Raw genomic sequence first — 246,253 nt, forward strand, 5'->3', positions numbered from 1 at the left:
TCCAGTAAATGACACCCCATTCATTCATATGCTCAAGGCCAAAATGTTGGGATCATTCTTGGTTCTTCTTTTTGTTTTAATTATTCTCTACACTTAAGCCATCAGCAACTCTTTTCAAATCAACTCACAAAATATTTGCAATATTCTACAGCTTCTTACCATATCTGATGCTACCACAGCTAGATCAGAGCCACCATCCCTCTCCTAACTGATCTGATTCCACTTTTGCCTTTTAAAGCCTTCATATATGAAATTATGTCCTACTCATGTCAAAAACCCTCTAATAACTTTCTGTTGCACTAGAGTGAAATTCAAGGACTTTTTCATAGTCTACAAAGCCCGCAATCATCTGGCCTTTGTCTACTTCTCTGACTTCCAACTTTTCTCTAGTTCGTTTTAGCAAAACCTCCCTCCGTACTATACTAAAAACAGCTTCAATGCATTTGCTTCTCAAGATATTTTTTAGCTTTTGTTTGTTTTTTGCTTTTTATTCTGCCTGAAGTGCTCTTCCTCAAATTTTTGCGAAGCTCACTCTTTTATATCACTCAGTAGTCTGCTTAAATGTCACCTCCTCAGAAATCTCTTGCCCTAAAATGTCATCTCATCCCATCACACGATTACTCACGATTCCCTTGCCATGCTTTATCAGTCTTTCTAGCATTTATCATCACTCGAAAATAATGTAGATACGTGTTTTATTGCCTGTGATACACATCAAAATGTTAACTTCCTGAGGGCAAGGACATTTTTTAAATCACTAGAGTCACATTCCTAAAGCAGCGCTTGGGTTGGGTGTGGTGGCTCATCCCTGTAGTCCCAGTACTTTGGGAGGCAGAAGCCAGAGGATCATTTGAGCCCAAGAGTTTGAGACCTCGTCTCTACAGAAAGTTTAAAACTTAGCTGAGCATGGCAGCATGTGTCTGTAGTCCCAGCTACATAGGAGGCTGGGAGGCAGAGGTTGCAGTGAACCAAGACCGTGCCACTGCACTTCAGCAGCCTGAGTAACAGGGTGAGGCGCCATCTCAAGACAAATAAACAAACAAAACAATGCCTATCATAAAGCAGGTGCTTAATAAATATTTTTTGAATGAATGAAGCTTGAGCGTCTCTACCTATCTAGATAATTTAACGAAGTGTTTCCTACCATTCGTTTTCCTATAATCCTTCTAGACCCTATTACGCTTAACTACCAACAGTCAAATGTTTGGAGATACCCATTGTTTTTCCCTAGCAGAGGCACAAAGAAAGAGCTAATCAGAAATAATTGGACTAGCTTTAGTACTGGTTTTTAAAATATTGCCAACAATCTAACACACTAGAATAGGTGCTTAATTATGTGTTGTAAAAACTTTATCTCGATGTGGGTAAAGAGAAAAACAAAACAAAATATTAATATTTGTTAATATTGTTAATATTCTTTTTAGATGCACAATGCTTTTCTTTCTCTCTCTCTCTCTCTCTTTTTATTTTATTTTATTTTTTATTTTTTTTGAGACAGAGTCTCACTCTGTCACCCAGGCAAGAGTGCAGTGGTAAAATCATAGCTCACTACAAACTTGACCTCACTGGCTTAGGTGATTTTCTCACCTTAGCCCCCCAGATAGCAGGGACTATGGTGCATGCCACTACACCCAGCTAATTTTTTGTGTTTTTAGTAGAAATGGGGTCTTGCTATATTGGCTAGACTGGTCTTGAACTCCTGGACTCAAATCATCTGCCCACCTCAGCCTCCCAAAGTGCTGGTATTACAGGCGTGAGCCACCTCTCCCAGCAGTACAACTCATTTCTCAGGAAATCCTGACAAGTGTCTCCCAGTGGAAGGCTGGGCCTATTTGTATTAACCACACATTCGGTTGCTCCAGACAATATCATGACTTTCACGAGACTTCAGGGCTGCAGCATTATGTATTAAGCGGGATCACTCTGATCCACTGGATCACTCGGCTGCCCCATAGTGGACGGGCAAAGAGAGAGTGCAAGAGAGGGTCTAAGTCACAGTTATAACAAATCTACTGTTTGGATAATGAATGCAGTCCCTTGATAGTGACACTAATCATTCATGAGGATAGAGCCCTCATGCCCTAATCATTTCCTAAAGGTCCGACCTTTGAACACTTTTGCATTGGGGATTAAGTTTCCAAAATATGCTTTTTAGAGGAGCAGTCCCCAACCTTTTTGGCACCAGGGACCCATTTCATGGAAGATAATTTTTCCACAGACAGTGAGGGTTGAGTGGGGGCAGTGGTGAGGAGGGTGTGGGGATAGGGTGGAGTAGAATGGGAGGAGGGATGGTTTCCAGTGAAACTCTTCCTCCTCAGATCATCAGGCAGTAGATAGATTCTCATAAGGAGCATGCAACTTGTATCCTTTGCATGCTCAGTTCACGATAGGGATTGTGTTTCTGGGAGAATCTAATATTGCTGCTGATCTGAAAGGAGGCAGAGCTCAGGTGGTAATGCTCTCTGGCCTCCCCTTACCTCCTGCTCTGCGGCCTGGCTCCAGTAGGCCTCTGATTGGTATCCGTCAGAGGCTAGAGGGGTGGGCACCCCTGTTTTAGAGGACACATTCAAACCATAGCAAGCACTTTGGCTTTTATGTCTATGGATAAAAGCCAAAGATTTCAAACCTCTCTTTCCCATTTTCATACATCATCTACCTAAGTATTTAAAATGGTGTCGTATTTCTGTACATTCAAAGAGATAAATGATATTTTTGATGTTTATTTTTCCTAAGAGTGCAAAGAAAAATAGGGAACGAAGTAATAAGAGGGGATATAGTGCAATTACATTTACTTATAAAAGGAGAGAAGTGATGTTTACATTTGCCCATAGATCCTTAAATAAATGTTAAATAAATACAATCATGGATCAACAAAACAAAACTTTTCTTTTTCCTTCAGATAGATTACTTCTTTTGGGGCCTGTCCAAGAATTACAAGTGGGACTCACTACTTAATCTCTCTAAACTGTGAAATCCCTTAACATAAGAAAAACAATAGAACCTTATTGAAAGAGAAGTAATGTGCTATATAGTGGAAAGAAGCTATTTATTTGGCCAAACCTGATGAATTTTTAGTATGGAATTATTCGTTCTTCAAAATAACATTGCCAAGAATCTTTTTATTCCACTACTCGCTACTTTTCCCTATTTCCTTTGAAAGTTAAAAACAAGTTCTTAATGAAAGCTATAATATATATGAAGCAAAAGAAATACCCAAGGGTAGAAACTTTTCTATCTGCTCTATTTTTTAAATTAAATTATTTATTTATTTATTTTTGAGAAGGTTTTGCTCTATTGTCCAGGCTGGAGTGTGCATGTGTCTTTATATCAGCATGATTTATAATCCTTTGGGTATATACCCAGTAATGGGATGGCTGGGTCGTATGGTACATCTAGTTCTAGATCCTTGAGGAATCGCCATACTGTTTTCCATAATGGTTGAACTAGTTTACAATCACTATGGGGTGATGCAGCACAAAGGCCCTCAGAAGGCCCTCAGCAGATGTGGCCCCACTTCTTGGACTTCACAGCCTCCAAAACCATAAGCCAAATACATTCCTATTTAATCTAAATGACCCAGTCTCAGGTATTCTGTTACAGCAGTAGAAAATGGACTACCCACCAACAGTGTAAAAGTGTTCCTATTGGACAATCCCACCAACAGTGTAAAAGTGTTCCTATTTCTCCACATCCTCTCCAGCACCTGTTGTTTCCTGACTTCTTAATGATCGCCATTCTAACTGGTGTGAGATGGTATCTCATTGTGGTTTTGATTTGCATTTCTCTGATGGCCAGTGATGATGAGCATTTTTTCATGTGTCTGTTGGCTGTATGAATGTCTTCTTTTGAGAAATGTCTGTTCATATCCTTTGCCCACTTTTTGATGGGGTTGTTTGTTTTTTTCTTGTAAATTTGTTTGAGTTCTTTGTAGGTTCTGGATATTAGCCCTTTGTCAGATGAGTAGATTGCAAAAATTTTCTCCCATTCTGTAGGTTGCCTGTTCACTCTGATGGTAGTTTCTTTTGCTGTGCAGAAGCTCTTTAGTTTAATTAGATCCCATTTGTCAATTTTGGCTTTTGCTGCCATTGCTTTTGGTGTTTTAGACATGAAGACTTTGCCCATGCCTATGTACCTAGGTTTTCTTCTAGGGTTTTTATGGTATTAGGTCTAAAAGCCTGACTTACAGAAGCTAGGTAGAGGAGCACTGACTGCTTAGGTGACAATAGAGTGGGTTGGGGTCAGAGGGTTCCTGATACCTCATTCTTTCACTTAAATATTTGTTTGCTCTTCTTTTCCGGTTTTGTGACAAAAAAAGGACCAGGAGTCTCATTAAGATTGAAAAGAAAGAAAAGAAAAGATCAATAACTTTTTGTTGATAATAATGGGACAAATTAAAACCAAAATGAACAAAACAACCAAAGCAAAGATCTATCATAATAAAAGCCTTAAAAATAGCCTTAAAATTATAATCAGTTGTTATAACAATGTAGTGCAATAGCAAATTTACCAACAAATAACACCCAGGGTTTCTTCCTCATGTCAGTTAGTACTACTTGCAGGGTTTCATTTGTTAGAAAGTAATATGCTAACCACTCAGATGTTTGTACTCACAATTCTTTCAATGGAAACATTATAAAGAATGATAAGCATTGCATACCTGTTCAATGTGTAGGGCACTCTGAGCTAAATATATCATGCTATGATATTGTCAGATAATTTTATTGTCACTTTGTAGGTGGGCTCTACAAAGAAAGTACTTTTCAATTGACTTAGCCAAAGAATTCATGACTAAGACCCCAAAAGCAAGGGCAACAAAAAAATAAATAAAGGGCACCTAATTAAACTTAAAAGCTTCTGCACAACAAAAGAAATAATTAGCAGAGTAAACAGAGAACCCACAGAGTGTGAGAAAATCTTCGCAAACTATGCATCCAACAAAGGACTAATATCCAGAATCCACAGGGAACTCAAATCATCAAGCAAAAAACAAATAATCTCATCAAAAAGTGGGCAAAGGACATGAACAGACAATTCTCAAAAGAAGATACATAAACAGCCAACAAACATATTTAAAAATGCTCAACATCATTAATTATCAGGGAAATGCAAATTAAAACCACAATGAGATACCACCTTACTTCTGCAAGAATGGCCATAATTAAAAAGTCAACAAACACTAGATGTTGGCATGGATATGGTGAAAAGGAACACTTTTACACTGCTGATGAGAATGTAAACTGTTATAACCACTATGGAAAACAGTATGGAGATTCCTTAAAGAACTAAAAGTAGATCTACCATTTGATCCAGGAACTGTACTACTGGGTATCTACCCAAAGGAAAGAAGTTTTTATATGAAAAAGATACAGGCACATGCATGTGTATAGCAGCACAATTCACAATTGCAAAGATATAGAACCAACCTAAGTGCCCATCAACCAACAAGTGGATAAAGAAAATGTTACATACACACACACACACACACACACACACACACACATATCATGGAATACTACTCAGTCACAAAAACAAATGAAATAATGTATTTTGCAGCAACACGGATAGAGCTGGAGGCCATTATTCTATGTGAAGTAACTCAGGAATGGAAAACCAAATATCGTATGTTCTTACTTTTAAGTGGGAGCTAAGCTATTAGGATCCAAAGGCATAAGAATGATATAATGGACTTGGGGACTCGGGGAAGGGGAAGAGGTTGGGGGGTAAGGAATAAAAAAGTTACATATTGAGTATAGTGCACACTGCTCGGGTGAGGGGTGCATCAAAATCTCAGAAACCATCACTAAAGAATTTATTCATGTAACCAGGCTGGGCACAGTGGCTCACATCTGTAATCCCACCACTTTGGGAGGCCGAAGCGGGCAGATCATTTGAGGTCAGGAGTTTGAGACCAGCATGGCCAACATGGTGAGACCTCTATCTCTACTAAAAATACAAAAATTAGCTGGGCATGATGGCACATGCCTGTCGTCCCAGCTACTCAAGAGGTAGGAGAATTGCTTGCTGAGATTGTGCCGCTGCACTCCAGCCTTGGTGGCAGAATGAGACTCCATCTAAAAAAAAAAAAAGAAAGAACTTATCCATGTAACCAAAACCACCTTCTTTAACCCCAAAATCTGTTGAAATAAACATAAAAAATTAATTATAAAAGAAGGAAGTACTTGTCAATCCATAATGATAGTTATTATGTAGATAAGAAAACAGGCCCAGCAGGGTGGCTTACACCTGTAATCCCAACACTTTGGGAGGCCAAGGTGGAATAACTGGAAGGATGTCCTGAGTACAGGAGTTTGAGATCAGCCTGCACAAGGTAGCAAGAACTAGTCTCTATCAAAAGAAAAGAAAAGAAAAGAAAAAAAATTAGCTGGACAGGATGGCCATACTTGTAATCTCAGCTATTAGGTGGAAGAGTTAGGGGTTAGGGAAAGGGTATTAAGACTGGAGGATCTCTTTGAGCCCAGGAGATTAGGGCTGCAGTAGCTGTGACATCACCACTCTGCTCCAGTCTGGGTGACAGAGCAAGACCCTATATCAATCAATCAATCAGTCAATCAACCAACCAACAAACAGGTAAATCAGAATTAAAAAAAAAGAAGATTGCTAATCTCAGTCTATTTTGTGCTGCTTTTACAACATATACTTATAGATATATAATATAATAACAGAATATCTGAGACTGAGTAATTTATACTGAACAGATATTTATTTGGCTCACAGTTCTGGAGGCTGAGAACTCTAAGACTGAAGGGCCAGATCTAGTGAAAGCCTTCTTGCTGCATCATCACATGGCTGAAAGCAGAAGGGCAAGAGAGCTCACAAGAGAAAGAGAAGGGAAGGGGATCATGCTCATCTTTTTATCAGGAACCCAGTCCCTTGATAATAATATTAATTCATTCATAACAGCAGAGCCCTCATGACTTAATCATCTCTTAAGTTCCACCTCTCAGCACTGCTGGATTGGGCATTGTTTCAACATTTGGACTTCGGGGAACACATTGAAACCATAGCAATTGCCTTAGAATTTGTGGAACTAACCAGTGGATTTTTTAACTTCAAAGCTAAAAAGTGAATTATTTTTGGTGAGATTATTTATCTCCAACATTATATTTGTAAATAAGATAACCAAATGTCATTATTTCAGAGATGTTACTAATACCTAAATTCTACAGCAAGAAAACTCTTCCACATCCCCACCATTCTGTCACTACATAGTCTTCAGTCAACTGTCTTGGAACACACAAGCAGAAGAGGAAGCTATTCTTTACAAATGCGAGAATCAAAATGCATTGGTAATCAATAAGGGTATAATAAAATGATCTCTAGTATTATTCCTTTGGATAAAATTAATTTTTAAGAATTTGTGTTAGTAGACAGTGATGGGGTTCAAGACACAGTACCCCAGTATGTGGCACCTTGGCATTTAAGAAAGCAGCAGAAGCAGGAAGGACTCCTTGATCTTCTCCACACTCTTCTCCCATGAAGCAGGCCATAAAAGAATTATCTGACCTTCCTCTGAAGCAGGTTATAAGACCGTTTTGTGAGAGGTACCCTCCCTAAACCTAGAGGAAAGGAATGTCCTTATCTCTGAAGACACAGGGACACAGAGAAGAATCTGAACAAACAGGCCTTGCTAAGTTTCCCCCAGTTTATTACCATTGTGTCATACCCCTTTTGTGCAGTCATCCTTCTCTACAACTATCCACTCTTTCATCAAACTTATCAAAAAAATATACTGATTTCCCTTTTTCTTTGGTTCTTCATTTCTGAAGGCTCTTGAGTCACGTAAAACTTAAATAAATTTGAATGCTTCTCTCTTGACAATTTGCTTTTTGTTATAGGTGCTTCAGTCATATTTTAGCCACTGGTGGGAAAAGAAATCTTTTCTCCTTCAGAACAGAGTGGCTGATCAGGTCAAATTCTTATGAATTGGTGAGGGTTCGGCTAGAAAGGAAGCCATGTAGAACAAATGAAGGAAGTCATGAAACCTCCAGGCCTGTTGAAAGCTTCTCATTTATTCCTGTTCACAATATGAGAGAGACCTAATGAAACAGAAATTTTAATACTATGAGAAGTCTTGAAATTGTTTCAATTTTCAATCCTTTGATAAAGAAAAGCTAATACATAATAATAAATTGATAACATATGCATGCACAAAGGAAAGACAGAATCTGTTTTTTTAATCTTACAGAGAAACAAATATTAATAGAGTCAACAAGCCCAGAAAAGATGAAAATGTGTTTCTCTGGTGTTCAACCTGAAAATCTAAGGAAGAACTTTGATTCTTTGGGAAGCCATCCCTTAGAAATTGGGTTACAGCCTAGTCTTTCTTTAACCATCTCATTAAAAACAATCAAACAACTGTGATCTTTTCTCTGAAATCTGGAAAAACAGGAAAAATCTGCGTTTGTGTTTTGCCAGTGTTCAAATCTAAATGACCTGAGGTGTGGTAGATAACACACCAGAGAGTCAATAGTTGCTCAGTCGGTTGCTTCCTAACCTTCAGCAAGGGGCCTGGGAGTTTCCCTAAAGATGGACGATATTAATTTAAAATGCTACTCGTGTAGGTAAGCTACAACCTTGGAAATGGTATCTCTGGCGGGGCACGGAGGTTCATGCCTGTAAGCCCAGTACTTTGGAAGGCCGAGGCGGATCACGAGGTCAGGAGATGGAGACCATCCTGGCTAACACGGTGAAACCCGTGTCTACTAAAACTACAGAAATTAGCCAGGCGTGGTGGCTGGCGCCTGTAGTCTCAGCTACTCGGGAGGCTGAGGCAGGAGAATGGAGTGAACCCGGGAGGCGGAGGTTGCAGTGAGCCGAGATGGCGCCACTGTACTCCAGCCTGGGAGACAAAGCAAGACTCTGTCTCACAAAAAAAGAAAAGAAAAAGAAATGGTATCTCTTCACAATAAGGTGTTTTATTAATAGAAAGAAATAGAAATTAGGCATTTCGACAAGGAAGAGTTTGAAACAGCCCTTGTTAGTCTTCTCCAACTGCAGCCTGTGGAAGGTGTGTTAACAGCATCCTAACTCACTTGCTGAAGTCATCACCCTACAAGGGAATAGTCTATTTGGTTATCCAGTGGAATGAGGCTTCCCCTTAACTTCTTGCGCCTCCTTTTACTCTGATTCTATACTCACCGAGCAAACTTCTGACCTAAATTTTATTTTTCAACTAGACTTCCCTCCTGGAAGTAAAATGACCTGAAGATTCAGATTACTTCACAGGTAACCTTTTAGTGTAAATTAACAAATTCAACCTCTGGGTTTTGTTGTTGTTGTTGTTGTGACAGAGCCTTGCTCTGTCAGCCAGGCTGCAGTGCAGTGGTGTGATCTCGGCTCACTGCAACCTCCGCCTCTCAGACTCAAGAAATTCTCCTGCCTCAGCCTCCCCAGCAGCTGGGATTACAGGCGTGTGCCATCATGCCTGGCTAATTTTCTTTTTTTTTTTTTTTTTTTTGAGACAGAGTCTCGCTCTGTCGCCCAGGCTGGAGTGCAATGGCGCAATCTCGGCTCACTGCAAGCTCCGCCTCCCGGGTTCACGCCATTCTCCTGCCTCAGCCTCCCGAGTAGCTGGGACTACAGGCGCCCGCCACTGCGCCCGGCTAATTTTTTCTATTTTTAGTAGAGACGGGGTTTCACCATGGTCTCGATCTCCTGACCTTGTGATCCGCCCGCCTCGGCATCCCAAAGTGCTGGGATTACAGGCATGAGCCACCGCGCCCGGCCAGGCCTGGCTAATTTTCGTATTTTTAGTAGAGACAGGGTTTCACTATGTTGGCCAGGCTGGTCTCGAACTCCTGACCTCAGGTAATCCTCCTGCCTCAGCCACCCAATATTCTGGGATTACAGGCGTGAGCCACCGCGCCTGACCATCTCTGGGTTTTTTACAAGCTTCTATCTAGCAAGTTTGATTTTTAACATAAATGAGCCTCTGAACATCTGTCTATTTAGTAGTTGGACTAATAAAAGTGAATTTCTGAGCATACTCAGTTTTGAACTGATGGAACTTCACCAAGATTTACTTGCCCTGAGAGTTTCCATTTGGGAAAAAAAAAAACAACCTGCCAAACATTTTTTTTTTTTTTAACCAACTTTTGAACTTCAATATGGATGAACTGAAACTCACATTCTTTCATTTAACCTGAAAAATAGTTTGTGAAATCTTGACATATGTAATACTTACGTTTGTTTAAAACTATGTTTAAAACTTTAGTTTAAGGTAATACCGGCACGATCACTTGAAGCCAGGAATCTGAGAGTAGCCTGGGCAACATAGTGAGACCTTGTCTCAACAACAAAAAATAAATGAAACAAAAATAGCTGGGTGTAGTGTTCCATGCCTGCAATTCTAGCTACTTGGGAGTCTGAAGTGGGAGGATCGCTTGAGCCCAGGAGATTGAGGCTGCAGTGAGCTATGATCACACCATTGCACTCCAGCCGGGGTGATAGAGCAAGATCCTGTCTCAAAAAAAAAAAAAAAAAGAAACCAAACAACAATAACAAAAACCCAAAAGTAAATTATATTAATGATGGTAATTCATTATATTATTCTTGAGTGTTCATTATATTATTCTATTTTATGTACTTTTGAAAATTTAAAAAGTAAAACCAAAACAAAAAACAAACAACAAGACATACCAGGAGATTTAAAATCCATCTTCAAAATACTTTCTAAAATGGAGGTAATGTGATTTGTTCTCTGCCTGGATTTTCAGTGTATTTGTCTCCACAACAAGTAAAACTTTAGCTCCAGTTACTTGGGTAATGCTATCAGGTGTCCACCAGCTCTGCCTCTGGCTCTGAGTTCTTTCTGTGCCAGAAGGCACTATATTTGGATCTGGGTATAACAGTTGATACTTTGGCTCCAGTTGTAAAGAACCAACTCATTTCTTTTCTAGGAGGGATTGTTACTCATTTGCCCTTGCTAATCATATTGAAGTATTTTTAAAGAGATAGCATTTTTATTTTCCTAGGGGGAATGTGTTTCTGCTGTATTGATGAAAGAATAAGAAGCTGGATTTTTTTTTTTTTTTTTTTTTTAATGCAAGGTCTCTATCCCCTTGCATGCCAAGGGGATCTCTTGTTCAAAATTTATATATAGTTTCATCTTTGGGCTAGAAACACTTTAGTGTTACAGGGTCTAAGTTCCAAAATGATAACACACTGATTTAATTGCCACTATATATATACATTTAATAATACATTTCTAAATAACAAATTTACTAAATAATATAAATTATAAATAATATAAAACTATATTAAATATAACAAGACAACAAGAATTTGTCAAGCAATCTGACCAGATAAATATAAGGAAAACTAGAAATGTCTTTAGTTTTTTTCCCCGCTAAAGATTAAATCTTCCAGAGAGACTTATCAGTTCAATACATGTTTCAATTGATGTTAATTTGGAATATGTGGTATTTATTTTGCCTATGTTTTTCACAGTACTCTTTTTGTATTACTTTAACTGGTGTGTTCAGGGTGTTTGTTTAAAAAATTATCAAAATTATCTTCTACCATTTAATATAACTGATTAAGACTGCTCTATGAAGACTGATTAAGCTGTGTCTATATCAAGTACTCAGGTTAAATTTTAAAATAAAATAAAATTACATAATTAAAATGTCTTGTAGTTTGGTTTTACCTAGACCAAACTTGTAAATATTTTATTTTTTAGATTTAATTCGGATGATTGGTATTAATGGAACAACCATATATATGTCCCCATATTTTCCTTCCTAGAAGAAATTCATAGAGAAAACCAAACATTCTGTGAAGATTTAAATTTGGTTTTCCTGCTTTTTCACATACTGAAAAATAAGTTATTATTATCGAGAGCCCCCTTTCTGTAGGAAAGGCTATAAATCTTAAAAGAAATAAGGATTTCAACTTAAACTATTTGAGAAAATATTTTTCACAATCAGGTTTGGGGATTTATCTCCCAATCCTGAAGTGACTTTTATTATAATTAATCATTTTACCCTATTTTAGTTTACCTAATGCTGTGTGTCACGTATGCAAAACATAAAAACAGTCGAGAAAGTTCATGATCCTGAATTAGATCCTGAATCAGCTACTCGGGAGGATGAGGCAGGAGAATCGCTTGAATCCGGGAAGCAGAGGTTGCAGTGAGCTGAGATCGCGCCACTGCATTCGGGCCTGGTGACAGAGCGAGACTGCGTCTAAAAAAAAAAAAAAAAAAAAAAGAGAGAGAGAGAGAGAGAATTCCAGAGATACAAACTTCCATAATATACTCTGTAACAGCAGCCATGTATTTTAGTTAAGTTCATATTCATATAGGCAGATTGTCTGGCTTTAAAACCTGGCTTTGCCTATACTAGCTAGATGTACAACTGTGGGCAAGTTACATTAACCCTGTGTCTTCATTTTCTTATCTGAAGAAACTATAATAGTAAGTACCTAGGTTGCTGTGAGGATGAAATAAGTCAATATATATGAAGGATTCGGAAGAGTATTTAGCTTTTATTAAATGTTATAAGAAATTGTTATAATTCAAACTTCCCATTTGTTCCACAGGTATTTGTTATGTGTATATGAATGTATATAACCAAAGTATGTGTATATAACAACATTATGTGTATTGATATGTACTAATACTGCTACTCCTAATTTTTGGTTTATTATAAAAGTAAAATATTTTCATAGAAAATTTGGAAAGTATAAAAAGCAAATAGAAGTATAATAAAATAACAGCAAGTTTCACCACCTACAGGACAACTATTGATAACATTTATAGTTGCATTTTTCCATGAATTTTAAAATGTAAGCATTAATGAGTAAAATAATATTTAACTGAAAATGATTATATTTTGTTATTCATACCTAGCAAAACTCCTGTTATTTTGTTCATACCTTTAAATTCTGAGAAGAAGCAGGCATCAAACTTTGGCTGGAGTATTGCTTAGAGAAGCATTTTGTCATGTGGAATAATCAGATCGTGAAAATATTTAGATTCCAGTTTCATATCCCGTAGTTTAAAAAATTGTCTTGCTTACTTTCTTCATCTGTTAACCTTTTCACAGTTGAGAGAAAGTGGCTTTGAGAATATTCCCAGAATTAATTTTACGAAATTAAATGTTGATAGGTATGTGCATATTGCACAGACTGGCAGAATTTGCTGTGATGTGTAAATTAAATCTTATCAGTGGGATAGTCTAGTTTTAGTATATGTTATTGATCCACAATCATTCTTTCATAGTACTCCTTATTTTAGAAATAATTCTATGCTTTAATCAGATTTTTAATGCATTGATTCATCACTCTTAGGACTATGTCCCTTAGATTTTGGCTAGGAATGACATGCCTTAATGCATTCCACTATGACTGTAAATGTGGGTACCTTCCAACCAAAATACTGGTTTCCTTGCCTTCCCAGAGTATATAAATGGATTTTAAAACCAAAAATAGTAGAGGTACTATTTTTCAGGTGGAGAGATTTTCCTGTAAATAAAGTATATAAGATTAGGTTTCTCCAAGGATCTTTCTAATCCAAAATGCCACTTTCTTTAAGACCTCATTTGTACATTTGTCTTGTTAATGATTTTGTCCTCATAGCCCTGCTATTGATGGAAAGATTCATGGAAAAGCTTCAGAAATTCTAAACCCAGACATGAGAAAGACTATCTAATGAATCAGCAGAGATTAGATCAGTAGTTCAGGACCAAATACCAAATTGAGATTTAAAAGCCAATTAATGGCTGGGCGTGTGGTAGCTCACGCCGTTAATCCCAGCACTTTGGGAGGGTGAGGCAGGCAGATCACAAGGTCAAGAGATCAAGACCATCCTGGCCAACACGGTGAAACCCTGTCTATACTAAAAATAGAAAAATTAGCTGGGCGTGGTGGCACACATCTGTAGTCACAGCTACTTGGAAGGCTGAGGCAGGAGAATTGCTTGAACCCGGGAGGTGGAGGTTGCAGTGAGCTGAGACTGCACTCCAGTCTGGCGACAGATTGAGACTGTCTCAAAAAAACAAATTTGGGATTCAGAATATTCACAGTCGGTACTAGCTCTTTTATTGGTTAGAAAGTTGATTATGCAAAAAAAGAGAAGACATTTATTTCAAGATTTTAAATGATGGTGGCTTATAGCATACCACTTTAATGAAAACACTTCTAAAAACAATAAAGTGCCTAATTTTAAAAGTCAGCCATTTAAAAAATCCAAAAAGCAAAAATTTCAATATTTTTCCAAAAGATGAATTTGCTTTTGACGTCACTTATATCTTTGGTGCATGATAGACATTAAATGAGAGTGCATAGCATTTTAGTGATTTATGAAAAGGTGTTGATAATTAAAAGAATCACCCATAATGTGTTAGTCACGGTCTTCAGAGGAAAGCAATGGTATACTCAAATGTGTTTAATTGAAATCATTTAATAAAGGACTCTGTATAGTGGTATGGGCAGGGTGTTTTCTATTACTACCTTTTATGAGTAAGATCTTTCTAACTGAGCATTATCACAGTGAGCATTCTCTCTGTCCTTTTCTTTCGCGTTTTCCTTAACTCCTTAGTAGAAATGTCGAAGGCATTACGATGAGTACATAATGCTAATGAGATAAATGAAAAGCTAATGATCTTCTCATTTGTCTCTTTTTGATATCCTAATACAGTGCTTCTCAACTCTTTTCACACCAAGGCAAACTTGGAAACTGGGGAAATGGATGAGGCTTCCAATTCCAGTCTGCCCCACCTCCCAGGTTGAGAAGATTAATTTCTTGGCACAACCAACTAATTGGGAAATTCTGCTCCAGGTCCATTTCTTACTTTAACGTTCTTAAAATACAGTAGTCCCCCCTTATCCGTGTTTTTACTTTCTGCAGTTTCAGTTACTCAGAGTCAACTGCAGTCCAAAAATATTCAATGGAAAAATTACATTAGAAAAATTCATGTTTTAAATTGCATGCTGTTCTGCATAGTGTGATGAAATCTCACACCGTCCTGCTCCATCCCACCCAGGACATGAATCATTCCTTTGTCCAGCATATTCATGCGCATAGACTACCCACCCTGTTAGTCACTTAGCAGCCATCTTGGTTATTAGTTCTACTGTCCCTGTATGGCAGTGCTTATGTTCAAGTAATCCTTATTTTACTTCACAGTGGCCCCAAAGCATAAGAGCAGTGATGCTGGCATTTCAGACATACCAAAGAGAAACCATAAACCGCTTTCTTCAAGTGAAAAGGTGAAAGTTCCCGACTTAATAAGGAAATAAAAAAATTGTATGCTGATGTTACTAAGACGCATGAAATTATGAAGGAAAAGGAAATTCATGCATAGTATATGTAGGGTTAGGTACTATTCTGGTTATACGTGTCTACTGGGGGTCTTGAAATGTGTCTTCTGAAGATAAGGGAGGGGTTACTGTAATGTCTTCACATAACAGATTTTTACAATTATTGGCACGCATGTTAGTTTCCATCTCATCTCCAAAATTACTCCCACATATTCTCTATCCTCTCAACCACTCACCAGACTCCTCAGTGAACTGACTTTATTTGAATAAAACATCTTATGAGGAATATTCCTTTACTTCTGAAATCTCAGGTTTGGGACTCTCTGATACCTTTTTTCAGTGTCCACCCTATCTATCCTTCTTTATTTATACCCCTCACTAACCAACCAATTGCCTTTTTTTTTCTTACTAGAAACTGCCAGTAAAATGCATAGTTCCTTGCTCCTCTTCATTCAATCAACATCAGTTATGAATACCACCCACCAAACTGAGACTTGAATCCCTGAGGCTAGTTTAAACTTTGCCTTCTTCCTCAATTACACATTTACTCAGTTACCCTAGGCTTCATGGATCTGCTCTTACAGTCTTCCTCATCCATTTCTCCTTTCCCCTCTCTCCATGCCTGATTTAGTTCTGCCCTTCTCCCAGGTTTCTTTAGTAAACTTTAGAATGACACTGTGCCTTCTATCTTTTCTCCCTAAATTACGAAATGTTTCTTTAGTTATTAGAATAGTTAATGCTTCCTTTCCATTCTAGATTTTAAACTTTAAATGCTCATGAGTGGTTTATTTACCTTCCAGGATTAGGACTTAAAAGATAAATTGACTTAGTAATATAGGAACTTTAAAAAGACTGGCACTTTATAGTTTATTGGGTGCAACTGTAAAAACTTGTCACAGCCATGCCATGTTGTAATTAAGTTTCTGTTATTTTTGAAGTGCTACAAGAGGTTCTGAGTCATAGATTGGATAATAAAATGTTAGAGAAAACATTTATGTGCTTAGGTAAATACTGTGTTTATATGGAATATTCTTAAAAACTCTTCTTGCTAAATAAGTTAATCTTTTGATCTCCTCCCACCCGCCCCCCCCAGATTTTCTTTTCCTGGTTATGATAAAATGAAACTTTTCATATGGTTTCCTTTGTGTTCAGTGCCTCATTACTTAGCCCTGTAGCGTTAATGAGGCCAAGGACATTGGTTTGATTTCCCAATGAACCAGTAACTTCTGATCGTCTGTAGTCACAGGCTGTCCTTCAAACATGGCCTACCATTTCATAAATGTTAGTTATGAAGGAAACAGACAAGGGGAGTCAGAATGGCCCCGTGGCAATTTGTTATAAAACAAGTTAAGGCACATGCCCTCCTGGAAGTGGCTCAGGAGTTTCATCTTCCCTTATATACAAATTACTCAGCAGTTATTTTATTTCCATAATTTGGTATGGCTTACACCTCTATGGCCCTCAGCAGTGTTAGTTTCGAAAACATTCCATCTTCCTCAGGTCTTTGAGCTGGATGGCTTACTGAATTTACCAAGAGATAGTGTGTTGCGATGAAAATAACATGGTTTTTGGAATCAGACCATTTGCTCTGCTACCATCACTGATTAGTTGCGTGCCCTTGGTTAAATTTCTTAATCTCCAAGTTTCTATTTCTTCCTTTGAAAAAACATCTACTTTATATGGTTGTAAGAATTAAGTAGAATAATGTACATAGGGCACTAAGAACATAGTACTTGCGTAATGAATGTCAAAGTTCTCTACTTGTTTTTTATGATACATAAATAAATCTAATCAATTGGTTAGGGAAGTTTTCATATGGCTACCATTTATTTAATCCTTACTTGGTGCCAAGCATGCTGTGCAGTGTTTTATATATATTATCTCTATTCCTCATGATAATCTCACAAGGTTATTTACAATTATCGTTTCCTTTAAGATGAGGAAACTGAGATAAGTTGCTGCCATCTGTAATGCATGGTTCTTACCTGAGCACAGTTCACAGTAAACCGGAGACACAGCACTATCTCTAGGGAAGTAGTTTTTAAGCATTGCAGTTTAATAATTACCTGGAGGTGGGGAGGGAGTGTTTGTTAAAAAGATTCCAAGGGCTCATCTACAAGGATTCTGAGTCCAGAGGGGACCCAGGAAAATGCAATTTTAACCAGCTGTCCATGTCATTTTTATGCAATCGGTCCTTTGGAGGACACTTGGATAAATATCAGTCTACGAAAGATACCTTAATTTGGTTAATTTACTCTATAGCCCAGGATTTAAACTGCAGTAGTAGGAGGAGTTTCAGAGACAGGCTAGCAATTGTGGGGTAAAGTGGAATTTGCATAAGTAAGCAACAGTCTGCCCATTCTCAACTCTTCCTCATCACCTCAAGAGGCTTTTCCTCTGGTGACAACTCCATAGGCTATCTGCAGTTGATGTATTTAAATTAATCTTTTTTGATCCAAGCTCAATTTAACTGTATCAACAGCAAACAGAAGAGGAGGGGCAGAGTTGGGATTCCTAGAGGGTAACTCAAGCCATGGCCCTGTGGAACTGGCGCAAGCTGTAATTGCTTGCAACCTAAATTTTATTATCTATAAATGAGGATGGAATTCATTTTATAAAGTTATTGTAAGGACTACCACACTTCATAGCACATGGTAGTATTTGTAAATGGTAGCTATTGTTATTTGTTTTTTTATTTTTGGGTGAGATGTCAAATATGATAACATATATTAGACTCTCTAAATCAGCTCTCACACTAGGAAATACTTTCCCCCAAAGTCATCTTTTGAAAAATGTGGTGAAAGCTATGGACTGGTGCTGTCTAATGAAAATATAATGTGAAGCACATATGTAATTTTATTAATTTATTTTTTTTAGAGACAGGATCTTGCTTTGTCGCCCAGGCTGGAGCACAAAGGCAAGATCATAGTTCATTGCAGCCTCGAACTTCTGGGCTCAGCAATACGAATAGCTGGGACCTGGGACTACAGGCGTATGCCCAGCTAATTTTTTGAATTTTTTGTAGAGATGGGTCTTGCTATGTTGCCCAGGGTAACCTCAAACTCCTGCCCTCAAGCCATTCTCTCACCTCAGCCTCCCAAAGTGCTGGGATTATAGATGTCAGCCACTGCACCCTGCTCAAAGAAGTAATTTTAAATTATCTAGTAGCCACATTTTTTTTTAAAAAAGGTGAAATTAATTTTAATCAAATCATATTATTATTACTTTTTTTTTTTTTTTTTTTGATGCGGAGTCTTGCTCTGTCGCCCAGGCTGGAGTGCAGTGGCACAGTCTCAGCTCACTGCAATCTCCACCTCCCAGGTTCAAGTGATTCTTCTGCCTCAGCCTCCCAAGTAGCTGGGATAACAGGCATGCACCACCGCCCAGCTAATTTTTGTATTTTTAGTAGAGACAGGGTTTCACCATGTTGGTCAGGCTGATCTCGAACTACTGCCCTCCGCTGACCCACCCGCTTCAGCCTCCCAAAGTGCTGGGATTATAGGCGTGAGCCACCGAGCCGGGTCGTAATCATGTATCATTTAACCAAACATAAAATATGATGATTTCAGCATATAATCAATATAAAAATTATTGAGGCATTTTACATTTTTTTTATACCAAGTCTTCGAAATCCAGTGTGCATTTTATACTTCCAATGTATTTCAATTTGGGCATTACATTTTCAACGGTACACTTTAGTCCTTAAATGTAGTGCTTAAAAGAAATGTTAACGGCCTGGCGCGGTGGGTTACGCCGGTAATCCCAGCACTTTGAGGGGCCGAGGCAGGTTGCTCACGTGAGGTCAGGAGTTCGAGATCAGGCTGGCCAACATGGTGAAACCCCATCTCTACAAAAAATACAAAAAATTGGCCGGGCTTGGGGCGCACACCTGTAATCCCAGCTACTCAGGAGGCTGAGGCAGGGGAATCGCTTGAACCCGGGAGGTGGAGGTTGCAGTGGGCCGAGATCGCACCACTGACTCCAGCCTGGGAGACAGATCAAGACTCCGTCTCAAAAAAAAAAAAAAGTAATGTTACCCTGCTTCAGTTTTAAATGTTAAATTACTTAAAATTACGTAAAACAAAAAAATTCATGGTCTCAGTTCCGGTAGCTACATTTCAACTGTTAGATAGCCACATGTGGCCAGTGGCTACCTTTAGGGAAAGAGCAGCTCTAGATCTTCACCTTTAGAATTCTGCTTGCATTTCCGGGGGCCAGGGGCTCACAGACCTCATTAAGTTCATCCTTGCTGTATATGCTCCTTGGTTAAGAATTGTCCTTTTGGCCGGGCGCGGTGGCTCAAGCCTGTAATCCCAGCACTTTGGGAGGCCGAGACGGGCGGATCACGAGGTCAGGAGATCGAGACCATCCTGGCTGACACGGTGAAACCCCGTCTCTACTAAAAAATACAAAAAACTAGCCGGGCGAGGTGGCCGGCGCCTGTAGTCCCAGCTACTCGGGAGGCTGAGGCAGGAGAATGGCGTGAACCCGGGAGGCAGAGCTTGCAGTGAGCTGAGATCTGGCCACTGCACTCCAGCCTGGGGCACAGAGCAAGACTCCGTCTCAAAAAAAAAAAAAAAAAAAAAAAAGAATTGTCCTTTTCACGTTTTATAAGCCAATTCACAGTGTAAGAGTCCAGTTACTTTCCGTATGTTCACTGAACATTATTCAAGTTTTCTTATGAATGAATTCCTCAGGCGTATCAAGCAACCCTATAGAAGGCTGGAAGGTGGACTACTGATTTGGATTTAGAAAAATAAACTGAAGATACAGTGGTTGAATCACTTTTGGCCGCTGTTATCACTGTCTTCTGGTGTGATGGACAGGGTTAACTTCCATCTGTTAGGGTTACCGGTTTTCACCTTCCTGACAGGTAAACTTCTGGGTCTGCACTTTTCAGAGCATGTAAAGCTCTTTCAAAAATAAATAAATAAATAAATAAATAAATAAACGCAGGCAGTAACCGCTGAACTTGCATAGAGATTTATCCAAAGTCCCCTTCTATTTTTAGGCAGAACTACTGCTTGCCAATTCAAATTTCTGGAGAGAAAAATGCACCCACTACAAAACGGACGCGCGGAGCGTTAGACCTTTGCCAGGTGGCGCTCAAAATCCGCTAAGACTACTCCCACCGAAACTCGGTAGCGCAATTGTCTTTCCGCAGCTGCTTCAGCTAGCCCCAGCAAGCCCGTGCGCCAGGCTCCGCCGTCGCCTTCCCCGCCCTCCCGCGGCTCTGCTGTGACGGGCCCAGAGGCGTGGCCGGGAGCGGAGGGGCGTGTCCCGGGCCAGGGGTGGGGCGAGGGAGAGCCAGGAGGCGGAAGTTCCCGCGGGCGGTGGGGACGGCGCCCTCACTGCGAGTCACTTGTCAGCCCTTGTCTAAGGCGGAGGCAGCTCCGCGCCGGAGCCGAGGTGAGTGGCGGCCGGCCGGTGATGCGCCTCTCGGATCTCCGGAGGGAAGAGGGAAAGAACCGGCCGCTGTGCGCCGAGCGCGAGGAGGGAAGCCTGGTTGGGGACGAGGAGGGAGCGCTCCTCGCGCAGGGATGGCTCCTCAGGTGCTTTCTGGGCGCGGAGCGGCTGAGGTGGGAGAGCGGCTTGGGAAAGGAGCGCCCGGGAAAAGGCAGCGCTGGAGTCCGCGTGAGGCCAGAGGGCGAGCCCTGGGGTCCCCGCAGCCCGGGCCGACCGGGACCAGCGTAGCGGAGACGGGGACGCGGGAGGGCGCCCGGGGGTAGTGAGGGCCGGCGAGGACTGGCTCCCGGGCACTGCCGCTCCCACCCACCCGGCTGCCGGCGTCGCCAGGCACCACCGTGGCGTCTGGGTGCCCCGTCCTGCGCCAGCTCTTGGAGGGTAGGAAGCGGGACTCAATGGAAAAGGCGCGTTAGTTTTTCTTTGCTCTAAGGCTACTGAGAAGCATTTATTTCTCTCCCAGATATTTACAGTTTTGTGTAACCTGTTTGGAGAAAACTTCTGCGCGTCCAGAAATAAAACTTGTTTAAGAAACACATCTGTCATGAACACGAGTTTTGTTAACACTTGAGTACTTGTTGGGGCTTTTGTAAGACTGTGCCTTCAGTGCGTTTGACAATAAGTGGAAAAAGGAAGGGCGTGTGGACAGGGCAGAGCTTGGAAAGAAAATTCGTGGCGGCGCTGGGCAGGGCAGATTTAGGGTGTGATCGCCAGATCCTATCCCAAGTCCGCCTTCCTGACGGGGAGGACGTCTGAACCCGCCTGCCACGGAAACGGCCCGTTCGGTAGCCTTATTTGGCAAACAAGGCTAGGCGTGAATCGCTCCTGGACAACTGTCCTGTCGGCTGCTTTCATCCTGTGCCTGTGGCTTTAGTTCTTCAGCCCTACCTACATTCTCTCTCCATTGCGGGGAAAGAGAATCTCAAGATGTTTCTCTTTAATTTCAGGCCTTTTCTTGGTCACTGTCTGTAGTTCATCTTGAGTTCTCCTTTCCCCCGCTCGCTAAAGAAGCTGAGATACAAGTATGGGAAATACCAAGCTTCCTTCTCTAGTACTAGAGCAAAGACATTGTTTAGACTTTCCCTAAAATAAAATCCGTAACTATACAGAAATTCCAACCTTTTCTACGTGTTTGAAAGAGTATGCTGCTATTTCCTGCCTGCTTAGTATTTGAGGAAGGGCTTGGGCACTAATAACCAGATGGAGGAGTCTTGGAAAGGCCAATAAAAATATTGCCATTGCTTGGGGCACAGACTGTTTTAAGCCAAATGAATTCCAAATGAAGCTAACAGAAGAAGAATCTAGAAATGAACGAACAGTGACTAAAAATGAAATGACACTGGTTTTGTAGTGTGGCTGTGACCTTGCCAGTGCTAGGAATTTTAATAACAAATGAGAGAAGTTAGGAAGGGAATTCCCAAGTAAAGGGAAGTTGCATGTACATGGGTTGATAATCTAAATGAAATACATTTTCTTGTAGGGAAGAATGGGTCAGAGGAAGTTGAGCCTAACTTTCATATTCTTCCCCAGACACAAGTTAAAGATTAATAAAGGAGGGCAGGTTGGCTGTGAAATATCAGTTGGTTTTACACGCTTCTGATTTGTATTGTGTCAATATCAGGACAGTCCTATTAGTTTTCTGAAAATCTTCTCTTTTTATAGAAGGAAAGCACTTGAATGATGTGTGGCTCATTATTAGCTTCCCACTAGTAGTTTTTCACCTATATATACAGTTTCACTTCCGGTTTGGCCTTTGGATCTTTTTTAGTGCTCTGTGCCTGTTACTTCAATGCTTAAGTAATGTGTTGTTGCCTTGTAGTTCAGTATACTACCACGCCAGTAGAAAAGCTTTTTCGCTTTCTGATACAATTTTCTGTAATTTTTATTTTCCCTGACATAATTTTTCTTTAAAAACCAGGTTTGTTTGAAAGTTTTGCCCCATTTTCCCTTTGTGAGAAGAAGGAATGTTTGCTTTAAATATACCTATGGCTCAAATATCTACATCTGCGACTATGAATTTGGGGTGATGGGCTAGAAATTTGAATGGGTTAAAAAAATTTTAAGACAGGTAATATTAGGTGGTGATTTGGTTGAATAGCTCAGATTTTTCCAAGGAAGGATGTTTTTAAAATTATAAAATTACATATCTGTTATGTTTTTAATATTTCTTAAAGAGAGAGAATTATTGTTTCTTAGTATTCCATTAAAACAAAATAAAACTTCATTCCTCTCCTGCCATTGTAACAACGAATAGGAAACTCGAAGTTTGTTGTTGTTGTTGTTTTTTTTTTTTTGCTTTTTAAAAATTATATGAAAGTGCTACTAGGAGAGTCATCACGCACACACAGCAAAACAGGCAAAAGAAAGCACCGAAGCACTGGTTCTTTTCTAAACTGCCAATTCCATTTGAATGCATTAAGGTTAACCCTGCACCTCTGCCGTATTTAGTCATAATCTTATTCACAGAGTAGCAAATGCTTACTCTCTGCCTGGTGAGGTGTGTGTATAAAACAAAAAGCAGATTGTGACTGACATATCACTGTACTAGAGTATTGCCTATCTTTGACTATCTGAAGGAAAAGTAGATATCACTTTAAGTGTGGAAAATACCATGTCCCTATAGGAGGAAATACAAGTTGTAGTTCTTGATTGGAGAGGATAGTTTTGTGCATTGAAAAACAGCTTCTCATTGTAAATAATTTAGTATTTGGAAAGCATGAATGGGAGCCTACTGGTTTGCAGTCTCTTTCACATGTTGGAGTAACTTAGAATTTAAGTAAGTGCGGTTGAAAGACTCTTGTCAATTGCAGACACAAGAATACATGAAGTGGAGGGAAGGAGAAAATCATTTTGAATTCAACCTGAAATAAAATCTTGCTACATTAGTGAAGTATTGTAAAGTACTTTGAGTTAAAGTTTGCAGGCAAGAAACTGCAAAATTGGATTGTAGCAAGTTGTGAAACAGGTTAAGTATCTAGAAATGTATTCTGATACAGAATTTTTAGACCATGGAAATTGCCATGAGTGTAGAAATTTTATATTAGCTCACAGATTGCTGTTCTTAAACTGAAATTAATGAAGAACTTAATTGAGACTTATTTTCTATATCCTCTCATCCCCCCAACAAAATACTAAACATAATTTATGTTCTAGGGTTTCAAGTAAACATTTTTGCTAATCATCTGATTTTCTTTCACAGCATATTTCATTTTCTGTCATTGGACTTTGAGCCATTAGAGCCATGAGCAACTACAGTGTGTCACTTGTTGGCCCAGCTCCTTGGGGTTTCCGGCTGCAAGGCGGCAAGGATTTCAACATGCCTCTGACAATCTCTAGTGTAAGTAAACTTTACAGATTTTGTTATAGATGTTCATTCAGTGCTTAGTCCTCGGGCTGAGTTGTTTAGTTCTCCGTTGACCTGTATTCTACTTACTGTCATTGTTCCTGGGATGTGATCTTGGCAAATTTGGTTATCTATAATAAAGGATAAGGGGAGTGGATTTAGCAAGGATAACTGATTTCAATTTAACTTCTTTTCTGTTTTCCCCCATGTTATCAATAATACAATGGAAAAAGCATTTAACTAGGAACAGACTGTAAATTTTTGAGCTGTCCCTAATTTGGGGAATTCTCTGAATCTTAGTTTTTTCATATATAATTTTTGAAGGTCGTGCTATGGGATTTTAATAATCTCTTTCAGTTCCAAAAGCTGTTTATTAAAAACTGTTGATCAAAATTGAATAAAATGATTGTTTTGGAATTATTTCCTCAGCTCACTTTCTAGTGGAGGTGATAGCCAACGGTAAGTTGGCCAAAAGCTACTTACCCTTGAAGAGGAAATGAAGGACTTAGAGCTCCAACTAGATAGTCAGCCTATGAATAATTGAGATTTGTTTTTTTACCTCATGGATTTAGTTTGAATGTATTCTGTGTATATATTTTAAGGATGTATTTTCATGATGATGATGATGATAGCACTAATGAGAGGAGTAATTACAGCTTCTATTTATTGAGACTTGACTGTATGTCAGGTACTGTTTCACTTTCATCACCAGTAGGTAATTATTACTATTAATTACTTATATAAGTTTCTAAAAGGTTTGTTTTTGCATATTCACATAAATATGAATTTCCACTCTTCTTTTACTCAAATGGTAGCATATTATACATACTGTTTTTTTTGGGTTTTTTTTTGAGATGAAGTTTTGCTGTGTTGCCTAGGCTGGAATGCAATGACTTAATCTCGGGTCACCACAACTTCTACCTCCCGGGTTCAAGCAATTCTCCTGCCTCAGCCTCCTGAGTAGCTGGGATTACAGGCATGTGCCACCACACCTGGCTAATTTTGTATTTTTGATAGAGACAAGGTTTCTCTATGTTGGTCAGGCTGGTCTCGAACTCCCGACCTCAGGTAATCTGCCCACCTCGGCCTCCCAAAGTGCTAGGATTACAGGCGTGGGCCACCACACCTGGCCCACACTGTTTTATACTTTGCTTTTTTTGCAATAATTCACCCTGTAGATCATTCTCTATTAATATATAAGGAGGTGTGTGTGTGTTTTTAAACAACTGTATAGTTTTCTTTTATAGGGAAAGTTGACATTTAACCAATCCCCTACTGAAGAGTATTTATGTCATTTCCATATTACTGTTACAGTGGTGCAGTGAATACCAAATATAAGTACATACATATATATGTGAATATATGTATCTATATCATTTTGAAAGGTTGTGCCAATTTACACTTTTGTACAATGCATGAAAATACTATTTTCGTGCCAGTCTTACCAACAAACTTTTGGATTTTTATCAAGTGTTATGAATGCATCATCTCATTTAATTATCATACCAACCTACAAAATAGTGATATTATTCCCATTGTATATAACTGTGCTGTGAGCTCACGTGGCTGGTATGGAAGAGCTGGCTTTCCAGCAGTTATGCTGTGCTGCCTCTTTAATAATTCACTTTACCTTAAATTTAGTTAGGTTGTTTCTTTAATCAGATATTTAGAAGATTGTCATTTTGGTTAATAATATACATGTATGTATAAATACATGTACACATACATACTTCTGCATCTTATATGTGTATCCAACTTCATTTTGAAAGATTAAAAATAAGTGTTTAATGCCTAACTATCCTCATTAAAATACTGCAGATCCCATTTTACTAATGGAGTTTCCTTTGTTTCTTGGCTGTGGATTTTTTAAAGATATCTTTAATTTATCATCAATTTCTGCCTTGATTTCAGTTAATTAGATTTTATAAGGAAATATGTATGTATAATCCAGCCTGCAAGTTTTAACACCTTTCATGGTTGTATGAAATTTTAAATGTAAAGCATCCATGCGAAAATGTGTCATGTGATTTATTCCTGTTTGAGTGAGTTGGTATTTTATTTCTTCTACTGATGATCTATTATGGGAACAGAAGCAATCTTTGAGTATTATTGGTTTTTATGTTTTGTTAGCATTTTATATTTTAAATATTCTACTTTAGTTATCTAAATCAAGTTATTATTTAGTTTAAATGCTTACTTTTTAGCAGAAAAAAAGTTCAGAAACAAATTGACACCTAAATGAGCCAAACTTAATTATCACTTTGTTATGTGGTAATAGAAATGCAAATAGAGTATGTATGTGAATTTTGTGGTACCGTGCCTTTAAAAAAGTTTCATGTGCTTCAGTTTCCTGGCAGACAGTTTGAGGTACTAGCTCCATGTTGTGATGCTGATACAACAGAACACTGTGTACATACATACGTGCCCTCCCCTGGCACAGAAGAAATGCTTTCCTTGTGTAGACAGAGTGCTAATTAAAGGATTTTGAACATACTGATTAAAAGAGACTATGGTAACAAAGCTGCTGAGTTATTTCTGTTCTCTTACAAAAGTCTCTGCCATCTACTGTGACCTTTTTGGGCCTTGTGCAGTGGGGCATGCAATTCATTCTGGACTGGAGAGGATTGGAAGGGGAGGGGGAGGAGAGAAGGGAATGTTGGCTCAATTGGGCTGCTAGGCTCTTGGCCTTTCATTGTAGTTATTTTTAACCCCTTGTGTGGTTTAAATATGCCTGGTAACATTGCCTAATAAAGTTTTGTGTTTAATAACTAATTTATATTGTGGTAAGATTGTTAACGTTATAAATTTTTAACTTACTCTCATCTTAATTAGTTCTTTGGTTATACTTTTTCTGCCTTAATTATGTAAAATTACTGGGATATTACTGGTCATTGGGTTCTTTAATTAATAGTATCAAGAAACAATTAAAACCTGAAAGTGTGCTTAAAACATGTAATTTAATGATTCACTTACTTTAATAATGCATATGAAATTCCTAGCAAGGTCTGGCAGTCTCTCAATTATCTTTTATAATAATGTTATAAACTTTAAAAAGAAAACTATTTAGAGACTTAAAACATTAAGTATTTAACCCCCATAGTTGTAGGGAACATAGCAGTTATGTTTTTTTTTTTTAACTTACTGTCCATTAAAATTAAGAAAGGAAAAAAAAATCAGAAGTTTGTACTTAGCTAGGAATCTGCATCTTTAGAGTTCAAAACTACAATTTGTCCTCTGATTAGGTATTATTATGTTGAACTCCAAAGGGTCATTTACATTCCTTTGTAACATTGGAGCTCTGGTGTATCGAATTGTGTTTTGAAATAAATAAGCCACTAGCAGGGACTTGAACTTTCCATTTTCTTTAGATTTTGTTGTATCAGCATGTGAATATGCTGAATACAACTTGTGTCCTAAAACATTACAAGCTATAACATTTTCGCGTTGTGCTCAAATTTCTTCATCATCTGTATTGTATGAATTTTGTGTACTGTTTTGTGGGTGGATTTCTAAGATAAGATTGGCAGTTCCTACTAGCTTTTTAAAAAGATCTTCAGGTTGCTGTAGCCGGATGATCACATGTCATTTAATTTCCGATCCTTAAAATGGAGTGCCGGCTACATAAGTTTGCAGGCTGTCTTTTTATGACCCTGTATTTATGGAATTGCCCTGAAGCCATGGAATGTGAGGATGGGTTTCATTGTAGCACTGTGGGTTTGTTGGGTTTTGCCAGTGTATTTTATAACAAGAAATAGGAGACTTGTTGGATAATTCAAGGCTATATTTTGACCAGTTGATTCTCTTCATGATGGAATTATAAGAAAGATTATATATTTGTGAGTAACATCTTTTAAGTTGTTATATCCTAAAGTTGAAATACTCTGCTGTGTGTTACTTTCTCATTATGTTTGGTCTCTTTTCTTCACTGTCAATATTTGGATTACCTGAAGATGGTCTCCCAATTCTCTGTAAACACATTTTAGATGTTTCTTTAAGAGATAAGAATTAGGTCAAACTTTTTAACATCTAAATAACAATGACTTTGATTCTCAAGAGTTAGGGGAGGATAAATTGTTATAAGCTTGGATAAAATTCTAATTGGATTTGAAAAGCAGAAGAAACTTATCATTGCTTGGATTATGGAGCCCTGTTTGGGAGTCTAACACAGAACAAAGAAAGACAGAATTGTGAAACACTTTGCTGTGAATTCATTGATTCAGTAGTTATAGTAATACTTCCTAGAAGCCACTGAAGAAGATACAAAGTGGGGAGTACAAAGTTTGGATGGAAAAGAAATAAGCACAGTGCTACAGAACTAGACAGTGTCGTAAGACCTGTCACAAGTCAATATTCTATGAAATGACAGATTCTGATAAGTGTTTCTCAGTTTCAGTGGGTGTAAATCTATTGTTCATGGGGGTTGGTTTCCTTTAGGAGAAGTTAATTGAACTGATGCTCAAAGGATGAAATTTAAACACCTCAAAGTCAGCATTTCTCCGTGTTGTCCAGTGCATAGTGAAGATGAAGACTTTTCTTGCCATCGGTTGACTCCAAGTAAAGCTGTGAATATAGTTGAGTGATTCTCCAGACCTACCAGCTGCAGAGTTTCCCTCCTAGAGGAAGACAGAAAGACTTTCAGTCCTTTCAAGCTGAAATGAGAGAGCCATCCTACCTTGAATAAATGGGCCCATTGTTAATTTTAAGCTCGAGTATTTTCTTTTATATTCCCTCCCAGCTACCCTGTCATTATGCCAAGTTAGAAAATTAGTTTGTATAACTGTATGATGTATATTTCACATGTATGTTCACTTTGCTTTAAAAATATTAATTACTTTTTGTATGAGGTTCAGAGACCTGTCTTTTCCCATGTGGTAGTTTCATATGTTTTGTGGTCACAAATGCTAGGAATCTCAATATAATTCTGGATAAATTTTTTCTGCTCTATGATTTGTAAAGAAATGAAAATCTTATATTTTTTAATTGAAAATTAGTAGTTTTAGAAAAAAAGGGGCTTATTTGATTTTAGTAAATATTGGGCATTTTGAAAAGTTATTAAGAGAAATATTACTGGTAGGCAGGACTTTTGTATCTTGATGGAGAAAACCGCTGTAGGGTTAGGATAAAATAAGACTAGCAGGCTGGGCGCAGTGGCTCACACCTGTAATCTCAGCATTTGGGGAGGACAAGGTGGGAGGATTACTTGATACCAAGAGTTCAAGGTTACAGTGAGCTGTAATCATGCCATTGTACTCCACTGTGCGACAGAACCAGATCCTGTCTCAAAAAAAAAGAAAGAAAGAAAAAAAAATAGCACTTTAGACCTTGGGAAAGAACGTTTTCATATAACCTATTCATCTACTCATGAGTTAGGTATATCTACCTACTTAAAACTAAGAATAGATGGATAATAGATAATGTACAGCTATATATTGGAGTGACCTGGATTTAAATATTAGCTTGAAAATCAGTTCATTAATTTGAGCTTCTGATTTTCTTTGATGTATGGGAATGCTTTGTAAATTAAAAAGTATTATACAGGTAGATATAATTATTATTAATAATTTGGAGCCTATGAGCTTTCAATTTTTTTTTAGGATTTTTGAGGCAAAGAGCTTTTCTTTATGATAGTTGCTAGTCACACTACATTTGAATACACAGTTGAGCAGTGGTCTTTGTCTGTGACATCCTGTTAGCAGTAGTTCTTACCCAGATTAGCAGTAGTTCTTACCCTGTACCACAGGACCAGTTATGTCTTTTTCCCCCAGTTACAACTGTATGGAGGACAAATCAGTTATTATTATTTCTAGAAGCAAATGTTGCTTTAGACAAAAAAGGAGTTATTACTTTGGCATCTTATGAGAGATAATTATATTTCCGCTTTGGTAGTTGAGACTCTAGGCCTTTATCTCAGTATCTGAGATGCAAAATATATTGAGTATTTGATATAAAATTTGACAAAACTAGATATTAGCATGTGAAATAACAATATGTGGATCTATTTGCAAATAAATGACCTAATGGGAATGAAAAGAGAAAACACTAAGTAACTACAGAGCAGTGACCATAGTGTCTACTGATTCTTTAGGTATTCTGTGTGTTAGGCCACTGTGTAGTCTTGTTGAGAATGCAGGTTTGGTTCCTTAATTAACAGAGAGGGAAAAATCACTTTTCTAGCATACTTTGTTTTTATTAAGAGGTTTTTTTTAAAAGGTAATAAACTAAGAATGAACAAAGCAGAGAATATTGAATGAGTATTCCCTTATTCCTTCACCTTCTTTCTTATTTTTTTCTTTCCCGTTGTTTAAGTATAGTTATCTACCCTTCTGTAAATACTTAGATTTCTTTTATAGCTGATGTCATCACCCCTTTTTTATGACAATTTCTAGAACAGAGTTCACCAACCTTGTTGGCATTTAGTAATCGGGCTCCCAACTGGGCTAAGCAGTTGCAGTAAATGTCCCTAATAGGTATAAATAGAGGAGAGTAAAATGAACTGGGAAAGTTAATAGGAGGGAATGAGAAAGAAAAAGATGAGTGAAGAAAATAAAGAGGACATTTTTAAAAGTCTGCAGCGTTTCAGATTTGTTACTTAAGAAATCTTCTTGATTAAGCCTTCACAAGCTCTCTTCCCTTTTAAAGTTTCTTTACTTTTTCTTTTTCTTTTTCTTTTTTTTTTTTTTTTTTTTTGAGATGTAGTCTCACTGTCGGCCAGGCTGGAGTGTAGTGGCATGATCTTGGCTCACTGCAACCTCCGCCTCCTGGGTTCAAGCAATTCTCTGCCTCAGGCTCCTGAGTAGCTGGGATTACAGGCATTCGCCACCACGCCTGGCTAATTTTTTCATATTTTTAGTAGAGATGGGGTTTCACCATGTTGGCCAGGCTGGTCTCGAACTCCTGACCTTGTGAGCCATCTACTTCAGCCTCCCAAAGTGCTGGGATTATAGGCATGAGTCACTGTACCCGGCCTAATTTTCTTTAGGTAAGACATTCATATGGTTCGAAATTTAAAAGATACACGAGCATATAGGGGGAAGTGTCTCCTGGTGCCCTACTGTTCATTTCCTCTTCCTGGAAGCAACCTGTGTTAGTAGTATACTTCCAGAGATAATCTATATAGGTATATCTCCTCCACATCCTCCTTTTAACACAAATAGTATGCTTAACAGAAATACTTATTTTTTTGGCATTTTGTTTACTGAACCCAACATCAGTAAATATATCGTCATTCCTATTCTACTGCCTCACTGTGTTTGGGTTTGTCATAATTTTTAAAATCAGTTCCTATTGATAGGCAGTTAGATTTTTTCTAGTCTTGTGCTTTCACTGACACCGAAGTGCAAGTTTTGCCTGTGTGTGTGTGTGTGTGTGTGTATATATATGTAGACATTTAGATTTTTTTCTAGTCTTTTTGCTTTTACTGACGTTGAATTTAAGTTTTGCCTATATGTGTGTGTATGTATGTATATTTGTCACATAAATTGCTTGAAATGGAATTGCTGAGTCAGAGTGTGTGCATTTGTAATTTTGACTGATATTGCCATTTTTATAGAGATACTCGTGCTCACAGTATGCTAGCCTGAGTTTCAACAGACCTTGATCATTTCCAATCAGATGGGCCGGTTTCCACCTGTTTTCTTTTTACAGGGCTCGGTCACAAGTATTTTGCAAAGGATTTTTTGTGTTTTTAAGTGGTTTGTTTTCCATTTTGCAAGGGAATCTAGGAAATAAAAACATGCTGCTCTTCTTTAAATGATACCATTTAATTTCTTAGAGATGCCATTTTCTGAATTCTTTCATCCAGAGCTTTTATTAGTAATTATCTCTATCATTTGTTTCCCATTTCCAAACTAACTTCCTCTGTATCTTAACCTGTTACTCCCAATTACGTGGCAAAAGATTTTGTGTTTTTGGCATAGTGCCCCATCATAGACTTTTTGAAAAATTAAGCAAATCACATTTAATAGATTGAAAGTTGTTACCTTTGGAGTCTGCTCAGTAGGCTGATACACAGTCGACCCTTGAACAACACAGGGTTTAGGGGCACCAACCCCCTGTGCAGTGAAATATCCATGTATAACTTTTGACTTCCCCAGAACTTAGCTACTGATAGCCTACTGTTGACTAGAAGCCTTACCCATAATATAAACAATTGATTAAGGCAAATTTTGTGTGTTATACATATTAAAGACTGTATTCTTACAATAAAATAAGCTAGAGAAAACATTATTTAAAAATCACAAGGAAGAGAAAATACATGTACTATTCATTAAGTGGAAGGGAGTCGTCATAAAGGTCTTCATTCTTGTCATCTTCACTTTGAGTAGGCTGAGAAAGAAGAGGAAGAGGAAGGGTTGTTCTTGCTGTGTCAGGGGATGGCAGAGGTAGAATAAGTGGAGGTGGAAGGGAAGCAGGAGAAAGCAGGAGAGGTGGGCACTGTTGGTGTAACTTTTATTGAAAAAAAATCTGCCTGTAAGTAGACCCGTGCAGTTCAAATCTGTGTTGTTCAAGGGTCAACTGTATATATGGTTTTGAATTCCAGTCTTCTCTAGCTCCTTTTATATGATGTGACAAGGAGACTGACCATTATGAGGTGTTCACTATGGTCCGAGGAATGACAGATTTCACCCTTATGAGCCTCAGTGTGTTTTTATTATCAACCTTTATTAGCTAATGGAAGTTAACTGAAATCAGGTAGGTTTATAGAGTATTCTGTAGCATGATGAGTCAGGCATTGTGAAGGTATACTAATGTGTGGCACAAGGTAGTTACTCATTTTAGCCCAGTGTGAGCAGTAGAGTGTATGTGTTGGTAACTATAATAACAAAAAGAGTAAGGATGCCAGGGATGTTTATATTTTTTGTGGTAAAGGTGAGGGAAGGAGGAATTTCCCTTTAGTGTGTTGCTGTAAATGTTAAATATGATGAGAAAAGTTTTGAATTAGAGAAGAATTTGCAATACTTGTTATTTGAATTCTGTGAATTGTTAAGCATTTTTTTCCCCAAAGTCCAGAAATTGATTTAACAATGGCCACTGTACTTCATGATAATTGTCCTGGCTAAATTTTAATTGAAGAAAAGAGAAAGTAGTTATTGTAATGACATTAACAATTCAATACTGTTTACCATTGATTGGAAGGGATTTAAGTGTTGTGATTCAGTTCCATTGAGATCTAATTAACAGCCCAATATTTTTCAAATGATTTCTGGGATATTAACTTTTGGAAGTGGTAAAATTAAGAGATTTAGTAAGGTTGTATCACTAGCCAGAGCAGACTATGAGTATGTTTGTTCTGAAAGTATTTTTCTTCTGAGAAAACAGTAGTGGAGGACAAATGTCCTTTAGAAAACAAATGTTTTGTCCCTTAACTAGGATCCCTTAGAAATGTTCTGGAGAAAGAAATTGTATCTAGCTAGCTATCGTGTTCCATGGGTAATTTTCATGATTTTGGTCATTCCTTTGAAGTATCTTTATGCTACTCACTTGCTATCCTACAAGTGGTTGTTTTGATCTTTTTAGGGTAGACGTCTCTGTTTTGTTTATCTGTACCTCTATCTATTCTGGAAGATTCTGTTTATTTGGTGTCCAGTTCTCTGAATGATTCTTTGATATTTTAGCAGATGAAAGTGTTTCCAAAATTCTTGAATGGCTTATCCTCCTTCAGACTGGTTCCTTATCCTCAGGCTAGCATCTTGACTAGGCAATAATTTTAGAAACCGCTATTTAATATATTACTGCCTTATTTAAGAACTGTATGAGCTTCCCATTATCTTTTGAATTATTACTTAATTTCTCTGGTTGGTTTTCAAGTTGCATATAAATGGGCTCTTTTAATATAACTTAAGTTTATAGTCCAGAATGCCAATTTTGAACCCTGAAGTCCTTAGTCTTTTTTTTCTTTTTGCATACTACTTTTGTTTATTCTTACCATCGCTAAAGCCCTCTCTCTCCCTCAAGGAACACTCATGTATCCTTTGCCCTTTGAAATGTTTGACTATTCCAGTTCAATTCTGTCTCCTTTCTTTCCTGTATTAAATAATAACAATGATAATGAAAATATGCTAATGTTTATTGAGCCCTTGTTAGTGTTTAAGTCCTGTTCTAGATGTTTTGTCCATGTTCAATTATTTAATTCTCCTAACAGCCCCGTGGGGAAGTATGATTTTATTTTATTTTATTTTTGTTTTTTTTTTTTGAGATGGAGTCTCGCTCTGTCACCGAGGCTATAGTGCAGTGGCATGATCTCGGCTCACTGTAACCTCCACGTCCCGAGTTCAAGCAGTTCTCCTGCCTCAGCCTCCCAAGTAGCTGGGACTACAGGCATGTGCCACCACACCTGGCTAATTTTTGTATTTTGTTTTAGTAGACACGAGGTTTCACATGTTGGCCAGGATGGTCTCAACCTCCTGACTCCCGCCTCAGCTTATCAAAGTGCTGGGATTACAGGCATGAGCCACCTTGTCTGGCCAGGAATTATGATTTTAAATTTCTGATTTAGAGATGAAGAAACTGAGGGGCAGAGAGGTTAAGTAACATGCCCAAGGTTACACAGCTAGTAATTGGTTAGGCTCAAGATTTGAAATCAGCCAAACTGAGTAGTAATAATACATTTACCTATTATGCTCTTATTTCCGAGGAATAGATGACAGCTTTCACTAGGGATAGCCAAATTTGTGTGTGTGTGTGTGTGTGTGTGTGTGTGTGTGGGTGTGTGTCTGTCTTTTTTTATCCCCCCTTTGTTTTAGAGATGGGGTCTTGCCCTGTGGCATGGGCCTGGAGTGCAGTGGCACTATCACAGCTCACTACATCCTTGACCTTCTGGGCTCAAGTGATCCTCCTACCTCTACCTCAGCCTCCCAAGTAGCTGGGACTGCAGGTGCATGCCACCATACCTGGCTAAATTTGTAACTTTCTGTGGAAACAGGGTCTCATTATGTTGCCCAGGCAACGAACTCCTGACCTCAAGTGATCCTCTCATCTCAGCCTCCCAAAGTGTTGGTATTATAGGCCTGAGCCACTGGGCCAGGTCTGTGTGTTTCTTAACCAGAGAATAGATCCTAGAGAATTGAAAACTTGTATGTATGGGGGTAACTGAGATTATTAACAAACAAACAAACAAAAAAACTGGTTTCCGGACTGACGTAGTCAGAATCATCAGTGAGACTTTAAAAGTGCAGATTATAGGACTTTGACCCAGACTTTGAATTTAGGATAATTAGGGATTCATTAGTTTCCACATTTTTAACTTGCTTTCTAGATGTTTCTCCTACACCAGTTGGGTTCCATTTTGTGTACTTATGTTTGAGAACCATATATAGCTTTGTTTTTGTAAAAGCAAACAAAAAAATTTTATTATAGAGCTTTTGTTACTTAGATCATTTCAGCAAAAAAGTTAAGAGTAAGTTACTTGCAATCTGAACTGGAGTTGAATAAATAATGTGACAGATCTGCTTTTCTCCAACTGCCAGCCTCTTCCTGGTTTTTCAGAGTTCAGTCACCATAGGTCAAATCTGTTTTAGAAGTAAATGGCAGTTTTAATAATATATGACATCAGGTGTTATGTTTATGATGCTGTAAACACCTTTATGACAAATCAAAGATCTGGAGGACTTTGAAATTGGCATGCTATTTATAATATTTTAATGCCTTAACACTTAATACTGAATGTTAGATTTACCAAAGACTTACAGAGAAATCCTTGGCTATACTAGGTTTTGTTTTATACCTAATGATAAAGTAGTTACATTAAAGTTAAACAAGTTACAGTCTTTTAAGGCCATTGCCAGAGAGAGCAATTCAAATATTTGTACTCCATATTAGATTTCACAGCAGTACAGTTTAAATATAATTAATAGTTCATGTATTTTGTTAGATCATGAGCCTCTCTTATCACTCAAGAAAACCCCCGAGTCTTATTTATTTGAGATTACTTTAGAATTCCTAGTACACGTTCAGTAACTATTGATTACTGATCACAGTGGTAATAGAGGATGAATGGGAAGCTGGATTGTGGTTGCAATCAAGTTTCTTCTAGATTTGTTAAGGTGCCTGATTGATAGAATTAACTGATGAAAGTTTTTTGTTTTTTGTTTTTTTTGGAGATGAGGTCTTGCTCTGTTGCCCAGGTTAGAGTGTGGTGGTGCAATGTTGGCTCACTGCAACCTCCGCCTCCCGGGTTCAAGCAGTTCTCTGCCTCAGCCTCCCGAGTAGCTGGGATTACAGGTACCTGCCACCATACCTGGCTAATTTTTGTATTTTTAGTAGAGACAGTTTCATCATCTTGGCCACGCTGGTCTTGAACTCCTGACCTTGTGATCCACCCACGTCAACCTCCCGAAGTGCTGGGTTTACAGACGTGAGCCACCGCGCCTGGCCTGATGAAACATTCTAATGAAATGTTTTGGTTTTCCTTGCTTTCAATCCTAATCAGGATTTTAAGTTTCTAGGAAATACCCTAGAGGTTACATTATGTGCTAGACCCTCACTTCCCAAGGTAGTCTTCCCATGTGTCAGCCAGGATTTGTTTTTTGTCTTTCTGACCCAACAGTTCTGCTTCTGTTCTTTAGTGCCCTGCACAACAAACATGCATGTTTGCACATTACAGCCTTTCAAATAGGTGAATGAGTTATATTTCCCTTTGAGTCTTGTGGCTATTCTTTAAGAAGCCATTTCTTCAGATGTTTCTCTCATGACAGGTTCCCTATCTTCACATCCCTTAACATTTACCTTTAAAAGTAGTTTAGGTTTTAATTGTCTCTTTAAGTCAGCTCCCAGAACTGAACCTAATAACTCAGATATGTTAAGACCAATGCAAAGTTTTAGTTATAAAGTAAGGAAACTGATTTTTGTATGATTCAGTAAGTGGGATTTAGAAGCTGTTCTGAGCAATGGGCTTGATGGAGCTTTCACTTTTTTCCCTCTGTGCACTTTTTTTTTTTTGGTGATGGGGTCTTGCTCTGCCACTCAGGTTGGAGTGCAGTGGCACAATCAGAGCTCCGTGCAGCCTTGAACTCTTGGTCTCAAGTGATCCTTCTGCCTTAGCCTCCCAAGTAGCTGGAGCTACAAATGCGCGCCACTGTGCCCAGCTAATGTTTTACATTTTTTTTGTAGAGATGAGCTCTCGCTTTGTTGCCCAGGCTGGTCTCAAACACCTGGGCTCAAGTAATCCTCTGGGATTACAGGAATGAACCATGGTACCTGGCATCTGTGCACTTTTGTACTGCTTGAAATTTTTACTATTTCTATGTCTTTTGTTTAAGAGAAGACATAAAAAGAGAAAGAAAACTAAACCTAGTCTATGCTCTGTACATGTGCATATTGAGGCTTGTCTGGATTATAATATGGAGATTAGGAGAGCCTAAGAGAAGCAGGTGTTTTTGTTTGTTTTGTTTTTAGGTATGTATGTGTGTGTGGTGTGTATTTGGATGAGAAATCAAAGGCTCATGAGAATAAATTTAGGAAAAAGATAATTGAGGTATAGTCAAACTTAGTCCTTGCAGATTTTACTGTTACTGCTTACTATCTTTTAGGAGAAGTGGGTAAATTCTCAGTACGGCAGGTTATGTCCTGTTGGTATGGTTTTCTGAATGACCCATGTCAGAGCCTTAAGAAGGGGTGTTAGTCAACATGTATTTATTGATCTCTTACCATGTTCTGGGCCTTGGATATAGAGTATGCTTTTCTATTTTCTGACAAGGGCCACATGGAACATGATATGAAATGTAGGAAGGAGACTGGGCATAGGAGAGGACATAAATGTCATCGGATCTAGGAAAGGAAAAGATGAGCGTTGATCACACAGCCTATGTCGAGATTGCTGGGAACTTCTAGACTAGGATTTATAGAACCCATACGGCAGACACAGAAGTAGTAGTGGCAGACAGAATCATTTATTCTGTGTCTTTATTGAGTGTCAGCTATGTGCTCTGTATTGTTGTATACACTGAAAATACAGCGATAAACAAAGTTATGTACCTTATAGTCTAGTAAGGGGGAGTGGTAACTCACAAGTAAAAAAGAAAACACACAAGCAATGTAATTTAATAAGGTGATGTGCCAGAGAATAACTGGAGGAAAGGGATGGGTGTTTAGGGGTAAGAGTTTCATTTTAGATTGGTCAGTCAAGACAGGCCCTCTGACGAGGCAGCATTGACCTAAGAATGAGAACTAATCATGCGAAGAGCTGGGAAAACACATTGCAGGCACAGAGATTAGCAAGTGCAGGGGCCTTGAGACATGAAAGAGCTGAGTGTGTTCAAGAAATAGAAAGGAAGCTAGTGTGGCAGGAATTCTGTGAGCAAGGAGGGAAGTGGAGTGAGAATAGGAAGTATGTCCGGTGCCAGGATGAGAGAGAAAAAGGTTCCTGGTAATGAGGAGGATAACACTGGAGGCCATGGTAGGACAACTCCTGAGGATTTTAGATAGATTTTGATTCCTCTGGATTAGAGCTGGGCTAGAGAGAGTGGGTTGCTATTATTGTGATCTTACCATATCTCCAAGGGGCATGTTTCATAAATTGCTTTTGATAGAAATTCCAGGTCAAGAATTTAAAAATTTTTTTTGAGCAAAGGAATAACTGTATAGCCTTCTGAGGTGACTATTTGGAAGTGAAACACTCATTTTAATATATGTTTGTCTTGAAAATTGTTATAGTTCTAATATATACATGATTATTTGTTGATTAGTTGCACACTGATTACATTTTTCCTATTTTGTGTTCTTTTAATTTTTTTCCTTTTTTTTTTTTTTTTTTTTTTATGAGACAGCATCTCACTCTGTCACCCAGGCTAGAGTGCAGTGGCGTGATCTCGGCTCACTGCAATCTCCACCTCTCGGGTTCAAGCAATTGTCCTGCCTCAGCCTCCCGAGTAGCTGGTACTACAGGCACATGCCACCGCGTCCGGCTGATTTTTTTGTATTTTTAGTAGAGACAGGGTTTCCCTGTGTTAGCCAGGATGGTTTTGATCTCCTGACCTTGTGATCCACCTGCCTTGGCCTCCCAAAGTGCTGGGATTATATGCATGAGCCACTGCACCTGGCCTAAATTGTGTTATTTTTATTGTAAGATGCAGCTTGTCTCCCAGATGGCTTCTATTTTCATTTCCTTGTGATGTTATGACCTTTTCTACTTTAATAAAGAAATGTTGCATACACATTCAGGAGTTGTTTACAAATTATGCTGGTAACACATTTATTAGAATTTGCCTCAAAGACAAAGTGAGTGTTAGGGTATTTATTCTAGGTCAGATCTGTTGAGCTGAAAAAAGTTTTACAATATACCTATTTTTAAAAAAAATATTTTAGCCTATTGGTTGGTTAATATAGCCAATGCCAAGAGTTACATTTTGTATCTCTTTTATTATTTCTAGTGGAGGGCGTGTATAAGTTTTAATACGTTTTTCATTTCTGAACTTTCAGAGACATCACTTGCTTAGAGTTAATGTCTAGTTTCAGTAAATTCAGATTTTCAGCGTGAAACATATTGTAATTGATAAAAATGTCATCAATATCATATAGTTCTAGGTCCTCAGTAGTAGATAATAATGTCTACATTATGAAGTAGTAAATTATATAACTTCATACTTCATATTTGTATTGGTCTGTTCTCATGCTGCTAATAATGTACGAGAGAGTGGGTAATTTATAAAGGAAAGAGGTTTAATTGACTCACAGTTCCACATGGCTGGGGAGGCCTCACAATCATGGTGGAAATGAAGGAGGAGCAAAGTCACATCTTAACACAGCAGCAGTCAAGAGAAGAGATCATGTGCAGGGGAACTCCCCTGTATAACCCCATCAGATTTCATGAGACTTATTCACTGTCATGAGAACAGCATGGCAAAGAACCGCCCCCATCATTCGGTTACCTCCCACTGGGTCCCTCCTGTGACATGTGGGAATTACAGGAGCTACAATTCAAGATTTAGGTGAGAACACAGCCAAGCCATATCAATATTCAAGATCAGCTTTTTATAAATTCAGCGTAGCAAGTTTTTCTGTGAGTTTTGGAGTATAGTTGCAAAATACTACTTTAAAACCAACTTATAAATTACGTGTTATATTAAACATAACATAATACACCATAAAGTCTACTTGAGCGATAGTTTTGTAAAAGATTTTATCAGATTTAGAGTAATCTAATAGTGCTTAACTTTCTAGCCTAAAAAAAAAAAAAACTTCAGTTAACCATGATTATATAGTGATGAATGGTCAAATATCTATAAACATTGTATTATCAAAGCTCATATATTAGTATTGTATTTTGTATTGCTTTTTTCATAGCAGTCTTTTAGGATTTATATTTTCTTTCAACATACCACTTTAGGATTACATTTTTAGTGAACTATATTCTACATGCTGTTGATTGTAGTTATTACAAGTGCCAGCCCTGGAACAGAATGCCTGTGTGTGTGCATTGTGCCTCTGTAATTTACCAGCTGTAATACCACTGATCAAATTATTGAACAGTGCCCCAAGTTCTTTACCTGTCAAATAAGGGTAAAAATATTTGCACCGTAGGATTGTTGAGAAAATTAAATAAATTAACACTTGTAAGGTTTTTAGAAGTGCCTGGTACATGGTAAGTATTCAGTTAAGGTTACCTAATAACAATGTTAAGTTACCTTAAAAGTATTTACTTATAAAGTCCTTATAAGTGCTTATACTTATAAAGACCTTATAAGTATTTACTAGTAATATGTAGTTGAAACAGTTTTGAAACTATTATTGAAATAGTATTTCTAGATGCCTCGCTTCTTAGATAATACCATCTTCAAAATTCAATTCTGCTCTTCTTTTTTGAATGTTTTTATGTAGGATTTTCTAGAACCAATTTTTTAAACACACACACACACACACACACACACACACCCTGTACTTTCAATTGAATTAGGAAGTCTCTTCTTTATAGTCAGTACATAGTAAATATTTGTTGAATGAGTGGTCCATTTCCTTCTTCCATCTGTCATGGTCTGGCATAAACTCTGAAAAAGATTTGAAGGAGAGTTGGCACCAGTAGTACCTCCAATTAGACATTCTTTCCACAGTGATTGCCATTCAGTGTAGTGTTGTTTTTTTTGTTTTGTTTTGTTTTTAAGATTCTTTTAAAGTAGCCTGATATACAATATTGCTGGTGTTAGGCAGTTGCTGTAGGGAACAGTTTTCTTCTGTAGTGAAGGATGAATTCACAAGAGAGAATATGTAAGTGGAATGAGTGTAGACTAGATGAACTAAGCAATGTATCTGCCATTTGTACTATTGCATTCTAGGTGTTTTTGCAATATCAGCTGCCTCTGGGTAGAGGTCACCATGCTCCTTATCTTGCCATCTTGTATCCCTGGTGGTGGCCAGCTGGACTAGGATGAGTGCCTCCTTAAATGCAGCATTTATAGATAAAGTTGGGAGATTTGTATGCTGTCACACTAGTTACAACCTCTGTGAATTTTATGAAATAAATTATAAAATTTAGCAACTCAGCTTCAGTCATACAAATGTAAATTATTATTGCTCGCTCATTGATTTCTCATTCCGCAAATATTTTTTGAACATTTATTATATGCAGGACATTGTCCTAGGAACTAAAGATATAGCAGTGAATAAAACAAAGTCTGTATCCTCTCAAATCTATATTTTAGGGAGGTGAAGAAGAGAAAATAAACAAAAATAAATGGTGATAAAATGGTATGGAGCAAAACAAAGAGGTATAGGGAAAGAGTGACAGTTGCATGGGGGTTACATAATTTGCAGAAGGTGAGCAAATAAGGTCTCACAGATAAGGTGACATTTGAGCAGAGATCTGGATAAAGTTCAGGAATAGTATTCAGGGCAAAGGGTAAAGACCTTGAGGTGAGCATTTGCTTGGCTTGTTCAAGGAACAACAAGGCTCCAATGGCTGGAGTAGACAGAATGAGGGTGAGAATGGCAAGAGATGATTTTATTTTTTGAGACAGAGTCTCACTCTGTCGCCCAGGCTGGAGTGCAATGGCGCAGTCTTGGCTCACTGCAAGTTCCACCTCCCGGGTTCAAGCAATTCTCCTCCCTCAGCCTCCTGAGTAGCTGAGATTACAGGTGTGCGCCACCACGCCAGGCTAATTTTTGTATTTTTAGTAGAGACGGGGTTTCATCATGTTGGTCAAGCTGATCTTGAACTCCTGACCTCGTGATCCGCCCGCCTCAGCCTCCCAGAGTGCTGGGATTACAGGCATGAGCCCACACCTGGCCCAGATGATTTTAGAGAGCTGAAGGTAGTTACTTCTCAAAATTAGTTGTGTTAAAATCCTTCGCTATGGTTAGTGGATGGGACAGAAGCACTTTTTCCTTGGATGAAAATAAGTTCTTGTCAACATAGTGAGTGTTTTGTTTGTTTTTGGTAAGCGGTAAATATTTTCTCTCAAGTTTGAAGTGTCTACTGATTGCAATATTGTTTTATTAAGGACTGATGTTAATTATTAATAGTATTTGAAGTTTTAAAAGGTAGTCAGTGATGATACTTCCATTCTTGGTACTGTTTGATATGTAGGAAGAGTGATTATGAATGACAAGTGGAGTCACATTAAATACATAGTTCAGTGATAATTTTTATGGAGTGGTGACTAATTTATTTTAATTGCCATCATCCTAACAATAATACTCACTTTAAAAATTAAGGTGAAATAAAATTATTTTTGTCTTTACACCAAGATTTCAGCTTGAAAATGGAGGCTGAGAAATTTTACTATCTTTTGGGTAATCACCAAAGTAACAGGCAGATTATTCTAAGCATATTAGCATGTCGAATGTTTTAGTCTGTTTAGGGATTTGTTAAATAACATTTGAAATTGCTTTTTAAATTTTTCTTTCAGAAGCCTTTCTTGGGAAACTTTGGTGTCATTCAATGGATGATCATTAAAACATTTCATTTACACTTTTTTTATTGTTGTTTTTCTTTTTGTTTGAGACAGAATCTTGCTCTGTCACTGAAGGTGGAGTGCAGTGGTGTGATCACGGCTCACTGCTACCTCTGCCTCCTGGGTTCAAGTGATTCTCCTGCTTCAACCTCCCGAGCGGCTGGGATTACAGGCATGCGCCACCACGCCCGACTAATTTTTGTATTTTTAGTAGAGACGGGGTTCCACCATGTTGGCCAGGCTAGTCTCAAACTCCTGACCTCAGGTGATCTGCCCACCTTGGCCTCCCAAAGTGCTGGGATTGCAGGTGTGAGCCACCATGCCTGGTCTATTTACACCTTTTGAAGACAGCTGATTTATCTGGTGAACTAGTAGCCACAGATCAATTGTCTTGACTTCTGTGGTAGTCGTTAGACTATTTTTATTAAAATTTTATTTCTTATTTTTATTTTTTAGAGACAGGGTCTTGCTCTGTCACCAAGGCAGTCATGACCACAGCTCACTGTAATCTCCATCTCTTGGACTCAAGGGATCCTCCCACCTCAGCCTCCCAGGTAGCTGGGATTACAGGCACATGCCACCAGGCGCAGCTAATTTTTTGAAATTTTTTGTAGAGATGGGGTCTTGGTATTTTGACCAGGCTGGTATTGAACTGTCAGACTCAGGCTATTCTCCTGCTTTGGCCTCTCAGAGTGCTGGGATTACAGGCATGAGCCACCAAAGCCAACTGACATTTTCAGTAAAAATAGTTAAGTATTTTCTTGGGAAGGGGCAGTTTTTCCAAATTATTTTTCTTATCAACTTTGATTCCTTAAGTTTTATTATTGTTAGACAATTATCTAAGTTATCCCATTGAAAAGTTTTATAATCAACTTTATTACCCTTTGGGTCAATGAAACTTCTGCCCTCCCCTGACTTTTTTTTTTTTTTACCTAAAGGAGGGGCAAGAAATGCAAGAAATTTTCTCCTCAAAGGAGGTTGCTGTATAAAGGAGGGATTTATTCTAATGGAGAACTACTTTCTAAATTCAGTTTAATGGTAATGCTCTGAATGCCATGCAGATGATACGCCTCTCTAGAGTTGGTAACAGTTTGAAAACTTAATTTTCAATAATTCTGTTAAAGAAGTACTTTCTTCAGCACAATTTGGGAGTTGATTTAGCAGGCTTTTTAAGGTCTTGCATTGGGTTTTTAGATAATTCAGGTTTTTTGCAAATAAACAATGGACTCTTGAGTTTCATGGTCAATATGCCCTTCCCTAGAAATGATGATGAGTATTTGCATTAGGGTTAATTCTTTTCAACTTCAAGTTATAATCTTTCTTTAAATGAAAATAAAAATAAAAAGTAGTAGGAAAAATGTAGAATGGTGGTTACCAGGGTTAAGGGGCAGGGGGACACAGGGAGTTGTTTAATGAGTATAGTTTCAGTTTTGCAAGATAAAAAGTTCTGGAGTTCTTTTGCACAACAATATGAATATACTTAACATTACTAACTACACATTTTAAAATGGCATACATCTAAAAATGGTTAAGATGGTTTAAAAAATAGGAGAAAAAATGGTATCATATTTACCTGGAATTTTACAAATTACCTCGGGGATTTGTTTAATTATGGTAGTATGGTTTTTTAACTAAATTGAACAGATTTACCAGGACATAGCCTCTATATTTCAAGACAGTGTAAAGTTTGTCATAATTGGCAAATCACCTCCCAGTTCAATAACTATGAGGCAGTTGTGTTATGCCTTCTCTTAAAACATACACAATCACTGTAAAGATTTGGTATAGATTGCTCTTAGGTCATTTCAGCTGTTAGGTAACTATTAAAGTTGTATCATTTCTAAACTAAAAACAAATATGTCATGAATATAATTCATGCCTACATGTCTCATGAGAATAAAGTATGGATGCACTTGATAATTTAGTACTAACTGTTGAACACCCTGAAACCTGATTTTGCACACCCATTATTTCTGATTGTGTATTATTTATAATTATGTATTTTGAATATTTTATCTTGGGTGGATAAGAATGTGACTTTGTTTTTAGTTAACCCAAACCTTTCTGGCCACCTAACAGTAAAGCCTAAAGAATTGTTTTGTTTTTATTAAGAGTTAGTCCCTTTCTCTTGCTGTCTTTTTTTGTAAATAATAATTTATAACTAGAGGAAGAAAATGTAAATTTACTTTTTGATTATAAAAAATTATACATGTATATATTCCAGTTGAAACTGCATAGGAAACAATGACAACAAAAATGCTAAAAACAAAACAATAAAACTCCCTGCCAAACCTGAAATCCAACTACTGAAAAAACTACTGTGGACATTTTTGTGAATATTTGTGAAAACACTTTTCTGACATTCTTTATGTAACAGTACACCTTGGATCTTCCTCCATCATGAGTATATAAAGACCTTTATCATCCCTTTTTTGGTTGTATGTTGTTCTACAGTGTTGGTTTCATACCTAAATTTTTCCTGCTTATATGTTGATAGTTTAGAGGAGAGGTAACAAATACGGTGATACAAAGGCAGGATATCCCAACTCTTGAGAGTTTGGATTCTGGAGCCAGCCATTGTGGGTTCAAATTGCAGTGATGACACCTTCTTGCTGTGTAACCTGGAGTAAGTTATAAAACTCAAGGTCTCAGTTTTCTTGTTTCTTATTTGTTAATAGTTATTAATGGTATGCCTATATTATAGAGTTCCTGTGAATATTGAGTTCCTATTTTTGAAGCACTTGGAACATTATCTGACAGACTATGCAATGTAAATATAAACTGTTGTTAATGTTATTATGGATTCTGTGATTGTTAATATTTTAAGATAGAGATTTACTGTTTACTTCAAGCATCTATACATGCCCCTTCCCAGCTTCTGTGTCTTCAAAAGTTTGTGCATGATATTTTTTTGTGTCTATTGGAAGGAGTTGGGGTGAGGAAAGAGTGGTAGAAAGGAAGTGTGTTAGGTTTAGTGATCTGGGTAGAGTTACTGTTGGCAGTTATCCATTCTTTTCTGGCCATATTGCCGTTGGGGTATCTTGGGTGGCCTTTGACTATAGCTGCTCTCAGTAGAGCCAGCCTTGCTATATCCTGGTGTTTAGGAAATAGTTTTAAAAGTTTTCAACCCAGAGGCAGTAAAAGGGCAATTTAAGTTAATATGAGTTAGTAAATTTTGGCATGCAGTCCAGCTTGGAGATACACTTCTGTAACGTTACAGAACATTTTCTTGATTTGTGTGTTTAAATGTTCTTCAACTTTTGAAAGTGACCTGTGTTATCTGAAGAGACACTTCCTTTTTTGGAATTGGCCTTTTTGACTTCTCTCCATGGTTTTCTTTAAAAGTTGAAACTTGGAGGAAAAGAGTAAGACTGTGGCTTTTATTTTAAAATAGTTTTTAAAATGGTCAGTAATACAAGAAATGTAATGAAACAAAAAAGTTAAGAAATTTTGGCTTATGGTTTTATACATATAGCTGACTCCTGAACCACGTGGGTTTGAACTACATGGGTCCATTTATATGAGGATTTTTTACAATAAAAGTTACACCAGCTGTGTTTGCCTGTCCTGCCTCCCCTTCCACCTCCTCCACCTCTTTTGCCTCTGCTACCCCTGAGACAGTAAGACCAATCCCTCCTTTCCTCCTTAGCCTACTCCATGTGAAGAAAGATGACAAGGATGAAGACCTTTTTCATGATCCAGTTCCACTTAATGAATAGTGAATATTTTTTCTCTTCCTTATGATTTTTTAAAAATAGAATGATTTCTTTAGCTTACTTTAAGAATATAGTATCAGCTGGGCGCAGTGGCTCACGCCTGTAATCCCAGAACTTTGGGAGGCTGAGGTGAGCGGATCATGAGGTCAGGAGTAGACCAGCCTGACCAACATGGTGAAACCCTGTCCCTACTAAAAATACAAAAGTTAACCAGGCATGGTGGCTGGCGCCTGTAATCCAGCTACTTAGGAAGCTGAGGCAGGAGAATTGCTTGAACCCGGGAGGCGGAGGTTGCAGTGAGCCAAGATCATACCATTCCATACTCCTGGGCAACAGAGCGAGACTCCGTCTCAAAAAAAAAAAGTATTTATATATGTAATACAAAATACATGTTAATTGACTGTTTGTGTTACCAGTAAGGCTTCTGGTCAGCAGTAGGTCATTAGTGGTTAAGTTTTTAGGGAGTCAAAAGTTATACATGAATTTTCAACTGCATGGGGTTAGGGGTCAGCACATCAATCCCCACATTGTTCAAGAGTCAACTGTATTTATAAAATTTTATTTTAGTATAGTCTTTCATGAACCTCCTTAAAAGTCAATGTAAAGTTATTAATCAAGGAAATCTATATTCTACTTATGGCATCAATTCTTTTGTAGTATAATTTAAAATAATATTTGATTTTGTGACTGCTAATTTTTATGTCTACTTATTTTACTTTTGATACCAAGTTAGGCACATAAGCTAAGGGAAGTTATTGTGACCAGCAGAAAATGGTTTTTTAAACTACTATTACAAATGTACAGGTCATGGCTCAGTTAGGCTTGAATTAGGTTATTAAGCAGAAATGGTAGGCCACTTGCTGAAATATATAGAATCAGTGATTTTTTAAGACAGTGCTGTTTTTCATTAAAATTATTTTTTTGGTTTAAATGAATCTGGGTTCTATCCAAAAGAAGGTAGGTATGCTTGATGTTTTGTTTTTGTTTTTGTTTTTTTAAGACAGGATCTTGCTCTGTCACACAGCCTGGAGGGCAGTGGCGCTCTCACAGCTCATTGCAGCCTTAACCTCCTGAGCTCAAGTGATTCTCCCTCCTCCGCCTTATGAGTAGCTGGGACCACAGGCATGTGCCACCAGGGCTGGATAATTTTTTTTTTTTTTTTTGTAAAGATGGGGGTCTCACTGTGTTGCCCAGGCTGGCCTCAAACTCCTGGGCTCAAGCAATCCTCCCACCTCAGCCTTCCAAAGTGCTGGGATTATAGGTATGAGCCGCTGTGCCCAGCCTGTTTTTCATTTTGTTAAACACACCAAAATCACTATTTCAGTATTTTTTTTTCTTGCTCAATTTATTTCCTATTATTGGTTAGACAAAATGGCCCTTTTAGGAATTTTTGTAAGGAGATCTTTGAGACTTTTTTTTTTTTTTTTTTTTTTTGAGACAGGGTCTCACTCTTGCCCAGACTGGAGTGCAGTGGCACAATCATGGCTCACTGCAGCCTCTACCTTCCAGGTCTCAAGTAATCTTCCCACTTCAGCCTCTCAAGTAGTTGGGACTACAGGCACATGCCACCATGCCCAGCTGATTTTTATATATTTTTTGTAGGGCTGGCATTTTGCCATGTTGCCCAGGCTGGTCTCAAACTGCTGAGCTCCAGGGATCTGCCTGTTTTGGCCTCCCAAAGTGCTAGGATTACAGGCATGAGCCACTGCACCTGGCCAGAGATCTTTGTATATTGGATTGTTTTAAGGCAAACCATGATGAGAAACGAAACCATTCTTTGATTATTCCATTTTAAGATATACGTGAAATATGGACATTGGTAAAATATTCTATCATATCTTGTGATTTTTTTACATGCTGCTTATTTATCTCTTCTCACCCATATTGTCATCATTTTATGTCTTTGCTTCAATCCTGATTTTTAATCTTGGCAGAAGTATACTGGCAAAAGTTGATGTAAATCTAAGTTTCAAAGTTCTGTGTAACATTTTCCACCACCTTTCACCAGCTTTCAATTATTTTGCTCCTGAAGAAAATATCACTAGGGGAAGGAGAGAGAAGGAAAAAGTTAAGAGTTTGAGAGGAACCTAGAGCTAAAGCTTATTTAATAGAAGATCACTAAATCAGCAGCTTTTTTTGATTCTTTGAAAAAATGTTTTAAATATGACTTCTTTTACCATGATTCCTTTTTAGATAAATGTGGACCATAGAGAATATACATAAGATGGTTAGCGTGAAGTAATTCTAGATCATGGTAATTTATATATCTTAATTTTCTTATTTTTTTCTAAAAAATAAGATGTGGAAAACATTGCTTGAGTTACCTGTGTTTTCTATTGAAATTTTTATAAGGAGATCTTTGAGACTTTTTCCAAATCAAGGACTTTTTCCAAACCATTAAGGTCTTGATTTGGAAATTAAATGAATCAGAGTCCAGTTAGGAAAACAAAAACACTAGATATTTTCAACAGGAAATTTTATTACAAGGCATTGGTAAAATTGGTTTTGGTAGAACAGAGAAATCAAACAGGATATTTGGGTATATGGTGGGGCAATCTAGAGATGAGCAACAGCAGGTAACCACTGCCACCCTTAGGGACCCAGAGAGACGATGGGAAGAAGTGGTGTTACCAGAGCCCAAATGCTGGGTCTTTCTGGCAGGAGTGAAAACTGCAGAGAAGGCATGGGTCTGGAACTGGGTCTACAGAGCCAGGGGCTGATAGACGGGAGGTGAAACCTTAGGGAAAATACCGAAAGGGAGAGAAATATCAAGGCTTTCCCCCTCCTTCTACCCTTCAGACCTCTGCCATTGCCTCTTATTGGTGGGACGTATCCACAAACCAGAGAGAGGAAGGAAGCCTGAGGAATGTAGTTCTCTGTCATACAGAGAAGGCAGAGAAAAGCAGGGAAAACATGCGAGTGAGGAGACAACTGCCAGCACAGACAATACAAAAAAGGTTTCCTTCCCCCAACCCCAAAACCGATCAGCTTAGTGCTTTTATTTATATCTTCCCTCATGGCTCAAGATCCCTTGTGTAAGAAGGAAATAATTATAATGTATGTGGTTTTGGTTTTTATGAACCTTGATATTAAATGATATTAAGCTGTTATTATGTAGTATTTGCTGTGCATATTTCTGCTGGTATCTGCATTTTTATTGTTTATGTATTTTTGGATATGCAAAAATTTATTGTTTTCAGTTGTTCAAATCTTTTCCTTTACATTTTAAAATATCTTAAAAGATTAGGTAGTCATTTCCATTGAAATAATAAATACCCTGTCATTTGCTTTTTCTAACTTTTCAATATTTTCAAACTCTGGAATTCATCTGGAATTAATTTTTATGTGGGGTTTGATGCATTATCTTGATGCTGATAAAGACAGCTTATTCCTTTGTTTTTTTTGATACGGAGTCTTTCTCTGTTGGTAGGCTGGAGTGCAGTGGCAGGATCTCAGCTCACCGCAACCTCCACCTCCCTGGTTCAAGCAATCTGACTGCCTCAGCCTCCCGAGTAGCTGGGATTAAAGGCATATGCCACCATGCCCAGCTAATTTTTGTATTTTTAATAGAGATGGGGTATCACCATGTTGGCCAGGCTGGTCTTGATCTCCTGACCTTGTGATCGCCTCCGAAAGCACTGGGATTATAGGCATGAGTCCCTGTGCCTGGCCATTATTCTAGTTGTTGTTGTTGTTTTTGTTGTTTTTGAGGCAGAGTCTGTCTCTGTCACCCAGGCTGGAGTGCAGTGCACTCTATTTTTAATAGAGATGGGGTTTCACCGTGTTAGCCAGGATGGTCTCGATCTCCAATCTCCTAACCTCGTGATCCGCCCACCTTGGCCTCTCGTGATCTGCCTACCTTGGGCACAGGCGTGAGCCACTGTGCCCAGCCCATTATTCCAGTTTTTAAAGCTTACTTATGCTTTGAGATATCTTGGTCTTTTCTCCGTAATGCCTTGTCTGTGCTGGATTTCTTTAAATTTGGTACCAATCTATAGTAATATTCTAAATTTTATTTAAAGTGTTACATTTCCTACTTCCTTATTAGGGTACTTCTATTTTTAATAATCTGTGAAGTGGCTATCCTAAGATATTTTACCTCCTTTTTTTTTTTTTTTAAATTAAAAAGTCTAGCATGTCATGTTGTGATTTGGGTTATTTTTTATTTTTTTAAGGAGACAAGATCTTGTTCTGTCACTCAGGCTGGAGTGCAGTGGTGCGATTATAGCTCACTGTAGCTTTGAACTTCCGGGGCTCAAGTGATCCTTCTGCTTCAGCCCCAAAGCGCTGGGATTACAGGTGTGAGCCACTGCACCCAGCCCAGTTTTAGTGACATTTGAGGCCTTTTGAGATTAACTAATAAACATCTCTGAGTTCAATATTGGTTCATGCATCTCTGTTATTTGCTTTTTATGTGCAAGCCTGCAAAGAGCTGTCATCATTTTTGCTTTTTTATTTACTTTAGTTTTGGGAGAATGAAATGACTGTTGAATAATGAGTGTCTAATAATGAGTTTTGGACTTTGCCTTTTAAAATTAGTTACTGTAATTATATTAACCTGGTAATTGTGGTGTGGATCATTGTCTAAATTTAGTAGATGGGCTGGACATAGTGGCTTGTTCCTGTAGTTCCTTGCACTTTAGAAGGCCGAGGCAAGAGAACTGCTTGAGTTTGAGACCAGCCTGAGCAACATAGTGAGACCTGCTTCTACAAAAAATTAAAAAATTTTTTGTAGAAGCTGAGCATGGTAGTGTGCGTCTATAGTCCCAGCTACTCAGGAAGCTGAGGCGGGAGGATCACTTGAGCCCAGGAGGTCGAGGCTGCAGTGAGCCATGACCGTGCCACTGCACTCGAGCCTGGGTGACAGACCAAGACCCTGTCACTAAAATGAAATAAAAGAAAGAAAGAAAAAATGTACTAGACAGGGAATTGAAAGCCAAAATGTTAAGATTAAAAATTATTAATTCTTTTTTATTCCTTGGTGAATTTATTGACTTGTGTTGAGGGTGTTAGAACTCTGAAAGTATCTAAATTTAGAGAGGAAATGACTTTTATTTGCTTCTAATGTGTAGTATATTGTTATAACAGAATGGTTAACTTAGCCCTTTTAAAAAGTTGAGTTGTGTGGGAGGGTGAGTGAGGAGAGAGGATGTGTTTAAAAATGGCTTATTTATCACAAAAAGTAGCCCCTCAAAATTAGTTTCAAAATAAGAGACTTGTTTTTAATTTCCTTCTGATCATAATTTTAAATTTTGGTATAATTAGTATTAATTAAAAACATACTAAAACAAGCTTAAAAATTTTAATGTGGAAATTTTCAACATTATATAAATAATATATAATAAACCCAATGTACCTATCACTGAGGTTCGAAAGTGCATGGCCAGTTTTATTTTCCAACATAAGATACTCAGTGTTCTGATTTCCCTGATTGTCATTCATAAGTATATACATGTATATGTTTATAATTATTTTTAAAAGTTTGTTTGAATCAGGACCCAAATAAGGTTCATACTTTTGGATGGTTTGTAAGTTGCTTAAATCCGTTTTAATCTATAAATTTCTCTTCCATAGTACTTTATTTCTTGCAGTTTTATGTTAAAGAAACAGTCATTTGAATTAGATAAAATAATTTTCTGAGGGATAATTTTAATGTAGAAAAATAGAGATGGTTTGACATCGTGTTTTATAGATTTGTCTTTTGTTTACTCCGTTCATGATTATTGCCATATCCCAGATATGTCATTTGCTTAGCTTACTACTTTCATGATTATTACCCTGCTTTTAAAGTTAAAATTCATACTTGATTATCGTCTAATCTTCACATTTGCAGAATCATGGATTTGATGTCTTTGTTATATTTATCTTAGTACAATTCTTCATTCATGTACCATCTAAAATAATCCTGATCTCAAATTAGGATACACTGATTTAATATTAATGTCTCCTCTTCTTTTTATTCCCTCCACTTACCTCTCATGTTGAAATTTAATCAGTTACCCCAAGAGAGACCAATTTGAAACCTTAGATACGTTTCCTGCATGTCTCCAGAAACAAGGTACATTCTGTGCAAAGTATGGTTTTACTAGCACCCTGTTAGTGAAGTGTGTTGCCAATCTGAGATCATGGTTCAGCCAGCTCAGCATTTTTATCTTTCAGGTTCAAATTCCATTACATGTGACATGTAATTTTACAGGGGAACAAGTAAAAACAGGACCCTGCTTCTGGATTCCCATTGAAATAATCAGTTTTTTATTGATAAATGGAATTAAGTAATAGCTGGAAACATTTTTCTTTCTTTTTTAGAGAAAGTTAAATTTGAAGATGATAAAATTAAGAAGCTAGTGAATTTCTAAGAAGTTTTTAAGAATTTGTGAGGAAGGCATTAAGTTAAATAATTTGAAAATACGAACTTTGGAGGCAAATAGAATTATTAATTTTCATGGATCACTATATATAACTATGTAACGTATGGATTATCTTTGTTTGTATGTCAAAATAAATATACTGAAAATAACTTAAGAAAACTCTTTTACATGCATTCTTGGTTGTATCTCATATCACTCTGCAAGGAACGATCATCTTCATTTTACAAACTAGGAAACTGAGGGAAGCCCAGAGAAATCATGTGATTTGACCATAGGTATACAGCCAGTCAGAGGAGATATTAAGAACCATATAGGGGTTTGTCTTATACTGTAGTAAAAGGACACTGGGTTTGAAGTCGGATGTTCTGGACCTAGTGCTATTTACTACCTTAGCTATATAAGCTTGGATAATTTATTTCAAATCACTGGGCTTCTGTTATGGAAATGCTATAATAAAGGATAATAGAGTACCATGAAAGTTTTGAGGAGAGTAGTTGCAATTGTTTGATATTATATACAGAACAAGACCATATTCCTAATATTTATCTTGATATGCGGAGCCTCTATATTGGAGTAATTGGACAATAAGTTGTCATGGGTAGCTTTGTTGAAACCTCATGTGATTAGTCACATGACTACATAAAAGAGAGTGTAGGTGGGTATGAAGGGACTTTCCTCTATCACGTGTGTTTCTGGTATTAAGAGGAGGGGTGTTGGGAAGGAAAGGAGAGGAAGGGGGAAAGAGAAACTGATGTCTTGAGAACAGAGTCACAAGTCAAATACATGCCTAATGGGTATCTGTTACTTGATAGACACTAATGGCAATAGTCTTTATAAGAACAGAAGAAAGTACAGATCTCTACTTTTGTCTGTTTGGCTCTTGCCAAATTCTTCTTTCCTGTTCACCCACCCCTTCTAGTTTCTAAGTTCATTTCTTTTATGCTTTCACCATTTACTCATGTTAGCACTGTAGGAGTCTGACTACAGTATGTCTCTCTTTGGTTATATATTATTATTGTGCTGCAGCTATGTCATCAAGCAATATGATTAGTCTATAAATGAAAGTATTTCACCCCCTGCATGGCCAATATAATATATATATAGTTAAGAAATTATGTGAAGTGAGTGAACCATATGGAGTTCTGGTTAGTTCATATACCTTGTCCATAAGAAATACTATTGGCTGGGCACGGTGGCTCACGCCTATAATCCCAGCATTTGGGAGGCCAAGGCGGGCGGAACACAAGGTCAGGAATTCAAGACCAGCCTGGCCAATGTGGTGAAACCCTGTCTCTACTAAAAATACAAACAAACAAACAAACAAAAACCCACTAGCCGGGCATGGTGGCATGTGCCTGTAATCCCAGCTACTCAGGAGTGAGGCAGAAGAATCGCTTGAACCTGGGAGGTGGAAGTTGCAGTGAGCCATTATTGCACCACTGCACTGCAGCCTGGGTGACAGAGTGAGACTCTGTCTCAAAAAAAAAAAAAAATCTAATTTCTGCCACCAGGATATTAGTTAAAATTCTTACGTTCCAACCACTCAGTACAGACCTGTAGGTTATCGTCTGCGGACATCTAGCTTAGTATTAGCATTTCTTTCCTCAAAATAGTGTACACATTTTTTTTTTTTTAATTTGGAGATATAACCAAATAATAAAGGATACTATTAAAAATCCTTTAGCTTTTGGTAAGTTAGGCAAGGTTTTATATGTAGCCTCTACATAAACACTCTCTTCTTATTTATAGGTTTAAGTCTCAGGAGATAAGATAAAGATCTTTCGTGAGTAGGATACATTGAAGTATTAGACTATAAGTGAGCTCTGTAGACTGAAATGCTGAAATGGCTTTTCTCATAAGAAAGTTTTGTGTGACAAACACTGCAATTTGCCTATCAGATACTTTTTATCCCCTTTTTTCTTACTAGAAGTACTGTACTTTTTTGAGGGTGGCAGTGTGCCAGCCTAGGAGATTTGCCTTTGTAGACAAGGATCCTTGAGTGCAGTCTTAAGTGGTATTTACTAAGGAATATTTCTATTTCCCTGAGTCAAGTGTTCTTCCATTCCCTTTTGATTTCCTTCTTCCTTTCTGGGAAGTGAACATGATGCTTGGAATTTCTTGCTACCATATGTGAAAATAAAAAAATAGATAAGGCCAGGCGCAATGGCTCACGCCTGCAATCCCAGCACTTTGGGAGGCTGATTCAGGAGAATTGCTTGGGGCCAGGAATTTGAGACCAGCCTGGTCAACAGAGCAAGACCCTATCTCTACAAAAAAAAAGTTTAAAAATTAGCCAGGTGTGGTAATTTATGCCTGTCGTCCCAGCTACTTGTGAGGCTGAGACAGGAGGATCACTTGAGCCCAGGAGTTCAAGGCTGCAGTTAGCTATAATCATGCCATTGCGCTCCAGCCTGGGCAACAGAGTAAGACCCTCTCTCTCTCTCTCTCTCTCTTTTTTTTTTTTTAATTTATTTATTATACTTTAAGTTCTAGGGTACATGTGCACAACATGCAGGTTTGTTACATATGTATAGCTGTGCCATGTTGGTGTGCTGCACCCATTAACTCGTCATTTACATTAGGTATATCTCCTAATGCTATCCCTTCCCCCTCCCCCTCCTCACAATAGGACTCGGTGTGTGATGTTCCCCTTCCTGTGTCCAAGTGATCTCATTGTTCATTTCCCACCTGTGAGTGAGAACATGCGGTGTTTGGTTTTCTGTTCTTGCGATAGTTTGCTGAGAATGATGGTTTCCAGCTGCATCCATGTCCCTACAAAGGACACAAACTCATCCTTTTTTATGGCTGCATAGTATTCCATGGTGTATATGTGCCACATTTTCTTAATCCAGTCTGTCACTGATGGACATTTGGGTTGATTCCAAGTCTTTGCTATTGTGAATAGTGCCGCAATAAACATACGTGTGCATGTGTCTTTATAGCAGCATGACTTATAATCCTTTGGGTATATCCCCCAATAATGGGATGGCTGGGTCAAATGGTACTTCTAGTTCTAGATCCTTGAGGAATCGCCACATTGTTTTCCACAATCGTTAAACTAGTTTACAGTCCTACCAACAGCGTCAAAGTGTTCCTATTTCTCCACATCCTCTCCACCACCTGTTGTTTCCTGATTTTTTTAATGATTGCCATTCTAACTGGTGTGAGATGGTATCTCATTGTGGTTTTGATTTGCATTTCTCTAATGGCAAGTGATGATGAGCATTTTTTTATGTGTCTGTTGGCTGTATGAATGTCTTCTTTTGAGAAGTGTCTGTTCATATCCTTTTCCCACTTTTTGATGAACCGGGTTGTTTGTTTTTTTCTTGTAAATTTGATTGAGTTCTTTGTAGGTTCTGGATATTAGCCCTTTGTCAGATGAGTAGATTGCAAAAATGTTCTCCCATTCTGTAGGTTGCCTGTTCACTCTGATGGTAGTTTCTTTTGCTGTGCAGAAGCTCTTTAGTTTAATTAGATCCTATTTGTCAATTTTGGCTTTTGTTGCTGTTGCTTTTGGTGTATTAGACATGAAATCCTTGCCCATGCCTATGTCCTGAATGGTATTACCTAGGTTTTCTTCTAGAGTTTTTATGGTTTTAGGTTTAACGTTTAAGTCTCTAATCCATCTTGAATTAATGTTCGTGTAAGAAGTAAGGAAAGGATCCAGTTTCAGCTTTCTACTTATGGCTAGCCAATTTTCCCAGCACCGTTTATTAAATAGGGAATTCTTTCCCCATTTCTTGTTTTTGTCAGGTTTGTCAAAGATCAGATGGTTGTAGATGACCCTCTCTCTTGAAAAAATAAAATAAAATAAAAAGTAGATGAAATCTATGTACATGGGTGGCTGAATAGAAAGAAGGGAGTCTGTGACAATAATGTCATTGTGGAGGTGCCCTGAGCTGGTTTCTTTTATTTATACTTCTCTTTACTTGAAGAAAATAACAACTATTCTTTTTTGGGGTTTTTTTGCTATGGGCAGCTGAATGTAGCCCTACTTTGCTGCCTAAAAAAATTTTGTTACATTATCTCATATCACAGCCTTGTTATTAAAAGGTATCAGTACTGCCCCTCGGCCCCCAATATAGATTTTGTCAGTAGACTTGACCAGTGAAGAACTTGACCAGCTGGAATGAAGAAGTTATGAGAAAAAAGCATAATTTCAATGTAATCTGAGCATAAGATATCATCAAGAATCAAGTGATTCAAGACCTCTGTCCTCCTGAGCAGTAAGTTGAAGAAAACCTTGCATCCAGATATGTTCTTACATTCACAGTTAGGTTTCTGTGTATAGTTAGCAACGTTCACACCTATTGCAGCCTGGCCATTCCTTGAGAGATGAAAGGCATTGAGAAAGATGGCATATACATATATCCAAAAAGTCACTGTGTTTCTCCTTGACAGTGTTAGCGTCCCTGTACTCCCTGTAAAAATATTCATTAGGAATGGAGACTCCATTGTGCTTATTGGTAACCTGTTACAAGTGTTCAAGAACTGCTTTCTTGACTTGTGTAGCACAGAATCATTCCTACAGTGGTGGTGGGAGTATTCAGGCATTTGTGTGCTTGTGGATAGGCCATTTGTGTTTCTTACGAAACTTGAGAAGGTGTAGAGGAGTCTCTGCAACAGCGTTGCTTGGTTTACCTGTATCGGAATTACCTGAATATCTTAGTAAAAACACAGATTCTTGTGTCTTATTCAAGATTTACCTAATTAGCATATTAGGACTAGGGAGTGGGTCTTAACAAGCAGTACACATGATTTAAGGACAAATGTTTGAGAAATACTGTTTTTGAGCCTTCCTAGATTCCCTCAACTTCCCACCCAAGTTCTTTAAGTTGTGTGTTTGTGTTAATATTATGGTGTTGAATTAACCTATTCCTTTTGGTGAGTGCATCTTTCACTACAGGCATTTGTTGTTGACACTGATGCAGTCTAGCTTGCTGAATGGCGGTTCTGCATGTGAAATCAACATTTAGATTGATTTTATGTGAGTGTTTAATGTTTGTGGAAAGTACTTTTCTTGGATTAGTTAATATTGTTGAATTGAAATGATCTGTTTTTTAATAAATAACCAAAGAGCTGTTGTTCCCTTAATGGTGCTTATATGACTTATAAGATTCATATTCAAGCTTTCCAGCGATTTTTATTACTTCCATTTTATTGGGAAAATCTTTTTTTCTCCTTTCATAGGTGTTAACTTTTTAGTCACACTTTCCTAAAGCTCTTTATAAATGGAAAAATAATTTTTTAAAATAAACTATGATATTCTTAAAATAACTTGCTTCTACTTTGAATAGATTTTAAAAAATGAGTGTCACTTCTAAACCATACCTTTGTGTTTAAATGCATACCATAAGTAGCCATGGAACAAACATCTTTTGTTATTTTTTGTTACAAAAATTTCACTTCCAAGTAAAATACATGAGAAAACACATATTTATATTAACCTAATTCTGTACCTGTTTAAAATAGAACACTTACACATTTTAAAGTGTTTCTACTTTTCGAGTCAGTTCTTTAGCAATGCCAGTTGCAGTTTAGCCTGAAGGTGTTTTTGAGGGTTCCTGGCTGAGCATGTGTTTTGCATTTTCCCTCTCCACCCTCTTTGTTTATTGGACTATTTTAGTCATCATAAAGTGCTTCAATCTTTACTAAAGCAAATGCCATAAAGGATCTGCCTTACAGGCAATTATTTCTCCATGAGTAAGATGAGGTAGCAGTACTACGGAAGTGAAGTCATTGGGGAGTACAGCTCATCTCCTTTTATGGAAAGTAATTTTGCAGGAACAATTACTTTGTACACCACCCATTAACAGGTATTCCAGAAGATACTCCTTTTGGAATGGTCATAAAGGTGTGTTTTCTTCTTTTGATGAACTATAAGTAGCCCTAGAAGATTTGGCACTTCTTCATTCTTGGGTAGTATATGGGCCCTCTTTAATAGTATATTGTCTCTCTTTAGTCATGGGGGAATAGAATGGCTAATTGAGACAAGTAGCTGGCTTAGCAGCTGTGAACCAGGCCTATGTCAGTCTGGAACACTCTGTCTCCAGTTCTGGAACTTTATAGTCTGATGAATTATCTTAGGTTACACAACATGCAGTTCTTTGGAATGCATATACATGTATATTATAAATACTTTGGATAGACACTTGTATTTGAATACTGAGTAGTATATAAATGATGAAGTCATTTTAGAGTTTGACTGCCAGGCAGTTAAAATTTGTTGCTTTATGGTTTTGTCATATGATCCTTATTAATTAGGTACAGAATATTCAGAATATTGAGTAGTATCTGGTAACATCTCTTTTATGACATATATATAAATATAAAAGTATTTATCTAAAACTTAAGGTTTAAAGAGATTTATACAATATTAAAACAGTATAGGAGTATACAAAATATAAGGCCTGGCACAGTGGCTCACACTTATAAACCAAGCACTTTGGAAGGCCGAAGTGGAAGAATTGCTTGAGCCCAGGAGTTCAAGAACAGCCTGGGCAATATAGGGAGACCCCGTCTCTACAAAATTAAAAAAATAAAATAAAAACAAAAAATAAAATTTCCTCAGCCTCTTCCAGCCTTCTTCCTTCCCGTATGTAATCTTTCCAGCATTTTTGTCTTCATTTGGATGCTCTAATGTGCACCAACTTCCCCCACAAATACCTGTTGTTCTGCAGCTTTCTTTTTTTTCTTGAATATATATCATGGGTATGTGTCCAAGTCAGTACATATAGACATTTATCATATTGATGTAACATATTTTATGCATCAGAATTTCTACTGATATTGTAATTATTCTTTATATCCAGAAATTTTTAAATGAATGTTTTTGTGGGTTTTTTTTTTTTTTTTTTTGCCTAATATATATCTTTATGTGGCTATAAATAAAAAATCAAATATGAACTGTGGTATAATCTTATTGAGTGTAATAATTTATCCATAAATTTTAGTTAAAATTAATAAACAATTTGAAAATAACCTAAACATTTTTGTCAACAGTGACTAAAATATTGTAAACTCTGTTTATGAATGTTTTTTATATACTTGTTTCTGTATAAAATAATATTCTAATGATTTTAGATTGCATTATAAATATTTTAACCCTTGACATCGGTAAATGTGCTTTCTATTCAATTCTTCTCAAAGTTAAAATAAAAATAAGCTTATTAAAGACTTATAAGTAAAAGAACTAGAATTATATTCCATATACTATATATTATTTATTCATATTACTGAAAATTACTGATTATATCCTTCCATATAATAGTGGAAAAAGAATTGGTTTGGTGACTCAAAGGACTTCATGGTCAAATTAATTGATTTTGGATATTGCATGTATTGCCATTTTAAAACTTTTCTTTAGTTTCTTATTTATTATCCTGTTTTATGTAGGCTGATATGAAAATAAGTCAGCATTTCTGATGATTGTGTAAATGTTAAATGATAGCAGAAGCCAATTTAGGATTAAACAAAAATTGTTGTGGCTGATCTGCTAATCACATAATCCAAATGTAAATTGAGAGATGATTCAAGAAGTGATGATTCAATAAGTTAAATAATACTTTTAAATGATGATTTTTATAAATTGCAATGTTAAGTAATTCAATAAATTAATTGGGTTTACCCAGAAGAGCGTAGGAGTGCTTTACTTAATATACCTTTCGGTTCCATGACTGGTTATTTTTATACTGTTATGTGAATGTGAATTTTATACTATAATATAAAATGACTGTATACCATTGTTTCTTATAAACTTTATTTGTCAAAAAACTCATTATACCCTACCTCTATCATAAAGCAACATATCTGTTCCCACTGGGAATTATCATATGCTAGTGTGGACCTTGTTTGTGTTTACTAACAGAGGGAATCAGGAAGCTCATTATGGTGGGTGTGCAGCTCAGCGCTTAGATAAGATTCCTCAGAGGTTTTAGTTGCTCTTCATTTATTTTAATCTTTGATATATTAATTGAGAGATACAGTCAGTGTTTCATTGTGGGAAAACTGGTGATCATCACCTTATGCAAAGCAAAGCCAAACACTGATTCTGACTGCTAAGGGGATTGATTTAACTGGCACCTAGCATTTGTACTTTAGAGAAGAAACTTAACCTTCTTCTAAGCTTTTGAGGTATTCAGGTGTTTGATTAAATCATTTCTTTACAGAGATTTTTATCTCTGACATTGATTATCCTTATCTAATGTTTTAGAGTTGACATTATCATATTATAGAACCTTTACTATTTCCAGTTCTATTTAAATCCCGGTACAGTTTCCTTTTCTTTTTGGACTGAGAACAAATTGAATAGTGAATAATCTCTTTGGATTGTATCTTTAGGGCCTTGTTAACTTGATGAATTCATCACTTTCATATTATATTGCTATTCTTTCATGCCTTTGAAGATTTTCAGTGAAAAGTAAGTTTCACAACCTTTACAACTGAGAAGCGTCAGCTGTGTTTATTTTTTTTTACAGCATTGGTAAGGTGAATGTGCATTTTATCACCTCTGACTCATTGAAGTTAGGGGTTTCTTGTGCCAGAATCAGATAAAGGAAGGAATATCATTTTTATAATATGATAGAAATCTTTAGCCTACTATAAAATATTCTCACTTTATTTTTAAATAATATTTTTAATTGAAATATCATAATTCTATACTTACGGGGTACAATGTGATGTTTTGATATATGTAAACAGTCTGGAATGATTAATGCAATCTAATTAACATATGCCTCTACCTCAATTACTTTTTTTTGTGGTGAAACATTTTAAGTTTATTTTAGTTTTTTCAAATGTACATTATTAATATTGTAGTCATCCTGCTGTGCTATAGGTCTCAAACTTCTCCTGTCTGTCTGAAACTGTATCCTTTGACCAATAACTTCATATTCTCTCCCCTCAATGTCCTCCTTTAAATGTAATTTGTATGATAGTCAATGCTGATACACTGTTTTCAGCTTTAAAATTTGTTTTTCTTTTCCTATTTCCCATTAGTTAATGGATAAGAGAGAGGACCAATTTAAATTTATGAAGCAGGATCTTCAATGTGTTTGCTAGCTTGAAAGGTACTCCATATTTTTATTATAAGAGAATGTGTTGGAATTAACTGAGTTTGTGTTGAATTATGCTTTCTCTCTTTTTTTTCTGTCTCCCCATCCTACTTTCTCTCTCCCTTTTTTTTTTTTTTTTATTATTATTATACTTTAAGTTCTAGGGTACATGTGCATAACGTGCAGGTTTGTTACATATGTATTCTTGTGCCATGTTGGTGTGCTGCACCCATCAACTCGTCAGCACCCACCAACTCGTCATTTACATCAGGTATAACTCCCAATGCAATCCCTCCCCCCTTCCCCCTCCCCATGATAGGCCCCAGTGTGTGATGTTCCCCTTCCCATGTCCAAGTGATCTCATTGTTCAATTCCGACCTGTGAGTGAGAACATGCGGTGTTTAGTTTTCTGTTCTTGCAATAGTTTGCTGAGAATGATGGTTTCCAGCTGCATCCATGTCCCTACAAAGGACACAAACTCATCCTTTTTTATGGCTGCATAGTATTCCATGGTGTGTATGTGCCACATTTTCTTAATCCAGTCTGTCACTGATGGACATTTGGGTTGATTCCAAGTCTTTGCTATTGTGAATAGTGCCGCAATAAACATACGTGTGCATGTGTCTTTATAGCAGCATGACTTATAATCCTTTGGGTATATCCCCAGTAATGGGATGGCTGGGTCGTATGGTACTTCTAGTTCTAGATCCTTGAGGAATCGCCATACTGTTTTCCATAATGGTCGAACTAGTTTACAATCCCACCAGCCGTGTAAGTGTTCCTATTTCTCCACATCCTCTCCACTCTCTCTTTTTGATTGAAATGAATTTATTAGGATCTTCCACATGCAGTGTGTACACATTGTGGTAGTTTTTAAAATTTAGGTGAAGTTTACGTAACATAAAATTAACCATTTTAGTGTGTATAATTCGGTGGCATTTTGAGATTTTCAGTATTGTGCGACCACCCCTATCTAATTACAAAACATTTTCATTACTCCAAGAAGAAACTTGGTACCTGTTGAGCATTTACTCCCCATTTCTTCTGGCAAACATCAATCTGTTTTCTGTCTTTATGGATTTACCTATTCTGGGTATTTCGTGTAGATGAAATCGTAGGTGTCCTTTTATGTCTGGCCTTTTTCACTTGCCATAAGGTTTTTGTGGTTCATCTTTATTACAGCATAATACCAGTTTCTTACTCCTTTTTATTGCAGAATAATTTTCCATTGTGTTATCACATGTTTATTAATTCATCAGTTGGTGGTCATTTAGGTAGTTTCCACTTTTTTCCTGCTGCCATGAACATTTGTGCACAAATTTTTGCGTGGACAGATATTTTCATTGCTCTTAGGTATAGACCTAGGAGAATTATTGGGTCATATGGTAATTCTATATTTAACTATTTGAGGAACTGTGAGACTATTTTCCAAAGTGGATGCACCATTTTACTTCCCACCAGCAGTGTATGAGGACTGCACTTTCTCCATATAAAATGGCAACACTTGTTATGTCTGTAGTCATCTTGGTGAGCATGAAGTGGTATCATTGTGCTTTTGTTTGCATTTTCCTGATGACTAATGATATTGAGCATCTTTTTATGTGCTTATTGAACATTTGTATATCTTGTTTGGAGAAATTGCTATTCGGATCTTTTGCCTATTTAAAAATTATGATTTTTTTTATTATAGAGTGGTTTTTAAAAACTGTATTCTAGATATAAGTCCCTTTTCATGTACGTGATTTTCTTTCATCCTATGGATTATCTTTCATTTTCTTGATGGATTTTTTTTTTTTTTTTTTTTTTTTGAGGTAGACTCTCTCTCTGTCACCCAGGCTAGAGTACAGTGGCAAGATCTCGGCTCACTGCAACCTCCGTCTCTGGGCTTACGTGATCCTGCCACCTCAGCCTGCTGAGTAGCTGGGACTACAGGTGTGTGCCACCATGCCTGGATAATTTTTTTTTTTTAACTTTTTGGTGGTGATAGAGTTTCGTCATGTTGCCCAGGTTAGTCTCAATGATCCTTTTAATCACTGAATAATAATTTCTTGAATTTATGATAATTTTTAAAACTCTATACCATAAAGATGATAATTTAGTATTATAAAAGCTGCTGCTTTAAGTATTCTGCAGTCTTATTTGTTAATTTCCTTAGGGTAAACCAAGTGGTATAACTATTGGGGCCAAAAGTTTATGTATTTTTATGTTTTTTGATAATTATTGCTAAAATGCCCTCAAGAAAGATTATACTCCAACAGTGGGAGCATTTGAGAGTCAGAAAAATGTTTAGAAGTATACATTTTTCATAGACTACTGTAATCTGCTTTCTCACTGTATACATTAGGTTTTGACTAAGTACTTGACTCCAGACTACTTTTTTTTTTTTTTCGAGACAGGGTCTCGCTCTGTCGCCCAGGCTAGAGTGCAGTGGCGCGATCTTGGCTCACTGCAAGCTCCGCCTCCCGGGTTCACGCCATTCTCTTGCCTCAGCCTCCTGAGTAGCTGGGACTATAGGCGCCCACCACCACGCCCGGCTAATTTTTTGTATTTTTAGTAGAGACGGGGTTTCACCGTGTTAGCCAGGATGGTCTCGATCTCCTGACCTTGTGATTTGCCCACTCGGCCTCCTTAAGTGCTGGGATTACAGGCATTGAGCCACCGTTCCCGGCCAGACTACTTTCAAATCTTGCAGGTTGGTGTAATTTTTCTCTCCCTGTAATACATGTTCCTCGTATATTGCTAAGCCTTTTTTTTTTTTCCTTTTCGCAGACAGGATCTCACTGTGTCACCCAGGCTGGAGTGCAGTGGTATAATTGTAGCTCACTGTAGCCTCTACTTCCTGGGTTCAAGTGATCCTCCCACTTCAGCCTCCCGAGCAGTAGGGACTATCGGCATGCACCACCATGCGTGGTTAATTTTTGTTTTTGTTATTTTTTTGTGGAGATGGGGTCTTGCTCTGTTAGCCAGGCTGGTCTCCAACTCCCAGCCTCAAGCACTCCTCCCATTTCAGCCTCCCAAAGTGTTGGCATTATGGGCTTGAGGCGCTGTGCCCAGCCAAGACTTTCATAGCTGCATTTCTTCATGCTTTTCTGCACATATACCTTGAAATTTCTATTTATTTTTTAAGGCTTCAATCAATATGGCCCTTCTGAATGAAATCTTTCTCAATTTCAACATCTAAATACAAGTTTATCCTGAGCATTCACGAATTTTTTCTTTTTTTTCTTTTTTTTTGTTTGTTTTTTGAGATGGAGTTTCACTCTGGTCGCCCAGCCTGGAGTGCAATGGTATGATCTTGGCTCACTGCAACCCCTTCCTTCTGGGTTCAAGCGATTCTCCTTCCTCAGCTTCTTGAGTAGCTGTAATTACAGGCTCCTGCCACCATGTCAGGCTAATTTTTGTATTTTTAATAGAGATAGGGTTTTACCATGTTGGCCAGGCTGGTCTCAAACTCCTGACCTCAAGTGATCCACCTGCTTTGGCCTCTCAAAGTGCTGGGATTACAGGTGTGAGCCACCGTGCCTGACCACATTTTTTTTTTTTTTTTTTGGTCATTTTTTGAGATGGAGTCTCATTCTCTCACCCAAGCTGGAGTGCAGTGGTGCAATCTTGGCTCACTGCAACCTCCACTTTCCTAGTTTAAGAGATTCTCCTGGCTCAGTCTCCCGAGTAGCTGGGATTACAGGTGCACGTCTCCATGCCTGGATAATTTTTTTTGTATTTTGGTACAGGTGGGGTTTCGCCGCGTTGCCCAGGCTGGTCTTGAACTCCTGAGCAATCCACCCGCCTTGGCCTCCCAAAATGTTAGGATTACAGGCGTGAGCCACCGTGCCCTGCCAGACCACATTTTATATATTCGTCACTGAATTCTAGAACTGATCACTATTTCTGACATACAATAGTGGTTCTCCTTAACACTGACTTAATTATGCTTCGACCAAATCAGGTTTCCCGTCAGTATTATATTCTACAGTATGTCTTTCATAGTAATACTGTATTAAACTTTTAAAAGCTTATTAATTGTGATCCTGTTCCTACTAGGATTATATTAAAGGTTCTACTTGTGTTTGTGATCGTACATGACAACACCACACATGTTAAAATAATTTATTTGTTTCCAAGTTTTATAATATCTAATGACACAACTGTATAAGCATGGTATTTTACTGTTTAAAATTGTAAAGTATCCTGTTAAACTTTACTTTTAAATTTTTCTTAAGAATTCTTAAGTTGCAGTGACTGTCTATCATAAATTGACCTTAACAATATCTCCTGTTAGGTAGAATGACAAAATTAAAATGGAGCTTAGTTAAAAAAAAAAAGAAGGTTTGGCCACTTTGAAGATGAAGTTGCATATGCTAGGAACAGGGATAGTATACTCTGTGGTCAGGGAAGGCCTCCCTGTAGAAGTGACTTTTGAGCTGTAACTGGAATGGTAAAAAGATCATGATGCATATTACTAAGGACAGAGCCCCACTCCCTTAAACCATTCCAGGAAGGGAGGAGGTCCTCAGTGTGGAATGGTTCATGCTTTCCAGGGAGGTACACCCCAGAAGCAAGGCTTGCAGGTGCAGAAGTTCCTCAACTCATATGTGACGTAGTTGCAGAGAATTTCCAATTTTCATGGAGCTGTGTGAGCTTGAAAGATGACAGTCAATTTGAAAGATGACCATGGACCAATTGCCAGAGGGGTCTTCCTGAATAGCCTGCTATGCGGAGGAACTTCAGGATTTTTGCCTGTCCTGGGGAGAGGGAAGAGAGGAAAGAAAACTCTAACAATGGCTAAAATTGAATTTCCCTCAATTCAGAGGAATGGGGATTTCACAGTCAAGCTTCATTAAAGAATATGTGATATTTCTTGCCCAAAAAAAAAAAAAAAAAAAAGGTTTGGCATTGTAGTTATTTGTCCATCTACCCTAGGTTTACAGATTCATTCATCAAGCAGCAAAAACAGATGATTTACATATAACCAGTTGTCTAGGAAATTTTAAAAAATTTGAGACATTTGACTGTTAAGTAGAAATGAGGTGAATGTATTACTTACTTTGTAAGTAAAAACAAAAATAATTTTGGAATTCTTCTGGAAGTCTTATTAAATTGATGAATATATTAGAGGTCATTTTAATGATGATCAGTACAACTTTTTTTCCAAGTGAAATCTGGGGATTGCTTTATTCCTCTTGCACCTTGAATAGCACTAATACATTAGGTTGAATCATTTGGGGGCTGCTTTGGCTGACAGACTAATGCCCAGGAAATATCTGGGTGAACAGTTTGCCGGATGCACACTTTATTTATTTATTTATTTGGAGACAGGGTCTCACTCTGTTGCCCAGGCTAGGGTGCAGTGGTAGATCTCTGTTCACTGCAGCCTCTGCCCCCCAGGCTCAAGCAGTCCTCCCACCTCTACCTCCCAAGTAGCTGGGACCACAGGTGTGTACTACCATGCCTGGCTAATTTTTATATTTTTTGTAGAGACAGGGTTTTGCCATGTTTCCCAGGCTGGCCTAGAACTCCCAGGCTCACGTTCCAATCTGCTCGCCTTGGCCTTCCAAAGTGCTGGGATTACAGGCATGAGCCTCCCCGCCCAGCCCAGGTGCACATTTGACCTAATGAGCTGATACTTCACTGCCAGTTTTAGGTTCCATTTGACTTAATCCTAAAAATGAGAGCATAAGTAGATAACAGCTTGTACGCTGAAGTAGTTCCAGAAATATTGGATTTATCTAAAGTTATTTTTTATCATAGTGTAGTTGCCCTGTAAATTTTTATTGATGATAGTACATAAAAAGGCATTAAAGTTTGAGACTTACTGATTTTAGAAGGTTTATGCCAAGCAAGTTTGACACTTTTAAGCTCATACCAAGTGGGTGAATTGTAATCTAAGAATTGCTTAAGACTGTACTTGAGTGCAGTTTTCATTTTTTGTAGGCTGCTTTATGTATGATTCTTTGTCCTATGTATTGTCTGTCTCAGAAGAAGGCATTGTAAATGGATGGAATTAAATTAACACTTTTCCTTGATGGCTTTTATATCCCTAATGATGTTGCTCAGCATTATGAGGGCATGTCTTAACAGTAATATACTTACGATCAGTAAAATCTTTCTGCTTAGTATTTTAAAGTTGAGAAGATAATTAATTGATTTTTCATCCTAATAGTAATGACTACTTTTTATTTAAAGAGGTGAAAATAGTAATTCAGACACCTAATATAAGTATCCTAATAGAGGTAAAAAGTAGAGGAAGGACTTATACTCACTGAACTATATAAAACATGATATGATTATTGATTTTATAATACAAAATTCATTTCGGAAAAGTAAATTGATTGTGCTCATCTTTTAAGATATCTTTTTGAGGCTTCCTTGACATTGCTATTGCAGAGAGAAAGGGAAAAAACATCTACATGAAATATTCTATCTTGAAGCCTGTTTGTAGTTTGGTTTGTCTTATGTGCATATCATCAAAAAGATTTATATAGACAGAGTGAAACAGCTTCATTTAAAAAACTGAAATGTTTTGTGTTGACTGTGTGTGAGCAATATATTGCCCATTAGAATGTATATCTATCTAATGGGCCATCCTGTAGTTCAAATCTTAGAAGATTTTGGGCCACTGTGAGCTACCAACATTTTTCTCTTTAAAACTACAAGATCAAATGGGTAGCTACGTGCTGGACAGCATGTAGCTGTTGAGAAAGCTTTGGATGCTGAGAGAAGGAACTCAGGATACCTGTTTGTAAGGGAAGTTTTAACTTGTTCCATGTCCTGAGAGGAAAAGCTACACTGTTATATTTGTTGTTGGAAAATCCTTTCTGAAGAACCAAAAGAGTTATTTTCCCACTCCTTAGCTAAACCTAGATATTCAACCAGTAATCCAAATGAGGAAAAGTAGTCTCCTTTGGATTGTACCTGCTGAGGGCCACAGGTGTAACATTTATTCCTCATTCAAATTCAGTGGCTAAATTTACATATACTTCCCCAGGAGTGATTGCAGAAGTCTTTCACCCATGGCTGAAAATGGAAAATAAATATATTTAATAGAGATGCTTTTGTGTTTTCATATATTTCATTTACAAAAATTTTCCTGTCATAATGACGTATTCACAATTCAGGACCTTCACACATATGGATCTTCTTTTTGAAATTCTTTCTACCTAGCTAACACTTGGACTTTCTGAGGAACTAGACTGGTTGACTCCTAGACTAGTTGAGATATACATGTCACTTCTCAAAATACCTTGCATTAAAGAAGTAGCACATTTATGAGAATTGTATTTATATACTGAAATTTTATTATTTCTTTCATTTACTAGTGTTATCACAATCTAATAGAAAAGTATTTTAGTATTTTCTTTTGAAATTAAGTTTATTATTCATTTTAATAATATAAATCCAGGCTCCTATTAACTAGATTGAGGCTCACATTTCGTTTTATAGCATTTTTTACCAAAAAGCAAAAAAATGTCTGTGATCTGGTTGAAATCATGATGATGTGTAATGAGAATCAGAACTTCATGGTTGCACGACTTTTTTTTTTTTTTTTCCTGAGACAGAGTGTCACTCTGTCATCAGGCTTGTGTGCAGGCTCACTGCAACCTCCACCTCCTGGGTTCAAGCAGTTCTCCTGCCTCAGCCTTCCGTGTAGCTGGAATTACAGGTGTGCGCCACCATGCCCGGCTAATTTTTGTATTTTTAGTAGGGATGGCGTTTCGCCTTGTTGGCCAGAATGGTCTCCATCTCTTGACCTCGTGATCTGCCTGTCTCAACCTCCCAAAGTGCTGGGATTACAGGCGTGAGCCACTGCGCCCGGCCCGTTGTAGTGTTTTCATGGAGTAAGACTACCATACGTAGTTGAAATTGTGTAATGGTGCTCTTGTGTCTGGTCATTTATGCACCAGTAACTTGTTAAGTACATAATCTGTTTCTCATTTTCAGATTCATATGTCTCCTATTCAGTACTCAGGGCTTGTGGTTGTCTGCCTTGTGTTTAGACATACCCAGTAATCTCATTACTTTACAATTTTATTTTTGGAATGTTCTGAATGTTTCCAAACTCTGAACTGTGCTGAGTATTGAAATCTTCCTTTCTGGAACTTGCACTCATGGACCCTTGTTCTTACCTAGAGGATTATTAGATTCCTGGATCCTCACTGAGACTTTCTAAACCAGGATTCTTGCAATGAGTTTGCATATCCATTTTATAACCGTGCCCTGAGAGATTTTAAAGATATGGGCGGTGGGGTGGTGGGGACAAAAGCAAAATGTTTTTCCTATTTTCACACCATTCAGCACAACACTTCTGACACTAGATGTGTGGGATATTTCCCCACACACCAAGCATCATTTCTCCAGTGGACACCAGCTGGGTGTGCTGCAATTCAATTCTGACACTGCCTACCTGGAGATAGCTTTAGATCTTACATATTGAGGGTTCAGTTCCACAAGACTGCTCCACATTTCAGATGCCAGTCTTAAGTCACTTCTATTTTTTCCTTTTGGAAACAATCTTGCTCCGTCACCCAGGCTGGAGTGCAGTGGCGTGATCTCAGCTCACTGCAACCCCTGCCTCGGGGGTTCAGGCGATTCTCGTGCCTCAACCACCCAAGTAGCTGGGATTATAGTTGTGCGCCACCACCATGCCCAGCTAATTTTTGAATTTTTAGTAGAAACAGGGTTTTGTCCTATTGGCCAGGTTGATCTCGAACTCCTAGCCTCAAGTGATCTGCCCACCTCAGCTTCCCAAAGTGCTGGGATTACAGACAGGCTTGAGCCATCACGCGTGACTGGAAGTCACCTATATTTCTGATCAACTGGCTATCAACTGGTGGATCCCACGACTCCTTCCTTGGGTTCGATTAATTTTCTAGAGATGCTTACAAAACTCAGGGAAATACTTTGTTTACATTTACCGGTTTATTGTAAAAGATATTACAAAACAGTACAGACAAACAGCCAGATGGGAGAGATGCATGGGGCAGGGCGTATGAAAAGGGGAACAGCGCTTCTATGCTCTTTCTGGGAGCCACCCTACCTCCATGTGTTCAGCTGTCCAAAAGATCTCCGAATCTAGTCCTTGTGGGTTTTTAAGGAGGCTTCATTATGTAGTTACGATTGCTTAGATCATTGGCCATTGGTGATCAACTCAAACTTCAGTCCCCTTCCCTTCCTGGAGTTTGGAGGTGGGGCTGAAAGTCCCAATCTTCTCATCATGCCTTGGTCTTTCTGGTGACCAGCTCCATCGTGAAGCTGCCTGGGACCCCCAGCCACTATCATCTCATTAGCATACAAAAGACACTTATCATTAAGGGATTTCAAGGATTTTAGGAGCTGTAAGCTAGGAAAGTGGACCAAACATAGTATCACAAATTTTGATCAGCCAAGTGTGGGAAGTACTGCTCTGTAAAACACAGTATTTCAGTCTTTTCAACTCCATCATATTTAAAGTAATTCCTAGTATGATATAATTTATAGATCTTTCTGTGTTTTGATGGTGATTGCTTCTCTGGTACTGAATTGCAGATAGTATTCTTGATGTCTCAGCTAAATGATTGACAAAATACCTTAGACTGGGTAATTTATACATGACATTATTTTATGGCTCACAGTTCTGGAGATTGGGAACTCCAAGATCAATTTGCCAGCAGATTCAGTGTCTCATGAGGGCTCACTTTGCTTCAGGATGGTACCTGTTAGCTGTGCCTCACATGGAGGAAGGGCAAAGAGGCTAACAAGCTTCCTCAGGCCTCTTTTATAAAAATTACTAATTTTATTCATGGGGATGGAGCACTCATGACCTGATCACCTCCTAAAGGTCCCACGTCTAAATACCAAATTTAAGATTAAGTTTGAATTACGAATTTTGGAGGGAATAAACATTCAGAACATCGCATTCTGTCCCTGTGTGATGGTTAATATTAGATGTCAACTTGATAGGATTGAAGGATGCCTAGATAGCTGGTAAAGCATTGTTTCTGCATGTGTTTGTGAGGGTGTTGGCCAGAGGAGACTGACATTTGAGTCAGTGGACTGGAAGAGGAAGATCCACCCTCATTGTAGGTGGGCACCATCCAGTAGGCCGCCAGCACCACTAGAACAAAGCAGGCAGAAGAAGACGGGATTACCTGTCTTGCTGAGGCTTCTGGCTTTCATCTTTCTCCCATGCTGGATGCTTCCTTCTGTTCCTCCTGCCCTTGGACCTCAGACTTCAGGTTCTTCGACCTTTGGACTCTTGGACTTAACACCAGTGGTTTGCTGGGGCCCTTGGGCTTTTGGCCACAGACTGAAGGCTGCTCTGTAGGCTTCTCTGCTTTTGAGGCTTTTGAACTCTGACTGAGCCACTACCGGCCTCTTTCTTCCCCAGCTTTCAGATGGCCTATCGGGGGACTTCATCTTGTGATCATGTGAGCCAGTTCTCCCCAGTAAACGCCCTTTCACATATATATATATGTTTTTTTTTTCCTGTCCCTCTGGACAACCCTGACTAATACACCCTCGTCTCCCAAAATTCATGTCCTTGTCACATGCAAAATACATTCATTTCATCCTGGTAGCCCCAAAAGTCTTAACTTGTTGTTCCAGCATCAACTCAAAAATCTGAAATGCAGAGTCTCATCTAAATATCTAAATCGGGTATGGGTGAGACTCAAGGTATGATTCACCTTGAGGCAAATTGCTTTCCAGCTGTGAACCTGTGAGATCAAACAGGTAATGTGCTCGTATATATAATACAGTCATTAACCATTTGCTGAAAGAATGGAACCTCATGGCAAACTAATCTAATTCAGACTTTTAAGATTACAGTAAAATATTGGTCTCAGCATTCAATAATTATCAATAGTTGGTAGTACTGATCATTTTTGGTATACACAAGGAAAGCCCTATATGGATTTTAGATTTACCTGCAACTTCTGGTAGTGAATTCTTGTTCTCTCAAATAGAAATGGCTTTAGCCTTATCGTTACATTTGAGTGTTTCTGGGCTGTTACTTTGAAGGGCAGAGGTGATTTGGTTCATCAAAGCACTAACGTAACGAGTGAGAGATGATGAATCAGCAGACAGTGTGCTGGAGAAATACTCTGCCAGGCAAACCAAAATCTTGCTCCTCTGTTCCTTCACTCCCTCCTTGGTATGGACTTTGCTCAACTGGAAACAGTGACATTGCTTAATAGATTTTCCCTAACTGCTGTCAGCACCCTGCCCTCTGCCAAGCCCAGCATTACCCAGAGCACAGGAACACATGGTCCACCACTTCAGTAGAACAAGAATCTTCAGTATTGCTTCAATTTATTTTACTCTTCATTTTAAAAAAGAAAAATTTAAAAAAGGGGCACTGACATAGGAACATTTCCTTTCCATTTCTAGCTGCTGTTTGTGATTGTGCATTTGATTTCTGTAGGGGAAGTAAAACAGCTAGAGTTAAATCAATGCTTTGTGGTGAGAGACCAGAGAGCTAGAAGTGATCTACTAACATTTGGTGCTGTCTTGATAAAAGCCAATTGTGTAGGCTGGCTTATTGGGCAAAAAATAAATAAACTTAGGATTGCAAAAAAAGGTACAGGAAACTTATAAGTGGTATTGGTGGAAGTTCTAACCTAAACAAAGAGCTGGAAGGAAAAGGCTTCCTTGGAGGTCAGAAACTTGGCTCCTTGGGTCAAGTGTTGATGAACCTTGGTTTTGAAAGGCTACAGCTATATAAAGGAGTCTGATGCCATATGTCCTGGGGCTGGAATGGACTGAAGACTTCCTCATCTTCTCTAAGGGCTAGAAGAACATACTTAGTAGAAAATGCACTGATAGGAGGAACCAGAAGTTGGCAAGCACGGATTTCTTGGAAACAACCTGGCATCCAGGAGTAATAGCACATAATATATACAATCTGTTGTAAAGAATAAAATCACACTAGTTGATGTGGAAGCAGATTATAAACTTAGATTGTTCAGAAGTTATTTATCGTCCTATACTGTGCTCTTTATCATTACTTTCAATGGCAAAAACTGATTACTTTTGCACCAACCTAATATGACTTTTGGCAGCCTTGCTATCCTTGACTCTCAGTTTTCTTGTACTTTCTCCCTATGCTGTAGACAGCTTTAATTGCCTGCCATTCCCTGGAAATGGTAGTGTTTTCATATCGACATGTCTTTCACATGGTTTTTGTTTTGCTTATAGTACATACTTCTTTCCTTTTTTGTTTCTTCAAATTCCAACCCATATTTTATTACTCAAAGCAGTTGTCATCATCTCTTGAGAAACCGTCTTCATGCCTCCAAAGTATATTAGTTGTTCCAATCTTTGTGTTGATAGCTTGTATACATTTCATCATTATATTACAATGGCCCAGATTATCTTTTCTCTTTGCTTGTCCCTCTGCCTGGAATGCCTTCTTTCTGGATATCTGCGTTGCACTCTCCTTTACTTTGTTTTGGTCTCTGGTCTCTGTTCAAATGTCACCCCTGCCAGAAGTCTTCCCTGACTACCCAAACTTAAAATAGCATTTCTTGGCATTTTCAGTACCCTTTCTCTGCTCTATTTTTCTTCTGTAGTACATCTTTTACTTCCAGACATTTTATTACATATTTATGTTTATTTGTTGATTTTCTCTTTCCCCCTACTGAATTTAAGTTCCATGAATGCAAGGACCTCATTTTGTTCATTGCTGTATGACGCGATGCCTAGAACAGCCTAGCACATAGTAGATACTTAGCAAGTATTTGTTGAATGATAGAATGAATGAATATTTTATTTCTCCATGTATTAGGGTTCTCTAGAGGGACAGAACTAATGGAATATAAATATAAATATATATATATACACACACACACACATATATAAAGGCGAGTGTATTAAGTATTAACTCACACTATCACAAAATCCCACAATAGGCTGTCTACAAGCTGAGGAGCAAGGAGAGCCAGTCCGAGTCCCAAAAATGAAGAACTTGGAATCTGATGTTTGAGCGCAGGAAGCATCCAGTATGGGAGAAAGATGTAGGCTGGAAGTCTAGGCCAGTCTCTCCTTTTCACGTTTTTCTAGCTGTGCTGGCAGCTGATTAGATGGTGCCCAGCCAGATGAAGTGTGAGTCTGCCTTTCCCGTACCACTGACTCAAATGTTAATCTCCTTTGGCAATACCCTCACAGATACACCTAGGATCAATACTTTGAATACTCTGTATCCTTCAGTCCAATGAAGTTGACACCCAGTATTAACCATCACATCCCACTAGTCTAATAGATCATTCTTATAGTCATCAGCATCTGGTACTTATGTAATCACTCAGTAAATATATAGTAAATGAATAAATATGTAGTTCAGTATTAAATGTAAGAGGGCTCAAATGCTACCAGTGGAAAGAAGATTCTTGCCCTTTAGATGAATTCTTTCTAAAGAAAAAATAAGGTCTGAAAAAGTAGGAAAGCTAGATTATTTCCACTCCTGGTTTTATCTGGAATTTTCCACTCCAGTTTTTGGGTTTCTACTGGTGATGTGGTTTTACGTTTTTGAGAAATACCCATGTTTGCTGGAAAAGACAAGAGGAAATTATTTGTAAGATCTATATAAGTATTTGCACACCATGGTTTTTTTTTTTTTTCAAATAAATTCTTTGATAACATCCTAGATTTTTTTTTTTTGTCTGTCTTCATGTGTTTGGAATGGTTCCCCAATCTGCATTCTTAGTGATGTCTGTCTGAAACGTAGTTTACCATGCCCTTTTTTTTCTTTCCTGTATATTAGATTAATATACCAAAACCTAGACCTTTTAGTAGTTTTCAGTTTTACTTCTGTATGTTCAAATTTGATTATTGTTCATCTGATAGTCCTAATTTTGTTGCTGTTTTAATCAGTTTTGCAATGATCTTGTCTTCTTCATGTTAGACGTAGAACTGATTTTAACCATTTAATGCTAATCTCAAGAATTCTCTCAGTTATTTTAATATTTTAAAATAAAATAGGGAAATAGGCCGGCTGCGGTAGCTCACACCTGTAATCCTAGCACTTTGGGAGACTGAGGGAGGTGGCTCACTTGAGGTCAGGAGTTCGAGACCAGCCTGACCAACATGGTGAAACCCCATCTCTACTAAAAAAATACAAAAATTAACTGGGCGTGGTGGTGCAAATAAAATAAAATAAGGAAATAAAAATAATATATATGTAGCAACTGGAGAAGAGTACACATTTATTGCCCATATGAAAAATGAGTATTAGTGTTAATAACTGTTTAGACTAATGAAAAATTGTAAAGTCTATGTAAATATTTATCACCTCTTAGAATTGAAAAGGACGCTAGAAACATTTGCTCTAACCATCTTGTACAGCTAAGCAGAATGAGGCCACAGATATAAATGGCTTGCCCAAAGTCACTAGGTTTGTTAGTGGTAATAGTGCTAGAATTGCCCTCAGGTTTCCTTTATAATACTATATAATACTAGGAGTTGCAAGGGCGTGGACTGTCAGGCACTTTCATACATAGTTTGTGAAACTATAAATGGCCACAAATATTCTGGCTAGCAACCTAGTATCATAGAACAGAAATTTTAGTGTGCATACCTTTTTATTTTTTTATTTTTTTTATTTTTAATTTTTGTGGGTACATAGTAGGTGTATATATTTATCAAGTACCTGAGATGTTTTCATACAGGCATGAAATGCATAATATTCATATCATGGAGAATCGGGCCTCCATCTCCTGAAGCATTTACCCTTTGTGTTACAAACAATCCAAGAACACTCTTATTTTAAAATGTACAATTATTATTAACTATAGCTACCCTGTTGTACTATGAAGTTGTCTCATACATTCATTTAAACTGTTTACCCATCAACCATCCCCCCCAACACACACACACACACACACGCGCGCGCGCACACACACACACACACTCTCACTCCTCCACTACCTTTCCCAGCCGCTGGTAACCATCCTTCTACTCTCCCTGTCAATGAATTCAATTATTTTGGCTTTTTTCATTCCACAGATAAGTGAAAATGTGTTTAGCTTTCTGTGCCTGGTTTTTTTAAACTTAACATAGTGATCTCCACTTCCATTCATGTGGTTGCAAATGACAGGATCTCATTCCTTTTTATGGCTGAATAGTACTCCAAAGTGTGTATGTATCACATTTTCTTTGTCCATTCACCTGTTGATGGACACTTAGGTTGCCTCCAAATCTTGGCTGTTGTGAATACTGCTGCAACAAACATGAAAGAGTAGATATCTCTTCAATATACTGATTTCCTTATTTCCTTTCTTTTAAGTATATACCCAGCAGTGGGATTGCTGGATCATATAGTGGCTCTATTTTTTTTTTGTTTTTAGATGGAGTCTTGCTGTGTCACCCAGGCTTAAGTGCAGTGGTGCGATCTCAGCTCACTGCAACCTCCACCTCCCAGGTTCAAGCGATTCTCCTGTCTCAGCCTCCTGAGTAGCTGGGACTACAGGCTTGCCCCACCACACCCGGCTAATTTTTGTAATTTTAGTAGAGATGGGGTTTCACCATGTTGGCCCAGATGGTCTCAATCTCCTGACCTCATGATCCACCTGCCTTGGCCTCCCAAAGTTCTGGGATTACAGGCGTGACCCACTGTGCCTGGCCAGTAGCTCTATTTGTAATTTTGAGGAGCCTTTAAACTGTTCTCCATAGTGTTGTACTAATTTACATTCCCACCAACAGTGTACAAGGGTTCCCTTTTCTTGTATTTTGAAGCGTTTGTTATTGCCTGTATTTTGGATAAAAGCCATTTTAACTGGGATGAGATGATATCTCATAGTTTTGATTTGCATTTCTCTGATGATCAGTGTTGAGCACCTTTTCATATGCTTGTTTGCCATTTGAGAAATGTCTATTCAAATCTTTTGCCAGTTTTTTAATTGGATTATTAGATTTTTTTTTCCATACAGAGTTGTTTGTCAGAAGGGTAGATTGCAATTTTTTTCTCCTGTTCTGTGTTTTGTCTCTTCACTTTGTTGATGGTTTCCTTTGTTGTGTAGAAACTTTTAAAGTTGATGTGTCCCATTTGTCCATTGCCTATGCTAGTAAGGTATTGCTGAAGAAATTTTTGCCCAGACCAATGTCCTGGAGAGTTTCTCCAGTGTTTTCTTGTAGTAGTTTCATAGTTTGAGGTGTTAGAGTTAAGTCTTTAATCCATTTTGGTTTGATTTTTGTATATGATAAGAGATAGAGGTCTAGTTTCATTCTTCTGCATGTGGATATTCAGTTTTCTCGGCACCATTTATTAAAGAGACTATCTTTTCCCCAGTGTATGGTGTTGGCAATTCTGTTGAAAATGAGTTTCTTGCAGGTGTGTGGATTTTCTTCTGGGTTCTGTATTCTATTGGTTTTTATTTCTGTTTTTTATCAGTATCATGCTGTTTTGGTTACTATAACCCTGTAGTGTAATTTGAAATAAGATAATGTGATTCCTCCAGTTTTGTTCTTTGTGCTAAGGATAACTTTAGCTATTATGGATCTTTTATGGTTTCATATAAATTTTAGAATTGCTTTTTCTGTTTCTGTGAAGAATGTCATTGGTATTTTGATAGAGATTCTATTGAATTTATAGATTGCTTTGGGTAATATGGACATTTTAACAGTATTGATTCTTTCAATCCATGAACATGGACTATCTTTCCATTTGTTCCTGTCCTCTTCCTTTTCTTTCATCAGCATTTTATAGTTTTCATTGTAGAGATCTTCTTTGGATAAGTTAAATCTGAGGTACTTAATTTAATTTGTGGCTATTGTTAATGGGATTACTTTTTTGGATTGTTCATTTTTGGCATATAGAAATGCTACTGATTTTTGTATGTTGATTTTGTATCCTGCAACTTTACTGAATTCGTTTATTCTAAATGCTTTTTTTTTTCTGTGTGTGGGTTCTTCAGGTTTTTCCAAATATAAGATCATATCATCTGCAAATAAGGATAATTTGACTTCTTCCACTCCAATTTGGATACACTTTATATCGTTTTTGTTTGTTTGATTGTTTTAGCTAGGACTTCCAGTACTGTGTTGAGTAAGAGTGATGAAAATGGCCATTCTTGTTATGTTCCAGATTTTAGAGGAAAGATTTTCAGTTTTTCCCTATTCAATATGATACTAGCTGTGGATCTGTCATATATGACTTTTATTATATTGTGGTATGTTCTTTCTATTCCCAGTTTTTTGAGGGTTTATATCTTGAAGGAATGTTGAATTTTATCAAATGCTTTTTCAGCATCAATTGAAATGATCGTATGGTTTTTGTCCTTCATCTTGTTGATATGATGCATCACACTGATTAATTTCCATATGTTTAACCATCCTTGCATCCCAGGGATAAATCCCACTTCGTCAGGATGAATGATATTTCTAATGTATTGTTGAATTCAGTGTACTAGTATTTTCTTTTACTTTTTCTTTTTTTTTTTTGAGACGGAGTCTCGCCCGGTCGCCAAGGCTAGAGTGCAGTGGCGTGATCTCGGCTCACTGCAAGCTCCACCTCCCGGGTCCACGCCATTCTCCTACCTTAGCTTCCTGAGTAGCTGGGACTACAGATGCCTGCCACCAAGCCCGGCTAATTTTTTGTGTTTTTAGTAGAGGCGAGGTTTCACCGTGTTGGCCAGGATGTTCTCAATCTCCTGATTTCGTGATCTGCCCTCCTCAGCCTCCCAAAGTGCTGGGATTACAGGCGTGAGCCAATGCGCCCAGCCTCAGTTTGCTAGTATTTTCTTGAGGATTTTTGCATCAATGTTCATCAGAGATATTGGCCTGCAGTTTTCATTTTTTGATGTGTCTTTGTCTGGTTTTGGAATCAGGGTAATACTGGTCTCATATAACGAATTTGAAAGTATTCTCTCCTTTTTTACTTTTCAGAACAGTTTAAGTAGGATTGTATTAGTTCTTCAAATGTTTGGTAGACTTCAGCAGCAATGAAGCCACTGGGTCCCAGGCTTCTCTTTACTGGGAGACTTTTTGTTATGGCTTCAGTCTTATTACTTATTATTGGTCTGTTCAGGTTTTGGATTTCTTCCTGATTCAGTCTTGGTAAGTTATATGTGTCTAGGAATTTATCCCTTCTTCTAGATTTTCCAATTTATTGGCTTACAGTTGCTCATAGTAGCCACTAATGATCCTTTGGATTTCTGCAGTATCAGTAGTAATGTCTCCTTTTTAATTTCTGATTTTATTTTTAAATGTGCATACCTTTTAAGAAAGAATTTCTAAAGAAACAGATACATATGCCAAAATAGAAGTATAATATTATTCATTACTTTATGTATAAGAACAAAAAAATTAGGAAGTAACTTAAAAGACTAAATAGTAGCCTGCAAACTTTGCAGTGTGATAGTTCATCAGTTGTTTATTGTGTTTTGTGTTTACATCTGTATACAATATACCTAAATAGAAATATAAGATACAGTTAGTTTGAGGAGCATTGTATTATGGAGAGTTGTGTACACATTTGAAAAGTGAAATAGTATAAAACAGTAGATGAGAGAAACAACCTTGCCTCTTCTTTAATCTTTTCTTAGAATTGAAGGTAATGCCTTGTTGGAATAGGCCCTTGTTAAATGTTAATGATTAACATTTTGAAGATTATAGAGGTTTTTAAAAAGCGAATCCCTGTTTTTATAAGCTATAGTTACCTTAACATGTGAAATCATGATTTTGCACCATTTGGAAGAAGCATTCTGTTTTAAAAGTTCGGAAATTTTCTTGAGCTTTTGTTTCGAAAATCTTTAGCTTATGGGTTTTGAAAGGCCTGTGATTTTTCCTCCTATCATAGAAGTATGCTGGCGTGGTGGTTACCAACCACACTTGGAGAAACTCTGTTCTCACATTTCATTAAATCGTAAGTTCTTAACATTTTTTTGGTTATAGACGCCTTTGAGAATTTGTGGAAAGTTGTGGTCCCACTCAATGGAAAATACATGCATGCTTGCACAGAATTTGCGTACAATTTCAGAAGATTTGTCTCATCATTGAGGGAGAGTTGAAATGTGTGATTATCATTGTTAATCCATTCCCAGATATAGTAGATTTGACTAATTTGCTTTTAGTCTTTATAATTATTTGTGACATTTCCTATCATTTCTCTCACTATTCCAGAGTAGACTACATAGAAACACTGATTTCTCTGTAATTAACAAATTTGATTTTCAGATGTTTATGAATGTGTTCTTTTTACAGACTATCATACTTTCACATTTCTAGTAGGATATTCACACATAAACACTTTGGATTTAGACATATGTAGATTAGCTGTAAGTCAAAATTGTTAATGAGGCATCTCAGTAGTAAATCACAGTTGATGAAGACGTGTTTCTATTTGTTTGGCCTTTGGTAGAGTAGAGTAAGATGCTCTTTTACTAAATAAGGGCTCATCATAGGAAAGAGACTAGTAGAACAGACCGTGCCATATCAGCAAAAGCCCTGTGTTTGAACTAGATAGCTCCATGACTACATAAGGAAAGAGACATAATTGCCCTCTTCTGTTTGATTTTATAAGGAATGATGACACATACTTTGAGGTATTCTCCTCATTGCTACCATATAAGGTGTATTCTCTAACTTTTGAGTAAAATTGGCATAACCAAAATAAGACCCACTGTTAAAGTAAGTACTACTCATATGAGTCAGGATTATACATTTGCTCACAGAAAGATATCAGTGATTGCTTGTTTTATTTCCCTACCATTCTAATCTACAAAAAAGCATATCATTTTATTTCACAGAAAAAGGTAATAAATCCAAAGCAGTCTCTCTCTCTCTCGCTCTCTCTGTGTCTCTCTCTCTTTCTGCTTTTTTAAAAAATTGATATGAGGTCTCATTTGTTACCCAGGCTGGAGTATGGTAGTGCAGTCATGGCTCACTGCAGCCTCGATCTCCTGGGCTCAGGTCATCCTCCTGCCTCAGCCTCCTGAGTAGCTGGGACTACAGGTGCACATACCATGCCCATCTAAATTTTTTAATTTTTTGTAGAGATAGAGTCTCACTATGCTGCCCAGGCTGGTCTCAAACTCCTGGGCTCAAGCGATCCTCCCACCTCAGTCTCCCAAAGTGCTAGTATTACAGGCATGAACAACTGTGCCCACCCCAGCCTTAGATTTTAAGAGGGATGTTTACATTAGACATCTAAACCAGAGATTGACATTTTAAATGTAGTTGAATAGCATTTGTAGACTGGTCAAAGTGCCAACATTATATAACAACAAATAGTGCAGGACAGAACAATGTTCAGTGCTGAAGTGTAGTATTATAAGGTAGATTAACAAGCACTAGGAAGGTAATAAACCAATTAGGATTTGAAAAAAGCTTTAATGCATACATTGGGGGTGAAAATCAGCACTTCACACATTTTCTGTACTTCTGCTCGCTTCGCTAGTCCCTCAGTTGCTAGTAAAAATTTCACTGGGATTTTCTTTATGTGTGTTATTGAGTGGGTTGAGTAGTACCTATTGTTGGTAGGAAAGCAAGTTACGTGAAAGTTCTCTGTCATAGGTGTAATGCCCACACATTCTTATGTAGGTGTTTTGCAAGGGGATGGTGATGTAAAAAAAACGTCATGTAGTCATGTTTATGGTGTCCTGGGAAATATGTGGGAGAGAGATAACTAGAAACTGTCAACAATAGTCTTATATGTCCAGATTCAAATTTTTTATTTAACAGCAGGTACTGGAAAATACATTTTAAAACAAAATTCAAGATTGCTTATTAATTAGAGCTTAAGAAAAATAACACTTTTCTCCGTACTTTTTCTGACTCAAGAAAGTCTTGTTTTTCAGATTGATGTAATTTTATTAGCATAATTCTTCAAATTTTGGTAACAGCACTGTTAGGAAAACAACAGCTTCCATTTTCCCATGGCTTGGTTCCCAGGGTTTTTGGACATGGGAAATTTCTGTTAGTGTTTCTTTCTGTAGCTCTCATGTTTATATGTTCCTTTTTTACATTTACTGTGTCTGATGGCATTCCTGCCATACCCATGGTGTTAGGGTCATGTGTTTCCAAGCATTCCATATTTGTTGAAAATATGCAGAAGATTGAAACTTGCCCTTTGATAGTGGCTCATTATATAGGTACACGTCTCCTACTTGTTGCCTGTAGTACATTATAGGACAATCACCAAAGTAAATTTCTTTCGAATCAGCATAAATTGTTCTACTTAGTAAACATCTGACTATTAAAATGGTGTTACCTGTCTATATTATAAATAATTTCTATTGCTGATGCCTATTTTCTTAATTTGGCAACTGCTGGCTTATTTCCAAGGAAAAGCAAATAGAGGTTTTTGTGTACATTTTGAGTATTTCCTGCAATTTAGAAGGATAAATTTCATATATAGAGAATTCTAAGACACTGGAGTCACTGTTACGGTTAAACATTGTGCCTCTTTATGGAAAAGCTTAGGGCATATAGGAGCTACATTGAATGATCATATTAAAGAGAAATCTTAGATGGTTAGACTTATTTAAAATGATATCTGCCATAATGGGTTATAATTTTTAAAACTGAAAGCTCTATTGGTTTGTTTATGATGGAAGTGCTCTCAAGAGGTAATAGCTAAGGGGAAGAGTTAGTGTAGCAGATATATCTAACTCCTTATAAATCCTAAATAACATACTCGTTTGTGGATAAGTTTTCCATTTAGTGCACTTTTGAGTTCCTTGTCTAAGTGATCTGCTGTCTTGAGATACTAATATTTTATTTTCAGTATAATTTTATAGAGACACAGTACTACTTTTTCTCTTATTGTTAAAATGATTAGGAATAAATACTGGAACACTGTATTTGGTGGCTAAGCGTTTTGGGTAATTTTAGTTATAAATTTTATTTGACAACAATAAATTAATGAGATGTTTAACAACACACAAGTATTACGGTGAGAAAATTTACTCGAAATCATAGTTACTAATTATGTTCATGTATATTATTTTAAATGCAAATCAGAACATAGAATCTTCTCTCTTCTCTAATTGTTATTTTGATGTTCTGTTCTGTTTAAATATTATTTTGTGCATATGTACTTGGATATATATCACACCTAGAGATAAAGCCTGGATCTTGCTTTCTAACACCTGGGACATCTTTCTTTCCTCATGGTCTTGGTTCCCTCCTCTACCTTCTATACCAATACTCTCCTTTGTTTCCCTCTCTTCTTTTTTTCTTTTATTCCTGTCCTTCTCTGACCTCCAGCTCAAGAGTTCTTCACCAACATCACTTTATTGATTTTTATCCTTTGACCTTTTGGTACAGTGGCAACACCTAATGCTTCTGAGAAGTGACAAGAGGCTATCATTCTTTAGGAATGGATTTTGGGAAACTCATAATTGGATAGTAGTAGGCAGGGAAGGGGGATGCAGTGAATTATGCTCTGAATGTGTGGCATATTCATTTCTGTTGCTGAGTGAGGGGAAAGTTAGGCTTAGAGAAGCAGAAGAAAGTTTAAGGAAGGAAGTGAAAAGCCAGAAGGAGGTCTGACCAGTCAGTTTGAAACGCTGTCTTCCCTGCCCTGTATTACCTTGAAGTAGGCTTCCGGCCTATGTGAATTTGTGACATCGTGTAAGAATAAACAATAATATTGAACATTTCCAGTGCATTTTGTGGTACATGCTGTCCTGGTATTTTATTTAACCTGCTCAGCGGCTGTGTGAGGCAGGTAGAATTATAGTCCTCATTTTCAAAGAGCAGAAACTGGGACTTAGAGAGGTCAACTAATTCAGGTCACACAACTAGTAAATGGCAGAGCATGAATATGAACTCCTATGTGCCTGACCTCAAAGCCTGTGCTCAGTATTGTGGTCTTATTGTTGTATGGACATAGACAAGTTATTTAATCACATTGAAGCTCTGTTTTCCCATCTGTAAAACAGACTACAACTACCTTACAAAAGAGAGGAATAATGAAGCATCCCCAAAGTCCCCGATTTACTGTTCATGCTTGGTAAATATAGTACTGATTACTTCTTCTGGGTCATTTCTTTCTCAGGACAGTAAAACACTGTGTGAGAGGAGCTACCTTCCTAAACTGACTGAAAAACATTTACCTTTGGGTCTTTCCTAGTAAACTAAGATAGGCAAGCTCAAGGCTCTTATTCCATTTTTTTTAACATTCTCCCCCAAACTCCCACAATCTTTCCTATCTGCTTGCTGAAGACTTCCTTTTCAAGAGAAGACTTCTTGTAATCCATGGTTACAGATAAAAGGGTTAAAATGCAGCTGTTCCTAGGGATGAGTTTTAATCTGAGTACAGATAACTGATATTAGATCCTTTTGTACTGAAGTTAATGGGGAGGCTTAGTAAAGATAACACTCTCTTCAGGAGCATACAGTTTTCTGGTTTTCCTTCATTTCAGCATCAGTGAACAAACCGGAACTCAGAGGCAGTTCCAACATGTACAGCCATGTGTGCTTGCAACTAAAGTGAGACCACAAAGTAATGTTTTTGAAGAAGCACACCGCTGCAATTAAGTCTGTGGAAAATTGGATAGCAGTACTGAAAAATGCATTTAAAGATCAAAAAGAAAGCATTTGCCTGTGATTAGTTTGATTTATACTGAGCTCGACCCAGGAGCCTCCCACAACTGCTTCCTTCCTACGCTGTGCATTTATGAAATACATGCACACTTACGGCTGCCGTGTACAAGATATACTGATGACAGAAAGTTACTATTGCTTTAAACAAATGCAAGCTATTCAGACTTGAAAAACAGTGAAACAAACAAACAAAAAAAGAGCTGTGCAAATAATGAATGACTTTGTAGTCTCTCCTTGGCTGCTTAGATTGATAATGCTACATCCTACCCAATTAAGAGAAAGGCAACATTTATCTTTCTAATGAGTGAACAGATTGAGGAAGTGGTTCTGGAGATAAATGAAGCTCATAGGAGTATTTAGTTAAGTGTTCCTTTTTACAAGTCCTAAATTTGTTTTTCTGTGTATTGGGCATTTCCCACTATATATAGCATTAGTTCAAGCTCATCATGCCCTTAAGTTTACATCATATGAGTAGGAAGCCTGGGTAGAGAATAGTGAAGATGGTTAGAGATTCCAAAAAGACATCAGTGTCGAAAACTCAAGATGATTCATATTACCAAGCTGAAAAACTGTAAACAAAAAGGAGTTTGTATGGCATTTTAAATATATGAAAGATTGTTAAGCTCATGATGGACTTTTGTTTCCATTTGTGCTAATTGGTTGAGAAAGAATTAAGATTCAGTACAGTTAAGTTCTTCCTAATACTTGTTAACAAAGTTACCAAGGAAGTTGTGAAAGTTTTAGAAAACCTACAATATTCAAGGCTCTCGGAGAAGAACAAATTATAAAACATGATCCCTGACCTTATGGAACCTGTTTTGAAGCTGGAAACAGATTGGTGACAAATTGTAGATGGCTTGTATTTTCTTTACATTATAGGAAGCAGAAGACATTTGCAATTTTTCTACTCTCATTTTATAAATAGGGAGTTGATATGATTAGAACTTTCCAGTGCAAGAGGTAATGGGACCACCATTCGGGAATGTTAAAATGGAAGAAAAGGAGACAAATATGGAGATGTGAAGGTAGGAAGGGTCTGTAGAAAACTCTAGTGGAAGGCAAGTAGGCAAGAGCAAGGTGAAAGATGATCAAGACTTGGACTATCATAGGAGAGGAATGGAAGGATGGACAGATCACATTTACATTGTTACATTTAGTAATTTTCCTAGATGTGGTACTTAAGAGGCAGAATCCATGTGGCTATAGGATTCCTGTGCTCCATGATTTGAAAATAAGGGTGACAGAATAAAAGCAGTCCTAGAAAGGAAGGTAATTCTAAGAAATTGGTTTTGAACATCTTGAGATGATAGACTCTCAAGAGATCTAGTATGTAAAGGGAGCAGAATAAGAAAAGTTATCTGATTATGACATTGTCTTTGATTCCATTATTTTTTTTCTACATTGTTCATTACCTTTATATTACTACTGAACTAGGAGTGTTTAAGTTGTTTCTGTTGGGCACATTTAGAACAAATGCCCATAGATTTCCGTGTTTCTGTTTTAAGGCTACTTTATGTGAGGGTGGTGAGGTAATTTAACTGCTTTCTATTTCTAGTTAATTTTTTGTTTAATGCCTGTCCTTCTTTGCTAAAATAAAATCTAGGATGACTTATGTTTACTTTCTCTCTTTACAAAGATGTCAAATTTTAATTCGTTTGTTGATTTTAGTAGGGAATAGATGTCCCTTTGTCTCACAGAAGCCTTCCAGATTTCACTTTTATTGTAGGATCAAACCTGTAACTTTTTATAGGTAGCAGCTCACAGATAAACTTTTAAAACTGGCAGAGACCTTAGAAGGCCTCTTAGATCGTCTGGTGCAGGCCCCACATTTCTCAGATCAGTAATCTGAGATCAAGGGAATGATAATACAGTGATAGCTAACATTTATCCAACTATATTATCTATGTATAATCATTATGATAACCTGATAGCGTAAGTGGAACAACTTTCCCAAAGTCCCAAAGAAGGTGGTGTGTAGCTCGCTTGCTTTCAGAACTGTTTTCTTTAAATGTTTTCTAAAATCATTGGTGTTTCTTTAAACTGTGATAAAATATACATAACATAGAAGTTAACCATGTTTATCATTTTATTTTATTTTTTATTTTTTGGGGGGATGGAGTCTAAGCTGGAGTGCCGTGGTGCGATCTTGGCCCACTGCAACCTCTGCCTCCCAGGTTCAATCTATTCTCCTGTCTCAGCCTCTTGAGTAGCTGGGAGTACAGGTGTGTGCCACCACGCCTGGCTAATTTTTGTATTTTTGGTTGAGATGGGGTTTCACCATGTTGGCCAGGCTAGTCTGAAACTCCTCACCTCAAGGGATCTGCCTGCCTTGGCCTCCCAAAGTGGTTTATCATTTTAAAATGTGTAATTCAGCTGCATTCACTGAATACAGTCACGGTGTTGTGCAACCTTCTGACTTATCTATTTCTAGAACTTTTTCATCATCTCAAACAGAAACTCTGTATAAGATTTTAGTTTCAAGTATTAGATGAATACTGGTTATTTACTTGCTTTTTCAGGCCTAGTATCTCCCATCCTCTAGCAACTCAGTATTCAGTATGATCTACTTGTACTTATTGAATGCTGAGTTGTCATTTGAATTTGAATGGTTTCTTTAATTTGTACTTGTTTCATATTTCTAGGTATCTGTGAAAAGTTCACTGTCACTTATCCCGGCGTAATATATGTGCTTCTTTTGGGGCAATGAAATATATACACATGAAATTTGGAGGAGATCAAACTAAATAATGTAAACACATAGAAGATTTTATTGAGCAGGAGAAGAAAGACTAAGGATTAAGGACTGTGACACACGCAAAAAAGTCGAGTTGTCTCAGATGCAAAGAGTTTCCCTTCTGCAAATGCCTACAGCAGGAATCACACCCAGTATAAAAGATATTTGAGCTTGGAATCTGAAAGAATTCAGTCTCCAAACGCTGCATATGAACTGGACTCGACAGGAAGGATTGTTAGCAGATCTTCCCTCTCTATTCGTCTTTGTGCTCAAACAAAAATACAGATGTTAAGAGTTTAAAAAAATTATTTCCAAAAGAGTATAAAAACCCCATTCAGATTGCATTCTTTTTATTCTGCTAAAATGTGAAGTTTCCTTGGCTGCTTCTCTTCCTGATTCATAAAAATCACACAACTACTGTTGCACAATAGAAATGGAGAAATGATCAGGGAATCTTTCTCAGAAAATTTGTTTGTTTGTTTGTTTTATATAGAACAAATAAGAATTTAAGAAAATAAACATTTAAATCATTTGAATTTTAACTTTACATGCTAAAATTCTTTACATGTTAAACAAGATAGTTTTGTGTTACTTCAATAGTATATTAATATGCTTTTGGTATAAGCAAAAGTATAATTTTTATCAGCATTTATTATTCTTTTTCAGAATGACACTCCTAATGAAATGTATTTATTACAGCTAAAAGATGGTGGCAAGGCATCCCAGGCAAATGTAAGAATAGGCGATGTGGTTCTCAGCATTGATGGAATAAGTGCACAAGGAATGACTCATCTTGAAGCCCAGAATAAGATTAAGGGTTGTACAGGCTCTTTGAATATGACTCTGCAAAGGTAAGTTGCTTTCTGTTTGTCCTGAAAGAGAAACCAACATTGAGGAATGTGTTTTTGTGTGTCTGACTCATGGTGTTAACTAAGACTCAGTTTCTGCTGCCATTGTTTCAGGTAAATAAAAAATATAATGGCTCTTAAATTGGATAATTGAGCAGCATGAGAATTGCTGAAAGCTATGAGTTATTTCCCCATCAAAAGGCATGTATTTCCATACTAATAAAAATTGTGTGGGCCTGTAATCCCGGCACTTTGGGAGGCCAAGGTGGGAGGATTGGTTGAGCTAAGGAGTTTGAGACCAGCTGGGCCAATATAATGAGTGCTTGTCTCTACAAAACATAAAAAAATTAGCCAGGCGTGGTGTCATGGGCCTGTAGTCCCAGCTACCCAGGAGGCTGAGGCAGGAGGATTGCTTGAGCCCAGGAGGTCAAGGTTGCATGAAGCTCTGATTGTGCCACTGCACTCCATCCTGGGTGACAGAACAAGATCCTGTCTTAAAAAAAAGAAAAAAAAAGAAATTGTGTATACAGCTTCAGAGAATTCAGGAATTCTTGAAATTTCTCAATGGAGTGCAGGCTAAGAGTTCTTTCTGTTAGGTAAAATTCTGAGCAGTATATTAAAGGATATTCTTTTAGGATATGATTTGGCTTTCGTTAGTTTGTCTTTTTCTCTCTTTTTTTCTGAGTAGAAAAATAATTTTTAATACAGTCCTTTGAAGGCTGGACTTTTTGAACTTACTGCTTTCTAAAGTCACTCTGGCCTCAAATTATAAAATAATTAATCATCACATTGTTTATAATATATCAGGTATTTTGAGGATCCCATCATTTGAAACCTGCACCAAAATCACCTGGAGTGCTTGTTAAAAATACTGATGTCTATACTGAATCCGAATTTCTGGGAGGAAAGACCAGGAGTTATATTTGTTGAAGTTCTCTGTGGTTATTATGACTTATAAAGTTTGATCACTGTAGTATCCTGGGCCGAAGCCAAGGGAGGAGAAAGAGGGAATGGAGAGTGATAGAAGGGTAGCTGTGAACCTTCAGCTTTATAATGAAGGTAGTTTGATCATATACGAGGTACTTATGGAGGGTTTTAAGCAAATCTTGTTTTTGATGATTACAAAAAGTATTCTGAATTCTATCAGATTTGGAAAACAACACTTTTTCTGCCTCCCCAATCTCTTCCATAATTATATTGCTATAATTATCTAAGTCTTCCATAAATTATCATGTATATTATGAATCTTTAAGAGGGAAATAGGCTGGGCGCTGTGGCTCACACTTGTAATCCCAGGACTTTGGGAGGCCGAGGTGGGTGGATCACCTGAGGTCAGGAGTTTGAGACCAGCCTAGCCGACATGGTAAAACCCAGTCTCTACTATAAATACAAAAATTAGATGGGTGTGGTGGCACATGCCTGTAATCCCAGCTACTTGGGGGCTGAGGCAGGAAAATCACTTGAACTCTAGAGGCAGAGATTGTAGTGAGCCGAGATCGTGCCGCTATACTCCAACCTGGGCAATGGAGCGACACTCTGTCGCTGCCGCCCCTCCCCCGCCAAAAAAAGTAAAATTGAAAAGAAAGAGGGAAATAAAACCTGGTACCTTCCCAAAGTATTTGTCTATGGAACCTTTTTCTTGGAGCCCCTCCTAGGAGTCGTGTTTTGTGAAAAACACTTAGGCAGTGCTCTGTGTTTTGCTACTGCTGTCCTAGGGATTGCTAGTGAAAGAATTTCTACAGGGTAAATTATATTTACCTGTCTGAGTGAATATCAATTTGGTATTAAAACTGAAAAGGAAATTGTTTTTACAAACTTAGACTGACGTGGACATACAGATCTATTTTGAGGTATCATGACTTTCTAACCAGTTTCCTCTTTAGGGTCTTTTTAAAAAACTTAGAGAAATTCTTTTCAGTGGGACTGCTGAATCAATGTTTATATGTATTTTAAATTTTGATAGGCTATTAGCTATACATTTTAATGCATAGGAAAGTAGTCAATAAGAAAAGTCATTGGTTATAAAAAAATTTGTTTCATTAGTATTCTTCTGTTCTCTATATTGAGACATGTAACATGAAAGTTGTTCCTAATCAAATGAAAGTAGTCATTTTTAATTTACCAAGTATGAATTTTGAAGGGAAATCAAGAGGTCAAGAAACTTAACTTGTTTGAGATACCAAGAAAGCACAACAAATAGAGATGATGACAGGCTGTTTTACACATTCTAAAACTGAAAGTTTATGAGCTCTTTCATGGGCTGCGTACAATTTCTTTCATACCAGCCTGCTTGTTTCCACATTGTGCTGCTTATTTTATGACCCAGGAACCAGTATCTTATTTTCTATTGAAAACACTTTGGGCCCCATAAGAATAGATAAAAACCAGATGTTGTCCTGTTTGAATGCCTTTCCAATTTATGTAGTCTGCTACTGATTCTAATAAAGATTCTTTTAGGCTGCTTATACAGAATCTAACAAACCAACTTACAAAATCGACTTGTTATAAACATTTGAGTATACTACTTAATCGTATCTTTGTATTTCTAAATAATAGACATTCAAGGACCCAAACTGTTGGGGAGTATTTTAGAGTCATTGTTATTCATTGACATTCTCTTCAAGTTTTTGAACACTTCTTATGTTAGGTAATGTCAGCCTGCTTAGATAGTGTGTGTGGTTAACAAAATTCATAGTATAATATTGACAGTGCTACTGAAGAAATACTTTTGCCTTTTAAGGAAAAAATACAACTTTGAAGAGTTATCTGTGATTCTTCTCTATACCAGGACCATTCTCTCCTCAAATTTTCTCTCTTATATCAAAGTAAGTATGTTTTCCGAGTTTTAACAGCTTTTTTTTTTTTTTTTTTTTTTTTTTTGAGACTGAATCTTGCTCTGTTGCCCAGGCTGGAGTGCAGTGGCACCATCTCCTCAGCTCACTGCAGCTAGGGATTCTCCTACCTCAGCCTCCTGACTAGCTGGGATTACAGGCGCGTGTCACTGTGCCTGGCTGATTTTTTTTTTTTTTTTTTTGTATTTTCAGTAGAGATGGGGTTTCATGATGTTATCCAGGCTGGCCTCGAGCTCCTGTCCTCAAGTGATCCGCCTGTCTCGGCCTCCCAAACTACTGGAATTACAGGCATGAGCCACTGCGCCTGGCCTGAACAGCATTCTTTTTTTTTTTTTTTTTTTTTCTTTTTTTGAGACAGAGTCTCACACTGTCACCTGGGCTGGAGTGCAATGGCACAATCTCAGTTCACTGCACCCTCCACTTCCCAGGTTCAAGCAATTCTCCTACCTCAGCCTCCCAAGTAGTTGGGACTACAGGCGCGTGCCACCATACCCAGCTAATTTTTGTATTTTTAGTAGAGATGGGGTTTCACCATGTTGGCCAGGATGGTCTTGATCTCTTGACCTCGTGATCTATCTGCCTGCCTTGTCCTCCCAAAGTGCTGGGATTATAGGTTTGAGCCACCGTGCCCAGCCCTGAACAGCATTCTTAATTGTCCTCTGGTCACTTCTTCATTCCACTTCTCACCAACCAGACTACTCTGAATTCTTCCAAACTGAGTTACCTACAAGAATACTTTCTCAGTGAACTCTTTCCTTCAAAAACTTGAAGTTTTCTGCATGAATATGTACTACCGTCATTTACAGACTTGTCTTAGTCCAATTTCCTAGAGCAGAGTCTGAGATGGGGATTCTTGTCCAAGTGATACAGTAAGGGATTCCTTTAAGTAAGGGAGTGAGTGAAACAGGCTTGGGAAGCAGAAGAAACTGAGATGAGCAAAGGTATGATTTCAGGGGATATCCAGCTTCACTTGATCCAGCAGGAAACCTGGGAACAAAATTGCACCACAGAGTGAGTCTGTCTTGCCTTGAGGCAATGAAACTGTGCTTTTGTACCCCCTTCCTTGTATTTGTTAGTTATTAGCTGTCAGCTGTCCTGGAAGTATGTTGTGTGAGTAAACAGAGAAGAGAGCTAGGCGATAGCTTATATTGCTTCCAAAGAAAGTTACTGGTGTGAACCATTAGCAGCAATGGAATAACCACCTGGGGAATGGGTGTAACAAACTGTTAGAAGGGTTCCAGGAGATCTAAGCTGGGCATAGACAACAGCACATGCTATGAGATTCTATCGAGACTAATCCCTCTGCTCAGAAGGTCATGTTCTTTGTAATCGAGTCCTCCTCATAATGTCCTCTCCAGATCACCACCACTCATCACTGAATGCCCTCTCTTCCATTTAGGATAGGTTTCTCACTGTCCTTCTCTTGCTTTTATGCCGTGTCATGAAATTCACTTCATCTGAAATGCCTACCACCTGTTCACTGCCAGTGCATGCCTTCACATCCACTAAACCCAAATCAAGTGTCTCCTGCCCACAGTCTGTTCCTACTATTGCACCTCATTCCTTTTTCCCCTTCTGAACTTGTATGAAATAGTTTATGCCATTCAGTTCAGTGTTTAATTATATACTAGGTATAATCAGGAATAACAAGGGCAATTCCATGAGTCTTATACAAATAAACCTAATTAGCTAATAGTCATACCTAGCACTGCCTATGTTATTTACTAATCACTCCATGTATTATTAGTCCCGGTTCTTCAAGAAGACTCTTTAAGAGCAAAGACTATGTTTTTTTACTCTATTTGTATTTGACAGCATCTTGTATAGTAGTCTATTTATGATAGGCACTGGTATTATTTCCCAAACTGGGAATCATTTATCTATTTCACTAATACTTCCTGAAGTCTTACTATGTGCCAGGCACTCTTGTAGATGCTAGGGACATAGCAGTGAACAAACCAAACAAAAATCTCTGCTTTCATAGTACTGACATTTTAGAGGACTGAGACAGATAATAAACAAGTGAACAGAATATGTAATATATCTTGTGTGGATAAGTGTTATAGGGAAAAATAAAGCATGTGAGGGACATAGGGAGCACCTTCTCACTTGGGGTACTCATGCCCCAGATATCCAATAACCTTCTCACTGTGGCTTTCCTTACCACCCCATTTTAAACTGCAATTCCCCAGGGAATTGCATGAGTATCCCAAGCTGAGGGAAGAGCCAGTGTGGTGGCCCTCTGTCAGGGAGGCTGGTATAGCCAAACAGAGTGAGTGATGGCAGACCGGTTAGAAGTAAGGTCAGAGAGGCAGCAGGAAGGGAGTAGAAGTGGCAAGAACCTGTAGAGCCTTGTGGGTCATTGCCTTGTTTGTAATCAAATTTAAGTTTTCCTGGGCCTATTAAAACATTGTGAGAAAGCTCTGGGAAGTTATAGCTCTGGGAAGTTATAGCTGGTTGGCCAGGGATCTAGAGCAGGGTTTGGGAGATAAATAACTTACAGTTACGGAAAGGAAGGCCAGAGGAAGGAACAGACCAAGTCTCTCCCCTCTCAATAGTGGTGGTGCTGCCCTTTCCTGCTAGCACTATAGAAACACTGGATGAGGACCACTGCTGCCAAATTCTGCTCTCCTCCACCTAAGAATTCTCAGGGAGAGAACATAAGAGAGAAAACTCATTTTTTGTTTTCGAAAAGAAAATTGCCAGTAATTTTGTTTTGTTAATTTTTTTGCATTGAATATTGTTATATATCTACTAATTTTTTTTTTTTTTTTTTTTTTTTTTTTTTTTGAGACGGAGTCTTGCTCTGTGCCCCAGGCTGGAGTGCAGTGGCGCGATCTCGGCTCACTGCAAGCTCCGCCTCCCGGGTTTACGCCATTCTCCTGCCTCAGCCTCCCGAGTAGCTGGGACTACAGGCGCCTGCCACCACGCCCGGCTAATTTTCTTGTATTTTTAGTAGAGACGGGGTTTCACTGTGTTAGCCAGGATGGTCTCGATCTCCTGACCTCGTGATCCGCCCGTCTCGGCCTCCCAAAGTGCTGGGATTACAGGCTTGAGCCACCGCGCCCGGCCATATCTACTAATTTTTAAGAAAATGTATGTGTATATTCAAAATTTTGTTTCATTTTTAGACCCAACCTCAATATCTTAAAATAGGATTTAGATAAGAAAAAGTAAGATAAAGATACTTGTTTGAGTCAGGTGGTTTTGTAACTGTTATTTATGTCTACTTTAATTTGGGGGCATATAATAAAGCAAACACATTTTCTTTCTATGATATCCTAAAAAATAAGACTTGACTCAGTATACTCTGGGTTTCTAATGAATATAGAAGTGTGAATGACTTTATTTTGATTTGTCTTTTATCGTTGAAAAAAAATGGAAAATATATAATTTTTTCTGCACCTGAAACTAATTCTAGGAGTACTGCAACTGGACTATAAAAAATTCTATTTAAAATTATTTTTACTCTTCAGGAAGTCAGGCAAATAGCAATGCTTATTTTTAAATGTCGAATATATTTTGCCTATGATTTTGATCCAAGTCAAAGTGGATCATTTTAAAAATTATTTCAGTTGATACAAGAAGAAAATTACTTTCAAAAGCTTTGATGTCTAATAAATATTAACTATATTAGAACTGGTTTCTGTGAATAAGGTTTTTTTTTTATTATTATTATACTTTAAGTTCTAGGGTACATGTGCAGGTTTGTTACATATGTATACATGTGCCATGTTGATGTGCTGCACCCATTAACTCGTCATTTACATTAGGTATATCTCCTAATGCTATTCCTCCTCCCTCCCCCCTCCCCACAATAGGACCTGGTGTGTGATGATCCCCTTCCTATGTCCAAGTGATCTCATTGTTCAGTTCCCACCTATGAGTGAGAACATGCGGTATTTGGTTGTCTGTTCTTGCGATAGTTTGCTGAGAATGATGGTTTCCAGCTGCATCCATGTCCCTACAAAGGACACGAACTCATCCTTTTTTATGGCTGCATCGTATTCCATGGTGTGTATGTGCCACATTTTCTTAATCCAGTCTGTCACTGATGGACATTTGGGTTGATTCCAAGTCTTTGCTATTGTGAATAGTGCCGCAATAAATATAACGTGTGCATGTGTTTTTAATCAGCATGACTTAACAATCCTTTGGGTATATCCCCAGTAATGGGATGGCTGGGTCAAATGATATTTCTAGTTCTAGATCCTTGAGGAATCGCCACACTGTTTTCCACAATGGTTAAACTACTTTACAGTCCCACCAACCATGTAAAAGTGTTCCTATTTCTCCACATCCTCTCCACCACCTGTTGTTTCCTGATTTTTTAATGTTAGACCTAAAACCATAAAAACCCTAGAAGAAAACCTAGATAATACCATTCAGGACATAGGCACGGGTAAGGACTTCATGTCTAAAACACCAAAAGCAATGGCAACAAAAGCCAAAATTGACAAATGGGATCTAATTAAACTAAAGAGCTTCTGCACAGCAAAAGAAACTACCATCAGAGTGAACAGGCAACCTACAGAATGGGAGAAAATTTTTGCAATCTACTCATCCGACAAAGGGCTAATATGCAGAACCTATAAAGAACTCAATCAAATTTACAAGAAAAAAAACAACCCCATCAAAAAGTGGGCAAAGGATATGAACAGACACTTCTCAAAAGAAGACATTCAGACAGCCAACAGACACATGAAAAAATGCTCATCATCACTCGCCATCAGATGAATAAGGTTTTTAACTGTTCCATTTATTTCAGTAGTTAGCTACGTAGTAGGACATAAATACACTTGTTACATGCTTATTGTATGATTTAGGGCTAGGGGCTAAACTACTGGGCCTTAATTTTCTAGACTATAAAATGAGGTCATAGGTGATTTATAAATTCCCTTTTTGTAATAAAAATAGTGGTTCTTATTCTGGTTTTTCAACTGTAAATAGATAAGTTCCCTAGAGTTGCTGTTAGATCAAACCAACTTAAGTTTGCTTATTTTGGCTGAGAGAATCAGGAAATTGGACTTTCTTCATTGGAGTTATCTTAAACTGTGCCAGGTTAACAAAGTGACTTGTACTGTTCTGCTCACTTTAAGGTGAAAGGTAGATCAGACGGATATGCAAGCATCATTTATTCATCAGAAAATATAGTACTATGTATTTTTATTCTTATTTTATATTGTTAAATTAATCCTCTTAGAATCACAGAATATATATAGTTTTTCTACCCTTCCTTGTTTTTATATTACTAGTAGTGGCATGTTGTGGTTTTTTTAAATTTTTGTTTCTTGTTCTTCAAACTTCATTTATTGTATAACTTGTTATGATTGGAAGTGAGAGACCGAGAAGAATTGAGTTTTGAAAAATATTGATGTATTACTCTTTCTGCTTTCCCCTTCTTCTTCATCCTTCAAACAACAAAAAGATTGCCAGAGGTCCAGATATTACTGCTAATGAATGACAGATTGGAGTAATTTAATAGTTACATTGGATTATAAGAGAAAAGAAGAAATAGCTATTGTACCAGACTGAAGCTATTAGCCATCTTTTGTCTCATTTTAATGGATTGTTTAATATCCCATTACTGTTAGCTTTATGAGTTCAACTCTGATGTTTCTTTCACCAGTAGAGTAGAGGCAGGAGTTTAGAAAGTATTTTTTTCAATTGAAGTTTTCAGTTCTCTGTCTAGGATATTTCAGTTCATGTGAATTAAAAGATATTTAGTTGGATTTTTTTTTCTTTTAACAATTGGAGTTTCACATCATCCTATTTGAAGTTACTTTTTTTTCTCTTTGGTATTTCATGTACTTTTCTAGTGTTTATTCTTCAGTTTAGCTTTTACTACTACTACTTTGCTTATTTGTTTTTAATTCTTAGGTTGGAGGATGACAGTTTTTCAGAAGGACTAAGTCTGATTGATTATATCCCCCATCCATCATTAAAATTAGAAATGCTGCTTAGGAAAGGGAAAGAGGACAAACATGTATTGACATGCTTTGTGAATTTTTTTTTTTACATATATCATTAAATCCTTGTATCAATTCATTGAAGAAGAAGTTAGCCTATTTCAGGTGAATATATAATGGCTTAGAGGTATCCAATCTTTTGGCTTCCCTGGGCCACATTGGAAGAATAATTGTCTTGGGCCATACATACAATACACTAATACTAGCGATAGCTGATGAGGTTAAAAAAAATCACAAAAAAGACTCATAATGTTTTAAGAAAGTTTACAAATTTGTGTTGGGCTGCATTCAAAGCAATCCTGGGCCACACGCAGCCTGTGGGCCACGGGTTGGACAAACTTGGCCTAGAGAGTTTATGTGACTTGCCTAACAAACTCAGATCAGTTCAAAGCTCATGCCCTCCTTACTTTCTTTGCTGTGGCAAAGGACTTAATGACTAGTTTCCTTGTATATATTTGATGAGATAGATGCATAATAGGGGTGACTCTTCCTCTACTTATAAGGAACTGCATCTCTGTTAAAAAGTACTTTTCATTTTTTACTCTCCCCTGTCAGTACTCTGTAATAAAAATTATACCTAAAATTTTTCTGTGTGCTTTAAAAAGACCCTGTATATTAGAGTGAAAAGAGAAGGGGGGAAAGCTAATAGGTTAATGAGCCACTAGATAGAAACATTCATTTGGATACTGACTTGTGTATATGGTTTCCCTAAGTCAGAAAGTCATCTTTTATTTTTCTCTCCCAAATTTATAACCCTGTTGACTACATTTGCTAGTTCATTCCTATGCTTCTATGTATGCATTCTGTGAGTAACTAAAGATTCAGGAATTTAAAAAAAATATGTTTTATGTGGCTGACTGCCACAACTACTACTCAAGATCATCATTACAGCAGTTACTACTGTTACTACTTGAGACCTTCATTACAACAGTTACTACTGTTACTCCTTTAGACCATCATTACCAGACTGAATGAAGGGACAGACAAACCTAGAAATGAAAACTTTAGACAAAAGTAACTGTTTTAAAGGAAAGGCTGCAATGGAGAAGAAGAGAGAAGAAAAGGGTTCCCTGCTTTTAGTGAGCGAAGGCAGCCGCCTAAGCTTCTACAGTCCTTGGTTTTTATTGGGTAACAAGAGTAGGCAGGAGGCGGTAACAATTGGTCAGCTACTTAATTGATCACAGGTTCATATTGTTACTAACAGGCTTCAATTATGCCTAATCATAAGAAACACTTGCTGGGTTGTGACCGCCCTTCTGGGTGGCAGACACAGTTTGTCAGTTTGCCAACATTCTGCATTTATGAGAAACAGTTTGCTGCTTATTCATAGGGCCTCCAGTGGTATACTGACTTGATCACGACCTAACTCTTTCGGCCTCCAACAGTTTTAGGGACGAGGCACTGTGGTTCATGCCTGTAATTCCAGAATTTTGGGAGGCTGAGGTGGGCAGATCATTTGAGGTCAGGAGTTGAAGACCAGCCTGACCAACATGGTGAAACCCCTGTCTCTACTAAAAATACAAAAAAATATTTAGCCAGATGCGGTGGTACGCTTCTGTATTCCCAGCTACTCGGGAGGCTGAGGCAGGAGAATTACTTGAACCTGGGAGGCAGAGGTTGAAGTGAGCCAAGATCACACCACTGCACTCCAGCCTGGGTGACAGAGTGAGACTCCATCTCAAAAAAAAAAAAAAAAGAAAATATGTTTTAGGGACTGTTTAGTCAACATCACACTCACTGGAAGAGACCATAATTGTCAATCAACAAATCAATCAGCAGACATAGAAAAGAAGTATTTATCTTATATATCTCTTTTTCTTCAATTCAGTAGGGATAAAGATTGTTGGAAATGGACTGGAAGGCTCATTTTCATTCTGAATAATCTGTGGTAGTTTGACCATAAACAGATCTGATAAATATGGGTTGGTTAGGGTGTATTTTGCATTGTGAAATTCTTCACTTTCACTTTACATCTTGAAAGGTTTTTTTTTTTTTTTTAACATATGAAAGTCTTATTTATTTCTCTGAAGGAAAACTTACTTCAATCTATAGTCCTTTGGGAAAGCAATCCCAGGAATAATATGTTTAAACACCTGTTTAGTTTTAAATCTTAAAATTTTTTTTTGGATCACACCTAAAATAGTCTTTGCAAAAGAAAATTTTAATATGTCGAATTTTTAAGGTCCATGAAATAGAGATGTAAAGAAGGTGAATGGCACCGGCATTGGCTTTGAAATTAGGCAAACCTGGTCCAAATCCTGGTTTCACCATTTCCTGGCTATGTCACCTTAGGCAGGTTATGTAACTGAGTTTCAGTTAACCACTTGTAAATGGGCACAGTAATACCTGCCTTCTAGGGCTTTTACACAGGTTGAATGAAATAGCCTATGTAAAGAACCTAGGACATAATAAAGATGAGTTTTCTCTCTTCCTGTTTCTCTCTTCAGTTAGTAAGTGAGTATTAGTATGGTATCCATTGTAAAGTACTTCTAGAAGATCATATTTGTTTTGTTTCCTGGCAACAAAAATGGGTGTGACTGAGGGAAGAGGGAGAAACAGAGAGAGGGAAGTCAGTAGGTCATTACCTGACAAAGTCAGAAAGATAATGATGCAAGTTTTAGATGAGAGGATTGCTTAGTCAAATGAGTGATTTTGGGTCATGTAAATGTAATTAAAGCTTTTTCAAAGACTATAGTGGATGCAAACATGTTTACTGCCAGCTAATTACTGCTTTGGTTCAAAATTATTGTCTAAACCAATAATTTATGGCCCATATGGCAGGAAAGATAGTGGCAGCAAAGAGAAACCAGTACACACCTAGTCTTGTTTATTCTGCTAACTTCTCATGTTCATCTTAGAGAAACAATGCAAATGTAATTCTTCTTTGCTGTGGGTTAAGTCAGAAAGAGGAGCAAAAATGTGAGTTTTTTTCTCATTTTATTTTCGTGTATATTCCCTTTAAAGTAATTTTCTGAGTAACATATTAAAATCAAGTAAAATTACTAATTTTTTGAATGTGTTTTTCTGATACTTTTAGAAGAAATTTTCTTTTAAAACCCTTCCTCAGTACTATCATTAATTACTGAGGTTTAAAATTTCATAATGTTCATTAAATTTAAACATTTGGACTTTTCCTTCAGATTTACCTTATGACTAGCAGCCATAAGAGGTGGATATAAAAAGATTTATAATCTTTGCCTTTAAATTATTTATAATATCTTCATTGGGATCAGATGAGACAGAATATGCTACAGGGGTTCAAAGGAGAGTTAAAGATCCCATTCTAATGGAAAGCCTTTGTGGAGATGCAGAAACCTGGACTAGGCTTTGAAGAATGAAGTTAAATGAAGTAGCATATGTAAAGAACCTAGGACGTAATAAAGATAAGTTTTCTCTCCTTTCTTCCTGTTTCCCTCCTCAGTTGATAAGTATTTGTATGGTATCTATTGTAAAGTACTTCTAGAAGATCATATTTGTTTTGTTTCTTGTCAACAAAATGGGTGTGACTGAGGAAAAGAGGGAGAAACTGAGAGAGGGAAGTCAGACTTCCCTCTCTGTTTCATACTCAGATGGAGGAATATCCTCTGAAGTAGTATGGAGATGACAGATCCTCAGGCAGATGTTGGGATAACCATGTTGACCAACTGGAAATAGAGAAAAGAATGAAAGAAAAGTGAGATCAGAATACTGAGCCGTGAAGGGTCTTAGACGCTGAGGTGTTATCGAAAGCTTTATCAGAAAAGTGACATTTTCAGGACCATAGTTTTGTGAGACTGCTTGGAAGGAGGTGGAGAGAGACGAGAGGCAGGGAGACTAGTCAGGCAAGTATTGCAGTAACCTGGCTTAGTGAGGGCTTGAAAAAGAAAGTGGGAGAAATTAGAGAAGTGAGAACTGACCAGTACTTCTGTAAGCCACAGTTGTGTTCTGGATAGATTGTAGAATGAAGAAAGAGTCAGAAGTATCTCAGGATTTTAGCCTGCTTAGGCCCAGGCTCGATGTTCTGTCCCTTTCACCTTCCTCTTGCTTTTCTGCTCGCTGAAGTCTGGCTTTGCTCCTGTCGTGTTACTGAAACTGTTTCTCACTAAAATGTATTACAGATTCTGCAAGTTCAATGTGGTCAAAAGTAAGCTCTATGCCTTGTCTTACAAATTTGTGTCTCCTGCCGCTGCACGTGTCTTGGTGAATGGCCCCACCATCCACCCCATTACCCAGATCAAAAAGATACCTTCCTCGCTTGAACCTCCCACTTTCATCTGTAGCCACCTGTTCATTAGCCTTTGTATATATGTCTCAAAACAGACTAGGAATAGAGTAGAGGAAATTAGTATGGCATCACAGCATGGTGGTGGAGAGAGGCCCAGCTCCTAGTCATTATGCTTATATCTTGAACGAAAATGTTTAAGATTCGTGTTTCAGCATATACTAATTAAACACTTGCTGTGTAGATCACTGGGGATAGAAAGGAAGTTCTCATACCTGCTGTGGAGCTCACAGTGCTGGGCACTGCTTTGTAACCTTACATAAGGTCCTCTATTTTTTTTTTTTTAAAATGTCAGGTGTTTTATGGACAACCCTTCCCCGATCACATTAAGATAATAATTGTATTTTTAGTAGCTGGAGATTTTATAAATGTTGTATTGCAGTTTTAAATGAAGATGTAGATTTTTTACTTTGATAGACAAGAATCTACATTTATTTAAAAATCCAAATATATTGAAGATTTATTCAGACTTTGTTCATGGATCACTGGTAAACACTTAAAACCATGTACCAGTTACCTCCAGCTGCCTCAGGTGTGACTTTATATGAGTTGGGATGCACAGACCAAAAATATTTTAAGCCATCTGGGAGTAGAGACAGGGAAGCAGAGATACTCGCAGGGAGGGAGAGACTGAGGAGAGACAGCAAGAGGGCAAGGAGTGTAGCAGAGATAGAAAAATCCCAGGCCGGAAGACAGCTGAAGGAGTAACATGAGAAGATTCTCCTGGCCATATCTGCGTATTAGCAGATTAAAAGGAGCATGATTCTATGACATTGGATTCCACCAAGTTAACCTCACCTTTATTGTCATTTTAAAAATAAAAATAGCTTAATTTCAGTTTTAAAGTGAGAAGTACTCCATATTTCCTTGATGAAAAGGAATAGCTGAATAAAATGCGGCGTGCTCACTAAATCAGTGGTAACATAGTCATACCCAACTCTTCAAAAGCAGAAACAGTGTGTATTTATTTGTTACCTACTCCAGTGCCTACCACCATGGCTTGAATGTAGTCATAGAAGATACCAAATATGTATTTATTACCTTGAGTTGTAGAGAATGCTGCTTTTATAAATACAGCACTTTTTACTACTTTTGCCTGGTAAATTTAGAAATCATTAACAAGCTATTAGTGAGGTAAATAGTGACAAGCTGGTCATTGTCCTGTAGTTAATGGCAGCAGTCTCCTTAGAGTTCCACATAAACATTTTTGTCCATAACTCCAGACATTTTTGAAAGGATTGAAATTCAAGTCATTCCCAACTGTTTTCCAGTGGCTGTTGTTGCTATTATAGTCTCAAAGACTGAAATAGCTTAGGCTTTATGTGAGTTGAAAAGCACATGGGAGTGGTTGGCCGTGCAAAACACGGCAGAGTATTTACACTGTCAAACTCTTTTGTTTAATGTATTTTAAAGCCTGCGTTTTCACAGTAAATCAGCTTTAAAATAGATTTTCAAATGTTACTGGTCCTACCTAATAAATTTATTTTTACCTGCAGTGATCCCTGTTAATACTCTTTCTCTGAAATTGAAATGCAGATGAAAAATGGTCTCTCATTCATTTTTGTTTGTTTGTTTATGAACTTTTAATTTCTTGGGTAATACAGTAAGGGTTCATTTCCACATCACAGTGAAATTCACAGGGAATAATCCTGCATTCAGATACCTCTCTTACAGTCAAGTCTGCCTTTATCTTGGCTGTTTTGGCTGAAGTTTATAGCACTTTTTCCTGTTACAATGAATGTGAGGGACTTTCCAGTTTCTTTTGTTTTACTGGAATTAGGCTTTGAAATAATAGGTTATTTATTAGTCCAGAATGTTTTCTTATCCTGAGAATGTTTCTGGTTCCCAAATTATTCTTAAAACAGAAAAGTATTTTTATGTTTTGAAAGAAATATTTTACCTTTGAAGAGGATTTACACAAATAAATAAATTATAACAATATTCTTGATTCTAAGAACTTTAGATAATAGTATTTCTTCTGAGATATGAGGGAAAAAGTGTTCAAGTTGTTAGGGAAGCAACTTGTTTTTTAGTACATAGTAGGAATTTAGTAAGTAAAGCATATTAAAGAAAAAATAACTTAAATACTTTAAATTGTTACCTCTAAGAAGTTACTGAGGTAGGAACTTTATGTCCATTAGTCATTTAATCTTAATAGCAACTTATTATGGCAGATATTATTGTCCTACTTTACAGAGTTAAGTAAGTAGTTCAGAGTCACACAACTTGTAAGTAAATAAGAGTTCAGAGTTCAATCTCAGATTTGTTTCTCTCAATGTAATGACTTGTCTGCGTATATCTTTTTAAGTACAGAAATTTAAAAATATTTTTGTTGCTCAGTAATTATAAATACTTCTTCTCTAAAAGTTGTTTTGCTTTTCCAAATACAACACAGTAAGAATTTTTGCCATTAAATGTATTTCATAGGAGGCAGAGAAAGAGGCAGTTATGAAGACATTTGTTTGATATTCCAGTAATTTCAAATGCCATGGAAACTTCTAGCAAGGAGTCAATGTTCTTTGAAAATTTTTGCTTTATTAGTAGCTTACAAAATATTCCAGTATCAGTATTACCTCATTCGTTTCCTTAGCAGCTTCGGTGTGTGCATTCTCTGCACACTAATACTAATTAAAGTAGCTTTAATACGATCTTCATCTATGAAATAGTTTGTTGGTTGAATTAAAATACATGGTTAAATTTGAGTATTGATAACTAACTTCATAAATTCATAGCATTTTAGAGTTTGAAGCAACTCCAGCTATTTACCAGCAGAGCCCTTTGTCTTTATTTATGATTCAGACTTTCATTTTGATTTGTGTAAAAGATTGCCTACTGTGACAGCTCTGTGACAACTCTGTCACAGTAGTGACCCAGGAATTGGAGTTGTGTGGTAGAGGAGGGAAGGAAGAACAGATTGGTATTAACCTGTGATCTTAACCTTTCCACCCTGTTGACCTTGCTTTACTGCTTTCTCCATCTATTTTGTGGACTAATTACAATATTCTTTTAGGTATCCCATCAGTCAGTATCTTATGCTGAGAATGGGAAATTCTGGATTTAGTGGTAAATTGGTTTATAGCAAATACCATAACTGTTAAAGAAACCAGCATGTTTTCCATTTGCTGTAACCTTTTCTTATACTTTCTTTAAGTTGCTTATTTTCCTGAATTTCTTCTTTCTTTAGAGCCTCAAAATCCCTCCACTTGATTCTAGGGTACCAAAATGTCCTCTCTCAACTATGTATATGTAGAGCTTGAATAAACCTTATGTAACTGAATTACAGAAATTGGAAAAGTGTTAATGTAACAACAGATTGGGATGAATGATGATGGTAGGAGAGAGCAGAGTAGCATTGTTTAGTCACTTCAAGTTTGAGATTCTGAAAAGAATTTTCAAAACTAAGGACAGTGATACAGTTTGCTGGGATCTTCAAGAAGAGAGATCCTAGTTTAGAGGGATTCCATGATTAAAAGACAGGGCAAGTAATAAGTTAGTAGAGTACTCAGTTTTCCCAGGAATCACATGAGATGAGCTGGACTGGAGGTTGGGATCAAGCATAGATTAGGAAAAGAAGCATGAAAGGATTGTACAAACCTTAGTAATATGTGAATAAGTAACAAGATGAACAGAGTTCCCCATTACTTGTACTTATATATATCTATGTATAATATATAATTCATACCCCAGAATTCATTTGTAGTGTAGAAAATCTGTCACATGTGCTTTAGGCTGAACTTGTTGGCTAAAGAGGACTTATATGGGAAATGGAAGAATGCAGAAGAGGATTGGGGCCACCCATGATGTATGAAGGAAAAAAACACCCTCTTTCCCTCATTTCTTTTCTTTCTCTCTTCTGTAGGCATTTATTTAACTGTAGTAGTATGCCAGGTCTACGCTAGGATTAGGGAATAGGTAGATAAAAGAAATGCATCTCTCAGTTCAAGAAGCTCCTAATGGAAAGAAACAGACATATAAAGTGACAATATTTATGATACAGGTGGATGATTCTCAGAAGGTAGGTATGTACAAGAAGCAACTAGAGCAGAGAGAAAGGAGTGTGGAGGAGTCAGCATGTTCTAGGAGACAATGCATAAATTGAAACTTGAATACAGAATTTTCTAGGTGGTTGATAGGAGGAAGGAGGCCATCCTAGGCAGAGAGGACAGCTTAAGCAAAGATGCACTCAGTTCTGAGAACTTATCAGTAGTTCAGTGGGGCAAAAATACAGATTTTTTGAGGGGACAGGAAGATTTGGGAGATGGTTTGAGGGTTGGGAGGGTTCAGATTATAAAAAGTGTTAGCTGACATAAGGAAAATTTTGAATTTCGTTTCTAAGTTAGTGGGAAACTGTGGGAGAGTTTTTTATAAGGCAATAATAAAATATATAATAATACTAACAATAATAATACTTACAGAGCAGGTAACGTGTGTCAGACATTCTTTTAAATGCTTAAATGTGACTCACTTAATCCTTTCAAGAACTCTGTGAGGCATAGATGCTACTATTATTCTTTTAATAAAAATGAGGAAGTAGAGGAGCAGTGTCTAAATAATTTGCCAAAGGTCATACAGCCGGGATGAAAAACACAGGTATTCTGGCTGTGTAATATGTGTAGGGAAGGAAAAAAGAGACCAGTCAGAGGAGACTGTTTCACAAGTGTAGATGGGAACTAATGAAGGCCTGGGCGCTAGGAGAGAGTTGAGGTGGAGGAATGAGAGTTCCAGTGATGAGTGTTGAAAGTCCTAAAACTGGTTGAGTGACTTTATTTTGAGCAGCTGTGCTGATCCGTGTCTTATTGTCTCCTTTCCATTGCTTACCTTCCATTTAAAACTCTGTTCTGCTCCTTTTGTTTAGTATTTCCCTTTTCTTGCCTCCCATTAGCAACATAAATATACTCATTCATTTAAAACTTACTTGTCAGCTTTCGGTTGGTATGAGTCTGCATTAATTGTTGTGCAGTTACAAAAAGAAAAAGATACAGAGTACTCATCTTTCAAGAGTATTTGCTATAGTATGACAGCTAAGTCAAAACCTGTAACAGAAGTCAGTATAAGAGAGGTCATCAGAATGATACAAACTTCTAGGAGAACTGTGTGTCATTTGCTTGCATACTTCATCTTCCTTTGTATGTCTAAAACTGTTTGAGACAAATTCGTGTGGGCTGGTGAGATCCCCAGCTTCCTGGTTTCTCTAAGGTCAGAGCTGGAGCCTCGTATGCCATTATACTTTCTCTCTTAGGGATGTAGAATACTTAGTATCTCCTAACATACACCACCACTTCCCAATTTTCCAATGTCTTGGCCTTAGGAGGAAAAAAAAAAAAATGTCATCCATGTAAAACCTCATTCACACCTGCCACTGGACTGTAAGTTCCCTAAGGCCAAAGGCCATTCCTCTTTTGCTTTCAGTAGTATGCCCTGACATTTTCTGCAAACTTACCACTTGATGTGTGCTAAAATATGTGTTAAACTGAGTGTTGCACCCAATGGATGAAAACTTTGTAAAAGTGCTTTTATCAAGAATTAGGAAACCAAAGTATAGAACTAAATGAAGTTGATAAGCATAAGTTAAAATAAATGAGAAAAATTATTAAAACAAAATTACTTTCTAAAAACAAAGTTTAATGATTATAAATTACTAATTTAAAAAATATACTTACTAAGGCACTAAGTACATTTTTGTAATTCATTTCACAAGGAAGAAAGAACTATGTGACGTTTTCCACCCTGGGAAAATGCAAAAGTGGACAGAATGGTCAGCCCCTCATATATTTTCATTCACTAGTAGTCATTACTCCGATGAAGGTGCTTTGCATACACTGTTTTATCAGATCCTTTTAAAACTCTTTTTGGGTACGATACTAGTTTCCTGTGACTGCTGTATAAATTACCACAAACTGGGGGATTTAAAACAACAGAAATTTATTCTCTCCCCGTTTTGGAGGCAAGTCCCAAATCAAGGTGCTAGCAAGATCACATTCCCGCTAGGAGAATCCTTCTTTCCTTCCTCCATCTTCAGGTGGCTGTTGGCAGTTCTTTTTTTTTTTTTTTTTTTTCCTAATTTTTTAAATTTATAAATAAAAGTTGTATATGTTTATCATGTACAACATGATGTTTTGAAATATGTATACATTGTGGGATGCAAAACCTAGCTAATTAACATATGTATTATCCCACATACCAATTTTTTGGGGTGAGAGCACTTAATATCTATTCTCTCAGCGATTTTCAAGAATATACTACATTGTTATTAAGTATAATCACCATGTCTTACAATGTCTTCTGAACTTACTCCTCCTAACTGAAATTTTATATCCTTTGACCAACATCTCCCCAGCCCACCTCCATCAGTGACCACCGTTCTATTCTGCGCTTCCGTGAGTTCAACTTTGTTAGATTCCACATAGGAGATCATGCGTTATTTTCCGTGTCTGACTTATTTCACTTAACATAATGTCCTCCAGGTTCATACACATTTTCACAAATGACAGGATTTCCTTCATTTTTAAGGCTGAATAGTATTCCATTGTGTGTGTGTGTGTGTGTGTGTGTGTGTGTCTGTGTGTGTGTGTTTTCTTTATCCTTGCATTTATTGATGGACACTTAGGTTGATTCCATATTATGGGAGTATAGATATCTCTTCAACATGCTGACTTCATTTCCTTTGAATATATACCAAAGAGTGGGATTGTTGGGTCATATGGTAGTTCTATTTCTAATTTTTTAAGGAACCTCCACACAGTTTTCCATAATGGTTGTACTAGTTTACATTCCCACTAACAATACATCAAGGGTTTCCTTTTCCTCACATCCTCGCCAACACTTGTGATCATTTTGGCATTCCTTGCAGTTGCATCACTCCGGCCTCTGCCTCTTTGGTCAGCTTGTCTCTTCCTCTTAGTCGGTCTGTGTCCTCTCCTCTTTTGTTTCTTATAAGGACATTCGTCATTGGATTTAGAGTCTACCTGAGTATAATCTGGGATGATCCCATCTCAAGGTTTTAAACTTAATTACATCTGCAAAGACCCTTTTCCCGAATAGGTAACATTCATAGGGTCTGGGTATTGGGATATGGACACATCTCTTTGGGGGACCACCATTCAACCCATATAGGTACATATTCTTTTTTGTTTTGTTTTGAAGACAAAAGCATAGATTTATTGAAGCAAAAGTACACTCCACAGAGTGGGAGTGGGCTCGAGCAAGTGGCTCAAGAGTGGTACATATTCTTATTTTCCCAATTTTATAGGATACGTTGAGTAAGCGGTGAAGCTGGCACTGGCCAGGCATTATGACTAGGAGCTATGCATCTCCACTACCACACTGTTATGCCATGCTGATTTATTCTGATTTGTAGAGGGTCTGTTTTGAGGCATTTTCTGTATGAAATCTAGTCCTTTATTTAATTAAGGATGAATTCACTCACTCTGTTGCCCAGGCTGGAGTGCAGTGGCACAATCTCAGCTCACTACAACCTCCGCCTCTCAGGCTCAAGTGATTCTCATGCCTTAGCCTCCTTAGTAGCTGGAATTACAGGTGTGTACCACAACAGCCAGTTAATATCTGGTCAGTTTTTGCTACTGCTTAGGTAACCTCTGTTTTGGGAAGTATGTGCGTAAGATTTATTGATGAATCTCTTGATGCAAAGATTAGCAGTACCTTGCCATGGTTAAATTGAGTGGAAGAAAAGGCAGTTCACTACTTTGACAGCAGCATAGACTTGTTTTTCTGGTTAATGAGACGAATCAGAAATATCAGAGTTCTAAACCTGACTTCATCACTTACTGGTTATGAGGAAGTTACTTCAATTCTGTGGATTTATCTACCCATAAATTAGGAATTCCTATTTTGTAGTTAGTTTACTTTAAAAAGTTAAGCCTCAGAATTTGAGAGTTTGCCTAAATTAAGCATGTAAATATTTTTAAAAATATAACTCAAATGTCTATGATTTTCTTCAGGCTTATGTATACCTCTAATGCAGCAATAAAACTCTTGGAACCGTTTTTTACATCACAAATGATGGTGCTTGCTCCTTTAAATTTTTACAACTCTAATATGTCAGCATCTTTTGTTAACCATATACTCATATGATATCTTTTTAGAAGCCCAAATAATATTTGCTTTGCCTATTTGTGGTATCTCTCTCAACACACAGTGGTTTCACTGTTTGTGTATGTTTTTCTGGGGGGAAAAAGGATCATTTCTCTTAGTGCCTGACACACATACCAAAAATGGGAAAATTATGAGAAAGAATGTTGCTCAGATCACAACATCGGATTATTGTACTTTTGGCATTTTGTGGCTGATAGCCCCTTCCTAAGAAGATATTCTTGTTAAGGTTGGAGGTCACTGTTTCTTCTTAAGAGCACTGTGTTCCAACTGTGAATAATATTTCCTAGACAGGAAACACAATCATCTTTCATTTTTATAGTCATTTTTTAGTAGATGATTGTTGAGATGGCTGGGTGCTGAATAAAACAAACTGCCCTAGTCTAGTTGTTCTCCTATTCTTGCATGCATTTCACACTTGTGTAAGCCTGTTTGTTAAGATCATGGTAGTCAGATGTATTTTTCATCTAATTTCTCATGAAAGGCCTAATATTTTTTCCCAATATATTGTGTTTTCTTGTCCTGTTAAATCATTGACAACTGAGCAGCCTTCAAAAGTATATTTTCATAAAAGTGTTTTTTGAAATATGTCTTATTTCACGACATTTTATAACAACTCTTAGACTATTGTCTATTCTATTTGTCTTAAGTGGAGCTATTGATTATATAATGCAAAAAGCTGTGAGGTTGTAACTCAGTTCAATACTGTTTATAAATATTTGTTTTCCACTTTTGTGCAGATTATACAAATGATGGATATGAAATTTGTTTTGACCATTTATGATGCTTGTTTTGGGAAGAGGATATCCTCATAGAACTGAACATTATGATGGATTTTTAAAATATTCTGACCCAAATGATATTGCATTGTCAGTACTGTCCCTGGTATTAATTTCTCCTGGAGTAGAAAATGCTTTGTTCCTTACTATATCCCATTTAAACCTTACCGCCTACCTCACCCCACCCGGCCCCACACATCTATATACACACAACCTCACTTCTGTTCCAAGCATAATAGTTTTGCATTGGAAGTAAAAGTAAAAAAAAGAAGGTAAACTTTATCTGGAGAAGCAAATGTAAGTAGTTTTTTTTCCTCTTTACATTCACTTCTAAATTGTTATCAAACAAAAGCTATTAGGAAATCTTTGGAATTTATTACTTTCAAGAAGTTCCAAACAGATTCTTTTTCCTAATACTTTTTAGGGAAATACTTTAATGTGGCTTAATTATCTGTCTGATACTAAATACAAATTAAATTTGCTGTCATCAATAGAAGATATTTTTATTCATAGGTGTTCTTGATTTTTACAATACCTCTTCTATCAACTTGAAGTATTTTTTAAAATATAAAGCTAAATCTACAGTAAGTGGTGCAAAAACACCAGTGATATTAAATTTTTTAACATTAGTGTTTATATATATATATATTATTTAAAATTTTTACTTAATATGTTCAACCCTAGCCCTCTTGACATTAGGCACCCCCCACCAACCTTTTTCAACCTGAATATTCAAGGGATTTAAGGTATTTGAAATTGCATGTGAATTATTTTGTGGTTATATTAATTAACATTGTAACATCTAGGTTTTACACTTAACTGTTAATGATCTTAGGGCTTAAGGAAAAAAAACATATATATCTAAAGTGGCAAAACTTCAGTTATCCCCTTAACCCCAGGACATGGTTAATTCTGAATAACTGAATTTGCTAGGTAAATTGACATCAATTTAAAAAATGCTTACTATAACATTTTCATAAAAGTTTTCCAAAAATTATTTACCTGTGTATTAGTTTCTTTTTGCTGCTGTAACAAATTACCAACTTAGTGGCCAAATTGCACCCCCCAAACCCCCAAATTTATTGGTTTACAGTTTTGGAGGTTACAGGTCTGAAATGGACTTCACTAGGCTAAAATTAAGGGGTCGACTTTCCTTCTGAAGGTTCTTGGGGAGAATCATTTCTCTTGCCATTTCCAGTTTCTGGAGACTACCTGCATTCCTTGACTTGCATTCATTTTGTCTTCAAAGGCAACAGTGACTAAGGGATCTGTCTCACATCACGTCTAACAGTGACTCTTCTTTCTCCCTCTTCCACATTTGAGGGCCCTTGTGATTACAGTAGGCCCACTGGATAATCTAGGATAATCTTCCTATTTTAAGATCATCTAATTAGCAGCCTTAATTCCATCTGGTACCCTAAATTCCCTTCTGCATGTTAATGTAACATATTCATAGGTTCTGGGGATTAGGACAGGGACATCTTTGGGAAGCCATTATTCTATCTAACATATTTTGTCTTCTGAAAGGGTAAATTATGCATACTGAACTGACTATAACAGTGTAGATTATGTGAGATAGGAGGTCTGACTGATGTATTTTGTTACCACCTGTTTGCCAGAATTGTATTCAGACTCCTTTCCAGACTTCTCATGTTGGTTGATTGGTTGGTCTTGTAGTTTCCTAGTACTTTATGCAGGTGACTGTACTCCTACATTGTAGAGATTTTCTGTACCAGAGTCAGGTTTCCTCAGGACTATTATTGAGAAAATGTCAGTGTTTGCCATCTCTTCTCACTCCTGGTAAGCACAGTGCTATTAAGTGATCTTTTGGTTGTTTGATTTTTTACCAAAAAAAGGCCTGTTCCCATCCTTATCTATCATCAAGTCTCTCACCATTATCGTAGTTGATATATCTTAACATCTACTCATTGAGGGTGCTTTTGTGACACTTTTAATTTTACCCTGATTTTCTTGATGCTGACTGTACTCTTTGTTCTTTCACACGCTGTTGTGTGTGCTAGAGAACTTTTTTTTTTCCTTAATAAAGAAATGGAAGTTTGAGTAACTTACACAGGGTTACTCATCAATAACTGATTCAGCATTTGAACCCGGGCTACTTAATCCAGAAGAGCCCATACCTACCACTCAAATGGATTGCCATCCAACATTCATTCTAAACTCTAAGCCTTTACTTTTGAAATCCATTTGTCCTGACATTTCTGAAAAGAGGTCTTTAAGACTAGAAGGAAAATACTTTGAACATAAATTTATTTACTAGCAGGAAGATAGGAGTTAGATGAAATATTTTCATTTTGCCTCACCCTCTTAGAGGTCTACAGCAGGAAATTGGAGAGCTATTGCTGATGTTTTAGTAGATTCAGTAGAAAGTTCATATATATCCAATTTTCAATTTAGAAAGAGATAAGGAATTGGATTGTTTTCATGACATTTTTCTAAGGGAAGATAAGAGAGGAAATAAAGGGGTGAACCAAAAGACATCAGATATAAAGTGCCTGTTTACTCCCTCTGACTAACTCACATTATTCTACTTTAAAAACATGTTAGGAATTCATCTAATCTTCTTTAGGGCACACCCACTTCCCTCTAAGCTTAGTATAGTTCACAGATAAATTGGTCTTTCTCAGCTCACCACTTTTGCTATGTAGTTACCTTGCCAGTGGTGATTTGATGTCCCATGGCTGGCCATGCTCTTCCTCTTCTGTCTCAGTTTCTTCCTTATATGTATAAATAAATACCTGACTCACAAGTGTTTTGCCTAACCCTATGCTTTCCATTGCCTTAGCAATATTTCTTGAGTTGAAAAAGCCATCTAAGGTGCTAAGTTAAAAGAAAAAAAAAAAAAGCCATATAAGGTACTCAGTATCTACATGAGGTTGTTAATTCATGTTTTGCTTTAATTGGTTACTCTTAAGTTTCCTACATCCTTGGTTTCTAATACTTGTTTTAATACTTGTTTGTAGAAAACATCAGTTTTGTGTGTATTTGCTCTTGGTCCTAAAGTTAAGAACACTATATGCAGAGTTAATTGACCTTCATTTGTGTGCTAGCATTCTGGGGTAACATAATGCCTGCCAAGCGTCATATTCTTATATGTGAGGAGGTTCTATATGGAGTAGAGGGTTAGTTGCTAATTAACCTCTGTGCCCTTTTTTCTCTGTCTTGATGTATGCATTCTCATTCTCCTGTAGATTGCCTATTTGTATGCATTCCTAGAAAAGGCCTTTGATGGGCAGGATGTCTGTAGGGTTGTTCCCTTCTGAAGGGAATGGTTATACCCTCTGACCTATCAATTCCATTTCTATAAATGTATCGGATAGATATACTCACAAATGTGTAAAATGAAGTATATGATTAACAGCAAGCTAAATGTTCATCAGCAGGAAATGGAGTCAATATGTCTTCGTCTGTCTGTATAATGGAACAATATGTATTATTTTTTAAATGAACAGTTTTTGAGCAAATAAAAATAAGCTAAAGTTTAAAACGTTGAGTTAAAAAAGCATAATGTAAAACAGTATGCATAGTATTTGTGTACATTTGTAGATACTGTACACACATGTTAGAGTGCAATTTGGATAAAGTATTCTGTGCTCAATTAACATAATTTCCCTTTGTCTCACTGGCTCTACTAGCTTTTTTACCAGTAGCAGTTACTCGGGAGTTACCCAACTGCTCAGGAGGCTGAGGCAGGAGAATCACTTGAACCCAGAAAGCAGAGGTTGCAGTGAGCTGAGATTACGCCACTGCACTCCAGCCTGGGTGACAGAACGAGACTCCCATCTCAAGAAAAAAAAATTCTTATGTTCTGTATAAAATCTTCAATAAAATGATGATACCAGTACCTCATATTTGTATAATGATTTACAGAATAGAAAGCTTCATTTTATATACTTCCTTACATAAGTCAGTGGTATAGTATCCAGCATACACATAAATACACATATTAAGTATATGGAAGTTATATGGTAATATAATTTTATATAATTACATAATAATTCAGTAGAATTGTCATCTGAATACATTTTTGTTGTTTGCTCACTTTATAAGGTTTGCTTCAAGACATCTCCCTTGTCTTAAATATTCTTCTCCTAAGCTATGATTGCATATAGATTATTTTTCTATATAAAATATGTTTTATTCTCACTTTTTAGATTCAAGGTTGGGACATTTCTGAAAGATTTATGTATTATCTATTTAGTAGAAATCTTTCAATTACTTCCCAATGTGTACAGAGTAAGTGAATAACAGAAAATGAGAAATTTCAAAGACTTGGTCTCAAGCATTTAGCAAATGCCATTGTCCTTGTAAAATCATTTTAAGCTCTATCTGTTGTCACACACTGAAAGATGCAAGCAAACAGTGTGGCTTTGGCTAGAGCTTATCATCACTTCTCAGAATAACTTTGGTGTATTATCTCTAGTAGCATTTTAGCTTAGTTGATACAATTCAAAGTACCCATTAGACACACCACAGATTGACTTAAGCTTTGATGACTTGCAAGTCTATAAATAACTCATTTTGGAACTCTAAAAGTTTGGAATTCTAAAACTCCAATTTTGGAATTTTGTGGTGGTCACCTGTAATTCTCCGTACTTGAGGAGCAGAAGGGAACAGTTCTGATATCTGCAGTTAATGATGGTTTTATTTTTCATATTGAAAATTACTGATCATAGTATTTTGGCATCTTCTTGTACAAGCATTGCTAGAAAGAAGGTCATGAAAATAGTATATAACTTTTCTTTGAAATATACTCACCTGAACTGAGGTTGAGGTCCTTATGGCAATAAAATTAAATAGATACAGAAAGAAGTAAGAGAATAGGAAACATGCTAAGAAAAAAGAATAACAGCTTGAACTTAATATACCAATTTAAAATTCAAAAGGAAAGGCAGAGGCCCAAGAAGAGTTTAGAAAATTTTGAAGAACAAGACGAAAAGATATCCAATTATGTATCAAAGTGTAAAGCTAAGGACAGTATATAACTGGTGACATGAGGCTATAATCATTGTAATGCCTCTGCTAAAAAAGATCATTTCTATCTCAGGGTTTTATAGCCAGTCTGGTTCTAACTCAGTTAAATCCACAGTTATTTTCAGTGAAGTGATATTATTTATTAACATTATTTAACAAATTTAGCTTGTTGTATACCTGTTTAATGCCAATAGTGCTGCCAAAGGCTAAGGACAGAAAAATTAGTAGTCTGAAACTACTAGATTGACTCTGTTTGCAAAGAGCCCCATAAATGACTTCTGCTAAAGCTGGACCTTAATAACTTTGTAAGTTTTCAGTAAATCAAAGGGTATCCCTTGGATTCTCCCAAATCAAGACCCTGAGACTTTATTGAATTTGAAACGCATGAAACAGATTACTGGGTTTCATTGTCAGAGATTTTTAATTCTAGAGTCAAATTTTTTTCACTTCATAGCCCATGTTTTTAACCACAGCCCTGTATTGCTTATTCATTTCATCTCCCCAAATAAATGTTAAGATCTTTGGAAGAAGGAGTCACTTTTTATTCAGCTATGTAGTATCTCTTTCAATACACGAAAAACTCTTGACACGCAGGCAATGCTAAAATATACATAAACATGAGAAATTAAATTGAGGCAAAATAATGATTACCTAACCAGCTACTGTGTCTGGTATATGACCCATAAAGGAAACAAGTGGTCACAACTGAGGTCATCTCAGAAAGAATAGTTTTCCTGTGCAGTTGAGCATAAATTGTTCTCAAAGATAATATGGAGAGGTGAAAGAATGTCTTTTTTTTTTTTTTTTTGGCTTTAGGAAATACATTATTCATTCTCTACAGAAGGACTGATTGACTATTTTCCTGTATATGATGAGCTGATTATTAGGCAAAGATATTATGTAGTAAAGTTTACTTAAACTAAGGTAAGATTTTGGACTGTGCCTAATGATTTTGAAGCTTACTTAATCACTGTTCTCAATAGCTACTTAATGCCTAATAAGAGTGTGATTTTGTAGCTAGGATGAGCTGTGGATATATATACAAATTTTTATTACTGCAGTTGTGAAACAAAGACTTTGATGGCTATTTTTTATATATCATCACAGTTAACTATTTTCAGAATCTTGAGAAGTTTAATCTCCTAAGTCTTCTATTCCATTTAGTGACAACTGTTTTTTGACAATGTAATATATACTCTAGCATAATTTAAAAATATCTACAAGTTATCAAGTTGAGTAGCTGAGAGATTTGTTTAAAGAAATGTGGGCAACATTCTTGTGGTTGGAAAAATAAGGGAAAAATGAAAGTATTGCTTAAAAGCTGTTTTCAAAGCTTGCGTTAGGAAAGGGATTATATGTGAGATTTAGAGTCTTTTTAAAATGAAAAAGCAATAGATTAAATTCCAACTCTATAAATATTGTCTTTATGTTTAAGAGCCTGTAAGAGGCTGCATTAAAATTAATTTCTGATTATGCATATGATCCCAATAGAGAATTCATTGACCAATTGAATGCAGATAAATATAAAAATCTCTTTATAGCAAAGTCTACTCTTGGTAAAATTATATATACTAATATATAAATATAAAGCCCGAATATGAAATTTTTCATAAGAAAAAAAATAAGAAAGTAGAATCATAGAGAAGGAAAAGATCTTTTCCCCTTAGATTTTGCTTCATAAAATTGTAGTAGTAGAAATTGATTAAAAAAGAGTGATCTAGTTTTATATGGTGGCAGCAGAAAAAATGTGCATGTCAGGATAATATCAGGCACATCTATGACATGGTCAGAAACTCTAGAAGGGGCAGGGCAAGATAAAAGTGACTTTGGTAGTCTAGGTTGATTACTGCATCTGAAGCAGGAGAAGAATAGCTAGAAATTATAGTGTCAACTAATACAAGAAAAACTCCAGTCATTTCTTTTTTGCTCCTCCTGTTACTTGGTCTCTTTTAGCAGAGGCAACCAATGACTTCTCCTATTCACCTTTATATTTCTAAATACTAACCATCTGCTAACTTTTAAGTTATCAGTTTTTTTATTATTATTATTATTATTATTATTTTGAGACGGAGTCTCACTCTGATGCCCAGGCTGGAATGCAGTGGTAAGATCTCCGCCTCCCAGGTTGAAGCAATTCTCCTGCCACAGCCTCCTGAGTAGCTGGGATTACAGGTGTATGCCACGATGCCCAACTAATTTTTGCATTTTTAATAGAGACAGCATTTAGCCATCTTGGTCAGGCTGGTCTTGAACATCTGACCTCAAGTGATCTGCCTGCTTCGGCCTCCCAAAGTGCTGGGATTACAGGCGTGAGCCACTGCACCTGGCCAAATGATCAGTTTTGGTTATTAGCCTCTGACTTCCTTTTGTGATACGTGAAGATTTTACCTTATAATTTTACTTCTCTTGCCATCTTCTCAGTATCATCATTATTTAACAATAAATTTTAAAAATCCATATTCAACTTTTTTATTCTTATGGCAGTGTAAATATTCAGTGCTGAGCCAAATTATGGGAGAATCCAGTGTATCAGAATTCAATAGAGAATCCACAGGGTCCATAAAGAGCACTTGTGGTTATTGTGGGCCCTAAAGAAGTGTGTGAACCACTGCCCCACTCACTGTTTGGATTACCTTAGTGTGTCATGTGGATGCTCCTGCAGCCCATCCCTCCTTGCCAGATTACAGAGCTCTCCATGTGTTATGTTTACCACCTGCATGTTTGAAATCCATTTCTTATCAAGAAATTCAGCTTTCCACAGAGAGTATTATATGGCCATGTCATTGGAGGATGAATAAATTCGGTAAGCTTGTGGGAAATGTGAAAATATTTTCTGAAAATACATTTTTAAAAAATCTCTTCTTTCACATTGTCAGTATATTTATTTACATTGTTCCAGTGTTATCTCCACAGATAATTTGTCTTTGAAAAATGACTATCATAAAAGTCTTTGCCAAGAACGAGCTATTCATCCTGTCTTTTGTTGTTGGACTTTATAATCTTTTGTTGTCTTCATATAATTTTAATTTTATTATTTAAAACTAGTTAATTGGTTTTTTTTGCATTGTGCTTTTCCTGAGTACATGGAGTAATCCCTTTTGAGGCCATCTTCAATCCAGAGACAATGAAATCATTTGAGTTTAAGTAGCTTTTCAAGCTAATGCTGTTGTTTTCCTTATTCCTTGTTACCTTTTAATAACATTTCTCTTTAAGAAAATATTTAATAGCTATTTTCTGTTTGCGAAACAGTTACACATATATTGAAAAACATTTGGAAGATACAGGAAAAAAGAAATTCATCTGCCCTTTAGAGAAAATAAGCATATTTTGGTAGATATCCATCTAGCCGTTTTTTTCTTTATATATACTCATTTATATATGTATATACATTCATACATACATTCATACATATGTATATATAAAGACAGATTATACATTCTTTCAAAACATGCTTCAGGAAGATAGGTGTGAACAAGAGAGAAATGGTACCTGCTGCCACACAACTGCCACACTAGCTAATAAAGGAGCTATTCAGTATACAATCACATAATTCTAATTTTGACAAATGCATATAAGAACATGAACAGTTTTAAGGAAGGAGTAGCATTATCAAATTTGTGAAGAGGTTTTATCAATTGTTTTTAAAGTTTACTTTAAAATATAATAAAATACCTTTGGTATATGCAATGTGTGTGTATAGATACATTCTGTATCTATATATACCTGTATCTATGTCTACCAAATGGTCCTCAATTTACAAAGGTTGACTTATGAATTTTTGACTTTACGATGGTGTGAAACCATTTTGTTTTTCACTTTCAGTACAGTGTTCATTAAATAACATGAGGTATTCAATACTTTATTATAAAATAGGCTTTTTGTTAGATGATTTTACCTAACTGTAGGCTAATGTGAGCACATTTCAGGTAGGCTAAGCTAAACTTTGATATTTTTTAAGTTAGGTGTGCTAAATGCATTTTTCTTTTTCTTTTTTCTTTTTTTTTTTGAGATGGAGTCTCACTCTTGCCCCAGCTGGAGTGCGGTGGCAGAGATCTCTGCTCACTGCAACCTCCATCTCTCAGGTTCAAGTGATTCTCCCGCCTCAGCCTCTTGAGTAGCTGGGATTACAGGCACGCGCCACTATGCCTGGCTAATTTTTGTATTTTTAGTAGAGATGGGGTTTCGCCATGTTGGCCAGGCTGGTCTTGAACTCCTGACCTTAGGTGATGCACCTGCTTTGGCTTCTGAAAGTGCTGGGATTACAGGCATGAGCCACCACACCAGCCTAAATGCATTTTTTACTTATGATATTTCCAAGTAAAAATGGGTTTATTGGGACATAACCCCATCATTAGCCTAGAAGCATCTGTATATAAATGGAGAAAAACTTACTCTGCGATGTATGTAAATTTGTCAATTGTTATTTCATTATAGAATTGTGGTCTGGTAGAATTGAATATTAGTGTGAAGAATCCTTGTGCTTTTAACTTTAGTTTATAACCTTTTTCATTTAAATCTTTTATTTCAGCCACTACTGAAGTGCCAGAATAGTGAGATAAATTGTTAATAATGAATTTCCCCATGAAAGTACCATATAATGATTGTAACATTGAAAAGATTCATATTGTAAATACATGGATATCCTGTACCAATTCTATGTTATTTTATTAACTACAAGGTATAGGTATAGGGTAAGATAATTTTCATAGATTTCTTCATTTAGTCTTTGGGATAACCCTGTGAGGTAGGTGGTATTAACCTCTTTATAGATGAGGAAACTAATTTAAAGAGGAAACTAATTTAAAGAAGTTAACTAACTTGGGCAAGTTTATTGTTGAGACCTAAGTCTTGCTTGGCTCTAAGTAAAATTCATGCTGTTCTTTATTTTCTTGATATTATGCTGTCTCTTTGTAATGGTGAAGTAGATGCATGGAAATCATTATAGCCATCTCTCAAATGAGCAGACCTAGGCATAGAAAAAAAAGGCTAGCATTTAAGTGTGGTAGAATGGGCAATAAAATAGTAGTCAACCTATTCTTGCTGAATTTCCGTTTTCCTGTCTATATATGAGTGTTCAATTACATCAGAGTCTGTCTTGAAGTATCCTAAGGTGGTGGTACAGCAGCCTAGTAGAGTACATTCTGAGTTTTCTGCCTATACTTGTATTTTAACCAGAGAAGCTTTGCTTTTATTTGTGTTATATACTGAACCTTGAATTATAGTCAAATATGACTAAGAATTATAATACTAACATTGTTGGGGGATAAAAATGTGGGCTTTCTGGTTTTTCTTGTACTTTATTTTTTATTCTAGGTGAATTAATAAATCAGTTCCCTATTCCACTGTTCTGTAAAATGAACTGTCATGGTCTCTTGTGTGTGTGTGTTGGGAAGGGGTGGTTAGTAAAAAATTGAATCAGAACTAAGTTATGTTAAGTAGATGTTGATCTTAAATGTTTTTAATGAAACCGTGTGTTGGGTCACCTCTGAAAGTAGTTATGATAATTTTTTTTGTCTAAAGCTTTTCAGCTATAGGAATGATAAATTTAAGTTGACTAAGTTTTTATGCTCATTATTTTTGGTAAACTAAAGAAAATATAGGATAAGGATTTTGATTAGCCTAGTAAGAAATTGTGATTAGTTTCACATCGACCAACTTACTGTTTTCTATCATGAAACCTGAAAAAAATAAAAAAGATTTTATTATGATCCTTTGATTTCTCAAGGCTTTTCTGAGAATTTTGTCAAATTTCAGAAACTAGTCTAGTTTTCTTAGTATCCAATTTTATTGAACATAGGCTACAGCAAGTATCTAGGTTGTAACAGATGTTTCTGGTGGCTCTGAGATGGAAAGTTGTAATTATCTGAACCCGACCTTCTATCTAGTGCTATTTTTACAAGGCTGCTTTACTGTCAAACATTTCTCCTATAACTCTGTCTTCTTCTACCCATACTCATCAATATTCTAGCACATTTAACTTCTGATCTCTTTAGAACTCACATAAGGCACAGATTCAACAAGAAGAGCAGCGAATCATGCTACATCTCGTTTTCATTGGAACACTGAAGCATCAGCATATGCCAGTGTTTGCTTTGGGGTAGTTTCCCTAGAAAACAGATCAGTGAGATGCTAAACTGAAATTTTATGTGACAGACGGCTGAAAACAAGGCTGTGGTTGAAAGCCAAACTCTTAGATGTTGTGCATGTCGAAACAGGAACAAAGATTATAATGCAAGTCCAATTTTCCTCAAATATGGATCTCAACATTAATTGTGGTATGCAGCTCACCCACAGCCTTGGGTGTGGTCCGTGAATGCAGCTGCTACTCTGTTCTGTAATTATTGTATTTTATTGCCATTATGACTAGGCCTTTGGGTTATAACCATTGATGCAAATGAAAAAGGAAGAAACATGTTGGATACACAGTAATATACATGTTTTTGGCACTGGCTATTTGTGTCATCATAACTTTTTTTATTCATAGAACTTAACAGTTGGAAGCACTTGTAGAGAAAATTTTAATATGTTGGATTTTTTTGTGGGGACTAGGAGCAAAGCTTCTTCTCTGGCCAGACTGTGACTGTTTCTTATCTACGTGGACTCCATTGCCAATCATTGTGATGGCTCAGAAGCATCCAAGGCCTACATTGTCCCCCAAACATTGCCTTTGGGAACAAATGCATGTAATTCTAGGTTATGGTGAGCCTAGGTGTTGTCCTTGTACCTAGGATTCAGTGAAGGGCCTGGGGGGAATTCAGAAAAGGAGTCATTGAGTTCACCTTGGTGACTCAGCATATAACTGCTTTCTCTTTGATTGAACTTTACAGAAACTAATATAGCTGCCACCAAGCCCTGGTTGTTGCTAATTGGGAAAACTGTTTAGAAGACAGGTGGACTTTAGTTTCACTCTAGGAACTTAGGGGTGATTTTATATATTATGGATAATTTGGACCTGAGTTATTTCATTTCTCATTATTCCCATACTCTCCCATTATTATGGCAGCCAAGAACTGACATTTTTTGAAATAAGTCTGGTGAGGTGGCTTTCACAAAACAGTATTGGGTTTAGTGTCCTAAGTACCTTATTATTATTCTTATAAATACCTTGTTATTACTGTTCCCATCTTACAGACAAGGAAACAGAGAGGTTAAGTAACTTGCCCCAGGTTGAACAACTAGTAAATGGAGGAGCTAGGGTTAGAATCTGGGCAGTCTGCTTTTAGCTCTGGAATACTAGACATTTTTGAGGCTGTGTTATACTTCTTATCAAATTAATCTGGCTAAGACTTAGGTGTTTGTTTTGTTTTGTTTTGTTTTGAGTCTTGGTGTTGCCCTAGCTGGAGTGCTCACTGCAAGCTCTGCCTCCTGGGTTCACACCATTCTCCTGCCTCAGCCTCCTGAGTAGCTGGGACTACAGTTGCCTACCACCACGCCCGCTAATTTTTTGTATTTTTAGTAGAGACGGGGTTTACATCGTGTTAGCCAGGATGGTCTTGATCTCCTGACCTCGTGATCCGCCCGCCTTGGCCTCCCAAAGTGCTGGGTTTACAGGCATGAGCCACCGCGCCCGGCTGACTTAGATGATTTTTTAAAAATGTACCTATGATTTGCTTGTCTTTGAAGTCAGTATTAGTGTCAGGTTTATTTGCCAGTCTGTGCTGAGTTCCTTCCACCTTGTTACAAATAATATGCTCCTGAGAAAAATAAAATAATTAACTAATATAGACAGATTTTCAGAATGAGGAAGAACACTGCATGATACAGGCTGTGTGGTAGTGCTATTATTCAAGTTCCCTTGGGCTTGAAGAGATCTTGTGGGCCAATTCATCCTTCCCCCTCCTCAAGAACCCCTGATACAATGATACAGCTTATTCCAGTTAGATGATGCTAATTAAGGGAAAGTTTTTTGAATTAAAAACTCACCATTGGTATTCAGCAAGAACATTTTAGAAAAGCAGCCAAAAGAGTTACAAAATAATTCTGGGAGAAACGGATCATTATCTTGAGAGGAGTCAGTAACTTTGATGCTAGAGTTATATATGTGCTTTTTCGTTTATCATAATTTTTTTAAAGATCACAGCATAGAACATGTGTTTTTTTCTATGCACTGGTTATTATCCTTTGCAACGTCTCAGATCTTTCCGTGACTCTAATAAAAGAGGAAATTAATATGACAGGAATCTGCTATTTCCATTCTCTGGCAGTCTTTTAGGGGATCCCTAGAGCCAAAGTAAGGAAGACTTGGATTAGAGGGTATGTTTTTCTCCTACCAAGGAATCTAATACTGTTCAGATTATTTATCTTAAGAGATAGGCATCAGTGTCTTCACATTTTTACTCATTGCCAAATAGGGGAAATCTCTCTTGTCTAGTTCAGTTTTATAAGCACTTGCTACAGGATGTTATTGTTGGCACAACACATACAGTAATCTATGGTCAGCATTTCTATTCTTCTCAGTAATTTTGATTATGTCAAAAGCAAATTTGGTGACGATGAGCTTTACAGACATGTCCTAGCCAGAGCTCTGTGTTAATTATTGTGTTGTTGGTAGATCTGCTTATTTTATGTCTTTGAGGATATTATTGCATGCAGAATTTTTTAAAAGTTAAAATAGTTTAAAAATAGTTTAATAGTATTTTATGAATGGGCTTTTTCACTGCAATTCGTCTGTGACCCCTATTAGCCAGTCATCATGTTTGTTATGTGACCTTTGAGGCCTCCAGACCTTTCTGAGATCTCCACCTTTGAGTCAAGGTTGGTGTTTATTAAACTGAGGCTTATATATTCAGTTTTTTTGGGGGTCAAGATCAGCATCCTCTCCCCCCAGCTAGTTTGTTTTGTTTTGTAAATAAAAATAATATACTTTAACAGGTTCCACAGGAAAATATGTATGTTATTGCTTCATACTTGTATTAGGTAGATAAATGATACAAAATGTATTTCTGATACTCGCTGTGATAAAAGTGTGAAAACAGTTTTCTAGGTCAGTGCTGTTTAATCTGTGGGTCCTGGACTGCTACTAGTCTGAACTGTTTGTTCCTGGTCTGCAGGGAGATAAGTACTGAAATTGAGAATAAGCATTTAGGAACTTTTGTAGCAATTTCACATTGCCACAGTTTTCAAGCTTTTTGCTTAGTGGATTTGTCCCATTGAATAAGTATAGTCCAGTTTGGGTGTTGAGCTTCCATGATGAGTAGTAACATACGTTGTGACTTGTGTATGTTAAGCAGCATTTTAGGTCATTTCCTAATCTATTAGACTCAAAGAGTGGTGGAGAGAGGGTGCATTAATTCTCTTGGGAATTTAAGAAGCTTACCTTTTGGTAAATTAGACATAATGTGTTGCTAATTGGCTGTGGTTTCAGATTTTTTTAACTGTAACATAGAAAAGGTATTAGAAGGAGAAGAACATAATTTATGTTTTTTTGTGGTTCCCTTGTTAGAAAAAAAGGTACTAATACTTTGTTAATGTTGAAAAGCTTTGGAATTCTAATTTAGCTTAAATTTTCAACAAAATCCATTAAATTATCAACAGTAATATAAACAAGTCTTCTATTATAAACAAAATTCAGTTTTCTATAAACAAAAATAAAGAATATTGATAAACAGTTGAATGAGTTTCAGTTCTGTGATGGTATAAATGTGAGATAAATCACAAATAATTTAAGAAGTAGTAAAAATAAATATTTGAAAATTTAGCTGGCTTTTAAATTCCTGTTTTTAGATGTAGATATTATTATCACTTTGAATGCCTTGACTTAATTTAATAATATGAGATTTAGTGATAAGGGTGTTGGACAAGATTCTACTTTTTAATGAAGGTGAAATTAAAGGCTCATCTTGAAGTTATTAAACAAGGATAGACTTGGCCTATCTATGGCTAAAATAACCACATTTGGTCACTAATTTTTAAATTCCTTGACTCTGAATACATCCAGATTTTTAAAAATATCTAAACTCACCCAAAATTATTTTTTAAGTGTTACGTAACTGGAAAAAGCTAAGTTGAGATTATGAAGAATCCTCATTTCATGTGTTTGACACACAAGATAGCAGACTGACTTTGTTTTCCTAATAAGGCTGTGTTGAGTGCTGGAATACTTATTCCCTTAAATTTTATTGAAATACTTAAAAATACTCACTTTACAAAAAAGGTTTGCCATTTAACATGTTTAGCCTGGACAGGAATAGAAAAAGAGATGTGCCTCTGGTATTAGCATAGGACAGGGTGCATATAAAGGTGAACATCAAATAGCATGTCTCATACTTTGAAAAGATGGAAGACAAATTAGATATTTTGTTGTTTTCTATTTGTTCATCACAATATATTTAAGATTTGGGGCAGTTTTTATTCCTTCTGTCTTCCTTTTAGTAAGTAGGCTTTTACAGATCATATATATATGTATGTGTGTATGTATGTGTGTGTGTATATATATATAGGCTAATTTATTGCTTAACACTGAGATTTGGATTTAACCTTCTTCCAAAATGAAGTACTGCATTTAGCAATACTTTCCTCTTTTTTTCTTTCTTTTTTCTTTTCTTTTTTTTTTTTATTTTTTATTTTGAGACAGAGTCTCACTCTTGTCGCCCAGGCTGGAATGCAGTGGTGCAATCTCGGCTCACTGCAGTCTCCACCTCCCGGGTTCAAGCGATTCTCCTGCTCAGCCTCCTGGGTAGCTGGGACTACAGGTGTGCGCCACCACACCAGGCTAATTTTTGTATTTTTAGTAGAGACAGGGTTTCATCATGTTGGCCAGGATGGTCTAGATCTCCTGACCTTGTGATCTGCCCACCTCAGCCTCCCATAGTGCTGGGATTACAGGCATGAGCCATCGCACCCGGCCTTAGAAATACTTTTCTATCTTACTCAGAATAAAAGACCAAGTTCTTGTAATGGGTTCATGTACTTTATATCTTCTGGCCCCCGGCCATCTCTGCAGCTTTATCTCTCACTGCTTTCCCCAGCTTTTCCTGGAACCATTCTAGCCCCACTAGTACATTCCTGCCTCAGGACTTTGCACTCGATATTTGGACTGCCAGGAATTCTATACTTCAGGTTTCTGTTCAGAGTTCACCTCATTAGAGAGGCCTTCTCTGACCCTTTTGTATAAAGTAGTGTGTCCTTTCCTGTGTCTTGCTTTATTATGCCCCATGGCACTTGCTACCATGTGAAATATTTTGCTTGTTAGTCTGTGTCTCTCAAATGGATGATAAGCACCGTCAAAGGAGGAATTTTGTCCCTTTTTTTTTTGAGATGGACTCTTGCTCTGTCGCCCAGGCTGGAGTGCAGTGACGCCATCTCGGCTCACTGCAACCTCCACCTCCCAGGTTCAAGCGATTCTCCTGCCTCAGCCTCCCAGGTAGCTAGGACTACAGGTGCGTGCTGCCATGCCCGGCTAATTTTTTTGTATTTTTAGTAGAGACGGGGTTTCACCGTGCTAGCCAGGATGGTCTTGATCTCCTGGCTTCGTGATCCGCCTGCCTCAGCCTCCCAAAGTGCTGGGATTACAGACATGAGCCACCGCGCCCAGCCCATCTGTTTTATTACTGTTGCCCCACCTCCTACAATAGAGCCTTCTGTATCTTGGGTTTAATAAATATTTGTGGAACTAATTAATAAATTAATGAAATAACAAATTATTTTAAGGAAAAGACACAGCACGAGTGTTGCCCTTGAACTTGAAGTGATGATGCTGAGTAAAATAATTATCAGTCAGGAATGATAAGTTGATTGGTTAAATAGTTTCTGGTAATGTAGAAGGCCATAGTAATCCTTAAGGATTAACAGGTTGACAGGAGCTGGATTCTGACTATAACATAAGAGTGTTTGTTTATATGTTTATAAAAGTACAGGCTGATTCAAAAAGAGCTGAACACGATAAAAAATGTATTATTCAGTGATTAGGCATATATGCAGTTATATGAATGTGTAGTCAAAACAAAATTAGAAAGGAACCATCGTAGTTATTTCTGTAAATCTTGCATGCTCAGTATGCAACGCCCTGTATCATGGGGCACACATCAGTCCTGAAATCTAATTTTATTCTGTTATTGGTAGCATGTCACCATCGATAGTTGTAATGGTGCCACTTCTTTTATTTTCTCACGACCCACAAGAAGATTATGTGATGTGGTATCTTGTGATCTGCATGACTACTAATGTCAGAAGCTGGTTACTATATCAAATAGAACACCCAATTTAGCACCAGAGCAGATACTCACTAAGGAACCTCCTACCCCATCCCGCTGAAAAATGAAATTATTAGAGATTTCCCATTGCTGTGGGGAAAAAATACTCCTCTTTTCCAGAAAAGTAAAGAACAATGGACTGAAACCAGTTCTTTGTTTTTGCGTCTACTTACTGAGCTTTCATTGGGAATTTTCTGAAGAACTTACTCTCTTATTTATATGCATGTTGTACAGTCTGTAAAATGTTCAGTCTATAGAGAGGTAGATATATTATGTTTCTGTATATATTGACGACACAAAGACATATATATATTATATACAATGAGTAACTTCTGTGTTTACTTGAATTAAACTGAAAATGACATTCTGTAAACATGTCATTGAAAATGAATAGCTGTTTGTTAATAGAAAGTTGTTATTCATTGTTTGAAGCCATTACTCTCTGAAGTCCTTTACCAAAGTTATTTTATAACTTTCTCTTTGATGTTATTCCAGAAGGCAACTAGAAGGTGGAATGTTAGGGCTGCATATAGGCTTCTGGACGACTTGGATTCTAATCCGGCTTCTACCACTTTCATATTCTAAGTTTTGGTCAAATTAGCGTATTTGAGCTTCTGTTTCCTATATTTAAAATGAGAACATACTACTTTGTCAGGAAGAATAAATGAGATAACTTATATAATGGGTCAAGTGAAATTATTGACATTTGGTAGGTACTCTTTAAGTGATATTTTCTTGCTTATCTCTAGGTTTTTTTGTTGTTATTGTTTTCCTTGAAATTGATCCGGTTAGTAATTTGATTCTAACAGTATATAATCAGCCACAGATAATTTCCAGGACTCCAGAGTCAGGTCATCTGCTTACAGGGAAGGTGCCATCTATCACTGCTTACTTTGTGTCAAGCACTCTACTAGGTATGTTACATAAATTACCTCATTCCATCCTCAAAAAGGTTCTGCAAGGGAGGTATTATGACCCTCATGTCAACAAATAAACTATGTGGTGCCTAATGCAACCTTTATTCAGCTATTTGTTCTATTCCTCAAAGAATTACTGTATCAACAAAGAGTTTCATAAGAGAAGGCCTGAATATGAAAGGCAGGAACTCTGTGTCTCTTTAGGGCTCTAAGCTTTTCTGGAAAGGAAGAAAAAAATAAGTAGTCAAACTTGAGGTTATGAACTGTGCTTGCTTATACTACTCTTATCCTGTATATGACCATCATTCAACATCTGACCTTTATCAAGGTTTTCCTGAAGCAGTTAATTTTATATACATTGTTTAAAGCCTGTGAAATAGAATTTTGAATATGGTTCTGTTATTGATGCTTAGTCTCCTAATACGAATGTTAACTATATGTTTTAAGGGCATTTTAGTAGTGTTACGAAAAGGCCAATAAAATGTAGACTTTTAGTTTTTCAGAGGCAGATAATTTGCTTTGCAAGTTTTATTGTTTTTATATTAGTAATGAAGTACTATGTTGATAAAATTTTTTATCTACTTGATTGAAGTTGGAAGAGAAAATCTATCAAGTAGAAGTAATTACCTACCATTGGACCTTAGTAAGTTTTCAGAGAGTGCAATTCTAGTACAGTTTGCTTCTTCTTTTCTTTTTTTTTCATTCCTAAAGGTACTATAATTCATGACTGTTAAAAAATAGAGAGTTTTGGTAGAAAAGAATGGGAGAGAAGGGAATTATACTTGTCAGTCTCTTCCCTTGCGTAAAAATGCAGGGTGCATCCTTTTCACTTGTTCTTTTAGGATTTTTAAAAAAATAATTACTAGTAGCTCCATTTATAGTATGTAGAAGCAGGGATGAAAGACGTTTTTAGCACTCTTTATCATTTATTAGCAAATGAACTGAAGTGCTGACTAGCAGAGTTACAAATAGTGCTTAAAATATTATTCTAGTCCAATAATATTAAATATGACCCTTCACCAAACTTCAATATCAGTGCTGTGTGGTACGAATTTCATTTGAATGGGTGATATGGAAGTTCGGATGGATCATCTAAACAGTTGTAAACAGTGTAAACATTTTAGGTAGAGGAGATAAGAAGAATTTAAAGGTAGTGTCCTGCAACCACAGAAGGAATAATACATTTCACTTTCATTTCTTATATCAGTATCTGAACATGTTATAATTAGGGCTTTGCAATTGTGCAGAATGATTACGAGGTTTAGAGACCAAAAGAGCCATGGTCATGTAGAATTACTTACTAGAAAGTTTGTTATAATCGAAACTAGAGGCTGTCAAATGATGGCTTACAGGCCAAATCCTGCCCACCACTTGTTTTTACTGAAGTTTTGTTGGAACACAACCATGGTCACTTATTTAGGTTTTGTCTGTGTCTCTCTACAGTGACAGAGCTGAATAGTTGAGATCATTTGACACACAAAGACTAAAATATTTACTCTCTGGCCCTGTATAATAAAATTTGCCATTTCTTAACAGTGGGACATATAAAATAGATTGTTTGTAGAAAACTCTTTATTGAAATGGTATTTTCACTGTAATGAAATTTTTTCCATAGTAATAATGAATTATTCTTAAATTTGAAATTTCTTTTATTCTTGAATACATCTAAAATTATGCAGTCTCTTCATTCTGTTGATGTAAAAATTTTATAAATACTCTTTAGAAAAATGGGTTTTTTTCTTTAAAAGATTCTGAAGTTATTTTTAAGTGTGGAAATGAGGCACAATGGGCAAATGAAATTTTTTTTCCCTCATAAAACTGTTACTATGGAAATAAATGTAGAATTACAACAATAAATTTTCTCCCTCTGAAATCAAGTAAAATATTGTGAAATTTTGCGCATAATTTGAAAACAGCTTTAAGAAAGATGTATGGAAATAAATTATAGGATATATAAAACACTTATTCTTAAAAATATGTCATATACTAATATTTTAAAATAAATATACCTAAGGAGATAACAAATTGTCATATTTTTGTTGGAATACTTTAGAAGATTGAGGCTTTGACCAAATGAATTTACATGGAATATCACCAGTTCACAAAGTCAATTTGGGGTGTGCCCATACTGAATTTTGTTTTGGACTTCTTTTTTTTGGCACATTGAGTGAAATGACATCTTTGTTGATTCTTTTTCTTCTATGACACGATTCTGTATAATTTTGGATTGTGGTTACCTTTAGAGATGACCTGTACCCATATGGAATAAGTGCCCTTCCCACAAAATGGCCCCCTCCATGGTGAGGGGTTAGAAGAGAGGGTGATACTGGAAAGCCATTTTGCTTGGGTTGACACTGATTTTAGAAATTCAAACAATTTGTGCTGAAGAGCAAAGTCTTTGGAGAACATTTGGGATGTTAACTAGTCTCCCATTCCAAACTGGATGGATGACTTGATGAAGTCATTTTACCCCTTTGTTTGTTCGTTTTTTCATTTATTTGTTTTTTGAGACGGAGTCTTGTTAGAGTGCAGTGGCACGATCTCAGCTCACTGCAACCTCTGCCTCCCAGGTTCAAGCAGTTCTTCTGCCTCAGCCTCCTAAGTAGCTGAAATTACCACCACGTCCAGCTAATTTTTGTATGTTTAGTAGAGATGAGATTTCACCATGTTGGCCAGGCTGGTCTCAAACTCCTGACCTCAGGTGATCTACCCACCTCAGCCTCCCAAAGTGCTGGATTGATTACAGGCACAAGCCAGCATGCCTGTCAATTTTACCCCTTTGTGTTTGAGTTTCTCATCTGTAAAATGAGAAAATGATGCCTAAGTCATGAGATTATCATAAATGAAAAATATAGTATATGGGTATGTGGTTAAGTGCCTGGCACATAGAGTAAATTTAAGATAGCTGTTAATCTTTGTTTCCACTTATGCTACTTAAATTTAAATTTGCTTGAATTGCTTGCTGCTTGACAAAATGCTTGCTTTCTTAGTGATTTTCAGGTATTTAAGTATTAATCATTTGAACTTTAAAATAACAAATTGGGGTGATGTCACTCATACTCTGCCCTAATACCCTCTTATTTCTCTCTTTCTTCCATCCATTGGTTCTCTGGCTTGACTTATATCGGTTGATGAAAATTTCTTCTCAAACCCTAATAAACGTGCATGGCCACCTGAAAAGGATTATTACAAGAAAAGCACTCACCCTACTTACAGAATTATTATAATTATAATTCTTAGAGAATTATTATAATTAGATGTATTATAATTAGGTATACTTAGAGAAGTATTATAATTATGAAATGGTAACTGCCTGTTCTGGATATGTATCAGAGCCACACTCAATTTAAAATCAAGCACAGGCACAGAGGGCCACTGGTACTCACGTGGGCTAAAGCAATTCTGCTGCTTTGTCTTTTTTCCTTCTTTCTTTGATTATTCAAAAAGCCTGACCAGCTATGGGTTATTTCTTTCTCTCTGTAGGAAAAAAAAAATGTACATATTAGTTCCTATTGTAAGATAGAGAAGATGCAAAGATGGAGCAAAGGAGTGAGAGTATGTGTGAGTGCGTGTGTATGTGAAGAGTACAGTCTTTTATAAGCCACAGACTGTTATGCTGATATATAACTATTTTGTACTTTTGTTTATAGGAAATAGAATCTTTACTAATCTCAAACCATTTAGAAAAACCTACTAATACATTGCCATAGTGATTTAAATGTTTAAGGTTTGAGTATTTGGGACAGTAGACTAGCTGAATATGCAAGAAAGTGTGAGGAAACTGTTTAGAAAGACATCCTTCTGCACTCGAGTGCTCACTTTTTTCCTTCTAGAGTTGCTTTGTTATTACAGATTGACAACTTTGCAATTAAAGTGATTAATGATGTACCCTAGTGTTTATGGGTCCCAAGGTCAGTGGATCCAAAGATGGCCATGCTGTGGGAAACTTAGATAAGAGCTCATCTCATAGCAGATGAACCAAACACCCTCCTTTTCTTCTGTATGATTGTTTATGAGTTAAGTATATTAGATGCTTGAGGGAGTCACCAAGACATAATGAGTAATGTGCATAATCTTTATCATTCTAGTTCTGTTGTCTAGTTCCTCATTCTTAAACACTAATGTGAACATTCAGAACCTTATTAACTAAAAAACGTTATTTTATAAAGCAGTTTTAGGAAACTACATTAATTAGTTAAAAACATAACTTAAGTATAACACTGTATTGGGTATTCAGAAGATGCAGTTTAGCTTGATTCATTTGCATCTAATTCTTGATAAGACTGCAGTTTGTTCATGGCATAATTTTTCCTATGTGCTATTCTAACTGGTACATCACAATTTTAGTTTTTAATATAGTCAGTTATCACTTAAAACTCCCTTCATCTGTTCAGGTAGAGGTTCTGAAACTGGTTATAATGTATCAGGGATTTTTATTTTGGATACTACTTTTACAGAAGTCAATCAACTTCAGATAGATTGTTCTAGCCACATTGATGGCTTTGTTCTTTGAATTTCATGAACTGAGGATACTACTGGGCTTAAGGCACTGGAATCTCAACATCATGGCTTACTCCTGAACAGTGGCTTCACACCAGGAGAGTGAACAGTAAGCAAATTGTTGAGCCCATAGCACAAAGCCATTGACAAGATCTCTCTCTGCTGGTTTGAAGCTCACACTACACAAAAGTGACTTGTGATGAACACTGTAGTTCAAAGGGGGTCTGTCATCCCATTGTATATTTGCCAGGATTTGAAAAGAAAAATGTAGGAAGAATTTTTTTCATAGTTATACCTCAATTTTTTAAACATCCTTTAAAAATTTTTGTTTTTATGTAATCTATGACATTGTTAAAGTAAAAGATGCTCAATATTTGTCAAAAGAAAAGGAAGACAATTACAACAATTCTAATTTTGAGAAATAAGTTTCCTTATTCACATATTAGGATTTTCTCCCCAAGGAATATTAGAAATAGATATATTTCACTTCGGTGAAGGAAATAGGATTTTCCTTCTTAAGCATTGATTAAATTATGCTCCTGGTCTTTTAAACATAAAGTTCAAGAAAGTACTAGTTTGATAAGAAAGATAATTCATGTAAGAAAAGGGTTTGAGAATTTTAAAGATTATAATATTTCTTTCCCTTAATTTTAGCCACTTGTAGGAGACTTAATAAACATTTCAGACTTTACAAAGATTTACTCTTTCTTTAAATATTTTTTTAAAATAACATTTCCCAGAGGGTTTTTCTTCTCCTCCTAACTCTAGTCTGGAGAAATGTTTCCTAAATAATGAGTTCTCCTTCAAATGAGCATGGGCAACAATCCACAGTATTTTCTTCTTTAGGCATTTAAAGACTTTGAGAAGGCCTGTAGCTAAGATGCTTTGTAACTTTAATTCCATATTTTCCAGATATGTTTGATAACAGAATCTTTTATGTTTTTGGAAAGTACTTTTCCATGAAATATACTTTGAGAAATACTCTTTTGTATTATAAAAGTAGTACACATACATTGTTTTATATAAAATATGGAAAACACACACATGAAAGAGAAAAAAATAGCTTTTCAGAGAGAACCTCTCCTAAATGTTCGTGTGTTTCCATCCTTTTTTTTTCCATTTACCAATTATGTATATATGTCATTTTATATATTTTTTTACTTGATATCATAAAGTAAGCATTTTATCATTCAAGGCAGAATTCTAAGAATTATTTTAATTATTGCATAATGTTTCAGCGTATTATATTAAAATTAATCATTTCCTCTTTGTTGTATATTTAATAGGTGTTTCTAGTTTTGCACTATTATAATTATACTGTGGCAAATGAATACCTTTATACATTGTATTTTTCATATTTCAGATTATTTCCTTCTAATAGATTCCCAGAAGTTATTGTGTCAAAGGACATGATCTTTCTTCAGGGCTTTTAACCAACAAATACCATTTTCCAAAAGAGCTGTATTAATATATAGTTCTTCCCCAATACTGGAAGAATACATTTAGAAGTATTCACAAGCATTATGTATTAACATTAACAAAATCTGTACACAGTTGTAAGGAAAAGGTGGTATATTTTTATATTTTGTTTCTTGAGAGTTAGTAACAATTGCTTTTTAAAACTAGTGTCTTTGTTATTCATCTGTTTTATAGATTTCATTTGTTATGTATGCTAAATTACCTGAACCACAGTAGTTGTAGTCTCATAAGAATATGTAATTAAATATAAGATTTTTGTAGCTTACTGATCTTTTAAAGTGTAACTAGTACATGTTATAGATTTTTTTTTTTTTCTTTGAAATGGAGCTTCACTCTTGTCACCCAGGCTGGAGTGCAGTGGCACCATCTCGGCTCACTGCAACTTCCACCTCCCAGGTTCAAGCGATTTTCCTGCCTCAGCCTCCTGAGTAGCTGGGATTACAAGCGCCTGCCCCCATGCCTGGCTAATTTTTGTATTTTTAGTAGAGATAGGGTTTTGCCATGTTGGCCAGGCTTTTCTTGAACACTTGACCTCAGGTGATCCACCTGCCTCAGCCTCCCAAAGTGCTGGGATTACAGACGTGAGCCACCACACCTGGCCTGGATTTTATATACATATACTGTGTGTTATAAATGTTTTTCCCAGTTTTTTTAATGTAATGTGGATAATTTGATTTCTTCTGTTTACTTCAGTAAGCAAATAGCACACTAAGATGAAGACCATTTAGGCAGAAGTTTCAAAATTTATGTGGCCAAAATTAGGAGCGTCTATAAATATTCAAACAGAAGTCAGACAACCCCCTGATTAGCATATAATAAAGTAACTCTAAGGAACCTTCTTTTTTAAGTTTCAAATGATTTTTGACTCATTTGGTGGTTAAATAATTGAACTAGAAGAACCAATTTTTATTGCATCTAATGTCAGTTATTTTATCTGACATTTAATTATAAGCCAGTCCATTTTTTTTTTTTTCTCTGCAAAAAGGTGTTTGCGATTTTAATGTGTAATGGACTCAACCTTGGGATTTTGAAGGCATGTTGCCCCTCTTTCCCTGCTTGCTTGTCTTAGTTCATGTCATTGCACTTCTGAGACTTTATCTGAAGGCAAGCAGGATAAACATTCAAATTTTAGATTTAGATTTTTATGTGTGAATTGAAAATTTCAAGTAGTATTTTTATAGAGCTTTCAGTTAGTAAAATATATTGGGACTCATTTTATGATTTCTCAACAAAATAAAAGGTTAGACTCCAAAATTAATGAAAACTAATCATTCTAATGCTTTTGTTGTTGCTAACACTCTAAATTAGCCTGACACCTATAAAAAACTAAGGGGTTTGTTTTTAGAAACATAGAATATATGGATTTTATCTAAGTTTAGTAGCCCAATGACTGTTAAACATCATGTCCTGTTTTTACAAATTGCTTTTATTTTACAAGAAGCACCCCTTGCACCTTGGGGTGCAGATGGAAAATGGATACCATCATCCCTATTGGCAAACTTTCTGTAATGTCTTGGTGGTTTTAATGAGTAGATCCTTGTCTTACTATGAAATTTCACTGAAAGGAGGATTCCACTGTTCTTTACTTGAACTTGTTTCCTTTGCTCCTTATAATAACCCTACAAGCTAAAAGAGAAATTGTCTATTAAATAGTACACATGGAAGGTTAGGCAACTTCACAGAGTGTAATCTGTATTGCAGTAACTGAATATTAACATCCATTACTACCTCTCATTAGGTTAGCCAATTCTCAGTGCTTGCCATAGCTAACCAAATTAACTGTTTTTGAAAAATTCAGTTGCTAAAAATGTTGATCAGAGTTCATTATTAGATGATGCTCATAGAGACCGAATATCCTGTGCTAGTGTATTCTGTTTGTGATCTGTTGTCTTTAAAGTAAAACAAGCTCATGGTTTATAGCTTAAAATTATCATCACTTAGTATTTACCTGCTATGCTTCTATTTCTTGAATTCTGTGCTTGATGTGTTATCCTCCAGCTGGTGTGGTATGAAAGGAATCAAATTGCTACTGGCATATTAAACGTAACATATACCTTAACACTAAGTAAATAGGCTTTAAAACGTTAGAGGCTTTCCCAGTCATTTAGTTCTTGTCCTTGAATACAACCAGTATATTGTTACATTTAACAATCGTGGACCTCAGCTCCATCTTAAGTAATTTACCTACACTTCTTTTGAAGTTTCTTCTCTGAAAAATTAGGATAACGATAGCTTTTACTTGGGTATGGTTAAGATTATAAGAGATAATTTCTCCAAATTAATTATTGTTACTGTTGAGCCCATGCTAACCAAAGGCACAATAATAACATAATACAAAAGCATATATTTAAAATAAAAATTAATTTGAATTTGGAAAGTCAAGTTATATACATGAATTTTTGTCTTTTTCTTCACTCTCTCTTTTAGATACTCATCACTGATGACCTATTACATTCCAGACACTATGCTGATACATATACAGATGGGACATGGTCATTGCCTTTACTGAAATTATAGCCTAGTAGAAGAACTTACAGTTTACTTTTAGCAAAATAAATGTATTAACTTGCATAAACACTTAAGAATAGGAATACAGAATAAATATTCATTCATTGACCCAATTCAACCAGAATGTATTCAGCATCTTCACAGAGACCCAATATCCTGTGGATGTTGTTCATGGATGTTAGGAGAAAAGACAGATACTATTGGAGATAGGAGTCAGATTAGATGGTTGAGGAGCCACTCAAAGATCAGAAGGTCATGTTTATTATACTTTACCCTTTTAGATGGGGGATAGCCTTAGCGATTAAACATGGGTGCACTCACAAACAGGATTGATGTTTGTCATTCCTCAGTTGAATTCGTAGAGAACCAGAGACTGCTCTTGAATACCTAGTGTGTAAAATGTTGAATCTTGCAGCATTTGATTTACACGAACAAATTGGAAGATTGTGAATAGTAAAAACTATGAATTATGAAACTATAAATTCCAATGATTCAGTATATTAAGGCTTATAATAGTAAAAATTCCATTAAGAAGTCTGCAAGTTTATAAAAATTCATTTTTTTTTTCTTTTTCTTTCTTTTTCCCCCAGAGCATCTGCTACACCCAAGCCTGAGCCGGTTCCTGTTCAAAAGGTATGTTTCTAAGCTAGCATCCGGGGTATCATTTGATTGTCCTTGCTGAGCTACTGTAATTCCCATTTCTGTCTCAGACCATACTGACATTCATTTAATTTATAGTCTCAGTGCAATTTTCCTTGTAGTTCTTTTCCTTCAGGGATGAGGAGGAAAATGGAGATCAGCACATATCATTTGTAATTATACATGTTATAAAACATTATTTCCAAAGCCATATATTACAATAACTTATGTCAGATTTCCTACATTTCTATTCACTTTTGATGTGCCCATCTTTATCAATATCCATATATTTTCTAAAGAGAATAAATAAGTGGTTACTGAAAATTATTATCACAATAAGTATTTAATAACATTTTATTAATAAGTGCTTAATTACATTTCAGAGTATTCTTAGGTTATTGGCAAGTATCCATTTTCTTGCATGTATGTCTTCAAAATAATTTCAAACTACTATTCATATATATCTGTTTTATACTTTTGGGTGTTTTCTCCCTAATTTTGTTTGTGCCCATTTATTGAACTACTCGTTATACAGATTGAACATCCCTAATTAGAAAATCCAAAATGCTCCAAAATCCCAAACTTTCTGTGTACTGACATGCTCACATGACCATTGGAGCATTTCAGATTTTGGATTCTTGGATTAGGGATGCTCCTGCATTCTACAAAGATTCAAAAATCTGAGAATATCTGAAATCTGAATGCTTCTGGTCCCAAGCTGTCTAACAAGGGATACTCAGCCTGTATTGATTCGTGTGGGCACTAAGCTACTTATTCTTCTCAATTAGTTTTCTTCTTTCTGTAAGATGAATTGAGGCTGTGCACGGCGGCTCACGCCTGTAATCCCAGCACTTTGGGAGGCCGAGGCGGGCGGATCACGAGGTCAGGAGTTTGAGACCAGCCTGGCTAACACAGTGAAACCCCGTCTCTACTAAAAATATGAAAAAATTAGCCGGGCATGGTGGCATGCACCTGTAGTCCCAGCTAGCCAGGAGGCTGAGGTGGGAGAATCGCTTGAACCCGGGAGGTGGAAATTGTGGTGAGCTGAGATCCCACCACTGTACTCCAGCCTCAGCGACAGAGCAAGACTCCATCTCAAAAAAAAAAAGGATGAATTGAGATTACCTTTCTTCTTAAAATTAAACAGAGAACCACCATTCTGTGATTTTTCAAAAATGTGATTGATTTTCTTTTGATATGGTAGGGTAGAGTAGGGATTTATTCTTGATCTGAAGTCTAATGCTCTACTTTGGAGTTATCCCCCCTCCTGGGGTTTATTCTTGAATGTTGTAGAAGCTTAGTCTGATTTTAACTTTAAATATGTTTTAGAATAAGGATTTGCAAATACAAATTCTGGTAATTTTAGGAGGAGTTGACCTTTCTTACTAGTTGTTTTTTCTTTGGCTGCTGACAATGAGGAAATATTGAAGATTTTTTTTTTCCTCATGTAACTATTAAATGTTTATTTTGGAAAAGGAAAAGAATTTTATTCTGTCTCTGAATTGTATCTTAAAACATTCAGAGAGAGAAACGGAGGTGGATTACAGGAAAGAAATGATTTTGTTTTGTATATTTGCTTGCTTTTTAAAGTTTTTTTTTTCACATTCTTTAAGATTATTAATTAGAGCTTGCACATTACTGAGTTAGGTGAAACTTATTCCCTGTTGTTTTTTTTGTTTTGTTTTGTTTTTGTTTGTTTTGTTTTTTAACTTAAAGAGTTATAAATGTGCTGATTCTCCTGCATGAAACAAATAATTCCACTCTGGAGAGAAATTAAACATGTTTGAAAAATGAAACTATGGGCTTTGAAAGATGGAACGATGGGCTTTGGATATTTTAAAATAAAAAACCACCTCAGTTAGCAATGTTTTTTTTATCGTAGGGTATTTAAAATTTTTTTCTTTGGAGTATGCCTAGTTTGAAACTGATGATGGGCTTTTCGCTTTCTGATAGTTTTCCTGCTGTATTTCCGAAATATTTTGAAACTACTGTCATTTTTATTTTTAAAAATTATACTTAGTGTGTGCATCTGTGTTATGCATGTTGGGACTAGTTAGCATGCATGCTGTGCTTTATCAGCCCATTGTTTTTATTTGGAAATGTGATGTTTGGGCTGCTAACCTGATTGTGTTTGTCTTTTAAAAAATCAGCTCTGTGTTCTTTTTAGTGAAATATATTTTGCATGTGTTTGGTGTGGTTTTGTGTATGTTTATTTTTGTTTTACATAGGGAGAACCTAAAGAAGTAGTTAAACCTGTGCCCATTACATCTCCTGCTGTGTCCAAAGTCACTTCCACAAACAACATGGCCTACAATAAGGCACCACGGCCTTTTGGTTCTGTGTCTTCACCAAAAGTCACATCCATCCCATCACCATCGTCTGCCTTCACCCCAGCCCATGCGACCACTTCATCACATGCTTCCCCTTCACCCGTGGCTGCCGTCACTCCTCCCCCGTTTGCTGCATCTGGACTGCATGCTAATGCCAATCTTAGTGCTGACCAGTCTCCATCTGCACTGAGCGCTGGTAAAACTGCAGTTAATGTCCCACGGCAGCCCACAGTCACCAGCGTGTGTTCCGAGACTTCTCAGGAGCTAGCAGAGGGACAGAGAAGAGGATCCCAGGGTGACAGTAAACAGCAAAATGGGTAGGTGGCTAAGGGTGCTTTCTGCTCTTACCAGAACTCTTCTTTCAGGTAATTCCAGGAAATAATCTACATTCCCCTCCCCCAAAACCAGCTTTCTTTGAAGGGAGATGAAGTGTTATTTGCCTCATTAACATATGGCTTTTATATACATAGGGTACTTTCTGCAAAGCAATTATTACTTATTCAAAACCTACTTGTGCATTTTGACATGTTCTGAACCATGTAACATCTCTGTAACTCATTTTCTGCAAGTCCTGACACAGCATTGAGCAGCTGGCAGTTATAATGCAAGGCAAATCTTGAATCTTTCTTCCTCAACTTTTTCATCCTTTTAAACAGGCCACCAAAAGTTCAAACAGTGATTACAGTTGTTGTCACCTTATGCAGCTCATCCTAAGGAGAGGGTAAATCATGAATTTGTAAGTGATTTTTTTCTAGGAAGTAACCTTAGGAAAACCAGTCTACTTTTGACTCATGTCTATATATGAAGCATTAGCTTAGAGCAGAGAGCTAACAACATTGTTTTCAGATAAGTTTAAGTTAGAATTTATTCTTTAAAAGCAGACAGTAATGAAACAAGGCATGCTTAGAAAGCATTAGAAGCAAATTATAAAATTATAAAAATACAATGAATATAAAAATTATATTCATTGTAAAGGTTTTTTAAAATGAGTAAATTTAAACCATTGGACACTAAATATATAATGTTAGCAGAACATTTTGAAAATCTGTTTCATATCGTTTTTCCCTTTCGGGGGTATGTATTTATTAAAAAAATTGGTTGAAGTTATTAACTTATTTGAACTACACATAGTTATAAGATCACACATCTCTCTTTCAGCAACCTTTAATTATTTGTTTATTTATTTTTTTAACACTTCCAGTTCAAATGTAATGTTATCAGATAGGAGTTTATGTTGAGGAGCAAGGATTTAAGTTGGCCATGAGAGGTCATGTACAGTATCTTTTTAAAAAATAATTCTTTTCTATAATATAATCCTACTTGCAAAGAAAAAACTAAAGAAGGAAAGAGAGAAAATAATGATGGTCTTTCTATTCCTTTTGGAATTCAGGGGTGATACTTTAAGGCAGTCATTTATTTAAAATCATTTTGATCAGATTTATTGTGACAAAAATGTACCTTAAAAGGAAAACAAAGGAAAATAGTCTACAGGCCTGATGATTTTTACCAATGCCAGTTCCCAGGAAAATATAATTAAAATAATTGTGTGGATAGGTCCATTCTCTGAGATAATCCCTTCCAAATGTTAATTCCTATAATGAAGAGGCTGTGCTTTCTGTAGCACTGCTGCCATGGCAACTTTGGGGCTTTGAAAGAGAAGGTGGCAAAACTCCAGGCTGCTGCTGAGAGAGGGAGAGCAGGAGCTCCGGAAGAACAGCTCCTGGGCTGTACATACGGTCTCGAGGTTGTGGGTGGCTTTCTAAAGTCCTCTCTCTCTCTCTCTAAATATATATAGAGAGAGAGAGAAAGAGAGAAATATATATATATATAAGTATATATAGAGAGAGAGAGGGAGGAAAACTAGTATTCTTCAAAACAATGTTATTTTTTCTTTCATGTGAGGAAGAGAAACAGTCCGGAGTGTTCAGGAGTGTTTGGTTGTAATTTTTTTTTTTTAAAGTATGTTTAAGACAATAGATTTTTGAGTAATCAGAGTAGATACCCTGCAAAGAAAGATGCTGTCTGTTAAATGCAAACCACACAGAAGACTAAAACAGAAGTTTACTACGTTTATTAAATTCCAAGTTCAGTAGAAAAACATCCATTGAAGGAAGTGTCTTAACTAAAATCTTTTCTACTAGCACTTCTTGAAATCTCATAAAAAACTCTTCTTAATGGAAAGTTGTAGAGTTAAAAGCAAACTGAGGTTATGGAAAAGTACTGCTTTTAAAACATCTGAAAATACCAAGCTTAAGTTTTGTGTTTTATAAGCACGGCTTTGGTGATAAAACTTGAAATGATTTAAAGCTTATTATTTTTAAACTGAAACTAGGCAGTATTATAGAGCCTTTATGATGGCTTCTTAATCAATTGACCATGTTTATTAAGCACATGCCTACTGTCTAGCACTGTGCAAAATTCAGGAGAAAAGAGATTACTACGTATTTTGCATCATTTTCAGGCAAGTTACTGCTTTGCATTTGCAAACTGGATATATTTAAAAATAGCTTGATTTTAAAATGTCTAGATGTTAGGACAATAAAAGCTTGATTACTCTGAAACTAAAGTGTGTTGTCTGTGAAACTCTGAGACACATTGGTAGTGCCCTTTCTCTCACAATATTTAGATTGTAGAAATAAAAATAAATTACACGCTTTACTAGTCAGTGATGTGTCATTTTGAAGAGTGGGTGTTCTGTGCTGTTAATGGATGCATTCTTTGCATAAGTTGTCAAACTTTTTCTGGAGTCAGTGTCAAACTTGTTACTATTATATTTCCCAGATTTTTATAATGTTGCAAAATACCTACAACAAAACTCTTTTAAAGTCGAGAGTTGTTACTTAATATTAGTTACTTTTTAATTTAAAAAAAAAAAAAACATACCAATGACCAAAAATGGTAAGAGTTTAGAAGGATGTAAAGTTAAATGCTTAGGTTGTGTTTTTCCTCAAAGCACCAGGAGGACTATCAGTTTTTAGTTTTTAAGCTAATTTGATAGCTATTCCATACAAATTTGTATAGCATTGATAAACATAAGACATAAACAGATGCGTATTAATGAAGCATCATTACTAAGAAATAATTAGATGTTCATCCTAATAGCATGAAATCTGTACATAATGTTGATATTTTTAGAATATTTTAAATTAATAGTATGTAAGCATTCCTGTTCCTTCCTATGAGTAAGGATTAAGGCATGTTAAGAAACTTTAAACCTTTCTTCTGTATGTACAAATTATTGGTCATGACTGGCTGTTTTCTTTACTACTCTCCTTACTCTACTAAGAGCAAAGTGGGACTTTATATTTCAAACTGGAAGGATTGCTGGTTTGCATCAAGTAGTTTAAGTGATTTACGTTTTCCTTTTCCATATATCCTTGCATTATAATGTGCCACTGCTTTCAAGAGGTAAGTCTTTTAGTCTGTTATAATAATTTTAATTTTGTTGGACTGAAATTTCTTCTAACAGCTCCTGTGTGGTATTTTAAGAACCTGGCCTTGGAAGATTAAAAAAATAATGATAGTGTAGTAATATTTTAAAATACTTTTCTCTTTGCAGAAAACACAAGTGACAAAGTTAGTATCCACATTACTGGAGAGGAAATATGGTGATTTATATATGAGTAAACAGCATGAATGCCTGATTTTTGCAAAATTAAGTTAAATTTTGCAAAAGAGCCATAATTTAGAATAACCACATTTAGTATTTTCAGTAAGCTTGGTTTGTATTGCTATGTTGTGGTGAATTGCTTTATAGTAATAAATAGTAGTGTTTAACGTAAGTCATAAAATGTGTGTGGGTTTTGCTATGTATTGGCTTAAAAGAAACAGTGCTTGGGAGAATGTAATTTATATTAGTCGAGACTGGTAGAACACAAAGACAGAAGAGAAAGCATAAACATTTATACAACTAGTGAATAACATGTAAAACTGAGTTGATGTCCAAATCAGTGTCAAAAGCCAATGGTAAGGTCTCTTAAGAACTTTTATGATTTTTCTAGAGAGTTTTAATTCAATGTTGCTGACAGGTTCAGACCTCTATAGGTACAGTTGTGTGTCAGTGGATAGTAGAAAGTCCACATACCTTTGAAATTTGTTAAGAGAGATAAATACCAACTGATTAAATGTCACTATTGGTGTAGATGTTGGGAATCACTATGGTATAACTTTCAAACCTCACTTTTGTGTTCCATTGGTATTGACACTACACTGGCTGATGATTACTAGCTTTAAAAATAGGTAAAAATCACATTAGATAAGAACCTAAAATAATTTTTATTAGTTAACTTATAGTTACTCTGAACGTGTACTAAATTTTTTTTTTTAGCATCATCCTATAAAGTAGAATTGGACATACGAAGTATCTCTCTTGGGACACATCCAAGAGAATCAACTACTGAATTATCAGAGCAACTTCATTCCAGTGTGGCTATGGTCTCACTAATTGAACAGTTTTACATTTTATATATATAGGAATATTGCATACCAGTGTAAACATCCCTAAACCCTGTTCTATTTTTTGTCCATTTAAAGTTAAATTCTTCTGGATGGAGACTTAGGCTAGTTACTAGATTCCAGTGTAAAAATGTTTGACTTGTAAAGGGGGAGAATGGGATTTGGAAAAACAAGCATTTAGGTTAGATAGAATTTTTTAAAATTCAAGATTAAGATTCATTAATCTGTTAGGTATTACTATGCATTGTTCTAGGTGTTTCTAAATGCATTATGTGATTTGGTTCTTTAAACTCTGATGCCAAGAGATTACATACTTTTCTCAATTCACACATCTTATAAGTAATAGAGCTAAGATTTGAGCCTAGGTCTTTTGAAGCCAAATTTTGATGTGTGTTTCCCTATGTCACCTGCTTGTGACTGGGCTTATTTCTGTAACTTTGGATTAGTATTTATTCTTAATGATTATAGAATTGAATTGAAGCTATATGAATCAGTTGATGTGCATATACTACAATTGGGTTCCCCCCCCCTTTTTTTTTTTTGAGCAGTTGGGTAATCTTTTCCAACAGTAAACCTGTATTTGTGTAGTTTTCAAAGAAAACTACACAGAGAAGTTGTCATTAATTTCACTGTTGAGGAAAATGAGGCTTCTGTAGATTGCAGTTTGCCCAGGGCATGAGGGAAAGTGGGCAGCACAGCCAGAATGAGAAACCAGATCACCTGACTATCATGTTAGCACATTTGCCACTGCTCTGTATTTTGGACTATTCCATTTGGGCACTTTTTCTAAAATATGTAAAAATATTTGTTTGGCATACTCAAATTGTCACCTTTAGGTTGAAATCAATCAACCCTCCACTTGCTGCCCCTCCACCACACCATTGAACATTTACCCCCACTTAATTTCACATTAATATAAAACATTTTTCCTAAACTTTAAAATGTTTAAATATACGTCTAAAACTGAACTCTGTTCAGGATGAGATTATTTTGCAGACCTATTTCCCTGCTACTTAAAATAACAAGGCAGAGGAGAGAATACTGTGCATTGTGGCTACAGAAGAGTAAATACAAGCAAACTATTGAGATCAACTTTATCCTGCATCTCACACTCACTCAGTGTAACTCAACCCTCTCTTGAGTTTATGAAACTGATTTTGATATGTGGAAATATAGCAACACTGACCAGCCTTAGCGTTAAAACTGGTAGGCAGTTTTTCTTACTATGTTTGTAATGAATTGTCACTTACTCTGACTAAACATCATTGCAGAATTGAAAAATGCTACAATGTGTTATTTGGCAAACTATACAGTTTATACTTTAGTCTTTTCTATCCCTACTGTAATATGAATGTGTTGTTAATGATTCTGCACTGAAAAGATAGGCTATGTGAATGAATTATGTTTTGAGGTTCTCCTGCTTCAGGTGTTACTAACTTAGTTCCTTTACCATGTCTTACCAGACATGCCTTCCGGGCAATAATTGTGTCACTGATAATACAGAACTATGGAATTCCCACAAATCACTTCTTAAGTTACTGGAACTTGCTTGTGAATGAGGGTGGTATTAATGAGGGACAGGAGAAAGTAAGAAAATTGAGTGATAGCTCATTATTTGTGATCCATTGTGCTTCCTACATTTTTCATCATAGAAACAAGAAAAAATTCAAATGACATATTATTCTTCTATAACATATGATTCAAGATAATTCATGTGAGAATTTACACTTGCTATTAATATATACTTCTATTATGTGAGACTGAAAGATTTTTCTCTTATTCTTTTCTGATTTTAAAAGTGATTCTAAAATGATCTGTTTCTGTATTTTACATCTGATTGTTTTCTGTCCTTTGTTAAGAACATAAGAATTTGGATTCATGTTTAAATGATTTTTATAAAACCTTGTGCATTAAAAAAAATAGTGGATCTTTCAGTCACTTGATACTTCAAGTAGCATTAATACGTAAAATAGTTTTCAGTGTTTTGTGGGATGGGGGAACAAAAGTGTTGTCTTGATTATAACAGTGTAATAGAATTTTTACTAACATTTGTTCATTTTTTGTCTATGTTTACATGATTATTTTGAAGCATGATGTTTGTGTAACATCTTCACTGAAAATCATTGTGTTATGAATTTCATTTTATTTTCTTTTTCTTCTTTTTTCCCCTCTTTGTCTGTTGGTCATCTTCCGGGGAACATCAATGTCTTCTCTTCTCTATCACATCTTTTTTGTGTGTATTATTCTTCCCTCAGTAACCCTGGCACTGTGTAAGTACTTAACCAATGATTCAGTTTGTAATTGTCTCTGTAACTTTCCTTCTTGCTTTCAATTTAATACTACCAGCAAATTTTGTTAGGATTTTCTCATAAGAATTTTCAAAAATGTTAAGGAGCATAAGAAGCATTTTTTTTTTATGCTAGAGAATTTCGTATGCATCAGTGGTATGTTTAGAACACCCACACTTCTGTAACGAAAAACTTAGTAAGTTAACCTTCATTGAGATAGATGAGTATTATGGACAGTGTATACTGGAGTTAGAACTGTAGTTTGGGCTTTCCTTTAGTTTATTATTATTATTTTTTTAATGTTCATATTTTGAAATAAATTACTTGCCCCTGAGAGTAAATTTTACATTCTATACCAAATGTATTTTTTAAAATAAAATTATTGAAATTTTTCTTTTCTTTCATCATAGTTATCACACTCTGGAGTTTCAGAACCAGAAAGCACTAAATGTTTAGAAACTTCGTATCATTTGACATAAGACCTTAAGGTGTGGTGAACAACACAAAGAATCTAAGGGGTAGTGTACTTTTTACAAGTGTGTCATAGCTAAAAATGCTACTTAGGTAGTGTCGTTCTATTATTCGTGATATCTTAGCTTGACACCATTGTTTTGTTTTTAGAGATCAAACCTTTTATAGAGGATAAAATAGTCTTACACTTGAAATTAACATCATTTAAGAGCAAACTACACTCAATACTTGTGGAGAAATTTAAAACTATAATAAGTTTAATAGCTGAATATAAAATTTTTCAAGTACTTGCATTAGATAAAGAGTTGTCTGTTTTATGTCTGCCAAAGGCAGTGTGTTTATGAAGAAATCTATGCTTATTTCCTAATTTTAAAACATTTTGTTCATTTTTAAAAGAACTAGGTTTTGTTCAATATTAGTGGAAGGTCTTTTAGGTATTTTATTTGTGGAATCATATGATGTTACCATATTACCACAAGTTATAGTATTTTTAATGATTTTTTGCATAAATATTACTGATTTGTTATTTTGTATATGCAGATTATTCATAAACATGTATTACAGTTGATTTTCTAGTAATCATAAAAGAATACATTATGATGATCATTACCTCATGTTATATACTGCAGAAAGCACCTTACATACATTATCTATCTTGTTTGTTCTTAACCCCTTAAGATGCAAGTCTTATTTCTCAAATAAGGAAATTGAGCTTAGAGAAATGACTTGCATAAAGCACACACTGAATCTGACTTTAAAGCCAGTGTTACTAACTGTAATTCTATCCTGTTCTTCACTGGAAAAAAGCTTTTCCAGTGTGCTGAGACAGTTTTGGTTATGTAGCTATTGAAACGATAACGGTCATGTGGCCTGCGGATAGCACTATTGTTTTCTCACAGTGAGTTGAACCTAGCAGGTGTTGCCACTCACATCTGGCCACATTTATAACACTTTCTGTACTCAGATCTTGTGCCAGTAGTCTCCTAGTCCAGACTCATGTTCCTTTTTCTCTTGAAATTAAACTCATAGCCTCCAAAAATTTGCATTTGCCCTATTTTGAGTGGGGAGAAGTGGAGACTATTCATTATGCTCAGTATATCATACAGTGTTAAAATACACATTGCAAATTCCTTTGTATTTATGCCCTTTTAAAGTAAAAATGAATGTTCATAGCAAGCTCAAAGTTCTTGAACTCTGTAGTTTACACATCCTCAGAACACTACCTTGTATGTGATATTCAAGAGACTGACTTTCTAAAGAGTCTTAGAGCCAAGCTTTAAATTCTGATCTTTTAATACCTACTTCAGTAGTTGCTCATATGCCGTACTTCTTCTTCACTATGCTGATCCCACACACAGCTATCTTTAGGATAAGGAATACCTGTACATATGAATGAGAAAACTGTGGAAAGGGATAGTTTGGACTCTTTTCAAAATTGTATTTGGAATTGCTAGTTTAGCCTCTACTAAACCATACTTGGTTCCTGGGCCTAGTGAAGATTTGATCATTTAATTTATGAAAGCCAGTACATTCTAGCAGCATATTGATATTAATGGTCGTTGTGAATATAGTCCACATCTATGTTTCATATGGCATACAATGAACAATACAAATAATTTCAGGAAGTTTGATTTTGAATACTATGGACTTTCATTTTCTAGTTGTTTTCTTTTTTTCTTATCATTTTCCTTTCCTTTTTCTTCATGTTGGAAATCTTTCTTCTGCTGCCTTCTTCCTCTGTCAATTAAAAGGAAAATCCCACCTAAACGGTAATCTTTCTGTTGAATACATTCTAATAGCGTTATTTTATATTAACATTGTAAGTGCAGTTTTTTACTTATAATTTAAAAGGTTTTTTTTTGTTTTCTTTTTTTTTTTTTGTGAGACAGTCTCGCTCTGTTGCCCAGGGTGGAGTGCAGGGGCACGATCTTGGCTCACTGCACCCTCCACCTTCCAGGTTCAAGCGATTATCCTGCCTCAACCTCCCCAGTAGCTGGGACTACAGGCACATGCCACCATGCCCAACTAATTTTTTGTACTTTTAGCAGAGATGGGGTTTCACTGTGTTAAGCCAGGATGGTCTCGATCTCCTGACCTCATGATCCGCCCACCTTGGCCTCCCAAAGTGCTGGGATTACAGGCATGAGCCACCATGCCCAGCCTATTTTAGATAGATCTTTTAAAAAATGGAGACTGAATATACTTGCAAAGCAAACTGTTTATATAAAAGGAACATTGAAGATTAATCATATAAATTATAAATAATTTAGTAGAAGATATTTTATCCTTTTAATATAATTTTACAATTAAATTTTTTTTTTTTTCTCCTTAACCCTAGCCCACCAAGAAAACACATTGTGGAGCGCAATACAGAGTTTTATCATATACCCACTCACAGTGATGCCAGCAAGAAGAGACTGATTGAGGATACTGAAGACTGGCGTCCAAGGACTGGAACAACTCAGTCTCGCTCTTTCCGAATCCTTGCCCAGATCACTGGGACTGAACATTGTAAGTGAACTTCTAGGTGTCCTAATGGATGAGTGTTTTTTTGCCACAGAGAGTAGCATTGAGACTGATTGGTAGTTGTCAGAAAACAACCCCGAGACAGTTTGCTTTTAAATTATGCTGTGCATAACATGGGTAATATAAATAAGACCCCAGGCCGGGCGCAGTGGCTCATTCCTGTAATCCCAGCACTTTGGGAGGCCGAGGCAGGAGGATCATGAGGTCATGAGTTTGAGACCAGACTAACCAACATGATGAAACCCTGCCTCTACTAAAAATACAAAAATTAGCCAGGCATCGTGGCAGACACCTGTAATCCCAGCTACTTGGTAGCCTGAGGTAGGAGAATCGTTTGAACCGGGGAGGCAGAGATTGCAGTGAGCTGAGATCATGCCACTGTACTCCAGACTGAGCTACGGAGGGGCTCTGTCTCATAAATAAATAAATAAATAAATAGATAGATAAATAAATAAATAAATCACCAGCCCATGAAAAGTATAGATGTAATAGTAGTTGTACTAACTATAGTTTATAGCCAACAATAGGCTATTGTGGAATTCGTTTTAGTGGCTCCATGGAAGTTGAACATTTGATATTGATTGGTGCAGGTAATTGCTTAAGTGATTTTGAAGTTAAAACAGACTAATATTTGGATATTGCTTATTATATTTCAGTGAAAGAATCTGAAGCTGGTAATACAAAGAAGGCAAAGTAAGTTCTCTATCTTTTTGTCAATTGAATGTTTTCCTTTCATGAATGGTCTCAATTTGGTTTTTCAGATTGTCAAGTGTAATGGTATGGCATTTCGTCTTTGCAGCTAGAAGCTAAGCATTTAACTTTGGTGCCTTTTGTGTGACCTAAATGTACAACTTGCAGATTTTTAAAGTAGTGGATATTGTCTGGGTTTTAAGGCGTGTTTTCCTTAGTATTGAAATAAGAAGTGGGCAGAAGGGTGTATTTTGGGGTGCTTTGCTAACAATACATATGTCTGTGAATGTGCTTGTGTGTTGTCTTGCAGTCACTTTATTTTGAGCATAAAAATATATGTTTCCAAGAGGGATCTATGGATTAATTTCTGTATTTCTAAAAATGCTCTACCCTTAAAATCTTTGCCACTTAATAAAGTAGCTATGTGGAATTAAGCTTTTATAAGGCATGTTTTCTGCATGATGGAATTAGTCTAGAACCTTGTTCCTTCTATTTCTTATGACTCTTCTATCACTCTTTTTTTTTTTTTTTTTTTTTTCCACAGGGAAAAGATACCCCTTCACGTCTTTAGTCCCAAATACACAAAATTACGTGACTGGCACCATGAAGTTTCAGCACGTGCTCTTAACGTACAGTGATTTATGAGCCTTGTCCCCCAAGCAGCCAGCACATACCTTTTCATTTACTTTTTTTCAACTTCATAGCAAAATCTGTATTAAATTTGCCTTATGAAAAAATAGAACTTTTTCTATACTTTTCTAACAATTTCCTATTGTTGTGAGAAAAGGAAGATGAACATGTTTTATGCTAGCTGGTAGCTCACAAATGTAAAACCGAAAAAAAAAAAAAAAGAAAGAAAGAATATTAAGGGACTAGATCTGTTCAGTGGATTTGTATCTGTTTTTGTTGTTATTAGGGTAGTAACCTTGGAAAATGAATTATTTTCATAAGTTGAATTTGGTTGGTTGGTTGAAACAGAGGATAATGAGCAAATAATGTCCTTGTCTAATTTGGAAAATACTTCCTTTATGTTATTAACATTTCCCAAGATTACTTTTTAAGTTTATTATTATGTAACATTCAAGGTTGATTGTAAATTATTCTAAATAAGTAAATATAAGGAGGCAAGAATAAACAGAGAAGACTTTATTAAAGAAGAGTGCATGCAGTGTAGATTTAGGTATCTTTTAAAGTAGGAACTATTCAGGATGGCTCTATGAAGAGGAGGAGGTCCAGATTTGGCTCCTGGAAAAGGAAAGAAGAGAATTTTACCCCATGTGCAATGGAGAAATACAGTATTCTTTGGTTTGGTTGGATTTTCAAATCCTATTTCCTATCAAAGGAAATATCTCTAAGCTAGTGGATGTTTTTAGAGTATAGACAATTTCTAGGTATTAACTAATAAGATATAGAAAAGATAGCTTTGCTTTTTTAAATCAGAAGAACATAAATTATAATATGAATTATTATGAGACATCAGAGAAATATTTTACTTAGTGATATAAACTACTGTGCACTGCTGCTATTCTTAGGAAGCTGTGTTTTGGGCAATACATGGAAGCTAAATATATGACCAGAAATGCTTTCTGCCTTGTAATATAGTGTATTATATATTAGAGCTACATTTAGTAATAAATGCATTTTGAAGTTTGGAAAAGTATTGTAATAAAGTTGCCTTTAACTTAGCTTTGTACTTGTTCTGTTTCCTTGAGGCTAGACACAGTGTCATCCAGGAGTTGTTACAGTATAACTGGGTAAAATAAACAGTTCTCTGACATTTCATTTGGAAAACACTTTTAACTTTGTGAGGTTACTAAAATATGGGTATAAAACATGGCAGGCCAGGCGCAGTGGCTCACGCCTGTAATCCCAGCATTTTGGGAGGCCGAGGCGGGCAAATCACCTGAGGTCGGGAGTTCAAGACCAGACTGACCAACATAGAGAAACCCTGTCTCTACTAAAAATACAAGATTAGCCGGGCGTGGTGGCGCATGTCTGTAATCCCAGGTACTCGGGAGGCTGATGCAGGAAAATCGCTTAAACCTGGGAGGTTCACTAGCAGAGGTTGCGGTGAGCCGAGATCGCACCATTGCATTCCAGTATGGGCAACAAGAGCGAAACTCCATCTCAAAATAAATAAATAAATAAACAAATAAATAAATAAATAAAACATGGTAAAGGATCATGTTTGATTTTTCCCCCTGAATTACTACAATATGTAGTATCCTACGTGAGTAACATAAGATCAGTTGACTGTTGTGCAACATAGAATTATTATTTGTGTGAAACTACTGCTGAAGGACCTTGCCTGCATTCAAGGGTCTATTTTTATTTTTCCAGGTACTCTTTCACTTTAGTGACATAATAGTCTAGTACAACTGCCTGAGAACTTGGAGAAACTAACATTAATTTTAGATAGTGATTGATAAAATTTGGCCTGCCAAATGCATTTTAAAAATAATTCTAGGATTTATCTATGCTCCTTTCTAGTATACCTCATGATATATAAGACATCTTTCTTTTGTCATATTAGTTCTTCAGATACTAAGACAGATGTCCTGCCTGCTTGTGTTTTTATGATGCTGACATCAATCCCAGTTATAACTGTGTCTCTGGCCTCTGTAAGAAAATCTACTTTCTTAGACCAGGCTTTCCTATACCCAGTAATTCTTCCAGGATCCCAGAAGATGATGTTTGAGAAACTATAGAATTAAAACCTCATAAAAATAAATGGTGTGGTTGAGTAAACGTAGTATTTTCCACCAATAATCCAATTTCTAGAATAACTACAGAGTGGACAGAAAGAACGACTCAAAAGAACTTTAGGTAAATGGGAAAAATTTTCCCTAATACAGACAAGAGAACCTGTATAGAGTTACAACTTAAAACAGATGTAATTAAAATAAAAATTTAATACCTTGCTTAATTAAAAATGAAGTATTTAGTGTTTCATTGAAAGCACAGACTTAGATAAATGGAATGATCCATACTTGAGTATGAGGACAAATATTCAGGCAGGATCATAAAGGACATTCCATTTGACCCTGTCAGAAGATGAATTCCTGAGCTCAGTGAATCTCCTGGGACATCTTATATTCCTAGCTTAAACACTAGCCAAAAATTATAAAAGCTTCTTGCAAAAATATTATTGTAAATCTGGTGACCTAATTTATGACTTGTTTTTGTTTGTCTCTCTTATACAGACTCTTCATTATAGGCCTGTTTTTAAAGTGAAATTGGGAAGTTGCTCTTAAGAATGTTTTCAACATTTGTTTCTTTCTTTCTTTTTTTTTTTTTTTTTTTAATTTAAGACAGAGTTGTGCTCTGTCACCCAGGCTGGAGTGCAGTGGCACAATATTGGCTCACTGCAGCCTCCACCTCCCAGGTTTGAGTGATTCTTCTGCCTCAGCCTCCTGAGTAGCTGGGATTACAGGCGTGCACCTCCATGCCCAGCTAATTTTCATATATTTTTTAGTAGAGACAGGGTTTTGTCATGTTAGCCAGGCTGGTCTCGAACTTCTGACCTCCAGTTATCCGCCTGCCTTGGCCTCCCAAAGTGCTGGGATTACAGACGTGAGCCACCATACCCGGCCTCAACATTTTTTTCTTATAGTGTTTTATTCAGAAGACTGAGTGTCTCACACATGGTCCAATGTATTTTTATTACCTCAAAAATTATAGTATTTGTGGAAACAAAAGCATTCTTTCATGCATCATTATGCCCTTTAGGAAGGCTCAGATATATAGACATCTTAGAGTTTATTTAGTACAAATTGTGGTGTTAGGACACAGAGTAGCAGTTCCTTCTTTTTTTTCAAAATTATTCAAAAATATAGAATGAATTGATTTTCCCTCCAAGTATGTAATTTTGTAATTATTGTGTTTCTGATGTGTATTTAAAAATCATATAAATCATAAATATTTACTCATTGCCAGCATTCATTCTTTCAAATGCATAATTGCTGTATATGTAAATGCCAGGCACTAATCAATGTACTAGGGATACAGTAATGAATAACAGATAAATGTATAAGCAAGATGAGCTAAGGTAATTGTGTTACCAAGATAATAAGTTAATATAAAATAAGTATGGCTTAGTCAGGGAAGGATTACTTTAGATTATGTGGACCTCTGAAGAGACAACCTTAATGCCAGCAGCTGGGAGAGAAAAGGAGTCAGCCGTGTGATGACTTGAAGGTGGGGAGACAAGTGTGGAAAGGAGCATGCAAGAACACAGAACAGAAAGGTCAGTGTGACTGGAGTCCAGGCTAGGCAGGGAAGCATGCTAGAACTCCTGTACATAGACAAAACACTTATGTTCCCATTCCTATCCATAACGTTTTAAATGGGAAATTATGATATCATATCTAACTGCTTGCAAATAAAATTAGAAAATGAAGAAGCAGGGAGGTTAGGCAGGCGGCTAATTGCAGTGCACTCACCTAGTTGGAGCCAGCCCTGATTATTAACAATTTAATATTTTTCCTGTTGAGACCCAATGAAGACCTAGAAAAGAGAGGCATAAATATATGTTGATAACATGTATGTAGGGAACACAAACAGAATATCCTGCAGAGCATACATAAAACCATACAGAAAATACGAAAACACTTTGATGTATTAAATTTGACATATGATGCTCTTCATAATAGTGATGAATTTGAGGATTTAGCTGCTCTGTAAAATCTTGGCTAGAATTGGCTGGACACTTTCCTTTTGTTTATCCCATTCCAGAAAATTCCTTAAAGCAAGTAAATATTTCCTTGCACATTCTTTCCAAAGTAGGAATTATAGTATTTTTTTTCTTGGTTAGAAGTAGTAAGAAGCAGCAAGTGATAAATTCTGAGTTTTAGACTGAGATTTGTAACTCACTGATTACTTTCTGCCCCCAAGTTTCCACTTCTCTGGAGTTAGAATCTGTGGTAGACACTGTGCTGCCCACTCAGATATCACTTCAGTGGAGGACTTGATACCTCTGCTGATGAGAGTGTGGTAGGCAAACAGCCTTCATGTGCCAGCCCCTTCACAAATCACCTCAGCTGCAGACAGTCCCTCTTCAAGACCCTAGGCTTGGTGGGTCTGCCCACATGCCGTGAACTGATTGATAAGTGGGAAGAGAGGGAGGTAAAAAACCTGGTTATTTCATCCCAATTAAGACCAACTTGAAGGGACCATTCTAGCTCCAGAGCTGCTGTGGAGTCAGCTGAGGCTGTCCTAAGTTTTGTTTGGCAACTCCACCTCTCCTACCCACTCCTGCTTCCTTTTCTGTCCTTTCCCCTTCACAGTTGTTGACCCTAGAGACATTTCTTAATAAGCATCCTGCATGCTAAGCTCTGCTTTCTGGAGAACCTGATCTGCAAAAGAATCATATTTTTGTAGACCCCAGTTTAGACCTCAATTGCACAGGTTCTCTTTTATTCATCTTCTCATCACTTTCTTCATCTTGGCCACTTCTCATCTTTTCTCCTTAAATCTTCAACCCAGATCACAAACACAGCATTTAGAAGTCTTCAAAGAAAAGATCAGTTAAGGGAAGACTGAAAGGCATGTGGAAGTCAAAAGGAACATGCATTTACTTTATTTTTTTTGCCTCAAGTTAAGGATGTTTATTTGTTGACTTCATCACAGGCAGCCTAAGAGTAATGAGCAAGCAAATGTATTTAGAAATCAAATATAATCAGAGATATGTAAATGAAGCAATGAAATGAGGAGCTTCAAAATGGGAAATTAGGATTTACCAATTAAATATAATGAACACTTAAAACAGGAAAGCAGAACTTAGAATATTATGATTTTACGTGTTCTAGTCTTCCATATATAGCATTTGGAATCTTATGTATTAGCCATTTAATTTCACTTAATGAATTTTGTGTGAACACATCTGCTGTTTTCTTCACATCCTTAAAAGTTTACTTCTGGTTCTCTTCTGGGGAGATTCTGTTGCCTTTGGAAATGGGTAGGGTAATGTACAGATGTTAAAAGGAAGGAGGATGCTAATGGTGGCTAAGGATACTAAATATCTTGTAATGCACTGAAGAATCCCACAGACAGAAGAATCATCCAGTCCAATATGCCAGTTGTGTGCTACTGAGAATGACTGGATTGAGTGTAAATATTCCCTTTTCCAAGTTGGTTTTTTTTTGTTGTTGTTGTTTTTCTTTTTCCTTTTTTTTTTTTTTTTGAGACAGAGTCTCGCTTTGTCACCCAGCCTAGAGTGCAGTGGCGCTATCATGGCTCACTGCACCTCGACCTCCCAGGCTCAAGTGATCCTCCCACCTCAGCCTCCCAAGTAGCTGGAACTACAGGCACACACCACCACACCTGGCTAATTTTTTGTAGAGGCAGAATTTTGCCATGTTGCCCAAGCTGATCTCGAACTCTGGCAATCTGCCTGCCTCAGCCTCCCAAAGTCCTGGGATCGTAGATGTGAGCCATCACGTCTGGCCTAGATTTTCTTATTTCTTCCCACAACCATACATTCTCACCTATAGAGCGCCCTCTCTACTGCCCCACCCCACAGTAGAAATAATCTTCTCACCTCTGAACTTACATACTATATAATTTTTACCTCTCATTTGACACTTACTTTTGTAATTTGTCTTATGGATATTTGTCTACATGTCTTAAGTTTCCAACTAAAGTTTGAGCTCTTTAAAAATGAGAATCTTAGTGTAATAGTATAAATTGGAAGGAAAAGGGATTCTAATAGTCATGGTATTTCTTCCTGGATGCAACTGTAGCTGTGTAAGTAAAGGCCTAGCTATTCAATGAAATGACTCATCTTGAAGATAGTTGTTAAGATTATAAAATTCATCTCTGGTAAACTGTTTCTTCAATTAGAAATACACTGTTGTCAGTCAGCTTAGGCTGCCACAACAAGATACACAGATTGGTTAGTTGGGACAGTAGAAACTTATTATCTCATAGTTGTGGAGACTCTTAAGTTCTAGGTCAAGGTGCCAGCAGGGTTGGCGTCTGTTGAGGCTTCTCCTCATGGTTGTAGATGGCCACTGTCTCACTGTGTCTCCTCACGTGGCTTTTCCTCTGTGGGGGCACAGAGAAAGAATGAAAGCTCTGGGGTCTCTCTTTCTCATGAGGACATGGTCCCACTTGTATGACCTCATTTAACCTTAATTATCTCTTAAAAGGACCGATCTCAAAATAGTCACATTGCGGGTTAGGGCTCCAACATATGAATTCTGGAGGGATACAGTTTGGTCCATAACATACACCAACTGTCTTTGTATACTAATCCTCATTTTGACAGATTATCATTTAAGAAAAAGTTATTCTTAAGTAGAATAATTGACTTGAACCCGATTGGAAGTATTGTTGTCACCTCTCTTTTGGTGCTTCCGTTTTTCCTTTGGATGACCGGCATCTGTCTCCATGTTCTCTTTCCTCAACTAGAGTATATGCTCTTTGAATATAAGAATTTTAGTATGCCCCAACATGTTTGGTACTAAAAGTTACTAATTACATATAATTGCGTATTTCTCCAATTCTCTAACTGTTGAATTTTAGGGAAATTGTTTACAGCATGGCACACACTATCTCTAATGGAATATAAGTTCAATAAAAATATCAAGACATTAAAATATCAAAACATTGATACCTATATTGAAAGTAAAGTGAAACCATACTTAAGTCACTTGAAAGGGGAGTTGTCCTTTGTTGGAGTGATCTAATTGCCAAAAGTTGACATTTTTATCTTGATATTTTCTGTTTGTTAATTAGTTGTGAAAGACTTTTTTTCATTAAATGAACATTTGTTTTTTAATTTCTTCCTTTGTGTTTTTGGTGTGTTTCAACATGAAGAGCATGGTAATTCCTGTGAGGAGAGAATAACAATTTTAAAAATAGGTACATGAAATGCTTAGTTTGTACTCTGAATAGAAATACTAATTGAGAAAATTTTATCATTAATAAGGAAATGTTTAAATTTAAGAATCTAATCTACAACATTGATTTAAAAGAGGCAACAGCCATCTTATCAGTAACATATTAATAATAGAAAGTTATTAATATATGGCCTACCAGAATAGAGAATTATAGGAGACCATATAAAATTTTATTTAGAGATAATTATGTTACACACGCGCACACACACACACACACACGTTTATGCCGAAAAATCATATTGTCAAAGTGCAATTTAAGTTAAAAAATGTTTTTCTTGATCTCACCATGTTCTCATTTTCTACTGTATTATAATATTAATATCAACCTATGTAGTTTCAAATTTTTAATGCTATATATAAATAAAGTGGCATTTTAGTTTAGCAAAAGGATATCTAAAATAATGATCAAAACATATTTTTATCAGTCGTTCCTTTTATCTCCCTTGCTTAAAGAATGATGGGTTCTGATTTTTCACATATTTATTATGGTTGTATTAGTCTGTTCTCATACTGCTATAAAGAACTACCTGAGACTGGGTAATTTATGAGGAAAAGAGGTTTAATTGACTCATAGTTCCACAGGCTTAGCAGGAATCATGGGTGGGAGGCCTCAGGAAACTTACAATCATGGTGGAAGGTGAAGGGGAAGCTGTACATCTTCACAATGGTGAGCAGGAGAGAGAGAGATGGGGGAGGTGCCACACACTTTTAAACAACCGGATCTCGTGAGAACAAACTCACTGTCATGAGAATAGCATGGAAAAACCACCCCGGTGATCCAGTCACCTCCTGCCAGGTCCCTCCCTCAACACATGGGGGTTATAATTTGACATGTGATTTGCGTGGGGACACAGAGCCAAACCATATCAATGATTAAGAATTATAAGGTATGATATGGCTTCCCAATTGTCAAAGAATTAAAATGTTCATTAGGAGAGGAGTGACTGCTTCTCCCTTTAGTAGAAAAACAATTCAAACTCAGGTTACCAGTTACAATACACAAACTGAAACAGTTATGTTGAGGCGGGGAACCATCTTCTTATAGACTATCTTCTAGCACCAAATAATGTCCACATGATTTCTGGCTGAAGGCCATCAGAATGAAATTTTAGAACTGGAAGAATAGAGTTAAAGTTACTTTATAAGGAGAAACCTATTGCCTTTGTACATTCATTGAAAATTTAGGAAGCATAAATTACATATTTCTGAACATACTGTTTTGTAAGTTTTTTAAGAAGACTTTGTTAATATTCATTGACCCACACTAAATAGATTAATGAAGAAACAGTTTGCTGACCCATCCCATGTCTTCATTATTGCTGTGTTTCACAAACATACTGGTCTCTTGTGACATGTCCTTATTAAGTAAGACAACATTAGTTGAATATATTACCTAAAGCTGCTCTTCTTAATAAGCTATGTGAAGAAAGCAGGAATTATTCCCTAGCCTAATACTTGCACATATTTTCATGAAGTAATATGGCACAAGTATACATATGTAACAAACCTGCACGTTATGCACATGTAGCCTAGAACTTAAAGTATAATAGTAATAATAAATAAATAAATAAATAAATAAATAGAATTGACAATTGGATTTACCCCAAAATATAGAACACCAAGATACATTTCCACAAAATATGTTTGCCAACCTGTAAAAAAGACCACGGGTCAAAAAAATGGGTATATGATCAAGTAGTTTTTGTCTCTTGCAAAATAATGGAATATTTCTAATTGATCTTTGATTTTCTGCTGGTTGAGTATACTGTTTTATGCAAATACTGTTTTGCTGACTACAATGTAAAGGTCGCCATCTATTGAACATAAGTAATTACTACACTTCAGTTCCTTGTGAGACTAGTACTTAAAAATTATTGAGGCAAGAAACATAGTTCCTATGTATTTTCATATACAAATTGTTTAATTCTCTGTTAATGCTGGAAATATCTGTTGTTGTTGTTTACCAAATTAAACTTGTACTATTAGCACTTACAAAGATCTGTTATTTATAAAAGTGTTCGTAATATGCACAGTTGGCTTTCATAATCCCAGAATATTCACCAAGTTCCTTAGAGGCAGAATTTTGTCAGACCAGTAATTCTTCTCTTGTAATGCTGTTTGGATAAGTCGTTTTCCATTTCACCTTTAGAGAAGTAAATTACACATAAAATTATTTTATTGAATTAAACCAGAAAATTAAAGAAACTTATCTTTACTAAAACTCAGTATTGAAGAAGACTCCTGCACTTTAGTTTTTTTTTTTTTACTTCAAAAGAAATCACAACTTTAAAAATTAATTACGAACATTGATAAAAGGCAGTCTTCAAAATCATGGAAGGCTTAATTTCTATCTTTTGCTGTTATTCTATTTTATGTATTTCAGTCATAAAATTTAAGGTTTTAAGAAGGTTTAAGAAGTCCGAGTTTTTCTACTTTTATATTATGTGAAGGTTTGTTTATTAGAATGATATGATTTTATAAAAGAAAATTGAACCAATATATTACATAATATAGTATAAAGCATATGACAGATAAGGATATTTGCACATCTTCATTTTCCTTTTGGTCAAATTAAAGAACTATCTACAAATTGCATTTATCTTAAAATTAGTCTCACGTGTCCATGTATTCTCTTTTGTGTTTCTCTATTTTTGTATGTATTAAAGGGTATTGTTTGAATGCTACTCCTGTGTCCAACTCAGTAATAAGTGTTCAACTCACAGATGCACCTAACTGACTACTCCCAAAGATTCTGAATTTATATCTTTGAACAGAAGAATGTGTTAAAACTAAGGTGACACCTGTTGCATAATTTTCAAGTTAGTGGTACACACTTATTTTGCCTCTTCACATACTTCATTCTTTATCCTGAAATGCTAGTACTTTTTAAGAAGAAAAAAATTGAGAAGAAATTTCTGAAAGATTTTAATGTCTTCAGGTAGTTGCATATCATTGGTTAGACAGTGAGTGAACTTGAAGATTTAATACAGAGAAGCAACACTTAAACAAATTTGATGGAATCAAGTTTAGCCTTGGCTTACAACAGTGGAATCACATACTTGTTAAAATCAGCAAAGCTCTTAGCAGGGATGTTGGAGCAGAATCACAGGTATGTTTTAAAAAAGTACACCCACCAACAGTAAAACCAAAAATCCTTTATATATGAAAGGTAAAATAATCAGATAGCATCTATTCAAGGGATAAGTAAAAAAAAGAAGTGATGTTGTCAAGGGTGATTGTGAAACTAATAAATGCTCTGTGTTGAAAGACATAGCAAATAAAAATAACCGAAATCCAGATGTTTATTTACATCCTGGAGGGATTTGAAGCCCCAGATAGAAAGTGATTCTAAATGGTTCTCGCTAGACTCTTTTCCCTAATGACTTACAGTTCAGTGTATGTAGACGACTTACAGATGAGATTCACTAAGTACTATCTGCGTTTGTTTCAAATCCTGTAGGGGAAAGAAAATAGAAGAGTGGTAAAAGGAAAATATAGTACTGATTTTCAAAAAAGAAAAAAAAAGTGAACGTTTAACCATAAACTAATTTGAACTTGAGATCATCTGGAAAAAGGTCAAGCAGGCATTCTGAAAAGCATGGCTAGTGAGCACTGAGAAGAGGAGGGCAGAATTGCCGAATAAGTTCTCAAGAAACACATCACATCCAACTTAACACATTTTGGATAGACTGGGGGGAGATGTTAATTTTAACAATTCATCAAAGAAAGGCCCTTAAAATTCTTTTGAATTTAATAATGAAATGTGGTTGATAAGTATCATGTTTGTAAATGCATACAAGGTTGAAGGAGTTTAGCCAAAGAATATTGTTTAAAGGATTAGTGACTTGGATGAGGAGGTCCACAGTTTGCTGCCCATATTTGTGAGTACCATGAAGCAGGGAGATACAGCATACATGTTCAGTAACCAGTAAGGTTGGCAAAACTAAATATTAAAGAAAGATTTTTAAAAGAAAATAAACCCAGTAAGAGTGAGTCATGTCGTATGGCTCCTAAAATGATAAGCAATAGTTCTGTTTTGCACTAGTAAATCCCACCTGGTGGCATATTATGCTAGTCCTTGACATTAATCTCTGACAATTACATAGATAATCCCAAGAAAATCAACTGAAGACACTGAGACAATTAAGCTGTCTTTGGGTGAAAAGCAGTTACATGAGTAGTTGATACTAGATGATAATCTGGGCTGGTTATTTGACCTAAATCCAAGCGGGTCTTTTTCCCTAAACATTCTAGTTTAGTCTCAGGTCTCACTTATTAGCAGTGGCCTCTGCTCATGTTTAGTATATATTATATATAATAAATACATCCAACAAATGTTTATCAGGCACTTATTTGTGCTGGTTTCTAGGAAAATGAAGGTGCTATTATGAACTTAGTCTAGTAGAGCAGACATGCAATGAAAAAGCAAAATAAGGAAAAATACAGTTTTAGGTTATGATATATTCTATAAAGTAATATAGTACAACATGAATATAATGAGGGGAGGGAAAGAGTAAGGTCATTAGACGCTAGTTAGAGAAAAAGAAGATAATTTGAGCTGAAATGTGAGTGCCCTGAAGGAGTCAGTCATGAGGATATGGAGATGTCCTCTCCAGGCAGAAGGAAGAACAAATGCAGAGTCCCTGAGACAGGAGTCAGTTGGTGTGTTTAAGGAACTGAAAAAGAGCCATTATGAATGGGGCGTAGTAAATAAGAGAGAAAACGATAAGAGAGTACATGAAGTAGTCAGGGGCCAGATTATTGATTGCCTTGTAGGTTGTGTTAAGGAGTTTAGATTATTTTCCTAATTAAATGAGAGGCCCAATATAGGATTGTAGTCATAGGAGTAACGTCTGATGTGTATTTTTAACAGATCACCCTGAATACTATGGAAAATTCATTGTAAGGGAGAAATAATGAAAGCAGGAGACTCTCATGAGTATCCCCATAGTTCAGGCAAGCATTGTAGTGGCTCTGGAGATAGAGAGCATTGGATAGGTTTGTATTTTAGAGGAAGAGCTGATAGGTGTGTAGAAATATTGAGGTGGAGGGTAATGGAGAGTGGCAAATTGGTAAGTCAGTGAATTTGTAAAGAACTAGTTCAGTTGATAAGAGTTAATGAGAATGGTCAGAGTCAATTTGGTACAGTAAAAAAAGCTAATAGAATCGAGAGATAGCAGACTGAGAAAAAAAGGGTCCTTAAAATTTAAATTTCAGAGATGTTGTACTTGTTGATGAAAAATTAAAGGTTATGAATTTTGGGGTGCATGCTGATATATTCCAGGTGTAAGGCTTAGCCTTAGAGGAATATATCATTGAAGTGAAGAAGTCAAAGAATTTAATAGTAATATTATTTATTCAGTGATTGTACATGATTATTGAAATAATCATGAGAGATTGTTGGAATGGGGTAAAGAGGAAGGCAGTCAGGAGCTAAAACAAACAGTGGGTGAAGTAGAGACAAGACAGTAGGAAGGCCATATAGTGAATGGTATAGTGAGCCTCCAAGGACTTGGGATTTTGGAGGATCAAAGATGACTGATAGTAGTTAAAACAGTAACGAGGAGCACACTTGCTCTATCTCCAGGTTTATAAGAATAAGGCATATGAAAGAAAAAGCAACCTCTGTTTGAAGAGACTGCAAAGAAGGTATAGTAAAACAGTAAAGGGTTTATGAGGGCTGTGATAGATGGTGAAGTGATTAGATTAGGAGATGAACAAAGCAGTAAAGAAATAAGAGTCCAGGAGATGCTCGATGACCCAAGGGATTTGAACTTCTGGTTGTGGCAGGTAAACAAGGTTAAGTGGGAAGATTGATGGGATTAATCCTCAGAGTCCATTACAGGAAAATGGATACTGGAATGTAAGCTTCATGAAGGCAGGAAATTAAAGTGGACAAGAGGATGTGTGAAGGTGCCTGACACAAAGTGGGAATTCAAGTAATTGTTTTTTGTTATTGAATGAATGAGTGAACGCAATGAGTGATTGAATGGGTGCATTCAGGACATATGATCCAGAATATTTGGTTAGTGAGTGTGTAGCCACTTGGCTATTGCTCTGTAATGCCAACAGGACACTCTCACTGGAGCGTGAGGTACTGTGGTGGCTTTCTCAAGAAATGTGGCCTCTTTAAGGATTCACTGTGGGTGGCTGTTCAGTGGTACACATTCAGACATATTCTTTTATATTTTCAAACAGCTAACTTGACTCAACACTATTCATTAAATAATACATGCCTTTCTCCTCTTTATCCTGAATCTGAAAAATATCTTTATTGTTTATAAATTCTTTTTCTAATATTAGGATTATGTTAAAACTACAAAATGGCAGATTTTTGTTGCATATAAGAAGCTATTTCTAACTAGTATAAATTTCTGAAGTCATGGATCAGAATGATCCAGTGAAGAAATTGGTGATGGAAAGTGAGAGGGCCTAAAGTTAGTGGTAAGTGCCCTGCAGTTACTGAAGAAGTCAGGCTTTTATCAGGGGATTGCTCCAAGTGACTTTTAAGTTGTCATTATACCTTAAAATCTTCATATTATATTTGCATTTTGTATAGATATAATACATGCTCATTCTTTACCTGGCTTTAGACCCTATAGAACATTTTCTATGTAGAGATCAAAGAATACTCTAGATAACTAAAGAATTTACAAAATACTAAGTACTGAACACTTAATAATGATAAAATCCGTTATGGGGTGGCAACAGCAGAGAAATGTGTACAAGTTAAGGCACAGTTTGAAAGATGTGAGAAAATGGAAATTGTCATCAAAGAGCAAACTCTTCCCCTAATACAAATGTCTTAGTTCAAGCTGTTAGAAAAAAAATATCATGGACTGGGTGGCTTAAACAACGGTTATTTCTCATAGTTCTGGAGTCTGGAAAGTCAAGATCCAGGCACCTGTATACTCAGTGTCTGGTGAGGGACTGCTTCTTAGTTCATAGATGATGCCTTCTCACTGTGTCCTCACGTGGTAGGAGAGAGGGAGCTCTCTGAGGTATCTCTTATAAGGGACCCCATTCATGAGCGCTGTCTGCCTGTGTGACCTAATCATCTCCCAAAGGCCTCACCTCCTAATACTATCACATAGGGGGTTAGGATTTTGACATATGATTTGGGGGTGGGGGGACACAAACATTCACTGTATAGCAACAAATGGTAAGTTCCAATTCCTTCAGCAATATCCCTTTTTTGTTTCCTTATCTTTTCCTTGCTTAAGTAAGTGGGAAGCTCCTAGAAAAATGATTTCTTTGAGTTAGTCCTTGTTTGCTCTTACAAAAAATCAACCTCATTTATATTTTTTTTAGTAGGGACGGGGTTTTGCCGTGTTGACCAGGCTGGTCTCGAACTCCTGACCTCAGGTGATCCACTTGCCTTGGCCTCCCAAAGTGCTGGGATTACAGATGTGAGCCACTGTGCCAGGCCCCTGCAGCCTGGTTTCTGTTCTCCTCATTCCACTGAATTAGCTCCACCATATACCAAACTACTGACTTTAGCATATTACCAAGGATAATTTTAATACCAGCGTTGTAAGATTATTGGGAAGGATTAAATATGATGATACATATTAAGCGATGAAAAAATATACGCTTTTATTATTATAAATTATCATTAATGACCAAGAGCCTGAATTATGGAAGAACTTAGTTTGTTCAAGACATTGAACAGGTAGTCTAATGTGACTGGAGTTCAGTGAACAAAGGGAAAATTGGTGTGGAAAGGTACTTGAGAGGTTGATCATAACAGGTCATTTGGGGATTTGTAGAGCATGTTAAGCATTTTGGGTATTATCCTAACTGCGGTAGGAATTCATTGCAAGGTTTTAATCAAAAGAATGATTTGATAAAATGTGTTTTGTTGTTTTTTCTTAAGGCATGTGGGCTATACTAAACCATGCCAGAAAACACAGAGGCTGGATGGGACAGGATTTGGCAAGAGAGGAAGCAAGAGAGCACTTAGACAATTCTTAAGTCACTAGTATAAGTTAGTGCTTATCATAGTCTAGATGAGAAAGGGTGGTAGCAGAGAAGTGGGATAGATGGATGGTGTAATGAGAAAAACTTGGCACTGTAATGCCCCCCCCAACCCCTGCAAACTGGGAAAACTGGGAAGTTGCCAAGAGACCAAAGAATGACTCAGACAAGTCCAGCTTGATGAGTAGATGAGTTTATGAGGACTTACATACAGGGCACTAGTGGACAGCAGCAGTATGGCTCCAAGAGATCCACAGCACCTCCCATCTCTAGGCTGCCTTTAAGCTAATTTTCTGGCTCTTTGCCATGTGTGTGTATGTATGTGTGTGTTTGTGTGTACACCGTGTGTGTGTGTGTGTACGCCCACACATGTGCGTGTGTGCATATAATAGGACTGTTTTCCTTGGTATATTCCCAGCCATGCCTCAGGATGTTTGGGTTCTCAGGGACACCTGCTCCTTGGCTAGGCACCATGGCCGTAGCTAACTGCCTGGCCCTCAAGGTTCAAGCGTTGAATATAATACCCTTAAGTAACCTGGTAGGGGACCCGTCACACCACCGATGGATTAAAAATATAAATTTGGAAGTAGAGTCATTGGGACATGGTGAAAGATGATTTGAGATAGAGAGATATTAGAGGTATTAATAACTAAAGGGCAATTCAAAATATGGGCTACTGCTCATAGGGGAGAGCTGGGCTAGATATAAATCTGGACATTAGGTGGTGTTGAAGCTACAGGAGAGAGTAATGTCACTAAGAGTACAGAGAAATAAAGCCTAGGACAGAGAACTCTCAGGAAACGGAATAGCCAGTGAAAGAATAATAAAAACAGGCAGGTGAATAGGGTTGAGGCACAGATGACAGGAAAAGAGAAGCAGTAGTCAGTTGAGCCAGACACTAAGTAAAATGAGGAATGCACACAAAACGACAAATACTGTATGATTTCACTGATAGGAATTATCTAATGTAGTCATCTTTGGGCCAGGTGCGGTGGCTCACACCTGTAATCCCAGCACTTTGAGAGGTTGGGAGTTTGAGACCAGCCTGACTAACATGGAGAAACCCCGTCTCTACTAAAAATACAAAAATTAACCAGGCGTGGTGGCACGTGCCTGTAATCCCAGCTACTGGGGAGGCTGAGGCAGGAGAATCCTTTGAACCAGGGAGGTGGAGGTTGCAGTGAGCCGGAATCGCGCCACTGTACTCCAGCCTGGGTGACAGAGTGCGACTCTTGTCTCCAAAAAAGAATTAAAATAAAGTAGTCATCTTCATAGAAACCGTAGAATGGTGGTGGTTACCACGGGCTAGGTGGAGAGGGTAGGGGTAGTTGTTCAATGGTATAGAGTTTCGAATATGCAAGATGAAAAACTTTTGGAGATGTCTTCCACAATAATGTGAACGTACCTCACACTAGTGACTGTGCACTTGAAAATGGTTAAGATAGTAAGTTTCATGTTACGTATTTTTTACCACAGTTTTTAAAATGAGGAATGCACATTGTCCATTGAATTTAGCCACAAAAAGGTCATCAGTGACCTTAGCAAGATGCAATTTCATAGAGTGTTGGGGATTGGAGTCTAGTTGAGATGACTGAAGACTGACAGTCAAGTGAGTGTACTGTTATTTCAGAGTCTGGCTGGTAAGGGGAATAGGAAAATAGAAGGTAAAGATAGTCTGTTGTTTTTAAGAGAAACTACAGCATTTTAAAAGAGGACTCAAAGCATCCAGTAGAGGAGGAGAGATGGAATAATTGAGGCCACTGAGATTAAGGGAGGAGATGGAGTACACAGCATAAGAATGTTGCTATTGGGCAGTTGTCAGGACTAGGGTATAGAAAAAGAATTCTTCTTACCGGTCCTACAGGATGGTAAGGATGGTAAATTAGTAGATGGACAACTCACACCTGATTTGGTGGACAGATTGTTCACAAGGGTCCTTATTGAACAAGTGCAGAGATTGTGCAGAAAAAGACACAATGCATCAATAGCTTTTTGTTTTTGTATCCTGAGAAAAGCAAGCCAAAAGGGAAAGACTTAATCTGGGAAAGAGAAAGTCTTCATACCTCTCTGTGGTGAGAAATGAAAACTCATTTAAGCAAGACAAGGCCAAAAATTTGGCTGCTGCAGATATGCTGTTAATCAGAGCTTCTTCCAACCTAAAAGGAGTAAACATTGGGGAATGTCAGAGTGAGAACGGAGACTGATGTTTGTTCCATAGTAAATAAGGTACTTTAAGATTTTGTCTTAAGTCAGGTTTTAAGAGTTTGGCTAAGCAACGAAGAGATAATCAATATGTGTAACACATGGGAAACCTCCCAAGTGCATTTGCTTGGAAGCATGGAGATCATCTCCAAAGGTGTTTCATGATTTATATGAAATTTTTTCTCAAATGGCACTCAGCTTTTTCCAGTCAGCATATTTCATGGAGATGTTGGAAGACTCAACTTCTCCAACTCCTTTTTCTTTGTTTCTTTTTAATCTGTCCTGTGGTAATATGTAGATATTGATAATAATTCATATGCATATTTTCTTTTTTCCTGAAATATTTGTAATTTTTTAATATTATAAAGGACATTTCTTTAAAGGTATTTTTGGAACACTGTCCATTCCTTTGAAGTTATCATGTGTCCACTTATGCAAAAATCTGTTTAGTCAGAATTGTGACACAGTCTTTAGAAGGTACAAATGTGTTTCAATATACAAATACTGTGAATTCATTATTGGGAAAAAATAAATTTCAAGCTTTTATTCACAAATATTTGTTAACCTTATGGTAAGCATTTTGTTACACTTCATGTATATTAGTAACTATTGATGTCAGGGAACTTCTAGTCTACTGAGATTGTCTGGATTTAAATAACGGCACAAATTGTATAATAATAATAACAAATTCTATGAGTATAAAGTACAGACTGCTATGACAGCACATGACAGGGGCAGCTAAGGTGGCTTGGGGAATCAGGGAGGCTTCTGGGAGGAGGTGACGTTTAAACTGAGGCCAGGAGGATGCTTAGGAGTTATCCCAGTGAAGGTGTGGTAGAGCGAGGGCTGTAGACGGTGAGGAGTAGGAGACTGTGCAGAGGCCAGGAGGGGGAAAGAAGCAGGGCCTTTTTCAAAAAGAAATGGAAGGCCCAGTGGACTGGAGCAAGCCAAAGAGAGTGGACAAGCTTCGTGACATAATGCTGAAGAACAGGTAGCCCAGGATCACTTAGAGCAGGGCTAGACTAAGCAACAGACATGATCACATTTGTATTTTTCAGAGTTCACTCTGGTAGCTGTGTGGAGAAGTTATTTTCTAGGACAGGGGTCACAAATTTTTTTCTGTAAAGGTCCAGATAGGAAATGTACTGGATTTTTCAGGCCATATGGTCTGTCACAATTGGTCAGTTCTCATATCATATGAAAGTAGCCATAGACATATGAAGAATGAACCTGGCTATGTTCCAGTAAAGTTCCAATAAAACCTTATTTATGGATGCTGAAATTTGAATTTTATATAATTTTTGTGTGTCATCATATTATTATTTTGATTTTCTTAACCATTCACCATTTAAAAATATGAAAACTATTCTTAGGCCATACAAAGACAGGCAGGGCCTGAATTTGGCCAGCATGCCATGGTTTGCTGACCCATGTTATCGTTCTTATGTTTCTTATTCTCTTAACCTTTCTGCTCTCTCTCTTAAATAATGTTTTAGTGCTATTGTAACATTTTTCTTCAACTGTCTACATTTTTCCAACACTCTGGTAAAGGTATGACTAATGTGGAATAAAAAACAGGAATAGAACCTCTCCTTTTCTATTTTTTAATTCATTTGAAAATCAGTGTAAAACTACTGACCATTCTATTTTTTTATCCACAGACTTTTTTTTTTTAAATGGCTAATTTTATATTTTTCCTGTTTTATTTTTCTTCCCAAAGTTTTATACTTGATGCTTTCTTTTTATTGAACTTAACATTGAGTTTTTCATTTTTTCTTTACCTGGCAATAGTTCTTCTAAAATTTAATTCTGGAATTCTAAATAAAAAATAGTACAGATAACAAAAAATCAAAGTAAAGAATACTCAAAACAAAGCCCTAAGATTGCATGCCACCATCTGTTGTACGAGCAGATAAAATAGTTTGTTTACATCAAGACAAACAACATCCATATAACTTCAGATCTACAAACACAACATTCTGATGTGAACTTTTTGGTTGCTTTCTTATAGGACACTTTTAGGCAGCTGCCTCACAATGTGCTGGAAAACATTATATAGTGGAAACAGTACAGACAGACCTGGTCCAAATTCCACCTGACCCTTACTAGATGTATGGTATTGGGCAACTTAATTAACTTCTTGGAGCCTAAGTTTTTTTAAGGCATTCAAAATACATAGTCAGTGAATGGGAATTTCCACTTTCTTTTCGCCTGTAAGCATAATGTTTTATTACATAGAAGTAGTCATGTTAAAGAATTTGGGGGAAAACAGCCCATATTTTGTGGTGGCAGAAGTGTTGGTTTTTGTTTTAACCATTTGTAGATGTGAAGTAAAAAAAAAAAAAAAAAAATAGTGTTCCCAAAATTGAACTAATAGACATTTAAAAGATGGTATAGATGATAAATGTCTTTTGTACTTTTCATTACTATTTCCTTTGCCTTATATATTTTACTTCTGAAAACTTAGGTTTGACAGTTCTCTAGAAGACCTGCCTAAGAGTGGACCTCACCCACCTGCAACTCCTCAGGTGTTAACCATTGGTAGCCAAGTGGCCATACTTTCTAAAGTAGCAACTACTTATTCTAGGTAGACTTTTCCTTCTTGTTTCTAAATTTCAAAACTGGTAGTGAATTTAAGTATACTAAACTGTTTGAAAAAGAAAAGATGATTGTTGATTACAGAACTGACATCATTAACATATAGACAAGAAAGTTTAGCACTCAGCCTCAAAACAGCACTTCTCACTGCTTTTGTATTTTTATTTTGGTTTGGTTTATAACTTCTAATATAGAATCAAGAAATCTCTTTTATTTATTCACTTTGTGATTGGGAAAGTTAACTTGCTGGCTTTGTCATAAGTCTCCTTTTCTGAATTAGAGCATTTGCCTCAAAGACAGGAAAAGATCCTATACAATATGTTACCAGGTGCCCAGCCATTTTCTTAAGATATTCAGATAAGTAACTGCTTATGAGATATCACTAGATTCTGCTGATACTAAATCCTTTTCTATTATTTGTGATACGCTATGATGAAAGAAGTTCATTACTGTTTCCTTCCTGGAGCAGAATAAATTAGCTGAATTATTTTTTTAAGTGATTTTTAACAGACTAAAATTTTCTAATTTCTAATTAGATTTTCTAATTCTTATTATTCACCACTACGTCTCCAAATAGTAACCATTGTCTCAGAGATGCAGAGTAATTCAGAAACTCAGAAGTGGAATCACATGATAACTTGATTCTTTCCTTTGACATTCATGCTACCTACCCTGCTCTGCCATTGATAGCATCTTTCTTTTCTCTTTCCAGCCCCTGACGTTTTCTTTTCTAACCATTCACGACAGTTGTCAAAACTTAACCATACAGTTTAGTTTAATGGATAGACTTAGATAGATCAAAAAAATTACTTAATTCTGTGTCATTTTGAAAACATAGCTTGCAACTATTAATTTTTTTTCTAATGGTTTTTGTAAAGTTATAGCCTATGGAACTTGGAAGAATGACTTATCAAATTCTTGTGATAGGAAAAAGAGACTTATGTCAACCCTCATAGTTTCAGACTTCTAAGCTCACTTTAACCAGAGGTTGAGTTTGCTACGTAATTACTTTGTGTTGGAGGTGGCCATTGAAAAAAGTGGTCATACTGTAGTGATGATGCTCATTGATAACTTGCACCCATAAATGAAGAAGAGAGACTACAAGTTTCACACTATGCATTTTAGACTCTTTTTATTTTACTTAATAACCAATTTGAAAATCATTACAGTCGTAATGATAGGATATTCATTCCTGTCTAGGCATTTGATCTTTTCTGAAAGGCCAAGGGAGAATTATTATTTTAAGTAATAAATACTTATTAGTTCTGAAGATAAAATGCTATGCCTGCATTTAAAAATGCTTACAGAAAGGCCGGGCGCGGTGGCTCAAGCCTGTAATCCCAGCACTTTGGGAGGCCGAGACGGGCGGATCACGAGGTCAGGAGATCGAGACCATCCTGGCTAACACGGTGAAACCCTGTCTCTACTAAAAAATACAAAAACAATTAGCCGGGCGAGGTGGCGGGCGCCTGTAGTCCCAGCTACTCGGGAGGCTGAGGCAGGAGAATGGCGTGAACCCGGGAGGTGGAGCTTGCAGTGAGCTGAGATCCGGCCACTGCACTCCAGCCTGGGCCACAGAGCGAGACTCCGTCTCAAAAAAAAAAAAAAAAAAAAAAAAAATGCTTACAGAACTAACTGAAAATAAAAATATGAAACTCAGCAAAAAAGGTGATGTTTTGATCATATTCACTGGAACATCTGTTTATTTTTGCAAAGGTCCTTTCCCTCCTTAAATAGCTTTACTCTCAATATTTTAAACAATTATCTCTTTTCATGTTAATACATATTGCTGCTTCTCAATAAGCAGTCAGTTGTACCTGCTTCTCCTGAAAACATAAGCCTTATTAAAATGTCATGTTGTCAGTGTATATCATCTCTAACATAAAGCTCGTTATATAGAGGCTTTTTGGGAAAAAACAGTTTTTCTTCTTTCTATGCTTATAGAAATTCAAACTTCATGTTTAGATTTATTTTCTGCTAAGTTGTTGGCAAGTCAGTCTTCAAATGTGTGATACAAGGTAATTTTAAATAGGAATACAGTTAGTGAACTTAAATACATTCAAAAGTATTTGTATGTCAAAATCAGCTTTATGGAGGATTATACATCAGCTTTTATCTTCTGAGAGAAATCATAGCAGAAGTAACTAAATGACCTGAACTCCTATTACACTTCTGACACGTCACACTTTTATAATGCCTAGATATTAATATGGAATGGTTACTCTCTTGTATTTATTATGCTACCCTTTCTCACTTTCCTTTTTGTTCCTCTCCTGTTTTTCTTTCTCTACCTGTCAGTTTAAGCAGCTCCACAGGAAATGTGGAAGATTCTTTCGAAGGTTTTCGAAACTTTTCTACCTTCTCTTCTCCTGCTAGATACAGTGCTGCAGTTCTGAGCAGTGCAGCTGCTACGGTGTCTGCTGTTATTGCTGCAAAAACCAGGTAGAACTACACATGCAGCGTCTGTCTGATGCAATCTCAGCGCTCTTCATTGTCTTACAATTCACCTCAAAGAAAACATATCTGTTTGAAGCAATCATAGCTCTATTGTGAGCTCTTAATTGTGTAGTGGATATTTTAGGTTGTGGATGAATCTCACAGTATTTGTTACTGGTTTTTTCTTAAAAATCACCTTTTAATCTCTCCATTGCTGCCATTTATGTATGGTATTTCTCAGTTGCGTGGATTATTACATGTTGTGTGCTTATTGGCACTTGGATTTTTACGATTTTCGGGTTTTATATTTGAAACAATAAAGTATTAATGAGTATTTTAAGTTTCTATTGATTTTATCTTCTCCCACGACCTTTAAAGGGTGATCTGAAGACTACTGTCCCCTAAAAAAATAAAATTGCATCCTTTCCCAAAAAGAAATAAATTGGTTTTATTTTCGTGGTTTGGGGGTTTTAAATAATTTCTATAGTCTTTAGAGCTTCAAATGCTTTCTAAATGATGGCTTTGACCATTTTGGTGAAAATCTAATCAATGTTATATTAATGAGTAAAGCGATAGAATAAACTCTTGGTGCTTCTTTTATCCTCCTTTGCTGCTTTGTGCTTCCCCTCCGTCCTCCTCTCTCTCCCCACCCTCTTTCTCATAAAGGAAATGTTTCAAATCACAGACCTTAAAAACTACTGTCGTCTATTGGTAGTGCGATTTTTGACTTAAAACTCTTTCTAAATGCTTACCAGGCTCTACACTCCTGAAAGATATCACTCGCTCTTGGATGCACTTTGCATCAGTCCTGTCTCCAAGCCTTTAGCTTTTTCCTATCTGCAGTCCTCAAGGAACTCAACTGGCTCTATCCATGTTAAGAAAACAAGGTACTGTGGGAGCAGATATGGCAAGTGGTGGTTTGCTGTTAAGGATACTGCTTTCTCTAACACGTCACCACTGTATTAACAGGCCGGGTGACAACATGCTAGAGCTCTAGGGATTTGCGCCCAATTTTGAATTAACTGTAATGTCAATGCCATGCTAATGCACAAGCACAGTATGTCCTATGATTATTAACTCACCTTTTAACCTTTTGTGACATCTTTCCTTAGCATACTTGATGTTTGGTGTGCAATTCCACGTAATTGTACAAGTATTTAAATTGCAGTAGAATTTCTGTCTTTTATTGCATGGATATAGCTGTATTAGAATCCTCAAATGTTTAGTAAGACATACCTTTTGGAAAAACAAAAAATAATAATGATCAATTTTGATTGACTACATATTCTAGTTCTAAATATGAAGGTTTTGCTTGGAAAAGCAACTTAATTTCCACTATTTGGGAAATGCTAAACACCAAAATAGATTTTTCTATTAAGCTTAAGGATTAAGCCAGAAATTTTTAGGCATAATATAAAAATAAAAATATCACAAGTGTTTACTAAAGATATAAACTCAGTGAAATAACTGTATACAATGATTTTCGACAGAACATAAAATCAGTGGCAAAGTATACAACATACTTAGTGAAAACCTGATATAACTAGGCTGTCTATTGATTAGATGTTTGTATTCTAATCACTGTTATAGAGATTTTTCAATATATTTACCTGGGCCAGGTGCAGTGGCTCATACCTGTAATCCCAGCACTTTGGGAGGCCGAGGCGGACGGATCACGAGGTCAGGAGTTCGAGACCAGCCTGGCCAACATGGTGAAACCCTGTCTCTACTAAAGATACAAAAAATTAGCCGGGTGTGGAGGTGGGTGCCTGTAATCCCAGCTACTCGGAGACTGAGGCAGGAGAATCACTTGAACCCAGGAGGCAGAGGTTGCAGTGAACCGAAATCGTGCCATTGCACTCCAGCCTGGGCGACAGGACAAGACTCTGTCTCAAAACCACAACAACAAAATATACATATGTTTATTCTGAGTAACTTTTAAGGGAGGTGTTTAAACAAGGGAGAAAGATGATAGTACATTTTTCTCTAAGACAGTACTTGAAATTATATATTTGCAGAATTGTAAGTGTTCAGGGAGCAGAAGTCTTTCATTGTCAGGGCTGAGATTGTACAGAGGCAGGTTACTGACGTTGCTTAGAGTACGCTTCGAGTACTTGAGTACACTTATACCACATATTTAGAACCTGGTAAAAGCTATAGATCCTCTCTCCAGAAAAGTACCTGTGTGCATATACATGCAAAAGTGTGCATGCATTTATGGACTGACTGTGCTATCTGTGGCCCTACCTCTAGAGCAAGTATTAGTAGTCATCACCATTGCTTATTAACAGTAGGACACAGACAAAATATAGTTTGATATTGAGAGAGGGAAATGGTTTCTAAAAAGATAGTCTAGTTGGCATTCTGGGGTTCCTGAGGAGACCCTTGCTAACTTAGTGAGAGGGGTACCCAAAAGACCAGATACATTTTATCTTGTATGAGAGTAATCATAAAATGTGTCGGAGACATTTTATCTTGATTTTTACTTTTGTGTGATAGTAATCTTTAAAAGTATAAATATAGTATAATACCAAATTTATTTTTTCCATTAAAATATATTTTTCCATTAAAATATATTTCTATTATAATATATGTTAGTACATGATATTTTAAATTTTGGTTTACAAACTCTAAGTTAAAGAATTTTGCTTAGGAAAATATTAAAAATTTTCTTCTAAATATGGAATTCTGGAAGGAAGGACACTCGTTACTCTCTCTACATGTCCAGGTCCTTTAAAGGAGTCCTGACAGAGGAATTCTATAAAATAAACAATTGCTCGTAACTAAGGCCTTTCCAGAAATACTCCTTTCCTGCCATTTCAGAATCTGTATATTAGTATACCATTTTTTGGTAAGACTTTAGCCAAAAACTGTTTAACTTAAACATCGATAATTAAACCTGTGATGTACAGTTGTCTTCTTTAAAATGTAAACATGTAATTAGAATAAGTTACTCTCAAAAGTATTCTTCAAGCAGAGTTTTTCTTTTGAAAATAGACTTAAAATTCCCAAGTGTTCTTAATCTGTATCTGAGCTTTATTTGTTGTAATAGTTAAACAAATGTGGGAAAGGAATGTAAACTCAAGATAAATCAGGTTGCTGACACTGAGAGTTAGCTTTTCTTCCTTTTCTTTTTCCTCATTAGCTCCATCTTGAAAATAAACTTTTGCTCTATTAGTGTATTTGTCTCTATTTTCAGTTTTTGAAAAAATGAAACAAAAATCTTGGTATTCTTAAGATAGAAGTCATATCAATTTATTATTTCATTTCAGTCCCTGTTTATTTGGCAGATTAGTTAAAATAACCATATTTTAATATCAGTATCTGTGGTATCAGCCCAGGGTATTTATGGACTTACATCAATTTCCTCATTAGAATTATTTAGAAAACATTTAAATTTTATTTAGGATTTAGGTACACCTTAAACAATTTAGATTCAGAAAAAACATTTGAATCATGAGTTCAGAAATAAAATAGCAATCTAAGTAACAATGCCATACTATATTAATACATTAATCATTAATTTTAGAAATGTGTTGCTAGTGATTATTGATAATATTTTATTCCCACATATAAAATAATATGGCCAGTGACTTTTAATCCTTTTTTTTTTTTTTGAGATGGAGTCTTGCTCTTTCACCAGGCTGGAGAGCAGTGGCACGATCTCAGCTCACTGCAACCTCCGGGTTCAAGTGATTCTCCTGCCTCAGCCTCCCAAATAGCTGGGACTTCAGGCATGCGCCACCACGCCCAGCTAATTTTTGTATTTTTAGTAGAGACGGGGTTTCACCATATTGTCCAGGATGCTCTCCATCTCTTGATCTCGTGATCCACCCACCTCAGCCTCCCAAAGTGCTAGGATTACAGGCAGGAGCCAACGCGCCCAGCCAATCCTTTCATCTTTAGTACAATGTTTGTTTTTTTACAGAGACGAGGTCTTCCTGTGTTGCCCAGGCTGGTCTCGAACTCCTGGGCTCAAGCAATCCTTCTGCCTTGGCCTCCTAAAGTGCTAGGATTACAGGCATGAACTACTGTGCCAGCCAATACCACATGTTTATGTGTTCTCTTTAAATAGTAGCTAATCATTAAAATTAGGGAAAAAAGTTTGGTTTTTAGAGGATTGGGCATCATATATTCAGATATGTGATTGTCTAGATAAACCCTAATAGTCTTCCATTACAACATTAAATGGTTCAATTAAATTCTGTCCTCAGAGGAAATTGAACTTCAGATCAATTCTGGATTTAAGCATAAATGGAAAAACTGCCTTAGTAATAACTTAGATTTCTATGAATTCTTTATAGTCTACTCCAAGCCCTTTGTAACTAAAGTACTGTTTAAGATTTAAACATCTTAGGCCTCTGAAAGAGAATGTATACAAACCTCTGTACAAAAGATATCAAAAACTGAAATTTATTTAGCTTGTATGATACTTATCCTGTGGGAACTTTAAGAAGTATTATGTGTTTTTAAAACTGAACTGAGGAAGCAAGATTTTGTCTGGGGTCAATACCCTGCCCCCAAATGATCCATAGTACATCCAAGAAGCAAATTTCTGAGTGCAGATGAAGGATGCTTATTTAGTAAATGTACTTATAGCTAATTCTATTATCACTAAACCAGATATTACAGGATGTAAAAGTAAGAATCTCTTTTATTTCCTGTGAGCATATACTCTGTGCTGGGCACTGCGCTAAGTAATTTGTATGTATTATCTCATCTCTTATTTATTTCTTAACGGTAACCTTGGGATAAAGGTGGTATTTTTATACCATTTTACAGGTGAGGAAATTTACCAAGTTTAAATAATTTACCTACAGTCACAGTAAAGTCCCCAACCTCAGGTACTTTATAATGTAGAGGAGGAGACAAGATGCATAAAGAAGTGACTATTAATAGTAATTTTAAAACAACTATTACAAATCAGTGTAAAATTATATGCCATGCAGGTAACAAATGTCCAGAATTAAAAGGAGTGTCTCTACTGCTGGAGGCTTGAATAATTAAACAAAATAATGTATGTTAATTTGAACACAGTGCATGATGCATATTATATTTACTTCTATTATTATTATGGATAAGATGTGGATGGGTGTAGAGAGAGAGTAGGAAGAGGTACCTCGTATGTAGAATCTGGAAAAAAAATGTAGAATTGTTGACAGACAGTAGGGGTGGCCAGAATATAGTTTGTAAAGCATAGTGATACAATCTAGACTGGTAGATTGTAGTTTTATCTTAGAAGGCTTTGTGTGTCATGCTGAAACATAACTGAGCCTCCCACAGGCTAAATGGCTAAATTCGTTCTGCAGCATTCCATCCTCTGCTTAAGTAGCTTCTGGTGACAGGGCTCTCACAGAAAGCCTCACTAGGCACAGATTTTTTTCCTTTGGAGGATTTTTTATATTAGGAAGCACCTTTTATTGAAGCAAATCCATCTCACTGTAGATTTCACTCCTTGAAATTAGGCAAACAATGTAGTCACATAGAGTGAATCTGCATGTCAGACATTTGAGGATGGCTGTCATGCTTCTCTAGGTTTTTTCATAACCTGGGCTACTATTACCAGTTCCTTCACCCGAACTATATTAAGCTTGACACTGAATTCCTCTCTTTTAAGTCAGTTTGTCTGGCAGCTCTCCTGGAATTAAATTTTAATTCTTTCAGATGACTACACATTAAATGGTGATGGATTGGGTTTTGTTCTTTCCAGACTATATATTTTTGTTTCATCGATAATTCCTAGCATTGCTTGGTCATAATTTTTTTTCTTAGAACCATGATTATATACGTTATTAATTAGTTTTAAAAATCAAATCTGCAAGAGTAATTTAATCCTAGAATGAAAATGACCTATATATAAGTATTTCAAAAATCATTTATTTGTGATGAGTAAAAATGTTGAAAATAAGGCTTACTTTTATTTTTTAATACGGTAATTATCCTTTTCATATGTTAAGGTTATATTCTGTGCCTTGGACTTTATGCATAATTATCATATTTAAGTCTCATAGAAATCTTATGAGCAAAATGTTACTCCCACTTAAAGTATAGGTAACTGAGGCTTAGAGAAGTAAAATAATTTGTAAAAGATGCTCATAACCACTATACTGTAATGTTCGAACCCTGATTCCATTAATGCTTTTTGTTGTGTTGCCTTTACTGATAATCGTGTTCAATATTCCCATGAGGGAGGCAGTCTTTGACTTTTTATTTATGATCAAGATTATTAAAGTGCTTAAAGTTTTTTTATTATATAGCGTATTTTATTATCAAGCAGGTTTTAGTTTTTTTAATTAAACTGATCAAAAATAATAAAAGCTGATGGCTCTATGACGCTTGATTTAAGAGAACAAGAATAGGGAGCAATATTTCAAGAAAATCATTCGTATAGTTTTTCAAAACTGTTTAGTGTCAGAGGTGCCCCAAGACTACTCCCAGGTTTATTGTTTCACTAGAAGAACTTACAGGGCTCAGCGTATAGTTGCACTCATGACTAAAATTTATTATAGCAAAAGAATACAAAGCAAGATCAGCAAAGGAAAAAGGTGCATGGGACCAAACCTGGAGGAAATGAGGCTCAAGTTTCCAAGAGGCCTCTCCCAGTAGAGTCACGTAGGGAGTGCACAATTCCTCCAGCAGCAAATGTGGCAAGACATGCCAAGCATTGCTGCCATAGAAGCTCAGTAGAGACCACATACCCAAGGTTTCTTAAGGGCTTGTTACATAGGCACCTCGTGGTGAGTTTCTACCAAGATTCTAGACTCTCAAAAGGAAAGCAGATGTTCAACATCAACCGTATTGTTTATCCAAACAGTTAAGGCACAGAGAGCTACTCTTAGCATTTAGAGAAACTTTTTTTTTTTTTTTTTTTTGATGGAGTCTCGCTCTGTTGCCTAGGCTGGAGTGCAGTGGAATGACCTCGGCTTACTGCAAGTTCCGCCTCCCTGGTTCAAGCGATTCTCCTGCCTCAGCCTCCTAGTAGCTGGGACTACAGGCGTCCACCACCACACCCAGCTAATTTTTTTGTATTTTTAGTAGAGACGGGGTTTCACCGTGTTAGCCAGGATGGTCTCAATCTCCTGACCTCGTGATCCTCCAGCCTTGGCCTCCCAAAGTGCTGGGATTACAGGTGTGAGCCACCACTCCCAGCCAGCATTTAGAGAAACTTTTATGTCACTGTTGGCCACAGCTTACCAGCTAAGTTCCTAGATGCCAGTCAAGGGCCAATTTTGCAACTAAGTCTTCTATGGATGGGCAGTCTGGGGCTTACTATGTTAGGTTTTACATAAGATTTAAGAGTTACTGGGGGAAATTATAAACTACTGTTCACTTGATAATATGGACAATATTTAATTTGAAATTTATTTTTATTAAAATAATTTCTACTTAATTAAGGGTATTTTATTGAATTTGTTAATATATTACCCTGTCTTTATCAGTCTGTTCCTCCAGCTATTGATTTCAGGTATTGAAATAATTTGAATTTCTGTGCATGGAATTTTTTAAGCAACCAGCATTGAAAAGTTAAGTAGTAGAAAGGTTTTGTTTGTTTGTTTGTTTGTTTGTTTGTTTTTGAGATGGAGTTTCGCTCTGTCAATGACACAATCTCAGCTCACTGCAGCCTCCACCTCCCAGGTTCAAGCCATTCTCCTGCCTCAACCTCCCAGGTAGCTGGGACTACAGGCGTCCGCCACCATGCTCAGCTAATTTTTGTAGTTTTAGTAGAGAGAGGTGATCTGCCAGAGCCGGCTTCACAAAGTGCTGGGATTACAGGTGTGAGCCACCACGCCCAACCTGAAAGTATTACTTTTAAGTGTTATTATTATACTTTACTTGATAGAAATAACCACTACTATATATTATATCATACCAAAGCATATATTTTATAATTTAGGCTACCTAGAATTATTATTTTTTGGAAATGATGTTATATATAATTATAAATAACAAATGACTTGGTAATAAAGGCCATATGATCTTCAAAACCAAACTGGAACTAGCATAGATAAGCCCTCCTGTTTAAACAGGTAACTCTGGTTGAAAGAAGGTAATGGCATTCTTGTCTCTTTTTTCGCTTTATTATGAATGCATAACACTGGATGTTCTGTTAGGCAAGGGATGTTGTTTCTTGTTTCTTGTTTTGTGGCCAGTGCATAGCACAACCAACATTTGGCACATAATAGGTGCTTAAATATTTATGAACGAGTGAGTATGTGAGTAGAAGAAGTAACTGGACTGGGCATGGTGGCTCACACCTGTAATCCCAGTGCTTTGGGAGGCTGAAGTGGGATGATTGCTTGAGGCCAGGAGTCGAAGACCAGCCTGAGGAACATAGTGAGACCCCTGTATCTAAAAAAAAAAAGAAGAAGAAGAAGAAGAAGCATAACTGGGAAGGGGTGAGGTATCAGGGAAACTTTTATCATTTAAAAGATTAATTGTGTAAATTTTCAATAGTCTAATTTCTCGTGGTAGACCTTTTAGAATTTTCAAAGCATAAAACAAATGCAATCTAACTCCCTTTTCTTTTTTTCTGTTTTAAAGAGAGGCAGTCCTTCAGTCATGACTTTAAAGATTTTCTTTTCTAAAACATCGATTAACCAATGGATTTTGATTGATTCATGGATTTTGAAAAGAAGGGATTGTTGCTAAGTTATGTTGCTACCACTTCACCAAAGATGTTTATTTCCTTTACAGTAACTCTCAGGAGCCTTCTCCACAGTTGACTTCCTCAGTAGCTTCCACACGGAGCATGCCCGAAAGCCTGGACAGCCCAGCCTCCGGCAGACCAGGAGTAGCCAGCCTCACAACTGCAGCTGCCTTCAAGCCTGTAGGATCCACCGGTGTCATCAAGTCACCAAGCTGGCAACGGCCAAACCAAGCAGGTAGCCAAAAAAAATCTCTTACTTCTTACTTTTCATAATGAGTGTCATTATGAAAATGTGTTCTGGGATATATGGTAGAATTCACTGGTAAAACCCATTCTCAATAATCTAAGATTTAGAAAGGACTGTCAAGATTAGCTATAGCTATTTTTCTCTCTGAGACATCTCATAAACATTCTTTGTGTGTATTTGATACAGTTGCATTTGCTATTCATAATTGTAGGATTGGGCATTTCCTTGTTTCCCAGAATACTCAGGAAGCAAGTGTTGAATTGTAAATTTGGGTCTTATTTAATAACAAAGTATACTGTTGTAAGGTTATGCTTGGAAATACAACATTTTAGTTTTGATGATACGTACAAATAACAACCACAGAAACATTATTGCCATCAAACAATTACTGAAGAAAGCATCTTCCAATTCTTGTTCTCACAATTTATGTAGCATAGGGGAAGAAGGACACAGCACTAGAAAGAGCATTTGAGCAGCAGGATGGAACAGCTTGGCCTCAGTCTGGAAACCTGAGTTGTCATTGACTTCTACAGATTAACAGCTTTAAATAAAGTCACATAGCCTCTTTGATACCCTCAGTTTTCTGATCTACAAAATGAAGAAAGACTAGCCAGGTGCGGTGGCTCACACCTGTAATCCCAGGACTTTGGGAAGCCAAGGCGGGCAGATCACGAGGTCAGGAGATCGAGACCATTCTGGCTAACATGGTGAAACCCCATCTCTACTAAAAATACAAGAAAAATTAGCTGGGTGTGGTGGTGGGCACCTGTAGTCCCAGCTACTCGGGAGGCTGAGGCAGGAGAATCACTTGAACCCACGAGGCAAAGGTTGCAGTGAGCCGAGTTCACGCCACTGCACTCTAGCCTGGGTGGCGAGTAAGACTCCGTCTCAAAAAAAAAAAAAAAAGAAGTAAGAAATATTTCTGTTGTGTTGGAAAGAGGACAAGCCATGGCATATGAGTTAGACTATTTTAGAGGAAAGACTTTTATTACTTCTAAAAACTTAAAATATTTAGTCTAATATTATTAGTCTCTGAAATTTCTGGACTATTAACTGACTTAGCATAACCTATTCTCTTGGGGAAAAAATGCCAAGCTCAGCCCAATACATTTTTGAGTTATTTCTATTTATTTAAAGCCTATGTATGATGATGAAGATTTTCTGTAATTTTTTTGTGCATTTGAATACAGAAAGTAATTTTCAGAAAAATGCTATTGGTATGGTAATTGGAAGCTAACAGGAGAATGTTTTGTAAAAAGCAATGAAAAGACTAAATTTCTGAGGTAGAAACTGAAGAGAAGGCCAAAGTATATGGACAGTGGAGGACAGAAAGTTTATATACGGCTTTTGGAAGTTCAGAAGTTTATGGTTAAAATACTGCTCTGCCTCTTAAGTGGAAAGAAAAAATTCATTTCTTTTGAACTCTTGGCGAATATATAGTACAGCAAAATTACCACAAGAGGGCGATGGAGTGCTTTCTCCAAGCCTAATTAAATTTGTGAGAAGAATCAAAGTAGGCCAATATTAGCAAATATAATAATGAGTCACATGGTTAGTATTTAAAACATTACGCTTTTTCTAGAAAATATAAATGAATTTTATATGAGCAAAACTGCAACAGTATAAAACATTATACATTATATAACATTATAAAGCAAAATTATAAAAAGATTGTTTTCCTGTTGTGAAGTCACAGTTGAATTACATCATAATTCTTAGCTCAATTTTGAAAATATTTACTGAGCTCTTATTTATCTTGCTCCAGGTGCTATAAGCAGGCATTTAATCAGTTATTATGTTGTGGCAAAGTTAACTTATTTTGTACTATTTTGGAAAATTTAAAAATAAATACAAAATTCCCAGCCACTCAAATTCTGCTGCCCTACACAATGGAATACCATAGTTTGAAGGCAATAACAACAAAATCATCTCAGAATGTACTCTTAATCTTAGATAAATAGTTTCAAAAGCTTCCTGATGCAAATGAAAAAGTCTTGATTTAGAAGATGATAGCGGATTCATCATGTGTTCATGTGTTCCTCTTTAAGTTATGGATACCAGCTTAGGTAAATTTGGTTCATTAGATACAAATATATGTATAAAATATTACTATCTTACAAATGTAATGAAATGTTTTTCAAAACTTCAGTCATAAAGTCATGAAGAGCCTTTGTATGTTGGAACACATCAGTTTTCTAATTTTAGTTTAATCGTATACAAAATGAGAATGATTAATTCATTAGAATATAAGCAACGCTTTGGAAGATCTGGACCCATTGTTAATTGAGCCAGTTTTCTGACTGGTGGTGGCCCCCCAAAATAGAAATGCCTACCCTTTGCGGGTATGAATTTCAGAAGGTTAGCATTTTTGTGAGCCTTTTCCCTCTCTCCCTCCCTCCTTTTCACCCCTCCCTCTTTTCTTCCCTCCCTCTCCCTCACTCTGTCGCCCAGGCTGGAGTACAGTGGCGGGATCTTAGCTCACTGCAACCTCCGCCCCCTGGGTTCAAGCGATTCTCCTGCCTCAGCCTCCTGAGTAGCTGGGGCTACAGGCGCCTGCCACCACACCCAGCTAATTTTTGTATTTTTAGTAGAGACGGGGTATCACCATGTTGGCCAGGCTCAATCTCCTGACCTCATGATCCACCCACCCTGGCCTTCCAAAGTACTGGGATTACAGGCATGAGCCACCACGCCCGGCCTCCATTTCTTTAACTATTAAAATAAAGACCTTAAAAACTTCTCCTATAGCATTCTTGTGAAATCAAATGATATAACTAGGCTGCAGATACTTAGAGGATACTCAGAGGTTAACTTTCTATGCCTTTATTCCTTTTCTTAATGGCATTAATAACTTACATTGTTACCATCCAAAAACTGGTTGTCGTATGACATCCCTGCTTGAAAATGTTTGGGGCTGTCTGCTGCCCACGGTCAAAATGCTTAACTTCTTAACAGAACTTTTGGTCCCCTTGCAATCTCAGGCCAACCTTCTCCTCCAGCTTCATTTTATAATACTGTTCCCCATAGTCCACTCACTCTGAAGTTCATGAGTTCATATCATTCCTTGGCACACACTTTTCTGCCTTGTACAAGCTGCTCCTTTTGTTTGAAATGCTTTTCCATCCCTTCTACTCCTGACAAACTTCTCTTTATCCTTTAAGACCAGTTGTTCCCCCTTTGTGAAGCTTTCTTGAGCCCTCTTGTTACCTGTTCTTTTTCAATGCTCCCAGAAAATTTCAATAGTCTATTATAGCATTCATCTTGTTCATTTTAATTGTTTACATAGGTGTCTTTTATGACTGTTTTTAGATTCCTTTGAGGACAGGGACCAACTCATACTGATCTCTGTTTTATGGCACCTAAACAATGCCTGGCACAGTTTATAGGCCCTCAGTAAATGTCCCCGAGAAAGTGAGTGGGTAGAGAAGTCAGTTGTCTTATTTAGGACATCATACGATCTGAAGGATGCAGAATTCATCTGCCAAGATATTGTTCTGTCCTCTTACCAAACTTGAAATTCCCACAGCAGTCATTGAAAAGGTGGGAGTACTGTCTGCCAAAGGCTGCTATTAGAAAATAAGCATGTTGCTAAGGAAAAGGGAGCTCCACTCTCCTTGAAGCATTTAACTCTCTTCAGAATTAAGATTGTGAACATGAGCAGTACTATAACTAGTAATACATTATTTATTTTCAGAAATTAAAAAATAATAATAGTTGTAAAGCCCTATGATAGGAATTTTTTTTTTTCTCAAAAGTATGAGGGCTGGGCACTGTGGCTTATACCTGTAATCCCAATACTGTGGGAGGTTAAGGCAGGAGGATTGCTTGAGGTCAGGAGTTTGAGACCAGCCTGGGCAACATAGTGGGACTCCCATTTCCACAAATTTAAAAAAAAAAAAAAAGTTGGCTGGGCATGTTGGTGCACGCCCATGGTCTCAGCCACTGGGGAGACTGAGATAGGAAGATCTCTTGAGCCTGGGAGGCAAAGGATGCAGTGAGCCAGGATTGTGCCACTGCACTCCAACCTGGGTGACAGAGCTGGACCCCCATCTAAAAAAATGTGATAATTTACTGCATATAAGGAACCAAGCAGTGGAATACAGAGGAAATATTAGGAATGTGGGATCGCCTATTTTGTCATTGTGGACGAATTAACTCGGATGCAAAGCACCAGTATATAATATAGAAATTATCAAAAAGGTGCAAAGAAGAGTCAAATCAGACTATGAGTCCCAGGTCAGAGGCATGGAAGTGCGGATCAGTGGAAAGGGAAGAAAAAGACTTAAAGTTCTGAGGATACAATCTTGAGGTAAAGTATGTGTTTGTTTATAATGAAGTCCGATTTTATGCAGGAATAATATTTTAATGTTTGTGCCTAAAACAAAATCACATGTAGTCAACAACGCTTGAACATTTTTAGGAAGAGGCCAATTTGTAGAGGGAGCAACATAGGCAAAACTGAGAGAATTTGGCTTTGGGTAGGAAAGGCAAGTAGTTCGGTATGTTCAAGACTGTCTAGTGGCCCAGAGAGAAGATTGGGTGGATTAATGGGGGCTTTGAATATAAGAGTGTGGACTTGATGCTGAAAGGAAACTATTAAAAGATTTATAAGCCGGAAGTGGCAAAATCAGACTTGCATTATTAAAAGATTATTATAGCATTAATGTGTTTAAAAGATCATCATGACTTCATTGTAGAGATTAAGATTGGAGTCCTGGAGACCATTTAAGAAGTTATTCAGGTAATCCAATCTGGAGATATGATAATGAATATTGCGCTGGGCGGTGGCAGTGGCAGTGTTTTGGAGACAATTCCCTGGGCAGGGTGACTGCAGGGTATTTATACTTTAACCTAACTGGGCTGCTGGTTTTAACCATTGCCCTCCCTGGGAGCTTGACTCCCTGTAGAGTACCTGTGTATCCTCTGTTAAAACACCAGTGGAGTATTATATTCAGTTTATAGCATATTAGAATGCTACCTTCATACTTTCTTTAATTATGTGTACACACAACTCCCAGTTGAGGCCTGTTTACTCTCATGTCCCTGGTGTTGACAAGAAATTAGTGGATTTTTTCTTATTATTAAAGGTGTCCATGGAGGCAGGCATTCTACTGAGGAAAATAAAAGCGTATATTGATATTAGTTGATATGATATTATGGCGACATACTCAAGGCAGTAGTGTTTTATCATTTAATATTAGACTTTTTTTTTTTTTTTTTTTGAGACAGAGTCTCGCTCTGTCACCCAGGCTGGAGTGCAGTGGCTCAATCCCGGCTCGCTGCAAGCTCCGCCTCCCGGGTTCACGCCATTCTCCTGCCTCAGCCTCCCAAGTAGCTGGGACTACAGGCGCCCGTCCCCACGCCCGGCTAATTTTTTTGTATTTTTAGTAGAGACAGGGTTTCACTGTGTTAGCCAGGATGGTCTTGATCTCCTGACCTCGTGATCCGCCCGCCTCAGCCTCCCAGAGTGATGGGATTATAGACGTAAGCCACCACGCCCGGCCAATATTAGACATTCTTAACCTCTGATAGTCTGTATTGAACAGATACCAATTTCCCTACAGTCTTGTTAAGGCACCATTCCCTTTATGTGAATTAGGTGATAGTATGTAAGCTTTATCTTAGTGATTTGCTTTTCTCTATGAAACAGTTTGGATATGTAGTAAAGACAAAGGCTCTTAATTGACAAGAATGTAAAAACAAAAGTTTATGATTCTTTTTTAGAATACAAGTTGTTTTGTGTTTTGAAGAAGCATGATACAAGTAAGCTATAAATATAAAAGTTGTGACCATTTGAAGGTCTTTTGGGGACAGTGTAAATTTCTTTTGATCTAACGAAAAGGGGGAAAAACACAAACTTGCTTTTCAAAATAAATAGTTAATTTTTGCTTCTGTTGTACCTCATCTGAGGGGTTCTCACCATCCCTATTTGAGGATTGGGAACTCATGAATACAATGGGTGGCCTAAAAGGAACAAACATTTGACATTTAACAGTAGAATGATGACTATCATTGATTAGTGGTAATCATTGTTTTTATAATACTTTCAGTTGTAACAGATATTTTTATAAGAATGCACAATAAGGTAATGTCATTAAAATTTAAAATGTAAATGGGCATTATTTATCTAATGAGGTAACTGCCTCTGAGAAAAATCAAAAGAATTGTTTACAGTTCTGTAGTGACTTGAACCCAGCTGTTTTGACTCTGAATACTGTATTTTCCTGAGTCACAAGACAATATCAGTGAACATATATCTGTTACGGATGGGATAGAAAGGATTCTTGCCTTGGATAATAGGGAGCTTCAAGTGACTGACAACTGCTAAGATCTGTTTCAAGTAACATTTTCTTTGCATCTAAACTCCATTTTTGAAATTTAGATCATTTAGCTAAGATTCTAGTTAATATGCTTTTTTTTTGTTTTTGATCATACCCTGCTTCTGGTATGTGCTACATTTAGCAATAAAGAAAAGCTTATTTACTTCATTATGGACTGAGCTTTGGAGAGATCTGATATGTTGTTTTGGTGTTTTTTTTTTTTTTTTTTGAGAAAGACTCAAATATATTTGTGAGATTTGATTAGATCAAAGACTGAATGATGTGCATCTCAGTTATAAGTGGATATAAATTCTATCTTTTATTTGAAGTCTAAGGGAGATAGGGGTGAGAAAGGAAATTACTGTTTCTACAACCGTCCCAAATTTCATTGTAGGCTTTGCACTACAGTAATAAATCGAGATAACTAGATTTGCTTAGCTAAGATGGATAGATTTATTGGTTCCATTTTAAAATTTTTATATGAATAAGTAAACTGCTACCAGTTGCGTGTATTTCATCTCTTCTAATAATGTTTTATTGCCATCTGCTCCCCTGCATTTTGACATCATTAAACTAAACATCCCACTTGCCATAAAGCCCTGACTGGAGCTGTCCATTGTCAAAACTGGGGTGCGAAACATGTAAATATGCCCATCCCCTTACATAACAAGTAGATTTTTGTTTCTGATTCTCGGGAAAAAATAAAAGTAACAACCATTAATTGCCTGTTTTCTTTTCTTCTAATTGTTCCTTCATTGAAATTTATTTCCGTGTTGGAAGCTTTCCAGTGCTGATGCAAGGCCTCATCTGTGAAAGCTATTCTTTCTCCCCGTTTTCTTCTCATTCTGAGACTAAAATATTAAACCTTTTATAAGGCAGACATCTATATTTGTTCATATATGCTTTTCGTAAAGAATTGTTATTATTAATTGATGCATATGGTCTAAACCAAGGTTTGGCAAACAGTGTTCCTTGGTCACATCTGGCCCACCACTGATTTTTGTGAATGAAGTTTTGTTGGAAAACAGCTATGGTACAGTTGTTTACATATTGTTTATGGCTGATTTCATGCCACAGTGGCAGAGGTGAATAGTTGCAAGAGTCTGTAAGGCCCACGAAGCCTAAAATATTTACTCTCTGGCTCTTTACAGAAAAAGTTTTGTTAACACTGGTTTTCAAACGCATGAATAAGAATAATGATACTTGATAATTCCGCATAGTAGTTGCAGACTTTATTGACAGCCATCAACACCCTTGGTAGCACTAGTCCTGAGATACTATGATTGTCTGTTTGCTTGTCTGTAGTGCCTTTAAGAAGATAAACTCTTTCTGGGCAGATATCTTACCCTTAAATGTATCTTCCACACCAGAAGACTTCTTACATCTAAAACATTGTATGTACTAAGTAGTTGTTGAATGAGTGGATGTTTTATTTTTTAACTATGTAAGATCTTATGTCAGAGTGTAATAATAATTGACACTTATAAAGCATTTCTTACCGATTCAAGGAAGTGTAAGTAAACACTTTTACTAGTTTATCATCTCACCTTTTGAGGTAGTTATTATTGCTGTTTTACAAATGAGGTAACTTAAGACCCAGAATGCTGACATATCTAACATCACAGCTAGAAAGCCCAGAACTAAGAGCCTGTGTATCTTGAAATTTAGATTTTATGCTAGATGTATTTCTTCTTCCACTATAAAATAGCTGACCTACCAACTCTGCTTTTAAAAGATACTAAATTAAAACGTAACTTTGAAAAATGATAAAGTATCATTTATTTTGGAGAGCTAATGACTTTAATTGAGAGATATCTTAGGGAATTAGTGATAGTAATAGAAATGTAAGGTGTATCCCAGTTTTTATATTTTGCAATAATTTGTATTCATCATTAGAGATGTTGTGGATATTGACATGGAGAAATATTAAAATTTCTCTCTTTTTTTTTTTCCTGCTTCATTTTTTTCCCCTACATGATTAGAACTCTATTTATATGGTCAACTTAAACCATAAGTACCTTTGTCCTTTATTTCTGAAATTAGGCTGCTTTCTCATCTATATAAATGGTTGAAAATTGGTGGGAAAATGGTAAAAGCCAAACCCATTTAGCTTTCATGTGACTTTGGAAGTAAGACATGTCGGAACTCTAGACATAATATGAGTATAAAATGATTTGAATGTATGTCCTTATGGTTTTCTCATCCAAATATGAGCAAAATTGTACAAATTTAATATTTTAAATATATTCTAAGCTTACAAAGTCTATATGAGTTTACCATTGATCTTTAGTATTCCTGAGGTCATGAATTATTTCTCAGTTTTGTTTTTGTTTTTTTAAAAATATTTTAATTTTATTCTTTATTTCCTTTTTTTTTTTTTAAGAAAATGAAACACATTGGCCTCCTACAATAAAAGCGTAGACTTGTCTTCCCACTGTAAGTGGAAAATGGAACAGTGATATTAAGATGATTTAGAAAATTCTGGGCCAGGCACAGTGGTCCATGCCTGTAATCCCAGCACTTTGGCAGGCCGAGACAGGTGGATCATTAGGTCAGGAGATTGAGACCATTCTGGCTAACATGGTGAAACCCTGTCTCTACTAAAAATACAAAAATAAGCTGGGCGTGGTGGCGCATGCCTGTAGTCCCAGCTACTTGGGAGGCTGAGGCAGGAGGATTGCTTGAACCCGGGAGGCGGAGGTCACAGTGAGCCGAGGTCGTGCCACTGCACTGAGCAAGACTTAGTTTCAAAAAAAGAAAGAAAGAAAGAAAATTCTGTGTATATTGTGATAAATAATTTGTTGACTTAATTAAATGCCGGTAGAACCAGATATGTTAAGATCTCATATCTTTATCTTCAAGGTACATATTGGGTCTCTTTTACTTGTGTCTCTGACCAAATGGAAGTTTTCTATATAAGGTCAGCTAGGACAAAAAGGCAAGTCGATGTGTACTGAATTTTGATTATGTGTGATATAGGAAATTAAAAAGAACTGAACATAATCCAAGTCCCCACACTCATTTTAATTAAGATATTGTAGATCCAGCTTAATCTGGGTTCTTAAAGTTGAAAGGCTGGTTGGCTAATGGAAGAAGCTAGCCTCCTGAAGCCATCTGAAGATGTGGACATATTTGATACTTAGCCTTGGTTGCACCTGTTCCAGTGCTTTCTAGTGTACATACCACCATTCTCCACTGCTTAGAGAAATGGTAATAGTTTAATCTGTCCAATTTGCTTTTAATCACTGAGTAAAAAAAAAAGTCCTTGATTTCATTTTTTAAAAATTGCACAAACGTCTCCAGAATGTGCTTTCCTCTGATCCCAGATCTTGGCTTAACTTTCTCCATTTCTGTTGGATATGATTTCATGCCTGGATTATGAAGAGTAGACTGTTGTTTAGGCTTTCAACATAAGGAGCTTGACAGACAAAATGCACATATTCTATGCTTCTCTTGGCCACCATCTGTTTGAGATGGCTGGGGAAGGGGCAGAGAAGAAAGCACTTGCTGCACACAATAGTATGCAAGCATGTTGCCATGACTGCTACCCAATTTAGTATGTGTAAAATTGCTACCATACCATTGAGAACATATTTCCTGAGATGTTGAATTATAATACTTTATCTCCCCAAGAGTGCCACTTTGATGTAGCCCAGTTATTTATACAAGCACAACATTAGCCTCAGTGTTTTTAACAAGAACACCTCTTGCAGTTGAGCCAGTTGTTTTTCACACCAGAAAATCTCACTTATGATCTCTGCCTTGTTGGGGCTGTCAACATTTGTCTTTTATCAGGGGGACTATTAGTATCCATTGATTTTTTTTATTTTTTTATTTTTTTATTTTTTATTTTTTTTTTTTGAGATGGAATCTCCCTCTGTCACTCAGGCTAGAGTCCAGTGGTGCGATCTGGGCTCACTGCAACCTCTGCCTCCTGGGTTCAAGCGATTCTCCTGCCTCAGCCTTCTGGTAGCTAGGATTACAGATGCACACCACCACGTCCAGCTAATTTTTGTATTTTTTCATAGACACAGAGTTTTGCCGTGTTGTCCAGGCTGGTCTCAAACACCTGACCCCAAGTGATACGCCCACCTCAGCCCACCAAAGTGCTGGGATAATAGGTGTGAGCTACTGCGCCCGACCTAGTATCCATTGATATTTTCAGTATCAGCCTTTCTTCTGATTTAATGAGAATGAAGTATTATAGGATTTTTAAAATAAGGAATCAAAATGTATTTTATGGTTATTCGTAGATTTGTCCCCATAACTTTCTTTGCTGCTTTATCTTAATCCAAATGTAGTAGTTGAAGTATTCACACCGATATGAAGTTTGTACAATAAAATAGATTTAGTACTTTAAGCCTGTTTGTCCTTAGCAAAAGTATTATATCTGTAATTATGTTTCTCGTTCTGTTGCCCAGGCTGAGGTGCAGTGATGTGATCATAGCCCACTGCAACCTTGAGCTCCTGGACTCAAGTTATCCTCCTGCCTCACACCCCTGAGTAGCTAGGACTATAGGTGCATGCCACCATGCCAAAGTTTTGGGGTTTTTTTGGTTTTTTTTTTTGGTTTTTTTTTGTTTTTTTTTTTGGTAGAGATGGGGGTCTCACTGTGTTGCTGGTCTCAAACTCCAAGCTTCAAGTGAGCCTCCTGCCTCAGTTTCCCAAAGTGCAGGGATTGCAGATGTGAGCCACCACACCTGGCCACATTTCTCTTCTAAAGCAATTTATATAAATTCTCCTAAATGTTCCTCAAAACGTGAAGAATGCAGCCTTTTATCCATATGTTTTATTTCAGGAACTTTGCAGCCATTAATTATAATGGCTAAAAACTTTGGGCAGTCAGGTTTATGGAAATAAGTAGTATTTCTCTAAGAAACTCATATTTTACAGAATACATGAAGGGCTTAAAAGTGATAATCTAAGCTGTTAGAGACTTCAAGGAAAATAAAAAAATAACGTCTTCATATATTTTTCCTACATTTGTCCTAGCAGGCTCGGTAAGGAAATTAAAATAGCAGAAATAAATCACCTCAACTATCACTATCCCCTCCTCCAAACTGGTCCAGAAGTGAGTACTACCAGATTTAGATCACATTTAAAGAGCTCTGACTTCATATTTTAATGGATCAAGACATTAACTGGCAAAGAACTTAGCACACAGTAGGTACATAATAATTAGTGATGAATTAATGCATAAGGACATAGTGTTTGGAGTCAAATAGACATGGTTTTGGATCTCGTATTCTCTGCTCCCCTCCACTGGCTTCCATGACATACTCTCCTGGTTTTTCTCCTGCCTCTCTATCAGTCCCTAAGGTATTTGTGTTACTTGCTTTCTGCCTACGGAGCTCTTCTGTTTTTATGCTGTACTTTCCCTGAAATAGTCTCGTTCACCCCCACAGACTCAAATGTCATCAATATGTTGGTGACTCTTGAATCAATTATTCTAGCTTAGGTACTTCTCCTGAGTTCTCATATTCAATAAATGATCTGTACTGGATGGACCACAGGCGCCTCCAACTTGAACATACATGTGCTGTCCTCCACTGTGAATACATGCTTAGCGTAGCATCTGCCTCATTACAGGCTCTTAGCATAAACTTGTGAGTAAAAGATATCTATAGGTAAAGTCAGCATTTTTCCACCTTTCTGGCAGTTATCCCACTATAATTGACTGTTTACTGGCTTATAACCCTCTTTAAACTCAGTAAGGGCAGAAACCATGTTTGTCTTGTTCATATTGGTAGAGCCAGTGCATTGTTTGGTATATAGTAGTTGTTTGGCCGGGCGCGGTGGCTCAAGCCTGTAATCCCAGCACTTTGGGAGGCTGAGACGGGCAGATCACGAGGTCAGGAAATCGAGACCATCCTGGCTAATACGGTGAAACCCCGTCTCTACTAAAAATACAAAAAAACTAGCCGGGCGAAGTGGTGGACGCCTGTAGTCCCAGCTACTCGGGAGGCTGAGGCAGGAGAATGGCGTAAACCCAGGAGGCGGAGCTTGCAGTGAGCTGAGATCCGGCCACTGCACTCCAGCCTGGCCGACAGAGCGAGACTCCGTCTCAAAAAAAAAAAAAAAAAGAAAAGAAAACATTTGCCTTATTTCATGATTCTACATGTTTTGGGCAAGTTAGTTATCCTTTCAGAGGTTTATATTCTTGATCTGTTAAATAGTTGACAGTACCCTGAAATGTTGTAAAGATGAAACAATTCAGTTATTCACTTTTCAAAACTTTTTACTGTAGAAAAATATTCAAATATATGTATCTGCACTCCAGCCTGGGCCACAGAGTGAGACCTTGTCTCTAAAAAAAAAAAAAAAAAAAATTAAAGTAGAAACAAACAAAAAAATTTACTGTGTTGGGAGATGTGTGGTAGGCAGAATAATGCCCCCTCTACAGATGTCCATGAACACAGAACTTGTGACTATGTTATGTTATATGGCAAAAATGAATTAAGTTTGCAAATGGAGTTAAGATTGCTTATCAATTGACCTTAAAAATGGGGAGATTATCCTGGTTTGACCCAGTGTGATCACAAGGGCCTTCAAAAGTGGAAGAGCAGGGAGGCGGAAGACAGGATCAGAGTGATACTAGGTGAAAACAATTCAACCCGTGCTTGCTGGCTTTGAAGATGGTGGAAGGGGCTTTGAACCAGAGAACTAGGTAGCCTTAGTTTCCCTAGAGCCTTCAGAAGGAAAAACAGTCCTACCAACACCTTGATTTTGACCCAGTTATATATGTGTAGGATAACTGTTAGGTTTAGGTAATAAACTTGTGTTGTTTTTAAGCCAGTAAGTTATTAGTAATTTGTTACAGTGGCAATAGAAAACTGATGATCAGATAATCAGAAAAAAATTGGAAATTGGGTGTTTTGTGATATTAGGGAATATTTTTAAGTGTGATAAATGGTATTATGATTATGTTTTTTAAAAGAGTACTCTTTTAGAGATTATTTTACAGTATAGATTAAATGGCATATCTTGAATTTGCTTCATAATAGTTCAGAGATGGCAGGGGAGCAAGTGGGATATTAGGGAAACGTGACTAATTATGAAGCAATGATTAACAAAGCTTGATTTTTCCATTTATTAACTTGTACTAGTTTTTCAAATAATGAATTGGTTCCTTAGCATCCTCTACACATAAGCAATGTGGATTTAAAAAAAAAATTCTAGAATCATTGTAAACTTATAGATTTAGCTATATGTGAAGTATTTCAATCCATTGTAGTTCTTATTTTTATTTTTCTTAATGCTCAAACTGTCCCATCTACTTATTCAAGTTATTTTGATGCAACTCTGTGAGTCTTTAACATTTTCCTTGCTTTCTAATTTGACAGGACATTCCAGACTCTCCTTATTCATTTTTTGCCCCAATCCTAGAATCAGCAATTTCCCTAAGATTTCTGGTTCCCTTTAGTAGAAAGACAATAATTCTGGTGCAGGGGTCATTTTTTCTCTGAATAAAGACTTACTGAGCAATATGCCAGGGACTGCTGGGTACTAGGGATAGAGCAATGAACAAAATAGATGGTGTCCCTGACCTCAAGGTATGAGAAGACAGAATAAACAATAAAAAGAATATAACATGAGTGCTGTAGATAAAGAGAAACTGCTGAGGAATATAGGAACTGCTGCTTTGTGGGGAATGGGGTACTGTTTTGTATAGGATGGTCCAGGAAAGGTACATTGATAATATGGCCTTTGAGTAGAGACCAGAAGGAAGTAAGGGAGCAAGCCATGTGAACAACTGGGGAAAAGATTTCCAGGCAGAGGGAACAGAAAGTACAAAGGCCCTGAATCAGAAGCACGCTGGCCAGTACAGAGGAATAATCAGGAGGCCAGCGTGTCTAGGATATAATGGGCCAGGGATAGAGTGGCAGGAGATCAGGTCAGATGGATAGCAGGGGTCAGATTTTCTAAGACCTTTGGTTTTAGTGCTGGGTTAAACGGTCTCTATTGGAGAGTTTTGAACAGAGGAGTATCTGTTCAAAACCCTCCAATTATATACTGACTTCATTTTTACTGACTTTTGTGTTGGTGGCAAGGGTAGAAGCAAGGAGATCTATAGGCAGTCACTGCTCTAATCCAACCACGAAATGAAGATGGTGGCTTGGACCAAGATGTGCTATGGAGGTGGTGAGACATCATTATGTGATGTGGTTTTTGTATTATCATGAGCAGTTCATCTCCCAACACCAAACTTTCTCTCCTACTGCTTATGTTTAGCAATACAGAAGCACTACTTCTAATAAGAGTAAGCTGCCTTAGAAGACACTAGCAACATCTGTTATTGTTTAAGTTTATTCTTTGGGATATCATCCCCCATTCCCAGCTGACTTATGTTAAGTTTTCATAGTTTGACAGAATGTAGTATTTTTTTCACATAGTGTATGTCATATTTTACTGGTAGTTGGATAATTTTATTTGAACCAAAGAATCAACTGATTAATTTCATGGCTATTCAGGTACAGTCTGGCCAGGTGCTTAATCTATGCATTATAATCCTCACTACTGTCTTTTAAGTGTGTCGGTTTAGAATTAACAGCCGTTATGAACAGGAACAGAGACCAAAAATATCAAATAACCCCCACTTTATTCTTAATCCAGTGAGAAAACATCTGTTTTCAAAAAATTCACACATGTACTACCAGGAACTTGATGGATTTTAATTAATATTTTCTTACTGGAAACTCTAGCAACTCTGTATATTGTGGATTAGGTATATTTTACTGGATTAACTTAACAAATTTATATACTGTATGCTGAGAAAGTTTTCTAGTATGTTGCTAAGTTTTCCAGTAAATTTATGTTTATTTATTTAATGATAATTATTGTAATCTTAGGTTTGACTATCATAGTGTTGAAAATGAAAAGAAAAGATTAAATATGAATGTTATCATTCTGAACCTTTGGAAGACTCATAAATAGCAATTCTAAAGTTAACAAAAGAGATTCTTACCAACACTATTGGTTTGGAGAGAAGCTAATGGATTTGAATTTCTAGTTTTCTGATGGTGAAATGTATTTGGTACAAAAGAAAAAAAAAGTAATTTTCAAACAAACTCCCAGGGAGTAGAGATTAGCCATAAAATAAGCCAATATTTAATGAAAGTTGCTCAAGTTTAAGGTTAAAAAGGAAATCTTGAGTCAAGAACCAATTTCCTCCTAATGTTCTCATTGTGACAGTTTCCTGACTTGCTCATTATTCAGTTCGAATAAGTCACAGTTTTTGTGACTTACATTCCTAGATTGTGAAATAGGGCTGATTCAATGCTCCTGTTTAATGTTATCATTAGAACTTAAAAGAAAAAAAAAAAACTGTATTACAAACAAGTAGATTGTCATCCTTAAGCTATCTCTAAAGAGGTGTATTTTTTTTTTTTTCTACATAGAAGTAGATGGTTTTTGCAATGGTTCAATGCATTTGGAGCATTTTAGAGGCCAGTGTACTACCCATGGAAGACTGGTTTTCTTTGTATGGTAGTGTAGTTCTCTACAAAATTATAATGGAAGCAGGGCTCATTTATGGTGCTTCCCCTCTCCCAAGACCTCACCCTCTTACACTTCCCTCTTCCCCATAAGCCAAGTGAGCAGAGACTAGGAGGCTGGCACTTGTCTGCTCAAAGGTTGCCCATTCCTGTGCTAAAGCGGTGAGAAATTCAGTGTGAAGAAATGAAACATCACTTTATTCATACAGGAAATAACTGTGCCTTGGAAATGTTCAGGACTTGGTAATTAATAGAGCTTGTGTAGCTTTGTGTGCGGGCCAATGTGCTAGCAACGCAGAAACAAATGGAGGTGTGAGAATTTGTTTCATATCCAAAGTGGTTAAAATGGGGCAGTAACAGAAAGCAAGGCTTTTCTTCCCAAGAAAGGAATAGTGGTAGACCTTAGAGCCTTTTTATGTGTGTTTGAGATACAGTCACATGTTTCACGTTTAAGAATGGCTTCTCATGCTAAATAAGTTAGTTCCCCATGTACCTTCTCCTTGAGGCATGGGCCAGATGGATTATGTCCCATTTTACAATGACTGATGGAGAATTACCACACTCTTTTATTGCTAATAGTATCTCAGTGACTCAGTACTTTAGCGCTTATGCATAGATAATGTGATAAAATAAAGGCATGTGGTAGATGAAAGAGTTTGGCTTTCTTTGAGGTCTGATTTTCAGATTTTCCAATTGGTTATTTTCCCATTATCTGAAATCCTGAACTTAATCCATATTTTTAAAGTATCCATCTCTGTAGTCTTCTTTAAAAAGGCAAAAAAAAAAAAAAAAAAAAGAAAGAGATTGGGAATATTCATTTTTTCATTTAATTTCATCATTTATTTAAGGTAATTTTTGGCTTTGGATATAAAGAAGTATATAAAGTTTGTACTCATTTTTAAATAATTAATAATTAGGGAGGAAAAGATATTGACAGGATATTGATAAATAGCTAATAAATATACATATGAGGGCTGTTACTTCTAGCTGGGGTGGTCAGAGAAGACTTGGGAGAAGAAAATGAAACCTCTGTGGGCCTTACAGAATGGGAAAACTATGAGTAGCAGTAGAAAAAGGGACACTTCCTTGACTGAGGGTCACAGAGGCAATGTCTGGTGTGGCATGTTCAAGGGATAGTGAATAAGCTATAGCATAGTTTAAGAGCAGACTCTGGAGCCAGACAGCCCAAGTTCAAGACTTTTTACTTGCTATGTGACTTTGGGCAGATTTTTAAACTTCTCTTTGCCTCAGATTCCTCATAAATTTAAAAAGTGGTACTAATACCAAAATCATACGGCTGTTGTAAGGATTTAAGAATAGTACCTTCAAGACCAGGCTCATGCCTGTGGTCCTAGCACTTTGGGAGACTGAGACGGGCAGATCATGAGGTCAGGAGTTCAAGGCCAGCCTGGCCAACATGGTGAAACCCCATTTCTACTAAAAATACAAAAATTAGCCCAGCGTGGTGGCAGGCGCCTGTAATCCCAGCTACTTGGGAGGCTGAGGCAGGAGAATCGTTTGTACCCTGGAGGCAGAGCTTGCAGTGAGCAGAGATCATACCGTTGCACTCCAGACTGGGCGACAGGGTGAGACTCCATCTCAAAATAAATAAATAAAGACTAGTGCCTTCAAATAGGATTAAATAATTGCACAAGTTAGATATTAAATAACTCTAATTTAGTCTAAAGATGATGGCAGTGATATGTGGGGAAACAGCAAGGACAAGGTTTTACAGAAGATTGGAGTGGGCTCATTGAGGGACTCGACTTTCAGGACTACATATAGTTTGTAATGAGTTACAGAGGCTTTATTTTAGAAGCAGGAACATATGATCAGAGTAGTGTTTTTGGAAAAATAATCTAGCAGAATAGGTAGAAGAGGAGGCTGGCCGCAGAGAGTGGTTAGGAGACTTGTAATAGTCCAGATTTGAGGAATTCAAGACCAGAATTCGAAAGATAGACGATGGGTTTGAATTAGAAAGGAAGGACAGACCTGAGAAAGAAACATTTTCTATGAAACAGTTGTTAGAGTCTAGGGAGTAACCCTTGGGGACATAGGAGGCCGAGTTCTGTGCCTGCGTGAGTGGGAGAATGCAAGCATCTAAGGAGTTCTTGGCAAGAGCTGGTCATATGTACAAGAAGAAGAAATATATTTTACATGTCTTGAATTTAAAGATAATAACTGGTGTTAGAGTCGAAAATGCCCTTGAGAATACGTATTTGGTGCTCCAGAAGAAATCAGGCCTGGATATAGAAATTAAAGATGCACAGAGGTAAGAGTTGGGCTGTTTTGGCAAATTAGGTAACAAGAAAGAAAGTAGTGTACTAAGTGAATATTACAACACTTTTCTTTCCCATTTCTTTTTTTTTTTTTTGAGGCGGAGTCTTCACTCTGTCCCCCAGGCTGGAGTGTAGTGGCACCATCTCAGCTCACTGCAAGCTCCGCCTCCCGAGTTCACGCCATTCTCCTGCCTCAGCCTCCCGAGTAGCTGGGACTACAGGCGCCTGCCACCGCGCCCGGCTAATTTTTTGTATTTTAGTAGAGACGGGGTTTCACCGTGTTAGCCAGGATGGTCTTGATCTCCTGACCTCGTGATCCACCCGCCTCGGCCTCCCAAAGTGCAGGGATTACAGGCGTGAGCCACCGCGCCCGGCCTTTCTTTCCCATTTCTATAAGAGAAAGTGTGGGTCTAAGAGAATGGAAGAATGTTCCTAGTCCAGTTGACTTACTTGAAACATGGGCAATAGTAGAGCTCCCTGGCCTGAAAGTGCCGTTTCATAGATCAAGTGCCAGGCAGCGCACTGTAGATGTGCGAAGTGTCTATAAACGCTGGGTTTCTGGATCTGTAATTGCACATTATTGCAAATAGGCTTTATTCTAGTGAAGGAGAATTATCATGTCAATTATCCTAATTGATCTTTCCCAATTCCAACTACATTTTAATATACTGTCAATGTGTTTTTACATATATATGTATATTTATGTAAATACATTCATCTGTATAAATACACTCTTAATTTGTATTATTTGTATGCTTTTCTTAAAAGCTGTTCCTTTTAGGCTACTTTCATGTGCACCTTTTCTCTTCCATTAGATTTTAATAGGCCGTGTGTTGGTTTCAATCCTCACTGTTTTCTCATTCATTCACTTCTGTATTGATTCCAGTTTATTTATTCATTCATTCGTTCTCTCTGGACACTGTTAAGTTGCTAGGGTGCTGAATAAGACATAATTTCTGCCCTCAAGGAGTATACTATCTAGTTAGGGGAAGGAAAGTCACAGAAATAATATAGCAGAAACAGTAATAAAGACATTAGCAGAAAATTATGAGAACACAGAAGAGAAACATTTAATCCAGATTATGTGGAAAGGGTTGGGGAGAAATGTAGTTCAGGGAGAGTTTTTGTAGTAGTCAACTTCTGGGCTGAGACTTAAACAATAAAGTAGTGGTTACTAGGTAAATAGGAGGAAGGGTAGAAAATGCCATTACTGATGGTGAAAACAGCCTGAGCATACACAGACCCATTCACAAGAAAAAGTGAGGCAGTTTAGTGTTACTGGAGCATAAAGTGAAAGGCAAAGAGCAGTTAAGATGAAGTTGTAAGGCAAGCAGAGACGGGGCATTTGTATGCAGCACATGTAAGCAGAGACTATATTCAGGGGTCAAATAGGGAGATCCTTAAATGCTACTGGGTCAGATTTCAGTCTTAGGTGGCAGTTGGGAGGATGAATATAAGGAGGACAAGACATTTTTGGTAGCTGGTCGAGGTTGGTGACATTGAGGATCTAAATTAAGACAGTATTATAGGAATAGGAAAGAGGAGGCAAAGTTAAGAACAGTGTGGAATATCAAAGCAGCAGGACCTATTACTACAAATGTGAGGGAGGAAGGACCAAGGATGCTTCTTATATAGCTGCCTTCTATTCCTGGGTGACTGGTTGCACAGTCTACTTAGAGAATCCAGGAACAGAGAATATAGTGAGTTAATTTTTGGTTTTGTTATCTTCAACACATTGGGATTTTTAATATATCTATGACTATATTTGGAATTAAATATAATTAATGGTTAGCAGAGATGTCTAGATCATTAGAAATAACTCACCTTCAATATTTACCTTAACCATATCTCCTCATAGAAGCAGAGGTATGGGTCACCTGAGGTCAGGAGTTCAAGACCAGCCTGACCAACATGGAGAAACCCCGTGTCTACTAAAAATACAAAATTAGCCGGGTGTGGTGGCACATGCCTGTAATCCCAGCTACCCGGGAGGCTGAGGCACGAGAATCGCTTAAACCCAGGAGGCGGAGGATGCGGTGAACCAAGATCGTGCCATTGAACTCCAGCCTGGGCAACAAGAGTGAAACTCTGTCTCAAAAAAAAAAAAAAAAAAAAAAAATGCAGAGGTAACTCTGCTTTTCTTAAAGCATTCTGTGCATATATCTGTCATAATTCTTTTACTTTGTTGGAATCTTTGGTTTTCTTTCCTATTCACCTACATAGTCACAGCCTAGTGTTTGATTCATAACCTCACTGTAAATGTGAGTGAGTGAATAGCAAGTGAATAGATTATTGTTAAAATAATAATTTATATTATTTGATTGTTAGGAAAAGTTTATATGTGGCTTATTCTCATTCTGATTCTCTGTTTTAACTCCTAGTGCCTTCCACTGGAAGAATCTCAAACAGCGCCACTTCCTCAGGATCAGTGGCACCAGCCAGCTCAGCTTTGGGACAACCCCAGCCAAGTGCCCAGGACACTTTAGTGCAAAGAGCTGAGCACATTCCAGCAGGGAAACGAACTCCAATGTGCGCCCACTGTAACCAGGTCATCAGGTTGGTTGTTTTTTGAAATTTTCTTGAAAGTACTTAATATCAATATTAGATTTTTTTGTTTTTGTTTTTGTTTTTTGCATTTTGAAATATGTGTAATGTAATTAGTGAAAATTTTCTTGCCATAATCCTATAGAGTACTAATTATTGAGTAGGTAAATATGAATATCTATCCATTAGAATCTATTTTAATGAAAGGTAATACAGAGGTCTGTGAAAATAAAAGTACTAATTGCATTCGTTATCAGTTATCAATTCCTATTAGAACTAAGGAAAAAGTGATTAATGTGGCCTTTCAGAGAATAATAACATTTTAAGACTCAAAGGGACCCTGAAAGTCCTTTATCCTAATTTTATTATTCTACAAATTATAGAAGTGAGGACATTCATTTAGATGAAAAATAACTAGTGACATTAAATAACTTTGAGCCTTAGAGAAAAAGAAGATTGGATTTTTGAGTACACAAGCACTGAAAGGTACCTTCAGACCTATTCATAAATACTTTGAATGTTAGATTAGGTAATGACCTGCTTCTTTAAAGTATGTTTTATCCAAATCTATTTATTGTCTCTTAATTACAAGAAGAAAAAGTCTCAGAGATCTTAAGAATGCACTGTACTGCACCTTACTGGATCTCTCAGTATTTCTGAATAAGGGGCTTTTAGAATGTTAGGCGGTATAGGCACCAATGCTGATTGCAGATATCCCACCCAAAGGACCTTGTTGCACTTCATGAGTTGCCTTGTTGGCAGAAACAAATCATCCTTTGAAGTGATTTCTCAAGCTCTCTTATTTTTAAATTTATCCTACTTTGAAATAATTGAAACAGTGACTTCTCTAAAGTTGAATAAGGTTAAAACTTAATTGCATTTTCATCTCTTCTGTTCAGGAAACCTCAATACTTCATTTAAGAGTCAAATATAAACACCCCTCTCTTTAGCCTACTATTAATTGAATAATATATGTGTCAAGAACATAGCACACAGTATGCCATTCAAAATTGAATAGTTTTTTTTTTTATTTTAAAGGTAGTCAGTGTTCATTGTGACATTTAAAAAACATAGAAACACAAAAAACAAAAAACAAAGTTCGCACATAATCACATCTCCCAAGGTAACCCCTATTACTATTTTCTTTCAGACTTTTAAAACATTCACACATAAGGACAGATATTATTTCACAAAAATGGAATCTTAATACAGTATTTTGTAAGCTGTTATTTTTCCTTTAAATAGTATTTTTCAGAGTGAGTACCTGCTTAGTAAGAATTAGCCAGCAGCAGTGGTAGTGGTAATAGTGGGTTTGAGGAGAAAGGGAAAATCAGTAAAGGTTTCCAAAGTCTAGAGCAGTATTCAACACACAGAAGGCATTCAGGAAATATTTAACTGCATAGATCATACATGACTCTAGACCCATTCATTCATCATTTAGGCCATAATGTCAATTTGGTTAGTCATTTTCCTGAAAGTACTAGTATGGGGTCCTGTCTTACAGAAATATTTAAACTAATATAAGATCTAGTATGTTGCTCCTTTATCCTAATAAAGAAAACAATGTTTTAATACTACCTGCATTTAGCTGTTATATTTTTGGTTTAATATCAATAAAATAGAAACAAACTCTGACTTGTAACATGGCTTCTGTAAGTTACAGTACTTTGGTTGCCTAGACTTATGCTTAGGGATACTATATTCTGGATAAAAACACCCTTTGTGGAGACAGGAGTCACTGCTGTTATTTGTATGCTATTGTAAGCAAGTAATTACTGGGTGAGTTAACAAAATGTCATACCACATCAGTTGCTGATTCATGTTGTCTAGTTATCAAATTCCATGATATCATGTAATCACCACTTCTGGCACTTCTAAAAAACTTAGTATGGAGAAAATGTGAAGATCAAAGTAGAAATTACATTCACCACCCCTACCTGCCTTGGTTTTAAATTTAACGCCAGGCCAGGATGCAATTTTAATGCACAATCAGCCTGCCTGCCGTGTAAAATAAATATGTGTTATGTTAACATGAGTAGCCATCACTTATTGCTCCCTCATCTGTTAAATGTTATATTGTTCTGGATTATCCAGTACTTGTTATCAGTTAAGCATTAAAGCATCATTTACTGAGGAAGTTAATAGGAATGGGGATTAGTTCATGTCAAGATCATGTAACAGTAATTAACATAGCACATTTGCCCCGTGCTCAAATGCTTAAGCAGCTTGAATCAACTGTGGTCAGTTCAGAGGCCTAGTCAAAGCATAATTCTAGTTATTGGCCTCAGTGTCACTATTACTTACCAAAGCAAGAAGGCTTTAGATCAAGTGACATTCTCTTGGACACCTGTTTTAAAAACGAGCTGCAGTTTCAGGCTTGATACCTTCAGTGTAGACTATTATACCCTGGCAAGCTTGGAGAAGTTTAAATTTATAATTTATATTGTGAGTTTTCTACCATATAATTTATATTGTTTGTACTAATTTATTAATTTATATTGTTTTGTTTTATATTTACTTTTCAGTATTTCAAATTTGCCAAAAACCATTTTTTATGTAAAGGCAAACTAAAGCACATTTTATGTTGTATTTTATTATTATTTTTTTTCAGCAGAATTGATTGTTTTAGAAAACCTCAGCAATCTGAATGTTAGAACTGAACTGGTTGTCTCTTTATAGAACACATTCAGCTTAAAATTCCGTAATCTTATTTGGATCTAAAGTTTGAAAATTTTTTGGTTTATTTGAATTGTGAAAAGTTTATGGATATTTTGCCTAAATTGTATTATGGAGACATCACTTTAGCTACAAATGAATAGGAAGTTACATTTTAGGAACTTCTGTTAAAGCTTTAAGTTTCCTATGGGACATTTTCAGTCAAATTATGATAGAAGCATCATTTATTTGACTCATACTTGTGAATAGATTGACTGTTGGAGTGCTAGGATAATAGAGAATCATAGAAAATCAGGCAGTTGTAGCCAAAACCATATTTCAGTTTCCCTGGTAGAATGGGGTTTTGAACAATCTAGCTTATTTCTTAAGTGTTACATGACCATTTGTGTTACATGGAGTTAACTGAACTGTTTATGTTCAGCTTCTTGACATTTTTGTGAAAGAAGTAAGAGGCTTATAGTGCTTGAATTTATTCTTAAATATGGAATGCTTAAATAGCCACATTACTATTGTTTTGTCTTTGCCTACAGTACGTCACCAGAAAAACCATATACAGCCAATCCATTGTTTGTTCCAGTGAGAGAAAAAAATTTAACATTATTGATTTGTTTTTTGCTCAGTGGTTTTCAGACCTGCTCTGAGGAGCACCATCTCAGTTTACCAAGGAAAAACATGCAGAATTTTTTGCTTGTTTTACCATTTATTTCAGTCTCTGAGCACTCCTTTATTTATAGGTTTTATTTATCATCCCCACTGATTAAGATTTGACTTGAAAATAAAAGGCCTCCTGGCAATGTATTAGCCCTTGTATTTAAGGAAACAACTAAAGACATTGACCAAGACTCATAAGCAAGGCAGAGACCAAGATTTCACTATTTACTGTTGTGAAAGATTAGAAAGAACATAAATGTGCAGCATCTGTATAATGTAATTTTCAGATAATAATTAATGTTAAATGTGTTTTTAGCATATTCCAAATATTACACTAAGAATTTTGCCTGAATTTTCATGACAACCCTGTGAGACAGTTGCTATGATTATTTGACTTCAACGTTGAGAAAACTGAGGCACAGAGGAGTTATGTATTTGTTTGAAGTTACATGTATAGTAAATAATAGAACCTGAATTTGAGCCCAGATTTGTCTAACTTTAATTTTTTTCATGCTTTTCACTACTACTACATAGGAAATGTTTATAGTATCACATTAATATGGCAAAAATGAAATAAGGAGCTCTAAAGTATGATTCCAATTTTGTGTAAAGAAACTATACACCAAGATATGTATTTAAGCCTGATAACAATAAAAATAACTGCTATATATTGAACATGATTGGTATTACACCACGAACTTTTGTTTTGTTTTGTTTTGTTTTGTTTTGTTTGATTTTTTTGAGACGGAGTCTCCCTCTGACACCCAGGCTGGAGTACAGTGGTGCGATCTTGGCTGACTGCAACCTCCAACTCCCGGGTTCAAGTGATTCTGCTGCGTCAGCCTCCCAAATAGCTGGGACTACAGGCGCTGCCACCATGCCTTCCTAATTTTTTGTATTTTTAGTAGAGATGGGGTTTCACCGTGTTAGCCAGGATGGTCTCGATCTCCTGACCTCATGATCCGCCCGCCTCGGCCTCCCAAAGTGCTGGGATTACAGGCGTGAGCCACCGCAACTGGCCCATTCCAAGAACTTTATTAGTATCATTCTACTGGATCCCCAAAATACCTCCAGAGAATTGACATTATTCTTTAAAAAAAATTTTTTATGTCCATAGGTTTTTGGGGAACAGGTGGTATTTGGTTACATGAGTAAGTTCTTTAGAGGTGATTTGTGAGATTTTGGTGCACCCATCACCTGAGCAGTATACACTGAACCTAATTTGTAGTCTTTTATCCCTCACCCCCTTCCCATCCTTTCCCGCTGAGTCCTCAAAGTCCATTGTATCATTTTTATGCCTTTGCTTCCTCATAGCTTAGCTCCTACTTACGAGTGAGAACATATGATGTTTGGTTTTCTATTCCTGAGTTACATCACTTAGAATAGTAGTTTCCAGTTCCATCCAGGTTGCTGTGAATGCCATTAATTTATTCTTTTTTATGGCTGAGTAGTATTCCGTTGTATTTATATACCACAGTTTCTTTATTCATTGATTGGTGGGCATTTGGACTGGTTCCATATTTTTGCAGTTGTGAATTGTGCTGCTGTAAATATGCATGTGCAAGTATCTTTTTCATATACTGACTTATTTTTCCTGTTAGTAGATATATTCTTATGCCTGTTTTACAGATGGGAATACAGAGACTTAGATTGATTTGCCCAAAGTCACAAAGCTGGTTAAATAGTAGAGCCAGGGCTGGAACCCATCTGTTTGATTCTGAAATACATTCGTTAATTCATTAAATATTTATTGAGGGTCCTATAATGAACCAGACACTGTTTTATCCCACTGATTTTAGAAATATAATAGTAAACAATACATATAGCCAGTGTGCTTTAGAAAAAGACCAAAAGAGAACTATACCCCAAAATTAAGAGTTATAATCCCCAGATAATTGGATTTGATGTGATGTTTATTTTCTTCTCTCTCTGACTTCAGTCTTTCTAATTTATTGCACAGGGGTGTGTGTGTTTGTGTGTTTGTGATTAGTAAATATACACACAATGATATATATTACTGTATTAAATCAGAAAAACACCCTCAGTAAACCTGTCATAACTGAAGAGTAAGGCAATGTACTTTTATTCATAGTGTTTGAATGAGAAAGAAGAGAATAGATAATAAACAAGTTGAACAGTTAAATATTCTCATCTCCCCTCTAAAATTATTTTGTACCACATATAAGTATTCTTAAACTCATATAGGTGACCTAGGGCTCACTTTTCTAGTTTCTCATCTAATACAAAAGTATAAGCAACATTCGTTGAGTATTTTGTGTGCCGCTTTCCTTAGGTATCACTGGCACAGAAATCAAAGACATGCTCTTTTTCCTTAAGAAGGTTACTGTTATGAACTGAATTGTCTTCCCAAAATTCATTTGCTGAAATCCCAAATTCCAGTACCTCAGAATGGGACTTTGGTCTTTAAAGAGGTAAAATGAGGTCAGTAGGGCGGGCCTTATTTAAATTTAACTGGTGTCATAAGAGGAAATTGAGACACTGACACATACTGAGGGAAGACACATGGAGAAGGTGGCCATCTATACACTAAGGGGAGAGGCCATCTTGACATCTTGATCTTGAACTTCTAGCTTCCAGAACTGTGAGAAAATAAATTCTTGTTGTTGAAGTCACCCAGTCTGTGGTACTTTGCTAAGGCAGTCCTGGCAAACTAATTCAGTTTATAGTCTAATCAAAAATACAGACAAGCAAATCAACTAACAAATTAATATGCTAAGTCAAATAGAGATACATCTAGGATTACATTGGTGCAAAAAGGAGAGGTGAGGATTATCCAACTTCAATAAACCAATTTATTTTATTTGAAAAGAATGGAAAGCAGTAAGGTTCAGAAGTCTATTCATAATCAAATCAATATTTTGTACAACAAATGTCCATTGAAAACTTCTATGCAAGTTACCATACTGGCGTACCCCATACTCACACCCCAACAGATGGGTGTGACTGGAAGGAATCCCACAATCACACTTACAGTCTCCTTTTAAATTCATCACTACTAATCTCAGGTATGTTCCTTCTTTTCCCTGGGTATATTCTTAATAGTAACGAAAGACTGCTGTTTCTCTAATATTCTTACTTTCCCACTTTCCCCCAAAAACCCATTTCACATCTTCTTTCTCCTCAAACTTCTAAAATCTCCTTTCCCATCCTCACTATTAGCTGATGACTTTGATTCCTCTTTCACTTTTTTATGTAGGAAAGGGAACAAAAAAGACATACAACATAGAGAAAATGAATGCAAAATGCCACTAATAAATCCTATTTTTTTTTTTTTTTTTTTTTTTTTTTTTTTTTGAGACGGAGTCTCGCTCTGTCACCCAGGCTGGAGTGCAGTGGCCCGCTCTCTGCTCACTGCAAGCTCCGCCTCCCGGGTTCGCGCAATTCTCCTGCCTCAGCCTCCCGAGCAGCTGGGACCACAGGCGCCCGCCACCTCATCAGTAGGTTACATTAAACATAAATAAATCACACACTACAGCTAAAAGAGAGAGTGAAAGGGTAGATAAAATTACGATCTAACTATAAGTTGTCTGCAAGAGAAACAGTTTAAAATAAAAGATACAAATATGTTACAAGTAAAAGTATAGAAAAAAATTATGCAAATAGTAATCATAAGAGAGTTAGAATGACTATACTAATATCAGATAAAATCGATGTTAAGACAAAAAAAATTACTAGAGACAGAGTAGTACATTTTATGATAAAAAGTTCAATCCATCAAGAAAATGTGAGTTATAAACATATATTTACCTAACAGCATCAAAATAAGTGAAATAAAAACTGTCAGAATGGAAGGGAGTAATATATATAATTCAGTAGTAATGGTTAGAAACTTCAACACTCCACGTTAATTAATGGATATAATTGATGACTGGTCAGAATAGCAAAAAGAATTAGAAAACTTGAACAACACTAAATACCAAGTAGACTTTAACAGGTATCTATAGAACATTCCACTCAGCAACAGTAGAATCCAGCAGAATTATATATTCTTCTGATGTGTATGTGGAATATTCTCTAGAATAGACCATATGTTAAAACATAAAACAAGTTTCAATAAGTTTAAAAGGACTGAAGTCATACAAAGTATGCTATCTGACCAGAATGGAATGAAATTAGAAATCAATAACAGAAGAAAATATGGGAAATTCACAAATATGTAGAAATTAAAAAACACACTCCTTAAACTGTCAGTGGGTCAGAAAAGAAATCACAAGGGAAACTAGAAAATACTTTAAGCTGAATGAAAATGAAAATATAATATACTAAAACTTATTGAATACAGCTAAAGCAGTGGTTAGAGGAAAATTGATAGCTGGCAAATGTCTGCATTTAGAAGGAAGAATGATCTCAAATCAGTAATATTGCCTTCTACCTTAAGACTCTAGAAAAATATCAAACTAAATCCAAAACATAGAAGGAAGGCAAGAACAAAGATTACAGCAGAAATGAATGAAATCGAGAATTTAAAAAATCAATGAAACTACAATTTGGTTCCTTGGAAGGGTCAACAAAATTGACAAACATTGGCTAAACTACCAAGAGAAGAAAAGGAAGACTCAAATCACTGAAAATAACACTAAGGTGTCTCACAGGTTTTTGTTTTTTGTTTTTTGTTGTGAGGCCGAGTCTCACTGTGTTTCCCAGGCTGGAATATAGTGGCGGGATCTCAGCTCACTACAGCCTCCGCCTCCCAAGTTCAAGGGATTCTCCTGCCTCAGCCTCTCCAATAGCTGAGTCCACAGGCCTGCACCACCACGCCCGGCTAATTTTTGTATTTTTAGTAGAGACAGAGTTTCACCATGTTGGCCAGTCTGGCCTCGAACTCCTGGACTCAAGTGATCCGCTCGTCTTGGCCTCCCAAAATGCTGGGATTATAGGCATGAGCCTCCATGCCCAGCCAGTATCTCACAGTTTCTGTGTCATGAGCCTATGGGTTATCTGAGTACCCTGCTCAGAATCTCACCAGGCTGAAATCATGGTATCAGCTGAGCTGAAGTTATCATCTAGAGATCCAGATCTTCTTCCAAGCTCACTCAGGTTGTTGGGCAAATTCAGTTCCTTGCAGCTCTGGGACTGATGTCCTTATAGGCCATCCCCACCTTAGACAGTTCACAACATAATTGCTTTCTTCCTCAGGGCCAGCAGTAGAGCCTCTCCTGTTGCTTTTTAACTTCTTTTAAGGGCTTACCTGATTAGGTCAGGCCCATCCAGGATGATCTGTCTTTTGATTAACTCAGTATCCACTGATTAGGGGATGTAATTGTTTTTTTGGTTTTGGTTTTGTTTTTTTGTTTTTGTTTTTTTGAGACAGATTCTCACTCTGTCGCCCATGCTGGAGTGCAGTGGCGCAATCTTCGTTCACTGCAACCTCCGCCTCCTGGGTTCAAGTGATTCCCCTGCCTCAACCTGCCGAATAGCTGAGACCTCAGGCACGCGACACCATGCCTGGCTAATTTTTGTATTTTTGGTAAAGACGAGGTTTTACCATGTTGGCCGGGCTGGTCTCGAACTCCTGGCCTCAAGTGATCCACCTGTCTCAGCCTCCCAAAGTGCTGGGATTACAGGAGTGAGCCACCATGCCTAACCTAGGGGATGTAATTGTATCTGCAAAATCCTTTTTGCCATTCAAAGTTATCTAATCACAGAAGTGTACCCCATCATGGTCACAGGTTCTTACCCACATTCATGGAGAGGGTCTTTACTCAAATATCAGAGTGTTCCTGGTCACCTATTTAAATTCTCTGGTTTCATCCCTACTTACCACATATACCATCTTCCTCTTTGCCCTCCCTGCTTTATTTTTCTTGTCAGTCTTTAATATCTAACATGCCATATATTTTATTTATCTTACATCATCTCCCTGTCCTATGTTAGCATATAATAATAAGTTCCATGCAATCAGGGCTTTTTTTGGCTTTGTTCCCTGCCAGATTTCCTGTTTCTAGAACAGTGCCTAGCACATACTGCATTTAGTAAATTTTTTCAGTTGATGAACTTTTAAATATTTGTAGAATGTATATTAGTGTTGCCAAATTGAAATTATATCTCACTTGTCTTATTATTGAATTACATTTATCCTGCTTTGCAGATTTTTATTATAATCTCAATAAAAAGAATTGACTGTAGTTGTCTCCAGTAGGCTTTTAAAAATTTTTCAATTAAGGTCACCTCCTTTATAACTTGTTCTCTGTATTCATTATTATGTTTAAACTGATGTTACCTGTGCATTTATTTTTGAGAAGCAAGTCATTTATGCTTTTCAGATATAAAACTATAGGTGGCCTCACAACGCTTTAAATGTAGTATGTTAAAGGACCAAAAGTTAAAGTTGACATTCAATGAAAGAATTATTTTTTTAATGTTCCAAATTGGAAAGTTTGCGTATAATCCACTGGAAATGAAGAATTAAGAGTGACAAATACAGTGTTTCCAAATTTTAGGAAGGATTGTTATTGTCTGCAGTTTTGAATATTCTAAGACGATAGTCACTGTGTGTTTAATTCTCTTTTACTCTCTTCCCGCTTGTGTCTTTGTGTGTAAATGTTTGTGAATGTATATATGTGCAGTTTCTCCCAATTATCTTATTTCTATTTCACTCTATTCCTGTGGCTGTGTTGTTCTTTTGCTCATGCCAGGCCCTTCCTAATGTTGGCAAGAACAAAACAAAACAAAACAAAAACATAAAAGTGGTTTGTACATTTGTATTAGTGTATTTAACTAAGTAGAATATCAGATTCTGTTTTTATTCTTGAGCATGTCAGTTTTTTTATAGCTTTGGGAAACTTTTGTTTTTGACTTCTATTGATACAGTAATTTTCAGTCGAATAAAATCTGTTGTGGTCGGGCTTTGAAAAATTCCAGTTTTACAGTTAGTTCGTCATCCATATGATCTTAGGAAAGTTGGCTGATTTCTCTGATGTTTCCTTCATCTGCATGTGTATGAAAAAGTTAATTTCTATCACTGGGGTTATTGTGAGAATTAAATAACAAAGGGAAGCAAAAAATAAGCATCAGATTTTGAAGCTAAATCCCAGTTAGGTTGTGCCTGTTGAAATCTGAGTTCCTTTCACCTTTGTATTTGTAAGCTTTCCTTTTTCTCTGAACTCTTCCTTGGCATCCTTCCCTACCTTTCCTTTCTTCTCCCCAGCTGCCCCCGCTTTTTGGATAGGTCTCACAGAAGATAAACAGGGTGAAAGTTTCATGCCATAGCTCTTCTCTGTCAGCCAACCAAATGCTTTAAATCCCTCCTCGCCCTCCATTTGTCAGTCAACATGTACTTAGTAAGGGCTCACAGGACATCGAGTATTAGAAGAGATAGCTGAATACTTAATTCCACTTTGCAGTTATCCAGGTCTGTCATTCCTGTTCACAAATGGAAACCCAATCCTACCTGGAACAAGAAGAACTTATTTAGTATTAATCCTGTGTTAATGAATTTGTTAAATTAGTCTTTGCTGACACAGAGAAGAAAACACTTTGCTGTATGTAAAAGCTTCATTTTATTGTTTAATCTATGCTTAATTTCAAGGCATTGGTGGGGAAAGATGCTCTTTCAGGACAGTCAAGAAGTATCAAGTTAGGCCAGTAGTTGCCCTGAGCATGCTTGTTTAAGAGAGCAGATCTGACATGAGCAAGCGTCATTTTCAACTTGTTTTTTAAAGGTGCAATGGGAATTTCTTTACTGTCTAAAATTCCTTTTGCTATTTGAAGGGAACTAATGAAATACTTTAAAGTCATCCTTTTAATTGACTATAGTTTTAATTTATGTATTTATAGTGAACTATATCCCAGCAAGTTTGTAGAAAGACTTTTACAGGTATGTGAAATATAAGATAATCTTATAAATTACAAAAGGGGAAAAAGAATTAAATTCATGGATAGGCTCATTAAAAATGAAGCTAATGTCCAGACTGGACAATACTAAAATAATGACTTGCCCACTTACCTCTGGTTGGACTGTAAATTTGACTTTAGGCCTTCTAGTAGTCTACCAAAAATGAAAGGTAGTTTTGCAATTTACAATAAGATAAAAATAAGACTATTGCTGAGGAAAAGCATAATAGTTCTCGCTACAAAAATCAGAGAGGAATTTTTCTGAATGAGTCCATGTGAAAATGATGCTGGGTGATCTAACAACACTCCAGCAACAACTTGCAGGAAGAGCAAGGGTGAATTTCATAGAGTTGTGTCCTGTAACAACTATCAGTACAGGCTCATGTATCACAACAAGCACTGTTCATAAAAGGAATAATCCTGTGGGGCGCAGCAGGCCCAGTATGCTGTGATTCACAGAACCCAGTTTTCTGATGATCTGACTTGAATTCAGCATATATTTTAGAAAATCTGGCAAATGGAATGTATTTTCCTTGGTCAGTTATTCTTGAATGTCTTTTTTTCCTCTCAGATGAACTTTGTCAAATATTTGATACATTGATAGACATGTTCCAGGAGCAGAGCTTTTCATTTTGTTCCAGGTACATACCAACACTTATGCTTTAACAGAATGCAGTTTGAAGTTGGATTGACTTCTTTGAAAACTGAGAAGCCAAATAAGAATACTAGCCTCAAGAGTCCTTCAGCCTTATGGATGAGCTGAAGATGTGCCCTAGTAAAAAACTCACCCTAGTAAATGGTTTTGAATCTGTTTTAATGTGCACCTAGAGAGTAGCGTGAAACCCCAAGGCTCTACCATGCTCTGTGTTATGGTCACAGTAAATTGAGCATGGAAGATTTTTCATACATATATAACCTGTTACCCACCTGGTGGAAAAACACAGGACACTCATCAAACTTTGTCTGGCTTTGAGCAGTGTGATTCCTGGTTTATCTTTGTTGATAAACTACTTGCCAAACATACACTGAGAAAATCAGATGAAGGAACTTGTTGAGTAGGATTGTTATTTTATAAGTCAGTTAAAAATGACGGACCACTTACCAAAAGTAATATATTCGATTACAGAATTGGTGATCTTTAGCCCTTATTTTCTGGCAGGAATTAGTAAACAAAGGCATTCCTTATTAGTCATAACAAAATTATGGTACCCTAAAGTTTTAAAAATAATGATAATTAACTGCCTATCTCAAACTTAAGAGAATGATATGTACGAGTTTATACAAAATGGCATCATGTTATTAATAAGAAACAAGTTTAAAAAAGTAGGACTAGAAAATACCCTCTTACATCCCACTTAAAATTTTTAATCACTCATCAAGAGCCTTTCTCCTTTTGTGACTCTTGCAGAATTAGGTGCTGATTCTGAGTAAACATCAATCTGTTGACAAAGAATTTGCAGTGGGAGATAATTATTGAATAGCAAGGTTTATGTTATTGTCAGAATTTTAAAACTGCTCTGACTTTGTGATACTCATTGCTATAACTTCTCCTGTTAATAATCTGCCTAGAAGTCTGGTATCTGATGCTTACTAACAATTACCATGTGGTCGCTTAGGGATGATAAGTGATGTTAATGAGGTCAAAGGCAGAATATCAGTTGACTAGAGTGGCATACTAGAAATCAGGAAATTCAGCTTCTAGCCTTGGCTCGGTCAGTGATTTTATGATATTTGTCATATCTTGTGAACATTCTGTACCTTGGCTTCTCCATCTGTTAAACTGAATTCATAATAACTGTCCTGGTCTATCTCACAGGAATGTTGCATGGACAAATTAGATAAGTGTAAAAGTGCCTTGGAGGTAAAGTTGCTCTATGAATATAAATTAGTGTGATATAGCTACTGAAAAGTATGTTGCAGAGGCTAGAATGGTTAGTCTCTTCAGGCTTCATGACTAGATAAGGGTTCATAATGGATTCCTGCCAAGCAAACCAAGCCCATCTTATCAGTTCATGACCATAAAGTATTTAATGGGGAAAAAAAAATCTCTTTACAAACATTTGTTACCTTGATACAAATGTGTGTTAAAAATCAGTCATGGTGGGGAGGGGGAAAAGGGAAGTTGGTGCACAGTGGGTATAAAATTTCAATTATGCAAGATGAATAAGTTCTAGGGATCTGCTGTACAACATTGTGCCCATAATTAACAATACTACATTGTACTCTTAAAAATCTGTTAAGAGAGTGGATCTCATTGTAAGGGTTCTTACCATAATAAAATTAAATTTTTGAAATAAATCAGTTATATTTGAATGAAATGAAATCTTTCCGAGTAGTTTCAGACAATCGATAATATCTAGTTTACACTTTCTGTAGTCATTTTGGAGGGTGAGGATTTGATGTGTTTAGTAAAGTTGAGAAATAAGTATATGAAAGAATGTGTGGGGAAGAGAAATGATTGTGGGGAAGAGAAATTATCTCAGGTAATAGTTACTACTATTTTTAGCACTTTTGACTTACCAAATTGAGATTTTTGTTTGTTTCTTTTATAGAAATGTCAAAGTCTCATCTCTGCCTAAACCATGTATTTTTTTCTGGTTGCCTCATGTTCTGTCACAGTCACAGTTAGCATCCTCATTCTCAATCCTACCCATGGTACAGACAGATTGCCTCATTTCAGCTCAATAAAACATATCACCAAATTCCCTTAGACAGAAAAAGGGGTGGGGAGTGCCCTTTCTTGAAGGAATCCCTGAAGTACGCCTCTCCCCTTTTCTCTTCACATCAATGCAGAGTCCCACTGTGAATTTACAACACCCAACACCCATGAGTTCAGTCCTTAGGAAGGAAAATTGAGCAAGTATTTAATTGGTTGGACATTGCATAAAAGAGGTCCTATCCAGGCTAACCCTAGAAACTTTTATTCTCAAACTTAGTTGGCCTCTTTTTCTTCTGTCAGAGGACCATTCTTAGTGGCACTGGGGAAATCTTGGCACCCAGAAGAATTCAACTGCGCTCACTGCAAAAATACAATGGCCTACATTGGATTTGTAGAGGAGAAAGGAGCCCTGTATTGTGAGCTGTGCTATGAGAAATTCTTTGCTCCTGAATGTGGTCGATGTCAAAGGAAGATCCTTGGAGTAAGTAATGGAAACGTTTTTATTCTCAATGAGTTTTAAAGTAGAATAATTTTTTGATATGAAACTCTTCTATCATTTTAACTTTTTATTTTCTTCTTGCTTTATGCCTTCTCTGCTTTCATCACTATTTATTATTGTAAAGCAAAACTAAATAGACCTCTGTGGAAATATATCAGACTCATGGGGTTAGGTTGTCTTTGGTTTTGTCTCACTGAGTGCTGGCTTGTCTGGTGAAAGTCTAGCCACTGTGGGGAAAAAATAATTTACTGTGGGTGTGCTTCCTCAACAGGAGCCTGTTTGCTCAGGAATGAAGAGGTCGCATAGGACCACACACATCTGAGTTCTCAGAACTGACACCTTCACTGTTTTAAATTAAATTCCATAGCTTTTATAAGAGCAGTATTTCCCCACTTGTCAGAGTTCAAGCACAGGACACTGATTTCATGAAATATATAAAACATGAGGTTTATAAATGATATATTTTTCTTGAATACATACAATGTTTAAAAATATAATCTCAGTTTTATGAGAGTACACATGTGATGGAAAATATTTTTTTTCCTTTTTTCGCAAAAAAAGGAGTAATTTAGGAATCAGATACAGTACATAATAAATAATGGTGAATACATGAATTTCTTGCTCTGGAATACCTGGTTTCTAATGAAAAAGTAAGGGCCAGGCATACTTTATGGGTGACTAGGAGCTGGAATCTGATTTCAGAAGAAGCCAAAGTACCTGGCTTCACACAAAAGTTGGAAATGGCCCTGCTGAACTCTAATATACTCTCGATGTGGAAATATGATAATGAAACTCTAATTATTGTTAATTGAGAGAATAGGTAGTATGAATTATTGAGTAGTCTTAAGATATCTCTTAGGATATCCTTAAATATGTCTAAAACGTTGAAGACACTTAAAATTATATATATGCCACCTGAAATATTTCTAGATTATTAATTTATGTAATATGTTGGGAACAAAGAAGTGGAAATGATTCAGACTGTACCTTCCCAAATGATAACAAATAATTAATAGAATATTCATTAATATGGTTTTAGTGTATCCGGGTATTCTGTGAATGCTAGAATAATAAAACAAAGTGAAGTTAGAGTCTTAGACCCAAATAAAGTTCTAGGAAATGGAAATCTCATACTCATTGCTTTGGAGATGGGCCAGAACTGCGAAAGCTTGTCTAGATTGGTTTTTAGTTGTTTGATTACCTGTTAAAGACTTGTCTCAAGGATGGAAAGTGAAGAATATTTTGGAAGACTTGGGAGATAGTTTGATTCAATGTACATCTTCTACAGATGTTCATGGTGAATTTTTTGGATCTAAATGTCTGTTTCTTCCCATTGTCCTTCAGTAGTGAACTATGACAATTTCTATGGCTAATAATTCTATATTATTTCATTTTATTTTGATATTTTTTATAAAAGAAAGTAGTTCACGCAAGAACAATTAGAAAACACAAAAAATTTAAATAATAAATTTAAATGACCTAAATATTTACCAGTCACAGATAATTACTGTTAACCTTATGATGTGTTTTTTTCCAGTTTGCTCTTTATCAGTAATTTGTTTACAAAATTGTAACCGTGCTTTATGTATAATATTCTTTTTTGTGATAAATATTATGAAAGAATATTCACTATTCATCAGAAATTATTTTAATGGCTCCATCTGTCTCTCAATACAAAGAAATGATTTCTTGTAAAACCAACACCCCAAAACATCTTTTACTAATTAATATCTGGCCCAAATCTTTTTAACTTGGTATATTTAACCATTGGGCCATTGCTGTCTAGAATATGGTCCAAATTTTAGACTTTCGAGTCTGTGCTTAGTGCCATCTTAGCTGATTTCCAAAAGCCTAAATACGTGTTAAACTGATTGGATTATATTATATTTTATTATATTTTATTACATTGTATACATTTATATACATTATGTACACATAATATATATATAATTTTATATAATTATATACATTTTATTTTTTATTTTTTTTTATTTTTTTTTTGAGACTGAGTCTTGCTCTGTTGCCCAGGCTGGAGTGCAGTGGCTGGATCTCGGCTCACTGCAAGCTCCACCTCATGGGTTCACGCTATTCTCCTGCCTCAGCCTCCCGAGTAGCTGGGACTACAGGCACCCACCACCACGCCCAGCTAATTTTTTGTGTTTTTAGCAGAGACGAGGTTTCATCATGTTAGCCAGGGTGGTCTCTATCTCCTGACCTCGTGATCTGCCCGCCTCGGCCTCCCAAAGTGCTGGGATTACAGGTGTGAGCCACTGCACCCGGCCCCATTATGTTTTATTGTTATATTATATATAATATTATTGCTTCTAGAAGGCACCAAAGTATAGGTTTGTTTTAATTTTTAAATGCTTCCTCCTTCCCCCAGAACTTTTGCAGATAATACCATAAAACCTTTGTAAGTTAATGTTTCCTGACACCCTTTGAGAAGAAGCAGAAAGTTTTGTAGGAAGCATTTATGAAATGCTTACTTTATTCACTGTACATATAATGTATAAATAACATAGTGATCATTGTTTAAATTTACTGATTGGCATTCGTAAAGAACACACTTCTAAACATGCATCCGTTTAGATGATTTGTGAGTCTGTTCTTAAGTATCTCCTGTTACTTTGAGGGAAAGCTCAAGACAAAAATGAAGTACATGTGCCTACTTTGGATTAGCTTTACAGGGATTTACTGGTACAGATATTAGAGTAAACATTTATGTATTTATTGTCATCTTCTTTTTTTACATCCAATTATCTTTCTGTAACAGGAAGTCATCAACGCGTTGAAACAAACTTGGCATGTTTCCTGTTTTGTGTGTGTAGCCTGTGGAAAGCCCATTCGGAACAATGTTTTTCACTTGGAGGATGGTGAACCCTATTGTGAGACTGGTAAGATCAGGGAGCCATTTGTTTCTTGAATTTTGAATAAAGGTAAAGCATTAACCCTTATATTACTATAAAGCTCATGAAAATATTAGGCAAAGTTATTTTCTTAATTGTTTTGGGAGCATTTAGTGTTACTCTAAACATATAGAGAAAACTATGTAGATTTTTTTTTTTCTTTTGAGACAGAGTCTTACCCTTGTTGCCCAGGCTGGAGTGCAATGGCGTAATCTCGGCTCACTGCAGCTTCCGCCTCCCAGGTTCAAGCAATTCTCCTGCCTCAGCCTCCCAAGTAGCTGGGAATACAGCCATGTGCCACTATGCCCAGCTAATTTTGTATTTTTATTAGAGACAGGGTTCCATCATGTGGGCCAGGCTGGTCTCGGGCTCCTGACCTCAGGTGATCTACCAGCCTCAGCCTCCCAAAGTGCCGGGTTTACAGGCATTAGCCACTGTGCCCAGCCCTATATAGACTTTTTAATGTGACTTTGTCAAAACAGATATTCCTAACTTTATTATTAGAATTGAGAATGTAAGCATTACTTAGTAGGAAAAATATTTTGCTTCAATTACCAATAATTTGTGGATGTAAATTCTACTAAATCATGTACCTTAAGGCCACTTCTTATAGTCCAGTAGTGAATTTTGTAAACATCAGAAATGATCCACTTTAGAATATGATATTGATTTGCCCTTTAAGGCAACTGCCTTGAAAATAAACTTGAGATCCTTTTTTACTTTTACTGAATGAGAAGGTAATCCTGACTTGGATTGTTCCCTTGGTAAAATGATTTTTAATAAACTAGGCTATAAGGACCTATCTACTACATTTGTCTTATCACACAAACTCAGAACGTTTCCTTTTCCTTCCCAAAGTCTGTCAGTGAACTTTAATAACATTTATTTATTAATATTGCCCTTACTTAGATATTACTACCACATACAGATTTCAAAATGTAGAACATGTTTCCTTTATTATGCTCTGTTCACTACCACTGCATTCTCACTACTTTTATTGTTATTCTACCTCACAGTTCAAAGCTCTGTGCTGAAAGAAGGGGTTATTCCAGAATAATGGAGTTAAAGGAGCAGTCAGCTTCTAAGTTGAAGCTGTACCATAATCATTCAGCCCTTCTTTGCTCACTCAGTATTCTCTTATTTTCACTTCCTTTCAGTTCCTTAGTTTGGACCAACCTGGATATATTCCAGACTGTCTCCCAGGAACCCCAGAAATTCCAGTGAAGTACCCCATGGGCTGTTTTGGGACAGGTTGGCCACAAGCTGCTTTCCTCGATTCAACCAGAATACTCCACATTTTGTAATTCCACTTAATTTTTCTGAAGAAGGAGTTGGGTTTTTTTGTGTGGTTTTTAGTTTGATTTGTTTGTTTTAGCAGCTTTGGAAGACATTTTGACTAACTGGCAGGTAGCCCTTGTCTAGCCAAAACACAAAACAGTCTAGCCTTAATACCATATTTAATGTATTTGAAGTCATATTTTAAAAGCCAAATAATTATAGAAAAGGAAAAACATTATTGAATATTTATTTAAATGTCACATCTAATGAACTTGGTCTATTTTTGTTCTTTTTCTTCTTTTAACCCCCAAACGATTTCTTAACCCAGTCTCCTCCATCTCAATAAATAACCCCACCATCCACTATCCAAAAACCTGCAGGCCGTGTTGGATTCTGCTTTTTCCCCTGTTCTTTCCTTATCCAATCTAAATAGTAAATCCTGGAAGCTCTACCTCCAATGTATATCATATTCATTTATTTCTCTCCATCTCAGCTGTCACTGAACCTAACTTGCTTTCACCCTTTGGGCATTGTAATTGGCACTTAAATGGAATAGCCCCTCCCCTTTCTTCCAACCTCCAAACAGCAGGCACAGAGCAGCTATAGAAATATTTTTTGAAATGTGAATTAGATCAAACTTAAACCCTTTAGTGGCTTCCACTAGAAAAAAATTACACTTTTTTTTTTTTTTGAGATGGAGTCTCACTCTGTCACCCAGGCTGGAGTACAGTGGCCAGATCTCCGCTCACTACAACCGTCGCCTCCCGAGTTCAGGTGATTCTTCTGCCTCATCTCCCGAGTAGCTGGGATTACAGGCACCTGCCACCACACCCGGCTAATATTTTTGTATTTTTAGTAGAGACGGGGTTTCACCATGTTGGCCAGGGTAATGTAGAACTCCTGACCTCAAGTGATCCGCCTGCCTCGGCCTCCTGAAGTGCTGGGATTACAGGCGTGAGCCACCGCGCCCGGCCAATTACACTCAGAGGGCCTGTTTTGCCATCCTCATCTCCTCCCACCTTACCTTCTGTCACCAGATTCTACCCATACCCAGCCCCAGGGCCTTTTTTTTGAACATGCCGAGACCCTTCCTTCTTTGGAGCTTTTGTGCTTACTGTTTCTTCTAACTTGAATGTTCTTCGTCAGCTTTTCTGTGGCGATTCCTCTTTATTCACATTTCATTGCAACTATTAACCTCTTCAGAAAGGCCTTTTCTAATTTTCCTTAATAGTGTAGTGACCCCCAATTATTTTATATTAAATTACTATTTTCTTTCCTTCATAGTACTTATCATACTCTGAAATGATTTATTATTTATTTTTTAAATTCAATAAATCATGACATCCTCTTTCCAATGAGAATATGAGCCCCATGAGGAAAGCAACCTCAACTGTCTTCTTCACCACTGTACCCCTGCAGTGCCTTGAACAATGCCTGGCCCACAGTAGACTGCATGAATCTATGCTGAGCAAACGGTGCTAAGGAATACTAAAGATTGACAGTTGCTAAGTAAGGTTAATCAAATTGCAAATTATAGCCTGCCTTCCTCTCCAGCTGAGGTTGGATTGACAATGTCAGAGGCCGAAGGCTGAACCATGAGACAACACAGTAGTGAGAGGAGCTGCATAAAAGAAAATTAGGGCAACCAGCCTGGGCAACATGGTGACACCCTGTCTCTACTAAAAATTCAAAAAAATTAGCCAGGTGTGGTGGTGGGCGCCTGTAATCCCAACTGAGGTGGGAGAATCACTTGAACCCGAGAGGTGGACGTTCCAGTGAGCCGAGATCATGCCACTACACTCCAGCCTGGGCGAGAGGGTGAGACTGTATCTCAAAAAGACAAAAAAGAAAAGAAAATTAGAGCCAGGCACAGTGACTCAATGCCCTTAATCCCAGCTCTTTGGGAGGCGAGGCAGGAGGATCACTTGAGGCCATGAGTTCAAAACCACCAGGGGCAGCCTAACAAGACCCTGTCTCTACAAAAAAAAAATTTTTTTTAATTAGTTGGACTTGGTGGCTTGTACATGTAGTCTCAGCTAGTCGGGAGACAGTGGCAGGAGGATGGCTTGAGCCCAGGAGGTGGAGGCTGCAGTGAACTATGATCATACCACTACACTCAAGCCTAGGTGACAGAGCAAGACCCTGTCTCTCCAATGAAAAAAAAAAAAAGAAAAGAAAAGAAAATTCTAATTTAGTAGTAGAGAAACATCTTTTCAAAACTGCTTTCATTAGAAGGAAATCCTGTTAGTGTTCTTGTAACTGTAATCTATGTGAAGTAAATGGTCTTTTCTGGCTAAGAGTTTTCAACATGAAGTCATAAAATTGAAAGGAAAATACAGCAAAATAAATTGTGGCTAATATTGTTTTGATACAGTCTAGCTAGAAACTCAGTCATAGCACTTGTTCATGATAGTTTCCTGTAACATTTCTTTTTTCTTCCTTGACCAAGTCAGATACGCTATGAAGTTTGCCAATATCAGATTTTATTTTTGATCTCTGTTCATTAGTCTTAATGTTGCTAGTTATTAGAAGTCCTTTGTATTTCTTCAGAACAGTCTTGTCTACTGCTAACTGGACACAGAACAGTTCTTTTTTTTTTTTTTTTTTTTTTTCCTTTGAGACAGAGTCTCACTCTTGTCACGAGGCTGGAGCGCAGTGGCGCCATCTTGGCTCACTGCAACCTCCGCCTCCCGGGTTTAAGTGATTCTCATGCGTCAGCCTCCCAAGTAGCTGGGACTACAGGCACGCGCCACCGCGCCCAGCTAATTTTTGTATTTTTTGTAGAGATGGGGTTTCACCATGTTAGCCAGGATGGTCTCAATCTCGTGACCTCGTGGTCTGCCCACCTCAGCCTCCCAAAGTGCTGAGATTACAGGCGTGAGCAACCACGCCCAGCCAGAACAGTTCTTTATATGTATTTAGGCAATTAAGTAGTTGGTGAGAAGTGAGAAGTATTACATGGAAAATTATAATCAACAATGTTAGGTTGTATAAATAATATTTATACCAAGGTAATCCTAAAACATGCTAAACATATCTTTCAAGCCAAATGTTATGCCATCTCCTGAAATTTTTCAAATTCCTAATATCTTTGTCTTCAGCATCTCATCTAATCCTGATTTTGTTGCTGCCGTGTAGGAACGATCATTCTAAAACTTCATCGTATTTAACTTATGTCTCTCTGCCCTGCCTCAATACAGATTATTATGCCCTCTTCGGTACTATATGCCATGGATGTGAATTTCCCATAGAAGCTGGTGACATGTTCCTGGAAGCTCTGGGCTACACCTGGCATGACACTTGCTTTGTATGCTCAGTAAGTAATGTCTTATTTCCTAATTAGAGGAGTAAAGTATGGCCAATTCTAGCTTTAGTATTTAATGGAAACATCAGCTCTTGTGTCTTTCAGTCCTTCAAACCTAAAGAAAAATTATTTTTACTTTTTTGTAAATTTCAAAAGTTGTTTATTAAATTTTTTGGCATTTTTGAAATTATTTGGCACACAGTGAGATCCTTAGCCCTTAGAGAAAATATAATTTAATATATTTTTGTCTATAAGGAGAAGCTATGTATTTCTTAAAACAGTAAGATTCCTTTACTTTAAAAAAAAAAAAACCTCTGTTACTAGAGTGTTTGTTGTAGTTTTTGGAAATGTTAAGTACTTCTTAAAATATAAATAAATAATTATAAAAATCGATTATTGGATTAACACTGGGAATAAACTATATGTTGAGTCATTTCTTAACAATTGCCCCTGGATATTCTTTTCTTTTTGAGACTATGGTCCAATAAACATGTAATAAAGCATTTGCCTATTCATTTGATATTTTAATATGTTTGGTTTTATGTTTAATGATTAGGATGGATTCAAAGATCAAAATATATAATTTCTAAATGTAGGAAGTAAATATCCAGTAAACGTGCTCTGTTCAGGTGTTTGAGTTTTTTAAAATTAGATTTAACATATCTACAGTTTTCATACCCACTGTACAAAGGGGGCAAAAGTAATGTTAATAAATGCCTAATGATTTCCCCAAACATTACCATTGAACTTTTTCTGGTTTACCTCATCCATCTCTTAGACTTCATAAAGTCTATAAAAAGCAAAACTTTTAGCAGATTTACCTTTTCTGTTCTAATAAAGCTGTTCATTCTAATTAACAAAGGCAATAGGAAGAACAAGGAGCTATAAATGTAGATAGTGGACTGACTGTATAATCCTCAGCAGCCAGATATTGGCCTGGTTTTTTTGCTATAAGAAACAAACAAAAGATATCTCAGCTTGAACACAAGGCAGCCCTTAAAAAAAAGGTCTCAGGGCCGGGTGCGGTGGCTCAAGCCTGTAATCCCAGCACTTTGGGAGGCCGAGACTGGCGGATCACGAGGTCAGGAGATCGAGACCATCCTGGCTAACACGGTGAAACCCTGTCTCTACTAAAAAATACAAAAAACTAGCCGGGCGAGGTGGCGGGCGCCTGTAGTCCCAGCTACTTGGGAGGCTGAGGCAGGAGAATGGCGTGAACCCGGGAGGTGGAGCATGCAGTGAGCTGAGATCCAGCCACTGCACTCCAGCCTGAGCAACAGAGCGAGACTCCGTCTCAAAAAAAAAAAAAAAAAAAAAAAAAGGTCTCAGGTATTCTGTGCCTGTGTTAACTGGGGGCAAACTAATGTTGGGCTTGGGAGGGTTTGGTAAAGCAAATGAGTCTCTACAACACGAAGCAAAATTAAGACGTTTATAATTTGGGGAGATAAAATATATTTAATGAGCCCTCTTTCTATACTGATTTTTAAGTTAGGGATAAATCTTCCCTCTGGATAAAGAAAAGTGATGATCAGTGCTTTCTATAAATTAGAATACATTCTAGGAAAAAGCTATTTTTCATTGCTTTTGAAAGATTATATCTAATGTCATAGTAACCGTGAAATATTAGGGAGTCTAACTTAACCAACTAAAGTGTTTTGTCATATTATCCAGTGGGAGAAAAAATCACTTTCTCCTTCTCCAGCATACTTGATAAAATCCTCTTAATATCCTCTTAAATAATGCATAATATCCTCTTAAATACTGTTTCTTTTTCAGGTGTGTTGTGAAAGTTTAGAAGGTCAGACCTTTTTCTCCAAGAAGGACAAGCCCCTGTGTAAGAAACATGCTCATTCTGTGAATTTTTGAAAGTCAACAGTTCAAGAGAAGAGAAGAAATTTGAAGAGAAAAAGGAAAATTAAAATTACTAATTTTTAGATTCAATATTTATATGGAGTTTTGAGAAATAATAGTGGCCCTGAAGGAATAAATTCCAGCTTTAAAAACCAAGTCTGAGGAAATATTTGGCTTCATAAAGTAAAGAGACAGTTTGGCATTTATTATTACTTTTTCCTGTATTTTATACCCATAAAATAACTTTTATAAAAACCAATTTCCTGATGGACTATTAAATTCATCTTAGAATAAATTAGTGAAGAATTTAATTTTAGAATAAATAATCCAATCTGAAATAATTATACCTTCTTTCCTTGTTAGGTAGTTATAAGTAAATCTGCAAAAGGCAATGAAAATGCCTTAAATTTTATCAATAAGAGAATCACTGTATTTAAAAAAAAAAACTAATACTTATCTTTAAAATAGTAAATAGGATTTTAAACAGAGAATTTTATCAGTAATAGGTGTCAGTTTTTTAAAACTTGCTTGTAGGCCGAGTGTGGTGGCTCACACCTGTAATCACAGCACTTTGGGAGGCCGAGGTGGGTGGATCACCTGAGAGTTAGGAGTTTGAGACCAGCCTGGCCAACATGGTGAAACTCCATCTCTACTAAAAATACAAAAATTAGCCAGATGCGGTGGCACGTGCCTGTAATCCCAGCTACTCAGGAGACTGAGGCACGAGAATCACTTGAACCCAGGAGGCAGAGGTTGCAGTGAGCCAAGATCGTACCACTGCACTCCAGCCTGGGTGACAGAGTGAGACTCCATCTCATTAAAAAAAAAAAAAAAATTGCTTGTATATTATTTTTGCCTTACAGTGGATCATTCTAGTAGGAAAGGGCAATGAGATTTTTTATGAAAATGTGTCATGCCAGTAAGAGATGTTGTATTCTTTTCTCATTTCTTCCCCACTCAAAAATAAGCTACCATATAGCTTATAAGTCTCAAATTTTTGCCTTTTACTAAAATGTGATTGTTTCTATTCATTGTGTATGCTTCATCACCTATATTGGGCAGATTCTATTTTTTCCCTTCCCTGTGCTAAGATAAAGATTTAATTAAATAATCTTGGCCTCTGATAGTTTTCTGTCTCTTTAGAGAGAATAAATAGAGGGCTGGGTGCGGTGGCTCACGCCTGTGATCCCAGCACTTTGGGAGGCCAAGGCGGGCGGATCATGAGGTCAAGAAATCAAGATCATCATGGCCAACATGGTGAAACCCCATCTCTACTAAAAATACAAAAATGAGCTGGGCATGGTGGGGCGTGCCTGTAGTCCCACATACTTGGGAGGCTGAGGCAGGAAAATCGCTTGAACCCGGGAAACAGAAGTTGCAGTGAGCTGAGATCGCACCACTGCACTCCAGCCTGGTGACAGAGCAAGACTCGTCTCTTAAAAAAAAAAAGAGAGAGGGAGAGAGAGATAATAAGTAGAAAGGAATGGGGGTGGGAATTGTGAATCAGAAGATTGTACCCCCCAATTTTTTCAATCCCCTTTTCTCAAATAATAAATTAATTGAATCAGTTTCTGAATTATGCCACTGGCTGATGAAGAGTTGAGAGCTCTTTGCAGAATAATCTTTTTGTTTCATTTTGTTTCTTCTTCTACATTTAAAATTTAAAAGATTGGCTTGAGGATGTGATGAAATTGAGACTTATTGTGGTTTTCTCTCAATAATGAGTGAACCAATTTCAAATATGATCACAAAGTTTGAAAGCTCTTATTCACAGAGGTTTGGTAGTGTTGGAAAGGGTGTTTAATTACTCAGATTGGCCTGTTATTTTATTTCCTCCTTTGGGAAAAGAATTATGTAGATACCACATGGAGACAGGGAAACAATTGTGGTAAAACTGTGGATCCTGTTGCTATTTGCCCAGTGAGAAAACAGATTCTGGTATTTGATTTGGGTTTTCTCTTTGTTTTCTTTTTGTTTCCAGAATGGATGAAAGTCCATGAACCCCCTAAGTTATAATTTAAATTTGGTTGAGGCAAGGTGCTTTTATAGTTGAGAAAGAGCCCTAGGTCCTTCCTGCCCCATCACTCACTTACGACATCACTTCCATTGTGTGCATGTTTGTTATAGAGGAGGTTTTAGGCTACAATATTTGTTTAACCTCCCTAAGAACTTTCAAGGCATCTGTCCTGAAAGCTGTTAATTTATGGTCTAGCAGATTTATATTATATGCAGATAATAATTAACTGGGGATAAAAGAATGGCAAGGGGTGACACAAAGTAGCAAACTGAATACTTCTCCAATAGCAACCCCAAGCTACCTCCTCACCCTGCATCTTGGAGGGAGGCAGGAAATTTCTTTTGAAATAAAGTGCTGGAACTGAATTCTGCATTATTTATCGTTGCTGCTGAAACCACCTATAAAAGACTTGCTGGCTAATGTGCATTGTCATATAATGTACAGTGTCACATCTTTACAGTCTTTTACGTTATAGAATACAAAATAAGTTGATGGTTTTGTTTGGTGTGAGCTTTTTTTGTTTGTTTGTTTAGTTTTGCCTTCATAGGTTATATGCCAAGATAGTATTTGGTAAGTGAATGGCATTTGGATGTTTTCTTCAAAGAATTTTATTTGACCCAGATTTCTTACAAAGTTATCTTAAAGGATGTCATTTTCATTAGACCTTCTTTCTACACATTATTCATGAAGCATAATGTTGCATTTCTACAAATTTTATGCCTGAAAGGGTAGTATTGCTTCCTAAGATATCATGTTGTCTTTGTGCTTTGTCCAGCTCTTCTGTGGCGAAGCTTTGTATCTGTTCCTAAAACAGTTAATCCTGTGAAATAAATATTGAACATAATCCAGAAGAATCTCTGTATTTCCAGTAGGGAATGCCGTATTTAATTCACCAGCAGTAATCCTTTAATAACTGGCAGAGCACTTTATTCTTCTGGTGAGCTCCCTGAATATTTATTTTTCTGATTATAAATTTTCTATATTAGTAACATTTTTTAATTATTACTTCTTCACTATAGAGCATTTACTTTTAGTCTTTCTAGATGTATATTTTGGAATGCTATACTTGGCATATCATAGATTAAAATCATAATGCATGACTAAAAACTCTTTGGATTTATTTCCCATTTTAAAATTTTTAGTGATAAGTTTAGATTTATAATCTTTCTCTGGACTTACATGGGCTGAATGTTGCCTGGTGAAGTAGCAACCTAAAAAGTAGCCTCTGCTTATGCTTCTACAGTTGGCCCTCCATGTCCATAGGCTTCGCATCTGTGATTCAACCAACTGTGGGTCAAAAATATTTGGGGAAAAAAATGGATGGTTGCGCCTTTACTGAAAATGTACAAACATTTTTTGTCATTAAGCAATATAGTATAACAACTATATACAAAGCATTTACATTGTGTTAGCTATTATAGGTAATCTAGAGATGATTTAAAGTATATGGTAGGATGTGCATAGGTTATATGCAAATACTACACCATTTTCTATAAGGGACTTGAACATCACGGACTTCAGTATCCTAGGGGGTCCTTGGAACCAATCGCCCATAGGGGTACCATAGGATCACTATAGTACCATGTTTATTTCCTATTAAATCAGGTTCCATTTAGAGTCTAAAACTAAAACCTAATCATTTGGTCACAGTGTAAAAACAAATGGAAATAACAGTTCAGATCTTCAAAATATTAGTGTAGCATTATGTTTAAAATAATCTACAACAAAAATGTACCATTTTCAAGCAGTACTACATTAGGAGCCCTTTTATAGAAAATAATTTCTTCTTTACCCCTGTTCCAGTGTGAATCTAGTATATTCTGTTAACATTTGTGTGGCATTTGAAGTTTGTCATCCCTATTGAAGGGGAGAGACTTTTCAGACATGAAGCAAAAGAAACATACTGAATAGTTTTACACAAATTTGATCTGGCTTCCATTTGTCCCCTCATTTCCCAAATGTTTAAAGGTATTGGATTTGGATTCTCAATGTATAATTTGCCTTATCTGTTAATCTCTATCTTCTGTCTCTTTAATTTTGTCTATCTGCTGTTTTGCTTTTTGATATATTTTCTAATTAGAAGTCACATGATAAGTATAATCAGTATAGTAATAATACCATAATGTGCACATACTCAATAAATAAATGACTGCATTGTTGTAAATGAGCTCTCCTTTTTGTTGTTTTTGGTTGGTGAGTGGTTTCCATCAAGTCATCATGGGAAAAAAATCAAGTTCCATATTCACAGGTTAGGATAGGATGTAATAATTCTCAGAAGAACCCTTCTAGTATGATATTTGCTTATCAAAATGCCTCAGAAACAAAATATTTGAAAACACTGTCACATTTATTGTATTTCTCTCTGTTTTTATGCTGTGCATGTAGAATGTACCCAATGTTTATGAATTAATAGATAAATAAGTTCAATTGTCTTTTAAAAATATTTATTGCTGAAATGATTTATTGGAACAACCTGTCATATCAAACATTATATTAGAACATAATCAAAGAACATAAATCATCCATATTTCCACATTTTGCATTAGATATTGGGATGCTTAATTCATCTCAATCTCATTGGCTGACTGTTCCACAACTAGGTAGGCTCACCTCTTCCTCATTTGTTTATTAGTTTGAGTAAGATTTTTTTCCAACTGTATAAAGACAAATGTTTCTGTTGCACGCTGTATGTTTGGAATAAAAGAGAAATTCAAGTCTATTTGCTCACAGTATATTAAACTCCAGAAGCCAAACTTTTAAGGGCATCAAGTCTGCATCTGACATTTTAATAGCTGCTGTTTGGTTTCTATCAATCACGTCATTGCACATTAAAATGCACCGACAAAATAAGAGATCTGTCATTCCTTCGTTAAGAAACAGTAATCCAGTACAAGATTTATAGGCTTAAGTCTCAACTGTGTGTTCACAATAAATCCCCATTCAGTGCTCAAACCAGAGCAAGCCTCCCTGTCGTTCAGTGTTTTCTAGTCAAAATGTCCCCAATATAAGATTATCAAAGGTTTTCTTACAGAACTACATATAAAATCCTTTTCCCAGCAAAAGCTTAATTTGGGTTGGCGGTTTCCCTTTTTGAGTAGTCTCAGACAAGATCTTGGTTATATCAGAAACACATAGGTACTGATGTATTATTAGCAGGCCTGGTGTTAATTAGGGAGAATTACCAGAAATAGTTTGCTTCGTGGAAATTTATTGCAGAATCACACTTGACTGATGGCAGAATAGGAGTTGCTGAGAGAGAGCAGCTCCCACTCATAACCACTAATTAATAGGGTGCCAAAATTCCGCAGAGAAAGTTTCATCCCAAGTGTGGGAGCCTCCCAGGGAAAATGGTTCCTTTGCAGTATTTAAAATTTAACAGAGGAAAGGGGCTAGGACACATGGCTACCTAACAGAAATCTCAGACTGATACGGTTTTGTGCTGTACATATGAATGAGAGGATTTAACTCAGTAAGCACCGAGCCCAAATGTTGCCTGTATATTTATCGTACTAAGGAGATATGCATATTATTTTTAATGTGGCAAGTGCCTGATTTGCCAAAATGTTCATTTTCTGAGGAGAATTTACAGCACTGTATACCATTTGTCTATAGTATTATATTACGGAACTTTTGAGTCTGTGATTTAGAATCTGTCTGGGTAAGTGGCAAGATTGCATCAATGATTAGTAAGAAAGGTGTGGCCAGCCTTCATACCTTGAACATGGGGTTGGGGAAAAGTGAGATGCATTTTGTGATTTGCGCCAAAGGCAGAGCACTAGGGAAGCCCCCTTTGTTTTTCTTTTTTTTGAGGTAGAGTCTCCCTCTGTCTCCCAGGCTGGAGTGCAGTGGTGCGATCTCGGCTCACTGCAAGCTCCGCCTCCGGTTTCACGCCATTCTCCTGCCTCAGCCTCCTGAGTAGCTGGGACTACAGGTGCCCGCCACCACGCCCGGCTAATTTTTTGTATCTTTAGTAGAGACGGGGTTTCACCGTGTTAGCTAGGATGGTCTCGATCTCCTGACCTCGTGATCCACCCGCCTCGGCCTCCCAAAGTGCTGGGATTACAGGCGTGAGCCACCGCGCCCGGCCGAGAAGCCCTCTTAAACAGAAGTTTGCCAAGAAGGCAATTTTTATTTTGTCCTGTCTGTGACTACATGTAATAACACACAAAGCTTGGAGCTGTTTTTTAGTGTAGAATGGAGTATTTCCATGTCCGAAAACCACTTGTCTGACCTCGGGGAGATAAATAAAGCAATTCAGAATTCTCAGGGAGTATAATTTTTCAATTTCTCAAATATGGTAAATATAGTTCCCAAGGGAAACGACTTCTATGCCGGGTCCTTGAGTTGGTTGACACGGTCTCTTATGCATCTGTGTTTCAAAGGACAAAGTTTCTGTTCTTTCTGTCTGAAGTTTCCTGAGTTCCAAATTATTTTTCATCTGAACTGTCATGTTCGCTCTCTAGTTCAAATATAATGGGTTTTTTTTTCTTTTTTCCTTTTTTCTTTGTTTCTTTTGTTTGCAAAGCACACACAACTGGTGCTATTCCAACTTACTCAAAAATACCATTGTTTCTTTGTTTAAAGTATTTTAGTAGACTATAATACCTTCAGGTGTGGCTTGAATTTTCTACCCTAGCTTAGTACTAATATGCCCATTTGTTCCCTTGGTAAATGAGAAAGTAAATGGAACTCCAGTTACATCACAGCAATATTAGTTTTGGCATAATAAAACTGCTTACTTAACCTATATTGATGTCACCTAACCCTGGAAACTTTCTCTATCCCTGTTTCCTTGAGAATCCTGACAATTTTAGTCTCCTTAATTGAATGAAACGGAGAGCAGAGGAATCCATGGAGCTTTTCAAGTATGAACTTTGAAATATAAGTTAAATTAATTCCAGCTTAATTAACTGGAACTCACCATTCATTCTGCTTTGCTCAATTATTATGCTACTGCTTAGTGATTTTTCTAATACCATTATAAATGCTTTGAATTCTCCTGCCCCTAGAAAAGATAAATTGATCTGAATCTCTTATAGTTTGTTTGCGCCTGTATCGGGGAAGTTCTGGATGACCTTTGACCATATCAACATAGATTATAATCAAGAATATAAATTACACCTGAGGGGGAAAAGTGGCTACTCCTGGTAGATCAATCTGAATGCAATCAGGAGGATAGAAATCACAAAATAACTTAAGAGTCTAGTATAAGGAATTATTAAGCTGTGATAGGAGAGTAACTAAAAATACAAAGTGACCTCTAAAGGATAGCCTGGGGCTGAGAGAGGACCCAAAGAAGATAAGCTTAGAAGGAGATGCCCTCCTCATGACTGGGGGTAGGACCTTGTTGGAGAAACTGGTTTCAGCCCACTAAATAACCGTTCTCTGGGTTGCTGAGGTTCTGCAGACAAGGCAAGAATCCTCTGGAATGCAGACAAGATTGATGGGTGAGTGCACAAAGAGAGCTGGGTGCTGCTGTGGGCACAGGCCCGGAATACACAGTACCCACGTCATGAAGCAAGGTGATGTGAAGGCCCCAGCCCAGGATGTGAAGTTTCTGAGGGACTGTGCACTCTGGAAGCACAGCTGGGGCAGAGCTCCACCAGTTGTCTCCACACACGTGTGCTCTGATGGTCCACACAGAAAAAAACAAATGTAACACCTAGACCCAGGAAGAGAGGCCCCTTCTGCAGTATTCCTTCTGCTCCCTCGGGACAAAGCATCCTCATCACTGTCAAGGAGAAATGATTAATATCACAAAGCTGGTACTGAAGAGTAAAGGGTACAATTTGGACGTGCAAGTCAGTAAATTGATAATTGGCACTCTTGAATGCAAAATAGAAACTAGATGCTCAACTATATTGAAACTTCCATTATCCAGAATGTCACTGCATATACTTGGTGAATTATAAAGTTAAACAAGAAATTCTTCTAACTTTGTTCTAGTCAAAAATCCTCTCATTAATATGCTTTCAGTGTGCAAAGTTAACAATGTTGCATTGGTTGTGTTTTTCAAGGTCTAAATATTCAGTATAACTAAATAGTTTTGAATATTCAAGAGATTTAGTTGGATGTATACTAAGATATAACTGAAGGTTTGTTTTTTTTTCTTTTTTAGTTCATTTTCTTTTACTATAATGCTTTTCCTACAGTTAAAATGAGTAAAACATTCTTAATTGAAGGCTTATGTTAGTTAACTGGGATTTCAGTTTATAGAAGGTTTTCTGTATAAACTCCAATCCTTGTCATATAGAAAAAAATGAATGATTTTCATATTTAGCAATAGAAAGCAAGGAGATCAACAAGTCCCCTTTCTCAATAAACTAAACCATGAAGGGCTCAAGCCCAGCAGATCTATAATAACAGCTTACATTAGTTGTATCGTCTGTGTAATTTGTGTGCTATATTACGTGGTACACTAGTATACCGTAAAGTTCTAATAATTGGAGAAACTCTGAGAGTCAAGTATTTTTAAATCTACATTTTACAGATGAGAATATGAAAACTCAGCAAAATGAGTCTCTAAAAACAGTTATTAAAGCAAATCTGAGACTTAGACTTTCTAATAGCCCAGGGAGGAAATGTATTACTTTATCCACATTCCCTTAAGGTCCTTCTTATTAATAAGGGACAATTCCCATATATTAAGTTAGTAAAGGATATCGTTAGAAAGTATTTAGTTTTGCTACAGTATGTAAAACTTAAAGACTGTCTCTATATGACTTGTGCAGTTGCCTGCTACACAGATGTCAATATCTGTGAGGTTTGCAATTGGACCATCTGTTCTTCAAGGGTATTTGTGAATTGATAGTCCTCTCTGCAATGCACCATTTGCTGTTCTTTGTGTTTTCACTACATTTCACAGTCTATACACTGGATATAAAACAACCACAGAAATAAGAAGAGAAAGTTGATTTGAAGTGTGCATAATACCAAATGTGGTATCAAACAAATTAGAAGACTGTAGGAAATGCAATTAAAATTACTTTCACACAGCAAGGTCAATAATACCTATTTATAAGATGTTGGAAAAACAGGTCAGAATGGTTGACACCCAGTTAATTGTTACCTTTTCTGTTTGATGGATTTAGTTCCAGACTGTAAGTCTGAAAAATGAAGGATGGAGAAGGTGAGACCTCCATGAGAGCGGAAAGAAACTGCATGTATGCCCAATTATATTGACAAGGTTGTATAAGATTCTTGGTTTTATTCAATTGAAATAAAATCTCTCTACTATTTGGTAATGACAGGCACCACTGCTAAGTCCACTGAAGCATAGCTGGAAAATCCAGCTGCCCTCACATCTGTTTTGCATGACCTTTTAATCATCAGCAAATACTTCTGCCACTAGGAATGGAAGTCTGGGTAGGATATGGCTATGTGACTTTCTAAGCTATAGCTATGGAAAACATATTGAAACAAAATTCATGCATGCCATGTACTGTGCCCAGAAATTGTAGACTAGTCTGGGTGGTGTTAAGGATCTGACCTATTGAGAGTACTCACACCTGCTTCTTACATTCAAGTTGTTAATCCTTTGTTCAGAAAATGAGACATATTATGAAATATGTGAATGGACTGCTGTGACTTGAATCTTAAGTGTTTAGGCTCTTAAACTGGTTCAAACTAAAATAACATTGATGAAATAGTGTTTTAGAGTTCTATTACATTTATTATATTTCAGAAACCTGTGTGAGTTGACTTTACTCTCATTTAAGATCTAGGACTTTGTTGGAATGCTTGCCTGAGTTCTAAGTTGTAACAAAGGGTCCTGAAAATATTTAGTTACCCAAAATTTTAAAAACAAAAAAATCACTAAAGAATCTCTCCTGAAAGCACTGTAATAACGTTCACTCTCCTACTAATAAATTTCATTCTCACACCAATATGATGGGTAGCCAATGGGATATGTTCAGGGATTACAGTTTATCTCAAGACCAACTTAAACTGCTATTAAAGCAGAAGCATTAACCAGTAGTAATTGAATATAGCAATTATATGTAAATATAACAGTCAAATTCTTAAAAGGAAAAGATCTTGTTTATGAGGAACACAGGTACTGGCATTTAAAAACCCACCTGAGCATGAATCTTGATGATACCCAGGTTGAATTTATATGTAGGAGTGCCACAGACTGGCTAATAATTTAGATCCCTTTCAAGTCAATTGTGTTGCTTTGTTAAATCATTATTCCACATTTATGTAGAGGGAAGACTGAGCACTTTGTCGTGAGGAGGGAAGAAACAGAGAATAACTGGGAACAAAGATCAGCCTGTTAAATACTCTGATCACCTAGCTGTGCCCCACACTTACCCCTGCCACTCAGGAAAGCAGCCCTTGGCCAGGAGAGATTCAGGTGTTGCTCCAGAATCTCTCTTAGGAGTCTTCAATCCCTGACTCTAGGCTGCTTATCAGAATAGCACATCCAACCCCACACAGTTCTCTCACCAAGAGTCACCCTATCGTCTCCATCTTGTAATGTTTCCAGCAATGTCTTAGAGCTTCTCATGGACTGGCACCCCGGGCAATTGTCCAGTTGATCAACTCTAACCAATACTCCTTCACTTAGGAATCTTCTGGCCTTGGAAAAACTACATAACTTGGTTGAACCTTCATTTCTTCATTAGTGTGTTCCCTCATCATCTTAGAGTATAATTCTCAGTCTTGGAGAACCACGGTGACACAAATGAGATAGTGTGTGTGAAACTACCAGAGCTTCAGACAACATCTTCAGCCCTTTTTCCTAGAATACAGATGAGGTATTACTCAAAAAACAAATTCAAATTTTTAATCTTTTGTTCAGAAAAACGAGACATATTAGGAAATACGTGAATGGATTGCTATTCCTTAAATCTTAAGTGATCTCAAATAAATTGGGGATTACCATCAACTGTCTGATCTCAGAGACTCATAATACATCTTTAAGCTGAATAGTCTTGCACAGTTTTAACTACATATTTCCAAAATATATCTGGCCATGGACTCTGCTTAAAGAACACCTATTCTACATAATGTAACTTGGGAAACACTGGTTCATCCCTTCTGTTTGTTTAGGGTGAATGTCCTGAGTTGTGCCTCTCTTCACATTTTGGACCAGTGGTTCTCAAACTTTGGTGTACATCAGAATCTTCTGGGGGGCTTCTTAAAATTGGATTACTGGGCCAACCCCCAGAGTTCCTGATTTAGAAAGTCTGGAGCAAGATGAAACTCTGCAGCTCCAACGAGTGCCCAGGTGAAACTGATCCTGCTAGTCTGGGATCACTGTTTGGGAAGCACCTGTTCTAGATCTAGACCAACACTTCTCACCTTAGTATGCGAACAAAGGACCTGGGGATTGTGTTCAATGACTCGCCTGGGGCCCACCTCCAGAGATTCAGATTCAGTGGGAGTGGAATGGGGCCAATACGTGTGCATTTCTGACAAGCTCCCAGATGATGCTGGTGCTTCTGGTCCACAGACCACACTTGAGGGTCTGGCTTAGATGTCACAAAACAGAATGCTGAGGAACTTTGTGAGCCTGAAGGTAAAGCCCAATGTTTTCTCTCCTCCTCTGTAGTCTAAAATCATGGAATCATGCTTTGATTTCTGAAAATTAGATACACAGAAAAATATGATCTCCTCTGAGAGCTTTTTAAGGTTTTTTTCATCATTTTTTTTTCTTTTAGAATTTCTATGACACTGGTTGAAAGTAAAACTGGTACAACAGATCCTGCATGGGCTGTTGGCGGAGCCAGAACACTAAATGCCAGCAATGGATGTAAGCCCTGCAAGGGAATTTGGAATTCAGTTAATGGCAGATTTTTTTCATCATTCCAGATTAGGAATGCTAATTTCTCTAATATTCAACAATAAACCTCATGGAAGTATGGCAGGAGTAAGTTACAGAAGAGCGTGCACTGAGCCGGAGGCAATGAATTTGTGTCTTTGGCCGGCTGGTCACTTAATATTTTTCCGATACTGCAAAAGTCACTTGACCAGGTTTGAGCAGAGCTTTCTTCTCTATACAAATCCACTAGATCAGAGGTCTTCTATGGTTTGCTTTCGTAACTCTTTTGTTTTTAAAATTAGTTTCCTTTTAATGTTAGGGGGTTTTTTCCTTTTTTTTTTTTTTTTTCCCTGAGACAGAGTCTCGCTGTGTTGCCCAGGCTGGACGGCAGTAGGGTAATTTCAGCTCACTGCAACCTCCTCCTCCCGGGTTCAAGCGATTTTCCTGCCTCAGCCTTTTGAGTAGCTGGGGTTACAGGTGTGCTCCACCACACCCAGCTACTTTTTTTGTATTTTTAGTACAGATGGGGTTTCACCATGTTGGCCAGGCTGGTCTCAAACTCCTGACCTCAAGTGATCCGCCTGCCTCGGTCTCCCAAAATGCTAAGATTATAGGTGTGAGCCACCTCATCCGGCCTCCTTTTTATTTGTACAAATTTATGGGGTCCATGTGCAGTTTTGTTACATGCATAGTGGTCAAGTTAGGACTTTTACGGTATCAACTGATTAACGTTGCCCCTATACATAATTCCACATCATCGTCTTCCCCGCTCCCACCCTTAGCCTTTCATCCTTCCAAGCCTCCATTACCTAACATTCTACTCTCTATGTCCATGTGAACACATTTCTTTTTAAGCACAGAATGGCTATTATTGAAAAGGCAAAAGTGACTCTTAAAAGCACCTTGAGAACTCAATACAAGAAACAAGCAGGAGGTAAGCACTGGGCACTTTCATGTCTTCATTTTTTAGCAGGAGATACCTCTAACTTGCAAAACCACCGGAAGGCCTCTGAATTCCTCCAGTTCTCACAAACAAGATTTGTAACTGACTCAGCTGGAAGCTTCCTACATTTCTTCTAATCGCACATTCAACCAGCTGTGGGGGATTGAGGGTCTGTGCTGTTTGATGCACACCCAATCAAACTCCCCACAATGGCTTTGGCTTCTCCTAAAGAAGAGTTTTGTTTTTGTTTTAAATCATAATCCATTTCTTCAATGCTTTCCCCCTTAAAACTAATAGGCAGATTTTCTTTTTCTTTTCAAACTATTGAAAACTGCTTCACTCTGGGAGAGGAGGTAAGTGGAAAGGTTGTCTTACAGCCGCACGGGGAGGTCTGGGAGTTGCTTTGTTTTCTTAGCTGTGCTGTGCAAATGAACTGAAGGTTTAACACTTAGGTGCTGTTTGAAGATATAATACAACAGAACCCAGAGTAGGGAGTCCAGGAACACCATTGCTGGCCTTGCCCAAGGCCCCTGCTGTACAGCTGTTCTGAGAGCTGCAAAGCTAAAATTTGTTGCCATGGCTTATACCTAAACAAACCCATGCCTGTTCTGGTATGTAGATTATGTTCTCCAAGGGCAGTCCTGCTCACTCATTCCATGTCCATCTGTGGGACGCATGGGTTTCAATCATTCCTCCAGCATCTCCCATTCTAAAGCTGCAGTTTGTTATATGATATAGTGCCTTGTCACTTAGCAGCAGGCTCTGTGGTACTGGGATCAACCTATTCCTCCTGCCTTCCCCAGCTATACTGGAACCTCTGTCCTCAGGGACCTTGCTGTGGGACCACCTTGCAGGTGTTAATACTTTTCCCACTAAACCTGCTTGGACAGAGGCCAACGTGAATGCTGTACTCCACTGAGTAATGGATATTCCAGGATACCGTTTGGTTAGTTTTGAGGCCATAGCATGCAATCTTCCCCTACTTCTATCAGTACTGGTCCTTCTCTTTTAATTCCCCATTTCTCCCCCTCTCTCTCCTTCTCTCTCTCTCTCATCTGCCCATGGTCTGGCAGATGGCTCTCCTTTTGGTTTATTCTAGTACAATGATATTTGGTCTTATTTTTTAGTTTCTGCCATCTCAGGGGACTCAGAAGCAATTTCAAAGACCAAGAAGTCTCCTAGGAAACAGCAAAATGACATTACTTCTAATTCTGTGTAACATCTTAGAGAGGTAACAAATACATATACATTCTTCTATGAATATGAAGTCTAAGCAGCAAGTGCAAAAGCACAGGTCATTTTCATTAGAACAGCATCCTGTGCAGGCTCATGCACACACACACACACTTTCCATGACTTAGTAGCAACAGTGGTATTAAATTATTTTCCTGGCAGCTAAGCTAAGAAAAAAGTGCTCTGTGGTCTGCACAGTCAGTTTCAAAAGATGCAAATAAGTGTTACTCTGGAGAAATCACCAAGCCCTGGATTCTTGAAGGAATTTGTTGTGTTAATCCTTCTGTGAGAGACATTGGGCAACAAAATGGCCATGTTTTCAAACTCTGAATGGGTAGGGAAGACCGTTATTTACATAAAGTCATGTTTTTTTAATCAATGCTTTCTAAGAGCAGAATACTGTCATCTCACAACATGTTTCTGCAAGGGAGTTGAAAGAATATGAACCACATATGTTGGTGCCTCATTCACCCTTTCACACATTCATTTATTGAACAAAGATATGCGGAGCACCTAGAATTTACCATGCACCATATTTGTCACTGGGGATCTAGCAATAAACAAAGCACAAGTCTCTACCCTCTTAAAGCTGACATTCCTGTCAGGAGAGAGACATTCTGCTACAATAATATTTAGTCTTTTTTACGGACCAAGAGGTCTCCTAAAAAGCAGCAAAATTACATTACTTCTAATTCCATGTGCCATATTAGAGATGTAGCAAATGCATATACATTCCTGTATCAATATAAGGTCTAACCAGCAAATGCAAACACACAGGCCATTTTAATTGGAACAGCATAAATCAACTAGAATAAGCCAACTAGCAACTGAATATACAGAATATCAGATGGTAAATGGAGCATGGTGAAGAAGGGTGAGGGACAGAATATAGGAATGGATAAACCAAAGGAAGTGAGGGAGGGACCTATGTGGCTGTTTGGGCAAAGGTTGTTTCAGGCAAAGGAGAAAGCTTGGCATGTTCAAAGAAGAGCAAAGAGCCAGGGTGTCTGGAGGAAGAAAGAGAGCAAGGAGGCTGGGGAGGAGAGGGGCTTGGGGAGGCCAGACAGGGCTTGGTAGGCCATTTTAATGGCTTTCACTTCACTCTAATGATAAATAGTTTAACAAGGTTTTTAGGTTGGTTGATGTTATTAATTCTCTGTCTGTCTCTCTCTCTCTCCACTTTTGAGGCAGATCTTTGGCAACTAGTGGACCACATTCCAATGTCTGAATGAATGAAGGCCCAAGTGTCTGTAACATTACTAACCACCTTTGACTTTTACTGTGACTTGCTCACAGGGCAGGGCTTCCTGAACACTCTATTTTTGGCTTGTAAGAAAAATTATGTAGTTCTCATCTTGATGAAATTTCACAAGTCTAAACTCCCTATAATTTCCGTAATACAAAATTTACTAGTCTTCAGTTTTCCTTTTCTTGTTTTTTGTTGTTTCTGTGCCCAAAGGGAGTTCATTTCCACAGGGTTAGCAGCACAACAAGATGAGCCTTTGACACACCCTTGCTTAAGTCTGCTCTCAGGCACGGGAAAGGGGCTTTGCAGAGAAGAATTTTTTTTCTTTTAATTTTTTTGAGATGGAGTCATCCAGGCTGGAGTGCAGTGGCATGATCTCAGCTCACTGCAACCTCTGCCTCCCAAGTTCAAGCGATTCTTCTGCCTCAGCCTCCCAAGTAGCTGGGACTACAGGCACACACCACCACACCCAGCTAATTTTTTTATTTTTAGTGGAGATGGGGTTTCACCATATTAGCCAGGCTGGTCTCGAACTTCTGACCTCATGATCCACCTGCCTCAGCCTTCCAAAGTGCTGGGATTATAGGCGTGAGCCACCGCACCCCACCCAGCAGAGAAGAATTCTTACGGGTTGAGATGATCTTGGAAATAGGTGTAAGAACCGGATAGCAAACACGCTGCCAAAGAGCACAGGAGATTGGACCTGTGTCCTCAGATGAAGGGAATCGTCTCTGCCTTTTCCCACACAATGTTCCCAAAAGGGCTGTTGTGGAACTTGAGTTGAAGTTGAAAATAGAAAACTCTTATACTTTGTCTATTTGTTTGGTTGATTATCTTAAAGTGATTCTCACCCATCTAGAAATCTGCAGAGTTTTTGGGAAATCACTGTAATCCTCACCTGACACATTTTTGTCCAGAAAAAGTAACTCTCAGGAGCAGTTTAAAAGCAAAAGAGAGTCCTCAAAACATCATGAATGCATTCATGTTGAGAGTGTGGAGACTACAGAGACAACTGCCTTGGTGCGCTGGGCTTGATGGAAATGGAGAAAAGAAACTGAGGGTGTGTGGTGCCCTTTGGGCTTTGCTGGACTCCGTGGATGAGGGGACCTCCTTGGCTTCCCTCCTCCATCCTGCCCAGTGCTTGTCTTGAGTTGTTGTCCAGCCAGACAACGTTCGCTTTGTTCTTCCAGCGACTTTCTGGCCACATAACAAAATTCTCAAAGCTTTACAGACAGTTCCCTCTGAGCACACATAGGGATGCTTTATGGTAGGACAGTATTTGTTCCTTTTGGACTCTAGGTACACCATGTGCACTTGCCAATTTGTGCAGCTAGATTTTATGAGCTTCGAAAGATTATGGACAGTTGGCAGTCGATCATTTATCCCAAGTAAGAAAGGCCCATTAGGATTGTGTTCCCCCTTCATCATCCTCCTGGACCGAACATTTATCAGAATAATTCCCCCAAACACTTCTCTCTAATTCTGTTTCCAGATCACCACCTCTATGTGACATCATGGGAACTTAGTGCAAATAAATCTCCAGAGAAACCTCTGGTGGACAGATATTGAAATGGATTGCTACAGGAGGGCATTACTTATCTCCTTCCAGAGCGAGGTTTATCACTAAAGCAAGGCTTTGATGAAAAACACTCCTGAGGCTTCTGTGTACCTTAGTGTTTCCAGAGCATTTCACCATCAAGTCTGAACATAGCCCAGAGCAAAATTAGTGCAGGATCTTTTAGCAGCTTAAGACTGAGGCCACAAATTAGGGTACAAGAGGAAGCAGCTGCGATGATACAGGCTAGTTATTATTATTGATACTATTTTTGTTGTTGTTTAACTAGCAGGATAGAAAAGATGCCTGAAATTGGTCTTTGTTGGCACTGAAAAAGAAGCCATCCAAAAGATAACCTTTTCCAAGTCTCTGAATTATCCTGTGTGGAAGTATTATATCACTGTAGAAGGTTATATGATTTTATATATGGGATGGTGTTTAAGACGCATCAAAATTTGGAACTTACACAGTATTTAAGAGCGTTTTCTTTTCAAATCACTTCACACTTCCTAACTCAGGTTAGAATTTGACAATGGGAGTTGATTATTTTCAGTGTATTCCTTGTAATCCCGAATGAGACAAGGGAATGACAGAAAGACTCTGGGTGATGGCAAAACAAATGCTTCTGAGAGTATAAGATGGAGAAGTTGCTTCAGACTGAGCTGGTTTAAAACGGCCGCATATGGGACTAGGATGTAAGTCAGGCCTTGAAGTTTGTGTGGAAACAAGGCAAGTGACAGACAAAGAACAGTTCAGGTAGAAGACTAAAGATGTATGTATCCAAAGACACAGCCTGGCAAGAGGAAGGGAGAAGAGGGGGAAACCAATTCACAATGTAGTGTTTAGGAATTCTGAACTTTATTTATTTAAAGACAGGGTCTTGCTCTGTCACCCAGAGTTAGTGCGGTGGTGCGACCATGGCTCACTGCAACCTTGACTGCCCAGGTTCAAGTGATCCTCCTACCTCAGCCTCCCATGCCACCACACACAGCTAATTTTTAATTTTTTGTAGAGACAGGGTCTCTCTGTATTGCCCAGGCTGGTCTTGAACTCCTGGGCTCAAGCAGTCCTCCTGACTTGGCCTCTCAAAGTGCTGGGATTACAGGCATGAGCCACTGCACCCAGCCCTGGACTTTATTTTAAAGCTAGGGAGACAGATTCAAAATAGTTAAGTGTATTTCACCAGGTAGCAAATGGCAAAACTGGAATTTGTATCAAGATCTGTCTGTTTTCAAAGTCCATATTTTTTGTTCTCACTTATAAGTGGGAGCTAAAGCTAGGTGCAGTGGCTCACACCTGTAATCCCAACACTTTGGGAGCCAGAAGGAGGTGAATCACTTGAGGTGAGGAGTTTGACACCAGCCTGGCCAACATAGTGAAAACCTGTCTGTATTAAAAATACAAAAAAAAGGCCAGGCGCGGTGGCTCACGCCTGTAATCCCAGCACTTTGGGAGGCCGAGGCTGGTGGATCATGAGGTCAGAAGATCGAGACCACCCTGACTAACACAGTGAAACTCTGTCTCTACTAAAAAAATACAAAAAATTATCCGGGCGTGGTGGCAGGCGCCTGTAGTCCCAGCTACTCGGGAGGCTGAGGCAGGAGAATGACGTGAACCCAGGAGGCAGAGCTTGCAGTGAGCTGAGATTGTGCCACTGCACTCCAGCCTGGGCGACAGGGCGAGACTCTCTCTCAAAAAAAAATAAAAATAAAAAAATTAGCTGAGTGTGGTGGCACACGCGTGTAATCCCAGCTACTCAGGAGGCTGAGGCAGGAGAATCACTTGACCTCAGTAGGTGGAGGTTGCAGTGAGCCAAGCCGGGCCACTGCACTCCAGCCTGGGTGACAGAGCGAGACTCTGTCTCTAAATAAATAAATAAATAATAAGTAGGAGCTAAACATGGGTACACACAGACACAAAGATGGGAACGATAAACACTGGAAACTCCAAAATGGGAGAGATGGGGAGGGACAATGGCTGAAAAACTATCGGGTACTACATTCAGTAGG

The 246,253-nt window shown here is 36.9% G+C and overlaps 1 protein-coding gene across 9 annotated transcripts; it reads left to right on the plus strand.

The window, feature by feature from the left end:
• Nucleotides 1-20,567: 20,567 nt before the first annotated feature.
• On the plus strand, nt 20,568-231,668 carry PDLIM5 (PDZ and LIM domain 5). 9 transcript variants are annotated; one of them, XM_007999300.3, is made up of 14 exons: nt 20,568-20,691; nt 23,945-24,082; nt 89,057-89,208; nt 138,353-138,395; nt 140,630-141,048; nt 149,697-149,714; nt 150,284-150,456; nt 151,128-151,164; nt 182,970-183,157; nt 203,644-203,818; nt 217,947-218,127; nt 220,919-221,039; nt 225,530-225,645; nt 227,410-231,668. In XM_007999300.3, the coding sequence occupies exons 2-14, from the start codon at nt 23,987-23,989 to the stop codon at nt 227,497-227,499; spliced, it is 1,809 nt and encodes a 602-aa protein (XP_007997491.3). In that variant the 5' UTR covers nt 20,568-20,691; nt 23,945-23,986; the 3' UTR covers nt 227,500-231,668. The 9 variants fall into 9 exon arrangements, with proteins under 9 accessions (XP_007997491.3, XP_007997493.2, XP_007997492.3 ...); XM_007999302.3 differs by having other exon boundaries at nt 140,957-141,048; XM_037989996.2 differs by lacking the exon at nt 20,568-20,691 and adding an exon at nt 20,727-20,834.
• Nucleotides 231,669-246,253: the final 14,585 nt, after the last annotated feature.

This window comes from Chlorocebus sabaeus, chromosome 7, assembly GCF_047675955.1.
Source record: "Chlorocebus sabaeus isolate Y175 chromosome 7, mChlSab1.0.hap1, whole genome shotgun sequence".
Classification (NCBI taxonomy): Eukaryota; Metazoa; Chordata; class Mammalia; order Primates; family Cercopithecidae; genus Chlorocebus; species Chlorocebus sabaeus.

Coding starts and splice junctions, on each gene's coding strand:
- PDLIM5 (XM_007999300.3), top strand. CDS start 23,987: ATGAGCAACTACAGTGTGTCACTTGTTGGCCCAGCTCCTTGGGGTTTC. Junction 150,457..151,127: donor GATCACTGGGACTGAACATT/GTAAGTGAACTT, acceptor ATTATATTTCAG/TGAAAGAATCTGAAGCTGGT. Junction 221,040..225,529: donor TGAACCCTATTGTGAGACTG/GTAAGATCAGGG, acceptor GCCTCAATACAG/ATTATTATGCCCTCTTCGGT.